Source organism: Lonchura striata, chromosome 3 (assembly GCF_046129695.1).
Source record: "Lonchura striata isolate bLonStr1 chromosome 3, bLonStr1.mat, whole genome shotgun sequence".
In the NCBI taxonomy this organism is placed as follows: domain Eukaryota; kingdom Metazoa; phylum Chordata; class Aves; order Passeriformes; family Estrildidae; genus Lonchura; species Lonchura striata.
In genome coordinates this window covers 35,875,182-36,156,869 of record NC_134605.1, presented here as the reverse complement: position 1 = coordinate 36,156,869, position 281,688 = coordinate 35,875,182, and the positions used below count along the sequence as shown (strand labels likewise).

Sequence of the window (281,688 nt, the reverse complement as noted above, 5' to 3'; positions counted from 1 at the left end):
GTTTACATCTTCCCAATAACTGATTTTGACCTGTGAAAATCAGCTGCACTGAATTCAATGCTACTTGAACTTGCTTATCAACAACAGACTAAGCTTGCTAGGTTCCTGCTAAATCATATTTTAATTCTTTCCCCAGGCATATAATAGACATACTCAGTGAGAAGCCATGGGGCATTTATAAACACGACCAAATGCTTGTCTGCATTGGTGTTCACTGCATTAATTTCATGTTCAAAGAAGCTCCAGTGAAGAGCTGGGGCCAATTCTTTGCAACCCTACTTGTAGGCTCAGAGCATATCTATTTATCTTCTGTGTGTGCCTGACAGTGCAATCCAATGCACTGTTGCACACAACTCTTTCAACGTTTTCAAGCATCTTGCAAGTTTGACTAGTTACTTATACCAAAATGTATAAAGTGATGCTTCTTCTTTCCATCATCCCAGAAAGCACCAAAAAAAGTTCCAAACTATATTTTTTTTAAATTATCTGGTTGTGCAGCTGAGATTTGCCTTTTAGTAGCTGTGTTATCCCAGCAGAAAGCAGCTGTGAGATTTGTATCAAACTTCCCTGTCTGGGAAGGCTGGAGCTGCCCATGTCTCCTCTTTCCCACTGTTATTTTTATAAGTGAGAATAATCACAGAAAAGTAGCTGGCATTTTCCTTTATCCCAGCAGGTCCTGGCAGTTGTATCAGCTGGACGGAGTCATAAACAGCCATGAGAAAATTTTAATCTTCATTAAATGTTAATCCCTACAAACACATACACATCAGTTCACTTATATAATAGGCATACTGAAATCAGTGGGACAACCCTGGGAGAACAGTTACTCATACATATAAATGTTTATAGGATTCATTTCCTCCTTTTGCTCTGAATCATCTGGAATAATGCTGTCCCCACAACTTCACAAGGTGAATTTTGTGGTGTAATCCTGTTGATGGCTCAGTTCTGGTGAACATCAGTAGGAATTAAGATATTCCCCATTTGTTGCAAAGCCCTCCTAACTACAGCATAGTAAAATAGTATCTTATTCTATAACTCCCAGTTGTGTCCCATTCTGTAGTGCCAGAGGTTTAATTTTTTAATTTCCGTCCATTTCATTACTTCAAAAAAGCTGTTCCCTCATTGTTAACATAACTATTTTCATCCTTTTAAATACTTATACAGTTCCTACAGTATAAAGAGGTAATTGCCTGCCATTTGACATTATTTCAATGCATTCAGAGTTTTTTATTCTCATTTGAATCCTATTAGCCCCTATCATTATTTCTATAATTGATTTGGATTTCCTCTTCCTCACAGGAATTGATGCTTACTTTAAGGCACATCCATGCTAGGAGATATAGCACACAGCACTTGAAATAACTGTGTAACGATGTGAGCTAATATGATGTCCTGGCACAGCAGTCTTTCCAGCTACAGCCAGCTGAGGAACCCAGATTATGACCTTTGTGTTAGGGAGAGGAGATCCATGTGATATTTTCTGCTGAGCTGTTTGTTTAAAAGATGGCTTGCCTCGACACCTTCGGTTGAATTTTTCTATGACTGCCAGGATACAATGGGCATTGATAAATTTTAGGAGTAGCTATTTTAATTCTGTATTTCAGTCCAAAGCCTCTCAAATCCTCTGTGGTTGCTCTTCAGCCATGGTGATTATCAGAAATACAAAGGGGTGAAAATTTTGTTAGTTTTTCTTCCTGTCCAAAGAAAATAGAATGAGATAATATGTTGTTTAAGAACAAGATGACCTTGTTGAAGCTGAGGGTCTGTAATTGCTTGGTTCCTCCTCTCTTGCAGGCTCGATGCTATGGCATGTTTGAGCCCTGCTTCTGCTGCTTATCTATAGATAGTGTGAAGTCCAGGAGAGAAATCTCTTCCACTCCTAATCTCAGTAGAGCTACCAGTCAATTAGCTCTACTACTTGGCATAGGTGTTGAGGTACTGGCAACACAAACCAGACTAAACTTGGTTAAAAGACTCCAGTATTCCAACAATGCCTGCATGTTGTGGGGCGCAGAGCTTGGAGAAAAACACTTATCTGGAGATTCAGCACCCAGTTTTCAACACGGCAAGCACACATTATTTGTTCAGTAGTACTGGAGAAGGATTCTTGGCTAGAGTGTGTTTGCTCACCTGTCTGAAGCATTCAATATGGATCAGCTGCAAAACTTTATCACATGTTGGATAGCTGTAACCTGCCTGAGATGAGATCACAGAAGTAGTAATCTTCCAGCTAACTCTTTAGGTGGATATTTGGGTTATAGCCCATCTGTCCTAGGCAGTTATGGTCTTCATTAGGCATAGATGACTACTCACAGAACAAGGTTACGTATTCTATGATCTGTGGAAGATTAATACATACTATATTTCTAAATGTACAGTTACAGTTAACAGAAGAATTGCATTGCCATTCTTACCTAGATTTCAAATGTCGACAGTAACATTTCAGTTCAAACTTCTACACTAAAATTTGTATTTGTACTTTTCTAAACCATCCCCAAATGACAGCTTAATTCTGGGCTCCCCATCAGAAAAGAGATAGGTACATGGAGGAATGATTCCAGCAAAAGATCATAAAGGTAGTGAAAGGTGTGGAGCATCTGAGATCTGATGAGAGAAAATGGAAATGTTCAGCCTGGGGAAGAGAAGGCTCAGGAAGGATCTTACCAATGTGCATAAATTCTTGATGGGGCAGAGTAAAGAAAATGGAACCAGGCTCTTCCCAGTAATGTCCTGTGAAAGGACTAGAAGCAGTGGATAAACCATGAAAAATTCTGTTTAAACTTGAGAAAAACTTTACTTATTGTGAGAGTGGTCAAACAATGGCATGGGTTGCTCAGAGAGGTTGTGTATTCACCATGCTTAGAGATATTCAAAACCTGAGTGGTTGTAGCCCTGAGGTACCTGCTCCTGCTCATCCTGCTTTAAGCAGTGTTGGGATGAGGTGATCTCAGGGGAACCTGCCCACCACAGCCATTCTGTGGCTGATGTTATAAATACTTTTGAATTACAAGCAATCTCTTAAACAGAAAGTTCCTTAGGAAACATAACTATTTAAAAGCACACAGCACCAAAACTTTTGTTACTATTTATAATTTTGTTGTGAATTGTGGTGATTTTAAAATGATGAATTTTTAATAAAGAACTATTGCTGGTAAGAATTAAAGTTGTTCTAACATATATAAATCATAATGCTGTTAAGTAGCCATTTCTGCCAGCTAAATTGTAACTTTCTGTCAGAAGAAGGTGTGCAATACCAAGTATGTGGGTAAAATCACAGCTTTGTGAGCACCTTCCTTTCCAAATTTGTTCCATTTCTGACTAATGAGGTTTTACAGCAAGACCAATGATACTGCCTTTAAAAAAAAATTATACTTGAACAATATGGGTTGTTTTAAGAAACTTCTGAAAAACAAGTAACATTAACCATGCTTTTGTATTTTAAGTGATACAGAATCATGATATTCAATTTGTAAAAATTATATACCATTGCATTTTACATGTCAGATAATCCAAGCTTGTAATTATTTGAATGTGGTCAGTTTTACTGCTCTGCAAAGAGTGAATGGGACACCCATAATCATTTCTACAAAGCCAGAATCTGAAAATCTTAGACTCCTCTGATTTCAGAAGTTGTTTTTACTCAGTGAGGTTTGCCTGACCAAAAGATGAATGGCTCCGTGCTATTCCCTATTCATGGCACTGTACCTCAGCTGAGATTTCTGATGTACTCTAATTACAACACTATCTGTATTTGAAAATAACCTGTAAGCACATTTAGTGTGATAGCTACAAAACATCTATTGATATCACCATTATTTTTCAGAGTTACATTCCAGATCTCCTTGTATCCACAGCAGCGTGCCAACCATGGTGTTATGTAAGAGGATTTAACTGTGAATGGATCTCTCTCCATGAAGTAACAAGCTGAGATAGACTGCAGAAAGTGATGTTTTGCATGCCTCATCACTTGTCTAAAAAGGATAAGGGCAGAGCTATCAGAATTACTCTGATGTAATGCAGTGAGTATGTGTGTCCTAGAAAGTTACAAGCTGTAGATGTCACATCATCACAGAGTCTTGTTTCCTGTGAACTGCGAAATGATCTTTATTTGAATTTAAAATATTTTTGCCTGAGAAACCAGTAACAAGCAGCCTATTAAATATACCATTGAATGTCTTTCCTACTTGATCATCAGCTGCCGCGCTCCTGCCCCAGATCCCTGGTCTCTCTAGCCCCGGCTAGCTCCTCCTGGGGCGAGAGTGGGCGGTGGAGGCACCCTCCGCTGCTCCCTGATGGGGTTTAGAGGGTGCCTTCGTGGGTCCCTGGGTGGCGCAGGCAAGCCTCGTCTTAGCAAAGAAAGGGCGGATCCAGTTGGGGGCCAAGTCCACTTTATTCTGGCCAACGGGCCAAAAGTGCAGGAACAATGCCAGCCAACTGGAACCCCAAGAGGGGTCTGACACTGGGTTATAAACTTTTAGGGAGGGGTAAACCTTTAGGGAGGGATATCGGTAATCCAATGAGGAGAGGGGAAGGGAGTGGCTCCGGGATGGGGTGATCTGACCTGGTCCAATGGGGGGAGGATATGGGAGGGGGCCCAGGCCCTCGTCCAACCACTCGGTGCCCTGAGCAGAAGCTTCTAGATGGAGGGGAAGGAACACCAAGTGACAGACAAGGCACCTGGGAGGAGACAGGGGAATGACTCTGCACTTTCCAGGGTGATGGACAAGTACTGGAAAAGTGGGAAGGGAGGACCAGGCGGGAAAACAGGGAACAAACCAAGTGGTAATAGGGGTGTACAGGAACAAACCAATGGGTAATACAGAAATATTAAAACATATAAATCACACAACTCCACAATCAGCATTTTGGTAACTTAAAGTGAACTGACAAGTTTTCTTCGCATTATACAGTTTGCAATTTTTAGCACAAACCAGAACATGGAGCCTTGTGTTTCTGCATAAATATGAAAGCTCAGTATAGAAGGTTTGTGCTCATATAGGCCATCAGAGTCCTAGAAACTGATTATGAAAATGTGGCTGTGAGCATATAAAAATAATCTGAAAGACACTAATTAAATGTACAGTTTGTGTACTCAGAGCCATAAGGAATCAGCCATCTTACCTACAAGATGTTTACAAAGCAAGTCTGCTAGGTGTTCTAACAGCATCTTTGTAACATATTTCATCCTTCTTTAAAGTTTATTTTTATTTTATTTCACTTCCTATCATTTTAATTTAGAAATGTAATGTTTCTGTTGTAGGAAATGGGGGCATGTTTAAGAAATATGTAATAAATACAATTACAGCCATGACAGGGCACATCTAAGCATGGTATTTAGTGGTAGCTTCTGTTAGTAATCATAGTTATAACCAGCAGATATAAAAAGGATGGAACAGCAGAAACAAGAGGATGTTGTAGGTACTGCCATTCTGGTGTTACTTGAGCCTTATCTTAACCTGGGTTAAGTATTCATTTAACAATGGTTTCTTCCACTGAATTCAACTGATATTTTTTCAAAGTAAGAAGTCTGTCTTAAAAATAACTGATTGATGTTTAGATTATGTAATTTATTATGATGCCTTTATGAACCATGCTTCTCACCTCTGTATATTGCTGAATTTGTTCAGTTTCCACATGCTTGGATTACATGGCACTTTGTTCCAAAGCATTCACCTTGAGAGTGGCCGTTATTTCTGTGCAATCTGGCAACTGAAAAAAATTTTCTTGATGTATTTATAGTGGGGCAAACAGGCAGAGCTATGAATACAACTCCAGCATTGCTTATGAACATAATTTAATCTCTTCCTATTGCAACATAAAACTATAATAATGTGTTCATTTTTTACCAGTATAACTACATCAATAATAGGGCTGCTACTGCCTTACATTATAGACACCCATCATTAGCTTACTGTGAAAGTGTCATTTATTGTGGTTACAGGAAGGAAAAAAGTTTATTCTGGTCAATAAACCAAGTCCCATCTTCAGAGCCAGAAAGATGCATAGTTTTTTTCTTTGCCAAGGGCAAGGGACTCTCTGAGGAGCAGGCTGCATGGTTGAGCTGCTGAATGCTTGTCCAGCTGCATGCTTCCCATTAGCCAAATATATTATCAGAGTAGTACCCAGATTCTTTTGCTATAAACAAAAGCATGCATGTACTTTTTTCTGCCACTAACAACCTTGATATTCAAGGTTCATATTTCCTTAAAGTGCTAGATTAGAAATTTTCCAACCCCCCAGCCTCCATCCATATAATATAATTAATACATGCAATTTCATTTTAATTCAAGGTCTTTAAATCAAGCTGGTCTGGTTTCCATTTTCTGTGTAAAATGGATAGAAGTAAATATAATGTTTAGTATCTGTGAACACCTTTGCAACGGTAGGTAGGCATGCATTTAATCTGCATTTGGTAGGGCCAAAACTTAAACAGAATATTGGCAAAATCAAAGAACTACAATTTCAGCAGTGACTGGGCAAGAAATGCCCGTGGGTTTTGCAGGACGGTGAAGCTGCAGCAGAAGGCCAGGCTTGTCCTGGGCCAGCTCATGTTTGCTGCAGGCTGCCTTGCTCCTGGTCTGTGGAGTGCTGACCTGCCAGGAGCCTGAGGGGAATTGTGCTGCAGAGCTTCTGCTCGTCTCTCCTTTGCACAAGCGCTCCATCCCTGCCTCTGTGGGTCGTGGCAGAGCCCCAGCTGACTTTCAGGGTGCTCTGGGGTGAGTCACACCCATGCCACAAGCTGGGTGCTATATGCAAGGGCAGGGCACACACAGCATGACGGGGAAGGGCTCTGCCTCTGGTTGGACATCAGCACTCAGCCACAAGAAGAAAGACCAGAAGAAATTGTTCAGGGACTCTGGTTCTTACGTCCCCACTGTCTGGTACACTAGGAGGAGCATTCAAGTTCCACCTGTTTAGGGAAGGTGTAACCTCTGACTTGGGCTGTCGAGCTGGCTCAACAAGCAGGAACGGGTCAGGGTGATGCAAGCCTTGCCCTTGCCCTTCCCTGTCAGGCTATTTGTTTCCTCAAAGGTATCAAGCAAACTCCCAAGCTTTTAAGCAGGAGGGACGGTTAAAGAAACACGCAACCATCATTGAGAGCTGCAGGCAAAAATAGCCTGGCATTGTTTTTACAGAAATGCATTTAGTCAATTCATTAAGGCAAAAGGATGCCCCTGTAAAGAAAAACATGTAGCTCACAAGAGCAAGCAGAAATTAGAACAGGTATTTGATGACAGAGTACTGAACAAATAATAGATATTAGGCGCTAGAATAAATTTGTTAATTTTCAGCAAAGGCAAGTTTGGAGTAGAAAGGGATGCTGGAAGTATTTAATAAAAGAGAAATTTGCTAATCTGCCCTGTTAAAAAGGTCATTATATTCTCCATGCATGTGGCTTCGAGCTGTTCCCAGGAAAACTACAATACTGAATGAAGGGGTATTTTGTCCACAAAAAAATATTTGCAAGGGCTCTTAGACTTGAAAGAGTCACCAGCTCTTGTGACGCTGATGGCTTAAAAATGGGTTGTTTCAAGGGAATGACAAGAAATGACGAGACAATAAACCATTCTTGCAGGAAGTCTCAGGCAGTAGCAACATTGGCCAAGTTTAAATTTTGCTGGGGGTAGAAGCTGAGGATGTACTAAACATATTGGGCTTAAGGTTACAACTGAACAAGCAATATATTATTTTCCTTTCACTGGACAAAGACCCATGTTCTGCTTATGAACTGCTTTTAAAATTGCAAAACAGAAAAAAACCTCCCAAATGCGTCACAAATTGGAATTACTTGTACAAAACATTCATCAAACAAGTTCATGCTAATTCCTGTTGTAAGAATTGCTCAGAGGATCTGACATTTGTGCCACGATATTTGTGTGCTGGGTGACATTCACAATGTGTTTCTGCCCTATGAGCAAGTGCCTGGCTCAGAAGGTTGCTGCTGCTCTGCCGTGGGCTGACTGTCAGCCCTGCACAGGACAGGCACTGTGCTCCCCTCACATCTCATTTGTGAAGACAAAGGAAGGTGGGAGATGAATGGTGCCTCAGTCCTCTGCTGCTCTGTCTGCTCACTGTTGATATTTGGTTCTCTTTAATCTCTTTAATTTTTGATTAAAGAGATTTCAGTTACTTTTATAACAGACAGGCAGATAAGCAAAGAAATTCTCTTGCCTCAGAGAATTGGGAATATTTTTTTTAAGTAACAGCTCCAGGAACCATGTGAATTAGAGACAAATATAAACTCAGATTAAATTATTGTCTTCAGTTTTGTAGAATTGTTCTTGAAGACATGATTCAGAAATATTCTGAAGTTTCAGTAAGCAAACCAGAGTGAAAATAAAAAAGGATTTACATATACTTAGGCCAGCCTTTTCATTTTGGGGATCTGAATCATGACTTCTGAATGCCTGGATTACCAATTCTGTATTTAGCAGTGACCAAAATATTCAAAAATAGCTTCTCACTATTTGCGCAGTCTATATTTATGCTTTGTAAAAGCCATCTAAGTTGCTAAAAAAAGAAACACAGCCCTTGGCAGTTAGCAGAGCATGTCCACAAAAACCAATATGCAACATTGCCACTTGGATCTGAAGTTCTCTTCTGTTGCCCCTCAGCAGCAGCAGAGACTGACAGGAGCTGCTCTGAGACACTCCTCCTCATCTTCTATCACTTATCCTTTAAGTGTGATGCATAAAGCAACAGTGCACTTCCAAAAGGGCAGGATCACCAGGCAAAAACTTCATTTCTTTTTGAAGTGGGGAAAAAACTGATCTCAGAAGCCACATATTTGGGAAACTGTAGAAGGTGTTCCTGACTGAGAATAGACCAGACAAGCCTTAACCAATTACCCACTCTTTTCTGCCCAGGTCTGATTTATTTGTTGATTTATCCAGTCACATATGTCTTATCTTTTAGGCAGTACATCCTTTGGGACTGAAACCACCATTTACTTTTTTTTTTTTTTTTTTTTAATAACAATGCTAGATCATCTGACTGAAGTTTTTCACTTGTTATACTGTAAGTGGTAAATAAATAACAATTTTGGCCAATTCCTAGCCTCACCTAGCTCCTTTTGGGCTATTGTAGCCTAAAGCTATAATAAGCAAATGAAGCAATTTGGTTAGGTTTCTATCTGGAAGAAATCCTCATTCCAGAATATAGAGTTTTAAAGCTGACATTTGGAGTGATACAGGTAAATATTCTTATTGTCCATGTGTGTCTCCTGACACATTTATGTACTTAAGATGTAAATTAAGACTATTATGTTAAAAATGTGCCCCTCCTTTTCTGTTTTGTTCTTTACAACTCCTCCACTACAAATTCCAAATAATATTCTTTAATGTCCAGAATCAGAGCCTCTCCCAACACTTCCTCAGAGTAGCAGCCAGCCTCTCTCACCTGAGTAGGGCTTGTGCAAGTGCCAGCCACTCCCAGCTGCATCCCCACAGGGCACCAGCTCTTCCCTGAGTGCTAGCCCAGGAGAGCAGGACAGACCACAGGTAGGTCTGTCACTGTATTGATCAGTGCAAAAAAAACCCTCTAACCCACAAACAAAAAAAAACTCTAGAAAAAGAGAATTTACAGTGCTTTAATCATAACAGGGAGTCCTGGTGGGATTCTCCAAGATAAAACTGAGCAATATTGCAATACTCTGGCCCATAAACAAGCCTGTGCCCATGCTGTTGCCTCAGAGATACTATGATGGAAATTTCTCCATGTCTCATTTTCACTTTAAGTAACTTACTCTGCCTAGAATTCCTATGTGTTCTTCCTTTCTAAAACTTGCATCATCCTATTTCTGTAGTGCAGAACTCATATGTTGTGTTGTTTGCTATTTATTGATATCTGTACACTTCTTATCTGTACATACCCCGATGAATACATTACCTATACTTTAATAGGATGTGTTTGTAAAATACACTGGCGTGTGCAATTCCAGCAACGAATCTAAAGATTAACAGATTTTAAATTATGCCCAAGCTGGTTTGGATTACTGTATTGCCAAAAGTAGCTGGCTGTGTTGTGATGTTTTAATAGCTCCTGCATGGCAGATTCTTGCACATTATTCAATAGTCCTTAACTTTTTATTAAGTATACACAGGAATAGCATGGAAAAATCCCTGATTTTTATCTCTCTAGTGTCCTCCAGGAATTGGCTACCCTTATTCGGGAGAAATTATTTTAGAATCACTCCATATTACACTATTAGGGTATCAGTGAGAGGTTAAGACACATTGATTTATCCAGTTAGCACTAGAAACTACAATTATGTGTAAAATGAAAAATTAAAAAAAATTTGCAGAGTGAGCTATACAATAACTACACAACGTGACCTGCTAGAGCAGCCCTTCTGCATCAGTTCCTCCAAAGATCTTCTGTGACCTGAGGAGCTGCACTTCCTTCCAATTTCCTCCCTTCTTCAGAGTCAGCAAGCTGTGCCATCAACTGAAAAGCAAACAGGTCTGAGCCCTGCAAGAAATAAAAGGAGATTTCTGTCCTCCTGTGGGTTCTGTCTCTGTAGAACTGAAATTCTGCCCTTCAGTCAACATTCTCTCCAGCTGCCTGGGTAACCACATGTGATGTGTCACCCTTTCAAGACTATCTAAAAACCATTAAGTAAGACTTTTTTTCAGTTGAGTTTCTTCAACCTGATGCTGAGATATATATAGATATATAGATATGGATATCATGACATATACACATATATATGTTTTTAGCTATGTAGAAACTGCAAACTAGATATAAAGAATTGCAAAATACTTGGTTGTACTTTGTTTTGATATTAGCATATTTAGTACTTCTGTCACGTTAAAGACAAAAAAACACTCTATTAATGATAATGGCTATTATGCTACTCAGTTGCCTAATAAAATGCTTTAGAGTGAAATGCAAAACTCATATGTTCATCCAGAGGATCTAAAAAATGTGATTATACTCACACACAGTCTGTCAGTCCATCTTCCAACCCTGTACCCAGCAGAAAAAGTCACAATGAACAGAGTGAAGCATGGAAAAAAATATGTAAAAGGTCCTTGCTAGTGTTACATTTGTGCATCTGTACCGACAAGAGTCCTGAACACTCAGTTTCTCCTTTGAGAGAAACTGCGTTCACGTTTTTTTTTCTCTACAAAGACATCTCTGAACCTGAATTCTTTCCTATGATGCTGAATGCCAGCTTGTTCCTTGAAAAGGAGGGGATTTAAAAGGCCATAAAACTATAAGAACTTCTTCTGGATAGACAGACAATTAGAAGAAAAGGAAGTTTGAATTATATATAGAGGCAGATCTTACTCCACTTCAGCATGTGCACGAGATAATCTTACTCCTGTTAAATAATTTCCTTTGTTTGTAATGCCCTTCTTGTGCCTTAAAGACTCATCTCCAAGTAAAACTAAATAGCTATTAGAATGGCAGGAGGAGGTTCTCATCAAAATGGTATGACTCTTTTTTTTTTTTTTTTTTTTTTTTGAATCTGCATTAACATATGACCCAAAGAAACTGGCTGAAAGTGTAGAAGCCTTCTCTGCCATTCCTGATATTTATGAAGTGTTTCCTAACTTGTTTGCAAATTTTTTGGCTTTACTGTCTGTGTTGGACCCCTCAATTCTCTGTCCCTTTTTTCTTTACTGCTTATCCCTGGAGGAGGAGCAGCATGAAGCAGAACTGGCTCCAGCAGCCCAGGCTGAGTGTAAGGCCCTTTTCTTGCTCATCAGTGAAACGGATGGATGGGCTCATTGGTTCAGCTCATTCACCAAACTTCCTGGTCAGAGCAGCCTGACAGGCGCCAGGAGCTGCAGTTCTGCACTCAAGCAGGAGAAGTTGCACCTCTGTGTCCATCTAAATGCATCACATGGTGAGCCCAAGTAATTTTCCTCCAACCCTATAACAACACAAGTAAAAACCAGGCTCGCTGGATGTTTGCTTGCCACTCTCCAAGGAATGATTTGCTGCCTTTTTATGGGCAGAGGGAGCCAGCTGGGGCACCCCAGAGAGAGGCAAGCCTGGGTGAGCCATGCTGGGGCAGGAGCCAAGGGACCAGCAGCAGCAGGACACTGGAAGAAAAGACAATTCACAAAAGGAGACTGTGCCTTCCCACGCTGGGCTGCAGCTGGGAGCTCCGTAGCCAGCAGCAAGGCCAGACAGAGGTGACTCACTGAGGTGGCTTATGACAGAGTTTGTCTCTGACAGTATCTGCCCTTCTGACCAGAGTTATTATGGATGACCAGCTGAGAGGCACAACTGCTGTGTGGAATTCCTCAGTATACTGATGGGAGCTGTGGAATTGTCTCTGGGGATAGGGAGACTTCACCTCCCTTTCCCCTTGGCTCCCACCACCCTGCTGTCTGCATACAGAGCAGCACTGGCACCAACTCTGCCCATTTAAGCAGTTCCTGTGGCCCGAGCTCACGGACTTTGTGTGGGCAGAGCACTCGGTGATCCACTGCTGATAAGCAGAGAGAGGTGTGGGAGTTCACAGCAGCCTGTGAGAAGGCAAGCAGACATGTGGGAAGCAGTCACATCTCTGGCCAGCTGAGGATGGCCTCATTCCTACCAGCCTGGCAGTCACACACCAGGGACTGACTGTATGGATGTACCACAGGCACATGTGCTACCACTGCAGGTCCCACCTCTCACTCTCCTCTGCTGCCTTAGTCCCATCTATGTGCTCCATAAAGGAGAATGAGGTGAACCCTTATGATGGGCTGGATGAAAATATTATCATCCCAGCTGTTGACTGCTGCCTCACCATCCAGTGCTTTTCCTGCCCAGCTGCCCTCTTCCATTATGTTGTATGAACAAGAAAACAAACCAGCCCATTAATGGCAGAATGGAGGGACGGGTTAAGTCTGTGAATAACATGAGGTGTGATCTGGTTTGAGGGACAGCTGAAACATTTTATCTGGCTGCCATCTAAATTGGGTTTTATTTGGAAAAAGCTGTAACTGCTTGAAAAGTGACCATTTCCTAGCTGTCCCTTGCACCACAGGGATTGCTGCAGGTGACTGCTACCATTCTACCCGTGTGTCACCCACAGGTTGCTTGCCTGAGTGCAGGCAGGCAGCTTGGGCCAAGCCCCAGCACATGTGGGCTTCTAAAATCAGCCAAGCAACTTTGCCCAGAGATTGGCATGCAGAGCTTAGATGATATGCGCTTTTAGGAGAATGACTCCTCAGAGCAGACAGCTGAAACCAAGTGGTCCAACACTGGCAATAGCATCACAGCTTTTTGTATTGTGGAGGTTAAGCCATCCTGTTTGGCACTTTAAATTCCAGATTATCTGAATTTTCCATGTACTTGGAAAAGGAATATTTTAGTAATTAATGAAAGTAGTTTTAAAAATTCAAAATATATTTTAATTTTTTTTTTTATATAGAATGGGGTTTTTAAGTTTGCCCTCATACGTCCCTGAAAGTTTTGAATTTGCATACATAAGATATATAAGAAAAACTGCAGCAGACCATCATCTTGGTTTTATTTGCCAGCAAAATCCTCTCTAAATACAAAACCTATTTAAGTTCTTACTACACTGAGATAACCTTGATGTAAGTAGCTGTAATATTGTACAGTAATAATATGCAGGCACCTCAGTCAATTTTTCTCTAATCCAGAGGACACTGATATCTTAAAAAAATCCAGTCTAATAGCTTGTTCTCATCCATAGGATAACAAATACCCATCCCAAACACCAGGGAAAGAAAAAAATGAAAGAGAAACAATTTTTTTCTTTTTTTTACTTCCCCTAAGACATAGCTCCCAGCCTAGCCTAAAGCACCTCTGATAATATACTAGACCTTTGGGATTCACAGATCAGGAAAGCATGAACAAGTACAAAATAAAATTTTATGACCAGAAAATAACTCATTTTCTACTGAAAACACAAAGGTTCATTTATTTTTAAGTTGAACTCAGTTTCAGTGATCTGGACACAATCATAGAGGCTAGACACTTAAAATACCTGTTGCTCCACATATTCAATAGGAACACGCCTTGAGGCTCACCAATAACTCATGTTACCAGAACTCTCAGCAGTCAGACAATACTTTTCGTTTCTGAAGCTGTGAACAAGGAAAACCTCACTAATCACAAATCAGGGAATCGGATAAGCGCATGTTGACACCCTTGCTTTACCCGCAGGGAGTGCACCGAATGCTGCTTTATGCAAAGTGGGTCACCTGCTGCTGGACTTCAGTGTGCAGGACTGGGGGTGCCATCCCACAGGGGTGTCCAGACCAGGGGCATCTGCAGAACACAGCAGACCCCTGCTCCTCTGCAGGCTTCCAGCAGGGATGGAAGGGTAGGTGGTATGGCATTGTGACAGGTGCTACGTAAGGAAGATGCACAGAGCTCTGCAAAGGGTGTAAGTGACCAAGGCTTTCGGCCTTGCCACTTTCTTGTCACCTAAGCTTGATCAAGATTTTTTTATCCTTTCCACTCCATTTTACCTCCAAGGCCCTTTCTCCTGCCATGCTGAGCTATATGGCTCCAAGCCCTGGGTCCCAATCACTTGCAGGAGAACTCATAGCAATACTGACCAGGATGATAGTCACAACTAATAATATACAGTTCTTTCAGATCTTATACAACAAAATGAAAAAAGAGCAACCAAAGCAATCAAAAACCCCAGGCAAGACTGGAACCTAAAGAAAGCAAACCACAAAAGTTTAAAAAAACCTTTCTACTTAATTCATATATAATGGCCTGTTCCAGAATTGTCATGTGTTGAACATGTAACAGGGTCCAGTTGCTTGGGTGGTGTGGCAGTGGGTAAAAAACAAACTGCAGAAGCAGCAGAAACAGATTTAAAGGTCACCAAGCCCATTCACTTTGGAAAACAAGTGAACACTGCGACACTGTGAACAACACTGTGCCTACTGTCTGTTACACCACTCCTCATGACTGCCATCCTACTTCTTTTTCACTGTTACTACAATATATTTATCAGTGGACAGCTGTAGAAACATCAGATATCAGAAGGAAAAAATGCAGAGTGGCCAAGGAAATAGCTTTGCCTGCGTGTGCATGGTGGAAGGAAGCTGTGCAGGTACTTGCACTCCATGGTGACCATGACTTGCTACTGGCTCTGTATAACATCTGCCTGAGAATGTATGAAAAGATGGGTATTGAAATGATTTTTCCTACCCTAATAAAATACATTTAAAATAGAAGCTGTGTGTCAAATTTTCCATTTACTTGTCTAGTAAGAACTATTGTTTCTTTTCATGTTCCCTGCACTTGCTTTCTCCAGTGCTGGCTTAGACTGGGATAGAGTTGATTTTCTTTCACAGTAGCTGGTAAGGGGCTGTGGTTTGGATTTCTGCTGGAAACAGTGCTGCTAACACAGGGATGTTTTGGTTACTGCTGAGCACAGCTTACACAAAGCTGAGGCCTTTTCTGCCTCTCACACCACCCCACCTGTGAATGGCTGGGTGTGCACAAGGAGCTAGGAAGGAACACTGTCGGGGGAGCTGATCCCCGCTGACCACAGGGATATCCTGTATCATATGGAGTCATGCTCAGCATCTAAAGCTGGGGGAAGAAGGAGCAAGAGGCAACATTCAGAGTGATGCTGTTTGTCTTCCCAAGTGACTGTTACATGTGGCAGAGCCCTGCTTTCCTAGGGATGGCTGCCTGCCCATGGGGAGTGGTGAATAAATTCAGTGTTTTGCATTGCTTGCAAACTTTACTTGTCAAACTTTACTTTTCAGCCCGCAAGTTTTCTCACTTTTACCCTTTTATCCATCACCTTACAAAACTCCATTTCTGCTTGTTGAAAATGGTGACATTTTATTCTGTTATGGAAGTTTAAGTGCAGCAACTGGAGTGAGACCACAGGTCATACTGGCAGAGAGAGCAGTGAATGTACATGGTGTGTCAGTATGCATGTCAGTGTGTATGCATGGTGCATATGCTGTGTGTACAGGTTTTTTTTGTAAAATATGTTTGCACATTACATAAAATGTTAAGGCTTTTATAATTACTGTATACTGAGGTCTTCTAGATCTAGTGGATGTGAAACCTTGATTTTTGTCTTGCTATTTAATGCATTTCATAGTTTTGTCTATTATTGTCCTTTTATTGCCAATGTTTCTGTCACTGTCTTCTGAAGCGTTTAGTCTTCTGCTTTTTATTTCCTGTCTGTACCTATTTTTTCACCTGGTTTTAATGACGCAGGAGTCCTTCAATACACTTGCCAGGGTCACACCTTTGTACCTTCAAGAGTAGGACATATTCAAGGTAAAACTATAGTGAGCTGTCCTTACTTCAACAACCAGTTACTTTCCTGGGAAGAGAAGAAAAGTGCCAGTGATTTAATTATCCATCTCACAAGCTGCAAGATAAGAAGACCTTGAATTTTCTTACCTTTTCTCATACCTTCCTTGTTGTTACTCTGCATATCACTGCAGGCCAGTTCAAATTAGCAAGACACCACTTGTATCATGAGAGCCATCTCCCATGGAAATAACTCCTATGGAAATAACTGCTACAGTGCTCTGCAATGTTTCTGTGACTTTGCAAATAAAAGCAGGTGAAAGTCTCTCTCTGAGTATCATATTTAAATTCTCCATTGCACAGCTCTCCTCTCCATCAGCACTGACATTTCAATCTTGAGTCACTCCTCTTTTTCCTTTCTGGTCCTTTTAATCATTTCAACAAGGGAGAAAGAAGTGAAGGGAAAAGAGAAGGGACTAGAGTAAAGTTTCCATATAAATTTAGCTCAGTGGAATGGGTTAGGAAATAGCAAAGGAGTTGGAAATTAGCTCAGTTAGAAACCAAATACCTCCTGCCTACATGCAATGTTGTGATTACCAGGATCTTTGTAATTTTTGAACTTGTCCTGTTAATGCCTTTTTTCCAAATAAAAATTCATAAGCAGCACTATTCCACACATGCACAGAACAGCCCTTTCTTAAGGAAAATTTATGCAGATATGTATTAAGATCAAAGGGTGAATTGGACCAGCAAAAGTTCCGTTTCAGTGCTTTTAAAAGGAAAGCCTACTTTAACTTCCATCCCTTTGGCTGATCCAAAGACCAAGGCAGATTCAGAAGCAAACAAATTTCAGTACAATCTTCTGCCCAAATCTGTATGATTTCAGATCACATGTCTGTACTTACATTGTATGTCTTTTTGCTGCATAAGGACAAAAGGCTGCCTATCACTTTCCTTATAGCATGCTCATTAATTGCAACCACAGTAAAGTATTTTGTAAATTGAGGTAGAACAATTAGAAGGTATATGGAAGGTATGCATTTTACTCCTATTTTTGCTTCTTCCCTCAGGAAATGAAAACAATTTGTGGAGGAGGGAGATATTTTCATTGATGTTACACATTCTTGAGTGGTGATTTTCAATCCTCACTATCTTCAGTAATAAACAAATATAGTGAGCATGACAAATTAATATAGTTTAAAAATGGACACAACTATTGAAATGAAAGAGTAACAATGGAAGTTAGCATGTCAGTGTTACTATAATACTTGTGCAGCCTTAAACTGAGAGCTCTCCTGATTCCTTGAAAGAAAAGGCTCTTCTTCCTTATAGTTTCACACAATGCCTGCCACAGAAAAGAGCTGAAATGTGACATGCATGTGTATGTGTGTGTGCTTCCAATGGAAAAATATTTACTTTCTTACATTATTCTTTGGTGCTCAGATATTATTACTGGATGAGATACTGTGAGAACTTCAGAAAGATGTATGTCAATTTCTCAGTACAGTAAATTTCTGAGTGTATAGTAAAACAGATATTTTTTGTTAAGTTTGAATCAAGATATGTTGAAACATGAACTGAATTAATCCACAAATATTAATAATATTCTAGGTTTTTTAATATCTGTACATATATTCTCAACAGTAGCAGTGTACACCATTATTTTAAAGAAATAAATGATGGATGATAACATCCAAGATGCTTCAGTGAACTAACCTGAGTTTTACAAGTTTGCATGAGTTTACACTTGGATGCCATACCTTAAGCAGATCTTCTGGAGAAAATCTTTTTGTTAAGCTCATAACAATGCTTTAGAAGAAGTACACAAAAATACGTAACTTTGAACTGAAAATATTGATAAAGCACTGCAAATAGACCAGCTACTATTCAGTTTCTCTTCTTTACACATTTACATTTTAAAGTGTGGTCAGTTATCTGTATATATTGCCAGTGGTGATATTTTGACTACATTGAAGTCTGTAACAACTCCCTTTGATTGCAGGAGCACTTCTATGATCTCATTTTCATGTACATATTGAATGAAATATAGCAGCAGTTCATTCATTTGCCTGTTTAGCTTTTTTTATTTTGGTTTGTGCAGAGGAAAGAATATCTTACCTGTTAATGATGGGACAATAAAAGCTAAATAATAAAAAGAATAAAGCAGTTAGTGATAAGCTTAACATATAGAAATGTCAAAAACCTGTTTTGAGAGTATGAACATATCCGTAATATTGAAAATAAGGAAGCTTTGTCAAAGTGTGTATGAGGGTTACTACTATGGAAAACTGCACAAATGAATGCTCTATCAATTTTACATCCTGACCAAAGGTTTTGAGTGGCAAAGCTGCTTAGATATTGCAATCATAAATAATAGCCTGCACCACAGGTCATCATAGAAAACATCACAGGCATGTACTGTCCTGTTTCAAGGAAATGTCAAAATGCTGAAACTTTAGCAGCTTCTGTGGATCTTCAAAGCCAGCTTGTGACTCCTGCCTATAATGTAAAACTGCTCTCACTCCTGTAAATATCTCTCCCTCAGAGTCTCTTCCCCAGGCAAGGGAAAGTACTTCACCTTTTTGTTTTCTCAGCTATCTTTTGCCACATGACTGTTAGTACTTGTCCCCAAAACTTAATGTAATGGCTGAAACTACCTAGTTATAAGAGAGAAGAAATATCAATAAAAATAGAAATGTAGCACACATAAGAATATGTAGTCATATATAAAAGCTTGCATTATGGTAGAAAAGATTCTTCTTGACTGCCTGGTTCAAAGAAAGCATGTATGGTCAGCCCAAACCAATTCTATAAGAAATTAGTTCTTTCACCTAGTATCTCAACAGGAAAAAAAAAAAAATTAAAATGTCCAAAGGTTCTCAGCTCTTCCCACCCCATTAATGGCAATATGCTGAGCACATTGAAGTAGAATGAGAACTTGCTCAGCATATTCTTGAGAGCAAATGGAAATGAAGCAAGCTTTCCTTCAATGCAAGTAGGTACACTGTAGGTGGATTTATCTGATCAAATGCAGAGATCTACAGTGTAGATGTCTCCTGGCAAGTTCATCACAATAAATTCCTGTTGTAGTCAATGAGAGAAATGAGAATTCCCAGAATGTGGCTCATCCCAAAGTAGACATATATGTTTACTCAGACAAACTGTTTCCAAATATCATTCCTCAGCTAGCTGAAAAGGGAATGTGAATGGTGGCTAATTAGTTACAGACTAGTAAGAAATAAGTATTTACCCAATATCTTAGCTTATATAAAGTTAAGTGGTTTGAACTCTACATTTCTTTTTTAGTACAAGTAAGGTGCCAAAAATTTTACTGTATATTCTCCAGGTGCTGTCATTTCACCTGACTTAATGCTTGGGCTTGGGAGAGGTCCTGAGTTTCAGAAAGTCCCCCTATTAATCTATTTTTCAGACAGTCCCTTCATCTTCCTCTTTATTTTGGGTAATGTTTCCCCTCTAGAATTCTGAGGTTTCACTATTTGAACTTTGTGAGTAGAATTTAAAAAAAAAAAAAAAAATCTTCTTTTGGTTGTCCATTCCAAAACTCAAGTCCACCTCTTCTGTCCTTCTCTTCTACAATAGTGCAACTTTTCTTCATCAGTCCTATGAGAAGTTTTCAACCTGTCCTTAAGACATCTATTTATCTGATTTAATCCAGAATTTTATTTTTGTGCCATGACATCACAGAACATGCAGGGTTGGAAGGGAGCCACAAGGGTCATCCAGTCAGTCTTCCTGGCCCAGCACAGCACCAGCTCAAAGAGTCACACCAGCTACCCAAGAGATTTGTCCAAATGCTTCTCAAACTCTGTCAGGCTGGTGCTGTGATCACTTCCCTGGGGAGCTTCCAAGGCCCAACCACCCTCTGGGTGAAGAAGCTTTTCCCAATATCCATCCTAAACCTCCCCTGACAAAACTTCAGGCCATTCCCTCTGGTTCTGCCACAGAGCAGAGATCAGTGCCTGCCCCTCCTCTTCCCCTCCTGAGAAAGTTGTAGCTTCAATGAGGTTTCCCCTCAGGATTCTCTTCTCCAGGCTGACCACACCACATGCCCTCAGCTGCTCTTCAAGGCCCTTCTCCATCTTTGTTGCCCTCTTTTGAACACTCTAATAGCTTTGTATCCTTCTTAGATAGTGGCACCCAAAACTGCCTGCAGCACTCGAGGTGGTCTCACCAGTGCAGAGCAGAAAGGGACAATCACCTCCCTTGACCAGCTGGTGATGATTTGTGTCTGCCTTGAGTCTTCCCAATTTAAATTTAACTCTATCCATCATGAAAACAGAGCCTCTTGAACATCTGAATATCTACCTATCCACTGCCACAGAACTGCTAGTTTCTTTCTCAAGAAACCTATCTTGCAGGCTTTTTTCACAATATTTCAAGATTGACTATTCTTAGCATCCTCTCTCACACTGCCTTTGGAAATGCTATGGCAAAACTGGAGTATCTTGGTACTAACTCTTCTTTAGTTTGTGAGCAGAGTGATCAGCCTCCTTTTCACACATTTCCTACATACTTACCTATTTTCCATAATTATTTTACCTGGATAAAATTAAAGACTTTATACTGCCCTTTTTCCCCTGACTGCACCTCCAGCTTGTCAAGATAATGTAGAATGCTACTGCTGTCCTTGAGCATACTTGAACACAGTCAAGCTTGCAATCAATGTTAATTATTCCATCATACAGCCAATCCATGGAGAGCCTAAGTGCTTGAGAGCCTGGCTAGTAAATTTGACCACCGAGGTCAAATGACAGGGCTATTGTGCATTTTGCAGTATTTTCCATCCTTCTTTCTAGACAACTACAGTTGCATAGCAATTGACAAGCCAAAGGAGAATTAAACTTTAAGTGCTACTTTTCCTCCCTCTGTTGAACTGGTTTTCACCATCTACCATGAGCTTGGTTTCCAGGAGGCACCTACCTCCCTAGACTAAAGCACCTTTCCTCTGTTCATGGAGCTAGGAACTTCCACAAGTGAAAATGATTTTAAATAAGCCACTGGGACTCCAGGGAGAGCCTGTCTCTATGGAGACCATGCAATGCTAGGCTTTGCAGGCACTTTCAAAGTGTGTTTTCAGCACACAAACTTCTGTTAGGAGATACTATTAGAGAAGTTTTAAGTTAGAGACTGTTTCCCAGTTTGCCTCAGTCCTTGCTTTTATGGTTTTTACCAGGTATGTAAGAGTTAAAAGGAGCCTTCCTGCTTGAAATAGTATATAGGAGATAAGATTTCAATATACACCATTTTACAATGAACTTTGATAATTTTTGTATGTGTGATGGCACAATACAGCTCTCCAATTGCAGGGTAATAGACTGAAGGTCCTTTTCAGTCCTGTTTTCTTTATCATGTAGGTAACACTTATAGCACAGACAATTAGGCTTGAACATGCAGAGACCAGGATTCCGCTCAGAGACATTGTCTATGATTTTCAGCAATATTATTTACATTTTAGTTAAGATAAATAAGCATATTTATTAAGACAAAAGCAACTTTTACCTTTCCCAACACCTAGTACAAACATTTAAATATTATTTTGTAACATCTGCATTCCAGGGCATGTTTGGAGATTGGAACAGAGGAAATTATTAACTTCATTTATCACATTTGTTTGCTGATGTGTAACACTGGTGGGAATCAATAAAAGTTTATGCACTCAAACACACATCTTCAAGCCCAGCTAGCTGGACTGAAATAGGGATGAGGAAAGCTGCCTTTCTCTTGCATTTCTATGCTGAGGAAATATTTATTTGCCCTTACATTTGAATTAGTAAAGTCAAACCCAGGTATTTTCAGTGCCACGTTTGTGAAGTCACATTGTGATTTTCAGATTTGCTGACCAACTCCAGTCACTGCCAGAGTATCAGACCTATTGCAGCTAAGAATTACAAAAATCAAGAGTCTTTATTAAATTATCAATCTATTTTCTGAAAATAGTCATATTTAGATTTAATGCATAAATATTAGTAATTGTGTTCCACATTAAAGACCTATCAACATAATCTGCAGATATAGCTTTTTTCTTTGAGAAATAACTTTTGGAGGTGCTTGCACAGGCATGAAAATGAGTGCCATGCTCCTAACAAGCCACTGCAAAATTCCCTATTATTTCAGAATGGGATTAAGATATAGAGCCCAAGTACCACTAAAGTGGTATCAGGCTTGAGAAATTAGGATGCAATCACACAGGTATGAAAGTGGCTGGCTGGGGTAGTGCTAGAGAAACTGCCCTATTTGGATACCCTTTTATCCAGGGTCACTTCCCTGGCTGTTCCTTTATACTTGCTTTTGGGGTAGAGAGATACAGTCTAGATGCCAGTGTGTCCCTGATATTCTTGGAATGAGACTTTTAAAAGTCCAAAACAAAGTTCTATTTAATCTCAGTTAAAATGACATCTATTAACCACCACAGAAATGTGGAACTTCTCCAGTATCTGCTCATCTGTTGCTAAGAAATGTTTCACAATTTAGCAACCCTAATTTTAATTCTCCTTTTCTGAAATCCAAACTTTTTAAAGGCACTATGAGTAAAGGCACAAACCATTCACTCTTTTCTTTGGCTACATATTGATGAAGATTTCTTATTGCATATAAAAATAGGACCATAATAGACTTCAGGAGACTTAAAAATAATTTACAGTTACCAAGATCTTGCAGCATTTGTTGTTTCTGGGAAATGTAATTGCCTTTACAAAATTCTAAATAATCTGATAAACATTTCAGAGTATTTATATGGCTTTCTAGTTTTTCAGCAAAAGTTTTGGACATTTGGGGTAAATAGTTCCTTGAACACAGTACACAATCAGCTTTCGTGTAGCATCAAAAACGTATGTTTTCATTTTAACATTAAAAAGCCTATTTTGCTGTGGCAACTACATTTTTAAGATAGAGCAACAAGAAGGTAAACACATTTTGCACAATTCTGTAGTAACTCAGACATACCATGTGACAAAAAAACAAAGAGAAAATTATAAAATATAGCAAGATGTGCTCTGTATACATTGGGTTATAAAAAAAGCTGTTATTAAATCTGATTATCCTTATCACTTCCAGTTATTTCAGTATTGTGCTGTCAGAACCCATCCCTGTACAGGCGACCAATTGTTGGTGTCAGGGCTTGGCACCACTCAGCAGTGGATGGGAACTGTCACTGTTAGTTTATTATCCTGCTGTAAGACTTTCATACCTTCTCTCTACGAGTTCCCACAGGCAGCTCCTCACACCACTGAATCCTTTCCTTTCTTCCACAAAGCTGCCTGACTTCTTCCTTCCCTAACACAAACACCTGAGCCTTTCTGTCCCTAGCAGCACATACAAACCCCTACTGTCCCTAACAGGAACACCCAGCCCTTTCTGTCCCTAGCAGCACACACTAACCCCAACTGTCCCTAACACAAACACCTGACCCTTTCTGTTCCTAGGAGCACACACAAACCTTTACTGTCCCTAACGTGAACACCTGACCCTTTCTGTCCCTAGCAGCACACACTAACCCCTACTGTCCCTAACACAAATACCTGACCCTTACTCCCCACAGCAGCACAGCCAACAAACTGCAGCTCTCCCCTCCACGAGCTACCCCACTCTTTTATAACACCCATCCTTCCTGGACCATCCTTATTGGACACAGCTGTGCCCTATTAAAGGCAAGGCTGTTCCTACTCTTTGGTAATTTGTACAGCTGCAATTCCTCAGGGGTAAGATTGCCTTCAGCACTGTCTCTATTCTCCTACAATCCATCCTCCTACATTGTGCCACTTAAATATCTTTGATTATCCAGTTTCTTTTCTAAGAGAAGTGTCTGCAAAACAAATAGATCCATTTATTTTTGTTGTTGTCATAATCAATTTTCCTATGCTTATAATAGAATGGGCTTCAAACCATGATGATAAGTATTGCTGATATTTTGAAATCAGTTCTTTACATTGTAAAGTTCCTGTCAGACAGGTGTTTAAGCCACATTTTCCTTTTCTTGCTGCTGCTTAGAGATTCAGTTAATTCTCACTTCCACTTGAGTATGCATCCCACCCAAATAGTCTTCTGTTCAGCTTGAGCCAGCCAGAATGCACATTCCTTTAGGAGAAAAAAATGAATGAGTAGCTGAACTGGAACTATTTTGAAGCACACACAGAATTTGAGATTAGAGATTCAAAGAGTCACAGATGGTTCACAAATTCATTGCTTTATAATCCTGTAAGGGGTTGTCAGAGAAGTGTTCTGCCTCACTGTCTACACACTTCCAAGGCCCTCCTTCATATCACATTTGATTAATTTATAATTTTGTATATATTTGTCTTCATGGCTCTGCTGTGAACAAGGCATGCCAGGTAACTGGAAGTGAGATCTAAAATGTCATAGTACAAGGTGTCAAGGCATTTTTTGGGAAGAACTCTGCTATCCACTAAGCTAATATTCCTCTTCAAATGAACTGCTAAAGCCTCTGTCTTTGCCCTGCCTGTTTCTGTATTCCCCACTGCCTATTCCAGCAACATTACCCTGTACCACTCCCAGGAGAATGTGCTTTATTCTGTTTGTCACATTAATGCAAATGAAAGAAATAACATTTTAATGCAAATGCTACATGGGAAGCTGGAGATAAAGTCACATGCTGTCAAAAGTAGCAGGAGAACAGCTTGAACAAAACAGCCTATTGATTTTTATGTGTATCCTTCTCTTGGTTTCAACAGGATCTTCCTGTTGAAAACAATACAACTTCAATGAGTTTCCTTTCATAAGTACTCAATATCATTAATTTTACTTTATTGATGGTGGTGGAATAAGATGCATGTTTCTGGAGGACCAGGGTTTGAAATTTGCTGAATATGTTAGAACAAGTGCAGAATGTCAGATAAAGCATACATAAAGTTATTCATCAGTGGTGTGTTTTGTTTCAGTTTATCTCCTAGAGTGGAAAAAAAAAAAAAAAAAAAAAGAAAGGAGGGGGCAGGATATTATAGAGGAATAGAGGAATAAAAGACAGAACTCTGAAGAGGGTGCTGTGCCAGAACTGGGTGGGTAGTACAATCCACACATCACTGTTTGATCTTGTCATATTTGTCTAAATGTTATGAGTGATCATTTCTGAAATATCCATTATTAGCATAGTTTAAGCAATACTATACCATAGATTATCAAAGACAGTTGCTTTTTGCTGAGGTAATTTATAGTGAATAATTTCCTCCACATATCTCTCACTCTGATTCTTGTCTCTTACACAAACGTAAGAAAGACAAATATGCTTTGAAGACACTGTGTAATTCACCCCATTTTGATTAAAATGGTATCATATGCTTCCAGTTTTGTGGTTCTTGTTCAGGCAAAACAGACACTTAAGGCATTCTTAAATGGAGACAGGATTTTTTTGGTTAGGTAACAGATAGTATGTGACAAATGAAACTGAAATAGCATCATTACATTGTTGCACCTTTTTCTGCCAGTATGTTGATGTTACTATATGAGAAGCATGAAAGAAGGCCTGCGGTGGTGTGTTTTTCTTTCATTTGATATTTGTTTAATATCTGTTTCCCCCCCCTCCCATCTCCAAGTGGTCAATCCTCCCTTTTCCTGCCCCTTTCCCTAGAACCTTCCCTGTCATTCATTCTAGCCCCCTCCTCAGCTTCCAGATGTTAGTTCTGCCCTAAACTCCTCCCCTGCTATTCCCTCATTGGTTGCTGTTCCTACACTCGTCCTCCTGAGTTCTGTATAAAACCTTTGCCCCCCTGCCCGCCGGGGTCTTGGGGCTCAGTGAATAAAACCATCCCGTTCACCCCCAAGTCCCGTGTCGCCTTCGTCTGTCCCCGCGCGCCACGAACTGAACTGCAGAGCTTGCAGGGGGAAGCGGCCGCCCGTTCTCTTCCCTCACCGCCCAGCCTGGCACGGCTCGGAGTGCCGCGGCGAGAGGAGCGTGTACCGCGCTACAACATATGGTAGCGAGAGGATGGTTCCCTCCTTCGTCTTGTAAAAAAAACGGGCAAATTCGTGGGGGCGCCGCCTCACAGAAGAAGAAGGAGGGAAGAGGAACATCTACGGCCGTAAAAGCTCTGCCTGATGCTAAGAGGAGCTGAGCGCCGAGCGAAAAACTGACGCTCCGGGACCCTCTTTGTTCTCACCATCTTCCCGCCCGGGAGCAGCCGCGCTGCACGGGCAGCCGGGCTGCAGAGCTTTTTGGCGGGCAGACTTACCCGAGGACAGAGAGAGCGGTTTTGGCAGCGGCTCGGGAGAGCCTGAAGAAAGGCTGACCGAGAAGAGGTTAGTTCCTCGGTCAGCAGCTGCAGTGAGACCACCGGAGGCTGATAGTGGCCGAAACCAAGGCTTCGGGGACGAGTCTTGGTTTAACGGGAACACCCAGGCTTCCGGAAGGGCCAAACCGAAAGAGAAGGAACATCCCCAGTTTTTAGCGCGACTTTTCCATCGAGTCGAAGAGAATATTCAAGCCATCTCCGTCCGAGCCTGCAAGGTAAGGTAGGCTACACGGGGTGGGGGTCGCCCCGACGGACGGCTAGGTCTGCCACTTTTTTTTTTCTCGTGTTTTAACCCCCGTCTGCGCCCAGACTGGGGCTGTATCCCTGCATGTCCCTGGCAAGCGGGTGGGTTTTCTTTTTCTGGGGGAAGCTAGCACTGAGTGCTATCCTTCGCCTAGTCTTCTGTGGGGACCTAGATTAGATCGCTTTTTCTTCTCCTCGAAAAAGTTGTCTTCTCTATCCTCCCCTCCCCATTCTGGGCTGGACGGAGGGGGTAGAAAAGACACCAGTAGGGAACAGCTAAGAGGGCGACACGTTAGCTATAGGAGCGTTGTTAAAAGGGGCCCTTTACACCCACGCATTGCGCCGACATCCAGCTGCGTCGGGCGGCCCCCCCCCCCCCCATAAATTTCCCCTTTTTGCTTCTGTGAAGCTCCCTATGCCCCCATCCCCTCGGACTTTCCTACAACCCTTTCCTATCCTCCCTTGGGGATTGCTGTGGCTGAGCCGCCCCAAGTGCCCTGCCGGACACTGCTCAGGCCAAGTGCAGTGTATCTGGCACCCCCTCCCAAGATGGCGCTGGCCACGCCACTCGGGACCCGCTTTCCCGCCTTGACCCTTCTTTTCCGCCCCTGGCTTCCCGCCAGTCCCATTTCTCCCCCAATGGCCCTGCACCGTCCCTGCACGAGGCTAGTCCCTGTTGGGGGAGGCGGGGTTGGATATTCCCCATCCTTCTTCGGGCTCGTCCTCCGGGGGGAGGGTCGGGAGGGATCTTCTCCCAAGGAAATGGAGCCGAAACCCGGGACTGAGGATCCGCCATTTTGTCTTCCCCCTGGAATGGCGGCGCCCCGGTCCACCCCTTACCAATACCCCCTGTTAATCATGGCAATCACTAATTAAGTGATTGTCTGATTCCCCTATCCTATTCCTTAATGTACCCTACCCAATATTCCTTTTTATTTAACTACAAATTCCTCTTTTTGCTTTTGATTATTTTTGAATAATCTGTTTGTTGAGTTATATTTTATAGAAAAAAAGATCATCCCAGTTAATTAATACTTAAGATATTATGCCCACCTCTCAAACGGACATTCAAATTGAACAAACCACATCGCTGTCCGCTGACTCTGCTTTAAGACAAGCGCCGTTATCCGCTGACTCTGCTTTAAGAATTTAAGAAGCTGAACATCGCAAGCGCCGCGACGAAGCAAATTCTAAATCAGATGAAGTCACAAATCCTGCTGTGCTTTGTACCCTTAATTTGGACTTTCATTTAGGACAATTTTATATATTCCAGATGAAGTTTTTATATGTTTCATATGTTGTAATCACAATTAGTTTATCATTTTTTAATGTCTTTCAATTTATGTTTTTTTAATAATATGTAATGTTACAATTTAATTTTATATTAAGTTGTTTTGTTGTAATTATAATTAATTCAGTCTTTTCTGATATTTTTTGACTTAAAGGCTGTGTTTAACCATTATTGCTACAGGAATCACTCAGCTACTATATCGCTTCAGGCTTGCTGCATTGCTGCGAAGTTTAAAAATTTATTAGTTATATTTAGTTGATCTTTTATTGATTCCATTTAATTATTTTATTTAAATTAAATAATTGTGATTTTAATCATTCTAATTCAATTTTTTAATTTAATTTCTGTTAACTATTTCATTTTATTTCAATCGCCTGACTTTATCTGATTTCAATTCTATTTCAATTATTTCAATTATTTACATTATTCTAGATTGTTACTCAGAGCAGCAAAACAGCAAGTTTTGTGCAGTCTTGTGTCTAATTTAGGCGGTTACTACTCTTCCTGCCCTATAAATGCAATAATGTGTCTTTCATGTCCTTTAAGTAATTTACAATGTTATCATATGATTTTATATTATTTGCATGTTTTATTAATTTGCTTAAACCACAGAATTCTCCTTCTTTTTGTAAAGGAAAAGAGGGAGATGCGGTGGTGTGTTTTTCTTTCATTTGATATTTGTTTAATATCTGTTTCCCCCCCCCCCATCTCCAAGTGGTCAATCCTCCCTTTCCCTGCCCCTTTCCCTAGAACCTTCCCTGTCATTCATTCTAGCCCCCTCCTCAGCTTCCAGATGTTAGTTCTGCCCTAAACTCCTCCCCTGCTATTCCCTTAGTGGTTACTGTTCCTACACCCGTCCTCCTGAGTTCTGTATAAAACCTTTGCCCCCCCGCCCGCCGGGGTCTTGGGGCTCAGTGAATAAAACCATCCCGTTCACCCCCAAGTCCCGTGTCGCCTTTGTCTGTCCCCGCGCGCCACGAACTGAGACTGCAGAGCTTGCAGGGGAAAGCGGCCGCCCGTTCTCTTCCCTCACCGCCCAGCACGGCACGGCTCGGAGTGCCGCGGCGAGAGGAGTGCATGCCGCGCCACAACAAAGGCCTGCTTGCTCTTCAGGTGGATTCAAACAGGTATGATGTGTGTTACTGGAAAATTATGTTGTTTAATCAGTTTGCTCTCTCTATTGTCAAAAAAAAAATCAACAGTTCTTTATGTGAACCTCTTTTAAACCTTGTAGGTTAGAACAATATATATGGCAATAAAAGTCAAATAGCTGATGCTGCATGAAAATACAGAGTACTGTTGCATACAGTAATATAAAATTAAATAATAATAATATAAATAAATAAATAAATTTCTAATGTAAAAAATACAGGGGACACTGTTGAATTCCCTGTGGATGCGTGTCTGGTAGTTCTTTCAGGGCAGGCAATGGAGTGATAGACAAGCTCTTTATGACAGCTTATCTTATGGAAAAATATGCAGGCAAACACAGTGGATCCACAAGGGAAGTATCCATTTTCTTAGCTTTCAAGTTACATGAACTGAGCCACAAACATTTGGAAAAAATAAAACCAAAAAAAGCTTCACTAATTCTATAATGATATTTTCCTTTCTATTACAACTTTAGAGATTAAATTTTCATTCATGTGGGGTTTGAAAAAAAGTACTACATGAAACCTGATGGAACTGAAAATAGACCATGGTGTTTCACAATTGGTCCTGACACCACACTGAATTACTGTGGCATCCTGGAGTGTAAACATGAGAACAAGATATATTTAAGTATGGGACAACATTCAGATCCTTCTGTGTTTGTTTTATTTTGAATTAGCCATTTGCTTTATATGTGAATTTAGAGCATTTTTATTGTTAAGACTGGATTTATTCATCTGAATCACTAAACTGTAGTATGACAAAGTCCAGTAACTGTGCATGGAAGAAAGGACTTAAGTTTGGCTTCTTCTAAGGGTAGAGTACTTCTACTTCTCTGCTGCCGGTAGTGCTTCTCATCATACCTTTTTCTTGTCTCTTATTCTCACTTTTGCCTGCTCTCTCCAGTTTCGCTTTTCCAACTGACTTTTCACATTTTTCTTTTCAGCCTCTCATTCAACCTCCCTAAGCTACAGTTCTGAGCCTGGTGGAGTGGGATCATGTAAAAGTTTCTACTAAAACTGTCCTCAGCACCACTGATTGTTTATTTATCTTGTGTGCATGCTGCAAATCTTTCTCAGGGCTAGAAAAAAGAGATTTTTGATCTGACACTGAAGATTTCGAGTCTGCTGATTGACAAATTAGACACTTCTACTTTTCCTTTTATCTGTAAGAAAATACAATTATTTATCAGAAAGAACACAATTAAAGATATGTGGTTAACTTAAACTGCTGGACTTGACATTTCTTATTTCATGTGGGTGGGGGGAAAGTGAAAATGAGGCAAAAAAAAAAAAGGATAACAATATATATTTTTTTTAATCCTGGACATTAATCTCCTAAATATTACTAATGAAAATTTATATTTCAATAAATTTTGAGCTGTATGTGAAGGATTTGCATGCAAACAAGTGCAGCATGCCAAAGTGAAATTGAAATGCAAGTGCTCCTACCAAGTACCATCTGTTGCATGACGTTGTTCCAGGCACTCTTAAAAATGCCTTCTGGTCTCTGTTCTCAATCATTGCTGTGACTGCTTACTAATCTGTCTGCTGTTTCTAACTCACTTTTACATATTTCTTAAATACTGAGAGGGCAGGGGAGAATTTTTAAATTTAAATAATAAATGAAACTAAGGGATTGATTTTTGCTGTTCATTACACACGCTGATATGTCAATGTAGAAGTTTGAATTACCATGGGTCAGTTTCTTTCACAGGAAAGAAATGGCAAGCCTGGAGCTTAGTGATGCCACACTGTCACAACAGAATACTAAGGGGATTCCCAAATGTGTATGTTTGGTTTGCATTGTTTGTGTTTTGTTAGCCAGCTGCTCTTACTTTCCACACATTTGCCTTACAGTATGTAAAAGTAGAAGAGAATGTGCTGGATTTAAAAAAAAAAAATCATGTTTTCAAATATTAAATATGACTCTTCAGTCATTTTTTCACAAATTGTGGACTAAATGTAAATGAAGAGGATCCCTTTAAATTGCCCTTGAAATGTTAAGAGTTGTCATTACTCTTCAGGAACATACTGAAGAACAGCAATTCAGACATATGGCAAAATAGCTGTCTGCTTTCCAAAAGCATCTCTTTATAAATATTTGAGAGAACTGCAATAGCCTTTAAAGTGCTTTAGAAAGTAATAGATGGAAAAATTGAACAGCTTGTCATTCATCAGTGGCCTGGACTGTGTTTTATATGGCAAAGTAATCACAATTTGTAGCAAGGCTACCATTAGCTGTAAACTGTAATGGCAGTGATAAGACAAATACTTAAATGTTATATGTTAATTTAACTTTTTCAGCTTTCTCATCAGTCTTTTTTCCTCAAATCCTCCCAGTGTGTTCTGACTTCTTGACACATAAATCTCTGTTCAAACCAGCCAACAACCCATCTCTTATTTTATGTTCTATCCTAAATCACTATTTTCTGGTCAACAATTTTTGTGTGTATTAAATGATTCTGTTTGTGATTCAGAATGCAAAAATTAATTGAGCTCTTTTAAGTTGTTGGGGAGAGAAAGATTGTTCCCCTCACTGTTCCACCAGTGACTGCTGTCCTATCCAGTCATCACAGTGCAAGTTCTTATGTGGGGAAATGCTCCCTGAATTCATTATAACTGTTGTTGATTGGGAGTCCTCACTCAAATTCACATCTATATGTGTTCATGTGTCCTTCAACCTAAAAATTATACAGGATTTGCCTTTTGTTTTCTCAAGTTCTGATAAACAAAAAGAACCTTTTTCCTTCTATGGTAAAATCCTACTTATGAGAGAAGTGGTTCAGTTTAAATGGGAATTCAAAGGAAAAAAAAAAAGAGAATTTGTTTACACAGTTACATAGATGTTCTCATGAATGTCAATAAGCAGGAATGCCACGTTGTGGGGCATTGCTTCTCCAGTCAGAACATTTGTACATCTGGTGGTCAAGACTCTACCAATACTGCTGGGTTTTATCAAGAAAGAAGTGGACAGTTGCCCTGTTCACTAAAAAAGCCCCCAAACTCTGTCAACTCCCAAACTATGTCTTGGCACTCTGTGAGACCATGCTGGCCAGCATGGGCCAGAGCTATGCCAGGGAATGTGCTAACGTTTGAACAGCTTGCAACATCATGGGATAGTGTGCAGGTCCATTTTTAATTTACTAGGATAGACATAGTCTGTGTCCCTTCTTCTACAAAGGATATCCTGAAATACTGAAATCATTACCAGTTGGACTGGGAGGACTAGGATCATTGCACAGACATTCTAGCATTGGGATGAGTGAAATACAAGGAAAAGACTATATATATTTATCTAGGGAGTTAGCAGTACACCCAGTTCTCGGCAGGGATACAGATGGCCCTCTGAGACAGGTTGCTGAGGAGAAGATGGGCATTTGTGCAATTATCTGAATCAGCAAAAGAATGATACTGGCACTGTGGCAGGTTATACCTGAGGTCTGGCAAGGGTGGCAGATGGTTTAGGACTGGAGAGTGGGCTAGGGCAAGGCAGATGTCACAAGGCACAACCATAGATTAATGAAAGCAAATTCAGAAACAAACAGAAACCATAGTGCTTCCTCAAGTTCACAGGATTTAAAACTCTTAATAAAGGGGAAGAAGAAGGTAAAATTCTCTGGAAAAGGAAAATTCAGCTTACAAAAATTTCCTTTCAGGTACTGCAAAAGAAAAAAGTTAGTATGCACACTTATTTAAATGCATAATTATTTATAATTGCCCACCTAGACAGCACACTGTACTACTGAAGAGTAGGAGGAAACAGAGACTGTGGTACAGTCACTGTTGCCCTTTGGAGGATACATCCTCCTGCCTACCAAACACTCCTACCTTCAGGACCTGTCTCAGACTGTGAAGGAACTTGTAGAAAGTGGGTTTGACTGTACTGTGGGTAGATGGTGCAATAGCAAATGCACTAAAAATAATTTAGGAAATATCTAGGTCTAATTTCCAGATCAAATAGTGAACTGAGATTAAATACAAAGTTTTATACATATTCCTAACCTAATAATGCCTTCCTAATAAAAACAATGTGTACCCTTCCCTGGTAATGAATTCCTCTGTTCTTTACGTCTGTAGTACAAAGATTTTCATCCTAGCCCACGACGATTATTATCTTTTTCTATCCTTATTACAAGCCTGCAGAAAGTACATTGCTCTTAGAAGTCTATTTTTCTAATAATTTGATCCTGTCAATATATTCACTGATTTGTTGTACTATTGTTTATCACTGTATTTCAAGTTTCTGTTTGATTCTCCAAGCAAATCAAAATATTCTATTAGTCTTTACAGTTCAATTCTTAGATTATTACTCAGGTGATATATGCTTTAGCCTTCAAGTAAAATGTGAGAGCTGTACTGTGCTTTGACCTTCCTTTTACAGCACTCCAACTACAAGACTGCACACCCTATTGTGCCCTTCCTTTTTCTGTAACTGATCAGGAAGACAGGCTGCAGAAAAGGATTGCCCCATTACATTTCTGACTCTGAAATGATGTAAAATATCTGTCCAAAAACTTTTTAGCCATTGCAAATCAAAAATAACCATAGAGACATAACGAGGACTCAGGAGCCAGAATCCCTTGTGCCCCACCAGTGATCCTGGGCAGACCACTTGGATGCAGAGGTCCAGGCCAAGAGGTGCTTCACATGCCTGTGTGTAGGAGCATGAGCAAATGGATTTCATGAGAGATTGAATTTGAAGAGGTAAATTCAACTCCTTTGACATTTTGTGGAAGAAATCACCTTCTCCTTCCTTGAGTGTTATTACATTTATAAATTACATTTATTACATCCTGCAGTGCAGGTCACAATGCAGTGCCACAAGAGCACTCACTCACTGCTGCTGAGCACCTCTACTAGTGCTGCCACACCAGCTCAGGAGTCAGTATCTGCTGTGGATGTCAGTCCCCTGAAATGCTATTCCTGAACACACTATCTCAGGCAAGCTCAGGAGTGTCTCCTCCAGACGCTGTTAGGGCTAATTGCTTTAGCTGCTGTATCTTGTTGATGTGGCTACCCTGCTTTTTACTCCAGAGCAGACTTCAAAGGTCTCTTATGTGAATCACATACCTGGCAGAAACAAGCAGAAGCACAGGCATGATTGTAAGGGAAGAAACACAGTCTGACTCAATACATTGTGTTTTCAGAAAAAAAAACCTGATATTTTTCTGTAAAAATATGAAAAGTAATGCAATTAATTGAAGAACAAAATTACATTAAATGAAAGTTCAGTCTTAGCTCCTGTCTGTGTTCAGAGCTTTTATGCCCTCAAAGAATCATAGACTCATAGAATGTGCTGAGTTGAAAGGGGCCCAGCAGGATCACTGAGTCAAACTCCTGGACCAGTGCAAGACACCTCAAGACTCAAACCATGGGCCATGAAAGTGTTGTACAAATGTTTCTTGAACTCTGTCAAGCTTAGTGCTGTGACTATATCCCTGGAGAGCCTGTTCCAGTGTCCAGTCACTCTCTGGGTGAAAAATATTTTCCTAATTTCCAATCTAAATCTCCCCAATTCAGTTTCAAGCCTTTCCCTTGAGTCCTGTCACTGGTCACCATAGAAAAGAGATACCTGCCCCTCCTCTTCCCCCTGTGAGAATGTTAGAGAACACAGCTGTGGTTATACATTCATCCCACTTCGGTGCCTCCTTTTTGCATATTACTGGTTACTGATGTACTTCCAGTAGCATATTTGCATTCTTCCTTCTTCAGGGAGACAGTGGAAACCTTCAGGGAAAACCTTTAGTTTTCCTCATCCAAGACAGCTTTGTATGAAATGCAGCCACATCTTGGGGTCTTGGTTGTGCCCTGCCAAAAAAACTTCCTCTTTGAACTTAGAAAGGAAACCCGCCAGTCCAGGTTCCTGATGTTGCTTTGTAGGGCTCCCTTGGGACTGTCAGGGCAGCACAAGATTGACGTGGGGGCAGCTTCGGTCTGGGACACATCCTTCGATGTTCCGATTTTTTGCAAAAACGTGCAGGCTCAGAGCCAGGGAGCCCTGAGCACAAACTCTGGCCCTTTCCTCCGAGTCTTCTCAGATTAAGAACATGGTGGGAGCCAATTTATCCTGAGAATGGACTGCCCTCTCCTGGAAAGCAGTATGCATACTCAAAATACAAGATTTCAACTGCTACAAAAAAAAAAAAATTGCATAAAAATCTAAAGGGGGAAAAATCATCCATTATAAATTAAAATAAACTAATATTCTAATAATTAGCCAATGTGATGGTTTGTTCCCCACTTTCAGTATGCTCTGTATTTCAGTGAATTCTACAATAAAAACAGATGAGGCATCCATTTAAAATACCCCCTTCTCTGTGCTGCTGAATCTCACACCTATTTCTAGCTCTCATAAAGGTTGTGTTTGTTCTGGGTCCTTTGTGCTCTCAACCTTTTCACCGATCTGCTGTATTATTAAAGGCCATGCTTCCAGTTTTTTTCTCAGGGACTCCCATAGACTTGAAGACATCAAGCTAAATTATGGGAGAGGGGTTCCCCAGTGTCAGGCTTTGGCTGTGCAAGCCTTTTAGACAGCAGTACATGGCTTTGGTAATCTCCATCCTCTAGAACTTACCTAGCAGCCATCACAGAAATTGCCAGGCACGAGGATTATTTTCCTCTCCAGATGCTATGCAGGCAAAATAAAAGAGTGAGAAAAGAAGCTTTCTGTTTTAGAAATTTCTCATACTTTGCAATTGGCACTAGGTGTGATTTTTTTCAGTGTCTGACTTGGTGCAAATGGAAGGGACTCTTTCTTCCATTTTGTGTATGGCAAATTCAGAACCGTTCCTGAGTCTCGGCATTTTAGGACACAAGATCCAGTAACATATGGGGTGTCCAGCTCAAAGACTTCTCCAGCGGGCAGATTGAGGCAAGTCTTCAGTGTTGTTGTTGACAACCAATTACAGTGCAAAGCAAAAATGGTATCAGACCCTTAGTACCCACCTTGTCTCACTCTGTACACATCAGAGGCAGGATTTAACTACCCAGAAAGAAATTATTAGGGTCATTTAGAAAACTTCAGGTTCTTGCCAGCAAAAAAAGTTACAGGACATGAAGGAGACCCAGTTCTTTATCAAGTGACAGCTGGAGCCTCATGAGAATTCTTTAGGGAGTCTAAAATAGTAATAGGTACTTTGCTTAAACAAGTCACATCCCAACTGTAAATCTTCTGCCTTATATGGAAAGAATTTATATCACAGTGAGGCTGTGAAAGATTGTCCCATTAGCTGTAAAGATACATAAATAGGCTTTACTTCTTCATAATTTAAGACATGCAAATAGAGGAAAAGAAAACAAAGAAGCTATAATGCATTTAATTTTTTACCATGCAGTTTAATACTGAAGAACCATCAAATCTTAGTATAGTTATTTAAATATTTTGTTTTGCACTGACATATTCATTCTTCAGTGCTTCGTTCCAATGAGACTTGTCCCTGTACACAAACAATACCACTCCTGGAATGCAACACAAGGAGCATTGCTTTTATTTCTGAGAACATAATGAAGCATCATCTTTAAGAAGAAGACTGACAAGCCATTTAGAAATGTCAATATGCCCAAAAAATCATCTGCACTCATAGCCCCAGGAGTAATTTTCACCCTGTGTTTAAGTAACTACTACGCTGGACTAGATTCAAATTCAAGATTTTCATCCTCTTGATCTTCTCCTTGGAGAACACAGAACAGTTAGAAATATTTTTTTTTTTACTTTTCACTGAGTGCTGAATTTTGCTGTTTGTAACATTAATTTACTTCTTTTTTTCAATGCATTTTTTGTTAATTTCTCTGTAGAGTCAACAAAGACATCAAAAGCCAGCCTGACTCCTTTTTCAATTCTTCAGGATCTGTTTTGTAAATTCCAATGGCTAAATTTTTATTGCTTACAATGACACATATGGTAGAAGTGCACTATTTCATTGCAGTTCTAAAGCCAGGCTAGCTATACAATATTATCAGTCAAGAGATTGCTGTCTTTTATCCAATGTCCTCATTTGCTACTTTTGCTTCAGTTCAGTAGAGCTGAAAAAGCTTCTGAGCTAATGCATTGGTTATTTCCCACATTGCATATTCTGTACAGATGAAAAAGAGCAATTGAATAGTTATTTCCTAAAAATATGTATAGGGGTTATTTATTATAAGAAATGCACATTTGTAGACTAGAAATGCATAGGACAAGTATTATTATCTAGTAAGTTTTCAATGAAAATAAAACCTAACAGGTGTTAACATTTTGGCAAGAGCTAAGCAGATGTTATGTATCAGAGAGAGCACTAGTCCAACTGTTCACTTTCTAACTGAACACCAAACTTGCAGAATTTATCATTAAAGATTCCACTTTACACATGTAATATGCATTAGAGGATATACTCAGGAGACTTTCATAATCTTATTGGATTGGATAATACTGCACTTTCAGCACTCCTATTATTAGAATAGCCATAGTTGAACATGAATTTTTCAAGTGTCTTGACTTCATTAGCTCAAAAAGGTGCAAGAGTAAAATTTCTTTCATTACTTGACTTACAAAGATTTCAAATTCAAAGCATTAAGTCATTACAGAAATAAGTATCTATATCATTCCCCTAAAAATATCACTGTTCTTTCATTTAATCACTATGCACTCAGTGTCTGTGGTTTCACTCGTGCTGTGCTTGACAACGTTACATAACAGAAACTGATAAACCTTTTAACTAGGTCCTTCAAAAACTTACCTTGTTTCTATGTTGATTTTCCCTCCCATTTTTACTAAAGAACTTACTCTAATTAACAAAGACTAACAGTGCATAGATATTCATTTTACTTCTCATATGAAAATCCTATAAAATGGGGAGCTAGAGAGAGGGATAAAAACCCAAACAACTCAAATAAAAAAAAAATACTTTGAAAACGAGAATAATTTGATAAAGGATAATTTATTTACCCAGGCAGTGTTGATTATCAGTATTTACAATTCAGTAGGCAATTAGATTATTTTAAGACTACTAATCTGATTTGGGTTTTTGTAAATTTTTTTCAGTCTGTTTTGTCTTCAGGGATGGTGCACTCTGTTATGATAGCCTGCATACTTCTGTGTTATATACTGGTTTAGAAGACATAGGTTGCATAACTCTATATTTTTTGATCTATAGTCAGAAATATCTGGCATGTCAGGTAATATATTAAGGATTTTATACCTTCCTCATAAAACCTTTCTCCGTGGCAGGGGTACAGATACAATAGTATCATTAACTAGTTTAATTATTAACTCATTTGCTGAATTGTCAATCTCATCTTTGCCTGTAAACTAAGTTTTCTAGTTTATCATGGTTTTAAATCTGAAGCATACAAATATTTTTAAAAATAAATTTCAGATATTGGTGGTGGCTTTTAATATTATCAATTACTTTTAATGAACTCATTTGTTTATACCAGCTTTTTTACAAGAGTCAAAAATTGTTCAGAATGCTGTTTTGCTCTTAAACAGAAATTTTGTGGGATTAGCCTCTTTCAATCAGATGCTCTTGTTTAAAAAATTTCATATTAAATCCAGTCAGTAGTTTGATGTCCTGTGTATGAGATCTGTTGCATTAGGGAGAAAATAAGAATCTGTTACAAGTTCTGCTTTTCTTAGATAATTAATGAAAAAAATATTTAAACAACATTTCAATATTTCTATATTATCTGTAATTCCAGGATCATATAAAACATATTGATCTCTGTATATTTATTATAAAATTGAATTGGTTAGTTAGATCAGATTTTAGTATTCTGATTAAGCCTGCAAAAAGACTTCTTGCAAAGTAAATAAAGAGGTCTTACAGTGTGTGTGAACCAACCTGCTCTGTCTCACTCCTGCATATCTCTTGATTCTCCTGCTACTTCTTTCATTGGCCCAACCTATTTTTACAGCTGGCATGGCTGTAAAAATTAGGTGAGCTTTAAGGCTGTAAAAATTATATGGGCTTTAAGGCCCAAGGAAGGACTTGTGTGCACAAAACTTGACTTATTTTTCAAATGAAATAGTTGATCTAAGAGAAAAATACTAAGTCCACCTATAAATCTTGTCTTGCTCGTGTTCTTAGACCACCATTACAGCATGAACAAGCAAATAAAGTCTTTTCCACCTTGATTTGCAAGGGGTGGAACCCTGAGAATCAAAGGATTCTCATTCCTCAAAATGATTCCCACATCTTCAGAAGGTAAGTAAATGGATAGATTTTTTCCACCTTACTTGTTCTCATGCACTTAAGGTGATAAAAATACCCAAAAGTGGATGTAGTTATGGAAGAGTTCACAGCAATGCAGGTGCTGGCTGTGCCCTGCCCAGCATAAGCTGCACTTCTGTGTATGTTCTTTACTCCTAAAGCCCTGTTTTTATGAATGCTTTTACTGATGCTGAGTATCTAAGCTTTCTAAAGACAATCTGGTCATAGCTTATCTATAAATTTTTGCTTAAGATGTACATGGAAAATTGCTAATCTGACCACTAAAATGTGTACCATAAAAGTGGGTGAAGAAGCCTGGTTTTTTCTCAGTGTGAGGAGCAATGTGTTAAACATGCCACACAGCTGAACTGTTGAATTTTAGTGTTCTGATCCAACTGCACACTCTATTTGCCAGACATTATCATAATACCAAACACCCTTGACTGTGAACAAAAGTATAGATGCTGCTTTAGTAACAACCCTCTTTTCTCCCTTCCACTAGCAGCAGGTAAGGTTGCTGAAAGAAAAGATACTTTTCAAACATGATCAACAGTTCATCTCCCTGTGAAAAGGGTGATAAAAGCTAATATTCTTTCTGGAAGTATACCCAAGATGGACAGCTAAATTAATTTCTGGTTCACCAGATCAAGTGGGCTTGTTTTGCATTGTTAATGCGAAGCCTGGCTGCAGAATACAAATCACATTTGCACAATGTCTCTGAGCATCAAGGCCTCTTTCCCAGGGGATCTAAGTATGCACTGAATTTGCAAATGTTGGGCTAAATTTTAAATAGGCATTTGTAAGTCCCAAAAACTGCAAGTTTTGCAGAGGGTTGAGAGGTTGCACTGCTTTCTTTACCATTTACTGAGCACTCTGTGTCTGGATGTGTTCTCACACATGGAGGTTTGATTGCAGGGGAATAGGAAAGGAAGACATTTTCTGTAATTGTCCAAAGGGACATTTTCTGGACCTGTCCTGCCTTTACATAGGTAGGTGTCTCCTCACTCTCACAACAGGCAGCCTATTTAGATCTGTTTTACCTCCTCCTAGTGTCTCTAGCCAAGAAGCAACAGAGCTAAAAACTGTATTGTTTCAGTCTCTGCTGTGAAAAAAACCACAGTGTCTCAAGGAACAAATCTGCCTAATCTGGCAGTGTGAAACTCCAGAAGCAGAGGAGAAGCAAGAGGAGAGCCTGGGCAGCAGCTGCACAGAGGACAGAAGACAGTGGCGCTGTGAAGCTGTTTGCTAACTCATCAGGGAAGAACGTGGCATGACCTTATGTCAGAAGAGGGAAGAGTATAAAAATAGCTCATTACAGCATGGATTGGGCAGCATGTCCTAATGGGGCAGTAGTTTCTGCTGTAGGAATTTAATGTCAAATAAAGTGGTTTCCATGGAAAATAAGACTGCTCTTGAAAGGAACTATATCCAAAAACATGTATTCTAGAGTGGTTTTAAAGGTGAAATAGTTTCAGTTCTTGTGATTTCCTAAAAGCTTATCTTTTACAAAAAAGATACTACTTTTTTTTTTTTCCCCTAGAAAATCCAGTTGCTAACATCACAAGCTAAGTTTCATATTTGCTGGAGAGCAGAAGCTGAAGACATCAGACATCCCTTCACTCTTAGTTACAATTAGACAAACAAATGTCTTAATTTTTCCAGACAACATTAGCTCCTACCTCTGAACTCAGTTGATTGCTGGCAGTTCATTTAAATTAAATGTACATTGCCACTGCACTTGTTTGGTATTTATTTTGTGCTGGTGAATCTCAGTCACTGACAAGTAACCTGTGACAGCATATGCAGCTTATCACTACCATGTCTCTCAGGGAGAAAGGAGAGTTTTGGGTGGGAAGAGTTCTTCTCAGATAAGAAGGAACAAGAATTCCCTCACAGGGAAGCTTAGTTTAGGACAGAAAAATAAACTATGACATAATACCTGAGAAATACAAAAGAAACATGGTGAAGGTAGAGCTATGTAACCTATACAATGTGCATGTAAAATATTGTCCAGCATTGTAGCTTGTTTTGTTCTTATGGTCAATTTTGACATTTACTTGAAACCAAATAAAACACGTACTAATAGATGTCTTAGCAGATTTTTATCTCTTTGCTCAGTGAAATTCTCCACAAAATGAGTAAGTTCTTCCCGAGGTCTGTAAAAGGTGATTGTGCCAGTTTTCCCTGTGCCACTCCAGATCCCTGCCCAGCAGCATTCAGGAAAAGTCAGAGTAGACAGACGTAAGCACAGAAGAAATAAGGAAAAAGGGTCCTTGTTCATGATGCATCTGTGCAAGCAAAGAGGCATTCAGGTGTTCTAAACTTTCAGTTTCTCTGCTGAATAAAACGGCGCTTGCAGATTTTTCTCTACAGAAATGCCTCTGACCTTGAACTCTTTCCTGCAGAGCTGAATGGCAGATCAGTCTAAGGAGAAGTGCAGAGGATGGCATGGGTGCAAGATGGAGAGAAATAAGCTCCTGTTTTCTCAGTTCCCTGTCCTGGCTGTCCCTGCACAGGCATACAGGACTCCCCATGGTCCAGGACACTGTGTCAGCCCCTGGCTGACAAGGATGCTGGAGCAGGGCTGGTCTCCAGTTCCCCACAGCCTGACCAGCCATGGGCCCCTCAAAGCCAGGGATGTGCCAGATGCCCGGCACTGGGACTGCCCTGTGACTCCCAGCTGCTGCTCCTATCTAGAGGTGGGACAGGCCCATAGAGAATTCCTGGTTTTTCCATGGTCCTTGCATCTGGAAAGGGTTTGTGCCTTGCTGTTTGATTCCCTGCTCCCACCTTGGTTGTTGATCCCTGACAGTTATGCCTGCAGCAGGGATGGTGCAGGAGCCAAAGCAAGGGAAGTGCCTGTCTGTGGGAATCCAGGACTGCCCTGGAAGGCCTGGGACCTTGGCAGGGGGTCAGGAACCCCCCTGGACAGAGCCCCCAGAGACACTGTCTCTGATCTCTGTCCATGGAAAAGAGTTCTCAATCTTACAGGATGAATTACAAGCTCTGAGTGTTTGATTTAAGTAATAATTAAGTGTGGCACGGGTGCAAAAGTAAAATTTTAGGATTCTAGATTAGGGGTCCAAAGGGTACAAGATGGAGGAAATTGTGTGTGTCTTGTCCTTTTTCTCCTTCTTCATGCCCTCCATGTTTCACTGTGGTGTTGGCATTTTTCTATTGGTTTAGGCTGGGGACACACTGTTCAACGTAGGTGACAGATATTGGCACATTATTGTAAATATAGCACAGGTAGTTTCTGGTATTTAATGTTTGTAACATCCCACTGAGGGCAGAGCCCCACACGCTGCCCTGCAGGACAGACCTGCGGCAGGGCAGCAGAACATGTTAGAGATGAGCAAGAATAAACAACCTTGAAATCAGCACAGACGAATTATGGCTTCTTCTTTGGCAACGGGGCAGAAAGACAGAGACTTTCTGCAATCTCAGAATCATCAATACCTCAGATTCTGACACCTGTCAGGCCCAGGCAGCTCCCCAGCACAGCCTTCTCCCGCTGGCCACGCAGAGACCTTTGCGCTCTGCAGGAGCTGCCATGCTCCCTATCTAAGAATGTTTCACAGTAGGAGTAGGAAAGTCATCCCAGGACAGGCTTTTTTATCAACTAAATTTCTGGAAGTAAGCCCCTAGCCCTAGATTTACCATCTGCCAGGAGGGAATTTATCATCTAACATGTCAGAGCACCAGCAGGTCTCTGGCTTTTTCTGCGGCTACAGTGAAGATGCTTGAGGATGACTTGTGGGAGGATGGACAAGAAAAACACAGTAAACATCAGGGATGTAGCCCTGGCAGCCCTTCTTGCATTGCTTGTGTGAAAGCTTTGCTGGGATAAGGAGCAGCACGGCTGGTACTATTGGGGCATAAGTGAAGTGTCTTGGGCCAAATGTCACAGTAGTGGCCATAAGGCTGTGGCTCTGCAGAGGGCTATGAGACATTCTGAGCAGTCATCACAATCATGTCAAGCTCAGATACTTGTTATCAAACAGTTTTTTGAGGCACTACCATCACATGCCTGCTTGCTTTAGCAGTGCTGATATTTACCATTGTCCAAGTTTAAAAAAAAAAAAAAACGTTTTCCAATTCCCATCTGAGTAGAAGCTGCCTTGGGGCAGTTTTCCTTATCTGTTGTTAATGGCCCCATCAATGCCTGAGAGATAACACCGTCCAGGAGGAGGAGGTGATTAAGGACACACCTTGTGACTCATAATGACCCATTGTGAGATGCTCTGCCCAAGGGGAGGAGCTAGGCATTCCCACCTGGATAAAACTGGAGATTTCTACACAGAGCGGAGCCTTTCCACAGGTTCTCTGAGAAGACACAGCAACTACATCTGCCATCCCAAGAGGACTGCAGCTACTCCAATTCGGACTGCTACCAGCACGCTGGCCAGGTTGTATTCTGACTTTGTCAGTAGCTTTTCCCTTTGTATTATTGCATGTATTTTTGTCCTTTTCCCAATAAATTGTATTTCTGACTTGGAGTCTCTCACTGGTTTTGCTTTCAAACCAGGACATATTTTTGGCGCCCAACATGCGGCAAGAAATTACTGAGAGAAGTCAGAATTACAATCTTGTATTGTAGAGGGTACCTCTTCACTATGATGCTTAACATGCTTTTTTGGGTCTTATACCTAGCTCTCTATATTTTCCCGAATGTGGGGAATTATTTGGCAATTGTAATGCTCATGTGTAGACCAGGGTATGGTATGAGAATTGCTTTATTGGTCTACTATGTCTATTGCATTATGACCTCTGAGGCAATGAACATGATTTAGAATATATACCCAATTCTGTTTGCTTGTCCTAATCTAGGCTGCTACGTTTGGGGCCTCAGCAACCTCACCCAGCCCCTGGGGGGAGGGGTAAAGATTGATGTTTTCAAACTTTTCAGGCTTGACACAGCAGCTTTTGAAAATGTTAAGTTCCCTCTGGATGCCAAGGACAGCATAATGTTGTTGTTAGTTCTTCTTTGTCTTCTGTGCACAATCTGCAACATGCTTAGAAACAAAACACTACATAGTGTGGTGCAGCGTCTTCTTGAGGAAGAGGAAACAAGAAGGAAAGCAGCAGTGTCCGTGCCTGTACAGAATACCACAACAGCATCCATGTCAACACAGGCTGCCATAGAGAAAGAAGAAACCAAAAGGAAAACAACAGTGTCCGTGTCTACGCAGGCTGTAATGGAGGAAAAAACAAAAAGCAAAGCAAAAGTGTCTATATCTACACAGACCGACACAGAGGAGGAAGGAACCGAAAGCAACATCAGCATCTCCACACAAACCATCACCAAACCAGAGCAGCCTGAACCCATAGTAGTTGCCCCCGTTCAGAAGAAGAAATCGAGGAGCAAATCAGTCCGCATAGTGACTGATGAGGACACTGCAGGACCCTCGCACCCAGCGGAAGAGACGGAACCAGGGATCATCACTCGCTCTCTATCCCTAGGTGAGCTACGTGACCTGCGGAGAGAATTCACCCGCCAGACAAATGAGTCCATCCTGACCTGGCTTCTCTGCATCTGGGACGCTGCAGCCAATGACACCATTCCGGATGGAAGTGAGGCCAGACAACTGGGATCACTATCCCGGGATGTGGTCATTGACCAGGGGATTGGGAGAACCCAGGAAACTCTCAGCCTCTGGCGGCGACTGCTCGCAAGTGTGAGGGACAGATACCTTTGTAAAGAAGACCTCCAGGTGCTCCAAGGAAAATGGAATACCATGGAACAAGGTATCCGATGCCTGAGGGAATTGGCTGTGTTGGAGATAATTTTCGCAGAAGATGAGAGATTTCCTAAGAGTCCAGACTGTGTCCAGTGCACATCACAAATGTGGTTGCGATTTGCACGGCTTGGACCAGAGATGTACTCTCGTTACCTGGCAACACTGCAGTGGAGAGAAGGCGAGGACAGGGTGGGCGTCTTAGCCAATAAATTAAGAATTTACGAGGATACGGTCACCGCCCCATTTCATACCCATGTCTCGTCCGTGGAAACAAGGTTGGCTGAGCAAGTCCGGGACTTGGTTGAAGAGAGTCATAAGAAACTAAAAAAGGAACTTAAGGAAGAAGGCTACCATATTTCACCAGAACCAAGAAGAATCTCTGCCATTAGGAGCCAGCGCTCCCAAGCCAAGGAGAGAGGATACACTCCACGAGGAAACCTCTGTTTTTTTCTTCAGGAGCATGGAGAAGACATGAGGAAGTGGGATGGAAAACCCACCTCTTCCTTAGCAGCCCGAGTACGTGAACTAAAAAGAACACCTAACACAAAAAGAGTCAATGCTGCTCCAGTCTCTCAAACACAGAGTTCCAGACAATATAAGAATAATGATATAACTGATCCTCTTGAAGGAACCTGAAGAACCTATTTACCAGAAGAGAGCAACGTGTACCATGACCAGGAATAGAGGGGCCCTGCCTCTAGCCAGGTAGAGGACAGGGACAATCGGATCTATTGGACCGTGTGGATTCGATGGCCTGGCACATCTGAACCACAAAAATATACAGCTTTGGTTGACACCGGTGCCCAATGTACCCTGATGCCATCAAGATATGTAGGAGAAGAATCAATTTCTATTTCTGGGGTAACAGGAGGATCCCAGCAGCTTACTGTATTAGAGGCTGAAGTGAGTTTAACTGGGAACGGGTGGCAGAAACACCCCATCGTGACTGGTCCAGAGGCCCCATGCATCCTTGGCATAGACTATCTCAGAAATGGATATTTTAAAGACCCAAAAGGACATCGCTGGGCTTTTGGGATAGCTGCTGTAGAGACAGAAGACTTCAGGAAACTGAATACCTTGCCTGGTCTCTCAGATGACCCTTCTGCTGTGGGACTGCTAAGAGTTGAAGAACAGCAGGTACCAATTGCCATGACAACAGTGCACCATCGGCAATATCGTACCAGCAGAGACTCTGTGACCCCCATCCATGAGATGATTCGTAAATTGGAGAGCCAAGGGGTGGTCAGCAAGGCCCATTCACCTTTCAACAGCCCTATATGGCCAGTACGCAAGTCCAGTAGGGAATAGAGACTGACGGTGGACTACCGCGGCCTGAATGAGGTTACACCACCACTGAGCGCTGCCGTGCCAGACATGTTGGAGCTTCAGTACAAGCTGGAGTCCAAGGCAGCAAAGTGGTATGCGACCATTGATATTGCAAATGCCTTCTTCTCCATTCCTTTGGCAACGGAATGCAGACCTCAGTTTGCCTTCACCTGGAAGGGAGTGCAGTACACCTGGAACCGACTGCCCCAGGGGTGGAAACACAGTCCCACCATCTGCCATGGACTGATCCAGGCTGCACTGGAAAAGAACGAGGCTCCCGAACATCTACAGTATATCGATGACATCATTGTGTGGGGGAGCACAGCAGGGGAAGTCTTCGAAAAGGGAGAAAAAATTATCCAGATTTTACTGAAAGCTGGTTTTGCCATTAAACGAAGCAAGGTTAAGGGACCAGCTCAAGAAATTCAGTTTCTAGGAGTCAAGTGGCAAGATGGACGTCGTCAGATCCCGACAGAAATAATCGACAAGATCACCGCTATGTCTCCACCTACCAACAAGAAGGAGACACAAGCTTTCCTAGGTGCCATAGGCTTTTGGAGGATGCACATTCCCGAGTACAGCCAGATTGTGAGCCCTCTCTACCTGGTCACCCGAAAAAAGAATGATTTCCACTGGGGCCCTGAGCAGCAACAAGCCTTCACTCAGATCAAGCAGGAGATCGCTCATGCTGTAGCCCTTGGCCCAGTTAGGACAGGACCAGAGGTCAAGAATGTACTCTACTCTGCAGCTGGGAACCATGGTTTGTCCTGGAGCCTTTGGCAGAAAGTGCCTGGGGAGACTCGGGGTCGACCACTGGGATTTTGGAGCCGGAGCTACAAAGGCTCTGAAGCAAACTACACTCCCACAGAGAAAGAAATCTTGGCTGCCTATGAAGGAGTCCAAGCTGCCTCAGAAGTAATTGGCACTGAAACACAGCTGCTTCTGGCACCCCGACTACCAGTGCTGGGGTGGATGTTTAAAGGAAAGGTTCCTTCTACACATCATGCCACTGATGCCACATGGAGTAAATGGATTGCCCTTATCACTCAGCGTGCCCGTATTGGAAATCCGAATCGCCCTGGGATTCTGGAAATTATAACAAACTGGCCTGAGGGGGAGACTTTTGGATTGTCTTCTGAAGAAGAGGAGCAAGTGGCACGTGCTGAGGAGGCCCCACCATATAATGAGCTACCAGAAACTGAAAAACAATATGCCCTTTTTACGGATGGTTCCTGCCGAATCATAGGCACTAGCCGGAAATGGAAAGCTGCAGTGTGGAGCCCCACACGACAAGTGGCACAAGCTACTGAGGGACAAAGTGGATCAAGTCAGCTTGCAGAGCTTAAAGCTGTCCAGCTGGCTCTAGATATTGCTGAGCGAGAGAAGTGGTCGAGGCTCTATCTCTACACCAACTCATGGATGGTAGCTAATGCTCTCTAGGGATGGCTAAGTCGCTAGAAAAAGGCTAACTGGCAGCGCAGAGGGAAACCCATCTGGGCCGCTGAGATCTGGCAGGACATTGCCTCCCGAGTAGAGAAGCTGACCGTGAAGATTCAACACGTGGATGCACACATACCCAAGAGTCGGGCTACTGAGGAGCATCACAACAACAAACAGGTAGACCGAGCTGCCAAAGTGAAAATATCACAAGTAGACCTAGATTGGCAGCATAAAGGAGAACTATTCCTAGCTCGTTGGGCCCATGACGCTTCTGGTCATCAGGGAAGAGACGCAACATACCGATGGGCACGAGACCGAGGGGTGGATCTTACTATGGACAGCATCTCACAGGTCATGCACGACTGCGAGACCTGCACTGCCATCAAACAGGCCAAACGGATGAAGCCTCTGTGGTACGGTGGGCGATGGTTGAAATACAGGTATGGGGAAGCTTGGCAAATTAACTACATCACGCTTCTCCAGACCCGACAAGGCAAGAACTATGTACTGACCATGGTGGAAGCAACCACAGAATGGCTGGAAACCTACCCTGTGCCTCATGCCACTGCCCGGAACACCATCTTAGGCCTAGAAAAACAGGTCTTGTGGAGACACGGCACCCCTGAGAGAATTGAGTCAGACAATGGAACACATTTCAAGAATGGCCTCATCAACACCTGGGCCAGAGAACATGGGATTGAGTGGATATATCATATCCCATATCATGCTCCAGCTGCCGGGAAAGTTGAACGATGTAATGGACTGCTTAAGACCACCCTAAAGGCACTTGGTGGGGGAACTTTCAGGAATTGGGAACTGAACTTGGCATAAGCTACCTGGATAGTCAACACCCGAGGGTCCATAAATCGAGCTGGTCCTGCCCAATCTGAACCCTTGCAGACAGTGGATGGAGATAAAGTCCCTGTGGTACATATGAAAGGTATTTTAGGAAAGACTGTTTGGATTAATCCCACCCCAGGCAAAGACAAACCCATCCGTGGGATTGTTTTTGCTCAAGGACCCGGTTATACTTGGTGGGTAATGCAGAAGGATGGGCAAACCCGTTGTGTACCACAGGGAAACTTGGTCTTAAGTGAGAACTATGTGTAAGGTTTCATCACGAAGAAGATGGAAATAGGAAAAAGGGGTGGATAATGTCCAAGTTTTAAAAAAAAAAAAAAAAAAAAACGTTTTCCAATTCCCATCTGAGTAGAAGTTGCCTTGGGGCAGTTTTCCTTATCTGTTGTTAATGGCCCCATCAATGCCTGAGAGATAACACCGTCCAGGAGGAGGAGGTGATTAAGGACACACCTTGTGACTCATAATGACCCATTGTGAGATGCTCTGCCCAAGGGGAGGAGCTAGCCATTCCCACCTGGATAAAACTGGAGATTTCTACACAGAGCGGAGCCTTTCCACAGGTTCTCTGAGAAGACACAGCAACTACATCTGCCATCCCAAGAGGACTGCAGCTACTCCAATTCGGACTGCTACCAGCACGCTGGCCAGGTTGTATTCTGACTTTGTCAGTAGCTTTTCCCTTTGTATTATTGCATGTATTTTTGTCCTTTTCCCCTTTTCCCCTTTTCCCAATAAATTGTATTTCTGACTTGGAGTCTCTCACTGGTTTTGCTTTCAAACCAGGACAACCATTAATATGGAATGAATATTAATAATTTACATTAATATTAAATATGTGTATTATTTTTGCACAGTTTACTTGAAGTATTCTGAATATCCTTCAAACTTCGTATTGCATCCAGTTGTCTGAATGCATTGCAAAAAAAACAACCATTATATTTACTGTATTATGTAAACCTAACCCATCCATGCAGAGGAAGTTGTAGAAACTATGAGGCTTGTACTATTCTGGCTTGTACTATTATTTTTTTTGCAATTCTGCTATTTGATGTCTTGTTAATTTCCCACATACTGTAAGATATGAAAGAACTATACTAAGGCAAAACCCTTTAGGTTAGACATAGGAAAGCCTTAACAGTAAGGATAGTTGTTAGTTGCTTTCCTGCAAGAAGGGTATCCTGCAAGGTTTATAACCTGGGGCTGTTCAAGCAGCAGTCAGGAAGGATATTATAGAGTTGATTCTGTTGAAAGGAAGGGAGAGTGACTAAGTGGCTTCTGGGACTCATTCCTACTTCAGCTGGTATAGGAAAAGGCGCAAACTTGGGTGTATGCACTACATTTCAAAGTAAAGATTCAGTTGTTGGTATTCACCTGCAGGGGAAGAAAATAGGGGAACAAACAATTGCATAAGGAAATGAGCTCTAGGCCTGCATCTCAAACCTTTACCAAAGGCAAAGAGCTATAGTGATGCTCAGTTTTGGAAGGAGTTTTGCCTGGACAACCAGCTGTTTATGACTATTGACAAGGGCATTGTTCCTCTCAGTACACTCCATGAGAATACTCAGTCCTTTGAGTGGATCTCATTCATTTACCAATATGTTAGGGTCATATAAACTAATTGATTATCAGTCTCTTATTTAGCAAGGTCATTTTAGTAAAGATGTTTTCCTAAAGTGTTTTATTATCTGATAATGCTACTATCCATCTATTCCAAGTAAAAAGCTTTCAGCAGTGCTGAGAGTATGCTGGTAATGCCTGTGGTGCTGGTGCTGAGAAGCTGGGTGTATGAGAGCCTGAGGCAGGAAAGCAGCTGCTGGGTAGGAACCAGAGCCCAGTTTGGTGGATGCCAGCAGGACACAAAGTCTCCCTCGTCAGCTGCAGAACTGGCTGCAGAACTGATGCTGTCTTTCCTACACAGAGTATTGCAATGAGAAAATAAAGCCTTTGAACCTATTTTTGTAAGTTCAAACCAATCAACTTGAAACCTGTTGTATTAAGGTAGGAAAAAAAAAAAGCATATTTGCATACAACAAATTTCCTTATAAGCTTGAGCTGCAATATAAGCTAGTTTGTGGACAAACATCACCTGACACCGTATCTTGAGTGCTGTCTGACACTTTTATCCATGCTGCGGATTTAATGTCACTCATTTTTTCCAAAAGCTATCGTCTGCTGCACCCCTCTGGATGTTGTCAGCACAGCACATTCTCCAGAAAACCTCACCCAGTGTGAATTGGGATTGCAGCATAGTTTTCATCAGCAAAGATGTGATTTTATTTGATCCTATTAGAACATGGGCATAAAAATCTCTCAGCTTTTGATTGTTCTAAGATTTAAATTAACTCCAAAAGAAAAGATGTTTCCATGCTACTTGCTAGCAGATCTAGAGTGGTTTCAGACTTTTGCACCTGTAGTCTATTGGAATCTGAGGACAGAGCAGGCAGTGATGCCAATGATAGAAAAAGTGAGGCTTGGCTCCCCGTAATTTATTTCCCTGCTCATCATATCCCAGTGCATCTCTTGGTTACTCCACTTCTCTGCTGTATTAAACTGGGAAACCTTCAGGTCCTGCATGCCCTTCTACCCACCTCCCCCAATTGGTCCTCTAGTCCTGCTCCCTCCCATTCATGTCCCCATAATGTCTGTGTGAGCTGCTCCTGGCTTCCACGAGGACAGCCTGTCTCTTCCACAGCCATGTGGCCCCAGGATTCACCAATGCATGTGCTGACATGCTGGTTGGAGGGTACAGACTGGCTGGCTGGCCAAGCAGAGATGAGTGGCGATTGCTTCCACCATGAGTATCTTCATGGAAATTTTGGGCTCTTTTCTCTGTTCAACCACCAATTTTCTGAAGCCTTGTAGGAAAATTCCTGTAGGAATATCCTTCTGCCAAATACAATACAGGTTGAATGATGTGCACAAACCCTGACTCTGTAGGTTGGGATGCAGATGAGCTGGAGATGTGTTGCCATATAGACATAGCTCACCACAAAAGACTTACAACCAAAGACTCGTTTTCTTACTAGTGCCACTCCTTCCTGTTCTCACTGAAGTTACACATTGGCTAAGAGACCTCTGCAGTATGACAAAGCTGAGGCTAAAAGCCCACAAAAAGGCCACTTCCCTACTGCCTCCTCAGCAGCCCAGGGTGCATTTCTCACCCTGGAGGGAACTTTGACCACTGCATTTACCCCAGGTGACTCCCAGCACAGAGAGGAATATGTAGGACTCCCACTTTCCTCCCAACTGTGTCCTCATCTGCCCTCCCAATCCCAGCTAAAGGCTACTCTGACTAGCCAGGCAAACCAGATTAAACTCCCGAAGGCACTATGGCTGGGAACTCCTGGCTTGTCTTAGCTGAGCCCTATGGTGTTGACAGATGTGACAGATGTTGCTGAAATGCATGGGGCACCCTGCACACACCCTGAGGTGTGGACAAACTTGAGATATCAGCAGCTTTGCCAGAGGCCAAAGGCACATCATACACTGAACCAAAGTGAATGATGCCTCCCAAGTCATAAAAAAAAAAAAAAAAAAAGAAAAAAGAAAAAAAAAAAGGCTGAGGGAAGTAACTTTTTTCCTCCAGAAAGGTCATTGGAGGCTGTTAAAAACAATTCTGATATAGAGTTAGCATTATCAGGGTCTGTTTTGGAGGACTGACTTACACGGGTGCATAAATCAGCAGCAGTTCCAATTTAAGGCTGTTCAAGTCTCTGACTGGAAATACTATTGGGACCTAAAGCTGAATATCCAGGACATATAAAATTAGGTGTGTGGATTGTGTCTTGTTCCCATGATACTTTCTACCACTATGATCCTTGTCTTTACCTTAACAAAGTGATGCCAAGCAATGTGAGAAAAAAAACCAAACATGTCCCACAACGAAGAAAGTACTTTCACATTTCCCAGTATCCAGTTGTCCTGGGTTGTAAGATAAGCTTGTATTCTATTTGCCATCTGTCGAAGGTTGGGCAGGTTTGTTATCTCTCCCAAAGACAATGGTTTGCCCGGTAGAGGCAATGGTTTGTTTATACACTATTGACTGACTCACTGCAGGGCTGGTAAATGTAACACCATCCTATTGTGAGGGGTCCCACCCAGGGGGGGAAGCCAAGCACTCTATTATTTTATAAAGGGGTAGCTTTTTGGGGAGGAGGCAGCTCTCTTTGCGGGACTCCCGAGAAGCAGGTCCCTCTCTCTCTTCACGGGATCTCGCAGCGAAACAGCCGGGGAGGCAGCAGTGGCGGAGCTCGGAGGCAACCCCGGCGCAGAGGAAGACCGGCCCCACTGCCACCAGATCTTCAGAGGAAACTATACCCTTCTAAAGATCACCACTTCAGCTGCAACTCATCAACCATTGCAAAGGGAGCAATTGTCCCAGCAGGACTGCTACTGGCACCCCGAATCCTCAGGTTCTGGACTTTTTCACTGGTTTTGTTTGTACCGATTGCATTTGCCTTTTTAAATTGTTGTCTAGTTTTTCTCCTAGTAAAGAATTGTTACTCCCATTCCCATATTTTTGCCTGAGAGCCTTTTAATTTAAAACTCCTAGTAATTTGGAGGGAGGGGGTTTACCTTCTCCATTGCACAGGAGGCTTTAGCCCTCCTTCACAGACTCCTGTCTTGTTGAACCAAGACACCAGTAGAAATTATTGAGCTTGATTTGGTAATCCATCCAATTCAAGGTTGTTTTGATAGCCACACCATGGCAAGGGGAGCACAACACAGGAGAATGATTAACTTAATCCTCCTGCCTTGTTTGTTTGATACTGCCTCACTCCAGTGCAAGTCAATAAAACTTTGTGCACCAACAGACCAAACTTCCAGCACCCACCAGCTGGGCCAAAATGGAGATTAGCAAAGCTGCCTTTCTCCTTCTTTTCTTGCTCAGCTCAGGTAAGAGTCCTTTGCCTTCTGCTTGCCTGGGTGAGACTGGGGCCAAACACTAGCAGGCTGTGTGTGGTGCAGGTAGGTCCCTCAGTCAACGTGTCACTCGTTTTCTGGACAATGACAGGTTTGGGTCTTGCTGGTCAGAAAGAGCTGCTGTTGGGTAAAGTGAGAGTTGTGGCTGCCCCAGGATTGTTTTCATAGCAACACCAGCAGACCTTGGTGCCTGCATGGGCAGCTAATGGCCCCAGGAGAACAGATCTATGGCCAGAGATGTGGGCACCCTTGGGAAGCACCTGTCAAAGGTTGTGCAAAACCCACAGCAGTCAGTGACAAGTTCTCTCTAGCTTTAGCAGGCTTTGGATCAAATGCTAAAGGTAAAACTGTGTTTACTGCCAAGCATTGTTAAGCACAATGATTTGGATTTTCATCCTTTATGACAGGAGTTTTAAAGCTTTGAAATGGAATATTTAAAACCAAATACAAAATTGACAGGCTCCTTAATATTCCAGAAATTTCACATTTTCTGTTGTCAAACACAATAAAAATGTTCTCCTTTGTTTTCCTGAGGGCAGTAGTAGAAATTTACTCCCCAGTAACCTAGATCATCTTTTCCAAGCATATGTTCAGAATTCTTTCTTATGGTCCCAACAGAAGATAAATGTTCTACTGATGGTAATATATGGATCTCAAGCTTATCAACAAATTCTGTAAATAAGTATTACATGTGTAGTATGTATTTCAATCAGATTTCAATCAGATACCATACTCTCTTGTACTTTGAAATTACATATAATTACATGGTACTTAAATTACTTTTTAAAAGAACTATAAATACATATCAGTACAATTTTTATGAATTTTTAATAGTTCAGACACTCAAGGTCAGAATACCAGGGACATATCATTTTGTGACTGCACAAGGTTATAAAAGACAACTGAGAAACTGGGGGGTTTTATTTGTTCATTTTTTATCAGCCTTTAGCTGACTTGCTTAAAAGTGATGGTCCACAACTGTCTTAAAGCCAATTTTTACATCTTCTGGGTTAGTACTGGTCAAATCTGCAATGATGCTTCTGGAAATGAAGAAATTTGCTTTTTCACATGTATTTGAATATTCTTTTCAGTTATCCTGTGCAATATCTGGGTTTATATAGATTTTAGTCAGACTAATATATCCCCTGATGCATTTAAAATCTCTTATATTCTTTTCTTAAGTTTACACATTGCAGTGTCTTTCAGGCAACCAGGATCACCTTTTCTAAGTTTCTGACAATCTATTTTAATTTTTAGTTTGTGCATGCCATCCAACTTCCCATGTATTCATTCTCAATCCAACTGTAATAATTTTTTTCCTTATAGTCACTGAAAAGGAATAGTATCCAAAGTAGAGCTCTTTGAAAAAATACAGAGTTTTAAGATGAATAAATAAAGTTTGGGAAGGAGTATTTTCTTTTTCTAGTCCCCTGGAACAGTGGCCTCAGTTAAGTTAGGAAAATATTCAGGAAAGGAAGCACTTGTTTACTAACTCCATCAGGAGAAATTAGTAGGCTAGGTTATTGGTGTTCTACATAGTCCTGCTGTAACAGCAGGACTATAGATCCCTCAGTGTCAGGGATTTCTTAAGATATGCAGGTTTTATAGCCTTGAGCCAACTCTGCAAAGAGACACAGAAAATGCTCTCAGGCAATAAATAATCTTATTTTCATTAATGGTCAAAATATCTTTTATTTTGTGTGAATCTGTGTCACATGGAGGTAGGTAATGAAAGGCCCATATGTCATGGGAATTAGTAACACCAGAGAGATGTTGCAGTGAATTCAGCCCTAATATGAGTGTGTAAATGAAAGATTCAAAACATTATCTGTGAGCACGCTGTACAAAATTATTAACTGCCTGCATCTGTCAATAATAATCTATATTGAAAAAAACCGAAAAAATTAAACCATATAGCAAATTGAGCTCACTTGTGCAACACTGTAACCTGATGCTGGAGATGGAAATAAACTCTTGTAGAAATTAGGAACAGAAATATATAACCTTTTTAGACATAAAAAGAAAAAATCAATTAGGTGGTAAACTGTGAGTTACAGTATTTTAGAGGTGTGTTAGAATTATTAGCCGGTAGATAATAGAAAACTTACGCATATGTAGCTTTCAAATCTAATACTAACTTATTTACTAATTTAAAATCTTGGGTTAATTTGTTGCAACAGAGATGTAGCCTGACAATTTCATTACTCAGCCTGCTCAACCCATTGCAATAAAACAATGGTGGGCATTGTAAAAGGCTATAGAGTAACTTTGTGGTTGAGGTGCCTTGCTCTAGGGCAGGACATCTTGGGACAAACAACTAAGCAGTGACCAATGAAGCTGCAGGGCTTGCACAATCCACATGACAGGTCATAATCTCCCATCCACCTAATTCATGCTTCTCCAAAACCTTGATATGGGTATCACTTCCCTCCATCTTTCTCTGTTTGGTGTTGACACCATTTAGTCTCTCTCCCCATTCCCCCTCATTCTTGCTTCCCATTTTTTGCTTTTAACTTCAAACTCATGCATAACTCTAATCAGAATTGCCTCTATATCTTTCTTCTGTCTCTTTTCTTCACATGACAGGTTGCATTCTGTCAGGAGATAGAAATAACCTCAGAGTTTATCATCTTTTACCCAGAATTATGCAAAATAAATGGTGTCTTCACCTGTCCAAGCTACATGGAAAATGGGACTGAAATCCAGAGATCTTCTTAACTACAGAATTCTCATTTTTAATGCCTGATCCGTTTCTTTACCTTCTAGTGAAAGGAGATATACTGGATGACTATTCAAAAACAGATGGTGTTTGGATACTTACTCAAAACAAACAGTTTTACAACACAAATAATGAAAGAGAATGTGCAGACAAATGTGAAGCTGAAAGAAATTTTACCTGCAGGTAATTTCTGTTGAATCTTAAAACTGTGCCATTGTGGGTGTCTGCATATCAATGATACATTCCTACCTTTACTCAGAACCAATATCCCCATTCTGCTGCAGCTCTGCCTAGAGCAGCATCTCCCATGCTGTGCCTTTAGCCTGTGACTTACCTCCAGCCATAAATTACCACAGGATCAAGTGAAGAGTGGATTTACAATGTACTACTCATTTTATAGTAAATGTTCGAGTTCCTGTTTGTATCCAACATTACATGGAGAACTGATTGAGCTTCTCTGGCTGGATGCTGTTTTTTTTCACAAGAGTTTCTAGTTCATTGTAGGGGCAGTCACTAACCTGAGCAGCTAGGATGATGTTGATAATGTTTTGCCAATGCAGTTTCTAGTTTCCCACACAATAATTTATTCATGTAGTCATATATCCTGAATAAGTGAGCCACTTGAGAGTAGTAGATAACCCTAACCTCTTACTTGTCTAAAATATTGAGTGCAGTATCTGTGAAAGATAAAGATGATTATAAGACAGTAAATTAATAATTTATAGAAAAATAATTATGAGATTAATAATTTTAATTGAATTTAAAATATTGCTTCTTATGTCAATATTGCTTCCTTCTCAATTTCAACAGGGCTTTCCTATTCACCAGGAAAAAACTACAGTGTTTAACACTGGCTGAAAATGCTAAAATGACAGTGACATTCACCAGCACAGACACAGTTCTTTATGAGAAGAGAAGTATGTGTACAGTAAGATGTTAAATATTTATTCATCAAGCCTATTCTAATGGCATCCTTCTGTTCTCTGCTGCAGTGCTGGAGCAAATTCTTGTATAGGGCAGAAAACTAATAGAGAATCTGGGGGCAAACATGAAGAAGCCACATTACTAAAAATGCTGTTAAAGAAGGATTAAATACCAAGGCCTAGACCCATGGTGGTCTCCATGTGCCATTCGAACTGGAACTTACTTGTTGCCTTCCTCCAGACCCAGCTCTATAGTCTTCACCTGCTCTCCCTGGGTGTCAGATGTGCCCAGCTTTATTATTTAGACAGGCTAAAATAATTTAGGAGGAACACATTTTTCCTAGCAGATTGGTCTCCTGTTGGATTACTTAAACATTTTCATTTTATATTTTGAGCTTTTGGGAGATTCTTCTTGTTTAAACAAAAAAGGGAAAAAGGAAGGGAAAGTCAAGATCACTGACCTAATAAATGGAGATTTTTCTGTGTCTGTTGCCAATAAAAGCACTGTTGACATGATTTGCATTCTCTGTCTTAGAGTTCCACTAGAAAAATACCTGGGAGAGTCCAAGTCTAAGATGAATCAAAAGTTTGGGGACCACTTACATGACAAGTGCATTTTGACAACTAAGTATTTTCTGGCTTAAAGGGATAGCTGGATGAGGCCCACACTGCAAATGTGCTTATGAGCAAGGCCTTTCCAAGAATCCCCAGCTGCTGCTGAAAGACATTCCTATTTATCCTGGTATTATTCTTTGCTTATCAGAAACTTGATATAGCTGTTCTTTTGACCTAATTATATAGCTTTATAACAATGCTTCAGAAATTTCTGTCTTTAGATGCTTTTATTTTGAAATACATTATAGAATGTTTGCAGGCACAAGAGCTTCAAAACATGAGTAAAACATGAGTAAAACATGGTTCATCATGTACAGCTGAGCTTCAGTTATATCTGCAAATTTTCAGTACCAGGAAATGAATGTTGTAACACCATTGAATTAACAAATTTAATTCCATTTCAGTTTACCTTATGCAGTGTAAAAGAGGTATTGGGACAGACTACAGAGGCACAGAAGCCAAGACTCAGAGGGGTATTCCATGCCAGAAGTGGGCAGAAGAAATACCCCACAAACCAAAGTATGTCCCTATTTACATTTCTTTTCACTATTCTGAACCTTCTTCAAGTTTTCTCATCTTCATATATATACACAGATTTATAGTGCAAGTTATCAAATCCTGTTGTCAGGTGACTTTTAAAAACAGCTTTATCTTTATCTGTCTTGTTACTTTTGACACTACTGCAATGATCTGGATAAGGAAAGGATGTATTTTCAGCTAGAGAAGTTGTGTCTAAATGTGAGCTTAAATGCTCCTTCTCTCAACACAATTAAGATTTTTGCTATTGGTAACAGTGGGCTCAGAATTACTCTCCTCTGAATAAAGTGACAGGTGTGCAACTCTAGCCCCCTGCTCCCCCACCTGCCATACAGATAGTAAAAAAAAAATTGAGAGAAGTATCCAAGGGCCAAATGGATCTGACTAGGCAGAGTCTTCTCAGGCCTGGCTGCCATTGGACTCACTGAAACAAGTGGGGAAGCAGAGGTCCTGTGTCTTCTCATCTATGTTGAAGTTTTATTTTAAAAAATATTTTGTTTTTATTATAATTAAATACACTCAGATACTCTTGTTCAGATAATTTAAAAGTAATTTAGTCTTCTCTGGGAAGATTGCTGCAGGAAGAAGCCTAGCTTCACTTGCTTCAGATCTCTATGAGACCGAGATATGTTTGGTGAATAATCTCTAGAAATACACAACTTTTAAAGTAGCTCCATTAAGACAAACATGTGACAGAGCCATGGGTCTGTAGTGAGCTGATGAGATCAACTGGATGCACAATTAAAGACAACAATTGTCCCTTGAGACTGTCATTGTCCTTAAAGGCTGTAAGTTCACTTCTTACTAGCAACTGGGGCTAGGGAGAAAGCTACTAATAATTGTAGCTAGGAATGATTTTTCAGTTTTCGTTTATGGCTTACAATGGGAAATCAGTTTCTCTAATTTTAACTGTGAATGAATAAAATTCACAGCTAGCTGAGCAGGTTAGACGTTTCCCTTCTGTGCCACTAAAGTACTGGCATTAAAATAGAATTTTAATACTATTACAGCTATACACCTGGAAAACACCCCAATGCAGGGTTGGAAGAAAATTACTGCAGAAACCCTGATGCAGATGAAAGTGGACCCTGGTGTTACACAACAGATCCTACTACGAGATTTGATTACTGTGCCATCCCAGAGTGTGAGGACCAGGTCATGCACACTGGAGAAGGTATATTTACTTTTCAAAAAAGAGATGTTCAATTAGGTAACACTATTCCTGCTACATTTTTGTGCTTTATTTTTACATACTTTTTTTCAAATTAGAATTTAAACCAAGATGAACTTAAGAAGTTCTCAACAGAGAGGTTGTTTTCCTAACTGGCTTGAGTTCTCAAAATTATTTTGTAAACATAGAAGAACTATATTTGCTGATATTGTTTGCTTTATCTTCATCTGTCTTGTTACTTTTAACTCTACTGGCAGAGAACTAGGATGATCTGGATAAGGATTTATATTGCTCTTACACCTGCAATTTATTTAATTGTAACAAGGGTAAAGACTGACCCAAGTGCTGTGCAACACACTGAACTGCCATTGCTAACAGTACATACAGACACATGACAAATTCCTCCCTGCAAGTGAAACATATTCCTGAAGCATTATTAATTTGGCCGGGCTGTAATGCATAGATTTCTGAATTCCTTTTGTTGTTAGCTGGAGCAAACCCCACTTGTCCTTTCAGCATAATCTTCCATGAATAGGCTGGAGCATTCCTTGCGGTTTTCCTTCTGCCTAGGACCTCTGGGGGAGTGCATGCAGTGTAACGGTGAGGATTACCACGGACAACTTTCGAGAACAGAGTCTGGACTGGAGTGCCAGCACTGGGATGTCCAAGAACCTCATATGCACGGATTTATCTTGAAACAGTGAGTCACACTCAACACCAAATTCATTCCCACAGAGGCTGGAAGATCCTGCCTGCAGACAGCCTCATTGCTACACATGGCTGTTGCTGACTCACAAGTTTCTCTTCATTTTCAATGTACAGCTATCCAGAGAAGGATCTGAAGATGAATTATTGTCGCAATCCTGATGGTGAACTTCGGCCCTGGTGTTTCACTACCAACCCAAATAAACGCTGGGAATATTGCAACATTCCTCGTTGCAGTGAGTCTGATTTCCTGAGATCACTCCAGAGGATAGTTCATTAAAATAATGCAGAGAGGGGAAAGAAAAGAAACCACAGTTCTGAGTAACCTAGAGGTATCTCTGTGAATCGGGAAAAGTGCACATTTATAAGCACAATCACTCATTAAACTTCTATTATGTAAAATCATGTATGGTCAGTGAGGATGAAGGTGTCACAAAGTGCAGTACAGCCAAAGATGTTATAGGAAACCATAATTTGCCCTTAACCACTTTACTTTTCAACTCACCTGGGAGGCAAGACATTAAGGTTTAATCAGGTGGTAGTTTACTGCTGATTTGCTAACTCATAGAAATCATCTAAATTAGCATGTGGCTATACTGTGATATTTTACCTGGGTGTGATCTGCATAGCCAGCACTGCCTTTTTCTTAGCAAGGGATGAATCCTGAGAAACAGGTTCAGGCCTCAGGAGAAAAACCTGACTTAACCCATTAAGCTGAGCATACTAAATCTGGATATTTCCAAGGCACTGAATTAAGAGATAACATTCCCAATTGTACAAGTGTATTGCACTTTGAGAAAAAAAAAATTATAAGTGTAGGTTTTTTTTCTCTAGTGATTGCTTTCTTATGTATCCACACTTGCCAGTGCTCTAAGCAGTGGTGTGTGTTTGCTAGATGTAGCTCTCTTCAGCATCCTTAATTACAGATGGAAGAATAACTATTTACAGACTTTTGTATGAAAATTGTGACAATTACCATAGCATTTGCATCATGTCCTTAAAGCTTAAAGTTTAAGGAACATATCAAACTTTTAGGGTCATACTCATGTCCTTGGGAAATTCTGTATATTATGGGTATGTGCTGTAAATTCATTTTCCATTTGCCCTCTGCCGGTTCTATGCCTCTGATCATTACTCTTGTTTTCTGTGCTGTTCCCCACATGGCAGAACATTTCACTTTCTTTCTTTTTTCCACTATATCTTCTGTCCCTCTTCCCCAGTTCACTGACTCCAGAGGTTCAGCTCCGAAGGCTTTCTCTCACAATTTTTCTTGGTCCTCTGGCCTTCCACTCTACCTGTGTATATTACATTACTGTACTCCATCTCACTTAGTTTTACAAGACTGTACAAGACTTCTCACTGCCTTTCCTTTTCTGGTCTCAGGGGACAGTAGGCACAGAGTGTGTCTCAACCCAGCAAAGTTATTTACTGGCTGCTGGAAAAGGGCAGACACAGGACATCCATCTGGCAGTCTGGAGGCCCATAAAAATGTCCTCTTTGATTTTGAAATGGTTTTTAACCAGTGTAACTTCTGCTGAAAGAAAAAAGAGCACATCTTCAACATTACAGAAACAAAGGCGTTTATATATTTTTGAAAGCACAATTTACCAGTATTTTCCTCCCCTTCCCTTTCCTTTTCTTTTTTTATTTTCCCATTACAGCTACACCCCCACCAGTCTCTGGCCTAGGCTCCCAGTGTCTTTCAGGGAGAGGTGAAAACTATCGAGGAAGGATAGCTACCACCGAATCAGGAAATGCCTGTCAACACTGGAACATGCAGTTTCCTCACAAGCATGGCTGGGTTCCTGACAGATATCCCTGCAAGTACGCTGAGCCTCATCATTCTAACAAATTCCAAGGAACAGTTATTCCCTATCAATCCAGATGCAGAGGCAAGAGGAGGACAGGTTTTCCTAATTTATATTGTTAACTTGTAATTCTCACTAGTTGTCAGTGCTCATTACTTCTGTTCAGATCTTGCTCTTCATTTTTTCTGCCTCCCTGTTTATTCTGATGTATTTTTCTCACTTGTCTCTTCCATATCCCACAGGAGAGCTATAAGTAGTTCACTACTTTTATGTTAAAAATCCCTTGGCTGTCTTTTGGCGCATTTTCAGTGCATTACTCTTCTGAAGAGTGATGCTCCAAGGACAACATACTCCAGTACATCCTTGTGCTCCAAGGTCAGAGGAGCTGAGTTTGCAGAGCACTACCGATGTGCAGGCATAGCTAGGACTGACCTGGTTTATAGCTCTGTATTTTGAGCCTGCAAGTTTTCTAGGGAAGTGAAACCTGTTCACTCTCACAGGGCAGAGTGCAGCATGCACCAGTGCTCCTATTTACACACTTCCAGCCTTGCCTGGCTCTTACTGTAATCTCAGGGATATCAGTGCCTTGTGTGCTCTTACTGCTGCATCTTGACCTCAACAACAAGAGCAGAAAGTGTAAGCATTGGAAAAGTTCTTCCGATATCTCCAGCATTCAGACTGTGAAGTTGAAGGCCATTGACTAGTCCCAAAGGAGTGATGCATGGGTTAATCAATCTCCAAAAAGAATAAATACACCACTAAGTTGAGTTCTGCATGCAGTAGTTGTTAATAGTCATGCACACAACTCTTCTGGATTTCTATGACTGGTTTAAAATCAGTGTTCCTGTTTCTTATTTTAAGGGGCTTAGAGGAAAACTACTGTAGAAACCCTGATGGAGAGAAGAAGCCTTGGTGCTACACTACCAACAGCAGCATTAGATGGGAATATTGCACTATTCCTCCCTGTGACAGGACAGAACAAGGGATTGCTGGTATGAATGGTGGACTGTACTTGAGATAAGGAATTTAAAACAGTGAAAGATTTATTGTTTCATATTGTAAATGTATTATTTTTTTTCAATCACTTTGTCACGCTTAATGTTTGTCTGCCTGTCATGTTGCAAAATCTGCCAAATATTAAATTTTCAATGGTTAGGGATATACAGTGAAAGATGCAAATCATAAGCTGACTCAACAGAAGAATTACAGGATGAAAGATATTTATGTTTTCACACTCCTTTCTTCCCAAAGGTAGGCCAATTATAGCAAATTCATTGAAAAATTGAAAGGTTTAAAGGGATGAAAAATTGTTAAACAAAATTAACTCCTATTTTTGGAAGCCACAAAAGAGAGGACAAGAGCTTTCAAAGTAACTAAAAATCACAATGAAACATTCATTCATTTAAGAACAAAATCAACAAGAAAGTCTTAGCACAATAAAAAGGAAAATAGAGAGACTGAAGTTTAACATAATATCTGTTTGAGAACTATCATGGCCAAAGTCACCAGTATCTGATCTTTGAGGATTTTGCATGAGAACTTTCTTATCTTTAATTCTGATATATTCACTTATGCCAAAATGAAACTAACTGGTGAACCTTTCACTTAAAAACATCTAACATAAGATGTTAAAACTGTGGAAGTTTTCTCAGTATCTTTGGAAATGCCTTTCTGCTGCAGGTGTGATGACTTCACTGGATACTGTCTGCATAAAGGAGTACTTCATTTTTGTCATCCTGTGTGTTTGAGGCTTTCTTGTGCTTGCTCAGTAAGAACATTAAAATTACGATGCCAAAGACCAGTTTCTGTTGTTTGCCGCAGTTGTGCCTGTACAAGCTCCCCTAACAGAGGAGTGCTACCGAGGCAAAGGGCAGAGTTATCGTGGCACAACTTCTGTCACTGTATCGGGAAAGAAGTGCCAGGCCTGGAGCTCCATGTTCCCGCACATGCATATAAAAACCCCGGACAGATTCCCACACGCGTACGTTTATCTCACCTTTTCTTGCTTTCTCTGGCAATAACTGTTGCTGGTTGTATTATCTTTGCACAGCTATGCTTTAAAACACTGCTAGGGAATATATTACTAAAAGAGAACTTTTCTAAGATACAGAAATGTTTTCTGTTAGTCTCGTTTGTAAGAATTGTGTTTCCTTGTTATCTAAATTCTGAGTAAAATACAGCTGTGTCCCTTACTCTTAAATATGATCTTCTGCAACCAACACCAGGAGACTTGCATCCAGAGACAAGGCACCTACTGAAATATGTGTTTCATTTATGAATTTAAGACTTTTTGTTGTGGCCTTTCTAATGATTTAATCTGGAGAGGACACAGCATATGTTATACAAAGCATGCAGTCAGATATGTCATGCTTAGAAATACTAAGTGTTCTTTGCAGTTGGAATTGGGCACCCAGAATTGTGTACACTGAAATTTCTGCTTGATTTATCTTCTTCAAATTAACAAAACTGCACCAGGAACGACTGGAGCAGTGACAAGCTAATCCAAGCTAATCAAAATCACTAAAGTGCCAGTTTTTAGTAAGGGCAGGAGCGTAACAGAATTACAGTTACAGGAGCAATTGTGAGGAAATTCATCATGCTTAGTGGATTATAAGAAGGAAGATTGATACTTTTCTAATTTTTGCCTTTTTTATGCTGCCACCCTAAATAATTTGAAATTTTCATTTACATTTTGTCATGAAAAAACAGGAATATCCTCAGAGGGGGATGATATAATTCAAAAATATTTTTCAAAATTCAAATCAATCTCGGAAAATGTGGCATTCATGTGTTCTGTCATATTCAGAGAAAAAGCATTGCGGTTCTTTTTTATTCTGAAACCATGCTGTGATTTAACAGGGGGAAATACTGCAACTCTGCAAATTATTGAAAAGATAAATTCTACTCCCCCATGCCCCAGCAAACACAGGCATAGGAGTGGTCTCACTGAAGTCAGTAAAAATTGAGTTTTGGGGTGTAAGATGGGATCAATTGCATGAGCATTTGTTTGCCATTCTTCTGAATATGAGAAAGAATTTTGACATTTAAAAAAATTTGGAAAAGCCTAAGTTCCCCCCAGTAGTATGAATTTTCATGTATATTTATTACTAATTCACACATTCTGTACTAATTCACAATTGTGTATGCTTGCACACACCTATTTGTAAATTTTTTTTAAATTGCTATATGGGGCAATTATTTAGGTACTCAGTACATTGAAATATTACAGCCAGAGAATAAGCCAGTAGTTGAATTGTTTCCTTATGTATAAATATATTCAAGACTCCAATGCACATGTGAAATACAACTTTTCACTAGCATCACAACGACAGATGTGCTTGCTGGTAATAGAATATCCGGCCATAAGTAAAACTAACAATAAATCTATTTATTTGTACATAGTACATCTTTTTGTCAAGATATTCCTATGCTTATTTTCAGTCTTATGCAGCATAACTGTTGATTTTATTTGTGCAGGGATTTGAGGGACAACTATTGTAGAAACCCAGATGGTGACAGCAGCCCGTGGTGTTTCACCACTGACCCCAACACAATATGGGAGTACTGCAATATCAAGAGGTGTGATGATCATACACAACAGTCTGAACCGAATGCCTCCCCTGGAATGATGGAACAAAACATTGGCCTGACTACACTCACCACATCTGGTAACAGCTGGCTCTAAGTGTTGTGTCCTGTAGAGTCTGTGGGTACAGGAAATAGCAACCTATCAAATAATTCTTGAGTGACATCATTTAACCACAGCCAGAAACTAAGTACCATGCAGCTGCTCACTTATTCCCTCACCCTTTCTTTGGTGGGGAGGAATATTTTTTAAAAAGTAAGACTCATGAGATAAGAATGGTTTAATAATTTAAGCAAAATTACATACAACAACTATAATAATAGCAGCAATAATAATAATAATTGTAATGAAAACATGAGAGAGAGACAAAACCCAAGGAACAAAAGTGATGCACAATACAATTGCTGACCAAGGCCCAGCCTGTTCCTGAGCAGCAATTAGTGGCTCCATCCAGTGTATGTAATAAGCATGTTGTTCTTTGGGATGGAATATCCCTGTGGCCAGGCCAGGTCAGCTGTCCTGGCTGTGCTTCTGCCCAGCTTCTTGTGCACCTCCTCACTGGCAGAGAAGGGGAAACTTAAAAGTCTTTGACTTAGAGTAAGCACTACTTAGCAACAACCAAAATATCAGTGTTATAATTGTTATTCTGTTATTAAACCTAAAACACAGCACTCTAGCAGCTACTAAGAAGAAAACTCTATCTAAGCCAAAACCAGAACACTGACTAGGCCTGCAATTACATCCCTCCTGCAGCTCTCAGATCTGTACTGCCGGATTTTGCAGCAAGTTCTCTTTAGTTAGTATATGTCCTGTAGCCTATGTCCTTTTACAGTGTATTCTGAAGGATGTCATTTTCTTTTAGGTGAAAAAGAGGAAAACAGACATTTCTAGTATTTCTCTAGTTGTGTTCTATTGAAATATGTGACTGCTATTATCACAAGAATTTTGCTTGTGTTGTGCTTTATGTTTTCAGGAGGGTGACCATAGCTTGTATTGTTCAAAGGCAGCTTTGTTTTGTAAAATTAGATAAATAAGGTTTCACTCTGTTTTGTTACTTCCTTAATTAATAGTTCACACTGGTCAAAGTGGCATGACATATCTTAAAGTATAGTAGAGCTTTGCATGAGTTACTTGTTTTGCAAAGGAAGGTGACAGGGTTGGACAAAAGACACATTCCTAAACTGATTTGTGTGCTCTTCTTACATGCAGCAGAAAAGAACTACCTGTAGCAAAGTCCTTGGAAGCAAAAGTTGCTCCTTCAGTCTAATGGGCTACTGAAATATGCTTCTCTCATGAAAGCGCTTACTGATACCAATTTAGCAAAAACCTTGAAATCTCTCCAGATATTTGCAATATGTTATAGAAAATGCCTGAAGTTCCTTGATATGAATATATATGATCACCCTGAATTTATGAATGGAGGTGTTAAAAAACATTAATTTTGTGGTGAATTTACTTTGGGAAGCATAGATAACTGGGTCAAGAATAATCTAACTTTGACTATGAGCAGATAAATGCATGTAATTTGGACTTTCAAAGCTCAGAAATACTTTCAGAAGCTCAATGTCTCTACATGAAGCCTAAGAACTGAGGTATTCACAGCAAATTTTTTTCTTAATTCACACAGTCAACCACAATAACAGGATCATTGTTTAAGGTAATATCTTATTCATATTAGCCCAGTGTTGTGAATACCCCACTCACTTGAAGCAAAGCCTGTAATATACTGCCTCGACTTAGAGACTGTAGGCAGTGGGTTCATTGGTAGAGTCAAAAATCATCAGACACAGGTATTCATATCCTGCTATGCCTGCATTTCAAGGAGCAGCATTAAAACAGTTAAATTATTTTTGTTCAGATCATGTAGCTTGGGTATGTGGAAAATTAGGAAAGTTCAATTTTTGTGTGTGTAACTGACTTCACGGTGACCTGGGGATGTACTCACATCCATAATTGGTGGATCTTCAGACCAAGAGCATGGCCTGGATGCTTACAGACAAGGACTTTCCCCCTCTCTCCTGGCCCCTCCTCCCCCCCACCCATTCTTTTACTCCAGTAGGTCTAATAAAATACTTTCTCTCTCTGCAGTCCTTGTGTCAGTCACATTTTAAAGCTACAATATTATTCCTGCCAGTATTGCTGCTTGCATGCCTAGTGTCCCTATTACTAGAGAAGTTACTTCACACTCTCTTTTCCTCCCTAGGCTGAAGTTGGAGGACCTCTGGTCTGCCAAGAGAAGAACAGATCTGTCCAATATGGAGCCACCTCTTGGGGACTGGACTGTACCCAGCCATCAAAGCCTGGTTTTGTCCAAATTCCTGGTTTTGTTTCTTGGATCAAGAATGCAATGTCTTCGCACTGAATCTGGATGCAGGCTAATTTTTCTGGAAAGCAGTCCCTGTGTCAGAAACAACATTCCAAGTATAGTCTTATGACTGGTTTTAAAAATTATGTGATAATTCATAGGAATCCTCAATAAATACAACTACTGGCTGAGTGTAAGTAGCTATTGCAAAGCAGTAGCCAAGCTGATCAATTGCTACTGTCTGTCAGAATATCCGTGTTGTACCTGTGTGAGTCAACATGATTGCATGTGACAGCAGCTGTAAAGCTGCTACTTCACCCTTGTTACACCCAAATACTTAAACCCAGGAATTAAATGGAAGGTTCCTTTACACTAGTTGGCACAAAGAGGAATTCCAGCCAAATACTCTTAAGAGGTGAAAAATCACATAAAAGCTTACTGGCAAAAACACAGAAAATAAAGAGACTTTGGCAAAAGGATTAAAGATGACAACATATTCACTTATCATAGCGTTACTTAGCATTAACTTAGTACCTAGCATTTACTTAGCCCATTTCACCTAGAAACCTTTAAACCTATGAGATCTGACATTACCCACAAAGTTCAATGAAAAGAGAATTAGGATAAGAAAGAGAGAGAGAAAGACAGAAGAGACAGAGAAAGACAGAGAAAGAGACAAAGACAGAAAGACAGAAGAGATTTGGAAGAACACAGGTAGATCTACCACCTCCTAGGATTCCATTGAGGGGGATATAGGAACTCCAGGAAGCTGGCAGGGTCAAGACCATGTGCAGGCCTTGTGCTGCATCTATTAAGTCTCCATGGGCCTTTCCCCTAAGGAGAGACTTCCAGTTGCTTGGCCAGTCAGGGGCTGGGTTAACACCACCCTCCCATGTCAGTGATTAATTGATTGATTGATTGATTGATTGACAGCTCTGCAGGGTTGAGGGGGTCTGGGGGCAGGGCAGGGCACCACCTCACCTAGCAGCACATAAGCAAGCATTTCAAGCACCCCAAAAAGTGGCTCAAGACACTAAAATTACCCAGTCTTTGACAATGATCGTGTTTCTCAAGACATAACCAGGACCATCGCACTGGGACCTTTCTTCTTTCAGTCTAATCAGTGCACCTTTCCTCTCCTGGTCCCATCTAGAAGGCAGAGTAGAAAGGAAAGAAGAGGAAAGCATATTGAGACAATGGGCAATTGTTACATCAATAAAACCTAATTAACATATTTTTATGCAGTCCATTCCCCCCACCATCACATGAATCCAAAAATCACAGGATACTCAGGTTCTAAGGGGCGAGTCCATGCAGCAGTCTTTCAGCACCTAAAGAAATCTAGCAGATCATCTGTTATTCCCTGTACTCCTGGAGGCATCTCTTTCCTACTTTGAGTTTTAGTATTCTTTAACATTAGATAATTTACACAACTATTTGTGATACTTATTGGACTTGTAAACTGAGTTCCAAAAAAAGCTTGGCAAATTCAGTTTAGGCCACCTTGCCTTTTGGTCTCCACAATCTTACATGTCCAGGTATCCCTACAACCCAAACAAATACACATGTCCCAGATCACCATCCTTATCCCTCCCACCAAGCAGGTTTCAGGGAGATTCCCAGAACCTGTACTCAGGGAGAGAGAAAAGGTCAGTGGACATCATGGGAAATGACATACAGTACAATTATACTACTAAAATTATCTGAATCCAACCTAAATCTTTCTTTTAATCCTTCCCTGTCTACAGCAGGAAAGAATCAGGAGCTGGGTTAGCACAGCCACTAGTGATTGATTGATTGATTGATTGATTGACAGCTCAGCCAGGCTGGGGGTCTGGGGGTGGGGCACTGTCTCACCAGAAGCAAGGCCTGACCCATCCTCAACCACACATGCACCAGCATTGGTTTGAGACACTCAGCTTGTGCAGCCTCTGACAGCCACCCCATATCTCAGTACAATAGATCAGAACCGCTGCACTGGGACCTTTCCTGCCCCCATCTTGTAGATAGAGAAGAAAGGAAAGAAGAGGAAAGCATGCTGAAACTCCTGTAAGGCACAGCTGCTATTCATAAATCTAGTTAATATCCCTTTATGAAATTCATTTCCTCTAGCACCTGTTGAGTGCAAAATCTGCACTCAATCAGGCTCGGGGCCTGGGGGGAATACATGCAGCAATCTTTCAGCACCCAAGGGTCAAAAAGATCATCCATGATTTCCAGTGTGTTCTTGAAGGCAACACTTTCCTTCTGTGAAGTTTAACGTTATCTAATATTAGATAATTTACACAACTATTTTTGATACTTGAACTTGCAAGCTGGGGTTGGTTCCAAGAGTTTTTTTGTCTCAGGCCTGATCTCTAAATTTTGGAATGAATAACAATAATTTGAGAGAAGGCTATAGGGTATCAGCTCCTTCTTGGGCATTGTTAGGAAGCCCATCACTTTCCACACACTCCCAGGACTTTTATAACATGTTGGACCGGGGAGAGGGATCAGTTCTCCTCTCTCTAATAAGCTTAAATTTTCATGCAACAGTATGAAACAGTATGCTTAAAAGACTAGAGTCCTTTACCATGTGCTTTCTCTTCAGAAAGCTTTATTTCATTTCCCCAGTAAAATTTTCAAAAAGTCTCTGTCTTTGTAATTTAACCAATTCTGTTGTAGGGTGTGGTATTATCACCTTCAGCTCTGCAGTTTGGTATGCTAATTCCTTAACAGAAGGGCAGGGCTGAGCATGACTGTTCAAGGGCACATAATGATTACAAAATCAATAATGATAAATCAACCACATGCTAAAAAATTCCTATGTTCTGTTTGAATGAAAATAGCTTGGAGATTGCCTATGCACATCTCAAGTGCTACTCCGCATAGAAGCTTTGACTACCCAAAAATGGTCAGCAGCCAGTCAAGATTCACATGGCACCTCCTAGTGAGAGACACTGTCCGAGTAACAATGGCAAACTGACCACAGTTCATGGCAGGAGGCAGTAATGGTGTCCCTTCACATCTGGAATATTTGCACCCAATGCCATTCATGACACATTCTGATGGCAATGTGGTTGTTCAAATCCAAACTCACATCCTGAAGCCAGAGAAGCACAGAAGATGTAGCAGAAAGGACACCCAGGTACGTGCAGTCTCAGAGTTGCTGTGCTGAGCTGGAAGGAGAGGCAGGCAGGCTGCACCAGTACTCAAGGGTTGCAGCACAAAACAACAAAGTGGGAGCAAGTTTGCACCAAGAGGTAGCAATCATCAGCCCTAGTAGCTAGCTGGATAATCAGAGGTAACTATTTATGTGGAAGAAAGCAAATATTTTGTTTTGGACCATTGTTGACTCCCCGATTGTGAAGGTCTTGAGAGTGTTTCATGTGCTTTTTGCCATGGGGACTGGATAAATAAACATTGGTAAATAACTGAAGCCATGTCCATGAGTCACTACTTAGGCACATTACTAAGTTTTGATTCAACAACATTTTGATTTAGGAAACCCACAGGGTTATTGTGGATTTTATGCAGTGTAAATTCTTCTTTTACTATATACTTGCCTGGGAACGTAAGTTGTAACATAAAAAAGCTAGAAAGCTGTGTTTCATTTTTGTTCCTCCTACTCCTGTAATTCTATCTTTTGTTTATAAAGCCTTCCACTAATGTATTTTATTTGGAAGCTTAATAACAGATACAGCAGAGTATAAAAGAATCTTTAACTAGAGGCTTCTGAGAGGCAAAACAAATTGACAGAAGGATGAATATCAGTCTTTCTTGACTGTAAGCAAATAAAACCCTGGTGGCAGTCTCCCTGCCACTGCTCTGCCACTTAAGGAAGCAAGAAGAGTAGTCCTTACTGAAGTACATGTTCTTGTTGAAAATGTAAAAGGCACAATACTGAGCATAATGCACAATATTTCAGTGATTCACCTTCCACTTTTATGTATGCATTCTTTTTTCCATACTGCTCTTCTGCTCACTTTCCCCCCACCCAACACTCCTTAGACTTTGAACTCTTATTTACCCAAGCTGTCAAATTCCTATGAAGGAGAAGCCTTTATCCAGGACTACTTTATCAACCACAAGGAAAATAAAATCTCAGTACCTGAATTAAAACATAGCATTGATTTCTGTAGAAAATTAAAAACTGAACTTTTCCTTTATGTTTTGGCTGCTGAAAATCATGTGTGCGCTTGGAATACAGCCAAGTGATATACAGGGACACCTGTATGTCACTTTCAAGGTTGCAAGGGACACCTGGGGGTGAGCTCATCCCAACACCTGCTCCAAACAGGTTCAGCTATGTCGGATTGTTCAGTGCCATGTTCCTGTCAAATTTGGAATGCCCTCAAGGGTAAAAATCCCACATCCTCTCTGGACCCCTGTTCCAGCATCTGAATAGCTCAGTGGAGGATTAATTTCTCCTCACATTTAATCTTAACTTCTCTTGTTACAATTTGGGTCCTTGCATTTTGTCCTTCACCTGCTGCTTCTCCGGGATGACTCTGAGTCCATTTTCCCTCAGCTTTTCAGTGGTTAACTGTAGGCAGCAATAAGATCCCACCCTTTACTCTTTCCTCTCCAGGATGAAGATGCTTTTTCGCCTTCCTCATACACCACCATGTCCCAGCCAGCAGCTTGGTGGCCCTGTACTTCTAAGGCTGGGCCCACTCCAGGCTGTCTTCTACCAGCAAGGCCAGGAGTGGCTGTCGCAATCCAAGAGTGGTCTCGGGAGCGCTGAGGAGAGTGAAGAATCCCTTCCCTCAGGCTGCTGGCGGAAGCTCCCGCTGCAGGGCTCCGCACGAGCGGTATAAGCCTTTGCCGCCACAGCCGGAGCCGAGGAGCTCAGGGCAGCCTCCTCAGGGCAGCTCTCGATCCCTTCGGCATCCAGCCTGCACCGGGGCACAGGGCTGTTCCTGCTGCATGCAGGAAGCCTCCGCCGAGCTCAGTTTGCAGCCGCAGACGCGGGCAATAGGTGGCACTGATGGACGATGTAGTTTGCGTTGTCCCCGAGAAAACGTCACTGAGGAAGAGAAAGCCGGAGAGGAGAACCTGGGATCGCGGCCTCGCCGGGAGCAGCGGCCAGGCAAGGACGAGCAGACATGTGGCGGGAGACCCTTCCAAACGCCTGGTGAGAGATCTCCCGGGCACGGGAGCAGGGACTGCGGACCGGGCTCCCTGGGCTTGGGGCGGGGAGGGTCACCAGGTGGTGGGAGAGTGGGAGCAGGCAGCTGAGTTCTCCTGAGCATGAGAGCGGAGGAGGTGTTGATCGACTGAGCCTTGTTTTGTGTCGCTCAGAGAGCTGCTTCTGGGACAGGCTTGCTTTGCTAGCAGCGCAGGGTTTGTGCTACTGCCTTGATAGCTGGTTTCATACCTCTGCTCATCGACTCCAGGATGTAAATGCAGGGGGCTATTCCTACCTGTTGCCTAAGCTGTTTGTTCTTAGGAGCCCTGTTCTTCCATGTCTGGAAGTGATTTAAGGAAAAAAAAAATCACACAATAGGCTGTCTCAGCAAATGTTAGCAAATTGCCTTGGAGGTTACTGAAATACCCAGTACAGGCTCCAGGCTCTGCACTTCAAACAACAGAGGGAAACAATTCTAGGTGATAAAAACACCCAGTGGAGTTAGTATTTCATGGAATAGCAAGTATTTTTCCTTTTTGGTCTTTGTTCTGGTTTGTTTTCTCAAAGTACAATTGTACCAAAGAACTTCCTAACGTAGCTCCTTCCCACAAGGCAGAGTAACAAGACTTGCTTCTATTGTTGCTAGATTTTAGATTGTGCTTTTGTACCAGAAGCTACTAGGCTTAAAGGGAACCAAGGAGGATTCTTTCTTTTCCTAGCAGACAGGGGAGACCTAAAGGCTTGATATCCAGTCAGGAGTAGCTAAAAGTGTCAAAGGTACAGCAGCACCTTAAACTCTGGATAGGGAAGGATCCATAAGCCTCTAATGGTGCCAGCCCTGCAGCACGATCAGCACTACATGGCTGGGAGCAGAACAGTCCTGGAGCCCGGAACTGCCCTGCTGAGGCTGTGCACCTATTGCAACACAGCAGCCAAAGTAAACTATTTCCTTGGCTGAAGATACACAGCTGCTCACAGGATGAAACAGTGCGAGGACACCTACGCAGTTGTTTACTGTCTTTCATCTAAGTTGTGCTGAAGGAGGGAATATTATGGCAACAAATTATCTAGCTAAAGCACAGCCCAGAAACACTGTCTCTTTGTACAGAGGCCGTGCTTTGTGAGCCCCTCTCTACCCATCCAATCCAAAGAGTAGGAAAAATAATGGCAGATGTTGCCAGGTGGCTAAAGAGCCTGTGATCACATCCCTGGGCAATGAGTGGTGCTGGCAGGGGGCATTCTTTGCACCATCCAGAAGGGCTGGAATAGGACAACGTTATCAGACTGTAAGGATCTTTGTTTTTTTCCCCTTTTGTAGGGAGAGCATCATGTCTCAGATCAGGTGAGTGGAATAGCTGTTCTGTGCTGTGGTCTCCTTGTTTGGTTAGTGCCCTGACTGGGGCACAGCATCATCCCTTCTGTACTCTGGATGACAATAGAAAAAATCTTCACTCACAGCCCCCTTGCAGCCCCCTCCAGGAGCCCCAGACATCTCTACTAATCCCCAAGGGAAGCTAGAGAACTTGAAACACAAATCAGAGGGATGAGAAGGTACACTACATTTAGGACTGCATGTCTGTCGACTCCAGCTCTGGCAACTTGGCTCCCACACCTCAAGTGTGGGACCTTGCTGTTCAGAAGAGAAACAGGGGCGCCAGCAGAGACTCCTTACGTGAGAGCTACGGGGCAGAGCTAGGATTGCCCAAAGAGATGATTGAATCTGTAGGGGAGCTGTGTATGAAACACTGGCAAGAGGAGCACGTTCAGCACATACAGTTCTCTTCAGCAGCTGAAGACTTTTGTCTCTCCTCCTGCTCCTCAGCCCACAGTTTTTATTCCTGGACAAGACCAGCTGCTACTGTCTCATTCACTGCAGTACCTGCCTCAAAGTAGCTTGGCCCATATCCTATTGAACTTTGTCACCCTGGGCATCCTGGTTCACAAGGAAGGGAACAAGGAAGACTTGTGATCAGCAAGTCCTGATCCGCAAAGACTTGAGACCCCTAAGAAGCCTTGGTAGATAGAACACTGCCCCAAATCTTGCCTGTGATCTTCAAAAATAACAGAAATGCCCAGTCTATGCTGACTGCTTGGGATTTAGAGACATTTGTCCCTGCTCATTCCCTATGGATGTGCAAACAAGCCTCAGCATAAGTCCCTTTGACACTGCTGTTGTTGAACACAAGCAATTTTGTGCCTCCCCAGGCCTTTTGACTATTCTCAGAAGAATGCAGTCCTGGTTCCTGTGGCTGCCCTGGGAGTTGGAGGGATGCTGCTTTACTGGCTCAGATCTGGACGCAAGATCAAGACTATTGACATGGGCGAAGGGTGGTGGGGCTCAGGCGAAAGGCCCCCCAAAGGGAAAGAAGACACAAGCATCCATCCCTTCAAGATTGAAACATCTGACAAAGAAATCGAGGTACCGCTGCCCGGGGGGATAAGGAAGGGCAGAAAGCTGCAAGGGGAGGCAGTCCACCACCCACCTCACTGCTGCGAGGTGATGCCTTGGGGGTGATAGCAGGGCACTACCATGTGCCAGGGCAGCTACCCAGATCCATTAGATGGTGCTCTGGCTCACCATTCTTTACGAAGGGGATTTGAGCTCCAGTCCCTTGCAATGTCCCCTAAAGACTTTCTGAGACAGCAGCCCCTCTGTGCAAGCTGGGGCTTCTCCTGCAGAAAGGCCATGCTTTGAGCAGCAGACTGTGACAGTGGGTCTGTGGATGGTGGAGCAGGGCAGGAGGGCATTGGGACAGCAGTGGCACCAGTAGGGTAGGACTGAGGGGCTTCCTCAGAGGAAAGGGCTGTAAGGCTGAAGAAGGATGGTGTCTTGATTGAGTCATAGCTCCTCCATCCCTGCATGCCTGTCTCTAATTATCTGACCAAGCAGCAGCCAGCAGCTCAAGGTGAGATTCTTATTCTCACAGCCAGCAGTGCTGCCAAGCTCCTAGCACCAAAAACCCTGAAGTGAGTTAGCAGCAAGCCAAGACTAGGACCCAGTACTCCTGGGTGCCGATGGGGAACTTGTAGAAAGTTGTATTCCCCATATAAACAATTCAGGCAGTCAATTAGAGTATGGCACTTCTTCAGGAGGGTTTGTGGTGTCCCAGAGAACAATACAAAAGCCAGCAGAACCAGGAGAGCCTGTCTGTTCCTGCCCTGGCACAGGGCACCTGCCAGCAGCTGGCCAGCCTGGCAAGAAGGGCTTCCTTCCACAGGATCTCCACCAGCGCCTGGATCGGTTCCGCTTCACACCGCCTGTGGAAGGAGCTGCCTTCCACTACGGCTTCAACTCCAGCTACCTGCGGAAGGTGGTGGCCTACTGGAGGAATCAGTTTGACTGGCGCAAGCAAGTGGAAGTGCTAAACAAATACCCCCACTTCCACACCACCATTGAAGGTGAGGGGGCCTCTGTGCCTTGAATAGGTCTCACTCAGAAATGCACAGCAAGAAGGGGGAGATGTAAAAAGTGACAATATTTGAGATAACCTATGCATAACAGCTTAGTGATACAAGTGAAATATAACTAGTGGAGGCTCTATTATTAATAACTTTATAGGGATTAAGACCATTACACAGTGGCAATAAGATTAGGTCTGATTCAAGATGAGCTTCATCTAGTTCTAAACCCATGCTAACTAACAATGAGGTGCTCTTCTGTGATTGCCTTGAAGCCATCTTTGAAAACTGTGAAATTTAGCCAGATTGAGCTGAAATATGTCTCTCCACCACACAGTAGTTTAGTCAGGTGAGTTTAGCCAGACTTTACATAAATGATCTCTAGACTAGGGAAGAAAGTCTTTACATAAGTGATCTCTATGTTAGACCTCTATCATGCCCTTTTTCATGTTTCTCTTTTAAGTACTGTATGTATCTTACCCACATTATGCTATTCATTCAAGTGCAGTTCTTACTTATATACAGTGAGACCAGTTTCTCAGGAGATGGATGCTAATTTCCAATGACCCCAATATCTGTGGTTGGGGTCAATATCTCTCTCTGTATGTAAAAGATGAGACAACTGATATTATGCCAGGCATCCCCTTTCAGCCAGGCATCTTCTTGCAGTGGGCTGATTGTGGAACTTCTGCTGCAGATGCTAATTAAAGTTTTGCCTCCCTCCTTCTACAGAATACAGAGCAGAAACTGTGGTCCCAGAGCTTTAATTTTTCTTTCTTGGATGTCTGGCAGGGATTGATATCCATTTTATCCATGTGAAGCCATCTTATGTTCCTCATGGTAAAGCTGTTCGACCTCTGTTGATGGTCCATGGCTGGCCCGGCTCCTTCTATGAGTTCTACAAGATCATCCCTCTGCTCACGGAGCCAGCCAAGCACGGCCTGAATGAGGGTGATGTGGTGTTTGAGGTCATCTGCCCCTCCATCCCAGGATACGGTTTCTCAGAGGCCCCTCACCAGAAAGGTAAGCAATGAAAAGCTCTGTTGGAATTGCAGTTTCTGAAGTAACACCTCAACCATCCCAGGCAGCCCTGGGGCACCACAGTTTGTAGTGCAGATGCTTGGCTCTTCACTTAAGGCCCATGTGGCTGAGGCTCTGGGGCTGGCTGTGGAGATTTGCAACACAATGTTAACTGGAGGTCAGGTCTGATTTTGCTTTCCACTGAATTTCTTTCATTGTGTGCTCACTTTCTTTCCAAGAAGTGAGGCAGAGCAGCATTGCACACTGTCTTTCCCACAGCTCCACACACACATGCCTCGGTCAGGTCACAGTCTTTGGCCAGGGGAGGAAGACTAGGACCAACAGGTCTCCTGTGTTTCCCTTTACCCACAGAGTTTGACTCCATAGCAACTGCTCGGATATTTCATAAGCTGATGAACAGATTGGGCTTCAAGGAATACTATCTACAGGGAGGAGACTGGGGATCTCGCATTACCACAAACATGGCCCAGATGCTGCCACAGTAAGTAGCAAAGGAAAGCAGTGCAGAAAAGCTCCAATTCTTACCCTACTTTCTGGCTCCACAGTCCTACTTTCTGTTTGCCTGCTTCTCATCCCCTTCTGCTCTGTTTCCTTCAGGGACAACCCCATCCTGTATATTCAATTGCATTCGTATGCTTTGTATTGCATTTTTTTTAATAATGAATCTGAAGGGCTTGGTGTATTTGATTCAGTCCAGTGTTTCTCTCCCAGCTGCAGTCAGACTTATTTTCTAGAAAACTTGGAGACAGAAAATTGCTTATTTTAACCCTCTACTCCTTAAATTACTTTTAGGTCTGTGAAAGGGCTTCATCTGAATGTTGTTTTCGTCACCCTAGAAGGTTTGGGAAAGGTGATTAGTATAATGCTTGGGGCTTATGTACCATGGCTTGTAGGCTTCAGCAGGGAAGATGCTCGACGTCTCTACCCTTTCATGCAGAAGAACATATATGATGTCCTGCGAGAGTCTGGATACTTACACATCCAAGCCACGAAACCAGACACTGCAGGTAATGTACCTTCTCTGTATCCCTGTGAACATGGTACACTAATCACTCATGGTACACAAAAACAAAGACCAGCCAAATTTAAGAAGCAATGAGTTCGGGTGTCTTGAGTACAAGATTTACGTGGGCAATGAGTTCATGAGGATGAGAACTGTATAAAATGGAGTCAAAAGAAACCACTCAAAAAAAGATGGAGATTTCAAGTATAACTTTTCAAGGTCTTTTCAATAGCACTCTCCTTGAGAATTAACCCCTTTCTATAGAGTTTCTCAAAAGGTAAACACAGGGTTCTGAAATTGAAGCTTTGAGAAGTAAATGGGGCTGAAAACAAGAAAAATATCACAAGCAAAGAGGTACAATATCAAAGTTGCAAAAAGGTAGACAGAGTTCAAACACCTGAAAAGCCAGAATGCTGATGTCCTGGGACCAGGGGATAAGGACTGTGAAGAAAGATATGGCCATTTCATAAAGCTTTCTTTGTATCAGGCCCCACTAGAGAGGATTCTGGGGTATTGCTTTATTGAAATAATCCCTCATCATGAAAGACAGCAGAGCTGTCTCAGGCTAGTGTCAGATTTGGATCCTAGAGAACAAACAGTCCCTCATCCTGGCAAGTCACTAAAGGAGAAGAAGAAGCTCAAACTGGAATGTCAATGAATGCTTAGATTATTGCTTGAAGTAATTGCAAACCCAAATAATTAAAAGGAGATAAACAACATACCAGGTGGGGGAGAGTTGTGGTGGTGGTGTTTCTGGTTGCTTGGGTGTTTTTAAGGGTCAAAAAGTGTAGGTATCCACAGAACAATGAAGATTAGTATGTCTTGTCTCTGATCAGGAATCTGACAGAATTGTTTAAACAAGGAGAATTGATTTACAGGGGAAAATATCACAGGGAAATCATGCTTCAAGAATCAGAGCTCTGGCAGAATCAAATAACTATAGACCCACTAATGGAACTTATATAATTACAAAAAATATTTTGTAGAGACCACTTCCCCATAATTCTTAAGAAATTGAACTTCCTTAAGAAAAGGATTAAAACTAGTCAATGTGAGAATCCAAGCACAGGAATAAATCCACAAGTTCCAGTGGAGGGAGAGAATCACAAAAATCTGTGCTGACACCTATGCCCTTTAACAAGATCCTAACTTCTCTATGAATAAAAGTTAATAATTAGATGTAAAATTGACAGCTATCCAAGCTTTAGTTTATAAGTGACTGGTTGATAAAACCTGCCAATAAAACCCAATATCAACAAAGTTCAAAGCAATTTAAGAAAGTCACAATTCAACTGGGTTCAAGTTTGGCTGCTGCCCTATGAGAGAATCCATGAGTCAAGGGTAGTGCTCTCAAAAATCATCTGGGTCAAAGATTAAGGCAATTTCACAAACTCTTAAAAAAAAAATACAAAAAGCAAAAATACAGAATCCATTATATACGTGATATTCTGAATCTGTTGCATTCCCATTCGCCCTGTTTCATAAATATATATTAGAATCAGAATACATCCCATCCTAAGCAGGACAGTGCTCCCAAATATTTTATCTGAAATTTCTTTTCAGATTGTCATCTCTTTACATCTGAATTTACTCCTTCTACCACACATCACCAAGAAGCCAATGGAACTTCCTTAGCTCTCAGCTTTTTTCGTATAGGAATCAGGTGGATTTGTAGTGCCCTCAGTTACAGACAGAATTCCTTTACAGGGAATTTGTTGCAAATAAAGCACTGTAAGGGATAGATAAATACAGACTCTACTGAATTCTCTAGAAAAATCCAAACAATTCATGAAAGTTCAGTTTAACTTGCACTGAAGTATTGCAATGCCAGGCAACTGCAACAGCTCTTCTCCTCAATTAGGTTGTGGATTGAATGACTCCCCAGTGGGGCTTGCTGCATATATTATGGAGAAATTCTCAACCTGGACAGACAAATCATTTCTGCATAAAGATGATGGAGGCTTGGAAAGGTAAGATGTTAGTTTGTGACCTTATTCCGTGAGAAGTCTCATTAGAAGAATGACTGGTGGGAGCTAGTATGATGATATGGGTAAAATACTGGCCTGTCAAAGCTGAAATTTAAGGAGGAAAGGCTGACATGACAAGCACTAGTTTAAACTTACAGCAGACTGCCTGCACACTACTGCTTCAATACCACGTAGTTTTGCTCTGAACACACAGGTGCCAATTAATTTGCTGCTTGAAAATAAGTGGAGATTAAGAGACAGCAGTACTTCAGGGCATGAGCCCAGTACAGAGCACTGAGGAACAGCTTCCAGTTAAATTTCTTCCTCTCTCCTGACAGCAAATACTCTCTTGATGAGCTTTTGACCAATGTGATGATTTATTGGGTGACATCCTCCATTGTGTCCTCAATGCGATACTACAAGGAAAACTTTTCCAAGAACCCGAGTATTCATAACAGGTAATTATGTGGCAATTCACAAGGCAGATTTGCAAATGAGGTTGAAACATTTGCCTATATCAACAGTTAGATCACTTAAAACAGCACATTTACTTAGTTCTAAGAAAAATGGAAGTCCAAATTCTTACTTGCTTTTGATAAATATAGTTAAGGGTCACTTTTCTTTTGAACCTATAATGCACACAAGGCATCTTGCAGCCAAGACAATGCAAAAGACTTATCTAAGCACCAAGCGCATTCTTGTGTTCAAAATACAAGTCTATATACTTATTCACCTAATAAATGTGACTTGTAGCCCAGTTCAGTGAAAACAAAACAGGAGATCATGGGCACATCTGAGAGAGAAGTTTAAACTGAATTAGGAAGGCTACTACTTGCTGGAGGATAAGCTAAGAACTACAAGAGTTAAGCACAAACCTGGGGTAGCAATTTGGAGAGTAGTACTTGAAACCCAGCACCTTGTGACAGCTGGTACATTAAGATGATGCTAAGAGAGGATGACCACAAAATGTTGCTGAACAGACTTCTCCAAGTAACTGAGCATCTGAATATGTGGGGGAGTCCTTTCCTTGGTGGACTGAACCAGCCCTTTTCCTCTCCAGAGGGTCATTTGTTATGCATTTGGTGCCAAATTTTAAAGCAAACAGGAGCTGGCTAATTCTTAGAGGTGTCATGTAGCACAACACGGCAGCTTACAAAAGTTAAGCTCAAAGATGGGGAACATTTCAAGAGCAACCTGTGTACAAAGTTGGCTCTACTTTGCACCTCTACAGATATCATCTTAAAAAACTCAATGATACTTGAATAGAAATGAAACACCTCAGTGGAATGCAGACCAGGAGGTGCACTGCACAAAGTGGCAAAACTTCTCCAGCTGAATGTGATCCCAGAGACAGAGGTTTTTATAGACTTCCCCCAGGACTTGTTTCAACAATGCAATTGATTTGTGTCTTCTAGGGTTGGAGTATATGTTCCCACAGGGATTGCAGCTTTTCCTCAGGAGATTTTACATGCACCACGTGTCTGGGCAAAGGATGTCTACAAGAACATCATCACTTACACTTACATGCCACGTGGAGGGCATTTTGCTGCCTTTGAGGAACCAAAGCTCCTGGCACAAGACATCATGCAGTTTGTCCGAAAAGTGGAACAGCTGTGAGCCTGCAGTTGAAGTATATGCACAGAATGGAAACAAGTGGTTCTACCAGTGGCAGAACCTTTAGACTAGACTTGTTTAATCCCTCAAAATAATCACATATATAAACCAGCATTTTATTTTGATAATAATTACAGTACTGATTTTTAAAATCAAATTCTTAATGTTTTCATAAAAAAAAAAGTTCAAAAAGCATCTTGTGTTCCTTTGTCACCAGCACCATATCATTGTTGCATTCATAGTTCAAGTAAAACAGAAGTTGTAAACAGTTTATTGCAGTAACATTGCACTCATCTGAGGAAGAGAGGTGAAAGGAACTGGTCAAGGCTTCTGTTTAAAAGCTTATTTAAACACTTGGGCACCTGCATTCTTAAACATGTGTTACAAGCATCTTTGGTGGAGGCATAAAGGGTTCTAATCTCCTGAGTACAAACACTTCTAAATTCAAGTTATATTGCCTTCAAGAGACCTGAGGTTTCATTTTCAAGTGGGCAGCTGCACGTAATGCAGCTTTCTTCACTTAAATATTTTCCCCTAGAATGAGCTTAAGAAGCAGCTCCTGCACATTGTAAACAGATATTAATGGATACTACAGCAGAGAGGGCACTCTAGTGTTCTCCAAGCTCAAAAACATCAAATTAAATTCATACTACTTCATCTCATTCCATTCCAAAAGGTCAAAGTTAAAATATGCACCAAGCGTAGATGGTTACTTCAACCTTCACCCTCTTCACAAAGGATTTTTACCACCCCATTGCATTTTTGACTAGTAACAGCAAGTACCCTCACTACCAGTAAGTTCAGCTTTCTCTTCAAATGGGATGAAGTTATTTCAAGCTACTGAAAGCTCATTACAGCACAGATTATAGACCAGCTGACTGAAGACAACTGCAGCAGATATCTAGCTCTAACACACTGCTCTCAGGGCTTCTCTCCCTGTCCTGTTCTGCAGTAGACACCAGCCCAGAAGAACAGGCTCAAGTTCTGATTCTAATACAGTCTGACTAAGAACAGGAATTTGCCAGGTAAAGATAGTGCTAAGCTTGATCACATTCCCCTGATTTCTATGCATTTCAGAAACATTTAAGTCAAAGTTTCTTCCTTGAGTGCGAGTAATCTTCCATTATTGCAACAGCACTTTAACTTTCTCTGAAGAGGGTTAGCAAAGAAATTGCTTATTTTTAATCTTACATCCAACCAATTGTGACAGCTGTTAGGCAAACATCAGTACAAAAAAAAAATTGCTTATTGCTACCCTGCCTCCACAGTACCAGTCTCCTTCCTTCTCCAAGACAGTACTAGCAACTGAGAAGTCTTACTTTGGAGTGTTAAGGAACAGAAAGTGAGTTATAGGAAAGTGTAATTTTATCAAATAGATGGAAAAGCACTTGATTACTCAAGTAGGGCACACACCATTGCAGCTGAGGCAGTGTCAGGAGCTGCAGAGCTGTTTGCTTGCAGGGTTGCCAGGGGGCCCCTGGAAGCAGCTCCGTCCATCTCCACCCAGCCCTGGCAGCTTTCATCCTGCCCCATTCTTTACCAGCTGGAAATAAATCTCTCTTCCGCAACAATTTTACCTCTGTGTCCCGCTCCAGTTTTGCCTGCTGGTTTTCCTGCTATAGGGAGCCTTTCAAGGACTACAGGTTTTCCTTCCAGATAGTTATTTTGTAACTTCACCTAAGAGAGCCTATGTGTAACATGACAGAGGCAGTGTCAGAAAATAGCCATATTAAAACTCAGGAGGAGATTGTACATATCCAGCCTTTACCAGTTCAGCAAGCATACAGCATGGAAGTTTTACTCCCAACACATTAATTCATCCCATGTCACAGATCAGGTCCCTAAAGAATCGCTGGACCTGTGTGCAACTGTTCCTTAAAGAGGATTTGCCTTCAACAGCTCAGGAAATATGGACAATAGAAGAGCGCAGCAAGATACAGGAAGGCAGTAGACACCATGAAGACAAAAAAATTCAGACAGACATGGTTCAAAAATACATGGTTACATTTGCTAAAATTAACACCTAAAGAAAAAAGGTAATCAGTATTCCAATTAAATATTTCCAATTAAATTTCTACAGAAACCATTCATTCACTAAAGCCTTTGAGGGTCACTGGTGCTTGGAACCAGACGTAGTCCTCCCAAGCAGGTACTGTGTGCTGTGGAGGTGAGGCACTAACATGGAGGTCTCCATCACAGGACAACTTAACAGTCAGCTTCCTCCCTCGGGTCGGCACTTGGTAGTTGAGCTTGGGCCGGAACCACTCAACACCACAGTCACGGTGGCCCTGGACCAGGACAAGAGTGACTGTGACAGGGAGAGCCTTAAGTTCACTAAAGACGTCAGCAACAAACAGGCGGTGAAAGAGCTGGCGAACACAGGGCGCAGTCTCAAGGCTCTCTTCAGCAGAGCCCTCACAGAACCCTTCCAAATTCAGCTCATAGAGCTCCTTGGGGTTGATGACATTGCCTCCAAGTAGGAAAAGAACCCGAGGAACTAGCGTCAGACTAAACATGACTTCCAGGTGCTGGAACAATCCCTCCAGCTCCATCAGCAGCTGCTGGCACTTTCTGCTTGCCAGGCCCAGGGAATGTGGTTTCCCAATTCCAACTCCATCCTGGAAGACAAAAACTCATATTAACACAGTTAGTTATGAACATGTATTATATGCTGCAGAAAGCATGGCCCATCCCAGAGAGTCAAGGAACAAGCAGCTTGTGTTCATTTTGAGAGCTACAGGTACCCACATGGGGAGGATGCACATCTCTCCGCATCACGAAATGGCAAGAGGAACACGAAAGCACAATCCATAGCTACTCAGCTGGAATCTGAATCGCCCTACTAATTAATTCCAATAGGAATTAGAAGCCCATCTTTCAAAGATCAGCCATCTCTCTGAAAACATTTAATAGTATTTTTGTTTGGTTTTTTGCTTAGAGGTAACAAACAAGGCAGTGACACGCTTTGAGCGGAAAGTATGAAACAATCAACTGAGAGCAATTTGTCGGCACCTTCAGCAGCCTGAACTTAACGCTGCCTTTGCCTCGTTTTGAAAAGAAGAGGCAAAGGCATTTAGGGATGCAGCCACAACAAGCGCTTTACTTTAAAGGCACCGACACGTTGCTGTACGAGTCCCCGAGCGAGAACAGAAGCTCGCAAGCAAAATCCAAACGCCGCGGCCCACCCAGTCCCCCGGCCCGGGGTTGACCCGCGGTCGCCGCCCCTCACCTGGGCCGCCCGCCGGCAGAAGAAGGCGAGCTGCTCGTAGGGCAGCGGGAGCTGGTTCCGCTGGTGCAGGACGTGCTTCAGGAGCTCGCAGGCGAAGCGGCAGCCGCTGCCCCGGCACACAGCTCCCGGGAAGGCCACGGCCACGGCGGGGCCGCCCGGCACCGAGGCGTCCCCCTGGGGCCCCATCGCGCCGCGGCCCAGGCCCGCCAGCCCGGGAGCGCGGAGCGAGCGAGCGCCCCAACGGCCGCCGCGTTTGAATGCCGCCGCCGCCGAGCCTCACGGGAAGGGCGCACGGACCGCACCGCGCGCCCTCTGGCGGCGACGCCACCAAGTTTGGCGGGCGTGGCAGGGGCGGAGGTCTCCGCGTAGCCCCGCCCCTCCGTTCCCAACCCGATCCCGGCCCGGGGCCCCTCGGTTGAGGCCGTGCCGGGACCTGGGCTGTGCTTCTTTCAAGGCTATCCGCAGGAGGCGGCTCCGCTCTCCTCAGCCCCGCTCCCGGCAGCTCTGGCGGCTCCGCTGTCTTGCGGAAGAGCCGCCTTCGCGGTGCCGCGGGGTGGCGGAGGCGGGGAGCTTGCAGGGAGTGCCGTGTTTGGAAACATTGTGCCCGCCGCCCCATTGGGTGCCGCCTCCAGCGCATGGCGAGTGGAGGGCGGGATGGTGAGAGGAGCTTTTCTGAGACTGCTTTACAGGAACCGCGGCCACCTGTGTCAGTTCTACACCGACAGTGATCCAGGGTCGCTCTCCCCAGGGCATGCGGCGAGGAAAGAGAAGGCGCAGTGGCCGTGGAACTGGAGATTGGGAATACACTTAGTGAGGGGATGCGGCGCACAGCTACAGGTTCTTTTGCTGTTCCGGCCGCCCTCCGCGTTGGATCTTAACGTGGGCTTTGGGATCGCTCTGTGTCGGGCTGCTGCCTCTGCGTAGTCATGAGATACCTCCAAGGCCAAACAGCTTCGAAAGTGCCTAAGTTTACTGAATCCAGAATGACTGATCGTTCGATATCAATAACTAGGGAACCCGGGGCTGTGAACTGACAAATGGATAACCCACGGGCGTCCGCAGATCCCGGCAGCGGGGCCCGGGGAGCGGCGGTATCCCGCACGTTGTCGACCGGGGCCGACAGGCGGCGCCCTCTCCGTTGGACTCCAGCTCCCATCAGCCCCCGCAGGTAGAACCCATACGGGACCGAGCAAGTCGCGCCGCGGGGCACGCCGGGAGATGTAGTTTTGAGCAGGAGGCGCGCAGCGCGTTCTTGGCGTCGTAGGCGGGCGGGACTCGCTTTCCCGGGGCGCCGCGCGGCTGTCTGTGACGCCGGGGCCGGAGCCGGGCCGGCGGGGCTGGGCGGGGAGCGGAGCGGACGCTGCAGCGGGGCGGCGGGGCCGCGGTGTCCACCATGGACTCCCGGGTGTCAGAGCTGTTCGGGGGCTGCTGTCGGCCGGCGGGCGGCGGGGCAGGTGCTACGCTGCGCGGGCGCGGGGGGGCTGCGCCTGGCGGCGGCGGCGGCTCGAAGACGAAGAAGAAGAACGGGCGGAGCCGCGGAGGGAAGGCCAACAACCCCCCGTTCCTGCCGCCCGAGGTGAGCTCCGGCGGCCGCCGCGTCCCGTCAGCCGCGGAGGGAGCGAGACCAGGCCCGGGGGCGGGAGGGGCCGGAGGGCCGGTGCCCCCCAGAGCGGGTCGGTACCTCGGCCGGACCCCGCTGGCTGGGTCTGGCTGGAGGTGCCGGCGGTGCTGGTGCGGGCCTGTGCCGGGGTCGGGCTGACAGCAGCCGCACGGCCCCGGGAGCCGTGTGCCCGCCTGCCCGGGCTCTCCTCCGGGCCGTGCTCGCGCACCCGGTGCCAGCGAGCTCCCTGCGGGGTCCGCCGGACCCTGCCCGTGAGTGGTATCGCACTGCTTGGCGTCTGTCTGCGGGCGCTTTGCCGCCTCCCATCGAAAAGCTTCGAAAATAAAGCTTTGCTCGCCTCGTACTTCCAAGCATCTCATTTGCATCTCTCCCCGAGAGGCGATCTGCTCTGCTGGGTCTGAGCCCCTTTACAGGTGACTCCCCAGCTAATTTGACAGCTGTTTCCTTGCACAGGGCTGCAGATGGTATGGACAGGGGGTAGGGCACTTGTCTCTTGCAGCAGGAAGAAGTGGCATTGGTAGTAGCGTGGATGTGTGCTCAGCTGGGGCAGTTGTCACCGCTTTCATAGAACTGTCACTGTGGGGGGAATTACATTGGTTCAGACTCCATTGCTCGGCCCCTGTCAGTGAACTTTCTGTAAAATATATAATAGCCTGTGCTGGGAGCAAGCAATTCCTCCACAAGACAGACCTGGTACTCTTGGGAAGATGTGAAAACAGTACTTTGCTAGTGTTAGATCTTCTCCACGGGCAGGACTGTGCCCTGCAGCCGCAGTTGTTCCTTTCAGCTGGAGGCTGGAGAGTCTCTTGTGGTTTCAACTCAGCTTCCTGTTTCTGGCTACCCTGTGCAGTGTGTGCCCCAGCAAGTCTAGGCTCGTTGCTTTTCTAGTCTCAAGAGCCTTGGAGAAGACCCACTCCCTTATTTAGACGACAGTGCAGTAGGTGAATGGGTTTTGCTTAGAACTGGTAGATGGCAAGAAGGGAAAACCTGCTACAAGTACCTTTTTCTCATGGCATAGCTCTGCAGCCAGAGAACTGAGCTGACAATTGAGAACTTCTGTTGGCCTTTTGCCACTGTAAGTGCCACTGTGGTTAAGAGCTGAGCTGGAAGGCAAGGATAGGGCTGTTGCCTCTCCTGACATGCAAATAGGTGTCCAGAGGAAAAGGAAGTGCCTACTGTTGCCAGCCCCATTTAGTCTGACAGAGTATATGGCTTCCTACAGGCTCCAGCCCTTTCTTATTGGTCCTTATAGTGAATCACTGGGAAAAAAATACTTAAATATTGTATATCTAATTTTAAAATTAGATACAATTCTCTTTGGTAAGCTGGAGCCTGTTTTGGTTGAATTGAGTTTGATGAGTACCCAGACCTTTCTGTTACAACCCCATCTAGCCTTCCCTGAGAAAGTACTTCTGAACATATTGGGTACAGACAGTCCCAATCAGGTCTGGCTCTCCAGAACTTTGGCCAGTGACTAGCTAGCAAATGAGTCATTACCATGCTTCTTTATGTCTGTAGTCCTTCCTTGTAGAGAGAAGATACATAAGGATGTAGAAGGGAGTCAATGAAAAAATTAATTGAGTGAGGGAGAGTATCATTGAGCAGGAGAGGAAGCAGAAGCTTTTGTTCTCAGGCCCTTTTTCTGTGCACATTGGATGGATGGAAGCTGCTGGATAGGGTGGGAGTGGGATGCTGTGGGTGGCATTTTGTGGGTCACAGATGGGTGAGGGGTGACACTGTAAGTCATATGCTGGCCTGTACCTTTTTGAAACTGGAACTTTCTCTCTGACTGTTAGGCTGGCCCTATTCTTTACTGTTTAGAAAAAAATTTCCCCCCTGGACAGTACTACCCTTGTACCCCACTCTAGTTTTGTCCTTTGGTGTTCATGATATGGGATACAAACAGCACAAACAAATCATTTGGAAAGTTCTAGTTGAGTGTTGGAAAGAATGGCAGAAAGCTGGGATTAACACAGTCATTTTCTGCCACTTTCCCTCTCTTTGAAATCTTCAGCACCAGCTTCAGAATATATGGGCAGCTGGTGCCTGTAGAAGTCCCTGTGGGCACAGCATCTAACTCTTCTGTCTTGTTTCATTCTCTGACCAGGCAGAAGATGGGAACATCGAGTACAAGGTGAGTCTTTTGAGGTTGCAGAAGGAGGTCTTCCTGCCAGAGGGTTATTTTGCAGTGATTAACTTCACCAAAGACAGCCTATGGGTAACATGGCCAAGGAAAGGATGGAAGAGTGGACACTGCACTAAGGAACTACCATTCATCTTTTGTGTCTCTGTGCCAAGCTTTAACCAGTCTGCTGAGCTGGTAAAGCTGGATCTCAGTACTGATTTTTAGGAATCTCTTCTAGCATGTGATGCCTACTGTATTTTTCTTGAGAGAGAGATGCAGATATTGCTGAAAATTATTTGCCACTTTCTTGTGGCTGCTCTGTCATTTGCACTTATTGGCTCCTGGATCACAGATTGGTCCCAGAGTGCTGTCTTTAATCCTGCAGCAGCCAGGGTACAAATCCCTATGTCAGGATGCAGGAGAGTTCTTCTACCATATATTTGTACCTTTGTGAAACCCCTTCTCACCTGTTCCATGGCTTCTGTTCAGACACTAATACAGGCTGTGCTTTCTAGAGGTGTATCAGAGTTGGGAACATTGCTTCACAAAATTGGGCAATGGGATTGCTTCTCCATCCAGGCTGTGACTAGAACTACCCTTCTGTTCAACAGCTAAAGCTGGTGAACCCCTCGCAGTATCGCTTTGAGCACCTAGTGACACAGTTGAAGTGGCGACTGCAGGAGGGCCGCGGTGAGGCCGTCTATCAGATCGGCGTGGAGGACAATGGGCTGCTGGTGGGCCTCTCAGAGGAGGAGATGCGAGCCTCACTCAAGACGCTGCGCCGCATGGCAGAGAAGTACGTGCTCCCTTTTGTCTGCAGGGCCCAAAGCATGATTCCCTGGAGTCCCCTGAGCAGCTGGCGGCTCCATCCTGCAAAGCCCTTGTATGACTCACATTCCTTCAGTCCTGAGGCTCTGGAAACATGAGGAAAGTTATAGGGCTTTTGTCTGGAAGCTTGAGGCTCTTTCCCTGCTATCCCCAGTCTTCATCCCATTCGTTTTGTCAGCTGTTATGGTAGAGGTGCAAGAGCTGTCAAGTACAAATGTGTCTCACTCCTTCCTTTTGTCTTTGTGGCAGGGTTGGGGCTGACATTACGGTGCTGCGGGAGAGGGAGGTCGATTATGACAGCGATGTTCCAAGGAAGATAACGGAGGTGCTTGTCCGAAAGGTGCCTGACAACCAGCAGGTAGGGACCTGTGGTTTGGCTATCTTCTCCTGCTTGAGACCTAGAGGCTTAGTACAAGCAGCTTCCTTTTGGGATGGCAGCCAAAACCCTAGAGGCACTTTGTCATAGGTTGGCCCATAGCAGATGCTTTGAAGGGCTGCCAGAGGGAGGCTTGATGATAACACTTCTTATCTCCAAGACTGTGATTGAGGCAGATGTCAGTGCAGGACATTGCCTCGACCAGAGGTGAAAATTATTTCGCTTCTATGGCAGTGGTTCTGATGCAGACCCATGTGCAAACAAGAAAGGATTTAGAGGTCTACTGCAACAAATAGCCTTTTTTGTGATATCAGAGCCTGATATGTCACATCTGAACTCTAGAGAGTGTATCACGACTGCTGGGCAGTGGTTTGCTGGGAGCAGGAGCAGAATCTGAGCAAGATGAAACTGTACATTGTCCCTGATGTAGGGAAGCTCTCTGAGCTGCATCTCCACTGCCCAGTAGTGCTTGTGCACTCAGCTCAGCAGTGGTTAAGTTTAATGATTTATTTTGTTCTTTTTCCTGTAGTTCCTAGACCTTCGAGTAGCTGTCCTAGGGAATGTGGACTCAGGGAAGTCAACACTGTTGGGTGTCCTAACACAAGGAGAGCTGGACAATGGGCGGGGCAGAGCACGCCTCAACCTCTTCCGGCACCTCCATGAAATCCAGTCAGGAAGAACGTCAAGCATCAGCTTTGAGATCCTTGGCTTCAACAGCAAAGGAGAGGTAAGAGAGAGTGGGTTGCTGAACTCAGAAAGCTGGAGAATACTAGGATTACCCTCCTGTTAGAACTGTGAGTGGGACAGGAGGGAAGAGAGGTGGCAGAGTTCTCTGTCCCTTAAGCTGAACCGTGTGTGTTGGTTGTATGTTTGCAGCAGACACTGTTTCTTGCACCCATGATGGATGATCTCTACTTAGTAATTCTGACATCAAAGTGGGTAGATAAGGGTTTTCTTTATTTTCCTGCTGGGGCTGCCTCTCTCACAAGCTCCTTATCCCTTAGGTGGTAAATTACAGTGACTCCCGGACAGCAGAAGAGATCTGTGAGAGTTCTTCCAAAATGATCACTTTCATTGACCTGGCTGGCCACCACAAGTATCTGAAAACAACCATTTTTGGCCTCACCAGCTACTGCCCAGACTTTGCCATGCTGGTGGTTAGTGCCAACACTGGCATTGGTGAGTGTCGCCCTGCCTCCATGGATTGAGTGCAGCATGTGAAAAGGAATGGAGAATGAGGGGAATGGGTCCTTGTCAGCTGTAAATAGCTTTCAGAAAGGTTTATTAATTTGTAAGCTTCTACTGGTATCTTGTGAACCAGTGCCTATGAGTGCCTGGTAGGGGAGTAGATCTGGGGTCCTCGTACCAGCTGTAGACTATAGACATTAAACTGTACCCTAGACTGAGAGGCTTTGTTTGGGATTTGGGGCAGTGTTTCTCAGAAAAGAAAACTACTTTGACATATTGTTAGGGGTGCTGGATCCCAAAGTCTTGTAAAAAGGCATCTCAAGTTCTCCTGCATCTATCTCTGGCATTTTTGTGACTGTTCTCTGGCAGACTTTGGTCAAAGAATTAAAACCTCCTGCATCTTTCTGAAGCAGACAGATCAGTCACAAAATTTCTTGGTAGTTTTTATTTTTCTGGACTGATGTTTAGTTTTATTTAAAAGAATAACTACTTTCAATGCATGATGAACTAAGCAGTTACAGTGAAGTCTCTAGAATGGGCCTGTGGGATAGCCAGGCGACACAGCTGTTGGCATAAACAAGCTACGGTTGTGACTGCTGCTGCACCTACACTCTCACTTGTCTCCTGCAGTGGGCACAACACGAGAGCACTTGGGCTTGGCCATGGCCCTCAAGGTCCCCTTCTTCATTGTCATCAGCAAAGTCGACTTGTGTTCAAAAGCCACCGTGGAACGGACAGTGAAGCAGCTGGAGCGAATCCTGAAGCAGCCAGGCTGCAACAAGCTGCCCCTGCTTGTGAATTCAGATGATGATGCAGTTACAGCAGCACAACAGTTTGCACAGTCTCCCAAGTAAGGGACCATTCCTTTCTTCTGCTGGGAGCAGGCAATCCAGACTGGGCTGCCATGTGGAGCTGGGGAAGGGTGAACACAGGGGAGGTGACTACATCTTGAACATCTCTGCTCCTTGTCAGGTTCCCTACCTTTGCATTCACCAAGAAGGCATTTTCCCCTCCCAAACTTTTTTCTGGGCTCTGGGAGCAAAGGCTACATTAGAGTTACTTCTTCATGAGAAAGGTGTGTGTTGACAAGGGATTGGTGCCTCAACCTAACATTGGGGCAGGGGTTACTGTGGAGTTGTATCTAGCCTTCCTGCTTTAGCCACTTACTGGTACAGTATCCATCTTCCTGCGGGTCTCAGTAGATTCAGAATTCCAGAAAACCTTCTGGAGCTGTGCTGTGGCCTTCTGCTTATTTCTGTCTAATTGTGTCTGACAGCATCACCCCAATCTTCACACTGTCCAGTGTTTCTGGGGAGAATCTAGATCTCTTGAAAGTCTTCCTCAACATCCTCCCTCCACTGACCAACAGTAAAGAGCAGGAAGAATTAATGCAGCAACTTACAGAATTTCAGGTGGGTAAGGTTTGTTTCCAGCTCTGATACTGGACTCATTGCTGTGCCATGGGAGAGACATCTGGGGAATTTAGACACCACGGGTAGAGATGTGGTGAACTCCTGGACTGTTGAGACACATTAAAAAAAGGACTTGGTCTTTGATAAAAGCCTGATAGGCTGAATCTGTCCTAACCATGAGATGTCTGTCCTAGGGATAGGATAATTTCTCTGGTTGCCATTTAAAAGGAAGAGATTTGTTCCTCTAATGGGAAGGTAGTGGGAGCTGGTGAAGCACTGAGACGGTGTCTGATGACTAGCAGAGAGATCACCTCCTTCCACACAAGGGGCACGCTCTTTGTCCTTATTCTGGAGTGCTGTTTCACGGCTGTCTGTCTGAGCATCTTATTCTTGTTGCCTTGCTGCAGGTTGATGAAATTTATACGGTGCCAGAGGTGGGGACTGTTGTGGGAGGAACTCTGTCGAGGTAAGTGAGCCTAGACAGATACGTGTGGATGTGAATGGTTGCTGGAGTTCCCACATGGTTAGAGTCACCTGCTGCAGAAATGGAAGCTGTGTGAGGCTCAGTCCTGACTGCTGCCAGATGACTGAGCCAAGTGAGAGGAGAGCCCTACAGGGTGTTGGAAAGTGACATGAGCAGACCATTGGTCATGTGGTAGCAAGCAGACAGTCTGCTTAAAAGTTGCTGGATTAGGAATGTGTCCTGAAGCATACTGAAAGAAGGCATGCTGGAATTTAGAGTTGGCAGAGGTTAGGCATGATCCCAAGGAGTTGCTTTCTTCCTTCCTCAGGTTGGGGGAGGAAATGTAAAAGGTAGATTTTCTGATTCCAGCAGGGGTTAACTGCATGTTACCTCATGAAAAGGCAGCTGTCCCTCCATGTTCAGGGGTGATCACAGCAGTTTGGCCATCAGCACACTCACACTGAAGGAGTGTCATCTGAAGTCTCTCCACCAGAAACAAAGCAGTGTGGCAGAGCACTGGGGGTGCAATGGCCCCTGTCTGTACCTGGGATTCTTAGGAGTGCTAGTGTGACTTTGACTTCTGCTGTAAGAAATCCTGATTCTCAGCAGCTTTGTCTCCCTGTTATTTGGTCAGGGTAAGAGTCCAAAGACTTGGCCCTGGGGAATTTGTTCAGGTTAATCTTGGAGGGTGAAATGTCTTTGTCTTCTGCCCTGGACAGTGGGATCTGCCGAGAAGGGGAGAACTTGGTGGTTGGTCCCACTGATGATGGGAAGTTCCTTCGGCTGAAAGTGTGCAGTATCCAGCGGAACCGCTCTGCCTGCCGCGTGCTGCGAGCTGGGCAGGCAGCCACCCTGGCCCTCGGACCCTTCGACCGCTCCCTGCTGCGCAAGGTTAGTTCTGCTGTTGCAGGTCATCCACTGGTCCAGTGAGCAGGGCTGGAGGCTTCCCTAGGCATCCCCCATTGGTAGGGTGGGAATGAAGTAGAAATGTTTGCAGGAAACTTGCAGAAAGGTTACAAATTACAATGAGTACAAGGCTGAGAATGGGATGTAAACCCAAGTCGCAGAGTGGAGGTGTATTTGTGGTTTTGGGGGCTGTTCAGAAGCAAGGGGACTGGTCCTAACTGGTCTGAGCCTTGGGTTTTTCTGCAGGGCATGGTCATGGTCAGCCCAGAAATGAACCCCACCATCTGCTCAGTGTTTGAAGCCGAGATTGTGTTGTTATTCCATGCCACAACTTTCCGGAAGGGATTTCAGGTGACGGTGCACGTGGGGAATGTGCGACAGACAGCTATTGTAGAGAAGATCCATGGAAAGGTAGGCCATGGGAAGAAGGGGGAGGAAGATAGACCTCCCTCTGGGGTTTGTTGAGTTTGTTAAGATTCCACCACACCCTCTAGTAAAGCTGGGGGCTGCTGGTATTTTGAATAGCTGTGTCACTTCCTAGGAGCAGACTCTATCCCTTTATCCTGCCCATTTGGTTGCTTTTCCTCCAAACATGTTAAAGAAGAGAGGTAAACTCTATTCTTCAAAGCTTGTGTCTTCCTTTTTCTTATTATGTATACAGTAATGGAAAGGGCTCAAGCCTTGCAGTCTGAAGAAGGCTGCTCATTTGCCTCATCTTATCATCCACATGTACCTCCTTCCTACATGCATCGGCTTGGGAGATGGGTCTAAGCTCTCCCATTTTTCTTTTCAGGACAAGCTGCGGACAGGAGAGAAGGCAGTTGTCTGTTTCAGGTTCATCAAGCATCCTGAATACTTGAAGATTGGAGCCAAACTACTTTTCCGTGAAGGAGTCACCAAAGGCATTGGGCATGTCACTGACCTCCAAGCCATCACTACCAAAGAAAATGGCCTGGAGGAGTCCCTGGGGTCTGGACAGCTGAGCTTCTGACTACCAGTAGGTCAGAGAAATCTCCACTCACCAGCACCTGGGGAGAAGGCTGGAAGCTCCTGTGGCTTTCTGAGCAATGCCTGGAGCTGCTGCTGTCCCGTTCTAGTGTGGATGTCCCTCCTCTGCACTGTGAGATGGAGCATGAGAGAGTTTCTTGCATTCAGTGCTGTATGTGGGACGAGTTAAACATGTTCTCCACATCGCCTGCAGCTTTCATTTGGAATAAGATTCCTTCAGAATAGATCAGAGGTACCTGCAGATCTGGGCAAGCAAGTATTGACTTCGTTTACTGTTTGAAAATTGCTGGTTGGGAGGCGCAGTAACCTTGAAGACAAGCAGTGAAGGGATGTTTTTCCATCTCTGACACAAGGTCTGGTCCCATTTTTGCTCTCTGAGCACTGAGTTGATAACAGTGTTCTCTCAAGTCATCCTTCAGTACATCCTTCTGGGCAGGGGATGGAACAGGCCATGCTACCCACATCAGGGGCTTGGCTGAACCTTTCAGAATGTGTTCAGGACACTTTTTAACTGTTTGAATCTTGGTTGGCTTTAATCTGCTGTGTGTCCATTTGTGCATTGGTTTTGCGTTACTCCAATCTGAGTGTCTTACTGTTGGACGGATGTCCTGTTTCCACTCACAAGTACTCATTTCTTCAGCATCCCTCTTTATGACTTCCAGGAAGCTGTGGCTTTTCTGAGTGGCAGAGCCTCCTCACATAGCATCATGAAGACAGTTTGTACTTGAATCTGTTCCTTGCAGCAGCTGGACAGGAGGCCATTCTGTGGAGCAGAGCAGGGCCCAGGCCTGTGCTGGTGTGAGCAGGTTGTTTCCACGGACATTCACCTGAAGGTGCCATCTGCACATTGGTAGCAGTGGTTTGCAGTGGGCTCCCTGGTGTGGTTGTTCCCAGCCCACCTTGTTCCTCACACACTTGCCTTAATGCGTGAGGACAGGCTGCATTACCTACACAAAACCAGATAACTTCTGTTTTGACAGTGGCATGATTTTTATTTCTCTCGGAGCAGAATTCCTTTCTTTCCATTGCCACTGGTGTTTGTGGTCAGAGGGAAGCTGATGTTGCCATCAAGGACTTTGTATGTAGAGTGGAGCACAGGTCTCCCACCATCTTGCAGCTCTGCTGTGTAGCCTGGAGGGTGCAGCAGGGTCTGTAAAGCTGTACATAGGCTTTTGGTTTTATTGTTGACTGTTAGACCAAATGTCTTTTGCTGTGAGCAAAAGGCCTTCAGCAAGCCCTGCTGGTTGGTGTGATGACCTGCTAGCCCTGACGGAAGAGAAGGCTGAGGGCCAGTGATAGCACTTGGACACCCAAGTGGCCCTTGTGCCATCCTGAGAGCAGGTTCTGCTGCTGGGCTGCTGGCACAGGCACTGCTGTGCGTGGCCATGGGTCTCTGCTGGGCAAGGCCATCGCAGGGTTGGAAGGTGGGGGCTGCACCCTGCCAAGAGCATGCTGAGGTGAGGGGAAGCCTGTCAAGTGGTGGCATAAATGAAGGGAAGGCAGCTTAATAGTTGCAGGAGTGACCTGCCCCTTGGAGGGAGCACCAATCCAGCTGAAAACTTCTGCATCACCAGCAGAAAGGAGATGCTGGCTTAGGGTCACTGCTGAAGCAGGATCCTTTTTTCCCATTCTGGCAGTGGGCTGCATATTCCAGTGACATGGTCTTTTCACCAATGCCTGCAAGAAGGACAAGCCCCAGCTGCCAGCAGGCTCTTCCCTTCGGTGCTAGTGGGTCACAAAGAGAGCTGGCTGGGAGTGGGGGACTCCAACTCTTTGCACTCTTTTGCACTGGTGTTTTCTGCCCCAAAGGGGGGTGCTGTGACCTTTTCTGAAACAGCTGATGGCTGGTCTCACCTCATCCCTGCCATCTGTGGCATGACTGTTCTTGGTGCCATGCTCTTCATAATTGCTGTTTTGTTGTCTTGAATTTTTCTAATGCTGGGGATTGTCCCTGTTCTCCAAGCATCTATATAAATGTACAGAATAAAGATGTTTTATTGAGCTTGCTGGCTGAGTTGTACAATGAGTGAGGGTGGAGTTGGGCTCTCACCCTGCTGCCCTTGGAGCTGGGTCACAGTTGGAGCTGGCCACCCTTCACCCATTCCTAAATTTCCTGCGTTCAGCCCTATAAATACCGCGCCGTGGTGTGGAAAGAATGCACGCGCTGCTGTTTACAATCCTGCGCTCCCGGCTTATCTGAGTAAGCCTGGGTGTGCAGCCTGAGGTGACGGGCAGCCACGTCACCCTGAGCACAGCACTTTGAGCTGCTGTGGGCGGAACAGGCTGTGGCGAGAGCCTCCTCAGAGTCACCCACTCCCCCAGAGCCTAATTAAAGAGATGCTTTCTAGGGCACACATCTAACCGGTGATTTGTTTCTAAAATAGCTTTGACCTTATCAAGAGGTCATGACTGCCTTGTCTCCATGAGAACAGGTTGTTCCCTTGGGACAAGTAGAGGCAGAAAGGTTTCCCTGTGGAGATCACTTGTGACCGAAAGGATTTGCCTCCTCTAGATTTTTGTGTCATATAGTGGCATCTGCAGAGTCCAGTCCTGCCAGACACTTAGGAAATGAGATGTGTCACTGTCACAGGAGATGAGACAATCCTGCCAGACTGGTTGCTGTTTCTTTTCACGTGAAGATTTTAGGAAATTTGTCACTTTGCAATGTTAGGACTGTCATTAGTGGGAGTGACTTCATAATTCCTTCCTCTACTGATTACCAAAGCTGCACACATCAGAATGAGTTTCTTGTTGTTCTTGAAATCTCATGACTGTGTTGTCATGTATTAGACTCCACTGACAGTAATGTAGCAGCATCCCAGCACAGGCTGTCTGCTGGAAGGAAAGCAGCTCTACAGCTGCATTTAGGATGTTGCAGTTCAGAGAACAGCACATAGATACAGAGCTGCAGTTTGCATCATCTGCTGCCTGAAAGGCTCTCTTCCCCCCCTACCCAAGGAAGGCGAAGCCTGCAGCTGATGAAACTCCCTGCAATTCCTAACCCCACCCAGAGCTGCTTTGACGTGGCACATTCTTCTCCGCCCCGCCCAAAGAGCCACGTTCAAATTATTGGCAGCAGAGGTTCTGGCAGGCTCCGGCAGCTCAAAGTGTAGCAGAGCTGAGCCCTGCTAGGCAGCTGAAGGCAAGCACTTCTCTTGTCCTGAAGCCAGTTTCACCCTCTCTCAGTGCCTGCCCATCCCCTCCATGATACTCTGCTTTGTTGGCTGTTGTAATCTGTGGAGCTCTGGAGTGGCCACTGTACTGTGGCCTGTGGCTCAAAGAGCTGAACAAGTCATTTGGCAGAGCCCAGTCCGAACAGGTACCTGTCTAGTATCACTCAGTCTGGGAAGGAGGAAAAATGTGGTTATGCACTCTACACTGGACAAAAGCTTTAATGGTGGTCTTTGTGACTCCTGGCATGTTTTCTGTCCCTTCCAGTGAGGGCTCTAACAGTTTACTGTTTATGTGTCAATAGCAATTTTTATGAATTAATGTAGAGTTTTCAAAGAGCCCACCAAAAAATATGTCCATGCAGCTACTGCTTCCTTAAATCTTTTATGACAGGAGCAGTCTTCCTTGTGCACTGCTGAGCTGCTGATAAGCATTGTGCAATGGATTGCTACACAGAGGGATTAAACCATCTATAACATAAATCCTGGGGTGTGGGAAGGAGGGAATAAAAATCACTGTCTTCCAAGTGGAGAGAAGGAACAACTGGGCCAAGCTACCACATATAAATTACACAGTAAGGGCAAGACCTGCAACTGCAGCCAGAGTAGAACCAGGAGCTGAAAGTTTTATACAGAGTGATTAGACAGGGGTTCAAGCCAAGGCTTAGCTGGAGATTCCCTGGGACAAGCTGCTGCACTTAGAGTGGCTGCTTTTATAGGAGGAACAGAATTACTGAGCAATTATGGCATGCAAATACCTATGTTAAGAAGTGTAGGTGAGAGTACCATGCAGCTTCTAGTAGCATCAGGGAGTCAGAGGTAGGCTTAGCTGCCACCAGCTAAACTGGCTACACCTACACAATTCATGAGTTCCAGTTCCTCTTAGACGTAGAAGAAGATAATTTATTAAGACTTTTCAGCATTAAAACCTGATAGACAGTATAAAAACTTTTAACTGTATTTAAAAACTGATTATTTAAAAACACTGATTATTTACAAATACCAATTCTTTAAAAATACTGATTCTTTAAAAACAGCTAGTGTGGCTGGGAGTTAAGGAGGTAAGGGCTTAAAGAAAAAATCTAAAGTTCTTGTCACACCTTCTTTGAGTCGTTTAATACTAGATCCTGCTGGAGTCTTGGGCTTGTTCTTTGCCTTGGCAGGAGACCTGGAAGCCACAGCCTTTGCATTGGGAGCTGCTTCTGGAGCCATGGAAGGGCTGGGCTCCAGGAAAGAGCTATGCAGCTCCAGAGCAAAGTGGTAGTCCATGTGCTCTGGGAATTCCCACACCAGCACGAGCTGGCCACACTTCTCACAGCGCTGCTGGTCCCCTGGAGAGGCAGGAGGCAGCAGGGTGAGTTCAGGAGAGGGTGGAAAATTCTGCTCATTTCCCTCCATAGCAGGCTGTAATTTCAGAAGGGTCCTGGAGCTGGGTGGAGTTGAGGGTGTTTGTGTAGCATCCGATGGCAACTTCTCCTGGCAAAGCCTCTTGTACAGAGAAGTAGGGCTGGCATTGCTAGGACCCTGCTTCACAGGGGACTCCAGGTCACCCTGTACAGAGGCAAGTCCAACAGGCAAGCCAACAGCAGCTCTCTCTTGGTGCTCTGGGGAGCTGGGCACAGCTGGCTCCGCAGTGGCAGCAGTGGGCAAGCTGGTCGCTGCCACTGCATGTGACAGCTGCCGTTCTGCTGCCTTTTGGAAGAATGACTCAATAGTGCTAGCTGGCTTCTGCCGAATCTCTTTGCTCGGGCTCCTAAAGAACTTGACCCCGGCCCTCCCACAAGATGTGGCGTTTTGGCTGGTGGTGGCAGTGCCATCAGGCTGGGCATCACCCGTCAGGAAGGTGGCAATGCCTGTAGAGAGGGTGACAGGCTCCGAGAACTTGCTTGCTGAGAGTTGCACTGAAATCAGCGGTGGAGACCTGCAAAGGACAGACCAACATCAGCTCAGACACCAGCCTGGAAAGCAAGAAATCTTTTGAGGTAAGACTTTAAGCAACACAAAACATTCACAGATGGGAACTGTAGTATCTGGCAAGGGTTGGGACAGATGTTTGCTCTGACAAAGTTAGTATTGCTACCTCCAGAACAGACATCTGCTTTGCCCAGCAGTTGTTGTGCTAACTCCAGCACAACTGTGCTGGGTAAAGCAGAACTCCTCTTTCCAAAGCAGCAATTCCCAAAGGCAGGGCATTGGAGCAGGAATAGCCAACTGCCAGCCTGGACTTTCAGTCCACTACAGGCTGAAGCTGCTGTGAGATGAGAGCACGCTAAGGGAGCAGTAGCCTTGTCAGAGTTTAACAGACAGAACCTTCTTGCCTTCACTGCAGAGCAGAAGGAAGGAAGGAAGAAAATGCTGAAGACAGGAGTTGTGTGCTTTCATTTTTCTTCCTGCCCCAATGGCTTTCTCACAAAAACCTTTGTCCTTAGGGTAGGACAACAAGGCATAGCTAATTTCTAAAGCCCAGGAGGGCCAGGACAGTCTCACTTCAGCTGGACAAACCCCAGCCAGTAGCAATCCTAACTCCAGGTACAGAAGTGTCTCACAGATGTGAGGCTCAGAAGAGGCCAAGCTGTCCTATCGCTAAAAGGTCTCTGCACTCTACTGTGAGGGTGCTGGAAATCACTTTTCCTGCCACTCAAATTGAGTTCCTTTCCAATAGGTCTGTGGATCGTCCAGTACTTCCCACATCAGAACCAGTCCTGACAGAGGTGACCCACTTTGTCACGCACTCACCATGCTGCCTGGTGAGCCCCAGCCACGTTGCAGGTTTGGATGAGGGTGAAGGCGTCATTGCACATTTTCTGTGCGTCATAGCGGGATAGCGCACACAGGCGTGACACACGGGTGTCCCCTTGCTGGCGGATCACCACCATCAGCTGCCGGGCCACGCGGTGGTTCTGCCGGGAGAGTAGAGCTGTGCTTCCAGCGACTCCTGCAGGAAGGGGCAGGAACAGCCGAGGGGACTGTTCCCTGCCTGGAGACCTCCCCAGCCCCCCAACCCTTGTCATTTCCCAGGGTGGGGTGGGACATGTCCTGCCTGTTCTGATTGCCAAGGGATGGGTTACACAATAACAAGTGCTTGCACAGCTGTGCCACACAGGATGGGAAGCAGATAGTCCTTGCTTTCCCTCAAAGGCAGCTCCACGGTTTTTTTGGCCCCACTGCAGTGCCAAAGCTGGTGGATTGCTTCTGCCCTGGCCTACAGCCTACCGTCCAGATAGGAGCACAGCACTCTCTCTCACAGCCCACAGGCACACCTGTGTCAGCAAAAGGCTTGCAAGAGAGCACCAGTGCAGCAGAAGGAAGGTGCAGTGGCTTTCAGATCCCTGCATCCTAAAGCATGGGACAAGGATTGTTCTCAACTCTGCAGTGTTCTGGGGCAAAACCATCCTGCCTGGCCATGCTCCTGCACACCGCTCTTTTTGGGACACCTCAGCATACAGGCACACATCTGTAGGTGAGCAGATTTCCTCCCCTCCCACATAGCACCCTTAAACTCCTGCAAACCACTCGTGGTACAAATACATTATGTGCCTCCTTGTGTCCTCTTGCCTCCCCTCCTTACCTGGCTCCTGTCCTTGTTCAGTCTGGACTCCAGCTCCAATGCCAGCTGCAGGAGCCAGTGCTGCACCTGGACAAAGCAGGGGTAACAGACAGGTTGGGCCTCTACTCATAGCAGTAGCACAATACAAGGGGAATGCTGGTGCGGGATCAGACTGGAATGGACTGACTATTATAAGGCCCCATATGCATAGCAGACCTTGAAAAATCAGTCCAGCTGAGATTCAGCACTGCAGGAAAGGACATTATAGATACCATAAAAATCCTGCATTACTATTAGACTTTGCCAAGTAATCTAGGTTCCCTGTCCCAGATTTCTCTTTCCATCTTCCTACAGGTCAGTGTGAACCTCTCCTCAGCTAATAGCTAAAGTGCATCCTGCCTCTCTGGGCTAGTTACCTTCCTACTAGCAACCATGCTCTTGAAGCTTGTCACTGTGAATAACTTTCCAACAGCACAGGCCCAGTTCTGCTCACAGAAATTAGAACCGGGATGGACCTCTTTGTGCAGGAGTTTGTCAATGCATTTCCATCAACAGGGACTTCCAGAGCTCAAACCACCTTCTCCCACTCTAGTCTGAGTTTCAGGGTATAATTGTGCAGAAAAGCAGCAGTTTTGCAATCTAGTCTGTTTTTAGTATTCTTATCTTCTCCAGTGTGAAAGTCAAGCCTTATGCTAAATGGAGGCTTCCCCTACCGCCTTCTGTGTGGCCAGGGCTAACTTCCCAGGGAAATTCTTGCTGCAGCCAATAGACTGGGGCAGGTACCGGTTTTTGACAGGTTCCTCTTCAATTCCTCTACACAAGTCATAGAGCCAAGACCTGAAAGCCACAGGGAAAGCATGAGGTTAAGGTAGCTACAGACAGGTATCACTGGGCAGCACATCAGTCTCCTGCTGAGCCCTGCTTTCAACTCAGTGCAAGCTGTGACTGTCTCTCATCCTCAGCTCTACAGTTGCAGCCACAGCTGAACAAGCAGGGTTCCTTCAGGCCACAACTGCCTGTCAGCACAACTCCTCCACGTCTTCTCCTGAAGTGGCAATAGTTCACCAGTCTGCAGGGCAGTCCAACTGCTGTTGTGAGCCCAGAAGTTGTGTTTCAGGCTCCAGCCCAGCCTTGTAATTTCCTCTATGATGAGACTGTCAAGACTGCCATCTTTCCAGCCTGCAGAGAACCAGCCCTTTGACCCCATCCTTGGATGCTGTAGAGGAAGGCTGTGGAGCTGGCTGACAAGCAAAATATTATCCTGGGGAGGGTGCCTGGGAGCAGGCGAGACTGGAAACTTGTTGCTGGGCCAAATAGATCAATGCTTCCCAAAGATGTCAGTGAAGTTTTACCTCCAAACCCTCCTAATCACAGTAGAACAAGGTTCTGTGAAAAAAAGGAAGTCTCAATGCCTGCCAAGAGCCAAGTTATGATGAGTAGTTCATCATTACCCGGTTTTGTCTCCAAAATGTTTCTGGAGCTCAGTCTCACTGAACTGTGTCAGCTCCCCGATGTACTCTACTCCCAGGATGTCTGTGATAGCAGTGCCAAGCTTGCCTCCCAGGTTACGGCTACGGCAGAGAAACAAAGAAAAAAACACAAATGAAGCATCATGTGGAGACTGTCTCATTGCAGCAGCTGTTCTGAAATAAGGATAGCTAGAAGCTGCTAAGAACTAGCAGGACAAAAGGAACACCTGGCTCTTCTGCTCATAGTAAAAGAATACGTAGGAGTTGATGTAGGAACTGCTCCTTGGGTCCCCCAATTTTAGTGCTTCTCCCTCAGCTCCATCTGATCTCAAACCATGCTCTGAAGAATGCCTTGCATACAGCTTCCTTCTTCCTACACAGACAGGACCCTTTCCCACACACATCCCTCTCCATCCCTTGCATGACACAGAAAGCAGAGCACAGCAATGCAGGTCTGGAGAGCATGATTAGGGATGCATTCCTGTGGAGCAGCAGTACTGGTAATACTTCCCCAGGAAAAGTACCTGTGCACAGTGTGGATGCTCAAAAGAAAACCACATCTGCTCTCTGTGAGGACAGCTGTCACTCACACTGGGGAACAGCTACCACCTCCGTGCTCACAGTTGCTTCTGGCTTACACCTATGCACTCCAGCAGTCATCCTGAGCACAGCCTTACCCTGGGAAAGGATGCCCACAGGCTGCTAGTGGGCTTTCAGATTGTGGTCCCTTCAGCAGCAGGGCTGCAACTTCCAAAGCACATTCCCCCTGAACTGTCGCTCACAGCCATGAGAGACCACTGGCAGGATTCCCTCTGTTTGTCAGGAGCATTGACAAGCAGTTACTGTGGAGCTGAGAGCCTCTGCTGGCTGCTATCAGTGAGCATCATATTGCTGTGCTGAGGTGGCCAGGAGCAGCCCCAGGCTGCACTAAGCAGCAGCTCCCTGGTACTTACATGCTGCTGACGGGCAGCTGGCTGAAGAGCTGCGGCACAAATCGTGCAGACACCAGTGTCTGGCGATTGGGCTTGTTCAACCCACAGGCCAGTTTTGCCAGTGTCTGTAACACAGAAGAGGGTGGAAACTCTGTTATTATACACTGTGCACTGGCCTAATGTGATTCTACCTAACAGCTTGTACTGCATCACCTCTAAGAGCTGCCTTCAGAATAGCTGCTAGGAATATGTACAGGGTGCACCACTGTTTGCTCTTAGGCAATATCCACCTCAGGATTCCACATGCACTAGCTGGGTACTCTGAAAGCAAAGCTGCTTCCAGACTTTAGTTCTGTGAATTGCTGGACTCCTGCTTCAGGCAGATAAACATCTTTCATCTGTTGTGGTTGCTATAGTTTTCCATCAGGCAAGCATGCTAGAGCTTCTGCAGCATGCCCATAGTCCTCCCCCAGGCTATGTCTCTCACTATGCCTTTTTCCTTCATCTTCTGTGTTTGTCTTGCTTTTTCTTAACGTCACTATTTTAATCTTCTCTCTGTGAGGTCTGCAACAGCATAGTACTGCAAAAGAAACCTTGAAAATGAAGAGTAGAACAGCCTGGAAAGCATGTGCTCCTATACAGTTTCCCTTCTCACTCTAAGCTACCACCGGGTCAAAAATACACAGACCAGCTTGAAGTACATTTAACTGGACATTTGAGGTTTTTATTGAACAACTCTAATAACTTTCTCTTTCAGTGCTTTTCCACACATCCTGCAACTAAGCAAAATTTCTTGTCTGCCTATTGAGCACCTTTATTAACAGCCCCTTTTACAGGCTTAAGTACATTTGAAATAATTTCTAAACAAAGTAGATCCCTTTTCAGAAGTCCAATCACTATTTTTCTTGTCTGGCTGGAGACTTCCAAGTTTACCCACCCTATAAAGTGACATGCTGCAAGTGAAACCAATCACTGAGACTTCATGGGGAGAAATAATTTACTTTTTCTGACACCTTCTGTATACTGCACATGCTGAAATGGGATTTGGCATTTCTACAAGAGCATTTATATTACTGACTCATCCTGCTGCTTGTCCACAACAACTCCAGGCTACTTCCTGACTTACTGTGACTTAGCCAAAATCCTGTTGGTTGCTTTTTTCCTATAAACCACAAAAACTGTCAATGAGCATAAAAGGAGCATAAGAAGCAATGTTTGGACTGATTCTAAGTTATTGCAAGTTCAAAATTTTCCATGCTAATTTCATTTCAGAACTTCTACAGCCCAGGCCGAGCCTCATCTGTGCAACACCTGAATTCATACAGCTGTTCCCTCTCTGTAGGCTTCAGTGAAAATACTTGCTCTTAGCAGACCTAGGACAGATCCCCCCAAGATCCTATTCTCAACATCCCAATTTGAGTGCACCTCACTGAACAAAATCATTATAGGAAACAGTAATGTTTTCTTCAGCTAGATACATGCCCTTCAGGCAACTTCAGCCATGTTGTCTGCTACAGTGCCATCACACAGGTTATTCAGCTTAGGGTGAGGTATGTCAGAAACCTTAAGGTTGACACCTCACATCTGTAGTCTTTCCTGCACATTTGGTCACTTACACTATCAAGGAGAGCACATAAATGAATTTGGCATGAGTGGTTCTTGAGAAAACAATCCTGTTATCCTCCAGGTGCTTCCAAATTTTTTGGTGTCATTCATCACCTGGATTCCTGGTGTACTCTAACCAGGTGCTTCATTGGAAAAAGCAGTTCTGTGGGAGAGTTTTCTGTAGAAAAAAGCTTTATGCTTTATCAAGCATAAAGCAGATAATCTTCACCTTGAGTTTCAGGCAACAGTTGTTGTGGCCTGAGAATGGTTTTTACCGGCACAATTCCCAGTGACTCAGTGGCAGAAGGACACCAGATTGGGGCACTGAGGTGAGCTGGGTTGCTTTTCCTCTTTCTGGTGAGTCAGTATTTACCCTGCTGGCCATGGGGATTTGGGTGATGCTCAGCCAGCTGCCAAGAGCAACCACAGGAGCTCTTGGTGCATGACAGCAGCTGCAGAAACAAACGGACTTTGATGCTGTAGCTACAGAGGATTTCCTGATGGGTGGAAGGCGAGCTGGTTTAGTGGGAGCACCTCTTTTGTTCTGCAGAAAAGGTTTGTACCCACCGAGGTGAGCTGACTGTGGAAACACAGCACAGTGTTCTGCACAGCCACAACCATGCCGTGGTGATCTCTGCATTGTTGCTACATAACTGCCACTACAAATTTCTACACCAGTGACATTCCTCAGCTAGCTCATTTCTGTCTCATAGTCTTTGCTAGTTTCAGACTAAGCCAGTGCAGAACCAGTTCCAATCCCTGTGTACAGCTGGAATAGTACCAGCTGTTTCTGCAGCAGTAAATGAAATATATCTTCCTTGAACTCCAAAGTATCCATTTAGTCTTCATTTTCTTTTTTTTTTTTTTTTTTTTAAGTCATAGCTTGCCTTTAAAAAGTCATTACTGTATAAATAAGCCTCTCTTCTGCAGAGAAAAAGGGATGGTCTCAGCAAACCACCCTGCAGGAAATCCTCTGTAGCTACAGCATCAAAGTCCGTTTGTTTCTGCAGCTGCTGTCATGCACCAAGTGCAGCTGTGGCTGCTCTCAGCAGTTGGCTGAGCATCACCCAAATCCCCATGGCCAGCAGGGTAAATACTGACTCACCAGAAAGAGGAAAAGCAACCCAGCTCACCTCAGTGCCCCAATCTGGTGTTCTTTTGCCGCTGAGTATTTGTGTCAGTAAAACTGGCTACAGTGACTGTTGCCTGAAACTCAAGGTGAAGATTACCTGCTTTATGCTTCTGTTTTTTCTACGGAAACCACTTTTGGAAGACTTAAACCCCTATTGTTCCTAGTGACCTCACTCATTAGGGTACACCAGGAATCCAGGCAGGAAATGTGTGGATTGCTGACTGCCCAGGCCATAGCTCTGGGGAAACAATTCCTCCCATTTCCAGATGTCTTATCATTTCTCTGAAGGTGTGATCACACATGGTTGCATTCCCAACTTGGTTCATCTTCTACAGGAAACTTGTAAGTATAAGAGAGCATCTACAGCATGTTCTGACTCTGCAGCCCAGAAGAAATCAGGCTGATGTGTTATGCACATACCTTGTTGTGTGAGATGCCAGCTGAACACCTGAATCCGGTAGCTTCTTCCACTGCCACCCTAATTTCTTCCACAATTACTGCGCCCATGGTCAGCTGCAGGTCAGGACAATCTGGGTTATCGTAAGACAGCGACGCCAGCCACTCGTCCAAACTACGTTGCCGCAGCTCCTCTAGAAAAGGGACACAAAAGGGATCTCAAGAGGACACGATATGGCACTTCTTGCTGAGCCCAGCAAAGGGACCCGCAGCAGCTAGTCCAGCCAGCAGCCGCAGGCTTCTGTAAGCGCATTCCAGCCACAGCGAGGACACCTTAAAAGCACCACAGGCATCTTAAAAGCCATTCACTGCGGAAAACGCAGATCCCATTTACGACGCTCTCGATCCAGGGGAGTCAGAGCAGGCGGAGTGGGCCTTTCCCGGGGGGCGGGGGTGGGTGCATACCCTTCCCGGCGGGATCCGCTCGGTGCACGCCCTTCCCGGCGGGATCGGGGCCGGGCTCCCCGGGCAGTCCCTGCACGAAGGTGCTGGGCAGCAGCGCGGCCGGCAGGGGGCGCCCGCGCAGCTCACGCAGCCGGAGGCGCGCGCTGCCCGTCAGGTCCAGGTACGCCTCGTCGATGCTCGCGCGCTCGATGGCGGCGAAGCGCGACAGCACCCGCATCACCTCCGCGCTGGCCTCCCGGTACCTGCCGGGCGGCGGGCACGCCTCAGCCGCCGCCCCGCGCCACCGGGGAGGCCCGCGCCGCCGCCGCCACCCCCGGCCTCCGCTCTCACCGTGTGAGGTCCGCCTTGCCCCGTGCCTGCGGCACCCGGGCCAGCGCCAGCTCAGGGCACAGCGCCCGCGCCTCCGACGCCCACATCCCGCGGGATACGCCGAAGGCGCGCGCCTCGTAGCTCACCGCGATGATCCTGCCGAGACACAGAGGTGAAGTGCAGGGCGGGCCCGGCCCCGCGGGGATCGGGGTGGGACGAGGAGCCGAAGTCGCCAAGCCGGCTCGCCTACGTACCCGCCGCCCTGCCACTCGGTGTACTGCACCACGGCGCAAGGGCGGCCGCGCAGCTGCGGGTCGAGACGCTGCTCCACCTGCATGAAGAAGCAGTCCATGTCTACCAGGGCCACCACCCGCTCCCGGCCCCGAGACATCCCGCTGCCGCCACCAGCTCCCGCCCGACTGAGTGAATGATTGAATAACCGCCCGCTCGGTGGGGCGGAGAGCCCCGCCTCGGCCCGTCGCTTTGCGGCATCCGTATTTTCTGCGTAGGGACCGCCGGGAGTCGTAGTTCTCCAGGGCGCGGCGGGGCGTGCGTGTGTCCCCGCCGCGACGGTGCGCGGCGCCCGCGTTCGCCGTGTCCCCGTGTCCCCCAGGGCGCATGCGCGGAGCTACGTCCCGGCCGCCCCGCTCGTCCCTCCCGTGGGTGGCCGGTGGCGCGCGCCCGCCGCCGCCGCCATGTCCGCCGAGCAGGTGAGCGGCCTCTGCGAGCAGCTGGTGAAGGCGGTCACCGTCATCATGGACCCGGCGTCCACGCAGCGGTACCGCCTGGAGGCCCTCAAGGTACGGCCCGGCCGGGAAGGGCGCCAGGCTCCGGCAAGCGGGCACCCCGTCCGCACGGCCCCGGGGCGGGCGAGAGCCGGGCGGGCCGGTCCCGGTCGTGGCCTGAAGTGCGGGAGCCGTCAGCAGGCGGCGGGGGCCGGGCGGCCGCGTGTGCCCGGCGTGCTGCGCCAGGGATGGGGCTGCCACCTCCTGCCCCGGTGTGTAACTGCGTGTTCGTGTCCTGGGCCTCCCTCCCCTAGTTCTGCGAGGAGTTCAAGGAGAAGTGCCCCATCTGCGTGCCCTGCGGGCTGAAGCTGGCGGAGAAGACGCAGACGGCCATCGTCCGGCACTTCGGCCTGCAGATCCTGGAGCATGTGGTCAAGTAAGTCAGCTCGCCCGGTGCCGCCGAGCTGGGGAAGGGTCCCAGCCTGCCAGCTCTGGTGAGATATGTGCCCATTCCGGCACCTCCCACCCCAGGGAGGCATTTTCAGTACGCAGGGAGTTTGTTCTGCAGCAGAGGACAGTTGCAGTCCTACTCCGGATTTTTTTCTTATTCTGTAAAAGAGAGGATAGAATTGCTTTCAGGCACATTGGGATGGTGAATTTACTGAGCTGTAACACACATTAACATCAAAAGATGAAAACAAGCACACTGGGCTACCAGTAGGTCTTTGCAGAGTTTTGTCACTGGCCTCCTGCTAACAAAGAGGCTTTGTATTAGTTCAGTTCTGAGATTCCTTTCTCTGCTGCCTCTACAGACCTGGTGCTTTGTGCTTTTGCTGCTGCTTCTCGTGTCTGTTGACCTCGGTGGGGCATGCCCATTTGCCAGCAGCAGTTGTAACTCAGCCCTTTTATTAAGGAATTGGGTGCTGGCAGAGGCAGGGAGCTGGTAGTGTCTCCAGTTTCGGTAAAGAAGCAAATGGTTCCTTGAGAATCAAGTCAGAAATCCAGATGTTTTTACTTTATTTCTTTTTTGTTTATATGTTCTTAACAGATACCGTTGGAACAATATGCCTCGCTTAGAAAAAGTTTATCTAAAGAACAATGTTATGGGCCTCATATCCAGTGTAAGTACCTGCTGCCCCAGGCTGTTGTGAAATGTGAGAGTAAAAGTAAAAACTACTGCAGTTAATTTACACAGAGGATCTGAATTCAGTTTTTCATTTCATTGCTTTTTTGCTTTGCATCTCTGGTTGTTTCAGTGCTTTTCTCTGTCTTGTCAGGTGAATAGCCATGTTACCTCACATGGCAGGAAGTTGTGAGGCTTATATAGCGTATGTAACATACTTTTACTTTTCTTAGGAGGAAATTCATTAACTGTGGATGTTCTTATCTTTTGCAAAAATACTAAACCCATTGTATTAGTTGTTTTTTTTTCCTGTTGTGATTGCTCTTGTGACCAAGTGACCTTTTGAGGAGAGTCTGTCTATGGAGCTATAATGTTTGGGAGCATAGGAGCGTCATCTAAGGTAGCTGCAATGAAGCACTGCCCAATGTTGTGTTTTGTTTTGGTTTTAGTTTCTGTGGTTTAGAATGTTTGCAAACACTGTTTCCCAGGTCAGAGTTATAAATGCCTGAAGCTTGCTGTTCTGTGTAACAGTCCCCTTTCTGTCACAGGGAACTCAAAGTATCCTGGAGGAGGAAAGTCACATTAAAGATGTGCTGTCTCGCATTGTGGTAGAGATGATCAAGCGGGAATGGCCTCAGCACTGGCCTGACATGCTAAAGGAGCTGGATACCCTCTCCAAACAAGGGGTATGAAACACAGTTGTCTGGTCTCTTTTGCTTGCTCTTAGTGTGGGGTTCAGTCTTCCATCATCCTGAGAAAAATCTAACTCACTCATGGTCAAGTGAGACAGGTTGGTGATGGACTCAAAAATCCCTGTAAGATTATGCTATCTTGAGATGACTAGCAGAGAGGGGGCCATCCTGCTGTTTTATTTTCTCAACATGAGACATACTTCATGCATGCTTGCTTTCTCTCCACATCTTTGAGCTGGTCTCTAGAGATTTTAATGTTTGGACTGTGCTGATGGAGTGTATTTCACTTTGGGACATCAGGAAACTCAGACAGAACTGGTGATGTTCATCCTTCTACGTTTGGCAGAGGATGTAGTGACTTTTCAAACTCTACCTACCCAGCGGCGACGAGATATCCAGCAAACCCTCACCCAGAACATGGAAAAGATCTTCAGCTTCCTACTAACTGCCCTGCAGCAGAATGTCAGCAAGTACAGATGCATGGTAAGAGTCTCCTTCCCTTTGGTTTAGTTTGTGCTGGAGGCATGTAGGAATTGGGATGCAGCTCATGAATTGTTGGGGAAGTAAGTGCAGAAACTGAAATGTGTTGCTACCACTCTGAGGTAGGGATCTGCTGTGGCCTGTGAAACTGGTGCTGATCAGAAAGACTGAACATACAAGGCTGATAGTGTTGATATTTTGATTTTGCTGGTATAAATGGCTTGAGTGGATGCATGCTGTTGGAATGTGTGCTGGCATCAGGGGTGTACAGCTCAGCAAAATGAAGGTGTGGTTGTGGCACAAACAGGTAATTCAGAGTGGTTTATGTAATACACAGTGATTAAGAGATGCCATCCAGGAATTGTGTCTGCTGTCTCATAGTGCAGTGCTACAGTTGATGTGATGCACCAAAATGCATGAGTTTCTGATGTCTCAACATGTTTCTGGGCCTCTGGTCTTTTTCTCCAGGAGCTCAAGTCAGGAAGCCTTTTTTTAGCAATGTTGTAGTGAAGAATGCTCTATTTTTGTGTAAACAGACTTCTTTCCTAAATTCTTACCTAGAATCAGATGTGCAGATCAGTCACAATGGGTGATGAAGGGGAGTCTCTACCCCAGTCTATGGCTGTGAAAAGGAAGTGGATTTGAGAGCGAAGCACGGTTGAGAAACCAAACTAGAAACTAGTTGCTTAGTCATATCTCATATTCTTTTTTTTTTTTTCCATGAGTTAATATCCAGATGTGAAATGAAATGAAAAACCCTTTTTCTACCTGTCTTCTATACACCTTCCTGATGCACTGTCAGGCTGAGCAAACCCCTGCCCTGTAGAGTAGATAGTTTTCTGTGCAGTTCATGGTGGTGGGAGCGTGACCTTTGTGTGTTTCGTAGTCTGGTTGAAATACATTTCCAGGTAAGATTTGCATTGCAATGCTTGAGGCTCTGAAGTGTGGCTGCTTCCGCTAATGGTGGAATCTTTCTGATTGGCAAGGTTGGAGCACCCCAGGAACAAGAAGACCTCACGAGTCCACAGGTTAGCAGATCTTTGTTCATGCACAGGGTCATTTCTGAGGGTTGGGTGTTCATCTGTGTGCACACAGCCTGGGGGAGATGATGGATAGATCCCCAAGACTGTAATATTGTATAGTGCTTAAAAGTATGATGGATTAATAGAGAAATGTGTTTATAAGGTGGCTTATATATGAGATGTTTGGGACTCAGGGTGATTAATTTAAAAAATCACTGCAGTGAATAGTCCAAACCAAAAGCTTGCAGTAGAAGGAAATGCCTATGGTTCTTTGCATCTGAAAAACAAATCAAATCTGAGTATCTGAGGGACTTGTTTGCATTAGGCAAAAGGGTGGTATAGGCAGTGCATTGTTGCTGTTAAGTGTCCTAGGCCTGGGAGTCAGGCTTTAAATTGTTGCTCCAGCTCTCTCCAGCTGCCTTTCTCACCATGGACCAATCACCTCTTCAGACCTGAATTTTAAAAGCCATCAGCATATTTTCAGAGTCTGGCTTTTGGGTGTAAGATGCTCTTAAGAGGTGAAAAGTTTATTTCCTGGAAGCCTCCAGGAGGTACCAAGATGCCTTTGCTTCTTGTTTCCTGTTCTCCCTGGTGCCTGCTGACTGGAGTTTTACCTTTTTGGATGAGAAGGGAATTGTGGCTTAACTTGGCAATTCAGGGTCCTTTTATCTTACCTAGCTGGGGGCTGCCGAGGTGACTTTGTTGCTGCAGCAATGTCCTGAGTTAGAAACTATGATGTGTCTTCTTTTTTGGCTGTATCCTTGAGGATAAGCCTGTACAGCAGTGGCTGGTTGGAAATGTGTGCTGTAGCTGTTACTTACCCTCTCTTGTTTTCTTTTTCAGAAGACTGATTTGGCTCAGGAACCAAAGGTGAGAGCAACTATATGAGAGTTAGCTCATTAGTAATTCTTAATCTTAAGGTTACTTAGAACTAGGCTTTTCCCAGGCATCTGAGTGTGTTGCCTGCAGTTTGATGCAGATGGATTTGTTCACTCTTAATACTAACCCCTTGAGAAGAGACAAGTGAGGAGTGGCAGCAGAAGGGTCCAAATCTCTCACTTTCTCGGGGGGTTCTTGGTATTGTAATTTCAGGGAGTGGGTGGCTTTAGATGGGAATTGCTGTTTTTCTCTGGCTCTGATCCTGTGCCTCCTCTCTGTTCACAGGCCCAGGCAAACTGTCGTGTTGGGATAGCGGCACTTAACACTTTGGCTGGCTACATTGACTGGGTAGCCCTAAGCCATATTACAGCAGACAACTGCAAACTCTTGGAGATGTTGTGTCTACTCCTAAATGAGCCTGAACTCCAAGTTGGAGCAGCAGAGTGTCTCTTGATTGCTGTCAGCAGGAAAGTGAGTTCTTCCTCTCTGGCTCTTCTGGCTCCCTTTTATTTTTTGCCTATTCTCCTATATAATTCTTCAGACTGAGCAATGCTATCTTTGCCCTTTTATCTGAGAATCAAATTTCAAATTTAGGTGATTCTGTTAATGATATTTGGTGTGAATGTCATGTCAGCACAATACACAGAGCAACCATTAGAAGCCTGTCCAAATTCTGTGCGTGCTTCTCCTTGCAGTTTGAACTTGGAGGGCTTCAGTGACCTTTTATCCCCCACTTCCTACAACTGTGAAGTGGAAAATAGTGTCATCAGCTGTGTCACCTGGCAGCTCAGAGAAATGACAGCAGGATCTAAACAGGTGATTTGACCCATTCATTCACAAGCAGCTGAGTGTCAAGGCTGAGTGCTTATCAGCTGCCTGTAAATAATTAGCCAGTCTTCTGTGAATAAAAGATAATGTCTCAGGGTCAGTTTTGCCATTTAAACTTCCTGTGGTGGGATTGCTTGGAGACATTTTTTTTAGATCAGATGCCTTGGAATTTTGGCAAGTTTTTACTTAAGTCATATGTGGACTGTAAGCCTCTCCACAGATGGAAAGAAAACTGTGAATCTCCTAATTATGCTTGCAGATGGAAATATTTGTGTAGATGGGAATAAATAGTTATGTTCTAATTGAAGTGTCTGGTGTGTTTTGTGCACAGGGTAAGCTGGAGGATCGGAAGCCTCTGATGGTCTTGTTTGGAGATGTTGCCATGCACTGCATCCTCTCTGCTGCCCAGTGAGTACCCTGGTGCTGCTGTGATTTCACACGAAACTGCATACAAATGGCTTTGTAGGTGCAAAAAATACTGCTGCTTAAGCAAAGGAAGCAGGGACTGGATAGGAGAGAGCAAAATCACCATTTCTTTTGCAAAACTTAGAAAACCAGGGTTGGTTCTTTTTCAAAACCCATAATTGAAAGACAAAGAGGTGTAAATATCACAGCTTCCCTGGCTTTCTGTTTTAGCCTGAAACTGATTCAGAGGAGGGACTCTTTCAAAGAGGCAATTTCAGAGGTTTTAGATGCCAATAAAGCAGTACTTGTTGATAATAGCAAAGATCCCACTGCGATAAAAACAAATTGGTCTATCTACAAGATAGACAGCAGTGTGCCTGTCACCTACAGCATGAGTAACTGTGATCCTGTTTTCCCCCCCTTCCCTCATTCCCAGGACAGCAGATGGAGAAGGCCTGGTGGAGAAGCACTACGTTTTCTTGAAGAGGCTTTGCCAAGTTTTGTGCGCATTGGGCAGCCAGCTATGTGCGTTGCTAGTAAGTCTTTATTAATACCAGCAGCAACCCTGGCAGGGCTAGTTTTTAGGGCTGGGGCTTGAGGCAACCCTGATCTAAGGTAGGACCAGGGTTCTCTCTGCACATTTGGCAGCTGCAGGATTCTCTTTGTGCATTTCCAAAAGGCAGAAATGGCTCTGCTTTTAAGTGAGTTAACTGTGTCCTGACAAGTCTTAGGAATGTCAACTGGAGGGACCCTGGCTGATGCCAGGGCTTTGCTGTCATCAAGAAACATTTCCTATAACCTCTGTAAAATGCCGAGCTTCACTGAAAATTGGTCAGGTTTTTAGCTGACTACTGCTACAGAAAATCTAGTCCAGGAAATTACTCTTCTATTGGAAGACTTTTAAATTTCTCAAGAAAAATAACTCAGAGAGTATACCTGTATGTTCTTCTACCAAGACTCTCTGAAGCTGAAGGAAGAAATGGGTTCTGTTCCTGATGTTCATTTTTGTAATGCTTTGTGTCCATGTTGGGATGAAGATGCAAATTCATACTGTTCATGCCATGCTGGTACTGAATTCCCACTCCCTCTGTTCAGCTGAATGCTTCTACAATGAAGAGGCCAGGCTTGTTGAGAGGTGCTGTTTGTGAGGATATTGAAGCAACCAGCCTATAAAAGCAATAGAGCAAAGTAATGTCTCATAGGGAGAGAAAGGAAAAAACCAAAAACAGCCTTTGAGAATTCATCCCTAAAAAGAATGGACAGCACACAGAGTGCATTACTGTTTGCAGTGACTCCACTTGCTGTTAGGCAATAGGAGCTGTTAATCCATAATGAAGTAAGGAGACGAAGCTTGCTATTTCAGATTCACCTGGGAGAGCAGCACTAAGCTGTACAATTTCAGGGATCTTGAGGGCACCAGATTATTTACAATTTCTGAGAAGAAGCAAAACCTTGAATTTATGGCTCTGGGTAAAACTTAATTTCCTGACAAACTTCTAAGAAAGTTACTGGTCATGGATACCCATATTTGTGTTAAATACACAAAATGTTTGGAAAAAATGAGTGCAATTATCTGGGTGTGTTTTCCTGTGAAATCCAGTTTGAATTGTACTACTTTGGTACTGCTGTGTGGGTTTGACCCAGCAGGACTGAAACTGTGATTCACGGCAGCAGCAGTGGTTGAGAAGTCACCCATAATTTTTGAATAAGGGTGGTGGTGGTGTCTCCAGCACCTCCAGACTGGTCAACAGAACTTGATGCTCCTTGGACTATACTGGTTTCAGAAAAAAGTCAGTTGTTCAGTGTTTCTGTCTCTGCTCCTTTACAGTCTATGGCCTTGGATCTAGTGCTCCTGCTTTACCCTGAAACATACCATTTGTGAGCCCAGCCTGCCATAAAGTTACTATTTTGTCTGAAATACTTCATGTTCCTCGTAGGGCTCAGATTGTGATGTGGAAACGCCAGCCAACTTTGGAAAATACCTTGAGTCATTTTTAGCCTTCACAACCCATCCCAGCCAGGTATGTAAAGGGCTGAAAATCTCGTGTGTCTGTGTGTGTGAATGCATAATTGAGGTAGCGTATAGAAAACTACAGAACTTCAGCTGCTAAATATTGCTCTCTAGGCTCTCCATTTCAGCTGAAGGCCTGGAAGGCACAGTATTTTCTACTGCATTACCACACCATCAGGAGCAGTTCCTGACACAGAGAACTGGGTAGAAAATGCAGAACTTGCAGGCAGACCTAGTATTAGCGATTTTTGGCTTTCTGGGAATTTGCAGTGTGCCTTCAAGGTGCCTTGGCCTGAACTTAATAGTCAGTATAATTTGCTGTTGCTTTCTGATATCAACACTTAATGTTAGCAGGGGAGATTCCAGCACTGAAATCTTGCTTTGCTTCTCTTCTTCCCCCAGTTTCTGCGCTCTTCCACCCAGATCACATGGGGAGCCCTCTTTCGGCATGAAGTTCTGTCTCATGACCCTTTGTTGCTGGCTGTCGTTCCCAAGTATCTCCGTGCATCTATGACCAACCTGGTGAAGGTATGTGGAAATCACAGTTGGGTTTGAGAAGGTGCCTGGTGAACATGGCCTGTGGGTCACGGGGGAAGAAACTGCACTTCTGTTGTGTTGTGGCCAAACATGATCTCCAGGCTGCTGAGCACAGTTGTATCTTGCTCCTTGCCTCCAGCCTTCATCTCCCTGAAGCTGGTGTTAGCTATGATGGTTGACTTCTCTTTCTTCCTGACCTTTTTGCTTTGTCTCCAGGTGGGCTTTCCTTCCAAAGCAGACAGCCCCAGCTGTGAATACTCCCGTTTTGATTTTGATAGTGATGAGGACTTCAATGCCTTCTTCAACTGTAAGTTGCCATGACTCTTTGTACATTCTGTTGTCTGTCCTTTCTTCCTGCTTTTAGTCACTGGCTGAGCTTGGAGCCTACCAAATTGGCTTGGCAGCTTCCATTTTTTTCTCAACTTTTTAAGTCTGGATCTTGGAGTAAAAATTGAGTTAGGATTTTCCTGGGGTAGCTCATGTGTTTAATTTTAGTATTTGCTGTTGTTTTGCTGGCTGGTCAGATAGATAGCCTAATAGCATTCTGGTGTCAAAGCAAATGTGTCTTTTGGCCACCTAGAGGAGGAAATCAAACAGCCTCAAGTCATGCTCAGGTTAGGAGAGGAGGGCAGCTTACAAAAGACTTTAGATGTCATTCCATAAAGAAAATCTGTCTTGGCCCTGGTGGGAAGTTTCTGGTTTGGTATCAATAGCTAGAGCTGAGCAATTAAAATAGCCAAATTCAATTGGGATCTTAAACCACCACAGGATATTAATGATTTTACTTTTTCTTTCATCTTGTATTTTTCTTCCCAAAACGGAAGCTGGTTCTAACTGGCTGGTAGTTTGGTACTAACTTGGTGGGTGGGAGGATACACTGAATAAATTACATACATTTTTACTTTTTATATTTATGTCTGAAGATTTTAAGTGTTGCATTTTTATTGCTTACTAGATAGTTCTACTTATTGTAAGAAACCCTTTTGGGTAGAAACTATAAAGTAGCTAAATGGACAAAGCCAGAATCTGAAATAGTTTTAGAGGTTTAAGTTATACTGAAACATTACATATATAAGAAAATATTACTAATTTGAAACACAAAATAAAATTACTTGGCAACACATCTTTAATTAACAATCCAAGTTACATTTGTGTAGTCAGCAGAGCTGATTCTTTTGTGTGGTCATGCACTGGAATATTTTGGAACAGGTGAAATTCCTGTTCTGTACTTTGTTTTTAGAATCTTTGAAAACAAGGCAGCTGGGTTTTGAGATCAAGTTTGTTTGTCATTAGTTGAATAATCTAGGAAAAGTGTGTTTAGCTAAAGGAAGGGGTAGTTATCTAATGCTGGTATTTAATCTCAGTATCCCAAGATGCTCTGTAAGCAGCAAATGTCAAAGCAGCAGTTTGAAGCATATTTTAAATGAAGAATAGAGGTTTAGTTGTAATAAGTCTGGTTTAGCATTGATGCCTGTTCCTGGTCTTAAAAAATTGAGAGCCAGGCATGGTTAAGGGATAAGGGATTTTTACCTTGGTAAGGTAAAAGGTGTCACAATGCACCTTGGCAAATTGGTGCACCAATAAGCATCCTTACTAAAATACTGAGGTAAAAACCCCTTATCCTTTAACCGTATCTGGCTCTCAATTTTTTAAGACCAGGAAAAGGCATCAGCATAGATTTTCATAATTCGTACTGCATTTTAATTGTACTTTTAAATATGTTAGTCTGTCATTTTTTAGTCCACGTAAATCACTTCAAAAATTGCCCATCCTGTTGTACCTGCTCTACTGGTTGTGTATCTGTGCCCACTACAAAGCTATTGCCAAAGCAAAAGTCCATCATGTTTGTGGGTCTGCAAAATCTGTAGCATCAGCTGGTTTCTTGGTGTGTGATTTTTCCCTGCAGCTTTCCGGGCCCAGCAAGGAGAGGTAATTAGGATGGCTTGTCGTCTGGACCCTCTAACTGGCTTCCAAATGGCTGGTGAATGGCTGAGGTACCAACTCACAGCTCCTGTTGATACTGGACCCATGAACTGTAAGTTACCTGAAAAAAATTAGGGATATGGGATTTGTTTTTTAATTAAAGCCAAGAAGAAATTTCTTGGCTTTTTTTTTTTGTTGTTGTTGATATTGTTTAAATTTTTTAAGTGGTAAGCAAGACTCCATGCTAGATTTTCAGGATTTTAAGGTTTTTGCAAGTTAAAAAGCAAAACCAAGTCAAACCCACCCCTTCCCTAATTTATCCCTTTGGAGTCTACATATGGAATATGTAATGTAAAGCCCCTGGCTCCTCCTCTCCTTCCCTGAAATTGCTCTGCAGAACAGGTACAGCTGTCCTCCTAATACAATTTTACAATTATTTGGGGCATTTTATCTTTGTAACATATTTATTATTTTTGTTAGGGAAGTTATGCCTATCTGGCAAATTCCCTGCCATTCACTTTGCTTTCCCTGCTCTGAAGGACATCTGCTTGGTGCTCTGCAAAGTCACACCGAGGACAGTCTTGCCTGCAGTGCTGAGTCTGGGCATGTGGTCTCCCTTCTTTTCCTTTCTGTGATCTGTTCTATTGCTCTGCACAGTACCTCAAAAGACTTACACCTCGGGAGCCTTCACTTGAATTAAGCAAATCACACGAGATTACCTTAATTGCTCCCAGTGCATCCCGGCCAGGCATCTGCAGGGAGAGCTGTGTGCTTAAAATATCTGTGAGTGCTAAGTGCAGCACAGGAGCTTACCAGGCTGCTGTTGAGGAGCATGGTGAGAGCTCCTGTGTTCTCTTCCTTTCAGCTAAGACAGGCGAAGGTCTCTGCTCCATCTTCTCTCCATCCTTTGTGCAGTGGGATGCCATGACCTTCTTCTCAGAGAGCGTCATCAGCCAGATGTTTCGAACCATGGATAAAGATGTATGTGTATCCCATGCTTCTGCCTTCTCTCCTGGCTTCTTCTAGGTCGACACCAGGGTTTTTGCAGTTATGTTATCCTTGAGCAGTTTTTAGTAACTGGTTACCTCCATGCAAAACCCAGAATGTTTGGTGAGCCATTCTCACGAGGAATAATGACCCTTCTTTTGATGACACCAAACTCATACTGGCGTGTCTTGGTTTTGGACACTATGGTATGAGAAGTCATAGGAGAGTGCTCAGGTGACATGCTTTTACATAATGCCTTGCTAGAGGAGAAGAGATTGCTTAAGGAAAAATTTCTTGAGTTTAATTTTCCTCTTACTAGATTTTTTACATTTTAATTTGTAACTAAATGAGAGGAACTATTCCTAGAGAGTAGGAGATCAGAAGCATTTTCTCTCTCTTTTGTTCAACAGCAGACAAATCAGAAGGATCAGTTTGATGTAGACTGACTTGATTTTTTAATTAGATTAAAGCTGCTCATGTACTCATCAGTCTAATCATAGTAGAATAATGTAGGTCAATACAGCTGGTTAAGCTTGGAATCTGTTGGACAATGTCAAGAGGAGTATTGGGAGGCAGAGTGGGAGAGGAAATTTGCCTTTCCCAGAGGTGCAAGCAATAGTATGAGGACTAGAGACTTATGTCTCAAGACTGTCCTACCAACAGTGGCAATGCTGCTGTCCTTTTTGCCTCAGCCTTTTTCCTAGGTTTTGTAAGAAGTATACTACAGTTGAAGTATTGAGCGTTGCCTCCCTTTCTCCTTTCTTTTTGCTACCTTTGTAGGAAATCCCTGTGAATGATGGCATAGATCTGCTGCAGCTTGTCCTTAATTTTGAAACAAAAGATCCTCTCATCCTGTCCTGTGTGCTCACCAATGTCTCTGCTCTCTTTCCATTTGTCACTTACCGACCAGAATACCTCCCACAAGTACTTTCCAAGGTAGGTATGTGCAAACCCTGATAAAATCACATCAGCTTTTTGTAGTGCAGGGCTCTTGGACTAAACTGCAGGGGTCAATCCTCTTTGTGTTGCTGTTAGGGAAGGATTATCCTTTATGTTAAAGATGTGAGAAAATGAGACTGAGGCTTGTCACAAGAAGAGTAATGTCAATTAACCTAAATTTTGTAGTTCACAGCCTTAAATCTTAGTATTAATTACATGCTCTGGCCATGTTTTATTTCAAGGTGTCACTGTATTGATGATTTAATCTTTCAGCTCACTCAGGGGTTCTTCACTGACTTCAATGAAATTGCATTAAAATCTATATTACCTGTTCCTTGAGCTCAAAGAGACATGAGTGCTAAATATTAACAAATTATACTTTTATTAAAAAATTTTCTCCTCCCTTTTCTCACAGCTGTTTGCTTCAGTTACCTTTGAAGTTGTAGAAGAAAGTAAGGTACGTCTGAATTATTATCTACTAATGAGCTATAACAGTTGGATCAAATCACATTCTAGTGGAGCCAGCATCCTGAGTATGAAGACTCTGCTGAAGTAGGCTTCTCAAGTATAGTTCTGCTCCTGAAAAAGCTGGGGAGTCTAGATATTGCTGTTCTCTGTAGTTGACATAGCCTACTAAGCTTTGGCTCACTAACTTAGAAGGTCACAGGTGTGCTCTAAGGCCAGTACACTTAGTTCCCTAGTCGGTGCTGGCCTTCCTGAGAGTGAAATCCCTTCATTAGCTCTGGGTGTTCTTTCAGTACTTGGTATAAATGGCTCTGAAGGATGGCTGTAAACCTGCCATTTACCTAAGAAGTGCCTGGAGTCTTGAAATAGTAAGAGCTATGGCATCCTCACTCCTAAGTACAGCTTGTTTGAACATGGACTGCTTGAGTTGACTCCTGCTTCAGAGGAAATTTGGTTGTTGCATGATTATTTTGGAGGGGGTAGGGGAGGTGTGGAAATGTTTTTTTAATCTGTGCTCAACAGCGCAGAAATCTATATGTAGTGAATTTGTCTCTTGAAGATACCCTGCATTTGGCTGAACTTTTGTTTTGTTGCATTGAAGTTTGTTGTGTCTGTCCAGGCTCCTAGAACTCGAGCAGTGAAAAATGTGAGAAGGCATGCGTGCTCCTCAATCATAAAGATGTGCCGGGATTACCCTCAGCTTGTCCTGGTATGTAAATGCAATTGTCATGAAGAGTCTTGCCTCAGTTTCAGTTGGATTTTGTGGGATCTTCAGCTCCCATGTCTACAGTCTGCTTTCCTTGCAGGAAGCATTTCTGCTACACAAATGGTAAAGTGGTTCATTCCCTGTACCTCTTTTTTTCCCTGCCAAAGAACTTTCTGCCTGAGAAGTTGAATTGTAGATTGGTGGGTTAAATGTAAAAGGGATCATGAGGAGGACACAAGCAGCACTGCATTGGTATTATGGGAATGTTCGCTGAATATTCATGTTTCACCTGTGCTGGTCTCATTTAAGTCCTTTGCTGAAGACACTAACATAGCTAACACTAGATTGTCTTCTGTTACTTAACAGAATATAGGAGAAAAAGGAGAGTGTTTGTTTTCTGGATGAGCTTGAGGAGATTAGAAGACAAATACATTAAATTCCATGAGCTGTGTTTTGGTTTTTTTTATGAAGTAAACAGTCTCTGCCTGCAACATTCTTTAGATGTGTTTCTGTGGAGTGGGACCTAGGATTGTAGGAGGACCATAGGACATGGCTGATTTAAACAAAGACATTTTTGAAGGATGTTAGTTAAGGTAATTTGGAGGTTCCAGTCTGCATTCTGTAATTGATGCTAAGAATGAATGGGTTGGTTTTTGTTCCACTTTATTGGTCCTTGAGCTATAGCTGTCTCTTTCCTATGGCCAGCCAGACATCTTACAAGAAGAGCCAAGGACACACAGTTGCCCCAAAAGATGTTCAGAGGACTTTGCTGAAGAGGATGATTGCTAATGTTTTTACAAAATTAGGGTAGATGTGGTGACAGCTGGAGAAGAAAGGGAATAAATGCAAGAATTCCTGTGGTACTCATTTTAACCATATGAATTGTTACTTACCACAAGCAAAGAAATGGCAGAATCCTAAGTCTGGCCAAAGAAGCAAGGTGCTTTCTGTGAGCAAATAAAAACACCAGAACTGTTTTGAGGTGTGACACTGCTTTAAGGGATATAACTACCTAGGGAGAGATTTCTTCTTCTTATTTCAGTCATTCTGGAGAGTTAAAGTGGATGCAGGATAATGATAGAGGGGTAGGAAAAAACAGAAGTTCCCTTAGACTGAACATGCAGAGAAATTTGAGTGTGAGGAGGAGATGGCTATCTTGAGAAAAGGTGACAGACATGCTCCTCCAGCTGTGCAGTACACCCCTTCTCTACCTCCCCCAGTGGCCCTCCTCCATACCAAATGTATGACGCTTTTCCACTTGGATGTGTTTTCTAGCCAAACTTTGAGATGTTGTACAACCACGTGAAACAGCTACTGTCAAATGAGCTACTTCTGACGCAGATGGAGAAGTGTGCTCTTATGGAGGCTCTTGTCCTCATCAGCAACCAGTTTAAGGACTATGAGCGGCAGAAGGCTTTCCTGGAGGAGCTCATGGCTCCTGTGGCTGGCTTATGGCTCTCCCCAGAGATGCAGAGGTATGGGTTATTTTTCTTTCTGTTGGTCATTTCTTCTCCAACTTTGAGCTGCAGGTGTTGAGGAGGTAATGTCATGCCCAGTAAGGAAACGCACAACCCATAGGAGGATGGTGGGCTGCCTCTTGACCTCCTGTGCTGTGGGAAGTCATTGTGATAATAGTTCTCCTACAGTACAGAAACTGCCAAGAGACTAAATGATGTTTGCTGAAAATTTCTGGGTAAGTGTTTTTTAAGGTAATAAAGGAACATTCCCCAGCATGCTCAAAGCATTTGTAGAAAATGAGAAATGAAAGACATCCTTGCTCATCCCCATGAGAAGGTAGGAAGCTGAGATGTCTTGCAGCTCTGGGTAGCTGAGCATACAAAAAACAGGGCTGTCTTCATAAAATAATCTTTTAGATCCCCACAGCCCAAGAGAACTGATAATGTTTGGGAAATGTACACATCTCTGATGCTTTTTAATCATGTTCCCATGTACAGGATGAAGTGCTACCTAGCCTCTTTATCCTGCTCTGTATTTGTGTTCATTGACAGTGCAAAGCTCTGCTTAAATTCCCTGGTACAAATAATAATCCCATTGCTGTCTTTTGCTGCTGCCAGAGTCCTCTCAGATCCTGAAGCCTTTATATCCTATGTGGGTGCAGACAACAAAATTGCTGATCCAGTCATGGAAGATCCTAGTGGCCTGAACCGGTCTAGAGTGAGTATGTTACCAGGAGAGATGTAATCCTTAATGAAAAGAGACCTGCCTCCTTCCATCCCCATTTCTCTTGTGATTGCACACGAGGTTTCCTGATCATGTACTTCTTTAGATTGCAGAATAACAGGCTGGCCTTGCTCTTTAAGCTACAGTAAAGAGCATGCAGGCCATGCAAAACAACATTATTTATCAGAGTGAAGCACACTGTTTACTCGTCTATGTTTAATAGAGTTTGGTTTTGGAGAAGCAATTGATTTACATAATTTTTAGAAATACTGCACAGTGAATTGTGCTTTTTAAACCAGGCAGTATGGAAAACATCATGCTCAGACTGGAGCATAGAATACAATTAAAATTCATCTGAGGAGATTTGTATTGAGTTGTTACTGTAAAGTCTTCACTTGAACTGCAAATTGAGTTGCTGTCCTCAGATCTGTAGAAGACACTGAAATGCAGTCCACAGGGATGTGCTTGTGATTCAGGGCTAATGCAGCTGTGTCATCTCAGATCCTGCATCTGTCCCAGCACATGAAGGACGTGGGAAGCTGATGGTCTAGATCCTTAACTTTTAGCAGTCTACCTGGCTGCTTGCATGCTCTTGAGGTGATATGCATTGGTGATTTGTCTGATAGTGAATTCCTAGGCCATCCTGCCATGGCCAGGGCTCTCTGAAGGTGATGGAATACAGCACAATCATTTGCTACATTTTCCTGGCAGCAAACTCACCAGGGTTTGTTCCTATTACCAGGTTAGGCTCACTATATAACATTCCCTTCAAGATGGGATGATGACATGTTTCTCTGAAAACCTCTTGATTCAGACTTTGATTTGGCTAAGAAATGCTTTCTCCACATCTCTTGCTGCAGATAAGCTTTTGTGTGTACACCATCCTGGGGGTTGTGAAACGAGCTCGTTGGCCTGCTGCTACTGAAGAGGCAAAAGCTGGAGGATTCTTTTTGGGATACCTGCCCAGTGGAACTCCAATGTACCGTAATCCCTGCACTGAGCAGGTCCTGAAGCTTTTTGACAATTTACTTGCTCTCATAAGGTGGGTCAAGTTGATTTGAAATAATTTATGTTGGCTTATAAATCTCTGAAAGCCAAACTGTGATAAATTTGTGGAATGCTCAGAGCATGGTTTGCCCAGTGAAGCCAGTGGGAATATGGGCTGGTGCCAGTGCCCAAGTATTCTTACTGACTGTTCATAGTGGGGAATGGCACTGTGGAAACTGGAGCCTTCTGACCATTCATTGACCTGGCCTGCAAGAGGCCATCAAAGCTAATGGGAGCTTGTGCTGGAGTTGCCTCCCCCACCTCCACTGCTATAGTTCTGCCACCCAGTTAATGATTTCTCTACTAACATCCCTGCTCTGCCCTCAGCCCCTGCAAGGCCACCTCTCCTGTCACCACTAGGGCAGTCCCAGCTCTCATCACATCCCGTTCCATGTTGTTCTCTCTTCAGTGTTAAATTAAGCTGGCTTTGCTGACCCATGAGCAGCAGCCTCCTGAAGCACTGTCTGCTCTTGAAATCAGTGGATGCATACTCTCAGGCTGTTGCTACCATGCAGTGCCTCTCTGTGTGTCACCAGTGGTGTGTAGGTCTTGGGCAGCCAGGGGAGGGAGCAAGTGAAGACAGAAAAGGGAAATACTGAAGAACACAGTTCCCAGAATTACAAAGGAGAAGTATCTCTCAGGGTAACTCCTGACACTGGTAGTTTGCCAGACTTATGGGACAATTTTGTGAGATAGCATGTTGCATACTTGAAAAATTGCTACTCTATCATTGGCAGAGGCCTTTTGAGAAAGAATCTTTCCAGATCCACTTAGATTTTTCAGCTCCTGGGTTTGTAAGGGAAGGAGCCCTGTTACCTGAGCTCCATCTAGTCAAGTATGTTTAGTAGTCACTGAGCTCAGGAATGTGCTGCTTGCAGAGAGGAGCAACATGCTGGACTATTGGGACAAGCACATGCCATCATGGCCCACGCTGGCAGTGTTTCTCATCACTAAACTGTAGCACAGTGGTGGTACTTTGGCCAGTGACCATGTAGACCTACAGAATTGTGCTTGAAGTGTTTTTGCCTTTTATCCTGGAAGGCTGAAGATCCTATTGATGAGCTTTTGGGAGAGATTAGGTAGAGTAGAGTTGCCCTGAGTAGTGGTAGCCTCATGCTGTTTCTTCCAGTGAAAGCCTGCCATGTGTCATATTGTGTGAGACCAACTAAACCAGTGCCCAAGGTACCGAACAGGTTGCAACAGACAACTTTTTCCTCATGCAGTCAACTGTCCCTACCAGAACTTGTGCCTCAGTATAATCACTTGGGATCTCTGTTGCAACAAGCTTAGGAAGCTGTCATCCAACTTCTGTTATCACTTCTGTGAAGAAGTAGAAATTCTGTGCCTGTTTTTTACTACCTCCAAGAGAACACATGAGCTAAGTTCTCTATCCAGGATATAAAGGAACAGGCCCCATAGCTGGTTTGGGCATTTTTTGAGATAATGCATCTATGTTGTTCAAGCATCTCACCTGCAGACTAAAATACTTTCTGTGTACATGGAGAAACCCATACCTCACTCAGAGGTATCTGGGCTTTTCTTAAAGCTGGATGCTCCAACAAGAACTAATAAATGATGTATTCAGAACAGTAGATCTTTATGTTTCATATTTTTCCATTGCTGCTGTTGGATATATAGGCCTTTGATAACTGCAAGCTCCTAGTTGTTCAGTGCAGGTGCTGATTATGATGCTTAAGTCTTTTTGGCAAAGCTGGATCTTGTGCTGTGGAGCTCTTGTTGTGTTGTCTGCCAACTTCAGATGCCTTTCTCAGGCCCTATTTAATATGGATCACACAGGAGAATATGGAATCTGTAGCTACCTGTCAGCAGGCAGGAGGCATGGGGATATGGGGACAGCTACGTGGTAGGAAAGCTGCCTGTGTTTAGGATGCCTTCAGGGACATAGTTACATTACTACCTGGGATCTGTGCCATTAGGCAGCTCTCTGTATGGATAAGCAACAGCCAGTGTTGCCCACGTGCAACGCTAGGACAACGCTATGGAAGTCCCTGCAGGCCGTGTTGGTTTCGGTGTGAGCAGATCTGCAAGTAGCAGTAATATGGATCCTGCTGAGCAGCTGAACTGAGCACCAAGTCAGGCACCAGTGTGCTAACAGAGGGGATTTTCAGGCTGAGCAGATGGGTCCACTGCTCTCTGGATAATGTGTTCTGCTGCTGTGTTAGCAGACAGAAGCAGTGAAGCTGTTATGCCACTGGGCTTTTGCTAGGGTAGTAAGTAGCTTGAAGGTAGGTCACGGGTGAGATCAAAGAACTGAGAAGAATAAAGTAGTCAAGGTAATGGAAAAATAAGGTAGCTTTGAGCGGCATCTTATTGTGCCTATCTGTATTTGTCTCTTGTTGCTGTTGAGGCAGGGATAGGAATGAAGAGACTCCATCTTCAGAAGGCAAAGAATGATCTTTATTAATATGTAGCGTTCCTCTTTTATAACCAGGATCGCTAAGGTGAAATATGATTGGTCTCAAAGTGTAAACCTCTCATTGGTGCACTATGAATAGCACATGGTGGTAGAACATATCTATAAACAATATGAACAGAAAGAGAGATAACAATTGTTTGAATTCTTTCTCCTAATTTTCCCAGGCTAGGCCCGGAAGAATTCTCTTGCTTTTATCTCTGACTGAACTGAGAATATCCACAATAGTCTCTGTGTTGGTAGCGGTGTTAAATTAATTATTTTGAGATTGCTTTATTAATCACTGCTTGCAGTTTTCAGAGTAATGATTCTCCTGTCCTCTGTGGTACTTTATTTCATTTAGGTGTTTTCTAGCTTAAAATGTTCACTCCTGAATTTAAACCCAAATCATGATTTTCAGCCACCTTGGTGCATTTCTGCAGTCAGTAGCTGCATGACCTGATTGGTGCAGAGCCTTTATTGTGCTGGCATTTTGCTCGTGTTTTGTTGCAAATTAAGTGCTCACGCTCAGTAAATGCTTTGCTTAGACACAAGCTTTTTTGGAACTCCTGATGATGAGATGCTGACACTGCCAAAGCATTAATGCTGGTGAAAGAATTCTTGGGTAGACATGGATGCTGTAGGCATTTTCATTGTAGAGAACTGCAGCTTTGGAAAAAGATTCTTCAGTAATGGACTGTCCTAAAGGACTCATCTTCTGGTTTACAAGCTGTTCTCTCTAGGCATCAGATACTCTTTCTAGCCGACCTATGACCATCACTGAAAATTCTGCAAGTCCTGCCATATCCTTTGCTTGTCTTTTATAAAGCATAAATGTCTGTTGAAATTAGTTTTACTTTGTTTTCCTGTGTGTGGTGTGCCCAGGAATGCTGATAAGTCTCAGCTTAAACATGCCTAGGAGCTATATCATCACACATGAGGGCTGTTGGATGCCTTTTTAACTCCCACAGGGAGTGGGTGGTTGGCCATTTTCTCTCCCATTCCCACTGGGAATTTGCTAAAGTATTAAGAGAGCTTGCCCTGTAAGTGAATATCTGCCTTCTAACTCTCAGACTTAAGAAAATGCTTCAAGGACTCTGGAACAACTAAGGACCATGACCTCACCTTCAGGAGATGACTGTCTGGCCTGTCCAGCTGGAGTTAGTGCACTGTGATTTCAGGGCTCACCTTTGCAATTCCACAGTCCCTGCATTTGCACCACTGGCCTTCTGCCCAGCATGAGGCAAAGCCAACACTGACATGGAGTGGACAAGAGACAGACAAGAGATTATTTTAGTGGCTAAGTTTCAGGATAACCTCAAGCAAAAATGTGCAGCTTTTTGAGTCAGTGGGGCAGCATTAATCAGTGTGGAAGGTGGGATGTTCCCTAGCCCTTCTTGGCAAAGCAGAATCAGCTTGTGCCTCTCTGAGGCCTGTTGCATGGTGTTAGATCCAGCCCAGAATGAGAGTATGAGTCATTAGGAAGTCATTTCTATAGCTCTTTCTCATGAAGTTCACATACTTGCCTTCCTCATGTGCAGTGAGCAGGGAATATAACACTTGCAGAGAGAAAGAGGCTAGTTGTGCTTTTGGAGCTTTCTGCAAGTGCAGACAGACATCACTGCCTCACAGTTGTCAGAATTATGAACATAGACCTTTAAAAAAAATACCAAAAACCAGTAATTACTACATGAGTGAAAGCTGAGACTCTGGAGAACATCCTGAGGTCTGTCCACCCTCCCTTCCCCCAGCCATTCCCATGTACTGCCTGCTTTGGGAAATGCTGCTCAAGGAGGAGATACTGAGTTGCCCTTGATCACCTCTAGCAGCAGGTACAATGGCATTGCAGTTTTGGAGGAGGCTGCAGGATTTGTGCTGTGGGCAGCTGGCGACACCCAGAGTGGAGGTCTGAGGTCTCAAAGGAGAGAGGTAGGTGAGAGAGACGCCCCTGCCAACTCCAGCTCTGAGTGTCAGTACCCTGGCTAAGAGAGAGGACTCATTTTGGCCTAGATGGCAAGAACCAGCCACCCATGGCTGAATTGGTGTCCCTTGCAGACAGCTGACAGTGGCCACTTCCTATGACACGGAACTGTTCCCAGCTGAATGTGTTGTCCAGGGGGCCGGTGTGCCTGCCATGAGTAACATCTGATGGGACTGATGTTCTCACTAGAGTTTCTCCAATGCCACCTGCTATTCTGGGGACTGTGACTCAACCCTGAGGAGCAGTGTGTGTATGGAGCTGAAACAGCTCCTCCCTCTGCAGGGGCCTTAGGTGCAGCAGTCTTTTGAGATGACAAAATCCATGTCTTGTCAGTTCTAAAAATACATTCTCTCATCCCTTTGGCCAAGCTAATAAGTTGTTCCCAGCATCATCTGGAGAATTGCTGGGAGTTTTTACTGCTGGTGCTTGCAAGGGGTGGGATGAACTGAAATATGTAGAAGGGGCAGCCAGGAGATTCAGGACATGAGGTGGAGTCACTCCATGTCTCTGTCTAGCTTCCCCAGTGTTTTTGCAGGTGGGGAAGGGGGATCCCATGCACACATGCGTGGTCTCACCTTCCTCATCATCTGCTTCAGAAGAGCTGTCCACAAGCTGAAGGAGAGGATTCCACTGTCAAGGGTGAAAAGGGATTGATTTACATGAGTATAAACCAAGTGCTCTTCTGTTTCAGGACTCACAACAACCTTTACATGCCAGAGATGGTGGCTAGGCTGGGGGATTCATTTGCAAAGGCCCTGGACATGCTGGATGTGGAGAAGAATGCCATTCTAGGTAAGAGGTTTCTCTTCAGGAGGAATGGCAGATTCTTAGGGATACGTGAGTTAGTGATCTGTCCAGTGAAATAGTGCTGAAGACCAGCTTCTTCATAGCATTTGCAGTTCAGCTGTGATTTGAACCAGCTGAAACTAAGATGTAAATAAGTTATTGGTCTCAGACACATTGGTTTCTTCTGCATGCATTGAAGGATACACTTCCAGGCTGCTTATCCCATGCCTGGGTTGGTGGTGGTCTCTGCAACACGGCATTTCAGGCTGCAGAGGCTGGAGGGTGCTGTAATTGTCTGCCTTTGAGCAGAATTAGTGCTCAGAAGGAGCCCTGAATGCTGGTGCAGAGACCTGTCCTGGAGGGCAAGAGCCAAGTTGTGCAGTGTGGCTCTGGCACTTGTTTCTAGACAGCATCTTAGAAAGAAGGCTTTGGAACCTTCTTAAAGCAGATTGGAGCTTGTGAGCACAGAAGCCTTTCCCGCCAAGCAGAAGTGAGTGGCCTTGTGGATGAAGTGGGGATTATGACTTTGGAAATTGGGGTTTAATGTCAGGTTGACAGACAGTGAAATATTTTGGGGAAGTTGCTTTGTCTTTTTTTCTCCATTTCCTAGCTATAAAATGAGAACATGGTTCCTTCACCTGTTTTATGTCACTTTAAAAACTCTGTCTGTGAGCCCCTGCACATAAAGAAGCAGGGCCTTGATCTCTGCTCTAAACATTTTAATATCATAGTTCTACAGTAGCTTTTATCCTGGCAGAGAATACAAACCTGAAGAGATGAGCTATTAGAAGAGCTGCAACAACTGCCAGCTTTGCTGCTGACTGGGTTCTGATAGCTCAGGTTCCACTTCAGAAATGAGGCAGCTACAACAACCTCAGTGAAAACACCTCTGCTCTGGGTGCAACCAGCTTGAACCTGGCTGACCTCTGACTTTCTGCCCCAGAGTTGCTGCACCACTTCCTATTTGGCTCTTGCCAAGAGCTTCCCTTGCTGATGTCAAGCTGGCTGGGGCCTGCCCAGCATGCTCTGAAGGTGCACTGTGCTCTCTCATTAATGTAACTGAAGCTTATTCCTTCCCACAGGTCTCCCTCAGCCTTTGTTGGAGCTTTATGATTCTCCTGTTTACAAAACAGTCTTAGAAAGGATGCAGGGCTTCTTTTGTACCCTCTACGACAACTGGTAAGAGTATTACATCTCTCACCACATTCCAGCACTGCACAGCCAGAGCAGTAGGTTATTGTGGGGTCCTAACTTCCTTTAGAGTAGACATTTGATGTGAGCTGTATCCTGCAATGCCCAAGTACAAGCTGCAGTGGTGGCATGCAGCTTGTATTTACATATATATACATATATATATATATATAAAATATATATACAGTGGTTGTAACCTGCCACACAGACATGGAATAGTCTTGAAAAAGTACCTCAAAATGGGGATCTACTTTTTGCTCTCCTGCAGTTAGGTAGTCAGATTGGAGCACTTGCCTGATATCCTGATCTAGTTTGTCTCTTTTGCCCCTTCTAATTATGTGTCAGGGTACATCAGCACTTGGAAGTACCTTGTAGTGCTTAAATGCTTAATTCATTGTCCCTCTGCAAGTATCCCAGAAAAAAAGAGATACTGTGCTAAAACTCCTCTAGAGTATTTGTTTAGGAATGTGACAACTGTGTAGTCTCAAGATGATAGAACTTGTAGCCTTTGCAGATCAGAGACGTACTTGTTATCTGGCAGACTTGTAACTAACTTGTTTTTCATTGAAGTTTTCACATCCTGGGAAATGCAGGCCCCTCCATGCAACAGGATTTCTACACTGTTGAGGGTCTTGCCACCCAGCTCCTCAGCTCTGCTTTCAACAACCTCAACAACATTCCTGATTACAGACTGCGTCCCATGCTCCGTATCCTTCCATCACCGTCTCAGGCCAGCCTGGGAGGCTCTGAAGACATAAAATTAAAGCCTTTATTGTTTTCAGTATGGCCAAGACAAAGAAGGGTGATTGAGGAGGTAAACAAACAGGGATACACCTGGTGTGGGTAAGGTATGATGATAGGAGGGCACAAAGAGAATGAGCAGTGCATGGGGTCTGAATAAATGCAAAGGGTTTGTGTGGTTCTGGAGGCACTATGAGAGGGGAGTAGTGCCTTCTGAGGGGCAAGGCAGCTTGGATAGTGAGGAACTTGACATTAGGATGTGCATCTCTGGGAGATCATGTGGGTTTCCAAACCTGCTTTCCCAGGCTAGATATTCAGTCTCACAGCTAGGAAGTGGGTGCTAAGTACCCTTAACTTTCTCAGCTGAACTGTTGGGGAAAGAGTTGAATAACTGAAGTTCTTGCTGTACAGAGATGCCACTTGTTAATTTAGGGCTGTGAGAAGGTGGGCTTCCAAGTGTCTGTCCCTTGGCTCCCAGTGGAATGGGCTGGCTTGCGCAGTGTGCTGCAGTCTCCCTAGCAGCTGGCTGTGTTGGATCTCTTCCTTAACTGGTCTGTGCAGGTGTGTTTGTGAAGCCCTTGGTGCTTTCCTGCCCTGCAGAATACTACGAAACCCTTGTCTGCCCCATGCTGGGACCACTCTTTACCTATCTGCACATGGTAAGAAACAGCTTGTTCAGTGCCTGTTCCTTGACAGCGCTGACTCCCTTTAGGAGCTGGCAGGAATGTGTGGGAATGTCTGTCTCTACAGAGCCAGCAGAGACGAAGGCAGAGTCTTGATGCTTATGATTTTGATGATGTTTGCAGGGGGAGGCTTTAAAGTGCATTGAACCCTGGCTGTTGCACAGCAGCCCTTGCTGTGAGTTCAAACCTGTGGACATGAACTCCTCAACCTGCAGCCATGATAATTTTTGGGTCTGTTTTTGGCTTTTTTTCCTGTATCCTCTCATTTTCATGACAGCTCATTCACATTCCAGCACACTTGATACCAGTTCTCCTGCCATTCAAAATGGGTCTTGGCATTTAAAGTTCTCGTGCGTCTGCCAGCAGATGTTGCTTGGGTCTCCTTGCATTGTCTCCAGACTTAATCTTTCCTTCTGTCTTGAACAGAGGTTGTCACAGAAATGGCAGGTGATCAACCAGCGAAGCATGCTCTGGTAAGCTTCCACCCCTTGGTACAGAGGGAAATGGTGTCCTTTATGTGGCCCTTTGCCCAGGAACATCCCTGCAAGAAAGGGCTGAAAGACACACTGGTGACTCATTCCCTGTGTTTGGGTGGAGGGGTATTTGAAGACCTTGGCTTCTGTCAAACTAAAACCTGTTCTCCTCAGTGAGGATGATGCTGCAGATGACAACCCTGAGTCTCAGGAGATGCTTGAGGAACAGCTAGTCAGGCTGCTGACTCGAGAAGTCATGGATCTTGCCAGTAAGTGAAATCAGATTAGGTCTCCTGAGATATGTGGGAAGTTTTCCTTGGAGTGCACAACAGGAATTCCCAATGTGCAGTAAAACTTAATTAGAACCATCATTAGTATGTAACATACCCATGAGAAGGCAGATGTGAGACAGCCCTGCCAAAATTTTAGCTAAAACCTAGTATGAGATAATTGAAAACCTATGGAAAAGGTATTCCTCCTTTTGTTAGCTTTTAGGGCTCCATGGTTTTGGCACCATTCCTGTAGGAATCCAGTCCTGCAGGGAATTGGGTTCTCCCATTCTGTGCTTTGGAACCCTATATGGGCCATGGATTTGTGGACAAGCCAAGTGTTGAGCAGTTTTGTTGCTAGCAATTGCCATGTCTCTAACCAGACGTAAGGGAAGAGTCCGTCTCCCAAAGCAGTCTCCCTTGTATTGCCTTCTCCAACATTTTTGTGTCAGAATGGCTTTGTACAGGAAGGCTGGGGAAATTGATTCCATGGAGATTACAGATCTCAATCTTCTGTCTCCTTTCTTGACTAGCCTTTTTGCATTAAATCAGTGTTCTTGCATTATGGGCTTCAGATGATTTTGCACATTCCTGGTTCTCAGTAGTAGGAAGCAACCACTGTGCAGCAGGTTCCACTGTGGGAAGGTACTGTGGGTGGGGTGTTACAGCCTTCCAGTTAGTGCAGTATTGAGCTTTTATACTGGGCTTTCTGATTCTTCTGATTCCCTGTAAGAGCTGGGAGAGCTTGAAGCAGCTGTGAGCCCAACAGAGTCTGTAGGATAATCTCTGCATGTTCTGCAGAAGGATCTTCCCTTTTCTGCTCCTCTGACCTGCAACTGTTTTTGCAGCTGTTTGCTGTGTTTCTAAGAAAGGTGTTGAACAGAACACTACTGCTGCTGTAGATGGGGATGGTAAGTAAATGCCTACCTTTGCTTTCCTGCCCTTGGAGTACACAAATGCTGTTCCTTTTCTGTTTCTTGAGGGGGAGGTTGGGCTGATGCTGGAAGTTCTGTGTCAGGGGCATAGGTTTGGAAAAAAGCCTTCAGCTCTGTTCTGCCCAGTATGCCTGGGGGCCACAGAAAAGCCTAGTCTAGCCTGGAAATGAGTGTCCTGCAGGATTCAAGTGGCATATTGGAACAGCTGGTTCTTAAGGTTCTGAGAAGTGGGTTGAGGAGCAGAGTGGGATGTGAACAGCTTCCCAAGAGCTGAAGGTAGCCAGTTGCATGCCCCTCCTGCCCCATAAAAGGTGGGTGCTTTTTGCTTGAAAAGAGATACTCTGGGTAAGCTGTGCCAGGACACTGATTCTGTGTGCTGTCTCCTGGCTCCCAGCTTAGTTCTTGCAGCCTCCCTAAGTCCCCCTCAGTCCTTGGGAGGCCGTGTTCACAGTGCAGCCTTTGCTCTGCAGATGATGAAGCGATGGCCACGGAGGTGACTCCCCCTGCCAACGCAGAGCTCACTGAGCTTGGCAAGTGTCTGATGAAGCAAGAGGTAAGAGCATGTGCTCTGACTGCCACCATTCTTTCTCTGTACTCTTTGTCACATTGTCTGCTCTGCAGCCAAACACTGCTGCAGAGATCTAGGCTGCTGGAGCATTCCCCATGTGGGAATCACCTCTTAGGTACATACATGGCTTCTAGGGGCCTTGCAGAAGCCACAAAGCAAATGGGAGCCGGGATCCAGTTATAACAAACACACAGCTACAGAGCTTCAATCCTCCTGGGGAAGAGGCCCTGGATATTCAGCCCCCAGGGTGCTCCCTGGCTCTACCTTTATCCTGGGCCCCAGTTTTCATCCAGCTTTATTTTTCTGTATTCTCTGCTGTGGATGCCTCAGAAGCTCTTGTAGAAGCTTTTGTAGTGACTTGAGAGTAGCAGCTGAGGGGAGTTCATGAGTGCTCCAGGGTTTTTCCCAAGGAGTTGAAGGGAGCAGGTTAACTAAACACTGGTACCTTATGGTTCTGATGGTGCACACTGGGTGAGCAACAGTAAGATGCAGGATTCTCAGAAGCTCCTGCAGATTCTCTGGATTGCTTCTTGACTCCCATGAGGTTTGAATGGTGGAAGTAGAAAATAGTTCCTCTGACTGGTTTTCCCCTCTGACTCCTTTTCAGGATGTTTGCACTGCAGTTCTGATCACTGCCTACACATCCCTGTCCTGGAAGGACACCTTATCCTGCCAAAGAACCACAACACAGCTTTGCTGGCCACTGCTCAAACAGGTATCTCTGGGAGGAAGAAGGGATTAGCTCTGGCAGGGTTGGAAGAGGAAGCTCTAAATGTTGTGAGAAGTGTGGCTCCTTCACCCCTGGGCACCTTCTCCCTCAGGAAGAGCAAGCTGTTGCAGAAAAGGTGGTGTTGTGTACCACCAGTATCTTGCTTCAGTGCTGACAATGCTTCTTCTCCAGGTGCTTCCAGGAAACCTCCTTCCTGATGCTGTGTCCTGGTTTTTCACAAGTGTGCTCAAGGGCTTACAGGTACATGGGCAGCATGATGGCTGCATGGCAGCTCTTGTCCACCTGGCTTTCCAGATCTACGAGGCCTTGGTGAGAAATTCTGTTCTTCATCCAAATGTGAGGTTGAGGAATATGAGGGGAATGGTGAAAAGTAATCCCTTGCCTAGTGGGTAGGGGCAGAGGAGTTAATGGCCCCCAGTGAGGGCAAGGCTGTTACTCTAGCAGAGCTGTGTTAATGGTACTTCTCCATGCAGCGCCCTCGCTATGGTGAGCTGAAGGCAGTGATGGAGCAGATTCCAGACATCCAGCTGGACTCTTTGGAGCAGTTTGATTCAAAGCTTCTCAACCCAACACTGCAAAAAACGGCAGACAAGCGCCGGAAGGATCACTTCAAGCGCCTCATCTCAGGTTGCATTGGGGTAAGTGATATCCTGGATGAAAATTTCACAGCTGTATGCTGCAGAAGAGATGGCATGGCCAGCCTGCCTCCTCTCAGCAACCACCCCCCTTTCCAGCCAGGAGGCTATTACAGCTTGTTCTTAGTGTTGGTTCTGCCTCTCTTCACCCTGGAGGTCCAGCAGACTGAGCAGCCCCTCCAGCAATGGCCTCTCACTAAGAGGCAGCAGGTGCCTTGCACAAGGGTGCCCAGGGAAACAGAGTGTTAAAATGTTTGTTTGAAGCTGCTGGGTGGGCAACTGGACTTCTGTGAGGGTGGTGGTGGTGGAGCCTTTGACACTGAATCAGAAGCTGGGGAGCTGGTATTCTAAAGGTTACCTCACTTGGTAACTTGGCACTTGGGAGAAGCCAGGCTTGAAATTCCTCAAAATATAACAACAAGGTCCAGCCTAGGGATTGCTCAGAACCTAGGATCTGCCTCTGATGTGCAAGCAAACTACCCCTGAGCTCAGTAGGGGTATGAACACAGTAATGATTGATGTCTGCCTGTCTGTCCTCTGCAGAAGCCCATCGGGGAGCAGTTCCGCAAGGAGGTTCATATTCGGAACCTTCCATCTCTCTTCAAAAAGGTGAAGCCATCACTGGAGACAGACGTGCTAGAAAACGAGGATGGAGAGGCCTTCAATGTACTCTTTGAACCCTGAGCCTGGGATGCTGCAACCATCTCCTCCCCTACCTTATAATTTGTCTCTCCTCATAGTAAGCACATTAGATTCTCATTGTCACTGCCTCCACAAGCACTCATCTGAGTAAAGCCCCTTACGGGTCCTGTCCCCTTCTCTTCCATACACTGGTATGGGGCTTGTGGTGGCATTTGAACCAGTCAATATTAAGCTCTTCCCATGACTCCTTCCCCTCCATTGGATGAGAGTCTTTAGACCTCTGCTTCTCTGCAAGGTGGGAGCTGAGTCCATAGACCTCGTTAGGGTAAAGCCTGATAATCTTGTAGCCTTGGGTCACTCTTGCTCCACCTCTTCAGCCCTTGGAGTTTAGGATTAATGCAAAAGGCAGAGTAGTGTGCCATGTGAAAAGGGGCTACCCTAATGTAATCTTCCTCTGGGTGCTAGTAGCCAGGCTTTGTAGGGAACACATTGGACACTCCTGTCACGCTTATCAGCACTTGTGCTTAGCGGACTGGAATTCTGCTGAATCCGTTTCCCTCCAGGATGCTGAGCCTTGGGCTGAGGGCTGCGTGCCAGGAAGCCTAGCAGTGCTCTAGGATCTCCTGTGAGATCAGCCTTTCTAAGGTGCAACTGCTCTCTAGAAAGAGGCAGACACTGTCATATATATACATATGTATGTATAGATATGATCATACAGCTTGTTCTACCCAGAGCCAAATGGAAGGCTTTTACTTTGAGCCAGCCTTTCTTGGACATCTCTCAGGGGGAGCAGGATATATTTTTTTCTTAATTTTTTTTTTTTCATTTTTCCATGCCCTGTAGACTAGAACTTGGCCAGTGCAGGGTAAATAAAATCTGGACCAATACCTGAAGCACCTGCAATCCAAAAAGGATCTCCTTGCCCTGTTGCAGTGGAGGTGACAGTAGCCCGTTTTTACCCAGTCTGGTACTTCCCAGAGAATTGCATGGTGGGGCAGGAGGGGTGGGCTTTATACTGCAGTTTTCAGGAGGGAGCCAGGTCAGAAACTGGGTTTTAGATGTGGTGGGACTCTTATGAAGCCACTCCAGTCTGCAAAGCTGGTCCTCCTTACATGACAAATATACACAATCTATCCTAGAGTTACCACAGGAGCTAGGAGGGTCTGTCCAGAGCTAGCTGGCAGTTTTGCCATCCAGGGGACAGAACAAGTAATAAACTGTGGTAGGTGGAGAAGTGATGTCTCCACATGGACAGACTGGACAAAAAGGCTGGGGTTGGGAGGAGTGGGAGTGCAGATAGGAAGAGCAGGCCTTGGGCATCCACTCACCCTCCTGCCCCTGCTGTTCCACCAGCACCCTCCACTTTTTTCCTAACCTCAAACTTTTTTAACCTCTGAGCTAACATGGCTCCTGGCTCTAGCAAAGGCTGGGTGTATTTATTGTGTTGTGATATTTTTAACATTCTGTGACTTCATGCTAGACACAAGGGGGTTTTGTAAAATGGATTTTAAACCTTTTTTGTAGGAATGTTTAAATCCAAAGCTGTCTCTGAACTGGTTGTGTTACACCTGAATGTCAAGTAAAGCTATTCCAGTTTCATACACATGGTGTCATGTTACATTTTTATTCTTTTATCAGTTTCAATAAGATCTGGGACCTCTGGTCAGACCAGACTACCTGCCTGGAGATTTCTCAGCATTCCTTATTCCAGCTACCAAAAAGGGGACATCTTTGCTGGTGGTTAATACATTGTCAGGGAGGGGATGAACCATTCCAGACTATATAGTTTAATAGGTGAAATTGCATTTTTAAAGTATTTATTTGTCACTGCTAGTTTATTTTAATTCTAGGTCCCAGCTTACACCTTGAGGGGTATGTGCTATCAAAGCAAAACCCTTAGGCTTTTCAAGGGTCTGTCCCATAAGCATGCGAAGTAATGGCACTGAAAAACAGATAGATAGATAGTGATAACATGTGATAGGCACATGCAGCATATGCCTGGGTCTGCAGCATGGCATAGGACAGGTTGGGTTTGGAGCCAGGATGCCAAGTGTACCTCCTCCCTACAGCATATTGAGCCTAACAGGATGTTTACACTCCTAAGTAATTCTACCCCAACGAAACAGAACTTTCGTTCTACTTACTTGCTGAGGTCTAGCACTATAGCGTGCATTGACTTCAGCAACTGGGACACAACAATACTCCCAGACATTTTCAACTCTTTACATGCTGCATCTAACCTGGCCTCAAACACTTCCAGGGATGGGGCATTCACAGCTCCGGGCAACCTGTGATAACTTACTTCTACCCTCATTGTAAAAAATACCTAATGTTCAATATAAGTCTACCTTCTTCCAGTTCAAAACTGTTGGCCCTTAGCCTGTCACTACAGACCATGGTAAAGTCTTTCTTCATGCCCCCTTTAGATACTAAAATGCCAGAACAGGGTCTCCCTGGAGCTTTCTTGTTCTCCAAGCTGAACAATCCCAGCTCTCTGTTTCTTCATAAGAGAGGTGTTCCAGTCCTCTGCCAGTACAGCCTTTTCTATATTAACTATCCCTGAGCTGGTTTGAAATGCCCACAAAACAGCCGTGCTCTGATAGCAACTTACTGAACCTCACTGACCTACTGTGAAGTGCTTTATGATGCTGCCCTATCAGTCCTCCTCACTGCATACCATCTAAAATAAATGCTGTTACTCATCTTTAGACATGCTGCCGCTCTCTCCTCCATGTATTATGGTTTCACAATTGTGAATGGCATAGGAGACAGCTTTTTTAAAAAAAAGCCTTTATTTTAGTGCATCTTCTCACTACAGCTCATTACCATCAGAAAAATCCAAAGAGATAGTCCTTGGATTCCTAGCAAGAAGCCCCTAACAAGCCTCCTGCCTATGGAAGAGGAATCCCCCCTAGAGGCAGGTGCAGGAAGCGCAGAACAGCAGCGCAGGTTTCTGCTTTCCCAGCTACAGCCCGGTCACTCCATAGACACAGAGTCCAGCTCATTGAGGAAACGCTGACACTTTCCCATCAGGATCTTGATGGCTTCACTTACCAGCACATCTGGAGGCAAGATACCTGTCGACTCCACTGAAACTGCACAGAGACAGACACAAGTCAGCACAGCCACGAGGCAGCCTCAGCCTCCATGCCCCTGGCTCCATGCTGCTGGCCCTCACCTTCCCTTGCACCTCACAGCAACAAGCCAGATCTTCACAGCCAGACAAGCGGCTCCCTTTGCCAGCAGGAAGCACCAAGAGATTCAATCCCAAAGCAAGTAGTTACTCACTGCGTTCTGAATGTATGGATGCTGAGGGTAGGAAGAGGCACAGAGCCAGCCATGCATGCTGGTCAGTCACTGCTTGCTCACACAAACCATGTCAGGACTCTGTGGAAAACGAGGCACTTACAGATGTAATGGTTCCGTACTCTTGCCAGGCGTACGAGGTTTTTCAGACTCTCATGTCGGAAAACTTCTCTGCTGAATGTGTCCAACCGTGCATTGGCTACTCTTGCCACCTTTTTTCCTAAAGGGAAGATGAAACGAGATGGACAAATTGCAGCAGGTGGATACCTTATGGTCACAACATGTGCTTACCTCAAACAGGCACTCCCTCCTCACCAAAGGCTGGGAGACACCAATAAAAAGAATTAGCATATACCCAACATGAAAGTCTAACCTGGCAGGAAAACCCAAACACAAAGCGTACATGCACCCCAGAAAGATACAAGAAGTCTCCACACTCAGCTGCTTTTCCAGCTCACTACCCAGTGTCACAACTGAACAGCACTGCAAGCTGCAGTCAACAGCTGCAGAGCTCTGCGGACAGGTATCCAATTTATTTCAGGGACATCCGTGTTTGTCACCCAACATGCTGCACATGGCAGCTACTCATCCATAAAAGTAGGCTCGGAAGAACATGAACCATTGATCAGCACAGCAACATTACATGTGGTTTTGTTTCTGCAAAGTTTGGCTCTAAGCTCCAATCTAAAGCTTGCAAGGAACAAGGCAGTTAGCGCAGGAAAAAAGTACCATTGATATTCTGGATCTCAATGACTCCAGGGGAGAAGCACTTCTGCAACATCTCAGCTGCCTCATCCTCAATAGGCTGCAGGAGAGTAATGTCAGGAAGCAGTCGATAACTGGCTGTGGCCACAGGAGAAAACTTGGCATGATCCTTACCTGTATGAAGAGTTAAGAGTCAAGGATGAGAGCAGGCCTCAGGGAACAAGGATGCTCAGGCCTGAAGTTCCAGGGGAAAAGCCAGTTCTCCACCCTTCCCCATCACACTGCAGTGCCCTACTCCAAACATTCCCGCTGCCCCAGGAGCCACGACTCACCTATACCCTTGACACAGTGCATAAGCACATCTATTTCCTGTCCAGGTCGCAACAGTGCAATGAGGATGTCATCATGAACAGGTCGGAAGTCAGCATCTGGGAAAAGGTCTGTCTGATTCCCCAGGGGCACCCATGTCATGTGTTTACTGTACACTGCAAAGAGAAGCCACAAGCATCAGCCAGCTGCTGTATAGGACTGGAGATAGCAAAAAGAAAGTTTAGCAGAATGGAATCAACTCTCCCTGTGAGCACACAGGGCTGAGAAAACAGCCCAAAACCAAAAAGAAAAAACAGCACCTATTTTTAGGAGCAATCTCACCTTTATGATTGAAATATAGTTCATCAGGATCAGATGATTCCTTGGCAGCCTGAGGGTTTCGTTTGCATTTGATTTTCAGCTGAAACTGCAGAGTATCAATTTCAGTGCCTTCCTGATCTCCTGGGAAGAAGCATATGAAATCACACTTCTGCTCAGTTTACACAACCCTGATTTCCTACTTTGAGAGAAACCTTCAATATTTCTATTCTGTTCAAGATTCTCACCTTGGTTTCTGTACTCAAAGAGCCTAGGGTCAGCTCGGATAGGGATGAGGCCCAACCGATGAGCCAGAATTTCATCCTGCACAATGGATGTGTTGTTGTACACAAACACCTTCTCTACAGCCATCGTTGGCACCTCAAGGAGACAAGAGATCAAGTCAGCTTAAGACAATAGTTGAACTACATGCCAAGAGATTATGCAGCTCAAGTGTCCCTCCTCTCCCACAAATAACTGCCAAGCAGACTATTTTGAGTGGTATTTCTACCAAATCAGGCTATGCAATATACCCGTACACCACATCTATTCCTATCCCCGTCTTTTTAAACAATCAAGAGATGAAGGACAGGAAAAAGGGCTTTGGGGCATCCTGAACCTGTTAGTACTTGGCAGCATCATGTGGCTTCTGTTGGGTTGGCCACGCAGCTGTGTTGAAATGGCTGACCCGCAGACACTACCAAAGCACCCCTAGGACCAGCAGGCGCTATTGCCCATGCTGCTAAAGTCCTAATTCTCTTTGGGCTCCTGGCACCCATGCGGAACGAACGTGTGCTTCTCTTCCAAAGCCCGCAGCTGTCCGCAAGGGCTGACAATGCTGGACATTCCACGCTCCCTGTCAAGCCAGGCTTAGGCCGGCACCACCAGGTGAGCAGAGGTACCTCGGCGAGCAGGATGCGGCGGAAGGCGTTGGCGATGGCGGCGTCGATGCCCACCATGTCGAACTCCAGGGCGTCCTCTTCCTCACGGATCACGTCCACGCGGAACGCCTGTGGGAGCCGCGCACCGCGGGTCAGCCGGCTGCAGGGCCCCGTACCCACGGGCAGCCCCGGCCCGGCGCCGCTCACCCACCTCCTCGAAGCGCCGCTGGTCCCAGGCGTCCTCGTAGCCGGGGTAGTTCCCGGGGAAGTCGGTGGTGTGGACCTGCGGGGAGAGGGCAAGGCGGGGCGGTGAGGGGGTGAGGGGGTGCGGGCGCCGGCCGCCCCGCCCCGTCCCGCCCGCCGGGCTCGCTCACGTTGCGCACGCCGAACTCGCCCAGCACCACGCGGTCCCGCATCTCGTCCGTGCCCCGCCGCGCCGCCATGAGCGCGATGGGCGGCGCTGCTGGCGGTGCTGCTGCGCCGGGAGGCTCCGTCACATCCGCTCCCGCCCATCCGGGCCAGCGCGGCGGGGCCGGGAGCGGCGCCATGGCCGCGCCGGGGGCGGCGGGCGGCGGCAGGAGCGGCGCCCCCGCCGCCGAATGGGGCGGCTTCGAGGACAACATGCAGGTGGGGCCGGGCCGGGGGCGGCGGGGCCGGGCCGGGCCGAGGGGGTGCTGACACCGAGTCTGCCCCGGCGCAGGGTGGTGGCTCCGCTGTCATCGACATGGAGAACATGGACGACACGTCGGGCTCCAGCTTCGAGGACATGGGGGAGATGCACCAGCGCATGAAGGAGGAGGAGGAGGAGGCGGAGGGCGAGGCGGGCGCCGGCGAGGAGGAGGAGGACGGGGAGTTCCTGGGCATGAAGGGGCTGCGGGGGCAGCTGGGCCGGCAGGTCGCTGACCAGGTGAGCGCTGTCCCCCGTCAGCCTCCGGCCCCGGGTCCTGCCTGCCCGCCCGGCCGCTGCCCGCTCCTTCTCTCCGCAGATGTGGCAGGTGGGGAAGAGACAAGCCTCCAGGGCCTTCAGCCTCTACGCCAACATCGACATCCTCCGGCCCTACTTCGATGTGGAGCCCGTCCAAGTGCGAGCCAGGTGGGCTGCGGGGAGGCAGCGGCTCCGAGCCCGCAGCAGTCTGGCTGCCAGGCCCGAGCGAGCGCCAGTTGCCCCCGCAGGAACGCTCACCTATGGGCAGACACATCGTGCCTTGTCCTGCCCGCCTTAGCGAGGTGCTGTGCTTGGGCTGGCAGCCCTGTCACCTGGCATTGCTGCTGAGTGTAGGAGAAGGGACTCTTTTTGTACTTGGCTGCCCTATGTGGCTTCTGTTGGGTTTGCAACACAGCTGTGTCCAACGAAGCAAAGTTTTGTGAGACTTTATGAGGAAACTTGCCTTTCCTTCCTGCTCTTCTGTCAATGATCTCTCATCCCTGAGTGGATCCCTAAATATTTTCATTAAATCTGCCCCTCCTCAGCAAAGTTAACCCACTTGACAGGAAGGTTTTCGTTCTTTAGTGACCTTGACTCACCCTTTAGAAAGAATCCACTGTCCCTCAAAGGCTGTCAACACAATAGCAAACACTGGTAATGGGTATATGGTGTCTTTTACTTATGAAGTATTTTGTTAATTCTCCTGTTGTTCTCGCTGCTCCTGTTGTCATTCCCTGCTTTCCTGTGATGCAGACTGCTGGAGTCCATGATTCCTGTGAAGATGATTAATTTCCCACAGGTGAGTTCCCTTTTGCTGAATCAGACTCCATGGCCAAGTGACTGTCCCACAGACACCTTGTAAAACTTGTAATAATCCATGTTATTAAGGACTAAGTTTGTTAGATGTTCTTCTTCCTGAAAATGTTGGTGGCTCCTTCCCATGGTTGTTCCAAACCTCAGCGTGCTGTCACCTAACCTCAGGTGATAACCTGGGTGCTAAACTTCATCCAGTGCACTTTTCACATCACCTGTGGTGGGAACCCTGATATTCTGGGGCTCTAACCAAACTTTCCCTCACCTGTCTCCTCCTGTAGAAGATTGCAGGCGAGCTGTATGGACCCCTCATGCTGGTTTTCACACTGGTGGCCATTCTTTTGCATGGAATGAAGACCTCAGACACCATCATTGTACGTCGAGTTTCAGTGATAAGTGGTGGTTTGACTGGGCTCTGGGTTGCCATGACACTAGAAAAGGAGAGGAAACCTCTTCTATAACTGAATAAGCATCTTGCTGAAATGAAGATTGATTTGAGGATGTTGGTTTGGAGGTGGGAAGAAGGATGTACCAGAAAGTTTTGACACTATGCTGCTGGAAGAGCTTGGGGTGTAGGTCCTGTGGCCCCTTGAATGCTGCTGGGCAGCTGTTTAATAATGCCTACAAAGTGTCGGGACTCCCATGGGTTAATTTGGGTACTGGCAGGTCACTTCTTTGAGTTCTCCTCATCCTGACACTGTCTCCACAGAGGGAAGGCACGTTGATGGGCACAGCCATTGGCACCTGCTTCGGTTACTGGCTGGGTGTCTCATCTTTCATGTATTTCCTGGCATATCTGTGCAATGCCCAAATCACAATGGTGCAGATGCTGTCACTATTGGTATGTACTCATGGAGCTGCCCTATGATGCACACTGGCTGCATGGTGTTCCAGAATAAGTTTTTCCCAAAAAACAGGCAAAGTCTTTTTGTAAACTGCTGGTCCCAGGTAACTGCACTGGGACAACCTGGAATTCTGGGATGTTCTTCTGACCTGCACCATCCCAGGCACAACAATAGTACAAAGAGGCAGTTCGTTATGCAGGTCTCCTGCTTTGAACTTGCTGATTTGAGAACCTGGTGGTAAAAAGCCAGGAAACTCCAGTTTCTCTGGGATTGGAGGATATTTCCTCTGTTTCCCATGTTGTCACAATCTCTGACATGCCTGTGAATCCTTTAGATTATCTGTGTGTGAGCTGCTGTTGAAGTTGTTGTTCTGGTTGACTGTTCGGCAGTGAATGAGTGGTTTGTGAGGCTTTGCTGTGGTGAAGTGTTGCAAGAATAGGCGGTTTGTGCTCTTGATCAATGGCCCTTTGTGTGGGACCGGTGCTTCTAACATGGACATTTTTGTTTTGTCAGGGCTACGGTCTTTTCGGACACTGCATCACTCTCTTTGTCACCTATAATATTCACTTCCACTCCCTCTTCTATATCTTCTGGTTGGTTGTTGGTGGACTCTCTACACTACGGATGGTAAGGGATAAGCAGCCTGGGGTCTTTCTGGGACAAAAAAAGGGACGGAAGTGTTTGCTTTCTGTTCCTTGGCCTGGTGGTTCATTTCACAGCCAGACGAACTGCTCTGGAGAAAATGATGCTCCTGAATAATTTGGCCACTGCTATATGGAAGTGCTATTTGGATTAATATCCTCACCCATTCTAAGAGCTGCAGGAGGTTTATTTACTCCCTTACAGCTCTTGCTGCTGTGGAGAGCCATGCCTGAGCATCCTGAACTCTTGGCAAGACTGGGCAATGTTCACCTATACAAAACAGTGTCAAATTTCTCCAAATTTGTTGGTGAAAACTGCAAAAAAGACTTAGTGTGGTGTTCCTGCAGATTCTCACTGCCTGACCTGTTCTTCCATGTGTTTCTGACTGCAGTGCCAGCGGCTCAGGTAGCAGGTGCCCTGCCTCTGATCACCTCCTCTCTCTTAGGTTGCTGTGTTGGTTTCACGCACCGTGGGACATACCCAGCGGCTCATCCTGTGTGGGACTCTTGCTGCTCTGCATATGCTTTTCCTCCTCTATCTGCACTTTGCTTATCACAAGGTGGTAGAAGGTAAGCAAGGGAGATACAAAGATATCTTGTTAGATCTGGGGGAAGAGAAGTTGTTTTTTCTCTCTCTGAGAGAGAGGATGGACAGTTTGAATCTGTCCTTTTGGGCATCTGTGCCAGTTTCCAACTCTAAAATCACTATCACTAGCTTTTTAGAAGAAGCTGTTCAAGTAGGGCAGCAGGTAAACATTGGGGTAGTTGCTGTGCACTGAGTTTTAGCACTTAAGACCCAATTTGTGAGGCAGGATCGTAATTATTTCTCCACAAGTGAAGTGTAACAGCACTGACTCTTCTTGCATGCAGATGTCCAGCCCCTTCCTGAATATTGTTGAAGTCAGGTTGGTTTTCTCTGATCAGGAAATGTATCATACGTTTTTACTTCTTTGTTGAACATATTATTGTATCTTGTGTTGTATAGCACAGATAGCAGAAGCTATATCTTCCCCAGCTGGTACTGTTAACCAGGCCATGGATTTTCATGTCCTCCTTCTATCTCTTCTTCTTTTCTCCTAACAAAATTTCAACTTCCTTAAAAAAAAACCAAACAAAACCAGAACTCTTCTCCTACCCCATCTCTAGAGAGTTTCCAGATCCCTAAATATGCAATTCTGCAAGTGTCTATTATGAGTTTAGGCAGCCAGTTTAGGCAGTGTTTGTGATATTTTTGATAAATCTGCGTAATTAGCATAATATCATTACAAGTCCTTTTGGATATAAATCCTGTCCTTCCTGAATCTGTTTTTATGGCAAAGGTTCTGACCTGTAGCTTTCTGGCAGATAAAATAGAATAAAATATACTCCAGGCAATTTTCCTCAAAGCACTCCAAAACTGATTATCAATCTTGAGAGGGTAATTGACAGAGAATTGAGGACATTTGCATTGGTCTGTGTATTTCCTGCCAAGCATGGTCTGTTTGCATTGCAGTGACAAAAATTCCACATTGCAGCACAGCTGCAGTTCCTGATGTGAGTCTGCAAGTGTATTTCAGGATAAAAGAAAGTCTTGGTCTAAGAGTGAGATCTGTGCTGGAATGAAGTAGAAACAGGATTTTATCAATTTCCCTCAGCAGGGCAACATCTCTGGCAGTACCTGCATTCAGGTCAAATGTCAGGGACTGGGTCTGACACCCTCAAAGTAAAAGGATCTGTGTACTTTTTGGGAGCATGTAGCTTTCATGCCCCTAGCACAAGTTCTGATGTGTACAGGCCCTGCCACCCTCAACCACTACCTGGACAGAGAGAAGAGCAAAAACAAATGTGCTATCTGCTATCATCTGAATTAATTCTTGCTTTTCTCCCCTTTTTTCTGTTCTCCAGGTATCCTGGACACATTGGAAGGACCCAACATGCCGCCCTTTCAGAGAGTTGCCCGAGACATTCCAGCTGTTTCCAATGCTGTATTGAACACAACAGCCAAAGCCATTGCATTGACCCTCTAGTTTTACAGACTTGGACTTGCTTCCTTCACTACTTTTGGGGCTGCATAGGGCCACAGTAACCTGCTGCCTGTTAGGAACAGGACAGAACAGCAAGAAGACAACTTGGTTTTGTTTTCCTGGACCTGTCCTCTGCATTGCGGTTTTGGGCAGTTGAGTGGACTCAGTGGAAGTGAGTCACACCTCAGTGACTCAGAAGAGCTGCACTCTTCCCCCATCCAGGTCTGGGCTATCTTGAGTAGAGTGGTTCTGTTGCCTGCATGTTTAGCTGGGATTTCCCAGCACAGTTTTGTTCCTTAGCCCTCTTTCCGCTTGCTGATGTAACTCCAGGAGTATCTGCCCTGTTCCTGTCCTGAGAGGGAAGAATTAAATTGATGTTGGTGCTGAGTGACATCTTATGCTTGAACCTATATGTCTAATGGGAGCGTGGTGTTTGGGTCTCTGCGCCTTCATCTGTCCTGTCTTAGGCCCAAAGCAGGATTCTTTGCATTTTCTGCTGTCCTTCAAATGTTCTATGCTACATGTCCTGTTCTGGGCACCTTTTTCAAAGGCATAGTAGTTCAAAAGGCACAAGAAGTTCATTTTCTCTGGTGATTTTCAGGAACAGCACAGTCCTTAACTACATGCTCTTTCTTGTCGTGTTCCATATTGATCTCTCTCTCTTCACTTGGTCCAAGCTGCTGTCTCACCTCAGCATCCCTTCTGCTCTGTATGTCAGAAATGTATCTGTCCCCATGCTTTCACTGTACCTTTTATTCCTGCCACCCTTCTGCCCATGTTACTCTGTGTCCATGCAGGGCAGCATGTTTGTGCAGTGTCTTCAGTGGATATTTCTATGAGGAGGCCAGTTCAGCTCACCCTTGTTCTGCTGGCCATCATGTCTCCCAGCCAGGGGACTGCCACCTCTGGGCAGGAGTGGCATTCTGTTCCCCAGACACCCATTCTGCTGTGTGCTGTCTGGCTTTTCAAGCTGTGTCTAGGCCTTTGTTTGAAAGGGCTCTTCGGGCCTTGAAGGTCTCCAGCAATCTTTTCTCTGGTGTTTCCATTTAACAAAGGGAGAAATAGCAGAGTGTGTAATGGAAATAGAGTGGCCATATTAATCTCCAGTGTACTGATGCAGGAAATCTCCAGTAAGGATGGATAAGCAGAGCAGCCCAGTCTAGGCTTAGCAACTCACAACTGAGGAGCTCAGCCTTCTCCCACTGCTCAAACTTCTACTGCTCTGCAAGTAGAAGCTGTTAGCTGGTAACTGGCTTTCATCTTTTCCTGTGGTTCTAGATGTCTGATGGAGAGGAGGCACCCCTCAGAGAAGCTCATCTTTAAACTCGGGCAATAAAAAAAAAACAAGATACGGCCCTGCCTTGGTGTGCCCACAAGTGCACAAGGCAGTATGTCAGAACTGCCCTCTTTGGTCCCTTGTTTATATTAATGGGAGAGGATGCAGCTGTAGTAGCACTCAGACTAGTGCCAAGGTGCAATGAAAGAGAGGAAGATAGTGCCAGCTACTGTAGTCACGGTTCTCAACTGCTTCAGTAGAAAAAAAATGTCACTGGACAGGACTTGATTATTTTCAGTCACAGACCTACTTTTCACTATTTGCTTATTCCCACATTCATAATTTGTTCCCCTTTCAAGAGCAGAAAGCTTCACTGCACTGCTAACAATCGCATGCATAACAGACAGGTTCCCTCACTCTCTTCTCCCCTCCTGACCCTCTTCCTTGGGAAACATTTTGGCTGAAGAACAGCACTCAGAGCAAGCTACTTGGGGGAATTGTTAATTATTTTGGCTAGTAGTCTCCATGGGGGTTTTTGGATCAATTGAACCACTTTAAGCTCCTAGAATTTCTATTACTTCAAAACTTGACAAAATGGAAGTGTTAGTTTGTAATGCTGCTTCTGGTATTTCCCTCTTTCTATCTCCATGGGAGGTTTGTTTCGAATTCCAAGTTCTTGCCCTGGCAGCCTAGAATTGATCTATTTCTCTTGGTGCAAACTCTGGAAGTACTGGCAGAGGGGGAGGAAAGGAGAAAGACACAATTGTCACTGGAGTAAGTTCAGCTGAGAGGAAAAAATCTTTCTGCATAAAGCTTGGACCATTGCTAATCTTATGACATAATTGGAGAACATCGGTGCTCCCTCCTGCACTGAGCCACTCAGCTGAACCAGAGGGGTGAAGCTGTGCCCTGTGTTTTCACTCAAAGTACAGAGGAGAGCAGTGAGGGAACTCCTCATGCTTCCCCTGAGAAGCTTAGAGAAGCTTATGTGTTGTGTCAGCTGGAGACATGATCAGGGTGACAGCCAACCACCCTCTTGGAATCTGTGGGGCTTGCTCTGCTCCAGTTCTTTGGCCCTGATTAATTCTTTGTGCAGCAGCAGCTGGAAGCTGAACTTTTCTTTACTGCCAGAAATTCAGTACTCAGCTGAGAGCTTCAGCATTGCCTTTCACTGACAGAGAAGGACATGTTTTTTCAGAGAAATGCATGCATGCTGCAGTTCCAGGGAGCATGCTGAGCATGCAGGCTTAATGAGGTCCTTGTGGGAGGGCATCTCAATGCTTACTCAAGTCTTCTAGTTGCCAGAACAAGCCTTACAACCCTATCGTGCAATACTATCTCTTTGTTTCTTGCTGCAGGTCTTTCAGCAAATCTCAGATCATTTTTGCCCTTCTCCCTTGCAGCAAATCTGAAATAACCCACTCACCTCTTCCCCCTTTTGCGTAAAGGTAGCTCTGTGCCCCCCTTTATTAAATATGGAACAAACATATAAAGCTGTCAGATTAGAAAGCTGTATATTAAAGCTGAAAATGAATATTAAAGCATCTATGATCTCCTCCTCTTCTGTGCAGTACCTGAGAGTCCAGCTCTTCTTACAGTCTATCCTTGTTGCAGTAATGGTCACCTTAGTTGTGATTTTGGGTTACAGGTAGGCTCTTTCTTCTCTCATTTGTTTCCTTTCCTGGGTCTACTCTCACTGTAGTTGCTGTTCATCCAGTATTTTTCTCTATTTATGTGTTAACTCTCAATGACATCACTCTTTCTGCCCCCAGCAGGTAAACAATAAATGACCTTCCTCATACCTGCTGGGCATTGCCAAAGTCCCCTCTGCATAGCCCTGCATTGGTTTGGTGAGCCAAAGCTTTGGACCATTAGGCCCCGTGCCACTTTCTCAATTAATTGAGCATAAAGTAGGTGGGATACTTGTCTCCTCAATGTGCTCTGGCTCCTGACAACAGGTAGTGATGAGGCACTAGGGCATCTTCAGTGTTTTGAAACTGCTGCTGTCAATAGAAGTGGGACATGTCCCAAGGGCTCTCCTCCAAGCACCTCTCTAATAATAGTCTGCTTAAAAAAGCATGGGTTGAGTAGTGCCTGGAGGTAATTGAGAAGTGAGTCTGAGTGTAGCCTTCTAGTTGACCTGTATGCAGTAGCAGCAGCTGGGATTTTCTTGGCTACCCCGTCTATAACTCTGAAAACCAGCCTTCTCACCATTTTGCAATATGATCAGATCATATTCTCACCTGGGTTTTTTAATGTGACCTTAGACATGAGCTGCTCCTTTTCTGAAAGCCATAGTACCACAGCTCTACCACAACTGGATGCTTGCAGCTGCTGCTCATATTGCAGCACAGATGAATTGCGAGGCCAGTAGTCTGTTCTTTCTGTAGACTGCTCTTGCAGGAGCAGTATCAAGGTCATGCATCTCTGCAACAGGGAAAGAAAGAGGAGGGTGTGTAGGTACTCTAGAGAACAGTAATGGATTAAAGGGCATGGTGATACCCACACTGAGAGTTTAAACCAAAGTCTTAAAGCTGTTGCTTCTCTAACCTTGTCCAGGACCTAATATGCATCCTCAGCTCAGGTGATCTGCTCCTCCATTTCAGTGGAGAAGTACTCCATATCTACCTCCACACCCTATTTTTCTCTTCACTTTCCATCCACTCTCTGGAGCCCTGGCCTGCAAATCGAGCAGAGGAGCCTGGTTTTGTCTCAGTGTTACCCACTGGGCTGAAACTCATTTGAGCACTGCTATATGCAGCAGCCAGATTAGTTACGTGCAGAAAGCTGCCTACTTAGGCGGTTTAACCTAATTTCCACATCACTGCCTTCCTTTTTCAGCTCAGTGAAGTTGAAAACGCAGGGGCCCTGCTTCCTATTTCTCTCCAAGAACAGAATTACTCAATGGGGAGAGAGTGGACAGATCCCTGTGATCCATACCTGTGATAGCAGGAGGTGGGGTGTGCCCTACATACCTCAGGTCAGGCTGAGGGCAGAGGCTGTGTACTCGGGGATAAGGAACATTGTGGCCCTTCCCCAGCCCTCCAACTTCCACCTCCAAGCACTGGCTCTTGCACACTCTGGGCCGTGAGGAGCAGATCAGACTGACCTCGCCACTAAGTCATGGGTCGAGGATTCAGGCTTAGCGAGTTTAAGTATTAAACGCCACTGAAGCCTTGGAACACCACAGTTTCTCAGACCAAGCACTCAGAGTGCACCATGGCCCAATGGCTGGGGCCCCTTTCGCCAGATGGGGAGCAGGGCTGGCATGGAGAGCCTTTCCCAGGTGCTTCCATCACCCCCAGTGGCTGGGACTCAACCCGGCCGGCCCTGGCCCCGCACCTCCTCAGGGCAGTGGGCTGGTGCCAGCGGGCGCTGCCGTCGCCCCTGGCGGGCTTTGAGCGGCGTCGGGGCCCGGGATGCCGGGCGGGATGCCGGGGTGAGATGAAGTCTGCCGGACCCCCCTCCCCGCCCGCTCCGTTGCGCGGGGAGGCGCTGGCCGGGCGGGAGGAGGGCTCGGAGCGGCGGCCGGGAGGAGGCGGGGCGGCCCGGCAGGTGCGGGCGGAGCGGGGCGGGGACCCGCGGGACTGCCCGGCCTCCGCCCGCCGCTGCGGGGCGGCGCGACCCTGCGGCCCGGTGCGGATCAGCCCCCGCCGATGGCTGCCCTGGGTCACACTGCCCCGCCGGGCGGAGCGGGGCGGCCCGGCCACCGCCGGTGAGGCAGTGCGGGGCCGCCCCCGGGGCCGCGGTGGGCCGGGCCGGGACTGCCCGGCAGCGGCGGCGGCGCCCGCCCCGGCGCGCAGCGCGGCTCTCCCCCGGCTCCCGGGCTGCGCGGCCCCGGGATCGGCGGCGCTCCCAGCCGGAGGAAGATGCTGCCGGGGTCTATCCAGATCTCCGGGGAGACGCTGTCGGGGGCGGAGATCCGGGACATCTGCGAGAGCCTGCGGGAGAATTCGGTGCGGCTGCTGTCGCTGCGGGGCTGCCAGCTCTCCGAGCGGGACTTCGGGCACGTCTGCCGCGGGGTGGCCGAGTCCCGCTCCCTCGCTCAGCTCAACCTCAACCTGGGCATCGTCTCCAATATCAACCGCGTCAAGCAGCTGGCCGAGGCCCTGAAGACGAACCGCTCCGTTCAGTCCCTCTTGTGAGTACAGTGCGGCGGGGGGCTGCCGAGGGGGTCCCGGTCCTCTCCCGGGCGGGGACGGCTCTTTTGGAGGACTCTCAGCTCTGGGCCAGTCCCTGAATTTGAGTCTTGTCGGAGGGAAAATGCCCTTGATGCTGCGGAGGATAAACCCCTGCCCATCACCTGGCTGGGAGGGAGCCACCTCTGCCCCCGCCGGCTGGGCACGGCCCTGCCTCTCCGTCTCGGTCTTCCAGCCCCGGTGGTGGGGCTGCCCCTTCAACGCTGGCATTCCCTGCACGCCTCGTCCCGGCCGGGAGAGAATGGCCACCGTAGCGGCCAGCCGACCCTAGCGACAGAGGCTTCCCAAAGCTTTTTGCCCACTTGGGGTTAGTATTTGTCATTCACCTCAATTGGCTGCTTCTTCCTCCCTGTCAGGTTAGTTAGCCCTCAGGAAGAAGGCTCCATAGTAATTTTCCCTTTTGCCTGCACAGCCTCCATGGGAGTCCCTTGACAGATGCAGGCTTGGCCCTACTCAACCCTGCTCTCTCCATCCACCCTTCGCTGGTGGCTCTGGATCTAGGAGACTGCATGCTGGGTGATGAAGGCATCAACCTTATCTGTGGGCTCCTGCCGCCTGACGGGGCCAAGTCTGGTAAGCACCAGGGGCTGTGGGCTGCTCAATGACTGGTGGAGCTTTCACATAGATCAGATGTATGCAGCACTAAATCCTCAGCCCTGGAGGAGGCAGGCTCTGTGGTTTGCCAGGGCTAAGGATTTATTTCCCCTAACTTAAGAAAAGCAGATAAGCCAAGCAATAGATGAGTGATTCCCTTTGGCAGGTTTGGGCTTTCTACTACTGATCTATCCTGCTAGCAGTTTGGAGCTCAGGGACTAACAGGTTGCTTCTGGTTCATGTCAGCAGCATTGAAACTGGAGGAGAAGACAGCTTGAACTTAGAATTTATTGTTTTGCATTTTTGTGTTGATAATCACTGTAGATAAATATATTGTGTGCCCCTATCTGAGCACTTAGCTTTATTATCAGTGCCTGGGAGTTGTCCCTGCCCGCGGGTGCACTCCATGAGCATGTAGTTGCATAGTGACAGACTTCATGCCAAGACTCAGGTCTTTGCAGGGAATGATCTTTGGTGGTGTGAGGCCAGTGACTTATTCAAGCTGAGAGCTGGCATGTGCTGAGGTAATACCACTCCTTTCTTCTGACTCTCAAAGTGCTTTCCACCTTTTCCCAGCACCTCCTTCTTCTGTGTGAGCACAATGCCACCGATGCTGTTATCTCTGCTGGGCACCCCTCTCAGGTGCAGGCTTCAGAGCCTACTGTCCCTGTTATCCTCTCTCCAGCCTGTCACTTCATGTCACCTTCTTTGCCCAGTCAGTTGTCTCACACACCCCTTAGTTTCCATTGAGTTTGCTGTTTAGGGTAAGCAGGACTCAGGTTGGGAGAGCAGATAAATGAGGCAGTTGCAGCATGGTTAAATGAAGGGCTGCAGCTGAAGGCAGTGAAACATTTCACTGATCACTGAAATATGTGATGACAGTTGTCAGAGCAAACCAAGCCCTTAAGTCCTACAGAGTACAGGGGACACAACCCAAAGGTGTTCTGGTGAGCTGAACAAGTTCTGTGACTGCTCTGGGGACCCTAAGGCTCTGGTTTGGCTTCTCTCTCTTCTCCAGGCCTCAAAGAGCTAACACTGAGCGCCAACCCAGGCATCACAAGTAAAGGCTGGGGACGCCTAGCCATTGCAGTGGCTCACAGTTCACAGCTCCGTGTGCTGAACCTGGACTACAACCCCCTAGGTAAGCTGGGGGCTGGGGAGGAGGAGCACTCCTTCCTCTGTGTTTGTGTGATTTGCACCAGTGGGTGGCCAGGGACCAAGCTCTGGAAAGGTGGTAGAGCTTCAGCAGCAGGATGGGGCAGTTCCTTGCATAGGTGCCCTCTGTTCCCCAGCAGCAAGTTCACCCTGCCAGGCACCTTCAGCTGTAGGAGAAGCCACCCTCACTGCTCTGCTTTTGTGAGGTGGCCACATGCCCTGCAGGGAGGTGCAGAGAGGAGGCTGTACCTTGCCCACTCCATTGCCTTTGTCATCACGTTTGACCCTCCATGTCTCCCTTTCTCCTGAAGCCCTGAACGTTGAAGCTGGCTTGGCAGATGCAGTATGTCCCCGTGCTCCCCCCTTCATCTTCCTGGAGGAGCAGGGAGGAGGAGGAGGAGAGCCTGGCACTCGTTGCCATAGAAACAAACTCTCTCCTGCTCTGCTGCAAGGTGGTGAGGAGGAGATTGGGCCATGCCTGAGCATCAGGATGACACTCCCCTCCTCAACCTGTCTGCCAGCAGAGCCTCCCCCAGGCCCTCTTCTCTGACCAGGTATCTCCTTTTGGACAGGAAAAGCCCCACGTGTTACTTGACAGCAGTCTGGGTTTTGTTCCAAGAGAAGGTGTCTCAGTTGTATGGCATTTTGACACTCGACAGAGTGGAGTCCTCTCTTCACCAACATAAATCTTCAATGCTCCTCATCCTGTGGCATCCCCCATCAAAGTCTACCCCCTTCCCAGGGAGGCAGTCAGCCAGCTGGTGCAGAGTCCTCTGACTCCAGCCTTTCCCTAGACTGAAGTATTCAGCTGCTATTCTGTGTCTGGGATGCCCTGGGACTGTTAAAAGGCTCTTACCTCCTTGAGTAGGAAGGAGATTTGGGAAGATATGGTTCTTTGGGGAATAAAACCAATCTCACAGTGTTCCTTTGTGTTCCCTCGATAATCAGTGACTGCTCCCATAATCACAAATTGGTGCACCTTTTCCTTGTCTCTTTTCTCAGTTAACAGCTATTTTTTCCACCATGAGGCAACAGATTTGGAAGGCTGTCTGAAGGCAGATATACTCAGAGGATGTTCCCACGACAGCTTCAGGCACATGAGGGCATGTGGCATTACATGAGGGAAGGCAGGCACTGCTGACAGCCCTGGTTTGCTCCTCCCACAGGTGACCAGGTAGCCGGGATGCTCGCTGTCGCTGTGGCCTCCAGTCGAACCCTCGAAGTGCTGGACTTGGAGGGAACAGGACTTACCAATCAGTCAGCTCAGGTATGGGAGCCCACAGTTCCTCTACAGCATCACAGACACCTCAAGGGCCCAGGTCTGGGGTGTCTGCAGAGGCCCCAGGACTCACACCTGCCTCCAACCACACACTGGAGAGCACATGCATCCCCTTCCCTCCCTGCACCCAGGGGGGTTCTTGCTTTTCTGTGGCTGTTTTCTTGGAAGAAATGAGGTTGGATTTTTGACTGAGAATCAGAACTAAATCTCTGTGGACAGGCCAAGGCTCAGTTGCACAGACTCTCAGATCTCCAGCTTCTAGTGGTAAGAGGGAATGGACCTGGATATGTAACAGCAACAGTGTAGAGCACTCCTTTCTTTAGACAGAGGGAGAAAATCCAAACTCGGCTCTTCCCACAGGAAGATGGGAAGTTCTCAGTCTCTCATAAACCATAATGAAGAGAGGTCAAGGGAAGGCAGGAATAAGGGGAGGAGGGCTGGAGTTCACAGGGAGACAAAGCACTGACACTTTCTGCTCAGTCCTTGAGATGCTTGTCAGCCTGTTTATCTTACTCTCCCCCCAGACCTTGCTGGACATGGTAGAGAATTACCCCACAGCCCTACGAACACTCATCCTGGCAGAGAACAACATTAGTCCTGAGCTGCAGCAGCAGATCTCTGATCTTCTCTCAGAGGGCGAGGAAGAGGAGGAGACAGAGGTCCATGAAGTCACAGCCAGGGAGAAGAACCCCTGGATCTGCCAGAACAGTAAGAGCTCTGGGAGCTGGGCTGGGGGGCAGGAGCTGAGGGGCTCCTGGAGTGTCTTGGGTGTTTGCAGTGCCACTGGCCTCTTGCAGTGGGGCTGCTGAATGTGCCTGTCCCTTTTCCCCATGAACTGGAATACATACAACCTACATGGAATACATACGCCTCCAGGTGTGACCTTCTTGTTAAACAGCATTGGGCTGTGCCTCTCTTGGAAAGGCAGCCTCCAAGGACAATGCAGCTGCTGCAAAGAGTAGAAATGGTACCTCTGAGACATTTTTCCTGATGCTGCAGGAACAAAATCTGAAAGTCTTAAAACTCAAGGGCAGGAATATTAAAGATCTTGGAAGCCTTTGCCAGATATCCTAGCCAAAACTTGTGTCATTCCTCACTGTTTCCAGAACCTCTTTGCAATCCACACAGCATCAGCTGTTCCTAGCTCTATGTCCCAAACATATGAAGGGTTAGCCAGGTGCCACTGTCTGTCTGTTGCTTATAATGAAAAAAAGGTGTGTTACAGAGATAGCAGTAGCCTGTTCTGTGTAGCTTGCATATATGATATTGTATTTTGTCATGCCTACCTTGTGATCCAAGTGGTTTGGGGGTTTGCTTTTTTTTACCTTCATTTGTCCTTCACCCCTCACAATTCTCATATCAGACTACCAGCAGACAAGCACAACCAATCCTCCCAAAGCCTCAAAACATCTGAATCCTCATCTGTTAAACCCATAAAAATAATTCAGTGACAGTTTGGCCAACTTTTGGATTTAGCTTCCAGAAATTGATTCCTGAAATAGAGATTCCCCTGCAGTAGTTTTGAATGTGCAGGGCTGCCACTAGAGATCTCCTCCCTCCCACCCAGGAAAAAACAGGGTTTTTTTCAGTTTCAAAAGGCTTCTGGATGGGAAACTGGTACCCTGCTAAGTTTCTTACTTGCTATGCAGGCCCATTCTCCTTGCAGTTGATTCACTTGCTGTGGGGAGAGTTGCAGTGTTCCTGGCTGTGGCGCTGAGCCATGGCAGAGCCAGCAAGCTGCTCTCACCTCCCCGAGGCAGGCAGGGGAGAGCTGCACAAACCCTCCATTCATGCAGTGCAGAAAGTCACTATTTCCAGGCCTCTGCTGCTGTAACATGGCTGACTGCCCACAGCATTCCCTGCTCTTGGGAAGGCAATACCACCACCCTGTGTGGTGTTGGTTGGCTTGCAGCCTGAAGGCTGCCCCACCTGGACACTGTCTCTCAGCTGAAAAACACTTGATGAGTGTAGATTTCAAGGCCTGTGCAGGGCTGGGTCATGCACCCCCTGCATGTCAGGGGTACTCAGACCTGATGTTCCTCTGGCGTTTTGCTGCTCTCTCTGCTTTCTCATCCTTCACAAAAATTGGTTCTGTTCTGCTGTGAAGCCAGAGCAGGCCTAGTTCCTACCTAGTTTCCTACACATCTTTCAGCAGTTTTCTTCCTGCCCTGCTGTGTTTTAATTCCTCATCCTCACCTCTGGATCTGCAGTACAGCCCCTGCACTCTCTGGCAGCCCGGATGGCTCATGGTTCTCTCCCTCTCTCCACACAGATTCCAGCTCCCAGATGGTCCTGATGACATCAGGCCTCGGTGACAGCCTCTTAGCAGAAACAGAAATGTAGCTGGGCTACCCTGCCTGCTTCTGCCGAGAGAGCCCCGTGCACCTGCCAGCCCTAGCCTCCGCTGGGCTGCCCAGCCCTCTTCTCACACATCTCACCTCCTGTCGATGCCTCCCTCGGCTTCGAGCGCAGGAGCCTGCTCCAAGCGAATCTCTACACACGTCTGTGTCCTCACACGCCTCGTCGGCCGCTTGTGATTGTCCCTGTCGCCGCATGTGTAGCTCACGCCGCCTGCCACCCCCACGCCCGGCTGCGCCCGCAGGGCGCGGGCTGTATTTATTCAGATGCGCCTAAGAGATGTCCTTTCTATCGCTTGTACTGCTGTCGCGATGAGACTTTTATAAAGGTCACAGCTATGGTGGCACCACTCGGCAGCGTCCGCCTCCGCCACTGTGCGACCCCGCGAGGTGCCGGCGGGGCCGGGAGGTGCCGGCGGGGCCGGGAGGTGCCGGCGGGGCCGGGAGGTGCCGGCGGGGCCGGGAGGTGCCGGCGGGGCCGGGAGGTGCCGGCGCTGTGGGGCCGGGAGGTGCCGGCGGGGCCGGGAGGTGCCGGCGGGGCCGGGAGGTGCCGGCGCTGTGGGGCCGGGAGGTGCCGGCGCTGTGGGGCCGGGAGGTGCCGGCGGGGCCGGGAGGTGCCGGCGGGGCCGGGAGGTGCCGGCGGGGCCGGGAGGTGCCGGCGGGGCCGGGAGGTGCCGGCGCTGTGGGCCCGGAGCACCGGCAGGGGGCGCGAGCCGCTCGCCCGCTGCCTCCCCGGCTCGCCCGCGCTCCCGACTCGGTCCCGGCGCCGGGGACAGGTCGGTGCCAGCCCGATTTTTTGTCCCCTGGGCCCTCCCTCGGGCCAGGAGGAAGCGCGCTGGGGTAATCCAGCTCTGCAGGGAGCTTGACACCAGCCGTGCACACCCTGGTGGAGGCTTCAGCCCGCACCAGCACCGTGGGTTGCGCTGCCTGCGCTTTACCAAGCGTCCCTTGCTGACAAGGAAGATCGTGTTTCAAGGCTCACATTAGGCTAGAAGATTAAATTGTGGTAGCAGCTGCTACTCAAGGGAACAAGGAATAAAATAATTAATTATGGGGACAAAGAAACAAGACACTCTTTCTGGTGTTAGCCTTGCATGCAGCCAGCTCAGAAAGGCACAGGGAACCTGACTTGGGAGATGGAAGAAAATTCTTCACAGCCCTCTGACCTCTGCATCACCCTTCAATGTGGAAACACTTCAATTGTCTGTATCCGCATCTTGCAGGAACTCTCTGCCTCATGTTTGGAGGGCTTCCTGACTAGGGTATGTGCAGTCATCCCCTCACACAAAATACTGAATCTAGAATTATAAACCTCTTAGGAACCCCAGCAAGGGGGTATGCTATGTGGTCCTATGTCACTCAGTTTCTGAAGTGAAATGATACTCTCAGATGACTCCAAAAGCTGGGACTACAAGAAAACCAACAACTATTAAAAGGATTAGCTACACCATATCCTACACTAGATGAGAATGTGGAAATGTGCCAAGGCAGATCAGCCAGAACAACCAGCAAAATATGTGAAATGGAGTAAGCAGAATCTTATGAGTAACACTGAGGGGTGCTTACATTATCAGCTTACAGGTCACAGGATTGCTCTCCCTGGACAAGACAATGGGTGGCACACACAGTTCAAAAAACTTGGGACACTGTACCATGAGTAGCTAGCTCTATGCCTTCACATACTCAGGATCATTCCGGTTCGGGTCTTATTCAGTATAAAGTACAATTCTACCATTGCCATCTACTTTTAAAATAGTTTATTTCTGGTCTTAAAATATACATCAGTTTGAAAATCTCAGAAAAAAACACATTAGTTACAGATTAACAGTCTGGAGTTGGGACAGTGGAACTCAGATGGGCTCAAGGCCCAAGAGCCAATACTGCTGGAGGTGGGCAGGAGTGCACAGAACACAACGCCCACAGGGCAAGAGAGTGTTCCGCTGCTGCTTGAGGCCACCACTCCCCCTCAACCTCTGCCAGCATCCTAATGCTGCAAAGCCCAAGTGCCTGGTGAGGTGGTGGGCATGCACCTTTGCCGCCCCTCCACTTCATTGTTTTGCTTTTCAGTGTACCTTGACAAAAAGCAGAGAGAAGCCAGCTCTGTTCAGCATCATCAGCACCAGCTGCCTTAGCAAGAGTCTTGTCCACTGACCAGCATGCTAGGATTCAGAGGAGATGGGGCTGAGCCCTGGGGGGCCAATGCCACCCCCACTGCAGGCCACCAGCAGCCTCAGAGCTCACTCAGTGAGCAGCCAAGCCCAGGTGACATCTGTGAGGCAGGATCTGGCAGCTGCTGCAGATGCAAATCCTCAGCAGTGCTGCAGAAGAACAAAAGAAATGCAGCAGTGGAGTGACTGATGGCAGCAAACCCAAGGACAACTCCCTGCCCCTCCACAATTGGGATAGGGGAGATAAACACTCTGCAGGCTCAGAGAAGGCTCCCACTCTCAGCCTGTCTGCACAGCGAAACACTGCAGTGAAATACCGAGTCCCACCTGCCCACCAGAGGGTGGCATCCAACTCTACAACTGTTCCAGGCGGGAAACAAGGTGAGTGTGTAGGCAGCAGCTCTGCCCAGGGTCCATAAAACAATCTACACAGCTTGCCAGAGAGGCCTGCAGCTCCCCTTCACTGGCCCTGGAGCCTCCAGGCTCAAGCTGAGGCCCTGGCTGGCCCCAGCTACAAGCTGCAAGCCCTTTACAGAGACATAGGTTTGGGGAGGGGAGCAGGCCCCCAGACAGCTCTTGGCTGCAAATCTTGATGTAAGCATATGAACAGATGCTCCCTTCTGGAGAGAATGCTCTCCCTCCAGCTCAGTGAAGAGCCTGCATGGTGTAGGGTGGGAGAACAACACAAATCCAACTCAAAAACCAGACAGCAGGCTGAGCGCAAGGTTTAAAGGGGGACTGGGCTGTTCTCTGCCCTGCACTCCCATGGAAGCCAAGAAACACCAGACAGATAAGAGCACAGGACAAAATTAAAACAGGAGGGCTTTGTAAGCTCTCAAAAAAATACCTACATCTACAGACCCCTCCCATTCCCTCCCCCCCCCAACAAGACACTGAGCACACAAGACTGAGAAGAAAAGTCACGCAATATCACACTACGCTAGGAAAAACACACAGAGAGCCCTACCCAGGAAGGGAGGCCCCAGAGTGGAACCAGAGCCTGGAGCTCCCTAGAGAAGGGGTGCAAGGAGACCCTGATGAAGGGCTGCTGCCGAGACATGAGGTAGTGTATCTGCAGGGAGCAGCTCCTCAGTGTGCTGCCCTCGCATCCCTGTTGGCCCTGCACTAAGCCCTTCCCAGAAAAGCCCAGTAGCATCCTTCATGCCTTGCTTGCCTGGGGAAAAACCTTGTTCCTAAATCTGGAGGGGTTTCTGCAGGCTGGAGGCCAGGATCAGAGGGGAGTGCAGCTCTGATAGCTGAGACTCCTCAACACACCCTCAGTGCAGGCATCGGACCGGCTGCCAACAGCTGTGTCTGTTTATGCGGGGTGGGGGAAAGAAAAAAACAATACACCCCAAAACCAAAGGCTTGGAAAGAAGAAAGAAGCCCACCCAAGAGCAAAGCATCAGCACTGTCCAAACAAAACAACAGCACAGAGAACAGGGGAAGAGGTGTGAGGGAGGAGACACACAAATACAAACCCCAGTGGCACCAGGCACTGCTTCCCCAAACCACCTCAGCAGGCAGCGCCCTTGCCCCACACCACAGCACCAGCCCTTGTGCACTGCTTCAGTGGGGACCAGGTGCTGAGCCCAGCCCTGGAGACACACGGCAGCAACCTGCAGAGGCAGACTCTGGAGACCCACCCAGTGGGTGGCTGGGGAAAACAAAACCCAGGAGGAAAATGAGACAGCAGCAATCCCAGCTCATCCCCACGGCACACAGCCATCTGCTGGGAGAGTCCTCGTGCCCCACTCACAGCCGCTGGGGCTCCCAGGGAATCAGACACTACCACAAAGGCACTCTGCCCTGTTGGCACAAGTTAAAAGAGAGCAGAACAGCTGCAGGGAAGCAACACGAGAGCACCCAGGGCTTCAGGTACCTGAGTGGGAAGGGAGATGAGAGCAAAAAGAGGCACAGGCACCAGGACAAGGGGTACCAAGAACTAGCTCTGGTACAGGCACCAGTGTGAGGCTGTGAAGAGAGCTGCAGGTGTGTTGGGGCAGTGGGTGTGCTCCTGCACACTGTGTGTGCTTGTACTAAGGGTCTTAGGTGCCAGGGAAGGGAGATCCCAACTCTTCCAGGTAGCAAAAGAAGAGAATAAATATAAAATCTCCGAGATTTCCCCTGGGAGGAGGGTACTAAGGGAGGCTTCTCCCTCAGGTGGACTGATGGGGGCATCCCACAGCTCTGCTAAGCATGGCTGCTTCTTGCTCTGCTTCAGCTGAGAAGGTTGCCCTGTTCCTGGGCTTGTGTCAGACTGTCTTTGCGATGCAAGTGGTGCACCCCCATCCTCTTGGGGCTGCGGTGCGGCCGACTGAAATGAGGCCTGACCCTGCCTTCTCCACTTTCCTCTTGGACAGCTCCTTGGCTGCTCTCCTTGTTTCCCTGGAGCAGCATTTCTCTCTCCTCAGCTGGGCTCTCAGGAAAGCCAAGGTCTACATAGTCCTTGTGCTTTTCTGGTGAGGGGCTTTCAGGCTCAGCAGTGCCTCCACCACTTTCAAGCAACAGCTTCTGGGTTTCATCCTGGGAGAAATCTGTACCATAGTCTGAGGAGAAATGGCTCCTGCGGGCTCTGGACTCAGTGCTGTCTGTGTCCACGCTTGAGTCCCGGCTCACAGTCCAGCTGCAGCTCTGTGCAGACTCCTCACCATCTGAGTAAGCTGAGGCTGCCCTACCCAGCTCCTGCATGGAGCGGCTGAACCTCTTCTGGAGCTCGGGGGCCGTATCACGGCTGAAAGCCGTGCGGTTCATCAGCACTCGCTCTGAGGTGGGGGGTGCCTTATCCACAAACATACGCTGCCAGTTAGCCAGCAGGTCCTCCTCAGAGCTGGCAGAGCTGGCAAAGGCGCTCGGGATTTGGGGAGGGCTGCTGAATGGGCTGCTCTGTGAAGAGCCGTGTGCCCTGGCTGCTTTGGGGGACTGCTGACAGGAACAGCTGGAGACTGAGCGGTGCCCTTCTGAAGCAGGGCTGCTGGGGCCTGTCCGGTGCCTGTCGCAGCTCTCATCTTCACTCTGTACCAGGCTGAGGGAAATGGCCTGGCGCGTAGCATACGTACAGTTGGGCAGGGGGCTGTTCTTTGGGATCCTTACCTTGTCCTCAGAGAACTCAATCACTTTGCGCCCTGGGTACATAGGATGGGGAGGAGAGGGAGTAGGGTATGGGCTTAGCTTCTCAAAGGCAGGCACCTCCTCAGGCACCCCTTCCACACTGCTCTGTGGCTTGCAGCCACCATTCTGCTGTTTCCCCACATCTCCTCCCTCCTTCCCCATCTGCCCTGCACTGCCGCAGCCATCAGGAAGGGCTCCACTCATGTCCACATGAACAAAGACATCCTCAGCCATGGGACAGCTGCCACTGCTAGACTTGGCTGAATTTAGAACCAGAGATTCTGGTTTTTCCAAGACTCTGGCAATGACTGAGGTGGGCACAACATCAGATGGAGCCAAGGTGTGGGCTGCCTCTTGGCCAGGGCCTGCAGACTCTTGCATGCTGTGCAAATGCTTATTCACCATGTCCTGCAGCTCATAGGGAAGCTAGAGAGAAGGAAAAGAATATTAGAAGGGGACTGTCATGCAAGCAATTTAGTTTAATGAATCTGCTTTTTCCAACCAACCTACATGTGTATTTTGTAGTCATTATCTTGAACCTAACATTCACCTACCTTGCCTTCAGAAGGGTATCTTTTTTTAAAGCACACCTGCCCCATGAGTGACTAACAAGGTTCTCTAACTGTCACAGCAGTCATGGTTGTAGGCTGTGGTTCACAGGCCCCATGTGGCAAAGCAAACAGGTAAAGACAGCACATGGTCTCAGTCCCACATGTCTGTGAGCACAGAGATAAGGCCCAGCCAGCACATGCTAGGAAGGGACCTATTGATCTGTGGAAAATCAGCTGGTGGTTGCACTGAAGTGACTGTACAGCCCCCACTGCTGAGATCCACAGTGCTCCCTGAATGCATAATTGCAGCCATGCTGCCTTGGCAGCCTGCCCACAGACCAGGATCGATGCCTTCTTGTGTTCCTACCAACTTCAACACTTCACCCTGCTTCCTCACTCTCTCCATTTCAGAGAGACAAACATTGGGCTTATGACCAGCTGGGGTCTGGGGTCTCACCAGGGGATAAGCACTACCCCTAGTCTTGCAAATGGGCACTACTGCTCTCCCCATCACCCTGCCAAACTGTCCTCACCTGGGTCACCACAGGTAAGTGATGTATGAAATGGAGCACAGAGGACCCCAAGCCACTCAGTGGCACAGTGAGGTCTGTCCCATCACAGCCAGAAGGAAGCTGCACCCACATCTGGGTGTGCAGGGCACACTGCATAACAGCTGGCTGTGAGGCAGGCTGTCTGCATAGCTGCTCAGAACCAAACTCCCTCCAGTGGCAGCCATGTGGAACTCTGCTCTGGGGGGCAGAATTCAAAGCTCCGGAGAGGGGGGACAGCTGGGAGAGAGGTCAAGGTTACCCCAGCAGTAACTGATACACTGACCTCAAGAATGCTAATCTGAGACACAGTGGGGGAGGGTGACATGGTGGTCACTTGCTAAGATAAAAAAGACAAGCATGTACTTTTGCTGAGATGAACACAAGAAGGGACAGAGACTAGAGGTATGGTAAAGAGAGGGAAGGGTTAAAAGCCTGGACAATACTTTCAACCAAAGAATTGATACTACTAATGTGAAAGAAGATGAGAGCAGGATGAACTGACCTGCCCCCACCCTCATCCCTCCCCATAAGGGGCAGTGAGTTGTTACCAGCTTCTCCTGCTCAGAAGGCCTAGAAAACCCTGAATGCTGCCTCACACATTTCTCCTCAGAGTAATAAGTGACATTGGATCAGACTATTGCTGCTTCTTATGAGGCAGTATGGCCCTTCCATGTGGCCAGGTGAGGAAGGAAAAAGGATGGAGCAGAGTAGAGAGAGGTCTATCCTCCTGCCAGCTACCAGCATGCACCCAGCAGACTATCAAGTTCAAGGTTATTGTGCTTTTTATAACAGCTCCTGGCTGAACTGTGAAATGGAGCTGTCATGAAAGGGGAGCTGGCAGAAGCTCTGTGCTGCCTTCTCAGTGGGAGTGGGAACAGGAACCTCCCTCCACCTCTGAGACTGAAGGATGAGAGGCCTCTGTGGAGAAAGCTAGAGAAAGCAAAATGCAGTCAAAGCCCATGAACCCTTCTCCACTTCATCAGGATTGCTACTCACATCAGCAAACTTGTGGTTCCTGAAGTGCGACTTGTTACACTTGAGCAGCTGTACTGCAAGGTTACAGTCCTGTCGATAGCGCTCCTGCAAGAGAGGGCACAGGTGTGCAATACTGTCAGACTTGCCCAAACTCTTACCCAAAAAGGCACCAACTGGCCAAATACTGCTTGAACAGAAGCCAGAAGAGGCAGCTGATGAATTGTCATGAGGGGACTGCCATTCCTTCCTCCCTGTACTTTTAAGTATTTTCTTACAACTCAGCCACAGTGTCCCTTTCAACTCAAGTCTTTGTTCCTGGCATATCCACTGTCAGTGTATCAAGCCCCACTTCCTCTGGGGATTTTAACTATCCCCAAAAATCCCACTTTTTCTCTCCCATCCCACAGCTCAACTATATCTGATGATGCAGAGAGACTGGAAGGAGTTGAGAGCAGTTAGTGTCAAGCACTGGATCCAGGAACTTCTATATTAATGGTGTAGAAAAGGCTCCCTCCTAGTTCTGGAGGGAATGACCCCTCCTTAGGTACAGCCCAGACAAAAGTCAGACCCTAAGCCTAAAAGAGCAAATACATCAAACTTGAAGATCCATTCTTCCCTGTTCAACCCCACAGACCCTCTTTTGTTTGTCTGTCCCTGCTATCCTGTACAGCTCTTGCACTCCCATAAACACTGGAGTCATTCATGTGCTCCTTTACTCTAATGACTTTGAACAAAAGCAAAAGCCCACGCCTCACACACTTTCACAGTCATTTGCAGAATGACACTTACATTGAGTTCCTCCAGCTTATTGATGGTGGTTTTGGCATCAAGCAATTTATTAGTGAGCTCTACAATCTCCCAGTCCAGCGTCTTGCGGTCCATTTCTGCCTTTTTGATCTGGGATGCAAGAATACCAGGTTTAAAACTCTCAAACACAGAACCTGGTTTTTCCACCCACCTCAGCCCAAGCATAGCACAATGACATGTACAGCTGGGATACAAAAAACTTCCAGACAGACAGACAGACAAGGGACACAACCTTCTTCAAAGAAGGTGATTCCAGAAGCCAAATGAGACCAGCTGCTCTGCTAGCTACAGAGACAACAGGTTGAGTCTGAACCTCCTTGATGCAGTATCCTTGCAGCACCAGCATGTTTCCTCTCTGCCCCTGGTTCCCATGGTGCCTCACAAAAAGCTAGTGGTCTTGAGCAATCAATCCCAACCTGCCACTGATAGTAAAGACCTCTCAGATTGTGATACTCAGTAGCCTTCCTTCCTGGGGAAACCAAAACAAGAATACTGCTTGAAAATAGCAGTCAATACTGAATGGACAAAAGGGGGAAGGGGAGGCACCATCTCACAAGAGTTTAAGCCTTGCTCTAGTAAGTAAAAGAACCTGTCACTTCATTTGAAGTTCAGCTAATGTCCTCCATAAAGAAGGCAACCTTGTCTCTTCAGACTCTCTAACAGTTCAGGTACAGGGACAGCAGCTCAGAACAACCAAGCTGTTGCTGTCTCAAGAAGTTCTTCTAAACAGCCCAAGGGTGTTGTGAGGCTGTGTCCAGCAGGGCCAGCTGTGCATCACAGGTACAGCACAGCAACAGGCAAGTGGATAGGGAAGCCAGTACTTCACCAGTATACAGTCTCTTCAGGCACCAGCACAATGAATAATTGGTAGTGAATATTAATCCAAGAAATTCAAGTTCTAGAACCAAAGAAATCTCATCCTGGGCTACACAAAGGCAATCAGCACCTCAGCTATTTGACTTGCCTGCTCACAGCTCAAAAAGGGAAGGAAAGGGAGCAAACAAGGCTCACAGCCATCCACACCTTATGCAGTGCTGCAGCTTATGGGCACCACTTCCCAACATGTCATGCTCCAGCTGGCTCAGAGTCAAACACTGTTAAGATGGAGCCCTGCAAGCTAGGACCTGCTGCATCTGCGGGCAGCTGCTGGATACCAGGTGAGCCCTTGGCTGGACGAGGGCTGGGGCCCCTCCATCTGAGATGGTGTATGTGGGATTGACAATGAGACCAACAGGCCGAGACACATAAAGAGGAAAAAGGAAAAACACACAAACGAAAAGACGCAACTGCAAAAATCCAGCTTTGGCTGAGAGAGGCCTGAGAGGTGAGTGCACCCAGAGTGTGCCAGCGGCAGCGTGGGGAGGAGAAAGAGAAAGAGAGGGGGAGGGAGAGAAAAGAAACAGCCATGAGTGTTATGAATGCACACAACAGACATACACACACATTGGCTCTGCTCCAACTGCCCCGTCCTCCCAGGATGACCACCCCAAGACTAGCTGACACATCCCTGGCACTTTGAGAGGGACTGAAGCAACATGACGGGACAACATGCAATTTTGTTGTGAGGAACCAAAGCTCTCATGCATGACCAAGTATGGGCTCAGTAAATCAAGAAAACCTCTCATGACACCAGCCAGAATGGGGAGTAGATGATCATGGCCAGAATCTCACCCCTCACTCACTGCCACATCTGCTGGGTAAAGACAGGGCCCCTTCCCCCATCTGCTCCTAACACACATTGGTCTCTTCCACTTCATCTCTCTACTGACTTAATAGGGCACTCACCAGGGCATGCAGCTTCTCCTCCAGGTCTTGGTTGGTTCTCTGGGAAGCAGTGTAGCTGTTCTGCAACCTATAGAAACAAGTTTGTACGCTTGGGAATGGATCTCAGACACCTATTCAAGTTGGCTTTGTAGGTGCCAAGAAAACCACCAACTCCAGAACTCAGAAAGACTGCTACTAAGACAACCCTGCATATTAACTATGCCTCATCTCTGACACATGACGGCTTTCAGACCCCAAGTTACTGGAGGCAAGATGAGGCTGGCAGGGTGAAAGGATCCTGCAGGACGGGATGTAGATGACTTTAGAGGACTCCTCTCAGCTATGTCACATCCAAGCACATTACCAGTGACTGGCACTGATTTTTAAGATACTTTTCAGGTAAAGCAAGGATGTATTTTCTTGCAGCCACCAGTGGCTTTTTTTGCACACACGCTTACATCCAACAGATGAAGAATTCCCTGTCATCAGTCTTTCATGCTGGCAGCATTCCTACACTGTACTTGGGAAGAAATAATGGCTGCAGAGCCTTCATCTCCCCTAGAGTCTGGAGGTGCACCTTTTCAAGGATGCAGCACATCTTTGATTTGCACAACAGGGCACCGCCTGCTCACGCCAGCTGAGGGAGTCTTTGGTGTGAGGGATCTAACTCTATCCCTCTCATTTTCTTTGTCATACCTACGGAATTTGTCCTTGAACTTTTCCAGCTCCTCACGGTTCTGGCCCAGTTCCATCTCCAGGTAGTCCTGACCTGACTCCAGTTCCCGCTCCATTGCCTCCATTTTGTTAGTCACATATGTCAGCCGTCGTCGAAGCTCCTCATTCTCATGCTGCAGTAGCCTGGGGCAGGAACCAGGAGCAAGGTACCACTGAGTGCACAAGGAGTATTCCACACCAGCACCCCCACCCCACTGCCCTGCACTAGGGCCAAAGAGCCCTCACAGGGGCCTCAGGAAGTCAGGAACTGAACCCTCAGGAGACTCCAAGGCATGAAGCAAGAGGTACAGCTCTGTCAGGACAGACAGACCAACACTCTTGGAGCAGGGGAAAGAAGTACATGCCAGCTGGCCAGCCATGGCTCCCAGCTCCCTCTCGAGTTACAGTGCTTGCATAAAGACAGATGAGCTGCACAGCTCCAGTGTCCCTCACTGATGAATGAAAACCAATCAATAATTTAACCCAGTCCTGGCTGGATGAATAGAAGGGAAAAATCCTCTCTCCATCTCTGTTAAAGACTTAATCTACTTTTTTTCACACCCACCAACTCCTCTGCCTGCATCTGCACTGGGGATCCATGTTCCCTCCCCCTCCACCGGGAGGGACATGCAAGGCACAGGTTGGCAAGGCAAAGACCAAAGCTCTCCCCACACAGCCCCAAGAAGATTGAAGATCTGAGAGGAGCCTGCAGGGCCAGTCAGCTTCACTGCACAGGTGGCACAAGCAGGATGTGAGGAATCAGAACCCATACAGTTGCAGTATGACAGGCATAAAGGGGGAGCAGGACACTTACTTCATCCTTTCTGCATCCGTCAAGGGTTCCTGCACAGGGAGAAAACAGTTGTGAGATTCTTTTAGAAGAGGAGTTGGTCTCTCACACTGTCCTAAAAGGCAGTCCTGGTTGCTACACCCCAGCTGTGACTCTTCCTCTCCTGCTCTGACAGTTCATACTAGGCAAGCTTAGAACTACAAGAATTTGTACACATTGCTCATCTGTCTGAGACCAAAACACACTATACATTCTGGTTCAGGGTAGAAGACTAGAAACCACCACACAAGTTAGGTAACTTTACCCTTCCATGGTGCATTCTCAGCATCTCTTTGGTAACATCACCATCTTAGCAGGTCTTTCAGCTTCCTCCACATCCACAGCTGGTGGGCAGCAGGAATTTCACAGGCCAGCATACACAGGATTCACTAGTCACCACAGCAATCACTTGTGGAGCCCCTGAAGCCCCACAAAAATCATGAGCAAGAATCATTTGGGAGCTGAAAAATGTGGCTACCAATTATATGACCCAGACTCTGCTGCAAAAAAAGGTTTCTTTCTGCAGACCTGAAACCAACCACTGTAACTATTCTAGGATAGCAGAAGAAACACTAAAGATCAGGAAAGCCTGTAAAAGATAATGTTATAGGCAAGATCCCCAGAGACAGCTGGATCAGAGCCCTGCAGAACAAGGAGACAGAGCAGTGACAAGAGCACACAGCTCAGCTATTCTGAACTCTTTGTGCTAACCCATGAGATGGCTGCTGCCTGCCAGGATGGCTGGGAGATATTTAATTAGCACTAGAAACAACTTTTTTTTGTGAAAGCCAAGTCTCTGACCATTATCACAAAGTCCAAACTGCCTATAGATTATTTTTGGTACTTGATACCAAGAGCACTTCACAAAGCCAAGTGTAGACACCCTTCTGATAGTCTATTAAGTGTCACAGTCAGCTCTGGGCTGCGAGACCATGTCAGACAGCCAAGGACGAAGCTGTTGAGCTGCTAACAATTCCATAAGATACAGCATCACAATTCTGGCCTTAAGACATCATGGAGCTGCTATCTTCATTAATTCACACTTTAAAAGAATGGTCTTTAACACCTGCATACACCCTCCTGCTCCTAAGAGCAAAGCATCAATTCATTATTTTCTTACCTCATGACTGCACATGGCAATCAGTTAATTCACACAGAATTACCTACCAATTGCCTCCCTTGCCCCCACAATATACAAACAGCAGATGATAGTGACCAGGCAAAGGGGATAATGTGATTCTTATTAATACAATGTAATGGCATTGCCTCAAAGCAGGCTAAAGAAAAGAGGAGAAAGCTTAAAGGACCTGAAACAGCCATCATACAAAGATCAAGTACCTTGAGGCACAGGGCACACACAAAGCACTAGGAACACCCCAGCACCTCCTGACAATGGAGCTGCCTGCCTCCTGCACACATCTACTACTCAGCAGCCTGAAGGGCCTCCAACCAGCAAACACCTGGGAAGTCTGCAGTGGGGAGAACCTTCCTTCCTTAACTCCTGGGGCCAAAGGGAAGCTGGTTACTCTCAGGAAGATATACCCAACCTCTAACACACCCACAAGAGAGCAACTTCTGGTGATTAAGCACCCACAACATGAGGTCTGGGGACCCGCTCTCAGTCTCTGCCCCTGGCATTACAGACTAGATGAGATCCACATAGGGGTTTGGCCTTTGTAAGAGCCCTGCCTGCAAGTCGGTGGCCCTGGCACCTACCTTGTTTAGTGCCAGGTTGAAGGAAGGGGAGGATCTAGATGGGGTAGGCCCCTCCTCCGGACTCCAGCATGTTGGAGTGGAGCAGGATCCTTTCTCTGGGTAGTGTGGCTCCACTGTACGCTTCTGCCCAAGCTTAACACACTGATGGTGTGGCTGTAATAGCTGTGAACAGGGACTGCTTTCATCCTTTCTGCCCTCTGCACTGCTTTTCCATGAAGACAGTGAATGCTGCTGCCCAGAGGATATCCCTGCCAGCCCCAGGTCTGCCAGCTGCTGCAGCTCATACTGACACACATCTACTACCCTTCTCTCCAAGGAAAGGAGTTTTCCCTTACTGTCCTTCCTCCCAAGGACAGGTTTCTTTTTTAGTCTGGAAACTCTCTCAGTTTCCTCAGCATATGTTCTCTGGCCCGAAGCCATTCCCAGCCCCTCGCTTTTCTTTTCTGCTTTTCTTCTGCTTGGACAGGGGGATCTTTCCGTTGCATGCTTGGTTTTGACCCCTTTTAGGCGACCTGCCCCTTGGCCTTCTTGCATGGAGCTTCTAGGGAAAAGGGGAGAGTTCTGGTCTTGTTCTGCTCCCCTGCTCTTCCCCAGTGAGTGCAAGCGGCTGGGACTCAGCACCCGCTGGGTAATCTCATCCAGGAATTTGGAGAACTGCAGTTTTTCCTCTGTGATCTTCTCCCTGCGCTTGACAGAGTCAGCGGCCCTGGTACTGCTTTGCTCCAGGGAGCGCTTCTCCCTAGGGCTGAGACAGAGCTGAGGATCACTGTATTTGCGTGAGCCACGACCATGGCAAAGTGTCTCTACTGAGCGGGACTTGCATAAGCTCTCAGGGCATGAGCCAGTCATGTTGGTCTGCTTCAGGATCCCTTTGAGAGGCAGGTGTGTAGAGGAGACACGAAACTTCCTCGGTGTCAGGAGTTCAGGAGGCTCTTTAAATATAAGTGAGCGTTCCAGGCTTCTACTCTTGAAAGAGCAAGTGGGACGGTGTCTTTCATCTCCAGACACCAGAATTGTCTCCATGCTACAGCTCACAAATTTGCTGCAGTGCCCACGACTGCGGTTCGGGCACCGCTTCCCACTTCGCTGCCCCATCTTCCCACCACGCTGAAGTGCTGGAGAGATAGTCTGGCTCTTGATGTTCAGCTCTGCTCTGCGCCCTGCCACTTCCTTCTCACTGCTGGACTCCAGGGACCACGATGAGGAGAAGTTCAGGTTGCCAACCTCAAACCCCTCTGCCTGCTCGAGCTGGCCTGCCTCGGTGTAACTAAACCCTATTTGCTGGTGCAATGGTGTTAAGCCCTTTGTCACCCGGCAAGTTGTTACCTGACTCTGCTCAGCCAAGATCACTCCATCCTGGTCGTCACGAATGATGGGCACCTCATGTCGGATTTCGCGATGCTGCGGGGGCGCCTTGCGGTAAGGCTTCTTTGACGGGGCCGTGCTCGACATCCTCCGACCTGCGTGGCTCTGAAAGCAGGTTACCTACCAACAGCAGAAAGTGCACAGAAGAGAGAGTCACAGCTGCTCCATCAAACCCTAGAAGTCACCCAGCAGGAATTTGGCTCCCCTGGAGTCCCAGAGCAGGTCCCCATGCAGAGTGCTAATAGAGCAGGTAAAGGGTATAGCCACAAGCCTTGAGCAGCAACTGCAGGAGAGGGAGCAAAGTAAGAGGCAGCTGTGTCCTTCTCCCAGCTAGTGAGAGCAGAGGGCTGGCACATCCTCTCCCCCCTCTACACACGCTTACTCACGTAGTTGTGTGTCCAGATTATATATAGCAAATGAGAACAGACCTCACAGCAGCATATTGATTAGGCTCTTTAGGAAAGGCCTTTTTCAATATGGAAACTGCAAGCCTTATAGGCAAGCAGTGACAGCTGGAGCAGGAGTTATTGATCATGTCCTGTCACTGTCAGCAGGGACTATGTGGGAGGAGACTTCAGCCATTAAAGAGCCCAGAATTTTTTGGCTTACACTGGGACCAGTGCAGCAGACCACAGGTGATTTGTTAGAAGGAGAACTGATTACTCTGTCAGAAAAGACAAAGACAACCCCCAAGTCACAGGTGGCATCAAATTAGGGAGCAATGGTTTTTACCCCTTGGTACTTAAGGCCAGATTTTGCAACACAGAATCATAGAATAGTTTGGGTTGGAAGGGACCTTAAAGATCATCTCATTCCAACCCCCCTGCCATGGGTAGGGACACCTTCCTCTAGACCAGGTTGCTCAGAGCCCCATCCAGCCTCAAACTTCCAGGGCTGAGGAGTTCACAACCTCTCCAGGCAACCTGTAACAGTGCCTCACCACCCCTAGAGGGAATAAGTGCACAGTATGTAGACATGCAGCTGTACCGCTAATGGAAAGATTAGGTTCTTCACCCTAGCTATGCTGGGATTCTTCCTGCTGCAGGAACAGTACAAGAGCAAAAAATAGGGTAGAAGAAAAGCAGCTGTATTGTATATATGGAAAAAACACCCTCCTTTCAATCTTCTAGGTCTGCAGTTGTAGGCAGGTAGACTTCCCCACAAGCAGCCAGAATGTCAACCACTCTGTTGTCCACAAGACATGAAGTCTTAGAGCTATCAAGCAGGTGCTGCAGAGCCCAATATCAGACTTCCCTCAGTGACAACATGTGCATCATTCATAGTTGTCCTGTATTTGGAGTAAGTGCCCAATTCTCATTCCCCTTGTGGGACCCTTACACTCAGCAAGCCTAGCATCTCTGCAATCCTCAGCACCTGACCTGCAGCCCTTCAAAGTGCAGGACCTGTGTCCATTTAGATCACATTCTCTCCCTACTTCAACAAGCAGGGCCACACAAGTCCCTTTTACATTTCTGCAGTCGATGACTACCACGGGGCCCATGACCCAGCAGACTTCACTTGCTTTGTGTGTTGGACAGCAGCGTTTCACATGGTAAGAGTCTAAATGGAGCCTTGCAAATTCTCTCCAATTCTTACCTAGCTGCCTCTTTTGACATCCAGACTGAGTCCCCTGAGAGGAAGGCAAGTGGGAGGTGTCTGCACCAAGCACAGAGCAGTCCCAAGCTATAACAGGCTTTACACTTCACAGGTATATTTACAAACCATCCTTTACTCTGCTATTAACACGAGCTCACAAAAGTTTCTCACACCTTTCCACAAACACAAACAACTTCCTAGGACTGACCTGTAAATCTTCCCCATCAGAATGCTGGGAACTTCCCCTTGCTGCAGTAATTTCCACAAAATCACCCCTCCTAAGTGGAGATTCTACATATCTAATATTTTCTAAATAGTGGAGATTCTAAATATCTAATATTTTTTAAATAGTGGAGATTCTAAATATCTAATATTTTAGAAAAATTACATCCATAATGCCAAATGCACAGTTCATTGTATCTCTAAGCAAAGAAAATAGGTCTGATTTGCTGCGAAGACATTTCTCTTTTTTCAAAGAGAAAAGCCAGAAGAAGGTTTTAAATGGCCCACTATCAAACAGGTGGTTCTAGGGGACTCTTCTCTCAATTTCTGCCAGGCTAAGGACAGGAGATGTGCATGAAGATATGCCCAGCTGAAATCACAATCATTTTTCTAGTTCATAAGGACATGAACACTTACCAGCCTGGGCTCAAATTCAAAGCCTCATGAAGCCAGGACACTCACTCAGATGACCTGAAGAAGAGAAACAAATAGCTTAAGCATCCACCAAAACAGCCAGCTTGAAATTTCATCCCATAAATATATAAGGCATAGGGAATATTTACGGCCAAGGACAACTGGGATGGCCACTCATTCCAGGTACCTGCCTCAACCCACATCAGATCTTCTGAATGTAAAGAAAATGAACTTAGAAATACCTGGCCATATAGCGCAGCAAAAGCCGGAAAGGCACAGGGCAAGGAAATGTTCAAGGCACTCGGGCAACTCACAATTTATGAAGCAATGGCTTCAAAGCAACATTGGTTCCAGAAATGACTAAACACATCTCCTTTAGAATGGGACCCTCCCAGCTAATCTTCCCTGCCTCTTAGAGGGATACTAACTGTGAAGCCTTCAGTACAGAGGTTTGGTGATGCTAACAATGATCTCACTCATCCTTTTAAGTGAGTGCTTTTCACCCACAAATGAGCTGGCAATTATTAGGCTTTTGTTTGAGTCAAAACATTTGTGCCTAGAGCTGTGATAACCCACACCTCCACAAGGGAGGAAGGCAAGCTACTCTCTGATTGCCATCAAGCAACATATCATACTCTACCTTGCTGTTAACAGGCTTCTGTAAAATATCCAGCCAACCATGGACACAAAACAAGTTCAGAAACAACCTTCCTCTCTGGCTGGGGTATTTAATGCCTGGGGTATTTAACTGTTTTTGTCTGGGATAGAGTTAATTTTCTTCCTAGTAGCTAGTAAGTGCTGTGCTTTGGATTTAGGATAAGAATAATGTTGATAACACATTGATGTTTTAGACATTGCTAAGCAGTGTTTACATTAAGGCAAAGATTCTTCAGCTTCTCACCCTATCAGTGAGTAGGCTGAGGGGCACAAGAAGCTTCGAGGTGACATGGCCAGGACAGCTGACCCACACTGTCCAAAGGGATGTCCCATACTATATGGTATCATGGTCTATATACAAACTAGGGGGAAAGGTGGCCACGGGCCACAGCTCAGGAATTGGCTGGGCATTGGTCAGCAGGTGGTGAGCAATTACACTGTGCATGCCTTGTTTTGTATATTCCACTTATTTTATTATGACCCCTTCCTTTTCTGTCCCATTTAACTGCCAGTGTAAAAATTGACAAAATTTTACTTCTTTTCCAAACCTCTCCCCATTCCACTGAGAAGGTGAGGGGTGAGAGGGGTGAGAAGTGAGCCAACAGTTGTGTGTTGTTTAGTTGCCAGTGGAAATCAAACCACAAAAGGTACCTATCACTACAAGAAGTGAATGGGTAATCTGGGTTAGTCAGCTCTAAGAGAGTAGCTTTGTGGACATCACTCTGCCACTGGCATGAGAGACTTCAGTTAAAGCCTTCCTTTCCCTGAAGCACTACTGCTGCTGTGCTACTTTTTCCATGTCAGTGGCATGAAGCCCTGGAAAGTGGGACAAGAGCCAGGGTGTGGACCAGTTATACATGCGCACGGAGAGTCAGACTGAAGGTGAAAGGAACAAGCAGGCAACTAGGACCATGCAAAATCAAGTTCTGCCAAAACAAACTGAAGAGGTGCCCCAGTACTGGCCCTGCCCCAACAAGCTATCTGGCCATCTTCCTTGCTACAATGCTGGAGTCGGGTCTCAACTAGCACACGGAAAAACAGCTTCACAACAGCTTCACAGTGGAACTGCTCTGTGGGGCAAACTGTAAAGTATGACAGGAGAAAGAGAGGGAAAGCATGCACCTCCAGGAAGGATAAGACCAGCATACCAGCATAGTTTGAATCTGCTTTCCATCAACTCCCAGCAGAAGCTGGTTCAGCATCAGGGCATAACCACCAGCCACATGACAGACAGACAGAGGTTTCCAGGAACAGCTGCACCAGTGGGTCCACACGTTTCCATTGCAGCTGTGCTCAGAATGAACATGCCAAAGGCCTTCCTGTCTCTCAGCACACTGTTCCTCAGGCTCAAACAGAACTCTTCTGCTTCCTATCCTAGAGGCAGCAACTATGCTACCTGCCATCTCATCCCCACTTAACTGGAAAACATACCAGGATTTGAAATCTACCCTCATGATCTGAGAATTTCCATAGATAGTTAAAAACTCACAGGACTGCCAGGCAACTTTCCCTCAAATAAGGACTTACAGATCCAAAGTGACGACATGTCCAAACATTTCTGGTCGTTTGTCTCTGAATCAGCTTTCTCCTGTCAGTATTCAGCAGCATCTGGCCAACAGCTCCTGAAACGTGAGAAAGGAAACCTGGTGTCAGTCACCTATCAGCACAAAACATGGAAAAAACCAGGCATGCTCAGAGCAACCCATAGCCAGCTGACAGGGCAGAAGTCAACAGCAAACTGCTGCACCATCAGACTACTATCTAATGCCAAGTAAAATGCCTCCACTGTAAAAGCTCTGTGTCTTCACTGTATCCCAGAAAGCACAGGTCTTTTAACCGTTTCTCCACTAAGCAGGATGCCTGTGCAGACCAGTAACTGACCTCAAAAAGGCAGCTGGTTTTTCTACATAGCTCCAGGGGTCCCTGCTTCCCCACCTGCTTTCCTGTCCACCATCAAGAATCCAGTCACTGTCATTCTGCTCTAACCACTCTTCTGCATCAACCTAATTTTGTTTTGCAGACATCCCGGCAGTGAACAGCACAGCCGAAGCCTCCTCATCTACAATACCTGAGCATCTCTTGGTACCACAGAGTGAGAATACCAAGGTGGTTCATTCGCCACACCTCTGTTCAGAGAAGAGCAGATACTCTCTCCAGAACAGATGGATCTGGTGCTCCAAAGCAGAAATGGATATAGGTGATATCCAGAAATAGAAGAAGGCACTAATTCTGCTCATTGCACTACTCACAAGTCTCTTTCTGAAGGAGCTTGCTGTCAAGTCCACATTAAGACTATCCTGCAGAAGCTCAATTTTAGCCTGGGGCTACAGTAGGAGACAGCTCTTCAGCTATTTCAATTAGCACTGTAATGCAAGAGGAAACTTAAACTCCTCGTTCTTTTTATCCATCCTTTCCACCTCTCAACAGTAATGCTCCTTAACATTTACAGTCCTCTTTCTACCAGTCTATCACGTGCACTAGGTCCAATTCTATTGTCTTCTAGCTATTACCCACTGTTGTTCCAGTACGATTTCTAAGGTCACTGATAGTAACAGCTTCACTGGAAAGGCTTACTAAGGGCCACAAGGCTCACACTGACAAAACACACACAAACTCTCTTTCTAACATGTCCTGGTTACAGCTGGGACAGAGTTAAATTTCTTTCTGGTACAGTGATGGGTTTTGGATTTGGGATGAGAATTATGTTGGCAACACAATGATGGTTTAGCTGTTACTATGCAGTGCTTACTCTAACTCAAGGAACTTTCAGTTTCTTGTGCCAGTGACAAGGTGCATGCATGAGAAGCTGGGAGGAAGCATAGTCAGGACAGCTGACCAAGCTCGGAGGGAGCACAGTCAGGACAGCTGACTCAAACCAAGCAAAGGAATATTCCACACTTAATGGCATTATGCTCAGTACATAAACTGAGGGGAGTTGCTGGGAAGGGCCAACTGCTGCTTGGGAAGAGGCTGGGCATTAGTCAGCGGGTGGTGACCAATTACATTGTGCATCCTTTGTTTTTCCTTGAGTTTTATTCCTCTCACCATTATAATTGTTATTATATTTTACTTTATTTAAATTATTAAACAGCTCTAATCCCAGCCCACAAATTTTACTTTGTTCCAGTTCTCCTCCCCATCCCCCTGGGAGCAGAGGGGAGAGTGACCAAGTGCCTGCGTGGTACTTGGTTGCCAGCTGGGATTAACCACAACACAGTGACAGAGTGCAGCTGCACAGGGAGCATGCAAGTTTAACTCTAAGTGACTTTACCAGAGTGCATCCCTCAGTGTAAAATCCACTTGCAGGGTAGCTCTGTTCTCTGTGTGATCTGAGAAAGCAAAACCTTTACCACACACCACAAACAGATGTCATCTCACACGGAATTGCTTAAGACAGTTCTGTGGGCCTTGTACAGAATAAACAGCCACTTGGCATGCATACAAAAACCACACCACCACCCATGAGCATTGCTTTATCTCCAGTAACAAGAAAGAGGTCCCTAGCAGAGAAAGGAAGGTTTAAACAGGAATGCTTTGGACAAAAAGGGAAAGAACAAGAGAAATAAAAAAAGCAACATTTGTAGGCACCTAGTGTCTTCCTCATATTTGGCAAATCCCTTGAAGCCTAAGGTAGCCAACACTTTGGTTCTAAGATGCACACAACTTCTGCCTGCTTGTAGTTGCAGCAGCTGAACATTCCCTGTAAAGAGGCAGAGGACTTACAGGCTTTTCCTCATCATCACCTTCTCTTGTGTTGCCTTTCCTGATCTTGTAAAACAGCCTTCTTGCCAGTGCTGAGGGTCAGCAGTGACCCTTCCTCAAGAGAAATACAGTGATTATGATGCAGATACAGTTTTTTATTTCAGGTACTGTATCACCTTTCCAGCTTTTTCCTCTTAACAGCATTTCTTTTGTGCTGCTTTTTATTCAGAAAGATAAACCTGTATTAATGAAAAAACACATCCCATAACACAATCACAGTCACATTTGTTTCTAATGCAACACTACAGAAAGATTTTTTTGTGGCTATCAGAGTCAGCACACTCCAAATACTTGCAGGTATAATACCCACAAGTAAAAAAAACCAAATGTCCTGTGACACATACCTGATCACCACAGTTAATCTGGAATATTGCTCTCCGTGGGCCAACCTATATTCTGCACACATATCCAATACAGGATATTGGCACATCTTGCTTTAGGAGGTATCAATATTTCCTATAGCTCCTATATCAATAGCTTCATGAAAAGCAAACACAAGAGAGTTTTGTCTAGTTGCCTTCCTGTGCTTATGTATAGAGGAAACCTTAGATTTCAGAGGTCTCAAGCCACACTACCTGAGAAGCTCCTGCAGAAAGCCTGTCCAAGACAACTAAACAGGGAGATGGACAATGCAATAACTGCACCAAGGGATGTCTGTCCAGGACAGGAAAACAAGCTGTGTGAAATTAAAATCAGCACCCCTAGACTGCTGGTGCCAAGCACAATAGAAAAGGACTGCAAGGTTATTAAAGGGCCCTTTAACATTTAATGAGAGAGATCTTTTCATTCAGAGAAGGCACCTCAAAAGAATGTTCAGATCCATTCTACTGCTGGCTATGCTGAAGCTCATTTTAAAATAAAAGGATGACAGCTCCAAGTGCAGACTCACATTTCAGTTCTGCTTGCATGTTAATGATCACGATTCAGATCTGAGTAATAGCATTATAGTGACTCTTGGATTAAAATAGAATTTCAGGAGGATTATTGCTCATTCCTGCTTTTCCATACCACTTAACCTTGACTGTTAGGCAGAAAACTCTGTTCTCTACATGAGAACAATTCCAAGAACTATCAAGAAAAAGGGATCAGGCTAGCTGTTGAACAGTCCATGTAACTAGCCCTACTTAACACCTAACACATTTCCAAAGAAAATTAAATCCCTGGACTCCAGTCATACATAGTTCCTGTTGAATGGAAATACCACAGGACATACCACATATAAGTCACATCCACTGCACCATGCAGAATTCTCTTAAAAAATTATCTCTTTTCTGACAGTCCTGTTCTCTCCTTCCACAACACATAGATCTCAGTCCCCATAATTCAGTTGCACTCCACACCCTTAAATGTGCGTTTTATTATCTACTTTCTGCTGTGTTAAGAGTAGCTTAGCTTCCCTAATTCTTTTACAGAAGCCAGGACTGGTCAACATTGACCAAGATATGCTAGCATCACTAACATGTAACTGTAATAGAATGCAACAGCTGATTAACATCTGAACAGGAACAGGACAGGAAGCAAAGAACCAGAATTCAATCCCCAGAAGGAATGTTAATGGAGAATAAAAATACCCAGGGGAGATTTTGACCAGGAAATGAGCACCAGCTTTTTAATACATATAAAGCATAGAATCACCTTTAATGGCTACACCTGAAATTGCACAAGAACCAGCTCAGCAAAAGGTCATTTACCAAGCTACCTTTAGCACAGACAGCTACATCAAGGGCTAATAACAGCTTCTCATTCAGAACTGCTGACACATCAGAAGCGTGTTTAGTTTGTTCAGTGATCCTTCCAACTCTCACAAGGTAGTTTAGGCTACAAACTTTCAGTCTCTTCATCTTAGCACCCTAGGTTTCATGTCCTTCCTCACTTTGTCTTCCTATGTTCTTTTAAGATCTCCCATGAGAAGATTTCTGGAGTATATTGCTCAGAAATTTAAAGAAATACCAGAACATTAGATAAAAACTCACGGAGATTAGGAAAACTCTCAAAAGTTTCTGGAAGTGTCTGAACCCAGCTAGAAAAAGCAAATCTTCATATTCTAACAACATGTATCTGGATAAAGCTGATAGGTCACATGAAGGAAATTTGGGAGCCATGGCCTTAAACTTTCTCTAACACGAGCAAGAGAATGGCTACCACAAGCAAACATTCGAAGAGAAGTGGAAGAGGAAGATTTCTGTAGAAAATCATCATGCAGAAATTCCTTTCCCAGACCTCCATCATATCCTGTGCTGTGTAGGAGGGGAAGAAGAGGGGGAAAATCATACATTACCTTCCTAGAGCATAAAATCAAAAGGCATTTAATTAGGACAAGGTAGAAGCAGCTTAAATTTTTCAACTACTGAAAGGCAGATTCTCAGCCCCTGTAAGTATTCCCTGAGTCTCACACAGCTCCCAGCAACTCATATCAGCAGTCCTCTTGTTTCAAGCTTTGGTTCCAAAGTTCTGGGCAAATGGCAATCTCCATCTCTTCAGTGCCAGGAACTGAATGTCACTGAGCTGTCCCTCTAACAGAGACACAGTAATGCTAGAGAATGCTCCATTGCTGGAGCACTCAATGATGCACTTGCCACAATCCACTGTCTAAAACATGCCCTCTGTCCAAGACTCTCAGTGGTGCACAGATGGCTGACACACTGTGCAGTATCTACATAGAGGAACAGTGGAGCAGAGCACATTATTTGCATTATTTACAGAGGACAGATGGACAAATTGCTACAGTGACCTAGCCTGCAGAGCATCTGCAGTGCTGAGAAGGCGCTAAGTCCAGGTCTAATGCTTGCAGGTGCTGACAAAAACAAATTCAAAAAATAGAACGGCTGCTTACAACAGTCAACTTTATTCTGAAATGCTATCACTACAACCACACTTGCAGAGTAATTCACATGCCAGTTTTGTTCCCATAGAGCCTTTACCAGCAAGCAGAACACAAGATGTATTGATTAGATTTATCCTTTTCCACCAGAAAGAGAACTGACATCTGCAGTACTTACTTATTCCTTGGCCGTAAGTTCTGTTTGTGTGTAAGTCACCACATATAGCAGGTGGTACATACTGTTGGGAGACACAGACCAGGAAGGAAACAGAAACAAAATTGGGTGACGTTTATTTCAAGCTATCGATGAAGAAAAGTAGCAAAATTCAGCTCAAACCTGCTCAGCCATCTGACTTTTTTCAAACATTAAACATTTGTGCCAGGTTTTAAGATGTTGCTTTTGCTGACTGAACAGACAGGACACTAACCACGTTGCAGGCACTTTCATTGGTAGGCTAAGAATGAAACTTAACATTACAAGGGTCTCACATCTGCTCTAGACAGGAAAAGGCCTCATTTACAAGAAGGATCAACCAACTTTAATTGAACACTACAGCTAAGAATGACCATGTTGTACAAAGGCTCACAATGATCAGTTCGCCCATCCTCCACCAACATGCACCACAACAGGCTCTTTCATTCCATGATCACATGGCTGCAGCCAAACATGACAGCAAGTAAAAAAAGGGATCAGCTTTTTCCCCAAGGTCTTGTCTACATATACACTGTACTAAATTAAATTGACTTAGAAAATAATATAAAGCAGTATAACGCTCCTGGGCAAATGTTCTTAATTCAGTTTAAGAGCACTTTATACTGAAACTACTTAAATAGATAGATACAAGACTCAAACTAAATTAAGGATGCCTATACAGGAATGCTGCACTAATATAATCACAGCTGTCTCTAATCTGATTAAGTTAAATCAGTACAACTTCCCTGCAATGGTGAAGTCCTTACCAATATTGACATTAACCCTCTTTTGCTCTTTTCTACTTCCAAAGGTTTTGTTGTTTTTGTGTTTGATTTGGGGTTTTTTCTTCCAAAAAAACCCAAACCCACAACAGTGTGGCCTCTCTCAGGATCAAAATAAACTAACTACACTATACAAGGTATATTAAGACACTAATGGTATCAACATTTATATGTCTTGAAAGTTTTAATAATCCTATGCCAAATAAACATCATAACAACGCTCAGACCAGCGTAGCTTAATACTTTCTCTACTTTCCCCAAGCAACATGGAAAAGGTGATCCCAAATACTCACACTGTACACTGTTTTCCATACTCCCACACAGCTTTTGCTTGCTGATGTCTAACATCCCTGGAGCAGTTCTGGGAAGACACTGTTCCCACTTGCCCAATCCTAAGGGTATGGCTCACCAACAGTTTATCTGAGTGAACTGGAGTGTGGAGTTAGAGCACATTATCTAACTGCCTCCAGGCACAGCCTCACTACTGACCCTCCTCTACCGAAATATGTTCTCCTGTTAACTGTGGGGTAAGCACATACACAAACTAAATCTTAGGTCACAGACCTAACATGCTACAAACCCACACTCTAACATCATCTCTCATCTCAGTTCTCACAGCGTTTCCCCAGGAAACATATCTGTAAAAATTAAATTTCAACAATTCTAAAATTAGTAGTGTTCTTTCCATTGCTCATTAAAAACTATACGAACTCTTCCTCCTGGATATCAAGATTTAATTTATCTTCATTCTCTTGGTACTCTTTCATGTCTACCTGCTTTTTCAATTGTGCCTCTTCAAGCTTACCTCACATCCATTCCAGCAATACAACCATTTCTCTCTCCTCAGGGCCACCTTCTACTGCTGTCTCTGAGCTACCATGTGTAGAACTAACTTCTTCTTCATTGCAAGTTTTCCAAGTTTAGCACAGAAAGACATCATCAACAATCCTCTCAGAGCCCCTTGAAGAGAACTAAATCCCTCATTGGCCTTCAGAAACTAAATTGTGCCACAACTTTGAATAAAATGGTGAACTGTAACTTAAGTACACAGAGCAGCCCTGAAATCAACCTCAGTTGTAAGTTCTTACCTTTTTTTTTTTTTTTTTTGAAAGAGCTATTTTGAAGCCCAGATTACATGGCATCAAAGATTTTAGGTACACAAGAGCTTGGCTGCTAAAGGAACCAAACAGACACATTTTTGGTTTTATAAGATTTAAACTTCAATTCTCAAAGTTCTGCAGATATATTTTTGCAATAAACTGTTTGGTCTTAAGTCTCAGATTCACACTGGTGCAACTATAAAGTTATGTGGCCCCACACCAAGTCTAGGATTCATTGTCACCATAAATACATGCAAAGAAGGTAGGAACAATTTCCATTCCAGAAGTAAAGGAACTGAGCCACTAGTACAAAAAACCAGTTTTTTGCACTGGTTTTGCATTAAATTGTAAGTTAAAGAAAAACAGACTCAGCTGACATAAGAAACAACTAAAAAAAATTAAAAAAAAAAGCAAGACAATCTTATTACTTGCACGTAAAACAAGACTGATTTGAGATAGAAAAGAGAAAGTGTGCATGAGCTAAAACCTACCTGACAGCAACTGAGTTGAATAGCCTGAAATTCTTTATAAGAACAAATAAAGCAGCAGCCCTGATCCCTGTTATCCCTGATAATATTTGTACTATACTCAATTTTTTCTGCTGCTGGGGTTTAATCTCAGTAAGAATCATTTTGGTTTAATTAGCATTTCCCTAGCAGATGGTCAGATATGAGGCAGAGAATGGCACAGGCTTAACTGTTGGGTGATTGTGCAGCTGCATCTGTAGCTGAACAGTTAAGCATGCCCAGGGGTCCAGCTGTTTGCATGACACAGACTATCTCTGCCATTAGCCAAATGTCAGCTTCCTCTTTTTCCAGACTATATACCAGTCAGAGGCACATCCAAAGGCAGGCAAACAAATAATATGCAGCTTCACCACCATCCCCTTTCTCAGACAAAATCCTCAAACCTTCATGATCTGGAAGTCCCTCTTTCTTTGATGACTGAAACACATTCAGAAGCATTGCTATGGGAACTTGAAACATCCTCTATGCTAGTCATCAGATAAGATCTAGCACAGAAATATTTTATGATCTCTACAACACAGAATACATACAGTAGTCAGTATAATGAAGTAGAACTAGTGACACCAGTGTTGTGTGAGGATAGCAGCGGGGTGTTCTTCAATCAAGCTGCCTGTACCTTGCATCACCTACAATGAGCAATAACTTGCTGTAAGCTGGAAGGGAAAAGCAGAGCAGCACTGAGAGATGCAAAGTGGTGTTTGAGGAATGAAACTATCCAGCCAAAGGGATGAAAGAGAAAAGTGGTCATCACAGCCCTTTCCCAAAGCTGATTAAATCCTGGCCCTTTCTCTTCCCAGAGGTTACAAGTGGTGTTGCTACTGACTCCTTTGTGAAGCAGGATTCCTACTAGGCACAGAGATCTCCCACTTAACCCATGTCACAGGCACTGCCTACTTTGGAGGCTAAAACAAGTATTCCTCATTGACTTCCACTCAGCCTCTGTATCCAGGCACAATGCTGAGTGTTAGAGCATCCACTCCTGTACACACTGGCACTAGTCATCTCAATAGGCCACAAAAGCAGAACAAGGAGATGGCTTTCAAATCCATGCTTTTGGCCTAGCATATTTAGAGCCAGGAGCAGGAATAGGCACAAAAGTTGTCTCAACTCTGTAAACAACACAGCAGCATGGCTCCTGAAGCACCATGTAACCCTGGAGCATCTTCTCTCTTTTTTATGGTGCGGTCCTGTAGTTAATCTGCTTCAGTTTGCCTCATTTGTTTGGTTTGGGTTCTTTGGTTTTGGTTGGGTTTTATTTAATGAGTCTCTTAGCCTTCAGCACCACTGAATAACTGAGAGACTTCATTCTGAATTCAGTCACAGAAATGCAACATGGCTTAATCCAGTTTAGGAAAAACAAACAGATCCACCCATCTATCTTTCACTCATGACCTGTGTAAAGCACGCAACTGACTACAGCTCCTCCCTCCCTGTTCCCCTGGGCTCCAGTCAGCCCTTTTAACAGCAGGATCCCAGCCACAGCAGAGGGGACTCACACCTCCACCCCCTGCCCTGCACAGGGAGGCTGCCTCTCAGTCATAGGCTGCACTGCTTGTCCTTTATATACTGTATTGTACCTCCTAGGTTCACCTTCCTCCCTTGGAGGGGGATAACCACAGATTCCCCACTTGTGACCAAGCTGGGCTGCTTCAGCACTTCCTCCAGACACAACTTCTCTCTGTGGCATGAGTCAGAGAGAGCTCCCATTAACTACCTCCTTCCACATCTGTCATCATTGCTAGCACCAGTGCTGTTCTTCAGCTGGAGCTCATTATGAGCATCAATTGTCTCAAGGGGCAATTGCAGGAAAGGCCCATCACTTACTTTCACCACAAGTTTTACCACAAGGTCAGCTTCTCCAGTCTACTTCACATCCCCTGCCTGGCATTGCTCTTGTAAAACTGAAATGCCTTTACCACTGTTGTCTTTTGGGATAGAATAAGTCCATTAATTATTCTAAGGTTAAGGAAAACCACTCCTTTCTAGTAATGCTAAACAGACAAGCTCCTTCCCTACACAGGGCTCCCTCCTGTAGATCCTCCACAAGTAAACCCTATGCAGCTCTTCAGAGAACAAGCAGGGAATGCAAAATATTTGAGCTACAAGTGAAATCACCTATCCTCAAAGGGGCTCTAATTGAGGACTAATAAAACCCCAGATATCTTAAAGAAAGCAAGCCATCACATTCCAGGTACCTTTTTTTGGTCAAGTGTTAGACAAGAACCCAAAGAGCTAGTAGCTCACTGCTCATCTAAGGGTAAAGACCATGGAGCAATGCCAGCATATAGCCAGGCAGATGTTGCACAAACAAGGTGTTTGCTCAGTATCAACAATGAGCTGTTCACTCATGCCTTCAGCTTCATGCAGCTGCACGAGTGCAGCTCTGCTAAGTCTGTGACTCTGGACTAAGGAATGTCTCAACTGGACAAACCCCACATCTGCTGACGGCTCAGTGTGCCCAGGATCAGACCAATTCCCTATTTTACCGTCCAGCCGCAGCAGTGCCTTCTACTCTCTATTCCACCAGGGGGAGATCTAGCTGCTTGTGAGGGTTACAGCTCTAGCCACAGGAACACATTGCCCGGATACGGCTGCAAAGAGGCCTGGATTCGTAGAGTCTTGAAGTCCAGAGCAGGGAAGCCAAAACAAGGAGTTAGTGACTTTCTCTCCATAACATATTAAAACTCACCGACAGGATGGAAAAAGGCCAATAATCAGCTGTACTTCCTCCTTGGCCAACACCACATCCATGTCATTCTTATTCCCTCACTCCTTTCCTGGCAACTGTAAAATGTCAGCAGAAGCAGTATCTAATCCAAAACGAGACCTCCATCTTTGCAGCCATAGCCCATATTGCATGACAAAGCTGAAACAGCCAGTATGGCAATGATGATACACACTTAAAATGCTCTGTCAGTAACCTGCCACACAATCCAATTTTGGACTTACTTATATTTTGCTACCACCTCTCATTGCTGCAGGGCATATTGTCCAATCTGCCACTACAGAACAGAGGAAGAAAAATGAAGATTCAGGCAACACACTCTCTCAGCATCCAAGCCCTAATAGTCATGTATGGAGTCAGTGGCAACTAGTTTGAAATGAAATGCACACTTTACATGAAACCAAAAGAGAAGAGAGTCCAATGTGAATAATTTCCAATTGTTTCATGATGCTAATAGCCTTGGAACAAGTAGCATTCCCTTAAACACTATTACTGAGATCCTGCTTTGAAAAGTGATACAGTCTTCTGGAGAGAGGGTGGCATGGACCTGTTTGCAGCGTGCTCTGCAGTGACTCACGTGGTGAGTGTGGTGACAGCTAAAAAGCAAAAACTAAGCTATAAAGCCAGAGAACCTTTGAGAGCAAATTCTTTAATTCCTGCTACTGTCTAAGGATGGCAGTAAGGAGGTCCTCTGCAAAAGACTAACTTTAATAAGGAAGTGACTGGCAGGTCACAGAATTTCAGGCTACTAGAATTTGCCAAAAGGGAAACTGCAAAAGATCCAAGCAAACAGGATAATGAACAGCCCAGGGCTTACCCAGAACAGAGAAGATGGTCTGCTGTTACTTCCACAAGCCTTACCTATGGGCTGCCTATAGTGATGCTACCAAACAGGATCACGTTTCCCTGTGCCAGGCAAATGAAAGAGTTGTATAGAGGACAAGGATGGCTTGCATGACGGGTGCATAGCAAACTAGTGACCATTTCTCAAAACATATATCATAACAAGGATCCCAAAATAACAGCTACATCCTGATCTGCCATCTTTCAGCAAACTTCCTGTCCTCAGTTCTTGGGGTACCAGCTAGAAAAGGAAAGATTTTCCAGAATAAGTTGGAACAGGATATTTACCTGCCGACTGGGGGAAGCACTCCTGCCCAGGTTAAATCTCAGAGCCAGGCAGACACCTCATGTACTGAGCAGAGATGGATGGCACAAACCACTCAATCATCTACTGACTGCCAAGAGCACACAGGCTGCAGGGGGAAAAAGCCAACCTTAATTTGCCTTATCGGTGTAAATTAAACCGTACAACACACCCAAGCAAACAGTCAGTTCCTTTGGAAAAGCAGGCATGAGTTATTTTGCTGCAGCTATAAAGGAAACATTGCTGCTAGGACATGCCCCTGGAGTGACTGTGCCGCTCAGCTCTCCCGGTGCATTCCTGGGGTTGTTTAGCATGGATTCAGCTCCAGCCTTTCCACAAGCAAGAAGTTTGAACCCTGAATGCCATCTGCAAACACAGCCAGACTCCACCTCTTGCATGCCTGCAGGCCACCAGGTGTGGCCAGGAATGGCACAAGCTACACACTAAATACACCTTTCATGTGGAGCTGAAAGCATGTAGCCACGGGGCATGAACAGCACGCCACCCGCCGCCGTGCTGACTCCCACTGCAGGAATGCGGCTGCAACCACAGGCCAAGAAAGGCAAACACATTGCATTCCTCATCAGGCAGAGAAGGAAAACAAGTAGCAAGCCCACACACCCACCCCGCTGACACCCACCATGCTCCCTCTCCACACTGCCTGCGTGGCCACCGTCAGGACCCCAACGACAACTTCAGCCCCTGATTCATTTGTGTGAAGGTCAAGTTCTCCAGGCAACTTCTTGATCCAAAAGGACAAGAGAAACAGAGCAAGGCAGGAGAGTTCTCGACTGGGCACGAAACCCACAGGGAGAAGGAGCTGCCACCCAGGCTGGAAAGTAGCCACAGTCCAGGGCAGGAACAGCTCTGTGCACTAGCCTGGGAAGGGAATTTCCCTGACTCTTCCTTTAAGACAAGGGGCAAATATTAACAACTGACACCTTTTGTGCTGATGGGGCAGGGCTAAATAAGAAGTTGACTTTGGGCAATAGGGATGCTTGGAAGGATCCAGGTCTTTTTCTATCCCTAGAAAACCATCTTACCTTAATTGAAGTAGCTTTTCTGGGATGGAGGGCCTTCCTCATTACCCCAAAAATTGTTCTGTAAATGCTTGTCTCCACTGCCCACACATACAGATCTGACCTTCACTTTACAACATTCTTCCATTACAGCACTGACACTGGGTCATTTCAGTGATCAAGAGAAGAAAAACTTAATGTATAAACACACAAGACACCAGGTAACCTTTTATCTCAGAACCTCATCATTTTAGAGTTGCAAAGAGACTCTGTGCTCTAGTCAGAAAAAACCATTAATCCTCCCTCATGTGGCAATCCTACAAATCCTAAAGCTTTCCAAAGAATTCATATTCTCAAATATGAAGTTACTCTGAGGGATGCCTCAGATGTGAAACTGTCAGCAGAATTCTCAAGTCTATATTGTGAACTCCCCACATTGTAAATCTGCACTTACTCTGTGCAACATAACTAAACAACAACCCACTCCTGATAACCTTAAAAATCCATCCCAGTGCTAAGGACTAACTCTGAGACTCAACAACCAGTGCTCTCTCAGCACCAAACAGGAAAACTAACACTCTCAAGAGCACTGCAGCAAGAATATACCCGACTTGAATGTAACAGACAGAAAACAGGGTCAGAAAATTCAGAGAAAACCAATTAAGGGCTGAAACACTGTAACCTCTAGGGAACCTCAAAAGTGAAAGGTCAATGTAACCATAAACTCCAGAGACATACCATTTAGTAGGCTGCTGGAGCAGGGATGATTTATAAGGCTTGCAGCACAGCTGCTCCACACCCCACATGTGCATTTCAAGGCCCTCACAGAGGGAAATGATCTGAGATTAAGTAACAAGAACAGACCAGACTGAGGTCCAGTAGACTTTCTCTTGCCTGTTGAAATTCAAGGCCTCAGGCTACCTGTTCCCTTCATAAGCTGCAGTAGCTCCAGTACTTGGAAGAATGAGGCATGAAAGGCAAATTTACCAATAGATTTATATCCAAAGATATAAATAGAAGTCTGGCAGGATTTGCAGATTAGGTGTCTAAATCACTGCAAGCAGGAGAATGGGCTTCTAACCACTCCATACCTCTCCAACCCCAAGCACCAACAGAAAGCCCATTTCAGACAGGACGGAAGCCCCTGCTGTTCTACACATTGCCAAGGACCATCCCTGTGCAATCCCCTTCCATGGTGACAGCAGGCAAACTCCACAAGTCTCAACAGTGCAACCTGCAATGGCTGCAGCTCTCACAGAATGTAGGTCTGCCTGTTTCCCAGAATAGGAGCTGGCTCTACAGCCTCTCCTCTCCCTTCCCCCACTACATCTTTACTTTTCATAGACTCAATACTGTTTCACGGTACCCTCATCCTGCCACCGGTGGGTGGGTGAGTGGGGGAAAGGGGCCCTTTATAATTGTAGTGTTGCAATCTGCCAGCCCAGCCAGGCAGCCTGTTCCCGCCTGCTCTGTATTAAATACTTTATAACTGATTACACCCCCATGGGGCATGATTAGCAGTCTTCAGAGAACAAAGTCTACTTTCATAAGAATAAGAACAGACACGTACTGCTAACCTACTACACAGCTGGGCAGGTGAGGAAACAGGGAAGAAAGGAGGGTGCGGGGGGGGGGGGGGGGTTGGGGGGGATGAGTTAACTGTACTAACTCTATCCCTCCCCTTCCCTATTCTGGCTGAGCTGAGATTTCCAGTGCCCTGAACGGTATTACCCCTCAGACCCACACCACAAGATTCAGGTAACAAAAGCTCATAAACAAACTGCTGTCCATAGAAGTCAAGCAAAGTCCTAACCTGGAGAGGCAGGGCCTCGAGGCAAAGTGGACTGAGCTTTGCTCTGGGTGACACCAATTCCTTTGCATCAGTTCCCAGGGAATGGGAAGGGTGAATTTCAACTTTAGTATCAAAAACACGGAAAAGGAGGGAAAGCTCAAAATACTATAACATATCCACACCCCTCTCTAAGCTTAGTATGCATCTGAAAGGTCTACATAAGTAACAGCAAAACATCTAATTCAATCTGGAGGTTAACAGCTCTCCAGGTGATGATTTTTTTCTTGTGGGGAGAGAGGAGGTAATGAAGAGGAGGAAAACCCTCTCCATCTGAGATAGGTAATAGGGATCCCCAAACATACACAGTCCGTATGCATTGCTGCAACAAAGAACCAGCTCAATGGAAACTCAGCCAATCTGACATGAAATGACCTACAGCTCATCAGCAAAGAACCTTCCAAATCTCAAAATGCCCACACAAACAGCCACAAATATATTTGGTACTATCTGGCCTCCATCTCAGCAGATGGAGCCTTTCATCAAAAGCAGTAAGAAAAATAAGCCTAGGATAAGCCCCTCCAGCTACTCTCCCCAAACCTCCAACAGAAGCAAGCACAGCAGAAAGCTCCAGGAACATGGAACGTTTGAGAGAGAAGCCCATGCAGAAGTTTCAATAAAACAATAAGAAGTCTCCTAATTGTGTTGTATTGGAAACAATCACCTGCTTTACCCAGAGCCCACTGTCTTTGCCTGTGGCCCCATGGATGCTCATGGTACAGTCTGGAAGCACTCATGTTCAGCTTATGCATCTAGAAGGGACACACTGCTGACACATTCCATCTGGATTCTTACCCAACCCACCCAAGAAAGGCTTTGTTAATGAGTAACCAACCCAGCTGAAAATGATCTACTTATATCTGCTTTACTCAGCAGCTGGGCCTTCAACCAGCACACAGATCTCTGAACTGTACCGTCTAGTCCCATCTGTACAGAAAAACTTACATATTCTCTTTATTACAGGAAGACTTGAAGGTACCAATTGACTTTAGGTTCTGATGTACTTGCCATTGATATAAAGCATCAATACATTTAGAGTTATGCTACTAAACAGATTGTGCTTTCAGGGTTTGGATAAATGGAAGCTTTCACCATAAACACGAGTTAGTCATTAGAAGCTCTAGGAAGTAATTTAAATTATTGCAGCCAGAACAAAAATAGTTTTCCTTTGGGAGCTGAAGTTGCAAAGCTGTAATAAATCCAAGTGGCACAGTAAAACTTCTTATAAAAGCTTAAAATTAGTTGTGAAGCCCCAAATGGCCTTGCATATAATTTGATTCTGCTACCATGGGCTAGGAAAAGGGAAATCACTCATCACACTGTAAAAAAAAAAAAAAACCACTGAAAAACTCTATCATCCTTCAGCTCCTAGGAGACAGAAGTAGGCTTACATTTTGTGTCTCTCTATATATGTGCAAAATACATAGAAATAATAAATACATAAATAAAATCTTAAGCCCACAGAACTAACCATGACTTATTCAACCCCATGCAGTGCTAGGCAGCTATCAATCAGGCATCAAAGCTCAAACTGGAGCATTGCAATCCAACACTCTCTCCTGGCTGCTGTACCCTCACAGATACCCTGTACCCACCCCCATTCCCAGAGTAAATTGCCTTCCACTGCTGAGAAGCACTCCTGCTATTCCAATACTGGTATTCACCATCAGAGCAAGAGACCCTAATTTAGCCCCGCACGGGCCTTCTGCAAACTGCTAATCCCCCACTCCACAGCTGCTTTTCAAATGTATGGGCATGAGCAAACCATAAACGATTTATGGCGCGTGGCAGGAAGACTCCTGGCTCCTTGCGTAGGCGGGGTTTTGGGACAAGATCATGCTTCGACTAATGTTTATATTGTGAGTTGTCAGTCAGGCAGTAAATCATCACTGGAGCTGCACAGTAATACAGCCCCATCCAGCTGGGGCCTTGACAACACTGAATTCTGTTACAGCCATTTCAGATAAACCTGGGGACCTTTTTGCAAAGGCATCATCTAATCATGGGAAAATGAATACACTTATAAGTAGAATCTACCAAAATTCTGTAGCCCAGCAAGGGTGATTTGCTTTCAGGAGTAAAACCAAACTGGTATGAGACATTTGCCAAAAATGACTCTCCACATCACTTGTAGAAGAAATTGGATTGAGTGCCTACACAGACATCTAATAACAGAGTGTATCTCTAGCAAAATGTAGTTACCTGAGAAAACCCTTTTGAGCAAAGTTTTCATTTCCCAGTATTCACATAACTGTGCTGTAAGCAATGCTTACATTTTAAAAGGGAAATAAAGATATTTTCCATACTTTAGTGCACAAAACACTTTCTGCTCACAAAACTAAATGCACTTAAAGGCAGGATGTAAGCTTGAAGTCCATTCTCAAGGAAGGTTACTCAAAACAACTTAATTTTAAGCACAAAAATCCTATCATTTTTCATTTTCTTTCTCCATTTGAAAATGCTTTTCATACAATACACTGGGTACAAATCTCCTAAAGATAAAAGAGGAGGGAGAAGAGTTCTTCATAATGAAAAAAATATTAATAAAATACTCAAGGGAAAAAAACCCCAGAACAGTAGCTTTAACTGCAATCACTAGTCAGTTGTGAGAGACACCAGATCTCAACTCATTTCCCTAGAATATTTTTAATCTTCCAGTTGTGCAGCAGCAAAGTCATCACTAATGAACACTAAGCTGCAGGAAGAAATCTGATGTAGGAGACAGAGCAGCAATGCATCTTTGAGAATTGCAGAGAGCTTGTGAAGTAAGACATATGCAGGTCCAAAATCAGTTACTCTGAGTAGCATATGCCAAAATAATGGTCAAAAACCTTACAGCCACAACAATTATCTAATTATTACCTTGGGAAAATAACTTATATTCTTTTGAAACAAATGCTACAAAGTAAAACTCGCCTAAGGCTTTTTATGAGCCTATGTGTAATTCCTCAATAATTAGAGAGACTATCTCATCTGTCCCTTTTGATTTCAGAACCATTTGTGCATGAGTGTTACATTAACACAGCTGGACAACTGAGACTTTAAACATGAGAGTAAGAAAATCCAGTTACGACTCCTACAACATTCCCAAAACCAGCTTTATCACAGAGCTAAAATACAAATAGAGAACTCAACCAGAGACATAGAAATCACTGTGGGACTTGCACGTCTGAATTTCCTAACCCTTAAGAAATCAAAAATTTAAACCAGTTTTCTCTTGCCACCAGAAGCTGGTCAGATACTCTCTGCCTAAAAATCCGTCCAACCCTTGCAGGAAAACCTACTTTCCAATCCTGACCATTTTACTTTAACAGCAATACAAAACTTCTGTGACAGTCAGTAATTGTTTATTCTCAGCTGTTAGCCCTGCCACAAAAGGGTTAAAGACATGTGCCCTAAAGCACATGTTGTTGTTCCCAAAGACACCCATAGGACCCATACAGGGATCTTGTGCTTCTCTGAAAATACAGACACTTTCCTCCAGTTCCCCTTGCATTTATGCAAACATTACAAACACACAGCTTTTTATACATATTTTCATGCCACTGCCACTCATCTTTATTAGCCCATGCATCAAATTGAATTTATACCTACTTGCAGCACTGATGAATCTCCTGATCCTCAACAGATTGGACATGAGAGTACAGGACACGAACTGTCTTCACAGACATTAGTACATCCAGGCTCATGCTACAACATACCAGAACTCACTTGAACAGCCTTAAAGCCCTGTCTTTCAGACATTTCACAGACCAAAGTCCACAACAAGACTGCAACGTGGAGAGGCCAAACTCCACACATTCTTTCCCCTTACAAACAAAGGGAAGAAGCAGCAAGTGCTCTGCCTGACCACTCAGCATGAAAAGACAATAGCTGCACATCTCCATGTTTATCAGTAAGATGTTTCTCCTCTAGGAACCACACTATCCTTCCACAGACCTTGCTCTTCACCAGCTTAAAATCCTCAACTACCAGGACTAATCAGAGCAGCTGCAGTGCTTTGTGGATTTGTTCTTTGGTTGGTGATTTGTTGCTTTTATTTTTCTTTCCCCTAATGCAGTTACCACAAAAAGCAAGGTCAGCAAGCAACCTAACACAGCACAGAAGTGATTCAATACCTTGCCCCTGACACAGGCCAATACATTAAGGTGTTTTAGTAGCTGGAGCAAGAAGCCTTAGTGGACAATTATGGAACACATTGCCATTTCTTCAAACCTTTACCTGTTAAGAGATTGGATTAGGTCTGAAAAATACACCTTCCAAAACATGTTCTTTAAGTAAAGCAAGTCTGAACATTTCCACTCCTAAGTGCTTGATCTTTTCTGAATCCCACTCAGCTCTTAGCCTCAGCACTATTATGTGGTAGTGAATTTCCACAGATTAGACATCATGTGAAAATACTTTAAAATCATTATTCAGTTTGATGCCTATCAGTTTCACTGAATTGCATTCACCTCAACTGAAGAATACATTCCAGCTCCTTTACCCCTGCACAGCAGTCTTCCTCAGGCTTTGTTGAAAAGCAGAGGAAAACTGAGCCCACCCAAGTGATGCTTATACTGCATTCCAACCATTGCAAAGCTATTCTCACACTCCTACATGGTTTTCCATGCCATTTCCTTCCTAAGAGCAGCTTGTCCCAGGAGGACCCTCTGGAGAGGCTGGCTTATGTCATTCCAACTACAAAACATCCTGTAAGCTGCTGCTTTTGGCCCTCTCTGGCTGAGCATATTTGGAATAAAACCATACATGAACATCCTGACAATGAAGAGAATGTTACTCTGAGAATGGAACAAGCAATGAAGCAAAAAGGAGAAAATTGTCCTTGAAGTCAAAATGATTGAGGCAAGGTTAGACATGAGCAAAGCAAGCAAATAGTTCCTGGGAAGGCAAAAACAGTGAGGTCTCAGAGTGCCTACTTGCCTTAAACAAGGTAGCGCCTGGCTTGCACTCCATAGCAATTTCACCATACTACAGAATACACAGGACAATAGATCACATAGGGTTCTGCTTCATTTCAAAGTCAGAGCTTGAAATACCATTTCATTTCTCTTCCACCAAGCTTTACTAAAGCATTCAACACCATAGTATCTAAGCATCTACACACTTATGAATTCATCCTCAAATCCCTACTATGAATGGTGTTAATCTTTTCCAAGCAAAGAATGAAGAGTAAGAAACAGTAATGATCTGAACACAATAAATCTGTGGCAGAAATTAGGTATCTTTCTGACCATAACATTGCCCTTCCCCTCCAATGAGCTGTAAAGGTATTTCAACTTTAAAAAGTAACATTCTTCCTACTACAGTTACAGATTCAGCCAATCTAGATCTAAGGAAAAGCCCTCAGGTAGGGGAACTGGCAGGGAAACAGGATGGATGATTTCGTGCCCTAAGGCATTCGTCCTGTTTGCATAGGTTGCACACATAGTTCCTTTGCAGTCCTGCATAAAAGAATCTCAGAGAGGATCGTATTTACCCAGTTACTAGTGATCTGAAATACACACAGCTGGCACAAATGCCAACAAGCACTCTCTCTCTGAAGCTCAGGATGTCATACAGAAATGAGGTACCTTCCCCACCAAAAACCCTCAAGCAAGGAGATGAATATATCCAGTTTCAGGACCTTAAATTTACTCTCAAAGCATTAATCAAGTCAAATGGTCAAGAAAATCTGCTGTATTATCAGAATTACAGATCCTGGCAAGCCCAGTAAAAAGAGCAAGATGAATCAAAAAGGTGTCAAGCCAGATCCTCATTTATTAGCAGAGGAATCCTACCCTCAATCTGCATCACATGCAGGCTCATTTGAGACCTCTACATGTTGCATTTCCCCAGCAATACGTAAGGCAGAGAGTTCTGTTGTCACTCTGTGCTGGAGAAACAAGGCCTGTGACAACAAAACATAACACAGTAAATTTGTCAGGACCTAACCTCCAGAACTGATTCTTGGATCTACACTGTAGATGTGGTGACACATGGAAATATCAGAATCCAGTTTTCAGTAGATTCTCCATAAAACATGGCAGACATTTTAACAGGTTAGGGAGTTCACCTTCAGAAAAACCATCAGCCTCTAAGACTCACAAGCATGAAATCAACCACCAAAATATACAGATACATTTTCTAAAATTTGTCTTCTTTGCTACCTCTCAAATAGCTTGGCTTTCTTCACCTTTTTAAAAACACTTTATATGCCACAACAGCTGCCACAAGCCCTTTTTCCAAGCCACCTCTGATACCATTCAGACCAGTACACTGAACAAAAATAATTTGTCCCATCTAACTTGATTTCTTCTGTGCTGGGACAAGAAGCAGGCAGACCTGCAAAAGACTACAGCTTTTTCAAAGCTTTTACCTATCTCCCTGACAAGCTATACCATGACTGTATTTAGGGTGGATGGCAGAGATAAGAACTGAGGGTTTGTTGGCTGAAAAGCAAGTGACTTAGCAGCAGCTAACAAACAACTTTAAACAGAGTGGAAAAGCATGCAAGGTCATCTTTAGTTCAGAAAGCTGGTTTGGAGAGTGAAGAAGCAACAGGTCTTGGCAAGTAACTCATCCCCTCCTGACCCAATGCCTTGTTAATACTAAAGATGAAGATAACCACGGGCTGCCATTTAGAACTCCACTGGCCCTGCTGAAATGCACTCAAGATTTCATGAGCACTGGGTGCCTGGGAAGGAATTAAAAACTCCTCTTGATACCACAGCTAAGACCCGGTAGCTTAAATGCTGATTTAGCACCCAGAAGCTAAAGCACACTGTATGCAAAGCACTGCTGGGATCTAGGTACTTTCTGCAGAGAAAGGAGTTGTTATAAAGGTGATCTGACAGTGCACAATAAAAAAACCAGCTGGGTACCAAACAACTGCTCCTCTAAACTGGATCTCAACAGTGAGTGCAGGTACACCTGCACCACCCATCACAGGCACAGTTAAAATTTGTGTGGAAAAATAACATGGTGGAACAAATAACCTGACAGAACAGAGGGCCACTAGAACCAGCTAACTTTGACACTGCCACTATTGCAAGAGCAGGATGGTCAGAAAGGATTTCATTTGGATTATGGCTGGGCAGATCCCTTGTGAATTATACGGCCAGCATGGCTACTTTGGCACTGATAGAGCACATTTAAGCTTGATTTCCCAGATGGCATGTCAAGAGCACTGGCTTACATCTTTAATTGAACTTTTCTTCCCAGAAGCTCTTGCTGAATTTCTCAGGGTCACTCCCATTTCACTAACACCCCTGGCCTCTCAATTCTGGCAACACAGGCCTACTATGATACAGAGAACACCACAAAGAGGGTTACTGTTTCAGGTATGTGGTTCATATGGTCTCAAAAAAATTCCACTAGTGGTACAAAAAAGCCACAGTCTGACTCAGCATCAGCTCATTCCTGACTTTCTTACCTGCTATCTGAAGATTTAGTAAAAATTCATGACTTCATTTTATATAGGTCCTTTATAGGTCCCAGTTCCTTCTCTGAATCTGTAAAACAGAAAAGTATAGCTCTGAAAAGCTTTCACTGGCACAGAACTATCTACCTGTGATGGGTGATTCTTTTCAGTGCACAAGAGCCACCTGGCATCTCTCAGATCTAGGTCATTCTCAGCCTTGCCAGATTTGTGTATCATTTGCACACCCTGATGCCTACCTCACGCACACCCAAAAATCTGTGTATTAGCACTCAATCCTTTACTCTGCTCCATGCAGTGCTCAAGCTCAGAGCCAGAAGCAGTACAGCATTTACTGTTCACCTGTTTGCCTTTAAAGTCTCCCCATTTTCTCAGAGGCTACACACTGGTTCTACAGGGGAAGGCATCCCTTGCACTAGAGAGGATGTCCAGGCTGGCAGAGAATTTCCCATTAACCCCTGCCGAGTCCGACACCAGAGGAATGCTGATTCTTCTCTTCCAACCCTGCCTCTGCCAGTAACACTCTGGTTCTTTAACACAGCTGCTGGTCCAGACTTGTTCCATTTTGCAGCTCCTACTCCAGCAACGCTCCCTGCAGAGATACTGCTTTCTCATCCTCCGCACCATCTAAGTCTCCATCACACCACCTAACTCTCCATCACTCAGGAACAGCTACACCCTGCGAGGACCAGGTTCTCCCTGCTGATTCCGTGCCTGCGCTGCTCTCTGACACGGGTCTTCCCCGGGAGGAAGAGCTCCGTAACGCCCTGATGACCGAGGCAGTGGCATCACCACCCTTCCTCACGGACACCGTCCCTTCCCTGGGGCCTCGCCGTCCTCTCGCACCCAACCCCCGCCCCACCTGGCTGACCCCGCCCCCCCCCCCGGCCACGGTGCAACTCGCCCGAACCCGCTGTCCTACGGAAATTCTACAATTCCTCGCCACACACGTGGACAGAAAAGGCCCACCCCGCTCGCTGGGCGTCGTCCGAAGCCCGCAGGGGCCCAGGAGCGCAGGGGGCCCCGCCCGGGGCTTCGTCCCCAGCCGGTCGCGCTCCCCGCTCCCCGCCCCCGGAGCCCCAGCCCGGCTCTGACCCGGTCGGGCTCGGCGCCACCAAGGGTCCCAGTGACTTTGCGGCCGGTTCGGCCTCGGTTCGACCCCGCCTCGGGCCCGCCCCAAACTTTGCCCCCGCCCGGCCCCGGCCCGCGCTCTCGCCTTAGGCCGCCATTTTGCCGCGGGGCACGCCGGGTAATCCGGCGGAATCCCCACGTCGCGGCGCGGTTGCGTCATCGGACGGCACGCGCGGAGGGGCGGGGCGGGGCAGTCCCGGCGGGGCGGGAGCGGCCGCCCTCAGTGTCGGGGGCCGGGAACCGCTCCTGCCCCTGCCCCTTCCTACGTGTCCCGCGTTCTGGGAAACGACCCGACAGCCTCGGGCGTATCCCAGCCTGTCTCTAGAGAAATAGAAACCCAACAGTGGGACCAGGTGGAGAGGGAGGGAGAAAGTAGAGTAGTAAATGGAGAAACCCACCTGAAAACCCCCAAGAACAACTCTCTGCTTCTTAAAGGAGGGATGCTGAGGACAGCGTGTGCCAGGCAAGAGCTAGTCAAACCCTGACACAATTTGTGAATGTGCTTTGGTATTCATTTGCAAAATCTTCTGCTGTGTTGCTCTAGTTTTGGGTTTTGAAAAATCAGTACATTTTAATTTCTAACTAAATCACCCCATTTATTCAATGCTGAGATCAGACAGGTACTTTTTCCATTGCTTTTCATGCCCAATGCATAGACTTACCCACTGCTTCCATATCCTGTTGTTTCACAAACATCTCATGAATTGATGATTCACACAGTAAAAAATGAAGCCTAGTCCTGAGGAAATTTTCCCGGTTCAAAAAGGTTTTGATAGAACTTACATGATGTTCTTCAATGTACTACTACATTTACAAAGCCTTCAGATTTACATTCAGGTAGTACCAGGCTCACAGTACTGCAAACTCTGCCCAAGTGGTCCCCTCTCTTACACAATAAAAGACAGGTGCTCAGCAGGACCCCACTTCCATGACCTTGGGAATATTGTGCAAAAACGTCTGCTGAGCGCCCAGCAAGGGCCGTCTGCACAACACCACGCGTCAGCCAGGGATATTTCAAGAAAGCCTTCAGTATTTGTGCCCCCATACATTCTCCAAACCCTCCCTGTGCTGGAGTCAGATAACAAGCAGAAGGACAATGGCTCCAAGAATCCAGGCTGCCCATCTGCTCTGCACTTCCAGATTCTTGCTTCCACAGCGCCAGCTGATGAAATTTTCATAGCTGATGAGGTTTCTCATTTCCACCAGGCCTTGCTGCCCTGGAGCCTTCACAGCTGTGGTCTGTTCAGGTTTCCGTGGGTGAGCACTGATGGCAGCAATGATTAAAGTGCTTTGCTTTCTTTTAGTGACTTGTCAGAGTAGGATCTTCAAACTTTTCACGAGTCTAGGTGAAATAAGGCCTGAATGAAGAAGAGAGGCTGATTTTCAAATGGTCTTGTCATTTACTGCTTCCATTAAACTCTTCTCAAAATCAGATCTCAAGGTCAGACCACCAAGAAAGACAGGAACTCATCTTGTGCTGGTTGAGCACCAATCACCTGCTCTGAGCACCAAAACACACTCTTCCCTCAGATCCCAAAGGCCTTGATTCCCAATCCCGCTTCCTCTCCACATACATCCACCCTACCTTTCCCTATATCTGATATGCTTGTGAGCTGGACTCACCATTGCCCTGAGCCCAGAGATGTGACATGATGCAAAAGCATGACGCTAGGTTACATTATATTCATTTATATAACACCATTAATACCAAAGTGCAGCTCCCTGCTAGAGCCAGTTGCTCACTAATGCCTCTGAAGTTCAATTAACAAGCACCAGGTAATCTAACACTTGACTCCCAATAATCCTTTTATTTTAAGGGGCCTCTGGCAGATGTAAAGCCCTCAGCAAACAATCCTGGAAGTACATTTGAGATTCTTTCAGATACCAGCTGAATTTATGACCCTTAGTGAAGAGCAGGGAGGAATCTCTTCAAAATACTTTCCAGCTGGCAGCACTTTATATAGACCCTTGTAACTGAATAAAAGGAACCCCTGGAGGGGCAGGTGCCACCCTGTGGAAGGACAAATCCCTCTGAAGTGCCTATGGTCTTGCCTAGTGAAAAAGGAGATGCCAGAAATAATGTCTCCCCACCAGAAGAAGGCAGTGCAGGCTTGGTCCTCTCAAGTTTTCCATCAAACCTGATCAAGTGAGGAAGATGGTGGGTGCTGGACAGCCCCTTGGTGGCTGACTTGGAGGCTGTCACCTGCCTAAGAGTTGCAGTGGTAAAGAGACTTCTATGAAACACATGTCTCCTCAGCTACTTCTCTAACTCCAGTTGCACAGAGGATTCCCCAGTAGACATCAGCTGGGAAACCTTCAGAAGCAAAAGATGTTTCTTGGATGGATAAGTCCACCAAAACCAAAAGAGCTGAGACTTAGTTTGAGCAGACATATCCCAGTTTTCACTCTGGGATATGTCAATACAAGAGGAGCTCAGCACGCAAAACTAACAGCATTTCAGGAACAATAAGATCAATGAAATACTGCCAGCCTGTGACAGTCAAACAAGTCTGTGGATGCCGAATTGGACAGCCAAACACATTCTGCCAGTATGCCTGGAGCATACACTTACCAGACAAATATAACCAGCCCGCCAATAAAACAGTTGCTAAAAACATACCCACGTGTATAGTTCAGGCCATCCCGCCATGTAAGAGTGAGGGTAGACTCAATTTTCAGTTTAATGGAGATTCAACCATCAAAAAAACACTGGAGTCTTTTCACAAGCAAACATATTCCCCAGCATTGGCAGCTGAAGAACAAAACACTGCTGACCCAACCCAACCCAAAATGCTGCTTGTCTTATGGGGACTGCCCAAAGGCACCCACTGTGGTTGGGATGTATCTGTGCTGGGCACTGCACAGAAAAACAAGCAGACACAATATCCTGCCCTTGAGGCTTGAATCTCTGAATCTTTTGAATCTCTCTCAAAGCACTTCTGGCAATATGAAACAGAAGATGCAGGCAGAACTGGGGAACAATGACAAAAATCCACCATTGCAGCATCCCAGTGCTTGGCACAGCTTGGTGCCATCACAGGTTTGAGCAGAGCATGACGTACAGCTCACAGTGGTATTTCAGACATACATAGGGGCACTTTCCCCCAGCCTCTATGCTTGAACAACATACTGCACTTCAATGCTTGCCCATTGCAATTGCTGCCTATGCAAGTCTTCTATAAATTTATAAAAGTGTGTGTATAAAAATAGAATAAAATAAATATATATCAGTGACCCCTACTGGCAATTTCTAACTAGCCACAAAATTGTGCAGCAACAGTGAGCTCTTGCCTGTTGCTGAGGTGCAGTATTCGATGTGAGGCACAGAGTGCAGAGTCTGGCAGTGGTATATTCCTGCTCTTTGCATTCACTTTGTACTGGCTGCATCACTCCTGGGGGCAGGCAGCTGAAATCAGGATTTTCTGACCTCAAGTATTTGTTTGTGGCATCCCACTCATTTCTCTGCTCACCACCAGCTCCATGCCACGATCCCAGCTCTTTCACTGAGCCCTGTACAGGTGCCTCCAACTCTTACTCTGCACAGTTGCAGGGCTCTGCAAGAGAACAGTATTGGGCTATAACATTATACAGGGTATTTTTTCCAGAAAAATTCAGTTCCCAGCTGGGATCCATACCACAGATACCACTGTTCCTCGAGGTCAACTCCCTACAGAAGAAGCTGCCCCAGCATTGCAGTTTCTCCTCCCTGCAGCTTCACCTTAGCCCCACCAAAGGTCACTGTAAATTCTTCATCCCACTGGGAGCTAAATCCAGCATGAGTGCTGCTGTGCACCAGAGACTGGTGAAGGAGTGGAGAGATTGTGCCTGACAGACAGGATGGCTGCTCCAATGCAAGGCAAACCCTATGGAAAGCAAAGGCTGGAGTCACTGTGGCAGCCTCAGACCAAGACTCAAGGGGCTCTGCCTCCCTTCCCCTTCGTCAAAACTTGTTTAGCTTGTCATGCTAATAAAGTGTTTGAAATGAACTGAGTTAAAAGTATGTGGAGAGGAAGGGGGAAGACGTCTACTGGAGCATATGGGTAGGTGGCAGAGAGTTAGGTGTAACACCAGCTCTCCTTGGTGTTTGCAGATAGACAGGGCTTCATCCAGGTCTGAGCACAGTGCTTACCATGTGCGAGAGGAGGACACCACACACTGGGGTGTGGGGATTGGCACTTCACCACGGTACACAAATGGGGAAGGAGTAGCTGATCCTCCAGGCCCTCTGAGGCAGAGCAGGGACTCACAGTCTCTATCATGTAGACACACATGGCTGTGTGTTGTCTCTCAAAGAGCCCTTCTGTGTGGCTAGCATGCACCTCCAACTCACAAAGACTTTTTTTTTTCCATGAAATCTGCAGTGCTGCTCTCCCTGTGGAGCTCTTGTTGTTTATAGGGACGAGTCCAGGCAGGCCAGGGAGGAATTACCTTTCCCTAGGACACGCTTGGTGCTTGGCTGAGCTCACCACTTCTCCGCTTCACGAGAACTGCTGAAGGCCAAGGAGACAGCCAGTCTACAATTAGCCTCCCGCCCAACACTCGTCCACATCCCCTGGGGCTGCTAATTATGGACTTCTCTGCAGCCGTGGTTCCAGTCTTTCTAAGCACAGGCCATAGTTTCATGAAATGACCTTGACATTCTCTGCAACAGGCTCTCCTGCCAGGTTTCACTGCAAACACCAAGATATGCCACCCCCTGTAAACACCCCAGAGCAAGCTCAGAGGCAAGCACTAAGAAAGCACAAAAGATTTGCTTCAAGAGTCTCCCATTAAATGCTTGTGTGATCCTGGTGAGATTGAGAGGTTTCATTGCTAGAACTGCCAGCTGGAAAGGCAAAGGGAGACTGCATAGCTGGAGACGGGCTTTGAGGAACCCATGGGTGTGTGCCAGCAAAGGGAAAGCCTGGCAGACATCTCCTTCCCACTTCAGCCCTTCCAGACCTCCTCCTGGCAGCAGGAGGCAGGTAGGGGGAACGGATACACTCCCTGAATCAGTGCCCTTGGGAGAGCCCTGACATTAGCTGTTATACATGCACCCAGAGAGAAGCCAGAAATCACAGGGCAAAACAAGATCCTACACCTTCTCATGAACTCAGAGGGTTTTTTGAAGGGGGCTTACTCAGCCTTTTGAGCTGTGGGGACACAGGTAAAACCTCTTTTCTCTAACTGCCCTCCATGTATACGTCATTCTCTTTTTCCCCCTCTTCAAGTCTAGGTCTTTTTCCTCTAGTATTTAATCTTTCTTTTTTAATTCTTTTTACCCTGATACCTTTGTTTTGTCTTGGATTGAAGTAGTGAAGGTGGATTTGAGGAATCTGTATCTCAAAATAACATGTGATTTAAGCTTACTTTTTTGCTGCTCCTCACAGCAGGTTTGAAGGCTGTCAGGTACTGAACTCGAGTCCATCACAATGACACATGCATTCTCCCACACTCAGAGGATCTGTTTTAGTGAAGCAGTCGAGCAGGCAGTCAGATTTTAGATAGTCCCAACAGAGCAGCTGCCTGGAGGCCAGTGGAGAGTGCAGACCGCCCCTCAGGAAGCAGCAGCCCTGGAGATGAGAGCTCCCTGCATCTGGCTCTCAGAGAAGAAGCAAGCTGATGATCAGAATTTTGGATGCTTGGCTTTGAGCAGCTGGGAATCACTTCTCCAGGACATCTCACAGGCACCACCAGGGCATTGACACAGCTCATCCTGCCTTGGCCTCGCTAATGGCAAATGTGTGTAGTGGGTATGCATGGATGGTGCTTACCCGTGCCCAGCATCCTTCATCTCCCAGGGCTGGGCCTCCATGGCTCAGGGAAAGGTACAAACATTGCCTTGCACAAAATTACTGCAGAATCTGCCCTCGTGGAAAGCTGCTCCTTGTACCATCACCTAGAACTCATCTTCAATGCCCTGGAGCAAGAGGGTTTATAGCTCTTTGGAGTTCATTCCTATTTATTCTCATTGTCTATATAAATGTCTAGTCAGGTTTTTTTTAATGAATGCCTTTCCTTGTTACCCAGTGGCAATAAGTTCACTGGATCATCAGTGTTTAGGATGAAAGTAATCCTCCCTGTCATTCATTTGGATTGCGTTTTTTTCTCATTTTGTCTTATATCCTGTCAGGTCACAAAAGAAGCAAATAAAAGAAGTTCATGCCAAGTCTAGGCAGTGTTCCCAGATTCTCTGGGGTCACAGAGACTGTGACATTGGACTTGGGCAGCATTCCTGGAGGCTTTGGACAAATAAAAAATACATCTTGGGGAAGCCTAGGATGGCTACTCTTAGTGCAGTACTGGAACGTACGAAGGTGAATCCAAGGGCAGCTCCCATTCCCTGAGGCACCCCTTGCAAACCCACCAGGCCAGGGGAATTGGGTACTTCCAAGTGGCATTTCTGGTGATTTGAAGGAATATTTGAAGAGTTTTTGGAGGCTTAACTGTGCTTTTGCCACCAGAGAGCAAAACCTGAGGCAGGGTAACACCAGAGAGAGTCACTGAGACCACAGCTTGTCCTTTTCTCCATCATTCCCCAGATATGCCATCAGTTCCACTGCTGAGTGCATGCATTGCTGTCTGCTAGCCTGGCCATGCTCCACAGTGTGGCAGAGCGTCGAGATGGTGCAAATTGTGAGAAAAGAGCCAGGAGGTTTTCTGCCTTCAAATCCCACCCCCTCCTGCTTCTCTTTTTCCTGCCCCCTCCACTTCCTTGCTGAAGGCACAAACACCTACTGCCCATGGAAGCTATTTCTAAGCAATCCCGGGCATCTGGGGAATGAGGCTCTGAACAAATATCAGAGCGTGTGTGTGCAGAGAGTGCACACACATGCACACACACACACACACACATGCACAGCTACGGTGCTGCTGCAAAGTCAAATATAGACCTTGTGGAAGGGGAACAATGGCTGGGGTTGGGTTACATGGCTGTAGGGCCAGTGAGCTGCTGTTTGTTGTGGGCTGGGGTGGAATTGGAAAAACAAGGGGGGTGGGATGGGGGAGAACATTTGTTTTAACCTAGAGACCCCGGGTTGGTGCTGTACGTAAGGCGGAGAGGGTGACCCAGAGCAAGAGCTGAAGAGGATGATCATTTGAGTTGGCAGCTCAGAGATGTTTGCAGTCTTTCTCCAGCTTCTTTGTGCTGCTTTTCCACCTTTCTTCAGGAATTAGAATGAGCAGGAAGGGGTGAATTTCTCTGGGCTTCTGCACAGGGAAGAGCTGCTGCTCTGAAGAAGGCTTCTTTGTGAAGGAAAAGAGGCATCATTATCTGTTTTCTTAGCTCACCATCTGCTTCTTGTCCCTGATGTCTGGCTGCCTCCAAGGTGCAGGTTCCAGACTCCGGAAGAAAGGGAAGCAGCTTCAGCTGGTTTTGACAGGTAATTCCTCCCTCTGTCTGTGAGTGGTGAAGGTGTGTTGGGATGGTGGTGGGGGAGGGAGTATTCATCTGGCATGCATTGGAGGGAAAACACTGACAAAAGTTTGCTCCTGTTCCCGCTCCAGGTCCCTGCTTTGTGGGGTTTCCTTTGCTGGAGGGAAAAGTCATGGAGGTACTCTTATGGCTAGGAAAAAATGCTCCCTAATTCTGATCTAGCAGCTGTTCCATCTGAGACGCCTCTAGGGATGGCACGGCACGGATCAGAGCCTGGTAGAGCAGGGTCTAAGCCAACCACAGGAATCCCTTCAATGCCCATTTCTTGGGTCTGCAAGTAGAGCTGCTCTGATTAAATAGTACTAGGCAGTCCACAGACTGACACAGCAAATCTGAGACAGGATTGTGCCCTGGGATGGGACTGGAGCCCTTCAGAGTGGAAGAAGGAGTGCACCCAAGGTTCACATTGCATGGGTCTCTTCTCCCTCCTCTGTATTCCCCTTTTACTCCCATCCATCCCTGCCTGCTTCTCTCTGTGATACTCAAATGCAAAGCCAAACCTCAAACCACTAAACACATTTCCTCAGTATCCCACCTTCTGAAATCCCACCCTGGATTTTGTTCTTCATTCCCCTTCCTTGGAGCTCAGATCTTCAGCAACCAACTTTATCTCCTCAGCCTGGAGAGCCCTCACTTGCTGGTACAGCTCTCACCTCCAAGAGAGGCAGCACAGGGAGAGCCACATGTCCGAGTCTGTTGGCTGCAACCTAGCCCCATCTCCATCTCTCACAGCGCTCATGCTGTGGACTCAGACACTTACAGATATCAGCATATGTCGGAGCCCCTCTGCAGGCCCCCTCCTGTCTTCCCATTCAAATGCACACATGGCATCCAGAGGGTTTTTTAGGGACATTTAAGCAGGTGAGGTTTAAGAGCGCCGGGGCATGGCTGTGAAATGACATTGCACTGCAGTGCGGTCAGGAGCAGGGCAGATCCCAGAAGAGGAATACAGGAGCAGATGAGGATGTTGCAGTAGGTGGTGTTCTATCTGACACATTTAGTGAAGGTGGTAGGATTTCAGGGAGGAGGTGAGGTGAGGCTGAGCAGCCTACACTCAGTGTTGGAGGTGTTGCCTTAGCTTCCAACCATGACTGGCAAAGAGTGCAAGGCAGGGTGTTATGGGTGTCAGAGCAGAAATGTGGATCGTTCCAGACCCTAGAGCTGTAGCGATGGAAGGAGATGTTGTCTGGTTTTAAACCAAGTACCACAAGCTGTGCTTTTCCCTCAGTCTTCCCCTCTCCTTTTTGCTGTAAGCTCTAGACATGGTAGGAATCAGGGCTCAAAAGCAGGCTGAGCTGGCTGTGAGGGATCGGGGGATGAGAAGGGATGTAGAATCACAGGAAGTATCTCAGGATGGAGCTGGTGCCCACCTGTCCCATAAATATCCAAAGAGCTGATGGAGCAACCTAAGCAGGAGGTTTGGACTTCTCTGTCCCTCTGTCTGTGGGATGATAGAGACAGAAGGAGGAAGAAGGCAAGGGATGGAACAGGGCTCCTGGCTGACAGGAGAGCAGGAGGGAGGCAGGAAGGAGGCAGCTGCTGCACAGGTAGGCAGGGTGGTAGGCCTCCATTTTCCATTTTATCGCTCAATCATGTTGTGTTGTCCAGGCATGCCAAGGATGAGAAAGTAGGGGTCCCTGCTCAGAGCTGGTAGAGACCTTGGCTTTGATGGGGTTGCTGCTTGGGCTCTTACTGGGTCCTGAGGCCTGCAGAGCTACCTACCCATGGTTGCCACAGGGGACTGACAGGGCTGTCAGGAACTGCAGAGGGCTGGGGGGACTAGAGAAGGTGAGAGCAGGGATTTGTTGAGCTTTGTCTGATGAGATGAGATGGAGCATGAAAACATCCATTAAGTGCCTGTAGGACATGGTTCTTCTTCCTTCTGGGTAAAAAAAAGCAAACCTTGTGGGATACAAGGGTAGAAAAAAGCTGACTGATGTGAACTTGTAATTTAATTAAGGATTGCTAGGACCTTTGAAGGTGATGGATATCATCTTGTCAAGCAGCAGAAAGGCCATGCAAGGTGAGGAGGAGAGGGGGCAGTTGTTTCTTCTGAAGGTGTGACAGCCCAGACCCTCTCCCATAGTTTCCTGATTGTTCCTTATTGTCCACTGAAGTGCTGATGTCCAAATCCCATGAGTGGAAGTGAGAAAAATGTTGGGGACAACAGCTTCTCTGGATGGCTTCTTTTTTGTGGGGTGACTACTACAAGTTGAACCTTTATTTTAAGGATGGGGCTTCTACAGTTTGCCAGTGGAGGTGTTTTAGTGGACCCCAGGACATCAGGGAGGGGCTGCAGGAGGTGTTTTTGCTTATTAGTATTATTTCAGATAATCTGAGCAAAACGAAGGCTCGGATCATCGCGCACCTATTCCTGAGAGGGGCGCCGGGCTGAGAAACTCAGTGCCCCGCGGGACCGCGTCCCTGCCCCGGCGAGGGCGGGGAGCGCGGAAGCCCCCACGGAGCCCCGGGCGGGGTGCCCCCAGCAAGGCCGCGCCCCTGCGGGGATCGCCAGCCCGGGACACTTCTCCGTGCTCTGCGATCGGTGCTGGGAGCCGGGGCCGGTGAGCCCTCGCAGCCGCAGCTCCCCGGGGCGGTGGGGTCGGGCGGGGCCGTGCCGGGGTCCCCCCGCCCCCGGCGGCGGGAGCAGGGCAGGGGTGAGCGGGCAGGGCGGGCCGAATCGGGGGCTGCCTGCGGTTTGGGGCGGCGGGAGGCGGGATGTCCCGGGGAGGGAGCGGGGATGTGCAGGCACACGCAGCCGCTGGCAGGCGGCCGGGGCTGCACGGCGGCGGCGGCGGCGGCGGCGGGCGGAGCGGCGCGGCACACGCGGCGGCAGCTCCCTCCGCAGCCCCGCGCCTCCCCAGCCCGGCCGCCGCCGCACCGGGCATGGCCGTCCCCCGCCGCCGCACCCCGCGATAGCCCCGCGAGCCGCCGTGTCGCCGAGGTGAGCAGGGGCCGGGGACCCACAGCGCCCCAGCCCCGCCGACCCCCTTTTACCTGCCGCCGCCCCGGCCGCAGGGGCACCGGCGGGGCTCCGCGGAGGGTCCCCTCCGGGGACAGCCCTGGGGTGGGGCGGGACTGGGGGGAAGGCGAGCACCCCCGTGGCCGTGCCCCTCCGGGGGGCACTGGGCTTGGGGTGGTCCCAAAGCCCCGGGGGGATGGGGCGGGGGGACAGGCGCGGCGAGACGCAGCGGCGCGGCATCCCCTCGAGGTTCCCACCCTTGCCCCCGGACACCAGCCCGGAGGGGTCCCGATAGCCTTCGGACTTGGAGCAGTGCTGATAGCCCGAGTCCTGGGGATGTCCCTGCTAGTCCCCAAATGCACAGAGGTCTCTGATACCCTCGAAAGGGAGGTTAATAGACTCGGGGTCATACTCGCAGCACCCGGAGGTCTGGTAGCTCCCAGCCCGGCCAGGCAGAGGTGGATAAGTGGGATGGAGGGAGCTCCCTCACCCATGTCGTTGTGACCCCCAAAGCCAGGCCTGCCCAGGTGGGAACTGCTCACACCTCTCCCTGGCACCAGCTGCCTCCCAGGATGCTGGGGTCCGGGTTGACCCTGGGGGTTCTGCTGGGAGCAGCACACATGGGGTGACTAGGTGGGGAGGCCTGAGAGGCTATGCCTCAAGTGGGGAGCTGTCGGGGAAAATCAGCCTTTGCAATGGGGAAAAAAACAGCCTTTGCAATGGCATATGATTGGAGCTTATGCTTCTCACAGCCCTGAAGGAATATTATACTCTTCAGCCCTAAATTATTTTATAAGTTTCATAGCAATTGCTTCACCCTCCCCTGAAATGCAGCAGCTGTTTGACACTGCCCAGTGTTTAGGGGCATGAGGTGAAGAAGAGTCCTGAAAGCATTTTGTCAAAGGGACTGTGGGGAGGGAAGATGCAGCAATCAATGGTGGGACTTGGCTGGGGCAGTGGCAGTAACATCCTGTAGCCCCTCTGAAAATGCTGCATCCTTCGTTGGTGGTGGTTTGTTTGCTGGAAAGATGCTTCAAACAACATCATTGCTTTTATGGGCTATTATGTCCAGTCCAGGCAGGTGAAGCTCTTAGCAGGGACCCCAAAACCTCTTCCTACAATGCATGTGTACATGTGAGTAGGAGGACTTATGTCCCCATCTTGGAAGTCTCTCACACAACTATGGACCAAACATAACCTTCCAGAATTGGAAGTGGAATGGCCCCTGTTCATCACACCCACGCAGCTGGATAGAGTCTGCTCCATACCTTCGCCATTCTCTTAACAGAACTGTTTAACTCCTCCCATCTCATTACAGTAATATATTTATGATATAACCCTTGAATTTCCTGCCCTTAACAATCCCAGAAGGCTGGGAGGGAGTGAAGCATTTTTGGAAAGTATTTAATGCTACTTCAAGAGGGCAGGAGGCTGTTGGAAAATAGATGGGTGCAGGAACCTTGAGCTGACGGGGCTCTCTTGTAGGGCAGCTGAGGAAAAGGACCAAACCCCACCTAGTGAGAAGTGTGTGTTCACATTTCCTGCCTGGGGCTGCAGCCCAGCAATAGTGCCTGTTGCTACACTCTTGCTTGGACAATGAAAGAGGGCTGCTGCTTTTTTGCCTGCTCCTCTGCTAGATCTGCTGGACTCCCTACTCTCATTGTAGGGTTTGAAAAGCAGCCTGGGCACTGTGAAGAACACTCAGCCCATTTATTCATTCAAATGTGCACAGGAGGACCTTAATTAACATGAAGCTGAAGCATCCCAGATCTAGGGAGGGAAGATGAAGGTCCCCACAGCTGGGTGGGTATTTCTCCTGACAGCAGCTTCAAGATGTCCTGTAACAGCCTGAGCCATTACACACTCAGGATTGAGTGTGCACCCTAGATTCTGCTATATACACATTCTCAAAAGCTTTTTAATTCTTAGTGCCCCAACACTGACTTAGAGGAAGGAGTCTGGATGGAACAGAGGGGAGTGTGGTGACAAAGCTGTATAAAACTGGATGTTTCAACTCAAACTCCCAGGCAGTAGAGAGGAGCTGTGGTGTCAGCCAAGGGATTTTGCTGAGCTTGCTCTTTTTCTCTCTGTAGGTGTTCATCTCGGTGGGGCCACACTGACCATGCTCAGGAACTTCTGTCTCCAGCTCATGTCCTTGATTTGGATCCTCTTGGCCCATCACCAGCTTGTGCAAGGTGAGTCTCTGTACACATGGGTCCTTCTCTTTCATTTCCATCTTTCCAAACCTGTCCTTGGCATTGCTGAAGTCTCCTCAGTTTTCCATGCAAAATTGAGATGGTCTGACTTGGAAAAGCAGAAAATGCTGCCCAGTCATGAATCACCCGAGGTATGACACTGGAAACTCTTACCCACAGGGGTGGCAATGCCTGAGCAGACTGACAGAGATATTCCTGCTGCTCTGGCTCTCTCAGTTAGGGCTAATGGGTTCCCAAATTTCCAGCTTGCTCAGGGGAAAGAAGGTCCCTAAAGTGAACAGCTAACCCTGGGTTCAGTGAGACAAAATCCTTCCCAAAGATTAGTTTGCTCTATCCCTGCTCTGGGTAAGCAATGAATTCCCAAAGCCTTGTGCCAGGAGAGATGGTTACAAATAGGAAAGGTGGCAATACCCAGGCTTGGGGCTGAGCAGTTCCAGGATGCTGCTCCAGCTCCATAGTGACTTGTTTTAGGAGGCTCTTACCCTGTGCAGTGGGACCTGCTGCCTACTGCAGCAAAATTGCATGCACAGGGGATTTCTTCCCCTGCACATTTTCCCAGGCAGCACAAGATGCTGCTTGGGAAAGCCTGAGCGCATCTTTAGGCATGGGGGCTTTAATCTGTTTCAGTCCAGGATGGAGGGGCTCAGGTAAGGACATCCACCTCCTGGGCCTGGCTTGCACAAGACTTGCACAAGACTTCTGGAGAAACCCCCCTGCTTCTTGACATCTGCTCTAGTTCTGCTGCTTATGGAGCCAGAGTGAACCAGCTCACCTCTGGAGCTAAGATGCAAGCGAGTAGTGGGGAAGAGGGGAAGGTGGAGATGAAAGGGAACACCTGGCACAAAGGAGAGAATGAGAAATGGCACAGTGAGGCCATGGCTCAGTTACAGCTTCTATGGCTTTTAAATAAATAAACAGAACTGGATACTTGGCCCCATGTGATGCCAAGTCCTGCTTCCCTGTGCTGGAAGGGGAGTTCTGGCAACTGGGTCCTGGAAGAGGGCAGGAGCCCCTGTCACACCACTCTTTGCCAATAGCTGTCCTTGGAGATGGTAACATCCTGGGAGGTAAAGAACCATTCTTTCCATTTCCATCCTTGGTCCCGTTGCGCCCCTTGCAGTACTTGGCTCTGAGCTTTCTCACCATACTTACTGCAAGACTATTGAGAGGAGGTCCCAGGTGGGTCAGTCCCTATTACACAAGTTGTCTTAATGCACAGGCAACCCCAGCTCTTGCCTAGAAGGGCCCAAAATCTAAGGGAGGCAGCAGAGAAAAGGTGGGGAAGATGACCAGAGACTGGGTAGTTTTGAAACAGAGCCCCATTTCTCAATAAAGACAGTGTTATAGACAGTGGACTGTGAAATCTTCATTTATTGTGTGGCATCCAGTGAGTGAAAGGAAGGTCCCCCACCTTACAGTTCTGGGGACAGGTAGGCTAAGCACTTAAGGAAACACTTAGGGCCATGGGCAGATCTGGAATCATCTATAGTTCTCTGCTTAATCCAAGTCCACATGTCTCTTGTCTTGTAGGGGATGACTGCAGTGAGCGCTGCAATCTCTCCCATGGCTGCTGTGACCAGGATGGGAAGTGCAGGTATGGCTTGTGTTTGGCTCTCTACTGCTCCTGACTGTAACTGCTCTCCCTCCCTTGACGTTGTGTCCCTGGTGCCTACTCCCCTGCCTGGAGCTGAAGCACCTCCTCCTCCACTCACCCACACCTGGAACCGATCACTCTGCTCTCTTCTTACCTGACACTTTCTGGAGTGAGAGATTTTGATGCCTCAGCCTCTTGCTGGTCCCCTCTAGCCTTTGCTCCAGTGCTTCCAGGGTGCCCACCTTCACCCACTGACCACTGTTATTCTGCTGAGCCCTTTTTGTCTAGAGGTAAGCCCAGGATAGCCTGGCCATGCCTGGGTGATGGGAAGCAGCCTTTAGGCTCAGATATGATGGGGCAATGTCATCAGGCAGCAGGGCAGGCATGAGGGTTGATCAGCTTGCTTGGCCTCCTTACTGATTGAGATGGAGGTGCTCTCCCTGAGGCATGGAAGAGAAGGGCTTCCAGCCATCCATATAACTGAGGGCTTCAGGGGTCCCCTCTCAGAAGCCTGAGCTGTGATGGGGATCTCCGGATATTTTCAAAAAGGGTTTACCAGCAAGCTGTGAGCTACAGCAGCAGAGGTGGTACTTGGCATCCCAGCTCCAGCTGGTGCTCAGATCCCGCAGGATCAAAGCTCAGAGCCTGACCCTGCACTTCAGTCTGGGGAGCACCCATATACCTGCTCTGGGCTGCCCCAGACCCACTGCCTGTTGTCCCACTGTAGGGCCATCTGGAGCCCCACTCTAAAAGGCAGCACCGGGAGGCAAAGGCTGGCTTTGGGCTGGCTTGGACACCTGTGGCTGCAAGGGGCAGACTGCTCTCCTCACCAGGGCATGGTCAATCCCCTTTCACAGAACAACCCCTGTTGTCACACCACACCTGGGCCACTTGTTCTTGCTGGCTGCTGCATCAGGGAGTGTCCAGCTCTGGTTTGGCTGGGGCCTCGTTTGCAGCTGCATAGAGCTCCTCCCTGAGCCCTTTCAGCAGCTGTGGCTGGTTGGGGGAGCACGGTGCTGCAAGCCCCAATGAGAAAGGCCACATGTCACATTGTGACAGGTGTCCCAGCTGCAGATCTTTCCACACATGAGTTGCTGCTGCTGATTTCAGGCCTTCAGAGCATTTGCTGAATCCTGTGGCTTGGTAGTACCTCAAAATCACCTCAAACTCAGGGAGACTTGGCTGCTTACCTGGCCCCCTTCCTGGCAAATTTTAGGTTGGCCAGCTCCCTTTTGGAGAAGTGGAAGAATTGGTAGCACCTGCTCTTTGCAGGTACTGGGGGTAGGGGTGTAAACATCCCTCTGCTCAGGGCTGTCCAGGTATTAATGTATTTCCCCAGACTATAACAGGCACATGGTATCACTTCCAGTCCCATTGAAAAGCCTCTAATTAATATATGTGTATGTATATATATTATTTTTTTTTTTTTTTACCATTTTCCTCACTCGTCATCTCTTTGGAACAACATACAACAACAGCCAACCCAGGTTTGAAAGTGCAGCTGTAGGCCAGCTCAAAAAAACTGCAGTCACCACACATTGTGCTTAAATGAGCCCCAGCCATGAAAATGAACTCCCTTCCTTACTCTAGAAACTGTGTTGTTTTTGTTTGGTTCCATTGTGCTGGTTTTAGTATATCTTTTGTTGTGGCTTGGTGCCACCTCCTCTGAGCTCTCATCTTGTTATCACTTGCTTTCTGCCTTGGAGCTGGCAGGTCTGAGGGATGCCTGCCCCTGGAGCAATACAGCTTGGCTTTGCTTAGGCATTGCCACTGCCCTGCTCTTCTGGGGCCAGAAGACTCATTGTGTGCTGCAGGTTCTCCCATTGCACTGCCCTTGTGAGCTGGCTGATAAGACTGTTCTGTGCACCAGCCATAGCAAGCAAGGTTTCACAGCTGGCTTACTGTGCACTCCAGACAAAAAATGACACACATTATAATGCAGAGAGAAGCAGTGAAACACACGGACCTCAGCAGCCTCTTGACCCTTTCCCTCAGGAAGCTCAGGGTTAGGGATGGGCTCCTCTCTGCCTGTCAGAGTGGCTGCCTGCTGTGGGAGGCAGAATTGCTGAGCTAGTGCAGTGGTGTATACAGAGTGGCTGGTTGGAGGAGATCAGAGGGATGTGGGCAGTGAAAGTGAAATTGCTTAGCTCTGTTGCTGGCCACTCACCATCCCTGGCTGCAGGGGGTGTCTGCTTGCTTCCTCGGACAGATGAGATGCCAGTACTTACCTCTGGAAGAAGGAGCTAGGAGGTCCATGGGGCCTTTGGGAGGGTATCCGAGCACTGCTGTCTCTGTAGGGGCCCTGCACAGCACGTAGCCAGCTTTCCTGCTGGATTTGATTATTTGATTTGATTTGATTATGCTGCTATGCCCTGTCCTCCTGCAGGTGTGATCCAGGCTGGGAGGGGGAGTACTGTGAGGAGTGCGTGCGCATGCCAGGCTGTCTTCATGGGACATGCCACCAGCCTTGGCAGTGCATCTGTCACACTGGCTGGGCTGGCAAGTTCTGTGACAAAGGTGAGTTGTGGGCTGGGCATCCCCACATCTGGTGCTGAGAGTAGAAGCCCAGCACACCCTCATGGATATATCAGCTGGCATAGCCAGAAGCCACCTGGGTGATGCTGTTTTGGCTGCTTGGGAGATGGGATGTTGCCTGGAAGCCACAGCTGGGACCATTCTGTTCCTGCAAGAGAGGTCAGACTGCTGACACTTTTTCCATGGCTGTATGGCAGGAGCTGGTGTGAAGCTTGCTGGCCTCAGGAAATGGAGCAGATTAATTCCTTGCATTTCCCATGCTGCATCAGGACTCCAAGCATCATCCCCTGCTTTCCCCAAGGCTTCCTGCCTTCAGCAGGCATCTGGGGGACTCCCCTTCTCACTTCTCCCCTTCTCCCTAGGGACTTGTCTGTACAAGGGGATCTCCACTGGTCAGACAGTTGGCATGCACTGCATCTTCACAACCACGCAGGCACTGCACTTCTGTTGCTGCAGGTGCCTATTGGAGGGGAGAAGAGAGAAACTCTTGCCACTTATCCATCCCCAGGGGGTTCTGTGGGTTGTGTTTGCACTGAGTTGGCCACATCAACCCTCTTTTCTCTCTAATTGACACTATCTTTTTCCCCTCAGACATACACATCTGTCAACACCAGTCCCCCTGCCAGAACGGGGCACAGTGCATCTACGATCGAGATGGGGATTACTCCTGCCTGTGTCCAGAAGGTTTCCATGGGAAGGACTGTGAGATGAAGACAGGGCCATGTGAGAAGGCAGGGTGAGACACTGCAGTGAGATTACAGACAGCATTAACTTTGGGTCACACACTGCCAAGTAGAGGCCCAGCTTGGCTCATTACCTGTGAATTTCCATACAGTAATGGAGTTAAGCCAAAATCACCTTTGGCTTTGGTTTAGCAGCATGCACTGCGTGGTCCCACCAGGGTAACGGCTTTGTTGCAATCTGAACAGATTCCCGGCCTTGCTGTAAGAGGACAGGAATCTATTCATCATGCCTGGGACATCCTATCTCCCAGGCAGCCAAACTGCTGTAGGTGTGATGAGCTGACATCCATGATGCCTGTGGGGAGCATCAGGAGGGCATGTTTCCTCTTCAGATCATTTGGCTGAAGACCTTCCCTGGTGGGTGGTGGGCCTGTGCACAGCCACAGCCTTTGAGGAGGTCCCATGGCCTCTCACTCAAGGAAACAGGAACTCCCATCCAGTCTTCTCCTAGAGATAGCTGCTCCCATGGAAAGAACTGGACACACTGACCACGCAAGCAGCTCTGCGTGTTTACCTCAGGTACACACTTGGGGTGGGGGAAGCTGCTTGGTCTCCAGGACCATGACCTATCCTCGCTCTCTCCACACAGGTCTCCGTGCAAGAATGGTGGGCAATGTCAAGATGAAAATGGCTTTGCCAGTAGTTTCACCTGCCGGTGTCTCGCTGGCTTTGTGGGGGCTCTCTGTGAGCATGATGTGGATGACTGCCTGATGCGCCCCTGTGCTAATGGGGCCACCTGCCACGATGGTGTCAACCGCTTCTCCTGCCAGTGCCAGGTGGGCTTTGAAGGGCGTTTCTGCACCATCAACATCAACGACTGCGCCAGCCAGCCGTGCAAAAATGGAGCAAAGTGCTATGACCGCATCAATGACTATGACTGCTTGTGTCCTGACCGTTTCACTGGCAAAACCTGTGAGATCTCTATCCCTGAGCCCACCTGGTCTCCTCCCTACCACCCTGCAAACCATGAGAATGTTGGAGGTTTGAAAAGCACTAGTGAGACACCAGGGGTGACACAGCCAGAGCCAATCAGGACTGTGGTCACAGGGCGGCGTGTGGCCAACCACAGTGAGAAAGAGCCAGGGGGAGGGTTGTTGAAAATCTCTGTGAAGGAGGTGGTGACCCAAAGGGACTCAGGGCTGAGTGAAGCCCAGCTGGTGACAGTGCTGGTGTTTGGGGTGCTGACAGCAGTGCTGGTCCTCATCACTGTCCTGCTAATGCTGAGGAACTGGCAGAGAGGCCGTCAAAGGTCGAACTGGTGCCAAAGCCCTTCTCAGGCTGCAAGAAAGCTCCAAGACCAGGAGTGTCAGGTGGGCATGCTCAACACCATCTTGATTGAGCCAAGGAAGACCACAGAGCTGTGAGGACTCTGAACCAGGCCCTGGCAGGTCATCATGCTGGCAAACCCCTTGAACTGCACCCTGCAGAGCCACACCGGCACCAACTGGGCAGCGGGGAAGGGCTCCCAGGGCAGCAAACGCATCAACAAAACCCTGGGTGTTGAGCATTGGTGTGATGGCCCTGCCTGGGTCTGAGCTGTCTCCTGGCTGGCTGGCTCAGCTGGCACCCACGGGCATTTGAAGGCAGGGCTGTGTTGGGCCGGCCCTGCAGGGAAGTTGTGGTGTGCTGCCTGCAGCAGCCCGTGCCATGCAGGCACCACTGTCATCTGACTCCAGCACTCAGAAACAGGACACATAGTGCTGAGGAGGGCACAGCCCTCTTGCAAACCCAAATACTGCCAGACCCTTTGTAACTCCTCTCTGCGACTACAGGAAGGGGCTTTATCCTCATTTCTGCTGGTGTTGGGATGCTTCTTCTGGGGCCTTTGGGACAGTTATAGCTGCATGGGTCTCCCTGCCACAGTACTGTATGGGGTAGTTCCTGGCTGTTTCTGGAGGCTGTCATTTCAGACGCCATGTCCCTAGGGAGTAAGCAAACACCCTTGCTCCCTAGCCTTGTGGTTCTGTAAAAAGAGACTTCAAAAATCATTGCAGGTCTCATGCCCTTCTTCTGCCCTGGCTGATGCACCCTCCTATTCCTGTCAGACTTGGGGGTTACAAACATGTTCCGTACTTTCCTCCTGATAATCCAGAGATCTCTATGACTCGCTTACTAAGCCGTCCTTTCTGGTCTGGCCACAAATGACCAAGATCCTTTGCCTCTCCAGTGGGCTCTCCTGCCTCACTATTTGCTCTCCTCTGGGCCTGAGCTGATCCTTCTCATATGTCCTCATAGGTGAAGCTGGAGATGCCAAGGCTGTGCTGTGGCTGGTTCAGGAGCAATACAGGATCCAGGTCCTCCTTTCCTCTCCCATTCACTCTAAGGCAGGCAGCAGCTGGCTCTAACCTCAGAACAGTCACTGCAGCTTTTCTCATACAAAGAAAGGCTAAACTCCCCACAGTGGATGTAAGCCTGGGATGAACATAGGAAGCAGACACAAAACTGCCTTCTCCACTATTGCTAAAGCATGGCTGAGAGGCAGCAGATGGTTGGGTCACTTACCCTTTGTATGAGGTCTGTTCCTGCCTCTGCTGGTCTGGTGTGCAGCAATCAGTGTCTCTGTCCCAGACCAGGGATTTCTGTGCCTCCTCATGGATGTAGATGGCTAAGCAGTGGGGCAAAACTCCCCACAACCCAAACCCTCCTACTGGCTTGTAGGGTTGCAGAGCTAGTTTCAAGGTGGTGTGAAGTGAGCAAAGAAGTGACTGCTCAGGTAGGAGTAAGACCTGGGAGAGGGGACTGGGACTTCATCAGAAAGATTATTTTTTTAATACACAGATGGATTATGTACCTTTATCAAATAAAATAAGTACAAGCTCAGAAACAGTGTATCAAAGAATCATAAAACAATTTAGGTTGCGAGGGACCTCTGAACACCAGCCTCCTGCTCTCAGCAGATCCATGTAGATCAGGTTGCTCAGAAACTTGCTGAAGATCTCCATCACTTTCCTCAAGAATGCAAACCCAGACTGTGGTACAGTTGTCCTGCCTTATTCTCCACCTGCAGGGATGGGGATGGCTCCTACAGCCTCAGGGGAAGGAATGGCACCTACCCCTGGACAGCATAGCAAAGATGTGGGTTAGACATTGCCTTAAGAGTGTTGGGAAGGAGTCCCAGGTGCCTATGGCAAAAGCAAGATCCTAAAACTGACAGCAACTGTGGGTTTTCTGCAGCTGGATGCAGGGCAGGAGGGATAGAGAATTTCCCTTGAGGGAGTGGTCTTGAAATAAACTATCCTTAGAGGCCTTTAATGCAATTGCATTCTAGCCCCTTCAGGGAAAGACCTCCACTGAAAACCAGAGGAAAAGTAGCAAGGTTCCTGGGTGCAACCTTCTGGGCTTGGAAAAGCCTTCTGGGAATAGTAGAGAGTAGGTAGGGTTGTCTTCATGTAGAGGGCACCACTCTTGTATCTCATAAGAATATAAGTGTCTGATGAGGAAAAGGGCCAAGGACCTGAATCAACAGCTCCACAAGGATATTTCCACTTTATTTTACATTGTGTATGTCAGACTAAGTCTCAAACAAGGAGTTACTGATTCTTCCATGAGTAAAAAATCCCTCTGTAATCTCAAAGGGAAGCCTTGGAGGGGAGCAGGATCCCACCAACCAGGATTGCATAACTCTCAACAGCAGGTCACATCTTCCCTATTAAAGCAAAGGCCACAGTGCCACACTCCAGTCCATCCCTGAGGACACACAACTGCTGCCTGCAGGCAGGAATAAGCCCCTCCCTCATCTCAGCAGGTCCTCGACCTGCAGGGACAGGGCTGGTGTCTGAGGTGAGGAAAGCCAGGCACCCAGCTGATGGGCTGCCTGGGCTGAGCCCAGGAGGGAGATCATTGCTGCCTGCTGTGCAGGAGGTGCTGGAACAAGGAGCCATCTTTCTGGCTTAGGCGGGCAGGTGAATCCAGCTCTGCTACTCTCCCAGCTTGCATCACCAGCACACGGTCCGAGTCCAGGATGGTGTTTAGCCTGTGGACAACAAATGCCAGGACACACATTGTTGGATCTGAGGAGAACCTCTGGATACTGCTTCCCCTGCTGTTAAGGGTGGCCCAAGACATGCCCAGCATTAGGAGCTATGGAGGATCTCCCTCTCCACTCAAGGTCACGGTGCAGTGCAGCTCCCCAAAGAGCCTCTGCTTGCTGCTGAAATGCAGCACCTCTTAGGAGAGCACAGTGATGCCTTCCAGTTGCTGGGCATGGCAAGGCACCAGGAGCACAGAGGGAAGTTCTGTTCAGGGAAGCTCAGGGCATGCCTGATTCTGGGGTTATACAAAATGTCTCCATCCCCACAGAGGTTAGTGAGTTGCTTTATTTGCCCCAACATTTCCTCACTTGCCACCTCCCAAGGGCAGCAGAAATTGTGCATCAGCTGTTATTCCCCTGCAGTCTAGCATCTTTGCTTATGCTACCAACACCACTGGATTTGTACTTGCCAGACAGCCAACCACAGGACCCACTGCACACATACGTGCCCAGGTCTACCCAGACTGCCAGCAGAGCAGCAACCTCTGGCTCTGGATAGGGAAGACAGGGCAGCAGAAATGTTTTTGCACAGTCATGCCCCATTTAGTGTGAAACTACAGCCCTACAAATCTGCAAATCATAAGGCAGACACTACACAGGATTTGAACAGGTAAAAGGCATTATGGAGTTCAAGATTCTGCTCTGTTTAGACATTCATCTCCAACAGGGTGCAGGCTGCAGCACTGGAAGTGACTTGGCGGGGCAAGAGACAAGTACAGAGTCATCTCCCATCCTGGATTTTACCCAAAGCTGAATGGCATGGAAAAACCATGGATACAAAACAACCCCACCATCTCTCTCCTTACTGCTCTCCCCCATTGCTCTTTATCACAGTGGAAAAGGGGCTGGGGCCATCTTCAGCTCAGTCTTGCTGCTTTGCCTTCTGCCACTCCTTCCTCTGCTGTTTCTCCTTTTTAATTACTCTCCCATTAAGGGTGGCTTCCCCACACCCAACCCAAATACACAGCTCACAGTGCTCTTGCACTTCTACTCTATTTATGGCTAACATCCCAAGTGTAGGAACCACATTCCCTTCACACCCCTCCCATCTCCCTCCTACATAATGTATTTAACAAGACCCACTTGATTCCCTTGCCAGGCCCAGCCCACCCTGCCTGTCATCCATCACTCCCACTCCTGTGCAGCAGGACACCAGCCCCTGTCACCTGCTCATTTGATTTTTATTTTTGTGGTAACCTCTGTGCTTTGAAAACACCCTCCTTACAATTGCATAACCCTCCTCCAAATGCTCCTCCACTTGGCAAGAGTAAGAGCAGAGAACACCACCTAATGCTGATCCATCCCTTCTCTGCAGTATTCATGTTTTGCCCTCCTCCCTCTGACTGCAACCATCCACCAACTGTACTCTCAGTCTCTCAGATGGGAGGCAATCACTGTTGTCCTGTCCTGCCTGAGCAGTGTCTATCTTGCTGGCACAAGGTACAGGCTGAAACTAAAACTCAGGATTTTGGAAGACAGAGCTATACAGGAGCTGGCTGCAGCCCTTTGCTGCTGGCTGTCCTGCACTGCCCTCTACTGAGCCAAGGACACCTGCTCCTCCACTGTCTCCACATTGCCCCTTTCCATAGGATAGTTCTCCATTACTCCTCGCCCTATGTGGCAGAACCACAAGGAAGGTTTCACCTGCCCTACCGATGCCAGCAGGCAGTGCCCAGGAAGAGAAATCTGTGATATGATGTGGCATTTTGCCCTTTGCTGACACCACCTTCTGGGTACAACATTTTCCCTTTTTCACATCCAGTTGTACCCAGCACCCAGCAGAAAAAGCAAAAGGCAAGGAAGGTCCAGCTTTGGCACTTGAAAAACCTTATCACAGAGACCTCCATGCTCATCTTGAGGCCCAGGCATGGCATGTGCAGCCACCTCTCCCCGTGAGTGGTAGGATGACTTTAGGCACAGAGGTTCTTCCATACCTGTGAGCAATTGTCAAAACAGTTTTGTCAGCGAAGCGCTGGCGGATGGTCTGCTGCAGCAGCTGGTCTGTCTTCTGATCCACACTGGCTGTGGCCTCATCGATGCACAGCACCTGCCAGGGACAGAAAGTGAAGGGAGCTCCCAAACACCCCAGCAGAGACCCCACTCCCTGGCTAGACACAGCCTGAGAAGTTAGGACAGGATATGTGTTCCCATTACACTTCCAGCTCTGCAGCACTCTCCTCTGCTGTCCCCAGACAGCCACCAGCAGGTCACCCTCCCCCTTGCTCTGATGGAGGCAGTGCACTCACCTTGGCCTGTGTCAGGAGGGCTCTGGCCAGACACACCAGCTGCCTCTGTCCCACAGACAGACTCTTTCCCCTCTCTCCCAGCTCACTGTCCAGTCCACCTGCAGGGATCAAGATCAGCAGTCACCTGCATCATCTGCACAGGGCCCCAAACAGCTCCACCAGTCCAAGGTTTTCCCAGAAGCACACAAAATCCCAATTCTGCTCAGGCCCAGGCCTTAGGAACTGGAGCCTTTACACTTAGACACAAGCAACATGTGGCACAGTTCCCTTGCCTGGCTTATCTCTCAGCTACTCCTCTAACACCGCTGGTCTCACCAGGGAACTTCTGCCACCCAATCCATCACCTGCCAGTCCATTTACCTCCAAATGTCAGATAATGCCACCAGGTCCCACTGACCTGTTCCCACACTGGTTCTAACCCATTCCCTACTGCATCCACCTCAGTTCCCTGCCCCAGCTAAGGCCTTCCCTCCTCTCACAGAACCCACACTCATCAGCTGCTTCTCACTGGTTTCCAACTCACCCATCTGTGTAACAGCATCCCACAGGTGGCACTGCTCCAGCACCTCGCGGAGCTCAGCATCCACCCATTTTCCCTGGGGGTCCAGGTTTTCTCTGATTGAGCCACTGAACAAAAATGGATCCTGCGGGATGATGGCCAACCTAGATCTGCAAGCAAACAAAAGCTGAGGGCTCATGGGATGGGTTCTGCAGAAAAACAAAGATCTGCTACTTCTTTTTTCATGGGGTGTCTTAGTTTGCTACAAATCCTGGAGGCACAGAGACATAGGTCACATATCCAGCCAGGTTTCCTTAGCACAACTATTGAGAAACAACAGAGAGACTCATAAAAAGCTGCCACAATCAGAAAAGAGGGTACCACAACAGTGAGTCCTTTGCTTCTCACTCTTTACTTTGGCATCCAGCCGCTGACAGCTCTCAGCCATTATCAGCTACCCTTCACTCTGTTCAGCCATACCTTAGCTCCTCCAAGCCCACCAGCTGGCTGTCAACACCATCGAGGAGAATCTGGCCTGATTTAATCTCCACCATACGGAAAAGGGCCAAGAAAAGGGTGGATTTCCCAGATCCTGTGCGACCCACAATCCCCAGCTTCTCTCCAGGGTAAACAGTGAAGCTCACGCCATCAAGTGCATTAGGCAAGCCTGCCCTGTATGCCAGGACCACTTGCTGGAACTCCACAAGCCCCTCACTTGGCCAGTCAGCAGAAACCTAAGAGGGATACACAGGTGAGAAAGGGTATGATAATGATTGATTGTCATCTTCAGCATCACCTCCCCACAGTCCAAGTCCCACCCTTCCCTTTAGATGGTTGCCTGGCTTCTGAGCAGAAACAACACACAGCCCAGTCCCACCTCCAGCTCACTCCTAGACTTGTTCTTCCATTACAGCTTGTATCTAGTACCCATTCTGCTTCCCTACTCCTTCCCATCACTCCAGCCTTCACCAGTTCCTGCCAGAGATTCATCTTCCCCAGGAGATACACTAGCAAAAGATGAATGATCAAGGTGGTTTCTGTGGTGAGGGCCCTCCATCTGTTCACTGGAACCCTGCGATCTCCCCAGGGGGCAAGTGCAAGGCAAAGGGTGAAAAGATGGGCCAGTACCTGAGAACACATTTGAGCTTTTACCTGAACCAATTTATCCTGGGGCTCCATGGGGATGTCTGTGGTATACTCCTCTGTCCTCTCCACACTCACCATCAGCATCTCTGTGTGAGTGAAACTGGCTATGAGGCCCGAGAGCAGGTTTGTGACAGACAGGGCATATGAGAGTGCCAGGCCCACAAGTCCTGTGAGGACAAAAGCACAAGCAAGAATGTCAGTGGCAGGGAAGGAGCTGACATCTTGGTGGGTAGACAAAAAAACCCAAAGGAAAAGTCAGGACTCTGAAGTCTGGGGCCATACTTGAGGCTGGGGACATACAGGAGCAGAGACAGGAGCTGAAGCACTACACTGTGGGTGACTTGCTAGGGACATGAAGCAGGAGCTCTGGATCTTACCCCAGTGTAGGAAAATATTTAGCTCTGGGCTGGGAATGGAGAAACCCTTGGGCATGGCCTAGGACATAGATCAGTCCATGGCAGTCTACCTGGATTTCCCAGCTTCCTCTGGTGCTGGATGATGGCAATCCCTGCAATAGCAGTAACCACAGCAACCCCAATCATCTGCAAGCGGATGTCCAGCCACTCCATCACTGTGTTGCTGGCAAAGAGACAGCGCTGGTTCTGCTCCAGACACAGCTGATTCTCCAACTCAAACCTGTCAGGCACACAACAGAGTTTTGCATCACTCAAATTACTCTCCCACTGCTCCAGACAAAGGGCATTCAAGGTAATAATGACACCCTATAACCAGCCCCATAAGGGGAAGGCCTTGGCCTATAAAGCCATAGCGCCGTCTCTCTGGGTGCTTGTGCTTCCTGCTCACCTCTTTGTTGCCCGCATGGCTCTGATAGTGCTCAGTCCTGAGAGGGTCTCTGAGAAGTGGGTGTAAATGGGAGACAGGGTGACACTGCAGAGGCGCTTGAGCTCCCGGGATGTGAATCGGTAATAGCGCTGAATGAAGAAGTAGACTACAGCCAGAGGGAGCAAGACCAGACCAATCCAAGGGAGGCCATAGGTCATTATCACCAGCATGCCCAAGAGCCCATAGATGTTGGCTAGGAAGATGTTGAGGATAAATGGCAGGCTGTCATCCACACAGTACAGGTCTGAGGAGAAGCGGTTCACGATCCGGCCTGTTGGTGTAGTGTCAAAGAAGGTGACTGTGGCCTGTAAGGAACCAGACAGTGAGAGCCAGTCAGCTGTGGTGAGATCCAACCACAGCATGAACAGAGAACAGTGTGCACGAGAGCAGCACCAAGGGGAGCAGATAAGGCCACAAGGAGATGGCCACCACAACCCACTTCCTCACCTCAGCCTCCAAAGCCAGCATCCACTAGTGGCCAAACAACTCATGCTGGTAGAAGGAAGCACTCCTTCTGTATCGAACAGCTGACAGCTACTGAGAAAGCAAGCACTCAGACACCAGGATGGCCCAACAGTAGCCAGGCACATCTAGCCTCTAATCTGAATTTACAATCCCCTAATCCTAACTCTAGCCTAAGGACCCAAGGAAGCCAAAAACCTAAAGTTAACTGACACATGCCAGCATCAGCCCTAGATCTTGCTTAATAACTCCTTCCAATTTCATGTAAACCTGAACTCGCCATTCTGTAAAAGCTACTTTGACTTGACTGGCTATACATCCAAGGCTAATGAGTGAACAGATGCAGGTGGGAGCCATAAATCATCCTTCCATGGGATGAACAGGACACATTTTGAACTCCAGTTTATTGGCCCTTTGTGCTGGCTGTGGTGCAGCCCTTTTTGAACACAGTCCTACCAGCCAATACCAACAGAAACCTTAATCTATCTCCCACACCTGTACTCCCAGCTATGAGAAGAAGGGCAGCTTGCAGGAGCCTCAGCCTGCTCTGGACTTTATGCCCATTACCTTTAGAACCCTTTGGAGCAGTCGGTCGTGAATGACAGCAGCAGCACGGAGAGCACCATAAGCAAAGAGGAACGCCCGAATAATGGTGAAGAGGGAATTGGCCCCTGCAATGGTCCCATAAACTATCAGGTAGAAATTCACATCCACTGAGCTATTGGGAGGGGCTGGGGTCTTGTCCAGTTCTTGAATGGGGGAGCTAGAAAAAAGGAGGAAGATTATGAATCTGCCAACATCCTCCTGGCAGTAAACTCACGGACAGGGCATGAGAACCCAAGAACATACTCCAAGGGAAATCAGGATACTTTAGCCTGGGACTCCTGTTACACCCCTTTGGCATGTTGGGACAAATACTATGAATACTATGCAGCTAGGGGTCTTCCATCAGCCCCAGACAGAAGCCTTTTTGGCACATCATGGGGTCAGGGATTTTGATTCTTTGTCAAAGCAGCCACACATATCCCCTGAAGTGAAATGGTCAGTTTATCTATCCCTGCTCTCCAAGATCTTCACAGGAAATGCACTTAAGGACATTTTCTGCTTCCTTTGGCACCTCTGGACCATATTCACTTACATAACCCCAGCAGTGGAGAAGAGAAGTAGCTCTGGAGAAGGCAGGGAAGCTGAGCAGGCCATCACAGAGGTATTTGCTGTCTGGGATATGCTGGACATCCAGTATGACAACCACCAATCTGAGATATTTCTGGATACTACAGAGAAAGACAGACTATATAAAGAGAAATTCTACCTCTGAATCAGCAAACATGAAGCAGACAAGCTGAAGGGGAAGCTGCTGGACAACTTTTGCATAGTCTTGTTGCACAGTATAGTCTTCCCCCTGTTAGTGGTAGAGCTGGAGCAAGTGAACAGCCTTGAGCTGCAGCAGCAACACAGCACTGCTACAGAAGTACAATAATGCAAATGCAGCAGCGAGATGCCAGGTACAGTTCCCACAGGTGCCTCCCCCTCCCTGCTCTTTGAGCTACTGTAATTTGGGGAACAGAAAAGCGGTCTTCCTGCTACAGGGAGAGTGTTTAAAGCTCTGGCATCTTTCCTTACGGACTCCATGCAACCAGGGAATGGGACAAGAGGAGAGGAGTGTCTAAAGAGAGATGTGCTGCTGGGTCACTGCCTCACCTTGCATCAGGAACAGTGAGAAGAGGATTGATATTGCCAAGCAGCTGCCCATTGCCATCCAATAGGCCTTGTACACCTGAAAAGCCACTGCCCCTTCTTTCTTCTCTTCCTCCTTGTGGATGAGATTATTGTTTTGGGTTGGTTCTTCTGTCTCTATCTTTATGGCCTCTTCCTGTCCCTGTTCAATAGGGGCTGTGGGTATGGGTGCAAAAGTAAAGGTCAGTGAAGTGTTAAATTCTTCCTGCAGCTGTTCCTAAATGTGAACAGAGCAAGTCTAAACTATGAGTGACACTTTTTCCCCTCTTTACTCTTTCAAGACAGGTGCACTAACCCTGGCAGCTCTTTGTGGAACAACAGCTTCAAATACTGCTCCAGACCAATACCCAATGGTATGTGGGCCTCCTGTCCTTCTGTGTATACACCACTCACATATCAGCACTGCCACAGCAGAACAAAATGGTGGGAGTTCTGCTCTAAAGCCAGAAGCCACCAGGTACAGGTTCTGTCTGGACGGTCAGCTGTGCTGCCCCAGCTACCCCTTAAGCTCATCAGGAACAGACCTTTATCCTTATGCCCCTTGTCTGTATCCTTGAACTTGGGGAAGGCTTCAATAAGTGGCAAGATATCAGCTGGTGTGCCTGCAAAGAGAGACATACAAATTCTTCAGCATCTGTGAGGAGCAGGTGACAACTTTTCATCTTCCCACTTCCTCTTGCTGTGAAATGACCCAGTTTTGTTCTCTCATAACACTCCCTATGTTACACATCAACTGTACCCTTGAAGGCTCCACTCCATTCAACCTGTTACATCCTTCTGCCTCATCAACTCCCCACATCTAGGGCTGTCCTGTTTTATCTGTACATCTGCACATTCCCTTCCACCCCATCTTCGCCCACATGCAGTGTTCTCTTTTATCACAGGGTTCCCCACTAGTTAATCCTAATCCCCTCAAGCCATTCCAAGACATAGGTACAAGTGAATCCCTGAGAAGACAGAGTACCTGTCTTAACTATCCTGCCATTGTCCATCAGCAACAAGGCATCGGCCTTCTCCAAAAACTCTGTCCTGTGAGTGCAAAGGACCCTGGTCTTATGTTTGAGAACTCCAAAAATGCATTTCCTCATAATATGGTTGGCTACATCTGCATCAACAGCAGCCAGGGGATCATCAAGGAGGTAAAGTTCTTTCTCCTGGGAGGAGGACAAAAGAAAAAAGGATGCAGCTGCTGGCCCTGTTGTAGAGAAAAGTCCAAGTGTCTCCATGTGGCAGCACCTTTAGGCTAGTACAATGTGCTTTAAAGACATGTGACCAGAACTGTACACCCCAGTGCTTCCAGCCTTGTTATATTTGACTCAGCATGATCTGCCATACAGTAACTCCTTTGTTATTTACCTGGTAAATGGCTCTGGCAAGGGCTATTCGAGCCTTCTGTCCCCCACTGAGTGTCACACCATTTTCACCCACCTCTGTCTGGTCACTTGCAGGTAAAATCTGAAATAGTCAAGAAAATGATTTAGAAAGGGACAAGAAACTACTGGGGTTCCCAAAACCAGGACACAGGGGCCCCTCTCCAGTTTCTGGCAGTAATTTCTAAGGCTGACACCTTACCAACAATTAAACAATGCAACAGTTTATACACTGGTTCTACAGACAACCAGCGAGCTTTATTTATGCAATGAAAATCTCTTACACTCCAGAAGGGTGGTCACATCTGAACTACCCATTAAGAGCAACTTCTGGTTCGAGGTAATTGCACACAGTAATTTTCTGTGAGAACAAGAGCTGTGCCTGCATCAAAATTATGTCAGGGTCCTTCCAAACAGTGTAGCAGTAAAAACTACTGAATTTCAGTACTTGGAAATAAGTTTGCTCTCAGTTTGGCAGCATAGGTGTATTCTACAAAATCTCAAATAAAAATTTTGCTTTTACAGAGTATTCATAGCTCCGGCCAAAATAAACAGGAGCTGCTAAAGCTTGGCACTTCAGAAAATCAGGCATCAGCCATCAGCTTATAAACTGGGAGAAGGCTAGATTCCTACCATATATACAGCCAGGTTTACTGGCTAATAAAGTCATAACCTCAAATTTAGAATATATGTCAGGAGCACTGACTTAGCCCTTCAAAACTGCAAAGAACTTGCTTCTGATCCTCCCCTCAAAGAAGCATCAGCTGCTGATACGTTCTGCCTGAAAAACCCAACAGTCATCAGCTTTGCAAGAACAACTCCTTTCCCCAGCATGAAGAGCTTTTGGCTCAGCAGCAGAAGAAACCAGCCAAAGTGCTACAAGAGTGACTTCACACCTTAAAGAAGTATGGGCACACTAGGAATGGTGTGGGTTTGGTAATCGGAGCAACACTGCGAATGGACATTGGAACAGCAGTCTGCACACTGAAACAATAAACACTGATCCCAGTGAGGCTCAGGATGGATGCAAAAGCCTGCCAAGAAGGCCCAGGCAGGTTTCCAGCCTAGGCACTCACATTTAGGTCCTCGGAGAGGGCACAGGCCTCCAGCACCTCCTCGTACAGTCTGGCATCATATTCCCGCCCAAAAAGGATGTTTTTGCGGACAGTGGTAAACTGTATCCAAGGCTCCTGTGTGGCCACACCAAATCCTTGCTCCAGGTCACAAACATACACTCGTCCACCTTGTCTGCAAGCACAACAGAAGTGGGTATTAAAGGGGAACAAAGTAAAACTGCTGGCAGATCAAAATTACCTACAAGATGGGATAGCACTGAACAAATCCCACCTGCCATAGCATGGAGGGACCAGTCAGAGAAAAATCTTTAGGCTACTTACTTAATGAGTTCTCCAGTGATGGCTGCAAGCAGAGAGCTTTTGCCAGAGCCAACCTTCCCAACAACCCCCAGGAGCATTCCCTGCAAAGGGAAATAAAAAGAAGCAACCTGATGTGCTAATACAGGGTAGCTTGTCCAGATTTCTTCAGCCACATGTAGCCTGTAAGGAAGCTGACTGCTAGGACCATCTCATGTTCAGCAGTGTGTAGCTGGGTACGGTTGTCAGGTAAACCAGACTCCTGATATGACAGGACACAGATTTGCAAGGAATGTTAACTCTAGAGCCTTGCTCTGTTCCTTGTCTAGTTGTTTCCAGCAGCAATAGTAGAAAGCAGAGAGAACTATTTCATCTCCTGTCTGTAAGCCATGGATGTTCTCTAGCACCTTTCAGCTCTGAGATGCAATATGTGTCCTGTGCCTCTTGACCAAGAGAAGATTTTGATGCATAGCTCCTAGACTGAGGAAACATGCCACCTCTGCTCCACTATTTCTAGTTTCCAGTATTTCTTCTGTAGTGCCAGTTTTCTATATTACCTCCCATGTCCTTGCTTACCTTTCTGACTGACAGGTTCTCGATGTGTAGTTGCAGAGTGCCTGTGGATGAGGGCTGCCTGGTGCTTTCCTCCTCAACTGGCACCCATGAGAAGGCTGCACATTGCATCTCCATGGCAGTAGCAGTATCTGAAGGGCTATCTACAAGTGAAAAGCCAAACAACAAAGCACTGCTATGAGAAGACCAGAAAATTAAAGGCACCTGGCATCACAAATATCATCAGCTTTGTTCCCAAATGCAGAGACCATGGATGAGGCACTGCATGATGCCTCTGACCCAACCACAGAATGAGACTCTTGCCTACTGACTTGTCCTTAAACTTATACATCCCTTCTTTCAACCCTTCTGCCTCCAGCTCACATGGCTGCCAGGGAGACACTGTAAGGATATAACCTGGTTTTATTATTGGTGAAGGTAAAAGAATGGCAGGGAGCTGGCCAAAGGCAATGAAAGGAGGAAAGGGAGGTAATATGGCTCAGGAGAGGGGCAGCCACTCAAGCCTTTCCGCCACATGAAGCCAAGTTTGTTGATGGCTTCAGTGTCAGAAGAGCCCTGCCCTCTGACAGAGCTGCTTGTTCTACTGGGATATTAATAGCTCTGCTGGGACAAGCAGCAGCTTATGGTTGGTAAATAGAATGTTATAGCCTTGTCTCCTGCTTTCCACAGAAATTAAGTGAAGTGTATCCACTCCACCTCTACCCAACTGAACATCCTGAATCACAGGGTGACAGCCAGCTGCCCTTCAACAGTGGCCTGGAGCCTCACATATCAGCTCTCTGCTCTGAATATCTGCTGACCAGAGTCTCAGGCCTGGCAGATTCCTTAACCATTACCTAGGGCATAATAAGCTTCCAAGTCCTGGTCCATGAGTTCAAAGAATTGCTGGATTCGATCCAGGGAAACTTTGGCCTCCAGGATTGCATTCAACACCCATGGGAATCCGTTGAGGGGTAGAATAAGCATCCCAACAAGGGCCAATGCTGTGAACACCTGCATGGGTAAGCAAACAGCCATCAGCTGGAGCCCATACCTCCCCTGTATCCTCCAAAAAACTTCACCAGTCAGAGCCTGAAGAGCTGTGGAGAGACATGGATTAATTTCCCAGAGAAGATGCCTCAGGACTGAAGTTCCACTGTAGACTGTGTTCTGTACAAGAAAAGTTCAGAGCTCTCCCTACTACCTACTCACCTTTGTGGCAGTGAGCTGGTGACCCAACAGGACATAGGTGACAAAGATGGCAATGGAGACAACAACAGGGAGTGCTGCCCACATGTACACACACAAAGCATCCAGATATCTGACAGCCCGTAACTTCTGCAGCTCTTTAGCCCGGCAGGATTTTATCCTGGTGCTGAAGTGCTTCTCCCAGGTGTAAAACTTGATCACACGAATGCCACACAGGAACTCTGTCATTAGCTGCAGGCAACGAGAAAAAGAACATTAAGCAAACAGTGCCCAGGCAGCCTGGGCTGTGCCCGGGTGTGCAGCTCTCTCCTGCTAAGGGTCAGGCTAGACATGTCAGGAACCATTTATTGCTAACAAAGGCATAAACTTAAGTGACAACTACTGGAATCTTTGTGTTCATCTATCCCACCAGCTTCTTCAGCTACCCATGCTGCATATGACCAAGGAAAAGGCATCGTATTACACTATTTTCCAAATGAAAGATGAACAACACAGGTGAAGGGATGTGTGGAATTGCTAGCTCCAGCCTGGATACTATTTACTTGTGTTGACTTGACAGTGCCTTGAGATAACATCTGAATCTCAGGCCTGGTCCTGCTCTGACACAGCTAGTCTGTATCTACAGCCTGGCTGGTTGATTTCCAGAACTCTGGTGTTCATGCACAATGCAGTCCTGTCATTTCTGCTCTCAGGTCAGCATATGTAGAGCAAGCGGACTGCCCAACATTAAAGAAAACTAACAAGAGCAACTTTATTCAGCAAACCAGTCTTACAACAGTTGGAGAAAGTTCAACATAATCAGATGCAACTCCGTAAGATGGAAAGTAAGTTGAGAAAATAAGTATTTTTAAAGCTGCCAACAGTTTTTACAGGGAGTTCACCTATGTTTCATGCTCCCAAAGCATGAGTGAAACGGCTGTCCCCTCAAATTAGAGATACAATGCTAAAAGGTGGGAATCAAATGTCTAACATGGAGAGAAGAGATGGCACTGCAAATAGGGGAAAAGCAGTGGAAAAGATGACTGAGAGTGCCAAGCCTAGAGCCATATAAAATTACATCCATGATCATTGCCATATAAAATTACATCCATGATCATTGCCTTTGTCCAGACTGAAAGCCACTTCATCATTGATGGCATCACTGGAGCAATAGGATGGGTGCATATCTAAAGGAAGCCATGGGGAGCCTTACCTTTACTATACACAGAAAAGAAACTTGCAAGGGAACCTAAATTAGCCCAGGGGACAAGACAAGCATTAAAGGGTCACAATCTTATGGGTGGTGAAACTACATCACCCTGAAACACTTTTGACCACAGCGTGTGTGTGTGCCCCTTCTGGCATTTTTCTCAACAGCTGGGATTCAATTAATCTGCCTTGGACTATGATTAGTGGACAAGAAGCCAGCGTTCTGGGACAAACAGGGAAAAAACACAAATCCAGAGAGACACCACTGCCCCTCACCTTGACTCGCGTGTCCTTGTGTTTCAGCATCTTCTTGTTGCTCTCCATGATGCTGTCAGCTATGATCTTGTTGATGGGCACAAGCAGCAGCGCCAGTGCCACGCCTCCCAGAAAGGCTACACCTACTTGCTGGTAGAGGAGATAGAGGGTAATGGCAAACTGGACAGGCAGGCTCCACAACTCGTGGAAGCTGCGGCAGAAGTTGATCAACCTATTGGTGTCTGTGCTCATGAAGTTGACAATTTCCCCCACAGTGAAGCGGGCAAGGCTGGCGCTGCTGACACGCAGAGCCTTGCGGTAGATGGCAGAGATGACAGCAGCCCTCACCATCAGCGCCATCTTGTTCATCTCATACCTGAACTGGCTCCGCAAGAGAGCACCCAGGAAGGAGCCAGCAAAGAGCCCAAGGGCATACAGAATCCCATGGCTCAGGGGCTCCTGACACGACTCCATGAAGTTCACCAGCAAGTTCAGAAGCAGAGGACCTGAAAAATCCAGCAGATTGCCAGCCAACTTGAGAAGTCCAAGGGAGTAGAAACGAAGCCCAAAGGCTGCATGAAGGACTGACAAGAGGCACACAGCTTCCTGGGCATGGTGTGGGCTGTCTGAAGCATCACTACTCCCATCACCTCCAGCAATGATTGGGCTGGTAAGAGAGACTGTCTCCTCATCTGCTTGCTGAAGAGCTGCCTTCTTCTGCCAGCAAGAGTAGAAATGGTCACAGACCCTGGCAGCCTGGAGCTGGTGAGGAAGCACATAGACGTCCTGCAGCTGGTTCAGCTTCTGCTGGTAGCCACGCTTCATAAGGGGGTTCATCCAGACATAAAAGAAGTGTGAGAGCCAGCTCTCACCATCTTCTGCCACTCTCTGCAGGTCAGGCATTGGGATCCCTGGCTCTGAGATGGGCTGGTCTTGTTGCCAGGAGTAATTGATGGAGAGGAAGTCTTGCCTGCCAGCAGTGGGGAAGAGGTAGCTGACCACATAGGCAAGCAGAGAGGCCAGCTGCAGACAGAGAATGGCGAACCTGGTGGAGGCACCAGGGTGGGCAGGGGACCAAGCTATCCCACTCTGGCAATACCACACCAGCGTTATGATGAAGGAAGGTAGAGGCGAGAGGGTGAGGAGAGCCAGGGCTGCAGGGCCCCTGGTAAAGCCATGAATGGACCTGCAGAGCATGAAAAGGGAGAAGCCATGCACCAGCCACGTCACGGCAGCAGTGCCATTGGCCAGCACTTCCAGGTACACAGGGCCCAGCTCCTGCTGGGAAATGGTGGCTGGAATGGTGTCAGCAAGGAACAAGCCAGCAAGTAAGAAGGAGGTAGCGATTCTCCATCCCCAGCTTGGCCTGCAAGGCACACCAGAGCTAGACATTGAGGAGGAAAGACCAGTGAAATAAATTAGTTGGAATTCCACTACCTCTCAGTTAGTCCTTTCTTCCTCTCCTCTTCCCCATGTTTATAAATCCACTCCTTCTTAACCTTCTGGATACACCTCCCTAGATCTGTAATATTTTCTGACTGTAGGCATTGCTAAACTACATCAGGTCAATATAGCCCACTCTTTGGTCAACAACAAAGACTTAGATGCTACCAAAGAAAAGCATTTCTTCACAGAAATTTGTTTGCAAACGATGATATTCTGTGGTCAAATCAGATTCTAATCCTTGAGGATTAACAGCAAGAAAAAGTATATTTAACCTCTTTAACACAAATTTTGGATGATGGAATTCTTGGTCACATCTCTGATCCTTGATTTCCTTGTCTGTTGGTTATTTTTTCTTGAAACATCATTTTTATCACTGTGAGTTTCAGTGATGATGTGCTTGTAAAGTCTATAATCTATTGCCCATCAAAATACTTAATTATCACTGGATTCTTTGTGGCCTTTCAGTATCAGTGAATGTTATCATATTTAGGAATTTCAGAAGAGGGTAAACAGAAAAACAATTTTGCATTTGCATTTCTCTAAACTTCTTATTGCCGTATATACATCTTCCATGCCACCTTGGATTTATATCCTCTACCAGAATACGCCCAGTTTCCCCAGTCCTCATTCACTGATAAAGTTTTTAATTACTTTCTGTGACTTAATGCCCACAATCCCCTCTACTCTTTCTCCATTCCTTTCTGTACACTGAATTAAAACAGATTCTGACAAATATAATAGCATTATAATAGTGTGTCCTTCCCTAATTATATATACAGCACATGACAGGGAGATACAACTTCCAGCCTTTTCACCCCACCTCCAGTCCCACACAGTAATAAGAAGCCAGATAAGTCAGTTGTCATACCTTGGAGTGCCAAGGAAGCAGGCACTGACCACTGCAAGGATCACATGAGGAATCACACTTAGTGTCAGCTGGTTAAAGCAATGGCCAATGCTGCCATGAACCCACACAGGGAGTGGATCTTCTGGGCTGGTCCCACACAAACTAGCCAGAATGTTCTCCATCCTTTGCTGGTAATTCAGTGTGAGAGACAGGATGTCCTAGGGTAAAAAAAAAAAGTAGCATGAGGTAAAAAACATAAGAACTACAGCCCCAGTCCAAGATGGAGTGATGAGTAATTAGCATAAAGCTAGAAGCAAGTTCCTGGGTCATAGTCCAACCCTGGCTATTGTTCACTCATGATCATATAATCGATCTCATAAAATGATCAAGCTCCACCTGAAAATAAATTATCTTGTTTATTCCCTTAAGTCACCGCGGGACTGCAATGCCCTGTGGAATTTGACGCTTTCTTATTTCCACGTTGTTTTTGTTTTTGTTTTGGGTTTTTTCTTTTCCCATGGTGAGTTTATCCTCTGTAAATATTACAAGGAAATATCTTCCTGTCTATGGATTGGTATCCATTCTATTTCCATGTTCACATTTCCCACCAAGGTACTCCTTAAGGCAGCGTGTAACATGAAACACCCCGAGTCGGCAGGGAGGATGCCGGTGCCCATCCTGAGAAGCAGGCGATACCCGTAATCCACCCACGGCTGGCCAACCAGCCCCCTGTGTGCCGCCCCGCGGGCTGAAGCACACCTGGCAAGGCCTCGGCTTTAAAAGGATTTCTGCTCGCACCAGCCCCGTCCCCTCTCCAGCCCGAGGCCGGCTGAGCGCACCGGCAGTGTGCCGCACCGAGCTCGGAACGCAGAGGGGGCACGGCAGCACCCCGGCACGGCAGCACCCCGGCACGGCAGCACCCCGGCACGGCGGCCCCGGCACGGGTCCGGGCCGGCGCCGGCCCGAGGCGATCCCAGGCGGGCGGGGGCGGGCGCTGCGGCCGCCACGTGCCCGGGGCGCGCGGGCCCCGCCCCCCCGCTGTGCCGCCCCGGTACCGCCGCTGCCCTGCGGCGCGGGCCCCGCGCGCCCCCGGCGGTCCGGAGGACGCGCCGCAGCCCCGGCAGCGTCCCGGCCGGAGCAGCAGCTGAGAGGAAAACACCGAGCCAATGCAGCACGCACAGCCCGCTCAGACTTCAACCTTCCGGTTAAAAAATATAAATTACCCAAACTAAAAGCTAGGCTCCAGCCATGAACAAGAGTGATTTCCCCCAAAATTCCTCTAGTTCTGTCCTGGTGATCATATCCCTCCATTCCTTCTATGATTTCTGGCTCACAGCATCTGAACAGTTTGCAAACGGACAGACACCGGATGCACATTACAGACTTGCAGTGTCACCGTTGTCAACCAGCACAGGAATATTTATGGACCACTGTGTTATCCAAACATCAGCAGGTATAGACCAAGCTGTTATGAACAAAACAGCCTGGCTGGGACACTTCGGCTTGAGCTAAGTACTGACATTGAAATGTTAGTTAGCCAATTGCTCCTGGGAATCACCTACACCCCCACCCACACTAGGACCGGGATGCAAAATAATCCAGTGGAATCATGGGAGGGGATTTTGGGGATGAAAAACACCCCTAAATGAAAAATATGGGCACAGTGGAGGGGGCTGGATGAGTGTGCGGGTTGGGGAAAAGGGAACCCCATCCCTAGTCTGTGTTTGACCTGTCACCATAACCTGAGGACCAGACTGGACTGGCCTGTGGGAAGTGGGCACAAGGAGAGCAAACACTCTTCCTAGTGCTACCAGGAGGGAAGGAGAGGGATAGCTGCTGCTGGGTTTTGGCAGCAGGCTCTGCACATCCCCTCACACTTTGGCTACCAGTGTGCCAAGAGGAAAGGAGAGGATGGTCTGCTGGGATTTCAGATACAGACTGGACACCTCTTCACCTCCAGCTAACAGAGTGCCACGGAGACTCCAGGGACAGACTCTGCATGCCTTCTCCCCTTTTGGCTACTGGAAAAGCTACAACACCCCCCTGCCGAGCTGGCTTTTTAATAAAGAGCTGAACATTAATAAAGGCATAGACTCTGTTCATTTCACAAGCAGTGCTTTTACAGGTATAAATGTACTTTTACAGGTACAGCATTCTTTGGTTGTAGACATTACTACTAGATTAAAATAACATTACTATAAGAGCACCTTGCCAATAACACATCAGTCTACTCACAATGGCAGAGGTCTCCTAGCACAGTGAGAGATCGTGATGTTAACCTAACACAACCATCTGAATAACACAGGGTACAGGAATCCTCTCTGTTTCACCTATGTTGTGTTCAGGTCTGGAGCATGAACACACATGTAAGCAGAACCCCCAAATGTGACGCTCATTCTTTACTGTAAGAGTATGTTGCATTGATGTGGGGGGAGTAAATGTGCAACTTTGCAGATGAGAGAAAGCAATCTGGAGAGGACATCCAGCTCCATCTGCTCTGGACTATTACACGGTACCAGGAGAGTGCTGTGAATGTCACCACACTACCTAGCAATTTTAGTTGCTACTGGTGATTTTTATAGCAGATTATCTGAATGCTTCAACTGTCCCAAACCCTTCCTCAGTATTCTCTTGACAGGAAAAATAAGCATATAATCACCACAGGTAGGAAACTTTACTTTCAACATGCAGCTCACCAGAGATACAAAAAGCATTCTCTGAACTTGGAGGTGTTATCAGTGCTGTGCTGAGGAAGGAAAGTATCAGTGACATTCCCGAGACAACAGAGCAATCTGGCTAAGGGAGTGTGGAACAGCAGCTAAGACCAAGAGCTCAGTGGCCACACTACTCTCTAATCATAGCTTCCTTGAAAGGAGCAGGAGATTGCATTTTCTGCAAGTCTCTCTCTCTCCTTGTTTAATAATCTTTTTTTCACATGCCCGACAGCAATCTTTGTGTGTCAGAGTTGAAAGTTTGCCTTTATATGACCAAGCTACTCATACTGTACACTGTATTTGGCCAACCTAGTCTTTTCCCCCACAGGTCATCCAAAGGTTTCTAGACTAAACTTTCCTGAGGAGGCCTTGAGAGTAAGCTTTATGTCCTCTCTGCTCAGGAAAGCTTCCCTTCAACGAAAATGCTGTGAAAGCAGTAAACTCTCAAAACAGCAAGTAGGGTTGTGTGATGTTGAAGCACTGAATTGCACACAAGTGAAGCTGATTTCCAATTTCATGGTTCTGATGTCTTATTTATTTCCAAATGAAAACAAACAAACCCAAACAACTTAGAAATGTCAAAAAACCAACCAACCAAATACCCTCAAAATACCCACAACCCCAATCGGACAAGTACATTCTTAGTAAGATACCAGACAAGTTCTCAGATATCAACAAAGGACAACCTTTCTCCCCTGGACTAATCACCCTCGGAGCTTTTCCATTCAGCCACACTGTATTTTAGCTATCTTTTTTCATGAGCTGCATTCTGCTTGCTCAACTCTCCTAACCTCTTCAGGTTCAAAACCATGAGCTTTATCACTTCAACTGAAAGATGGAAAACTTTCACATGCCTCAGATTCCTTTTTGGTCCAGACAGCATTGCCTACATGCATATGGGAAAATAAACACAAAGGGTATTAAAAAAGGAACTCCAGGAAAATACTAGTCCATCCTAACTGATCTGAAATCACTTTGCCTATTCTGAATAAATGCATTTAAATAGCATCACAGCAAGAATTTAAGTAGACATTCCTCCTTTTCCTGCTTCCTTTTGGCTATTTCTTCTGTTTCTGAATATTGCTGCCTACACCATTTACTGCTATATATTTGACAGATTTAAAATGTGTGGGCACGTGGAGTGGTGGCTCTATTGCATACAAAGTACCTTGCGCACTATAAATAATCATATACCTGGCAATTATAAAAAAATCACAGCATTCAAAATTTTAAAAAACCCTCACCAATATCAGGTGTAAATTAACTCACCCCACAGACCATGCAGGCCAGATTTTATTTACTATTATCCAGAGTTTGTTAATGCTCTAGATTGAAAAATCCCAAGTGAGGAAGCCCTATTTGGCAAAGGGAGACTGCTCCCCCCCCCCCCCCCCCCCCCCCCTTTCTGATGAATTTGTTTTGTAACAGATTACTTAATACCAATCCCAGGACTCGGGGAATCAGTGTAGGCTACATGCCCATTCTACTTCCCAGCTGTAAGTAAATATTGAGCTGAAACAGAAGCCAGCCTAGACAAGCCTTAAATTCAGAAATATCAACCTTGTAATTATAGATGTAAAATCTCTGAAAGCAATTGTCTGTTTGGATGTTTTCTGTGCTCCCAGCCAGGACTCTGCTATCAGCTGAACCATCCTCAAATTCCATGACGACACAGCTGAAGAAAGTTTGATTACTTGGCTCAGTCCAAAATTTTTCATGAACAGGCTGCTTTGCCTGGACCTGAAGGCACAAGATATATACTGTGCCCTGTTTTCCAGGGAAAAAGTTAATGCCAAGTTCAGAAGAGAGATGAGTATCTTCTACTGCACCTCCTTGTGAGAACACCAGTTCTGTAATTGAAACACAGAAACTGTCTGTTGTTACTCATAACCTAGCCATTCAACATTAGACTGTTGTCTCATGCCCCTGGATCTAGTCTTGACTCAGACAAGAAGGTAAAAAATTATAATTAAGGTATTACGTTTTTCTCTTCCACTGTTCTGCTTCTTAACCTAATGGTCCAATCTGAATTAACTTCAATTCTGATTTCTGTTTACTTGTTCATACAAAGCTACTCCTAACTTTTCTTACTCTGTTCCTCCTGAATGTCATTTGTTCCCCTTTCTTATTTGGGGCCTAATGAGAATTCAAAAATCTTATTACCCCAACATTGCCCTCAGCATCCAATTAGCTAAAGCCTCTTCAAGCAGCAGCTAATTGCAAGCTCAACTATGAGCCTTGGAATTCCAAAGAGGAGTTTAGGAGCTGAACTACCAGAACAGACTGATTGGCATCTCTGTCATCCAGGGATTGTCTAGAACACCAATTGCAGGGATGTTACCAAAACCTCTGCAAAGCAGGTAAGGCTCTTGCCTGATTTATTCAATCCCTGAGACAACCTATAGTGCTTCCTCTTCCAAAGATGTGAAAAGTCTCAATTTGCTCTGCACTAATGGGCCCAGATTTCAGTACTGATTTAGGAATAATTTAACTGGATCCCACTATGGATGCTCAGTCCCTTTAAAAGCTTAGCTTCTAAGGTATGTGGTTAAAATATGATACTACATCTAGTTGAAGATAAGTTTACAAATTGCAATTATAAATTGTAATTGTAAGGCAATGCTCAGTAAGATGACAGGGTGCTAGAAAATGCTAATGAGCACTGGTCAGTCTCCAACAAATGGAATTTTTCTCTTAGGAACTCTTTTAACATCACAACACACAGGGTGTTTGCTTTCTTTCTACCCCTTCTCCCATGAGCAGATTTCTTACTGGTGTGCAGATAAGCCACTTTAATGAACTTTCTCTTCAGGTTTTATTATCTAGATTCTTTCACCTTCTAAATGCCACTAAAATCTATGATCAGAAACCACTAGAATACCTCCTGTAGACTGCCTTTGGCTCCAAGGCAACAAAGTTAGAAAAAATTATTTTCTGGCATTTTGCAAAGTTTTTAGTTATTAGATGCACAACTATTATAGAAAACCGTATTTCAAAATATTTTGCAGTTTCTTGGGTTTGTGGCTTTTTACTTGTCCATTTAAAAACCAAACTATAGTTAAAAACTGATGTAAAGAAAGCAACAGCATGGAAGAAATGTCAAAAACCAAACAAGTAATTTTTCTCACTTTTTTTAGCACATTCAGCTATTTTTATTTACTTCAGTTGGTGAAACTGAGTGCTTGATACAGACACCTGGCACTAAGGCATGAAAACATGTTCCTCCTTTGAATAAAGTAACAGAACATATCTGTATGTCTATTTCTTACAGTGATAAACTACTAGCATGTGATCTACCACAAAACACTAGAGGGGAAATTCCAAAATGCATAACAGTTTTGTGGTTCTCTCAAAGTGTTCTGCTTCTCTGGGCAGCACTGAGTTTGCTGCTTAGGGTAGTTAATTAGAACATGTCGAGCATCCATTGGTCCCACAGGAAGTATATTCGCAGCCTGCTGCACATCCTCAAAGATTAAATTCTTATCCCAGGAATTCTTACAGTTGAATTAAGGTCACTGATAAACACTGCAAGCCTTAGGACAGAAAGGTGAGGACAATGGTAACAGAAAATAAGTCTTTATATAGCTCATGCTTGTTTTGGCGACTGAGTGCATTTTCTGAGCCTGGGTAGTGATGCACTCATTCAGAAAATCTTAAAGGGGGTCAGTTTTAATACAATTGTAGCATACCATTGCCAGTAGAAATATCAGACAGATCACCATCCTGCTGCTCTTTGTTGCTACTGCTTATAAATAGTATGCTTCAAAATCGTGACTATGTTCAAGCAAATACATTCCCAAACACACAAGCAAAAATTCAGCCAAAAATCGACTGGCTCTTCAAATACAAGCCCTCACATGTCAGTCAGCTAAGACTAAATTACAAATCAAGATACAGAAGCTTGTGGATTTTGGAAACGAAGCTGAAGAGTTTTATGAGAACCTTCATTCCTCTGATTTCACTACTTTTGACCAATACCCCATTATAGTAAATTGAAAACCCGCTTCCTCTCTGGACACAGCCCCCAGAATCATGTAAGAGAAGTGTTTCAGCCGAAGCAGGAGAGTCGGAGCTGTCCCAGGCGCGGTCCAGCAGGCAGCGCGGTCGGTGGGCAGCAGGCTCAGGAAAGGGAGGAGGCGGGAGCCATTTCCTGCCCTGCCATCCCTGCCCCGGCAGCCAGGAGCACGGAAATCCGTTCAGGAGTTTGCTGAGCTGGAGGCTCAGCCCCGGCACCGCCTGATCCATCAGGCAGGGATCGCTTTCGAACGCACCTCTGCTTGAAGACAACACCACCTGTACCGACCAGCTCCGCAGCACAGCGCGCGTGCAGGGGAGGGGACAAAAAGCAACCACAACAAGCAAATAAACAACCAAAAAATATCCCTAACAACAAAAAAAAAAAACCACCAAAGCCCAGCGTGCCATAGTCACAGTCGCTGGGGGCCGAAGCGCGGAGGAAGGCAAGGAGGATCGGCGCAGCCGAACGCAGCAGCAGCAGCAGCAGAAACCCCCACCTACCAGCGTCCGCCATTTTGTGCGGGCGTCCCCAGGCCCCGCCCCCCCGCCCCGGCCCCCCCTCCCCCGCCCGGCTCGGGGGCGCGCAGGGCGGCGGGGAGCGCGCACGCCGTGGGGGGGCCGGCCCGGAGGAGCCGCGGGACCCCCGGGCCGCTGGCGCCATCATGTACCGCTCCAGCAGCGGCCGCTCCGGCCCTTCGTCCTCCTCCTCCTCCCACCGGCTGAAGGAGGGCTGCTCGTCGGCGTCCCGCGCCTCCCGCTTCAGCACATCGGGGCCGGGGCCAGGCCACGGCCGGCCTCCCCCGCCGATGCCCGCCGCCGCTTGCGCCGCCGACTCGCCGCCGCGCTCCGCTTCGCCCCGTCCGCCGCCGCTTCGCCGCCACCGCTCCCCGTCGGGCCACCGCGGGCCCTGCCGCCGCTCTCCGTCGCCACATCGCAGCCGGAGGTTGCCATCGCCGCCGGGAGGAGCGGGGCTCGGCGGGCCTCGGGGCCGCCGGGGCAGCGAGCACGGAGACGGCGGCAGCAGCCGGGTAAATACCGCCGTGCACCGAGGGGCTCGGTGCGGGCCCTGACCCCTCCCCTGGCGGCTGTCAGAGCCCCAGGCTCGGCGTGGCCAAGTCCTTGCGAATTTACACCAGCCCCGGGCTCTCCCTATGCGGACGGAGAGCGGCAGTTTCCCCCCTATTCCTTAGAGAGCCAAATGGGGGAAAAAAATATTGATTTCCATTTTAAGTGATGTTTTCTCACTCGTTTCCATTGCATTTTTATTTGTCTTACTGGCTAGAGCCATTTTAGAGAAGATTCGAAGTCAGAGGATGTAGTTTTCCTCCATTCAACACATTGGGTTGTGTTACTACATAAATATCGTTTAACTTATGGGAGTATAACTTTCTAGATAGCATAAATTGAATGAGTACTTTGAATTCTTTCTGCTGTCACGGCGGGCGTACAAAGAGGACTTTTACTGATTTACATCTTTGATAGGTATTCTTTGGTAGGCACTGCTTTGTAGTTGAGGCTGTGCACAGGGTGTTCCAATCTTCTCACTTTCTCTTGGCAAAGTCTGATTTGGGCATGCAAAGCTCTGTTTTGGTATCTGTGCTGGATGGCATCTTGGGATGCCGACACCTTCGTAATAAATCAAAGTGTGTGTGTGTGAAGACTTTTTTTTGTGTGTGTGAGTGGGATTCGCTCACTTGGGTTTTATCTTCTTGCTCCTTGGTATAGTGATTGTTTTGTCTGGTGACTTTGAGCTGTGGAGTTCATTGTGCATTTGAACTACCATGAAAGAAGAGATTTTCATAGTGGGGTATTCTAAGCAGTGGTTGCATGGTCACTCAATCCAGAATACATACAGTTGCAAAAAACGGTATAATTGCCTTTCCCTCTTGCTCTGCAGTATATTCTGCCCTCTCCTGTGTGCTCAGGCATGCATTTGTGAGCTGCAGGGTGGGCTGATGTGAGGAAACGATGTAGCTGAAAGTTAGTCCCACAAAAATGTGTTTATCTGCTGGTTCATTGCTTGGTGGAACTCCCAAGAGAGAATGGGGATTGCCCTTTCTTGTGGTGATACATGTTCTTACCGGATTTCTTTGGAGCTGCAACCGTAGAAGAGGTCATGAGTGATTGTAGTGACATTAAAATTCAGGTATTGGTGTTATTTCTTATTGCAAGGTGAGTTGCCTTGGAGATCCAGGAAGATAATGTCTTGGACAGTTAAGCCAAGCCAGGCTAAGAAACTTGCCTCTGCCCATTTGTTTTCACATGGTATTTCACCCTTATCTCCATCCTCTTTAGCTTCCTGTATGGTACCCTTGCAAATTGCATTACTAGTAACATCCACGATGAAAATAAGTCGTTTTTAAAAAGGAAATGTTTTTCTATTGGATTAATGTCAGTTTGTGTTGTAACTTGATGGACAGTTGCATGTTCACAACTGATGGGTGGCAACCTGGGATACAGGACAGAACTTTCTTAAACTGACTTCACCATCAGTCCGTTACCCATTTCACTGTATCCACGGTAGGCTGTGAACCTGTGCTGGCTGTAAGAAAACTTTCAATGCTGACTGTATTGGTGGTTCAGACTTGGTGAAATTTTATCTAGGAGTTTTGACTAGAACCCCTCTTTGGTGGGAGGGAAGGCCACCAAAAACATCCACTTTACACAAACATTATTTTTTACAAATGCCACGCTTCTAGTGTTACTTTACATCCTCCTGGCTCAAGTTAAATCAGTCATCTCAGCAAATTGTTACAGAATAATGTTTTTTTTTCTTGCGTGTTCTAACTTCAGAGGATTGAAAAAATATTTATCCTATATTTAAGTAGGCCTTAGCTAATGCTGTACTGATGAGCCAAATGGATTTTTTGTTTATTTACAGGATTACTGCATTTAAGGAAAGCCCTTCTGTAGGAAGCAATTGTCACAATAAGAGATCTTGAGACAATTAAGTAGAGTTCTTCCACCTATATTGTGCTGACTCTTGTGTTTGCTAAAGCCCAGTGTAAGTAATTCTTAGAATGTAACATCCACATTTTTTCCATGGAAGCTTTTGTCCCCCAATAGGTGTTTGACAACTGGCACTATTTCTTCAAAAGTAATGTTACAAAGCATAAAATACGTATGTAGGTTTTTTTTATGTTTTAAAGGTACTGTTTACAAAATAAATGTTAATTAGAGAAAGATAAAAGCTGGGATTATGCTGTCATTTTCCAAAGAATGGCACTAAATATGATGGAAACAGAGCAGACAGCAGATGTGTTGGGTTATCATGACTGGCTGGGGTAAAGTTTTAATAAAACTTTTAGGATTTTATGACTTAAGACGTTTTCTTCAGAAGTTTGAGAATACGATATGTGTAGATATGGGAAATAACACAAATAACTGATAAGTAAGTGGCATTTTGGAGCTGTCACTGTAAGGACATGAATTCAGAAGCCCAAGGAAGAGGAATTTAGGTTGCAACAAGGAAAGAGGACTTGAAAGAGGGGAATATATGCATAAAGGTGGGAGATGTAATATGTAGAATGAAGACACTGATGGGATAAGGGCGTGGGGTTGATATGGAGAAAATAAATTTGAGTACAAGTTCCTGGTTGTTGTCCCTATCCTACATATGAATTGAGGTATGAAAGCAGCAGCCTTAGAGATTTCTTACTACATTTTCTTGTTTCTGGGAGTTGTTTTGTTTTTGTTGTTGTTGTGATTTTTTAAAAATGGTTATTATTTGTGAGATGGATTTAATGCATTTCCAGGCTACAGCATTGTTACACATTTTGTTGTGCATAACTGGGATGCTGGCAGTGGAGCCATGTATTGGGTGTTATAAGTAGGAGTGGTGTTAATTTCTTAATAGCTGAGGAAAACTTTGTGGTGATTGGAAGAACATGGAGTAACAGCAAAGGTTTGGGGTGAGTACTGAGAAATGTAATGGAGGAGAGGAAGGTCAGGGCTTTACAGTGAGAGATTTTGGCAGACTTTTATTTGTTCTTGCAAGGCTGACATGTACTGCTTCTATTTATCCCTGCTGACCTGCGTGCTTGTTCTTTTTAAAGGTATGCTTTAGCTTCTTTGCTTTCTTGTAAGAAAATTGGCTGAGATTAGAGGACTGGAGCATGTGGGGTCAACAGAGGATGGAGAAATGACAAGCAGGTATGCAACCTGTTCAGTAATATGGCAGTGGTAACTGTGGTTTAGGTGACAGAACAGGAAGGGAGAAAAATGCAGTGCAATGTACACATAGGTATGGCTAGTGGGGGTGTTCAGTGCTCCAGATATACTTTTAAACCTTTTAAAAGTGGAACTTTTCCAGTTTAAAAAAATAGTATTAAAAAATAATAAAGTTCAAATATTTACTGCCCTAACTGCTGTCTCTGGACAATTTGTATAGATCAGTCATAAGCAATCCAAACATCCCAAACATTCTTAATGTAAAGTATTTTTTTCCTTTGCTCAGAGTTTGTTCTGAGGTGTAATCATCACTTCTCTGTCTTCAGTGGAGGTGATTGTCATCTGTATGCCCACAGTCTTGATGACAAGAAGATGGCCTTGAAGAAAGCAATTTCTTGAGGCAGCCCTCAAAATTCAGTGTTACAATGGGCCCAAGTTAGAATGTGTTTGTATGAGACACATGCACCTTGAATATGTTGTATCTCAGACAGGCTGTTGCAGGATTGTATTGTGCTGGGATGGTTGGTCTTCAAAAGCAATTAAAGTGTGTTTTTATATTTGCTGGGATTCAGCTTAATAAGCAAAACAGAAATCACTAATATGTTACCTTAGAATAAAGCTATATGCACAATGGATTCTAGTACAGGTTTGTACTGCAAGTGGATTTTGTTAGGTAAACTTGTAAAGGAATTCTTTTGCTTTTGTTGGAGATTATGTACTGTTCCTTTGGTCTCTTGGAGGACTGAGCTGAACCTGCTGCATGTTCTCAGGGTGGATGTGGACGATGCAATGCACCTGCTGCTTGCTACTGCAGTTTTCAGCAGTAAAAGCAGAGTGCAATGCATGACTGGTTTGGCAGAACTGAAGCTGGTTCACAGCTTCGTGTTAGTCAGAATCTATTTAGTGTTTGTTTAAAAAAGCGAATCAGGTATCTCTGTCTTTAGGGAGTCTCACCTGTTTTTTATGGAACTCCCCTTAACTCTGACCAGTCCTGTATTCCACTGCTGTATTTTAGAATAATGTGAGGCATAACTAGTTAAACATAACTTACCAGTGATGGTGTTTTGTGTACTGTGTATGTGTATGAAGGAAGGTCTGTGCAGAGGCAATGAGCTCAGGTCTTCTCTGCTGTAGATTTTTCAGAGGCAACTTTATTTAGTTTACTATGGTTTATCTCTACCAGCTTTAAATAATGGTAATGTGAATGTTAGACACCTATAGAAGGTGTTTTTAGTGGCATTGGTGTTTTTAGTATTATGTTGTGCTTATCTGCTGAAAAAGCAGCATGAGGTGAGGAAAGCTGTTAAAACCAGAACTGCTAGGAAAATCTTTGTTTACACTGGTTCATGTTGTTACTAAAGTTGTAAAGGACCAGAAATACAGACACTTCGTTCAGGAATTCCTGGCACTATTTTTTATGCTATTTTTATATAGCTGCTTCTTCTCTACAAAGAAGGGAGAACAGCAGCAAATTTGGCACTTTGTGACTTTCTCTTTGGTTTTATATTTTCCACAATGTTGCTTTATAAAATGTCTATTGAGTTGAAAATTTCTAGATAAGTTAAATATAGAGCATGTTTATCAGCACCTGGAATGAGACGTTAAATGCAGTAAATACCCTCCCCTTTCTTTAGTAACTAAATAGAATTTAAGTATTTGGAACAGTTGTTCTTCTAGTTTGATTTTTTTAATTGATCCATCCCCTCAAGTCAAATTTATTAAGCACAGCAGAATCATTTTCCTTTCTGTACCTGAGATTAAAATCCCCTTGTTGATGGGCTTGCACTCTTTCTTCAATTTACAGAGGCGCTCACCGAGTCTCCGCTCGGAGTCTTCCCTGGAACACAGTTTGCGGATTACTGTTGGTAATGACCGGTATTGCATTGGCACGCCAGAGCGAAGGAGACTGCCTGATAGACTGGGCTCACCAGTTGATAACCTGAGTGACAGGTATGGTCCTCTGCAGGTGGGGATTCACGTGGGTTAAACAGTGTGGGAGTGGCTCTACTGGATGAGACCAAACATCTCCTTAGCCCACTGAATGCCTAGGGAATGAGGGTAAGCACATAGCAGTGCTTCCCAGGAATATTCCTCCAGCCTCTCACAAGTTGTGGTGCAGAGAATTCCTGAATGAAAGTCTCTGCCTGTGTAACTCTAAACAGATACTTCTTCTCTAATCCTTGTCAGCTGCTTCTAAATCCCATATAAACTAAGCATGCACATCATATATTGCAGGAAGGAGTCTGATGTCAATCCCTGGGGTGCTTCCTTCCCCTTAATGGAGGGATGTCACATGGAGAAAATTCATTTGACATTTTACTGCTTCAGCCACCTTCTGTTTCTTATGAACTACCTAGTCCTTACTTAAAGGAAGGTTGTTTAATATAAGGATAGTGTAAAGCTTCAACCTCCTCATTTATTGGGAGGAATTGTCTACTTCCCTGATTTTTGAGACTTGTCTAGAAGAAAACTCTAAAAACAGCTTGAAGGAGAGTATTATTTTGACTTTAAAAACCCTGCAGAAGAGAACATAGACAGTCTGATACATTATAAAGGAAGTGTTAGAATTCCTAAGATCCCTTGACTGAAATTGGAAGGAAACAGTTAATGGAGAGAATTGTTTCATGTTAAAATACTTCACTGCTCTTAACAGTGAAATATAAATTTTAGTAGATACGATTAGGAACTCTTTGCCTTCAGTAGGAGAACTGGTAAAATCTGGTGAAAGAAAATCAGAAAACTGTGCAAATAATTCTCTTTGTCTTGAATGGCAAAATTCAAGATGGCATAGCTTGTGCCCTAGAGCATACAGTTGCACTTTCAGGTCAAGGATAAACATCCAGCACAGAAAAAAAACATTACTACTTCCATTTTTGATGTAAATATCATCAACTGTTAAAAAAAAAAAGATGAGAGAGAGGGAAGTTAGCAGAATAAATTAATTTCCTGTCTTTCTCAGGTGTGAAGTTAAGTTTCAGCAGGTGTAGACAACAAAATGAGAGTTTGGTTTTTGGTACTGCCACTGTTATGCCTTTGCCTCAGTTCTCTTGGCATCAGTGTTTGACTTGTAAATCCCTTGTGCAGTCTGCTGTCTTCTAAATGAAATGAGTGTGTATGCTCAGGGAGGGTACAGTGGTTGGAAGGAAAAGGAAGTTGTATGTTGGGAACTGGCACTTCTCTGGCAAATTGGGAACATTTGAGGACAGGGGGTGATGGTGTTTGTCCCATTGCTTCATGTTCTCAGGTGAGATTTTAGATTTGATCTCTTCTGTGGTGCTGATGCATGGTTACAAGTAACATCAGGTATAGCACAATTTATTTAACGTAAGAGTGAGAAATCACAGAAGTTGACTTCTTTGTTACAGAACCCATATATGTGAAACAGAATGGTAAGAATAGACTCCAGAGAAAGTTTAAAAGTGACAGATGAGTTAGAATGAAAAGAAAACAAAGAGACCACGTAGACTTTAATCTTTAAGTGATTTCCCTGTATTTGTAGTGTAAGTATGCGAGAACTTAATGTTGTTACATTTGCTTTTTTTTTTTTTTTTTTTTTTTTTTTTTTTTTTTTTTTTGTCTGATCTGTGCTGGCTGCACTTTACTGACTGATGCTCTTTGTCCCTTATGTGACAACCAAGTCACCTGTTAATTTTCCTAAATCATCTAGGTACTACTTCTGAAGAAACTTAGAAGTTTCTTCACTGCTAGCTATTTTATTTGTTTTCAAAAGACACTTGGTATTTGGTTAAGGACATTTGTTTATCAAGTATTTTTCATCATGTATTTTTTTCCCCTCCCTGAGAGGCTGCCCTGGTATCAGAACACTGACTTTATATCTATCACTGGGCCATAAAATGGTCCTTATTGTTACTATTCATATCACATTTTTATTTACCATGTGGTACTTTCTAATAAAAAAAAAAAAAGGCAAAAGAAAAAAAGTGTTTCCTGAAGATGTCTCCTCAAATTTTGAAGTAATTGGAGCAAATAATTCTGAATTTAGTTATTCTCAGTTATTTTTGCTAAAAGTACTCTACTTTGATATTTGAAGCAATCACTTTGACACATTATTCTCTGTAATTTGTAGGGCCTTGGGAGGGTAGAGATGTTCATTAGTCTATAAAGGAAATAAAAAAACCTTTTAGAGTCTCCTGCAGCAGTGGATTTTCAGGATGCCCGAGGAGACTTTCTAAAGGTGTATGTTCCCATGCAGGTCTCTCCTAAAACATCTGTAAGAACTTGCCACAAGTTTCTAGGGAAGCTGGTCTCCTGCACATGTCTAAATAGGCACACTGAATGCTGCTGGACTGTGTCTTCAAGATCTCCTAAGCAGCTCCACTCTCTTGCTTGGACCAATAAGTGTATTTTTGTCTTCCAGAATCTCAATCTGTCAAAGTGAAAAATAAATCTTTTTCTCCCTCCCAATCTTCCATCTGTCCAGCTCTCAGTATTTTTAAGACATTCTACTACTATCTGAGCTGGCACAAGTTCTGGAGAGCATCCCACCAATTCTTTCATCTGAGGTTAATACGAAAGACCAAATCACTGCAGAGACTTGGTCTGTGTTAAGCTGTCTTCTGAAATAGCGTTTTTTGGCATGATATCAAGAATAACAGTTGGTCTGAATATGAGCAGCTCATCTAGCTCCCTATTCAAATACTGTGTATTAAAGTGGAGTCCTGATGATTGCTGACAGCAGAATGCCACTATTTATTTCTATTTCTGCATATGTGAATAAACATGCCAAAAAGTAAATTACCTTACACTAGTTGTAGGTCTCTGAGGCATCATGTATGTGTAGCCTGTGGTCTGTTTTCCACCTCTGAAACAGCAAATTCCAGTGATTCATGGATTCTTTGTTAGTGAAGGAAGTGGGATGGTCACAGTGGTACCACCTTGTATCCTCTCTCAGGGATGCAGTAGCCAGTAGTGGACATCACTGGCTGAAAGCACCCAAACCAATTAAGAGGGATGTAACTCTATTGGACTGTGCACAGAAAACATGTTTCAAAGAATCCTGTAAGGCAAATAATAATTTTTTCCCACAGCTGTATTTAATTTTCAGGTTTTAAATTTGCATTTTAGCTGTTCAAAGTATATTTGGAATTTCTTGCTAGTTTAAAATACAGTAGATTTGTTGTTTCTTTTTTTCCAAAGTATGATTAAAAACTCCTGTGCTTTGTCACCTCAGTCAGTGTGTTTGAATTTTAGGTGACAGCGGCCAGACACGCATCTAAATAATTTGCACAAAAATCGGCTGAAGGTATATGGTGAAGCACATCTGTTACTCCATCAAGTGTGTTCATGCAGCTTGTACAGGTTTAGCAGGCTCTCAGAAAACGTGCCACTGGGAATAGACACCTTTATGTAGGTTGTGAAAACAACATTTATTTATGAAATTTAATTTAGCTATTTGTAGATACTTTTGTGCTTTTGGAGGAGGATGTGTGTAGTTTGCTTTTGGATATGTGTAGTTTGCTGAAAACTGGAAAGACACCATGTAATACAGTGCATGCCAGATTTATTTTATGTGTTGGACTGATAAAATATCTAATAAATGCTTTGCAATGATGCAGGGTAAAATGAAGGTTTGTGTTGATTTTGTTCTTAAATATGCATGTGTAAACTATGAAAATACCCAAAAGACCTTATCTGTGCATCTCTGTATCTCTGCTTTTCTTTAGTCTGTTGTGAAAAACTGGGGCTGTAATTTATTTGCAGATTTTTTTGAAGATGTCTTCTGGCATTGCTTGATTTGTCCCTTCTCAAATTTATGGAGGGACCTTTTTGAGTAGGAGGAGGTGATTTTTGTGGATTCAGGCCCTTATATGTAGTTTATCTCAAATTGATTCACTCAGGAAAGTCTTCTGTCTCATTGATGTCAATTAGGGAGCACATATTGTTTCTTGGATGATCTTGCTAGATTTTGAAATATCAATGAGTAAAACCAGCAGCTGGTAAATTTTAAAGAAAAGTCCCAGAAAAGTTTTTAGACATACAGAAAAAGGCCTTAGTTTAAAAAGTACCCCTAATTTTAGGTGTCTGTAGGAATAGGTCCAAAAGTAGATAGTCCAAGAGAAGAAGCTGGTTATTCTTATGCTCTGACAGTTGCACATCCACTATGTGTAATAATGCAGGGGCTGGCACAGAAGAATGGTACCATTACGCTTAATCTCCTTGGTTTATAGATACCAGAAATTGTGTTTTCTTTCATGTAGGGGGTTTGTGTGATTAGAGACAGTGCTGTCTGCATATCTGTTGCAAAAGAAAATGTTGATAGAATTTGTGGTCCTTGTCCACAGCTGAGGATAAAAAGAGGATGTGGTTGCATTTGCCAGTGTGAAACTGAATTATACCTTGAATAATTCATAGCAAATCTGACCTTGGCATCTTACTGGGAGAGGCAAGGAAAGGGATTGTGGTCTGAAATACAATAGTAAGGGTTTTTTAAAACCTGTAGTCTCTCACATTCACAGAAACTAATCCATCCTGTCATTTTTCAAGGCTCTTATTCTTCAGTATGAGTTGAATTGTTCATGTGACTGTGTTTGCAGGTAACTTCCTGGAGGGATGTACAGTACTATTAAAAATAAAAGTCTCCTTCTCTACCCTGCCTTTTAAATACATAAAATGTTGGTTCTGTTTAGTGAGGGAGATGTTATTTTGAAACTGGTTTGGAAATTTCTTTCCCTTGAGTAGGAGTTGTTTACTCTGATTCAGGTTCTTCTATTCTGTGTTTCTCTCACACAGGGATGATATGGCTGATGGCCCAATATTCACTAGAGGCCTCACATGTCCTCGTGGCCTTGAGAGATACCCAGCACATGAAGATCAGCCTTCAAGTCCCTTCATTCCGAGGCATGATGAAGACTACCGCAACCGAGACGTTTTCCTCCACCGTTCAGATTACAGTCCACACTATGGCCGTCGGGAGGAGCTGCCTCGTGGGTCTGACAGAGATGGTGACAAACTGAGGAGATCCCCCTACCCACTGAGGGCAGAGGAGAGGGGACGAGAAATAAAGCGTCCACGGTACGAAAAGGATGAGAAGATGCATGGTGTGAGTGGAGAGCATCAAGGTTTCTCATCAGGAACGCGAAACTACCGCAGGCGAAGCCGCAGCCGTAGTAGAAGCCTGAGCCCGTCGTACCTGAATGAAGAATTCCGAGAGCTTGACCGTGCAAGGAGGAAAAGAGAAGAAGAAGAGCGCAGTAGAAACTTGAATCATGATGTTTCAGGCACTGGCTATACGATCCCTGGCTTGACTAACACATTACAGACTTCTGAGCCTCGGTATACATACAAGCCTGAAGAAATCCCACCCATGCCCAAAAAATCTATTTTGAAGAAACGAGTAGAGATGGAAGTAGATTCTGCTGTTCAGGTTTGGTGTCTATGTGTCTGTCTGTGTGCTTCTACTTTCCAAAGCAGTTACTTCATGATACAGAATGTTAGTTTGATTTCCAAAATAGGAAAGCCAAATCTTTGTGTACCTTTCCTTAAGAGGACAGGTATCTTTCTGCAGGGCAGTATAAGTTTGAAGTGGATTAGAAACTTTAAATGGTTATGGCATAAAATGTCTTTGTGGAAATGCAACCCATGATGCAGAGATCTGGGCCAGGTTTCATAGAAAAGCTGACTCTCATAGTACCACAGGCAGTCAGGATATTGATTGAAGCTCTTCCCCTGTCACAGTGTCTCTTTCTTGTTTCTTTGTAGATTTAGTGAACTGCCTAATGCATCCTCAGTACCTCTGCTTGAAAACAACTTTTAAATTGCCTTATTTTTTTCTCTTTGAACTACAGACTAGGATCAACCCTACTTAATTTATATCAAACCTATACCAACTGAGTCTCAAAATTAAAGCAGTGGACAGATAAGTGGTTGTGACTACTGTGATAAACTGACTTTTTGTATTTTAACATATCACTTTGATTTGCCTGTTTTACTGATCAGTGTTGGTTTGACAGTGACATATTTATCTCAGGAGTGTTCAGATACTGAGCATCCCTTTCCATACCTATTAATGGAAATGCTATTTAATATGGCATTAATTATGGATATCTAAAGAAGTGAATATCTGGGAATAACCCCAATGCAGTAGTTTTTATCTGACTTAAGGTATTGAAATCCTATGTCCATAGTCCCTGTGACTATGACTAAACTCAAAGCATATCCAAAATGATGTAACAGGGTTTCAATTTTAAAAATTCAGTTCTTATGCTTGCAAAAAATGTGTGAAATATAACTTATTTTGTGTGTTCTCTGAGATAAGCATTCATTGTTGGGCATAGCATTCCAGAATTATTGGGCAACTTGGTTTGTAATATTCTGTGTTCTCTGCATATGTCTTCAACTGCATATTGTCTCTTCTAACAGTTTTATTCAGCTGTGAACTCAAGGAGCAATGAACACTTTCATTTGTTCTGTGAGGTGCATAGTGCATTAGAAGTAAATAGTATCTTCTCTCTTTCAGCCTGAGGGCTTTTCAAGCAGTCCAGCCCCCAGCAAGGATCCTCCTCTTCTTTCTAGTCAGTCTTCTTTGCCCCAGAGCAACAACATAGCTCCTTTTGCTTCTGAAGTGGAAAACTTTCTCAAACGGTTTAACAAAGGCTCTCTTGTGGAGTCTTCAAACAAGGAGTTGTGTGAAGGTTTGTGTGAGTGGAACCCCCCCTCTGGGCCTCCTAAAGACACTTTGATGTTTGAAGAGAAGTTTGGAAGCTTCTTAAGTCACAAAGAAAAAGTAGAACCCAAGTCAGAGCCCACTGATCGCCATACTGACTTCCTGCTGCCTCATGAGAGGGCCAGTCAGGATGGCAGTGGTTTCTCCCGAATTCTGGGCATGATGGCTGATTCTGTCAGTGCTCAGGAGAAGAGGAGGCGTAGCTTTCCTGACATTGAGGATGAAGAAAAATTTCTTTATGGTGATGAGGATGAAGAGACCAAAATTGAATCTCTTCCCATAGAGAAGCCTCCAGTTAGTTGTGGCAATGAGATAATAATACAGAAAATGAGCCCGCCTCCTTCTCCTGCTCCAGCTGTCAAGATGGATCCTTTAGAAGAGCCAAATGCAGAGTATGCAAAGATCCATGACTTACTCAAAACCATTGGACTTGACATTGGTGTTGCTGAAATTGGAAAACTGGCTGTTCGTACCCAGGAACGCCTTCATGGCAAAAAGCTGGCATCTCGTTCTCCAGATCGTCGTTCTTCAGACACTCGCAGGCTGGACGCTTGGGAGCTGCGCCGCAGCCGCAGTGACACTCGTTCTCCTGAGTCGGGCCAGCAGCGTTCAGTGTCACCTCCAGGCTCTTTCCAGCAGCCTAAAGATGCGTCCTCTTTTCAGAAATCAGACTATATGAAGAACAGGCCAGTGGGACAGGAGATACCTGCACATGCACCAGAACAGCCTCTTCCTTCTGTCTCTCTCATTCCTTCAATTCCACCAACTCCTGCTAGTTTGCCACCTACACCTACTTCTGTTTCCCAATACCAGATTCCCAGCTATTCCCATTACACTGCCGCTCAAATGCCCCAAAACTATCCCACTTCCACAATGGCACCTCCAGGATACGATGCATATGGGCACTATATGGCATATGCAGCTCCTGGCTGGCCCATGTACCCCACTGCCCAACAGCCTAATACTACACTACCAGAAGCTCATGGTCTTCTTACTATGGCCATGTCAGCGAACCCCACACGTCCCAATCTCCGGGTGATTGAGACAGTCTCTCTGGGAAAGGATGTCCCTGATGTAAAAAGAGATGGTTCTGTGCTTGTTCAAGTCCCTACCACTCCTTCTCATTCCAAAGCACCCCTTCGTCTGTCGTCACACCCTCTCAAAAATACCACAGAAAGGATGTCGGATGAAAAAAATCGGGCAGCTCAAAAGCAGAAGGTATGTTAGGTATTCTGGTACTTCAGAATGTGTTGGACTGCGTGATTGGTGGGGCGGAAGCTTTTTCTCTTCAGGTGCATCTTTTATTTTTTTTTTTCTGAGTTGCTCCAGTTCAGCCCTCTGCTCCAGTTTAAAAATAGTTTGACCTAGTTTACTTCTGTTGAAGATTTCTAAGTATTTGTCTGTATTAATCTGTGACACTTGTAAAAAATGCATTGTAAATCTCCTGAAGTTGTATGCCATTGGTTATGACAGAGCAGATGAAATCTAAAACAAAGTTGAATTTCTTTGAACCAGCCAAAATCTTACAGAGAAAACACACGTTGGCCACAGCTTGGCTTTATTCTGGTGAGATTTAGATATTGAAATACCTGAAGATACCTGGGGATATGTGAAAATCTGAAGGGACAGTGTAAAGAAAATTAAATGGCTTTTTTTACTGATGTCCAGTGGCAGAACAAGAGGCAGGAGGCACAAACTAAAACATAGGAGGCTCCATCAGGACATGCTACATTGTACAAAATACCATGGTTACATTCTTAAATATACTCTAAAGGATATCATCATTCACCATCACATATAACCTTCCCTCTAAATTTATATTAATTCTCTTAAAAAAATCACAAAATGAGAAGAATTTAGGGGAAACTACCTAGGGGCTTTGACACCAGTTCAGGTCACATGTGTTAGTGTTTTCCTCTTTTAATTATCTTGGTTTATACAATAATCAGAGAGTTGTGGGAAAGAATGTATTTTCAAATGTACTTACACAACTGTCAAAAATCTGGATGACTCCCAAAAGTTGAGTTTTCAGACTGGTGTCCACTTGGTCTTTATTGTTAAAATAAAGGCATAGAATTATTTGCGTATGAAGGGACAATTAAAAACATCTTGTTCCAATCCCACTGCCATAGACAGGGACACATTCTACTAGACCAGATTGCTCAGAGCCCCATCCAACCTGGCCTTGAAGACTTCAGGGCTGGAGAGTCCACAGTCTCTATGGGCAACCTGTTTCCATGCCTCACCATCCACCTTGTAAAGAAATGCTTCCTTTATATCTAGTTTAAATCTATCCTCTTTTAGTTTGAAACTGTTACCACTTTTCCTGTCACTACAGACCTTGGTAAAATATCTGTACACATTTTTCTTTCAAACCACTTTAGGTTTGGAGGCTGCAATATGATCTTTTATTATAAGAACTTTTTATTCACTTGTATGAAGTGCCACGTCAGCAAATAAGTGAGCTTCCACTTCTTGCAGGAATAATTTCTTCAGCTGACATAGCTGAAATTTTGTTCTTAATGAAATTTAGTACCTTTGGAAGAGCTGTCTTGGCTGAAGGTGTATGGTTTTCTCCTGCCCTGACATACCTTGGTAGCTCATTTGTGAATCTTGGTAAAACTTCTAAGGATTTATTTGCAGTACAGAAATCTTTGTCTTGGGCTTAGTCCACTGGGTTTTTGCTGGGATGACTTGGAGTATAAAAATTGCCATGCTCCACTTGATGCTCCCATGCTGCAGAAAACTCAGAAGGAGAGAATGGTGCTTTGATGATAAAAAAAAATAGCATACAAAACCAAAATAATAATAATTTTAAAAACTCCTTATGTTGTTTAAGATGTAGCTTAACTATGTGGGTAGAACTACTTCAGGAAATATTCAGGGATCCTGCCAACGTTGACATTGCTATAGTAGAAGAGATTGTCTAGGGAAGTCAAGATCACTTGTTTGTTAAGGGAAGAGTCTGTAATAAGATTTAATAGCCTTGTGAAGGTAAAAAAATGGGATTTTTCTCTTGAAAAGTGAACCTGGAAAAGAAACTGAAAGAACTTTTCAGATTTAATTTTAGCATATTGCTTTGTTTCCTCTATGAGAATCAATGAAAACCAATAAAAAAAGGATTTGTGAGCTTCTCATGCCACAGTTTACCTTACTGAACAAGAAACAAATTTCATCCTGATGTTTAATGTCAGATTGAAGCACAACCTAACAGCTAAAATGGGTCAGAGTCAAAGCAGGAAGCAAGGTGAAGGGCTGTGAAGGTCGATGGAATATGCTTGCTGTAGAGATTCTGCATGAGTTTGGAACAACCATTTGTCATTGATCTTGATTAGCTCTGTAGAAGACAGTCAGCTGAGCCCAGGGGCCTTAGAAGTGTTACAACAAACAGAGCAGTTTAGAGGAAAACACTGCCCAAAAGAAAAAAAAATCCTACAAACTGGCTTGAGGCATGACCACACAATACAGTTACTTTCAGATACAGAGGGAGAGGTTTATTTATTGTGTTAAAATACTCAAGAACATTTTGGGAATAGTGAGGAGTGTTCTGTGTCTATAAAGCTGAGTTCTTCCTGTCATTCTTGCAAGACTTTTTAACTTGTGTTGGGAAGAGAAGAAAATCCAGACACCTTCCAATTTATTTAGGTGATAGAAGAAAGAGAAAAACTGAAGAGTGATCGAGAAGCACGGCAGAAGAAGCTTTACTATCTTAAGACTGAATTGGACAGGCTTCGTAAACAGCAAGGTAAAGTGCATTACCACTCTTCAACCCCCTGCTTCTTTTTTTTCCCCCCTTGGGATGTATCACAAGTCCTGGTATCTAACAGGAGAAGGAGGACCAAAATAAGAATAGTCCATAATGTATTTTCATACTCCTGGCAATGCACAACTCTTGAAAAAGCAGTGACCTAGTTAAGCAGACAATTGCTCTTGCATCTTCTTGGCTTGATTGTACTTTACGCATTTTAGTGATTCTTCAGAAGAAGTGAGAAATAGTGACTGAAGATGTAATTGTGTCTTTAAATTTTTCATGAATCTTATCTGGAGATGGAAAAGTCCTCTCTCAAGAGAGTTAATTTTTTGCGTCTTTAAAATTTGTTTAGTCCGAGTAAATACTTAATTTCCTCATCTTTGGAAAATTATAATTTCAGGTTAAAATGGGCAATTTAACTTTTGCTTGTTTTGTCACACAGGGAAAACAGTGATTATAAATGGATAACTCTGAAGGTGCCTTTCTTGGGGTGTGTGTTATCGTAGTCCCTATAGAGGCACATCATGCAGATTTAGTGATGTTGTACCTGAGAGTCAGTTCCATCTTTACAACTTTATAGTGAAGATTTAGCCATAACATTTTATATTAGTATTTTACTTGTTGCTGGAATTATTGTACAGATATAAAGTCAGTTTTCCTGTTGCATTTCTGACTCTTCTGCTTCCTTGGTTGGCTCAGGTGAGATGTTGAGGAAAAAACGTCGTGAGAAGGACGGACACAAAGACCCCTTGTTGGTTGAGGTGAACAGACTACAAGAGAATATTATGAAGGAGATTGCAGAGCTGCATAAAGAATCTGATGCAGCTGACAAGAAGCAGTCTGAGCTTGACAAAGTAGCACAAATCCTGGGGATTAACATATTTGAAAAAGCCCGGAAACCATCTGTGGAAACTAAAGATTCCTCAGAAAAGAACAGCAAGTCAGAAAATGCAAAAGGTGTAGAGAAAACATCTTCCGCCAACAAGGTAAAGTCTTAAAGTTTGTGTGCTAATGACTTTCCCACTAAGAGAAGAGGGCACTGGAGAGACAGCTGGTCCCAAACATTTATTGAAGGATCATTTAATGTCATTTGTTACCACATCTCATACACTGGCTTTGATGGTGCACGTAGGTGAGAGTCAATGTATCAGTGTATATAATGTCCTTCAGGTTTTGTGCAGTTCAGCACCACTTACTGTTTTTTATCTTGGTATTGCTGAGGTGTTGGTTGGATTGAACAGTATCATGAGTGTGTGTAGCTGTTTGGTCTCAGTACCATACCAGGAGGACAGACTTCTTTTTTCTCTACATATTTTCTGTCATGGCCTTTCGGGGAGGAGTATTAATAGCAGCAGAGCTATTAATAAAGTTGGGATGCACATTGGTTTTCTCACTGTAACAAAGATGATGGTCAGCATAAGATGTTTTTTGTATACATATGTTCTCTTGTAAGAAATACCAGTATGTATCAGTATGGTCTCTCTGATGTGGTCTGTACTACTCTGTGATGGATGTACCAGAACAGGCTTACTGCATTCCAGAAGACAGTTTTACTTTGAAAGTAGGATGGATACTACCATCTGAAAGGTTATATTTGTGTTCAGGAAATCTATTATCCTGCTTTTCAGATGTTTATTCAAATATGTAACAGAAATAGCTAATGGGAAATTGTAGATTATTTTTATATAGATCTTAACATATATATTTTTTGCAGCGAGGAAAATGTTAGTAGGGTAAGAGGTATAAGAAAACTGAGGGGTTACCTCATCAGTTTATCTGAAGGGAGGATGTCAAGAATGTGGAGCCAGGTTCTTCTTATCGGTGGTGTCAAGCAATAGGACAAGAGGCAGTGGGCAGAAACTGATGAACAGGAGGTTCCAGTTGAACATGAGGAAGAACTTTTCATTGTTGGGTGACTGAACACTCAAATTGCCCAGAGAGGTTGTGGAGTCTTCATCACTGGAGATACTCCAGTACCATCTGGACACAATCCTGTGCCGTGTGCTCTCGGATTACCCTGCTTGAGCTTGGAGGTTGGACCAGATGACCCACTGTGGTCCCTTCAAACCTTACCCATTTTGTGATTCTGTATTTCTTCCAAAGCCACTCAAATCTGAAGTTTTTCTTTTGCTTTATTGTGGTCTGAGAACTCATTAGGTACATTTAATTTAGAGACTTGCTTTTAGTTTTTTGTTGTTTCTCGAAACATCTCTGAAGTTTACTGTCCACTTACTTGAACAAACGGTTTGCTTCAGTCACCACTTTATAAAACTAAAGTAGGCCAAAATGTTTGTTAAGTCCTACATTGCATTAAGTTATATTGTTTTCTTTTCTTGAGATATGGCATGTATGAATATATTTCTCATTATTTTAATTTGCATTGTCTGTGTCATCCAAACCCATAATGACTTGATCTCCTTTTCATAGTTCCTTATTTTAACATGGAAAATTGTGAGTCCTGGACAGTAACATTTATTATTTTCATACATATGTAGGCACATAGGACATGGCCTTTAGCCTCTAAAATTCATATTGTAGTTCTGATAATTTTTTTTTTCATGAAAAGAAAGATGGTGCTGGCCTTTCAACACTGAAATTGGCTGGCTTTGCCAACCTGAGGGCAAAAGCCTTTGCCTTTCTGCTTATTTGCAAGACACCTTGTGGTCCCTTGCTGCTGACCCTGTGTCTGTGTGTTGTAGTTATACAGTCAGTGCAGAGGTGAAGCCAGTGTTACTGTGCTAAACAGACCGGCTCTAAATAATAGCAAATTTTAAAGGCATCATTGAGCTGGGGTAATGCACAAACTGGAGTTAAGAGTGGGCTGAGAAGCATTGTCTTTTTAAAGTTTTGATTGAGATAGTATTTTTATAGGTGTATGTCTATAAATAACATAAACATTGATCCTTGTGTGGCATTGTGAACATCCTTCCATGAACCTCCTGCAGATCATAAGTTTATCTCACTGTTAAAGAAAATGTATGCTATGTTCTTGCTGACAGAATACATGCAAATATTCATTGGGTCACTTCTTATTCTGCTACCAAGAACTAGATTATATTGGGATATGGGTATCTGTGGTGTGCATAGTGGCCTGGCTGTGTCTTCATTCTTTGATTTGCAGTGTATGTTGTGCGGGGTGGTGTTAAGGAATTTAAAGTAAGGCAGATATTATTTGACAATTTTCAATCTACTTAAATAAATTTGTTCAGTGCTGGTAGTGAATAATTTGGAAATCATACAACCAACTTGAATCTGCTAAATTAACATGCTGTTCTTTCCAGACTGCCTTGCAAAATGATAACATGATGGACTTTATGCCATTGGAAATATAACTGAGAACTCAAAATACATCTACTACTACTGTAATCTAAATTACCAGGACTCATTAACGGTATATTTCAGATAATACTTGTTTTGCTACAAGTTCAGTTTAGTATTAATTTTCGATAGAGTTCTGAAATGTCTGTATATCACTATATGGCGTCTTTCTGTACAGATCAATGTAAATGCAAACATCACATGTTTAAATCACAAGATCCTTCACTCTCTATACTTAGGTAATTAACAAAACACCATCTTTCTTTTATTATTAAGCAATAAGTTTTCTGGAGAGTTCAGGAACACTCAAATAATCTGATAAAGCTGATGTAGTTAAATACTTGTAGTCACCTGATTTTTGCTTCCTTTTCCATTCTGCTTTCATCCAAGCTACTTTTACAGTAACTTCTGAATGCCTCTAGGGGAACCATTTGAGGTCTTCTGGGCACTGATTGGCTAGTATGGTAAATTGGAACTGTTATGTGAAACCAATAAAGTAGGAAGGGTGCATGCCACAGGGAATTTGTTCATTTGGTTCCTTGATTACCTACAACCATCCAGCCATTACATCTGGGACCCTTATTGGAAACGCTTCACTGCAGCCACGCAGCATCTTAGTCGGCAATACCAGCTCTCTGAAACAGTGGAATTAACCTGGGCGCTGAAAAGCAGGTGATATATTTTTTTTTTTGTGTGTGTATGGCTTCTGCTGGAGGCAGGTTCTGAGTTCTTGAGCATTTTGCCTGTCCTGCCTTGTCTTAGAGAAATGTTTCCTTCTGTTCAATTTAGGAATCAAAAACTACTAATGAAAAATCCAGAGGTAGAAGCCCGAAGCCAGCAGAATCCTCTTCACAGTCCTCCAAACATCCTTTCCAGTTGGCCAATATTTATGAATATTATGATGCAGGGAACCACTGGTGCAAAGACTGCAATACCATCTGCGGGACCATGTTTGACTTTTTCACACACATGCATAATAAGAAACACAGACAGGTATGTTGCAGGCTTCCTTCACTAAGTGCATTTCATATTGCTATGAGTATTAACATTAAAACATACAGCACGGAACTACATTTTACAAGAGAACCTGAAGTAATAATGAACCCAAGAAGTAACTTATGAAATTCTTTTCCCCTAATGTTGGACTTGAGCAGTTGTACAGCTATTGGTGTATTCCAAATAGTGTAAATGTGTTCAGTTTGCTCGGGTTTGCCACTTGTGTTTCACATTTTTACGTGTTATTTGTGGTCATTTATATTTTACACTTTCCACAGGTTATTTTGTCATTGTAAATTGCAAAATGGGAGGGAAAAGAGAGGAAAATTAATTGTTGTAAATATTTGCACATTGATTTTGATATTTAGTGTTCTAAAAGAATATTAAAAAGAAAAAAGACAAGTGTACTTGCCTTGCTAGTGTAATATATGAGCCTATATACCTCTATCACTGTGCAAATAGACCCTGGATCCTTACAACAGACCTTGGGCTTCGAAGACCCAGAGCGAGACCAAACAAGAGTCCATAAAACGCATTGATAAGATAACGGTTCCTGCCAAAGGTATGTTAATTTTTATTAACTTGGCTATCATCCATCTTTGCCCTCCAGCAAGTCCCACTTGGTCAGAGAAAGGAATTTTCAAAACTTTACCTTGGTATAGGAGCACATACAGATACTGTATTATTAGGAAAAAGGCAAAGTATTTAGTTTCTTGACTGTTCTTGTGGAAAAGGTCTTGAAGCAAGAGTTTAGGAAAAGTGTGGTTTCTTCTCTTTCAGTGTAGTTCTGAAGTAATTTTTGCCAACATATTAGAATTCAGAGCATAACCACAATAGTTGTCAGTGTTTGGGTAGATCTTGCACAGTATTCCACACAGTCTTGTAGTAGACTTTTCCATTCAGTACATTTTTAGCAGAGGTCTCCCTGAAAATTGACCAGTAAGTACTTGTTATAGTGCAGATATAGGAAATCTGATACAGAAATACGGAAGAAGCTGTAACTGAGTTGAAAATTACTATAGAACTTAAAATATGAATGTCTAAAAGGCCTGCCAGTGATCAACTCCTTTTATTAATCTGTTACATATTTCTAGTAGTGCCTCCTAAAGAAGAATCGGCAGTGCCTACAGAATCCTTGTGCCTACAGAACCTGCTTAGATAACTGTAGCAGGTTCTATAGGCACAAGGATGCAATCTTGCTGAATGTCAAAGAAAATATTTGTGTTCTGTTTATAAACCAGGTATTTAGTATTTGAGCAGGCTATACCACAAAGATGGAAAATAGATCAAAGCTGTAGGAAACATTAACATACTTGAATGCTCAATTACCTTAATATGATGGAGAGCACCTAAATCTTGAACCATAGTAATAAACTTCTTCACTTTGCATGTTTGTTCTGGTAGTGGTAGTTCCTGTGTAACTGTAAAGAGAGCAGCATTAACTGTTCCAAAAAGAACATTACTGGAGGTTTTGCTGTTCTTTGACCAGCTTTGTTAAGAGCTTGGCATTTATTAGGTTTTGTTTCTCTGATAATATTCTTTGGCCTTTTCAGGCTCTGAGTTTCTGATTCCCATCACTGGATATTATTGCCAGCTCTGTCATGAATTTTTTGGAGATCAGATCTCAGCAGAGCAGCATGTGAAAAGTCATCCCCACAATGAGAAGTATAAGGTTGGTAACTGATGTACTATGAAAGAGACATTCCCTAAATTAGGTTCCATTTGTTCTGTCTTCCTTTCCCGAAGAATCACATTTAACTCCTTGGAGTGTATGTATTTGGTTATCTCTACTACATTCTACTGAACTAAATAAGCAGAACTTCCCACTACACCAGTATGTAGAGATATTTTACCTGCATGAAGCTGAAATGTGTCTACTGTAAAGTGACAGCACTACTGCATGCAGTTTGTAGTACCTCACTTTCTTGGTAGGAGAAAGTTCCCTGTTCTCTTAGTGTTGAGTTGGCACTTACTGAGCAAGTCAAAAGTGTCAGAGAGATGCATTTATGTATTTATTTTTCAAGGAAATGGTGGCTAAAATGTTGCTATTTTATTTCCACAGAAATACATAGATGAAAACCCACTCTATGAAGAGAGGAGAAATCTAGACCGTCAGGCTGGATTGGCTGTAGTTCTGGAAACAGAGCGCAGGCGGCAAAACGAGCTGAAACGGAAACTGGTTGAGAAACAGAAGGAAGAGAAGGATGAGAAAACCCCAAAAATAATAAAGAAAGAGGAAGTAAAGAGCATCCCAGAGTCTGGAGAAGGGAATAATGAAACTCAAGGCAAAACAGATTCTTCTGGGCGAAAAATGGGTATCACGGTAAAGCTAAAGAAGGAAGAGAAGACAGAGGAGAAAAAAGAAGAAAAGAAAGAGGAATCTAAAAAGGAATCACCAACCCAGACCTCCTTCGGGAAATTCAGCTGGAAAAAGACTGAGAGAGAGGATAAAACACCAGGAGCTATTGCAAAAGAAGAGAATACAGAAGGAAACAAAGAGGAGAACAAGTGTCAGTCTGTGAAATCCCATATCAAGCCCATTGAAATCAAGTTGTCTGGGAAAACTGTTATTCCACACACTAGCCCATGGATACCAGTTGTTTCCACACCGACACCAACAAAAATTCTCCCCAATCTACCAGTCCCCACCATGATTTTCAGGAAGTCTAGTACTGCAACAGTTAGTAAACCTCCACCTTTGAACACCTTTTTATCCATAAAATCCTCTGGAACTACCACCAAACCACTGCCAGTAGTAAAAGAAACAAATGCAGATCTTCTACTGCCTCCAGAAATCATATCAAAAGCTTTTGGAGGAGAAGAAGTAATTTTAAAAGGCTCAGAGGAGGATTTGAAAGCAGCAGAGAAAAATGAGTCTTCTCAGACAGCAGATAGACTACCTCCACCTTGTCCTCCACCAGCAGTCCAGCCAGCAGCTCTCATCCCCGCAGATGAAGTAGCTCCAGGTGTGTCTGAAAGTGAACAGACAATGTTGGCAATGCCTGTGAGACCACCACCACCTTCAACTGCTTTCAGTGAACAAGCGAAAAAGATAGAGAAACGAAATTCTTGCTTGGCCACAGCCAATGCTAAAGATCTCTATGATATTTTCTACAGTAGTGGTGGAAAGGGTTCAGCTGACAGCAGGCTTGCAAATTCTGCGCTTCCAAATGGAGAAAACCCTAACATAACAAAACCTGCAGATTTATCTGCAAATCATAGAACAAACAGTAGTTCATCCTCATTGAAAGAGGATTCTGAGAATGTGGATTCTTCACAGTGTAATAATCAAGTGACAGGGAGTTTGGTTCCTGTTGAAAATCAGGCTGACATGAACAAGAAATCACTTCAGCCTCACCTATCAGAAATGTCAGTCATAGAATTAGCAGAAACAAACCCTGTTTCTGGTATCCAGATGTCTGCAGAAATTGGACTTGTTGATACAGGAAGTGGAGAGCAGGCAGGCAGTCTGGAATACTGTGCTCTACAGAAAACTGAGGTCCAAGAGAAGATTGGACAGGAAGATGGAAATAGAACTCCAGTTACAAACACAAATATTCCTAGTACCTTGGAGACAAGGATAAAAGACTGGGAAATAAAAGCAGTAAAGCCTAAGCATAGTCTACACCCAAACACCTTGTCACCTGAGATGCAGAACGAAATTCAAAGTTTGGGAAATTCCCATTTGGTAGAGGAAAAGTTAAATGATAACTGTAGAACTCACTCAGAAACTGATAGTCCAGACTTGCTCTGGGGCACTTCCAGAACTAGTAATGGAAAAGAACAGAGAGTCACAACTGATTCTTGTTCTGAAAGTGGTTGGGATCTACCAAGTACTTCAAATCCAGAAATAAAGTCTGGTTCTAATGAGGTTAATGCTTCAGAATTGACAGAAGGACAGACAGAAACGAAAAACACCCTATTAGAAGCTCAAGAAAAAGTTCAACCTAAACCTTCAGGCCATACCGTGTTAGACAACCAAACCCAGAAGCAGGGAGTTGAACGGTTAGTCAGTACCTGCTTGAACATTGCTGAATTCAGATCTGGTCTAGAATTAGTAGCTGAAAATGAAAAAAAGTCATTAGGACACACTGGATCTGATGCAAGAGCAGATAATCTTCTTTTCAATAGACCATCAGAGGATATGAAACACATGAAGACTCCCTCCCAGAAAGCAGACCTTGAGGTGAAAAGCACTGATTTCAATTTGGGAGGCAATAAGGTAAAACGTGAATGTTTCAGCATCCTTTCAGAAGGACTTTTAAAGGAAAATACAGAAGAAGTCACAAAACCAGAAACTATTGCTTCCATTAGGCGGGAGTCCAGTAAACTTAAAAAACTGGGCATTGAAAGAACAGTGAATGAAACAGGGATTACTGATTTTGCTACATTGACTTCTGGTAGTTGTGAAGATAAAATTTGCACACAAATTTCTCAGAAACCTATGCTGCAGCCTGGATCACAGACCTCAAGTAGTGACACTGAAGAAATGGTCACGCCGGTTCTAGAAATGCAGGGCATTTCTCCCACGTCTGAGATACTTGTGCCAGTGGAGGAGACCAAAGGTGGCACTGTTGAAATGCTGTCACTGAGTTGTGACAGAGGCAGCACAGAAAGTCAGGCATCTGGCTGTGTGGAAACTTTAATGCCTGGGCTCAAAGAAATACATGGGAAGGTGGGTGGCTCAGGAAGCAAGGGAATGTGCACCATCTGGAGCAAGAAGACTGAGCAAACAGAAGCTCCTGACAGTAGTTTGGAAGCTACAATGAATTTGGGAATTGCTAAAAGCATAGCAGAAAGCCCAGTGGGTTGAAGTAAACCCAGCTAGTCCCAATATTTGAGGAGCCAGAGCTGGGATTATGTATATGGTTTTTCTTTTTGCTCCAGCTGAGAGTTTTGGGTGTATTTTGCATTCTGTGGTAGGACTTGACTAAAGTGAAACGTAAATCATCAGAAGGTAGCCACATACTTTAATTCTGTACATAATTAATTGTGTAAAATGCTTTTTCATGTGAATTTTTTTTGCCAATTTCTTTTCTACACACTGCTATTAAAATGGACTCTCATTTACAATGCGTACGTCTTCTTTATTTTGGGGGCTTTTATTCTTTGACCATTCCTGGGTGATTTCCAGCTTACCCAGTTTGTGTCAGTAGCACGGTGAATAGCCCAGCTGGTGAGACAAGCACAAGAACAGCAATTTAGAACTGAGGAAATGGAGACTTGCAGAAGACCTAAACTGATCATTTCTTTGAACTGTAATGCATGGGTTTGTTTACTTTTTTGTTTGAAATGCAGGAATGTTTAGAGTTAATTTTATTTGTTTATCTGTCTCTGTGATTTGTAATTACTGTTGTATTACATCTGTACTTAAGGTGTTTCACTGTATTGTATAAGCACATGTATGGATGCCACATCACTAAGCAAGGGGAGAAAATCTGTCCGGACTGGCTTTTGGAGAAGAAAACTATTCGGTAAGGCTCTGTGGCCTGACAACTGGACCAGACGTATTGAGGTCACTTACATGATTTGAAATGGGCTTTCTTTAATTTTATTGTGATCCAGTAACTATTTGTGTTAAATCATTTAGCAGCTGACCAGCTCTGAAGAAGTAGAAGATGAGAACCCTGGTGTCAGGAATTGGACTCGCTTCATGTGATACAGACACATGCATGCCTGCCCTGAATGGTCCTTGAGATATTGAATGTTATTGTTCTCATTTGTGTAGCTTGTTAAAGACTAAAGTATTAAATGTGTTTCCTTGGATAAATATAACATTTTTATTTGTAAATTGTTTTAAAAATAAACATGGAGGTCAACAAAACTTTCTTTTTGGTTTTCTTTTTTCCTTAACTCAGTAAAAGTGTTTTTTTTTTAAATTAGTTTCTGACTCCTGTAGTAGTTGATAAAATTGAGAAACTGTAGAGGATGAAGATACTCAACAGTTAGCCTGCTCAATAAAAACCAGTTTATTCCCAGCTGAAGTCAATGGAAGAACTACTGTCAACATCATCAGTGGAAGTTTGTTTGAAGTCCTGAACCCTGTGTAAAACCAGAGCTGGGGCATCAGGGGTTGACCCCAGCAGAGCTTGAATTTCTGTAATCAGCGCATGGACTTCTGGAGAAGGCAAAATCACCGTTTGTCTCATTTTCCATGACTGTGTGAGGAAGGTACGAACTGTTTCTCAGAGTTTTATGATGTTTCCATATAAGAAATGTATGAACTGTCTAAGCTGCATTTGGAAATCTAGTATAAATGGTCAAGTCAACAATAAAAAGGTAATTAAGAAGGGAAGAGAGTTTTGAGAAAATCTCTTGCAGCTGGTTTTATGATGTCAAGCAGTTACTGCATTGAATATAGGAAATCTTTGTTAGCATTGTTGCCCTACTTCCATCAGATGGCTGATTGACTGTCAAAACCAAAGCAAGCAAGGTTTGACATGCTTTGATATTTTAAAATGGAGTTGGGGCATGAGTAGAGATTGCTTAAATCCTGATTTATTAAAAAATCCTTTGTAGTTGCTTCTTGGTTTTCATCTGTATTTTTTTATCATATACCTGAGTTTGTTGGTTTACATTTGACAGATAAGTTTTTCCCCACGTTTTCTTTCCAGTTTTTTCAGTAAAGTGCTTCTTGTAAATCCACACAGGAGAAGGGGAATTAAGAAAATTTATTATTATTATTATTATTATTATTATTATATTGAGAGATATAAGTGCAGGGAAGGGAATTAGTAAATATTAAATTATTAAATATGAACTTTTCTAGAGTTCTGCACTTTAGATGGTGCTGTTTTGAAATACACACATGCTTTCTGGTTAGTTTCCTTCTGTAGATTGGTTTTTATGAAGGTCTCAGTGCATAGAGTGGCAAACATTAATCTGGACAGTGTTCTTCAGACAAGCTTATTCAATGCTGTGTTACCTGTGTGGAACTTAATTTTAAAAATTAACTTTATTTTTGGGGAAAGGACAATATAATTCTGTTATCCTTGTTCTGTGCTCTACAGTTGTTTCTACAAATAGCAGTCATGGTCAGTGCTGAAGGTGGCTGGCCATGAATGGAGAGGGGCTAGCACGAAGGGCAAGCAAGAACTTTGCAAAGGAGAAACTGGAAGTTGTTACCCATATATGTCTAAAGCTTTCCAGAATATTTAGACCACTTTCCTGTGGTCTAAATTAAATACTACTTCTCTTCATGCCCTTAGTCTATCCCTGAGGGGAGGTAGAGCTCTTTACTCCTGGAAGGAAGATTAACTTGGTCTCTTTTGGGAAAGAAGTAAACGGTAATCCTTGAACCTCTGGAATGGACATTAATATAATGGGTGGTGTCTGCCAATCTGGGCAGATTGGCAGACAAGAATCATTAGCACTGTAATTTCATGAAATGGCATGTGTTTTTATTTATGTATTTTTTTCTTTCTTTTTTTTTTCCTGTTTGTTTGTTTGTGTTTCCCTGTGGTTTCCAGAGGCTTGCAGTAAATAATTTATCCACTGTACTCATCCCCTGTGCTGGCAGAGCTGTAGGATAGTGCACTGACTGGGAAGCCTAATTTCTAGGCTGGCCTTCTACTCTTCAAGATCCTCAGGAGGAGGGGTGAGTTAATGGGGATTTATTTATCTGTTTGAGTGGTGTAATATCTTACCTCTCCTTCCTGACATACTTCTCTAAAATCTGCATAAAGCACAAGAAGTTACCTTTTCCTGGTTTTCAGAAAGCTTCTGATAGGAAGGAAACAAATATAGTTTGAATGTTTCTATTTTTACACTACTTCAAACCAGGCACAAATACCTAGTAAATCTAAAGAACAGTGGATTAACTCTTAACTGATTTGATGCTGTAATCTTTAGTTTGTCATGATGGAGGCTGGTACATCCTTTCTCCTGGATGAAGTTTGTTGCAAAGCCAAGCTTGATTAAGAAGCACTTGGAGAAGAGACATAGAAAAGCTGCAGTCATGCTATCAGTCTGTTTTAAGGCCAGGTGAGTTTTAAATACTTCTTCAAGTCTTTTTGAATGTACATTTGGAAAGGAGGAGAAAACCTTCAAATGTTTTAGGCAAAACTAGTTTTTTCTGGGGTAGTCTGTTATGTAGGTAAGCCTTGCTTCTAGCTTGAGGGAATCTTGTTTTTGACTAAGCTTTAACTAAGCAATACATAGGCTTTTGGGAGGATTTTTTGTTTGTTTTAGAATTTTAAATAGTGTGTGAGCAGGTGAGAAATATAGCAACCATCATTCTGTTAGTAAATTTTTTACAAATGTATTTATGCTCTAGTGATAAAAAGTATAAGTAGTAGATTAAGATATAAGGTCTCTGCTGTTTGGCAGAATCATCATGCTGTTTCTGGAATCATCATCCCTGGAAGTATTCAAAAGACACTTAGATATGGCACTTGAGGACAGGGGTCAGTGGTGAACACAATGGTGCTGGGTTAACAGTTGGACTCCATGATTTTAGAAATCTTTTCCAGTCTTTGTGGTTTTATGATTCCTTAATTTTTGCCAAGGGTGAAAATAAATGCTTAATTCTTATCTAAGAGAAGCTTCACAGAGAACTTAAATTTTCTCATGGAAACAATAGGAAATGTGGGCAAATGTCAATTTTTTTTTATCCTGGTAAACCCCAAACAGGTTTTAGAAATACCTATGAAAGTAAGTGATGATAGCAGAAGATTAAAAAAAAACCAAACAAACAACCACCCACCAAACCATTGCATCCTAAAGCATGACAAAGCTATATTTCTTTAGTGCAGAGGGCAAGAGAAGTCACCTGAGACAGGTTTTCATGTGGCACCTGATGTAATACTGTGGTGGTTTATTATTCCCTCAGAACATTACAAAAGGTTAAAGGCAGCAAAATCATTCTTTGAGACAGACCTCAGCTCTTTTGTGCCTGTTGCACGGTTATGTGCAACCAGCTTACGTGCCAGCAGTGTGGGAGTACAAAGCAGCCATAAGATTTATTTTACTTGACTCCTCTACTTCTGTCTGGAAAGAAGGAGAGGGAGATGCAAGTTATGGTTGCTAGACTATCCTTTCTGTCAGCTGTTTTCAGACAATGTGGATGTATTCATGTTTGTAACCAACTTGAGCAGAATAACGCAGCTGCAGATGGTTACATTCTGCCTTAGAGCAGAAATCCAAGGCTCCACAGTTAAAATTACTTTCTGGATTTTATTTTCTGATCCCACCTCCACCTCTTCTTGGGCTGTCATCTTGCTTGTGATGAGAAGGCTGATTACCATATCTTAGGAGTTCTAGGCTCTGGTAAAATGAGTCAAGCTGCTGTTACAATTCTCATGAAGCTGTCTGCATCAATGCTGGATGCAGAGAGCAGAGCCATTAGAATTGGTTGGGCAGGTGGTGGAGAATAGTTGAGCACCTACAGGTAATAAAACCTGCATCAAAGCTGCTTCCAAGGTGAAATGAATGGGGTCTATGCCTTTATTAAAGTTCAGCTCTTTATTAAAAAGTCAGCTTGGCAGGGGGGTGTTGTAGCTTTTCCAGTAGCTGAAAGGGGAGAAGGTGTGTGGCACACTGGTAGCTGGAGGTGAAGAGGTGTCCAGTCTGTATCTGAAATCCCAGCAGACCATCCTCTCCTTTCCTCCTGGCACACTGGTAGCCAAAGTGTGAGGGGATGTGCAGAGCCTGCTGCCAAAACCCAGCAGCAGCTATCCCTCTCCTTCCCTCCTGGTAGCACTAGGAAGAGTGTTTGCTCTCCTTGTGCCCACTTCCCACAGGCCAGTCCAGTCTGGTCCTCAGGTTATGGTGACAGGTCAAACACAGACTAGGGATGGGGTTCCCTTTTCCCCAACCTGCACACTCATCCAGCCCCCTCCACTGTGCCCATATTTTTCATTTAGGGGTGTTTTTCATCCCCAAAATCCCCTCCCATGATTCCACTGGATTATTTTGCATCCCGGTCCTAGTGTGGGTGGGGGTGTAGGTGATTCCCAGGAGCAATTGGCTAACTAACATTTCAATGTCAGTATTTAGCTCAAGCCGAAGTGTCTCAGCCAGGCTGTTTTGTTCATAACACAAGGCAAACAGTATTTCCTTTTCCAGCAGCCTGACTGAAGAATCTTCATTTTACAGACAGTAGAGCACACAAAGTAATGTTTTCAATTCTTAATCAAATACAATTTTTGTTCAAGAATCTGCTTTTGTGGGGGAGTTTCATCCAGAACCTTAGAAACACTGAAATAGTACAAGCCATTTATGTTACCACCTTGTTTCATTTGTTTACAAACTTTAGATGAATGTAGAAACAAAATAATGCTTTAGGAGCCATGAATGTAGAAACAAAATAACACTTTAGGAGGAGCCATGGTAGCTGTGATGGATAAAAAGCCCTTGTAATAGCTATCTGGTAAAGAAATTACAGGGATGGTCTTCATATCAGATCTCACTCGCATTAAGCTTTATTCATATCCTATCAGAGATGAAAAAACCAGGAATTAAATGTAAGTGCCAGTAATTAGATGAGAGGAGTCTTGTAGCTAGGCACCTGCAGGATAAGTATTTAGACATGCTTGATTAGTGGGGAAAACAATTAAAAGTCAATTAGCAAAGGAATATCTGTCACTGCATTTTCTCTTAAGAACTGAAAGCTTAATGCAATTAAACCAATTTAATATGTTGCCTTCCAGGTACTGTTTAAATTTCATGTCCTCTGCTAATTATTTTAATATGTTATATTGCTTTACCAAGGTGAGGAATGGTTCAAAATCAGTGTATCCCCATTGAGTCCAAACTAGGGTTACAAAAGTAATTCACACTTCTATTGTATGTTTTCAGTTGGAATGAAGTCATGCAATGGATTCAGTTTGGCTGGGTGAAAAAAACATCCCATATTTGCATTGCTATAGTCCTTCATCATTCACATTTGATCTATCTGGCATTTGATACAAGATACAGGCACGGACAATTTGCCTCAAACTGCTACAATGTTTACAGAAGAGAGATCATCCAAGATAGTAAGTGCAATTACTTCTCCAGGAATTGAATTTGTGGTTCAGAATACAAGAAAGGCTTACAGGTTGAACATTTATTTCAGGTTTGTAAGATGAAACCTTATGCTTTATATGTTTCGCATCCTAGACTAAGGCATCAAATACACAGCTTTTAGTTATAATTCTTCTTACAAATCCCTTCTCCTAGTGAACTGTCTACATTCACAGTGTGTTCTTTGACAGCTGTTTTCATTTTGTATTATGCTTGTGTTATGACCCATCCTTGAAGGTGAGGTAACTGAGGTTCTTGTTAATAATCCATCCCTTGGGGAGTGGATTAGAGTAAAATGACACTGAATGACCAGTGTTTATAAAAATAAATAAATAAATAAATATGCCAGGTTTATTTCAGAACAATTTGGTTGCAAAGGATAGGAGGTATATAGGTTTGATTATTATCTGTAGAAATATAACAATACAGATGCATAAAAATAACACATAAGAAAATGTATAAAGAAAAGAGAAAGGATAGGTGAAAGGCTTCAAATTAGTTTGAGGGCACTTTGGAGGTCTTTGTGGTTTATGACACCTTCTAAGACATGGCAGCATATTTTATGCCCTGAGGGATGAACACCTTCAGGCCTATGTGTGAATGCCCCATACCTCCCCAGCTATTCCACTTCCAAAGGGTCTTTGTATCAGCCTTCTCCCTTATCTGGCTCAAACCCCAGCTGTAGCCCCCTCTGCACCTGGGCTGTGAGATGCACATCCAGCAAAAGCACCCAAGTGGCTGATTGTTTGAGTCATTGTCCATTAACTGTTCCAGCCTAACAGCTTGACAAATTCCTTCCAGACTAGCTGTTACTGAAGGTTTTTGATGCAGAGGGGAGAGAAACAATTAAAAGGGTCTAAGATTTGGGATTATAACAGTCAAATCCACCAGATGCTCCAGCAAGTGGGATTTTAGGATGAACATATTTTCCTGTAAGAAGTCTTTGCCTCTTTGTCTCTTGTTACTTTGCACAGGAGATAAGAAAATGTTATCTTGAATTTCCAGACTTCTGGAAACCTGTTCTGAGAAGGTGAGTGCAGATTTGTATGACTGGAATGGTATCCTTTGCTCCTCTCTTTGGAGGGCACATTCTTTTTCTTATTATTAATGTGACTAATTGCGGTGGTGTGTTTTTCTTTCATTTAATATTTGTTTAATATCTGTTTCCCCCCCCAACCCCCCAATCTCCTCCTCTCCCCAGTGTCAGTCTTCCCTAGCTCTCCCCTAACCCCCCCCTCATCTCCAAGTGGTCAATCCTCCCTTTCCCTGCCCCTTTCCCTGGAACCTTCCCTGTCATGTTAGTTCTGCCCTAAACTCCTCCCCTGCTATTCCCTTAGTGGTTACTGTTCCTACACCCCTCCTCCTGAGTTCTGTATAAAACCTCTGCTCCCGCCCCCGAGGGGGTCTTGGGGCTCAGTGAATAAAACCATCCTGTTCACCCCCCAAGTCCCGTGTCGCCTTTGTCTGTCCCCGCGCGCCACGAACTGAACTGCAGAGCTTGCAGGGGAAAGCGGCTGCCCGTTCTCTTCCCTCACCGCCCAGCACGGCACGGCTCGGAGTGCCGCGGCGAGGAGCGCATACCGCGCTACAACATATGGTAGCAGAGGATCATGCCGCGCCACAACAACTAATCAGTGAGACTTTCTCTATATTCTTACTGGTTAAACCTGCTGGTCATGGGTATGGCTCTAATTTAAGTTCTTTTGCCACCATCCAAGAAGACTGTATGTGTGGATTCCTTTCTCGATTAAATAGAGTTATTTTAAAAACAAACATTAAACTTTTTGAAATTATACTGATTGCTGAGTGTTTGTTTAAAAATTATTCTCTAAAGAGGATTTTAAAAGTGCAGGCTTCTACAAGATGTTAATAGTGGCACTGGATTCTGAAGCTTCTTGATTCATAGGTTTTTTGTATCACTTGGAAAAGCTGCTTAAAATAGAGGAAAAGGCTTTTTAAAGTTCCTGTCTCTATACTTAATTTGGAATATTGCAGCTATTTTTGAACTCAGCTACCCTGTTAAATTATTCATGCAAACTTCTTTGTCATGTTTTCACAAAAGTTCCTTGTTAACTCTTGTCACAAGTATTTCATCTCAAGGGAAGTGGTGTTGTGTTTCACCAACAAAAGTATCCTGACAGCAGCTGCCAGGCATGTAAAAGAATAAAGACAGTCCATGCTTATTTTTTTTCCCCAAAGATTTATTATAACTGTTGATTATTCTCAAAAATAATGTGTGAGAGATGGCTTTACAGTGTGTAGACTCATCCTGCTTTATATATGACTAAAACCCCACAAACTAGCTTGTTGCAGCTACTCAGGGAAGAACATTTTAGAAATTCTTATTTTTGCCACACAGACTTCACACAGTCAAGTCATACCCATCAGTATAAACCTAAGTATTGAATTGTCATCTGTTGTGTTATAGATCCACTTTCTCCTTCATTGCTGCTGCAGAGGCTGACTGGTAAACTGATTACCATAGCACTGACATCTTTTGGCCAACGGAGGTGTAATGCAGAGGTGGATTCAAACAGCCTGCCTAGAAGGGATTACCAATACTTTAATCATAATTAAAGCATCACAGCAGCAGAGATCCAGCTGCTCCAGAAAATATTCGGGAACATGGTCTGTGAAAAAATTATTTGCTACACAAAGGCTGCATTTTATCCATGTTCTTTAGCAGAAATTACCTCCTGCCTGCAGTAGAAGTGTTGGTTGGAGTTGATAAACCTGGTAGCACAACAGAAGTGAAGCTGCCTGCATCTTTGTCTCGCCAGGTCTAGGCAGCATGAAGGCTGTGTGTGTACTCCCAGTAAGCACACAAACACGCTGATGTGTGTGCACATGGCCAGCCACACAGACAAACACATATAAAACTAGAAAACAGCACTTCTGCAAATGGAAACAGGACCAATGCCATAATCCTCTTCCCCTCTCTGGAATGAAGGTGTGCAGTGGAACATACAGAGAAGACATACAGCATGGGCCTTTTAGTAACAGGACAGATGCTCGTTTATCCAGTAGTCAGCCCTGGATCCTTGTTCCATCCAGCTGCAGATACCTGATCATGGCAAGACCTCAAGGCTCACTGCCCCAGTTAGTTTGCTGGCACCCACAGACTGCACATCCACTCAATATCCAGCCTTGGGCAGTTCCCCTGTTAGCTGGCCCTGGTACCCTCTGGTCTTTGATCCTCTCAGGCAGATCCTCTGGTCAGATCCTCTGATCCTCTCATGGCACAGCAGTAAGGACTGAAGAAAGTCCAGAGAGCTGAAAGTAGTCAAAAGCTGGGTGAGTAGTAGGGGAAGTGCCATTTGTCATTGTCCTGCTCTTGATCTTTCATGGTATCCAGCATGCTCTGAGCCAGAACTGACATTCCTTGATACCTGGCAAATCCAGCTGTATGTCTGACAGACAGTGGGCTTTTAGCTTCAGCACAGTGGCTGGATTCTGTTGCATCCAGACACTGAAGAAACTGCAGCATCCTGCAGAAATCAGTAAAAAAATCGGTTTTGATACAAAAGTGCTTAGCAGCACTTTACCACTCTGCATCTGGTAACACTCATGTGTGTTTCATGCTATTCTGTAAGTACAGATTTCATATTTAATGTCTCTGTCATGGGATTTTTGACAGCCACAGAGCCAACCTGAGGTGGGGTGGTGTAAACCCTGTGAAAATAAATTGTCTGTAATGAAATAAACCCTGCCTTAAAGTTGTTGGTTTTGGCTAGCTTTCCTGTGGAAGTGAGGTTTGAACCATCAGGGTGTGTCTTCAGTGACCTGGGCAAATTCAACAAGCCTCCTCTACACTGGTGACAGGTTCTTTTGGTGCAAAGCTGAAGGAGGGGCTACAGCCTTACTTTATTACTTGTGAGAGAATATGCACAGGAGGAAGTAGTTTATCTTCAGTCAGAGCTCACAGCATCTCAAACATCAAAACAAATCAATCACAAAAGGCAAGTACACAGGAAACCAATTGTCTTTGTTTAATGACAACTGGCATCCAAGCAGTGGAGCACCTCATACCTCTCAGAATAAATATATTTGGGTTGCAGAGCTTCAGGGCATGCATGAACTGCCTTTTCCTTAACCTGTATGTAGCAGCCTGGAAGCACCTGACCAATATCCACCACATCATCCCCATCCCTCCAGGGCTAAAGGGGCCAGGAGGGGTTTAGAGGGGTTCCATGAAGAGGACAGCTGCAGTCTGGGCTGGTTTTCTTCTTCCCATAGGAGAAATCAGTACTACATGGCTTTTCCAGTGGTGACATAGTGCAGGGAGCCATGGATGGCTCCAGCCAGGGCATTGCGGTCAAGCTGCCTGAGGGACATTGGATTCCCAGTCCTGCAGCTCTCTGTGAGTCAGGGTGGGGAGGGAAGTAGATGTAACAAGCCTACCCCAGGGAGAGAACAAACCCAAGGAGAGTTGAGCTCAGTTCTGCAGGTTGACAAGTTTGCAGAGCCTTGTGTAGCTTAGGGAAATCTACCCCAGTTACAGCTCTTCCCTGAGCCAATAGCCAGAGTGGCTGCTGCTTTCAGAAGTAACCTGTCTGCAGAGCTCTGGATCTCATTGTGCAACAGCAAACTTCTCAGGACAATATTATTTTGTTCAAGAAGTACTCAAAAACTGTCCAATTGCAAAATTAATTTCTTCTAGGGGGTCAGGATGCTGCACAGTGGCCATTCACACCTCCCATGCCTCCAAAATTTGTGTGGTGAAAACCCTAGGCTGGTAGGAAAAGAAAAAGTCATGACTGATAAGAGACAATGACAAAACAAAACTCTCATCCCCGTCCCCAGGAGAAAATTGTAGCTGCCTGCTCCAAGCTAGCATCACACCTCCAACTGTTCTTCTCCCCAGCCACAAGATCCTTCTGTTTTTCAAGAAACTGCTGGTCCTCACAGCACAGAAGGGATGTTAAAGCAGTCATGGAACTGAGTGATACAGACTGGAGGAGATGCCTACCAGACTGTCCCTACCCTGCAGTGTTGGCACAACTGAACCTGAGAGAAATACTTTTATTTGTTTCAGAAGGCAGATGTCATCAGCTGGGTGCCAAGATGAATATGACCCTTCTGTGCCAATGCTCATCTGAGCAGTAAATGTAAGATGACAGTAAATGTCCTCCTGAAATTAGCACAAAATCCTCGTATCTCAACATGTGCAGATTCAGGAGTGGACACAGGAACAGTGTCAATGTGACAAAATTAATTACTTCATGTACTGCTTGCTCCTATGAATGCTTTTAAACCCTATATTTAGGGCAAGAAAAAAGAAGGTTCAGAAATAAGGGGTAAACATTATCATGACAACAAGCAGCAGAGCAGAGTCCACACTCTGTGGACATACTACCCAGCTTTGTACACTTCCACCTGTGCAAGCAAGGTGAATCCAACCATTACATAAAAATAAAAAAAAAACAAAAGCAAAACAACAAAACAAAAACCAAACAGAACCCGCCAAGTCGACCAAACAAGCAAAAGGTCATAGCTTTCAGGAGCAGTGTTGAATTAGTGAG

At 45.3% G+C, this 281,688-nt stretch overlaps 13 protein-coding genes across 26 annotated transcripts; 8 read left to right on the top strand and 5 right to left on the bottom strand.

Moving 5' to 3' along the window:
• The first annotated feature begins 53,507 nt into the window (after nt 1–53,507).
• On the top strand, nt 53,508–68,022 carry LOC110477917 (plasminogen). Its single transcript, XM_021544128.2, has 12 exons — nt 53,508–53,616; nt 56,410–56,545; nt 57,173–57,279; nt 58,305–58,419; nt 59,448–59,611; nt 60,179–60,308; nt 60,431–60,549; nt 61,975–62,137; nt 62,983–63,113; nt 63,943–64,102; nt 65,599–65,789; nt 67,911–68,022. The coding sequence occupies exons 1-12, from the start codon at nt 53,568–53,570 to the stop codon at nt 67,913–67,915; spliced, it is 1,470 nt and encodes a 489-aa protein (XP_021399803.2). The 5' UTR covers nt 53,508–53,567; the 3' UTR covers nt 67,916–68,022.
• A 4,908-nt stretch (nt 68,023–72,930) lies between these two features.
• On the top strand, nt 72,931–82,341 carry LOC110477916 (epoxide hydrolase 1). Of its 2 annotated transcripts, XM_021544126.3 has the most exons (10): nt 72,931–73,128; nt 74,441–74,464; nt 75,328–75,541; nt 76,341–76,521; nt 77,314–77,544; nt 77,914–78,043; nt 78,355–78,569; nt 80,427–80,535; nt 80,871–80,990; nt 81,948–82,341. In XM_021544126.3, the coding sequence occupies exons 1-10, from the start codon at nt 73,100–73,102 to the stop codon at nt 82,147–82,149; spliced, it is 1,455 nt and encodes a 484-aa protein (XP_021399801.3). In that variant the 5' UTR covers nt 72,931–73,099; the 3' UTR covers nt 82,150–82,341. The 2 variants fall into 2 exon arrangements, with proteins under 2 accessions (XP_021399801.3, XP_077638198.1); XM_077782072.1 differs by lacking the exon at nt 74,441–74,464.
• A 1,879-nt stretch (nt 82,342–84,220) lies between these two features.
• MAD2L1BP (MAD2L1 binding protein) lies at nt 84,221–85,561 on the bottom strand. Its single transcript, XM_077781787.1, has 2 exons — nt 85,376–85,561; nt 84,221–84,764 (listed from the first exon to the last, which is right to left on the bottom strand). Exons 1-2 carry the CDS (start codon nt 85,559–85,561, stop codon nt 84,234–84,236), a joined length of 717 nt encoding a protein of 238 aa, XP_077637913.1. The 3' UTR covers nt 84,221–84,233.
• Nucleotides 85,562–86,733: 1,172 nt separating this feature from the next.
• Nucleotides 86,734–97,303, top strand: GTPBP2 (GTP binding protein 2). The gene is made up of 12 exons (XM_021544211.2): nt 86,734–86,951; nt 89,104–89,130; nt 89,733–89,917; nt 90,199–90,307; nt 90,855–91,052; nt 91,330–91,504; nt 92,144–92,363; nt 92,790–92,925; nt 93,333–93,391; nt 94,108–94,279; nt 94,541–94,705; nt 95,088–97,303. The coding sequence occupies exons 1-12, from the start codon at nt 86,769–86,771 to the stop codon at nt 95,283–95,285; spliced, it is 1,827 nt and encodes a 608-aa protein (XP_021399886.1). The 5' UTR covers nt 86,734–86,768; the 3' UTR covers nt 95,286–97,303.
• Nucleotides 97,304–99,366: 2,063 nt separating this feature from the next.
• On the bottom strand, nt 99,367–108,774 carry POLH (DNA polymerase eta). Its single transcript, XM_021544125.3, has 10 exons — nt 108,582–108,774; nt 108,349–108,483; nt 108,019–108,260; nt 107,578–107,747; nt 104,442–104,545; nt 103,471–103,590; nt 102,733–102,856; nt 102,041–102,106; nt 101,209–101,372; nt 99,367–100,393 (listed from the first exon to the last, which is right to left on the bottom strand). Exons 1-10 carry the CDS (start codon nt 108,716–108,718, stop codon nt 99,526–99,528), a joined length of 2,130 nt encoding a protein of 709 aa, XP_021399800.2. The 5' UTR covers nt 108,719–108,774; the 3' UTR covers nt 99,367–99,525.
• A 150-nt stretch (nt 108,775–108,924) lies between these two features.
• Nucleotides 108,925–138,927, top strand: XPO5 (exportin 5). 3 transcript variants are annotated; one of them, XM_021544119.2, is made up of 33 exons: nt 108,925–109,127; nt 109,367–109,488; nt 110,101–110,173; nt 110,724–110,861; nt 111,168–111,350; nt 112,334–112,375; nt 113,213–113,239; nt 113,534–113,719; nt 114,408–114,484; nt 114,918–115,017; nt 116,419–116,502; nt 116,895–117,020; nt 117,246–117,336; nt 118,936–119,064; nt 119,818–119,933; nt 120,720–120,875; nt 121,294–121,335; nt 121,963–122,052; nt 123,325–123,524; nt 124,125–124,224; nt 125,091–125,272; nt 130,363–130,463; nt 131,540–131,636; nt 132,219–132,355; nt 132,951–133,048; nt 133,499–133,545; nt 133,720–133,814; nt 134,663–134,725; nt 135,220–135,302; nt 135,925–136,032; nt 136,219–136,356; nt 136,521–136,685; nt 137,226–138,927. In XM_021544119.2, exons 1-33 carry the CDS (start codon nt 109,023–109,025, stop codon nt 137,364–137,366), a joined length of 3,642 nt encoding a protein of 1,213 aa, XP_021399794.1. In that variant the 5' UTR covers nt 108,925–109,022; the 3' UTR covers nt 137,367–138,927. The 3 variants fall into 3 exon arrangements, with proteins under 3 accessions (XP_021399794.1, XP_021399793.1, XP_021399795.1); XM_021544118.2 differs by having other exon boundaries at nt 121,945–122,052; XM_021544120.2 differs by lacking the exons at nt 108,925–109,127; nt 109,367–109,488; nt 110,101–110,173 and having other exon boundaries at nt 110,755–110,861; nt 111,214–111,350; nt 121,945–122,052.
• Nucleotides 138,928–138,934: 7 nt separating this feature from the next.
• Nucleotides 138,935–143,324, bottom strand: POLR1C (RNA polymerase I and III subunit C). The gene is made up of 9 exons (XM_021544121.2): nt 143,218–143,324; nt 143,055–143,126; nt 142,865–142,972; nt 142,211–142,343; nt 141,987–142,106; nt 141,668–141,820; nt 141,360–141,509; nt 140,734–140,850; nt 138,935–140,419 (listed from the first exon to the last, which is right to left on the bottom strand). The coding sequence occupies exons 1-9, from the start codon at nt 143,284–143,286 to the stop codon at nt 140,301–140,303; spliced, it is 1,041 nt and encodes a 346-aa protein (XP_021399796.1). The 5' UTR covers nt 143,287–143,324; the 3' UTR covers nt 138,935–140,300.
• Nucleotides 143,325–143,375: 51 nt separating this feature from the next.
• Nucleotides 143,376–150,904, top strand: YIPF3 (Yip1 domain family member 3). Of its 3 annotated transcripts, none has more exons than XM_021544123.2 (9): nt 143,376–143,470; nt 143,544–143,750; nt 143,830–143,936; nt 144,522–144,567; nt 144,863–144,955; nt 145,291–145,422; nt 145,940–146,053; nt 146,514–146,637; nt 147,952–150,904. In XM_021544123.2, exons 1-9 carry the CDS (start codon nt 143,390–143,392, stop codon nt 148,071–148,073), a joined length of 1,026 nt encoding a protein of 341 aa, XP_021399798.1. In that variant the 5' UTR covers nt 143,376–143,389; the 3' UTR covers nt 148,074–150,904. The 3 variants fall into 3 exon arrangements, with proteins under 3 accessions (XP_021399798.1, XP_021399799.1, XP_077638197.1); XM_077782071.1 differs by having other exon boundaries at nt 143,377–143,466; XM_021544124.2 differs by lacking the exon at nt 145,291–145,422.
• A 2,228-nt stretch (nt 150,905–153,132) lies between these two features.
• On the top strand, nt 153,133–159,287 carry LRRC73 (leucine rich repeat containing 73). Its single transcript, XM_021544117.2, has 6 exons — nt 153,133–153,487; nt 153,958–154,118; nt 155,158–155,280; nt 156,461–156,561; nt 157,098–157,281; nt 158,846–159,287. Exons 1-6 carry the CDS (start codon nt 153,216–153,218, stop codon nt 158,914–158,916), a joined length of 912 nt encoding a protein of 303 aa, XP_021399792.1. The 5' UTR covers nt 153,133–153,215; the 3' UTR covers nt 158,917–159,287.
• Nucleotides 159,288–160,672: 1,385 nt separating this feature from the next.
• Nucleotides 160,673–200,983, bottom strand: TJAP1 (tight junction associated protein 1). 3 transcript variants are annotated; one of them, XM_021544112.2, is made up of 12 exons: nt 200,932–200,977; nt 199,710–199,788; nt 177,898–177,992; nt 175,717–175,770; nt 173,443–173,601; nt 170,386–170,414; nt 169,554–169,715; nt 168,879–168,945; nt 168,381–168,410; nt 167,076–167,183; nt 166,308–166,391; nt 160,673–164,635 (listed from the first exon to the last, which is right to left on the bottom strand). In XM_021544112.2, exons 5-12 carry the CDS (start codon nt 173,566–173,568, stop codon nt 163,319–163,321), a joined length of 1,923 nt encoding a protein of 640 aa, XP_021399787.2. In that variant the 5' UTR covers nt 173,569–173,601; nt 175,717–175,770; nt 177,898–177,992; nt 199,710–199,788; nt 200,932–200,977; the 3' UTR covers nt 160,673–163,318. The 3 variants fall into 3 exon arrangements, with proteins under 3 accessions (XP_021399787.2, XP_077638196.1, XP_021399790.2); XM_077782070.1 differs by lacking the exon at nt 199,710–199,788 and having other exon boundaries at nt 200,932–200,983; XM_021544115.2 differs by lacking the exon at nt 168,381–168,410.
• Nucleotides 200,984–211,102: 10,119 nt separating this feature from the next.
• Nucleotides 211,103–221,134, top strand: DLK2 (delta like non-canonical Notch ligand 2). The gene is made up of 6 exons (XM_021544110.2): nt 211,103–211,204; nt 213,316–213,417; nt 214,969–215,032; nt 217,419–217,549; nt 218,159–218,303; nt 218,900–221,134. Exons 2-6 carry the CDS (start codon nt 213,345–213,347, stop codon nt 219,672–219,674), a joined length of 1,188 nt encoding a protein of 395 aa, XP_021399785.2. The 5' UTR covers nt 211,103–211,204; nt 213,316–213,344; the 3' UTR covers nt 219,675–221,134.
• A 643-nt stretch (nt 221,135–221,777) lies between these two features.
• Nucleotides 221,778–244,765, bottom strand: ABCC10 (ATP binding cassette subfamily C member 10). Of its 4 annotated transcripts, none has more exons than XM_021544109.2 (22): nt 244,746–244,765; nt 237,535–237,731; nt 235,242–236,604; nt 233,781–234,008; nt 233,426–233,582; nt 232,593–232,732; nt 232,041–232,120; nt 231,720–231,891; nt 230,630–230,728; nt 230,238–230,427; nt 229,798–229,875; nt 229,238–229,429; nt 228,675–228,810; nt 228,104–228,299; nt 227,036–227,379; nt 226,698–226,867; nt 226,238–226,398; nt 225,566–225,819; nt 225,110–225,255; nt 224,587–224,684; nt 224,275–224,387; nt 221,778–222,283 (listed from the first exon to the last, which is right to left on the bottom strand). In XM_021544109.2, the coding sequence occupies exons 2-22, from the start codon at nt 237,693–237,695 to the stop codon at nt 222,148–222,150; spliced, it is 4,614 nt and encodes a 1,537-aa protein (XP_021399784.2). In that variant the 5' UTR covers nt 237,696–237,731; nt 244,746–244,765; the 3' UTR covers nt 221,778–222,147. The 4 variants fall into 4 exon arrangements, with proteins under 4 accessions (XP_021399784.2, XP_077638194.1, XP_077638195.1 ...); XM_077782068.1 differs by lacking the exon at nt 244,746–244,765 and adding an exon at nt 238,273–238,484; XM_077782069.1 differs by lacking the exon at nt 244,746–244,765 and adding an exon at nt 238,353–238,484.
• Nucleotides 244,766–244,906: 141 nt separating this feature from the next.
• ZNF318 (zinc finger protein 318) lies at nt 244,907–270,986 on the top strand. 4 transcript variants are annotated; one of them, XR_004148009.2, is made up of 11 exons: nt 244,907–245,272; nt 250,219–250,364; nt 255,165–255,798; nt 256,891–258,315; nt 260,743–260,842; nt 261,548–261,834; nt 264,956–265,159; nt 265,625–265,724; nt 266,716–266,834; nt 267,225–270,636; nt 270,753–270,986. XR_004148009.2 is itself a non-coding variant. In XM_077782066.1 (11 exons), the coding sequence occupies exons 4-11, from the start codon at nt 255,172–255,174 to the stop codon at nt 269,973–269,975; spliced, it is 5,613 nt and encodes a 1,870-aa protein (XP_077638192.1). In that variant the 5' UTR covers nt 246,868–247,248; nt 248,300–248,396; nt 250,219–250,364; nt 255,165–255,171; the 3' UTR covers nt 269,976–270,986. The 4 variants fall into 4 exon arrangements, 3 of the variants coding, with proteins under 3 accessions (XP_021399881.2, XP_077638192.1, XP_077638191.1); XM_077782066.1 differs by lacking the exon at nt 244,907–245,272 and adding exons at nt 246,868–247,248; nt 248,300–248,396 and having other exon boundaries at nt 267,225–270,986; XM_021544206.2 differs by having other exon boundaries at nt 267,225–270,986.
• The last annotated feature ends 10,702 nt before the right edge of the window (nt 270,987–281,688 follow it).

Bases quoted from the DNA above. Each gene is read 5' to 3' on its own strand.
- LOC110477917 (XM_021544128.2), top strand. From the start codon at position 53,568: ATGGAGATTAGCAAAGCTGCCTTTCTCCTTCTTTTCTTGCTCAGCTCA. The intron at 62,138-62,982 runs GTACGCTGAGCC...TCTTATTTTAAG, and splicing joins CCTGACAGATATCCCTGCAA to GGGCTTAGAGGAAAACTACT. The intron at 64,103-65,598 runs GTACGTTTATCT...TTATTTGTGCAG, and splicing joins CCGGACAGATTCCCACACGC to GGATTTGAGGGACAACTATT.
- LOC110477916 (XM_021544126.3), top strand. From the start codon at position 73,100: ATGTGGCGGGAGACCCTTCCAAACGCCTG. The intron at 76,522-77,313 runs GTGAGGGGGCCT...GATGTCTGGCAG, and splicing joins CTTCCACACCACCATTGAAG to GGATTGATATCCATTTTATC. The intron at 77,545-77,913 runs GTAAGCAATGAA...CTTTACCCACAG, and splicing joins AGAGGCCCCTCACCAGAAAG to AGTTTGACTCCATAGCAACT.
- MAD2L1BP (XM_077781787.1), bottom strand. From the start codon at position 85,561: ATGGGGCCCCAGGGGGACGCCTCGGTGCCGGGCGGCCCCGCCGTGGCC. The intron at 84,765-85,375 runs GTGAGGGGCGGC...TTTGTCTTCCAG, and splicing joins TCTGCCGGCGGGCGGCCCAG to GATGGAGTTGGAATTGGGAA.
- GTPBP2 (XM_021544211.2), top strand. From the start codon at position 86,769: ATGGACTCCCGGGTGTCAGAGCTGTTCGGGGGCTGCTGTCGGCCGGCG. The intron at 93,392-94,107 runs GTAAGTGAGCCT...TGCCCTGGACAG, and splicing joins GTGGGAGGAACTCTGTCGAG to TGGGATCTGCCGAGAAGGGG. The intron at 94,280-94,540 runs GTTAGTTCTGCT...GTTTTTCTGCAG, and splicing joins ACCGCTCCCTGCTGCGCAAG to GGCATGGTCATGGTCAGCCC.
- POLH (XM_021544125.3), bottom strand. From the start codon at position 108,718: ATGTCTCGGGGCCGGGAGCGGGTGGTGGCCCTGGTAGACATGGACTGC. The intron at 107,748-108,018 runs GTATGCACCCAC...TCCCTTTTCTAG, and splicing joins AGCGGATCCCGCCGGGAAGG to AGGAGCTGCGGCAACGTAGT. The intron at 102,857-103,470 runs GTAATGATGAAC...TGTGGCTTTCAG, and splicing joins CATTTTGGAGACAAAACCGG to GTCTTGGCTCTATGACTTGT.
- XPO5 (XM_021544118.2), top strand. From the start codon at position 109,023: ATGTCCGCCGAGCAGGTGAGCGGCCTCTGCGAGCAGCTGGTGAAGGCG. The intron at 119,065-119,817 runs GTAAGTTACCTG...TCTTCCTTTCAG, and splicing joins TGATACTGGACCCATGAACT to CTAAGACAGGCGAAGGTCTC. The intron at 120,876-121,293 runs GTAGGTATGTGC...CTTTTCTCACAG, and splicing joins TCCCACAAGTACTTTCCAAG to CTGTTTGCTTCAGTTACCTT.
- POLR1C (XM_021544121.2), bottom strand. From the start codon at position 143,286: ATGGCGGCGCGGCGGGGCACGGACGAGATGCGGGACCGCGTGGTGCTG. The intron at 143,127-143,217 runs GTGAGCGAGCCC...CTCTCCCCGCAG, and splicing joins GCGAGTTCGGCGTGCGCAAC to GTCCACACCACCGACTTCCC. The intron at 142,344-142,864 runs GTACCTCTGCTC...TGTCTCCTTGAG, and splicing joins GCCGCATCCTGCTCGCCGAG to GTGCCAACGATGGCTGTAGA.
- YIPF3 (XM_021544123.2), top strand. From the start codon at position 143,390: ATGGCCGCGCCGGGGGCGGCGGGCGGCGGCAGGAGCGGCGCCCCCGCC. The intron at 143,751-143,829 runs GTGAGCGCTGTC...TTCTCTCCGCAG, and splicing joins GCCGGCAGGTCGCTGACCAG to ATGTGGCAGGTGGGGAAGAG. The intron at 144,568-144,862 runs GTGAGTTCCCTT...CTCCTCCTGTAG, and splicing joins AGATGATTAATTTCCCACAG to AAGATTGCAGGCGAGCTGTA.
- LRRC73 (XM_021544117.2), top strand. From the start codon at position 153,216: ATGCTGCCGGGGTCTATCCAGATCTCCGGGGAGACGCTGTCGGGGGCG. The intron at 155,281-156,460 runs GTAAGCTGGGGG...CTCCTCCCACAG, and splicing joins CCTGGACTACAACCCCCTAG to GTGACCAGGTAGCCGGGATG. The intron at 157,282-158,845 runs GTAAGAGCTCTG...CTCTCCACACAG, and splicing joins CCCCTGGATCTGCCAGAACA to ATTCCAGCTCCCAGATGGTC.
- TJAP1 (XM_077782070.1), bottom strand. From the start codon at position 173,568: ATGTCGAGCACGGCCCCGTCAAAGAAGCCTTACCGCAAGGCGCCCCCG. The intron at 166,392-167,075 runs GTAAGTGTCATT...CCTCTCTTGCAG, and splicing joins ATAAGCTGGAGGAACTCAAT to GAGCGCTATCGACAGGACTG. The intron at 164,636-166,307 runs GTGAGTAGCAAT...CCTTCTCTCTAG, and splicing joins GGAACCACAAGTTTGCTGAT to CTTCCCTATGAGCTGCAGGA.
- DLK2 (XM_021544110.2), top strand. From the start codon at position 213,345: ATGCTCAGGAACTTCTGTCTCCAGCTCATGTCCTTGATTTGGATCCTC. The intron at 213,418-214,968 runs GTGAGTCTCTGT...CTTGTCTTGTAG, and splicing joins CCATCACCAGCTTGTGCAAG to GGGATGACTGCAGTGAGCGC. The intron at 217,550-218,158 runs GTGAGTTGTGGG...TTTTCCCCTCAG, and splicing joins TGGCAAGTTCTGTGACAAAG to ACATACACATCTGTCAACAC.
- ABCC10 (XM_021544109.2), bottom strand. From the start codon at position 237,695: ATGGAGAACATTCTGGCTAGTTTGTGTGGGACCAGCCCAGAAGATCCA. The intron at 233,583-233,780 runs GTGAGTAGGTAG...TTACCCATGCAG, and splicing joins ACCAGCTCACTGCCACAAAG to GTGTTCACAGCATTGGCCCT. The intron at 228,811-229,237 runs GTGAGGCAGTGA...CTTTCTCTGTAG, and splicing joins CTCACTGTTCCTGATGCAAG to TATCCAGAAATATCTCAGAT.
- ZNF318 (XM_021544206.2), top strand. From the start codon at position 244,907: ATGTACCGCTCCAGCAGCGGCCGCTCCGGCCCTTCGTCCTCCTCCTCC. The intron at 258,316-260,742 runs GTATGTTAGGTA...CAATTTATTTAG, and splicing joins GGGCAGCTCAAAAGCAGAAG to GTGATAGAAGAAAGAGAAAA. The intron at 260,843-261,547 runs GTAAAGTGCATT...TGGTTGGCTCAG, and splicing joins CAGGCTTCGTAAACAGCAAG to GTGAGATGTTGAGGAAAAAA.